The sequence below is a fragment of the Tachyglossus aculeatus genome, chromosome 11 (assembly GCF_015852505.1).
Source record: "Tachyglossus aculeatus isolate mTacAcu1 chromosome 11, mTacAcu1.pri, whole genome shotgun sequence".
NCBI classification, from domain to species: Eukaryota; Metazoa; Chordata; class Mammalia; order Monotremata; family Tachyglossidae; genus Tachyglossus; species Tachyglossus aculeatus.
Genome location: NC_052076.1, coordinates 11,249,053 through 11,537,410, shown reverse-complemented (window position 1 = coordinate 11,537,410; position 288,358 = coordinate 11,249,053). Strand labels below are relative to the sequence as shown.

Sequence of the window (288,358 nt, the reverse complement as noted above, 5' to 3'; positions counted from 1 at the left end):
TGACTGATGATTAATCGCCTGGGTTCTTTTTGTTTTTAATGCTATTTGTTAAGCATTTACCGTATGCCAGGCACAGCACTAAATGCTGGAGTAGATAGTAGGTAATCAGGTTAGACACAGTCCATGGCCCACATGGGTTCACAGAGATTGACTGTGAATGAGGTTACCTCATCTGAGGCACAGAGAAGCTAAGTGATTTGCCCCAGATCACACAGGAGGCAGGGGGCAGAGTTGAAATTAGAACCCAGGTCTTCTGACTCCCAGCCTGTGTTCTTTCCACTAGGCCACGCTGCTCTGTTATTCATCCATTCATTCAATCATATTTATTGAGCACTTACGGTGTGCAGAGCACTGTACTAAGCGCTTGGAAAACACAATTCGGCAACAGAGACAAACCCTACTCAACAACGGACTCACAGTCTAGAAGGTGGGAGGCAGGCAACAAAACAAAACAAGTAGGCATCAATAGCATCAGTATAAATAAATAGAATTATAGATGTATACACATCATTAATAAAATATATAGAATAATAAATATGTACATATATACATGTGTTGTGGGGTGGTGAGGGCGGTAGAGCAGAGGGAGGGAGTACGCGCTATGGGGAGGGGAGAAGGAGCAGAGGAGAAGGGGGGCTCAGTCTGGGAAGGCTTCCTGGAGAGGAGAGCTTTCATCAGGTCTTTGAAGGGGGGAAGTGAGCTAGTTTGTTTGGCAGATGTGAGGAGGGAGGGCATTCCAGGCCAGAGGTAGGATGTGGGCCAGGGGTCGATGGCGGGACAGGCGAGAATGAGGCACAGTGAGAAGGTTAGCACCATAGGAGCGGAGTGTGTGGGCTGGGCTGGGCTGGGCTGTTAGTAGCACTAGCTATCGGAGGTAGCACTGGCTAGTGAAAAGCACATAGTTCTGGGAGTCAAATGACTTAGAACTAGTCCCAGCTCTGTTACTGGCCTGCTGTATGATCTTGGATAAGTAATTTAACCTCTCTGTACCTCAATTTCCTCACCTCTATACTATATTGTGAGCCCTGTGTGGGACAAGGATTGTCTGATTATCTTGTACACAGTGTTTGACACACAACAAGTGCTTACTATTTATAAATATAATAATAATACTTTCCCAACTGATGCCCATGGCCACCAGTGCACTCAGAGAAACTTTTTTTAATGGTATTTGTTAAACGCTTACAATATACCAGGTATAAGTGCTGGGGTAGATACAAGCTAATCAGGTTGGAAACAGTCTTTGTCCCACATGGGGCTCACAGTCTTAATCCCCATTTTACAGATGAGGTACAGTGCTCTGCACACAGTAAGCATTCAATAAATACAATCGAATGAGTAACCGAGGCCCAGAGAAGTGAAGTGACTTGCCCAAAGTCACCCAGCAGACAAGTGCAGGTTGGGGAGCCTTCTTTGGACTCCTAGGGGGCTGGCCTGGCCTTTAGTGGCTGTCCTATATAGCCACACCACCGGAACACCTCTCATGTCCCCTGTTACTTTGGCCTCCACACTCCTTCTCCCTCACCTCTCCTGGTGTTGGGCAAGGAATAAGTCCCAAATCCAACTTGATTTGGGTCGAACCCTCCCCATCTGCTGTTCTATGTGGGGAGTGACCCAAAAAGTGGAAGAGGTGGTCCTCCCCATTCTCACAGCCTACAGCTTGCAAGTATTGCCACATCTGCAGGTTTCCAGACTCTGAGACCCCCCTCAGAGTTCTCCCACAGTCCCTGAGGGCTCTAACCCCCACCCCATGATTCCCCCAAATGAGGACCCCCTCTACCCCCAGTTGGAAGGTCAACATCTCCTACCACCCAGGATGGAGCTGGTGGCCAAAGTCGGGGAGTGGGGTGGGGGGTGGTACCCACTAGACTGCAAGCTCATTGTGGGAAGAGAATGTGTCTGTTTATTGTTGTAATGTACTCTCCCAAGCGCTTAGTGCAGTGCTCTGCACACGGAAAGCACTCAAAAAATACAATTAAATGCACTGAATGAATACCCATTTGAACATCACTCCAAGGTGATCATTCTTCGTCCCCCAGATCGTCCAACGACTCAGCGTCTTCCTCAGCAGCTAGATTGTCAGCTCCTTGAGGGCAGGGATCGTGTCTTTTGACTCTATAGTCCTCTCCCAAACGCTGAGTACACTCCTCTGTGCTCTGATAGAAAAGTCCCAGAAACCAAACCCTTCACAGACCCATTGCCCCACACCCTCCCTGTTAGGCTGTTGCAAAGGATTAGAACTAGGAGATGCAGTTTGCAAAACTACCCAAGCAATAACCTTTTTTCCACCACAAAGGATAGGCTCGAGTTTCACCCTTTCTCAACGCAGTTTAAGGGCCCACAAGAAATACCCAATTTCACCAGGCAATTAGGAAATTATCCTCTTACAAATTGGTCATCATCTCTTTTCTTTTCCTTGGGACAAGATGGAAGGCTTGTTGTTTTTTGACGGGCGAAACTGCGGCAATTAACCACGCCACCGCTTTAATTGTTCATTTGTGGGTAAGCTGATCGTTTGCAGCTCCAAGAGCTCGAATACTGCTTGCCAACATGCCCCAGAATGACATGCCACATCCTCCATGCAGCCTTTTCTGCTGAAAGAAAAACTTAACTCACATTGAGCGTAAAGAGATTCTTAATCCTGCTTGTCAATTACCAGGAGGTGGTTCATGACTGCAAGGTTAAGTAAAGGTTTTACAGAGCTGTATATACCCTGCGTTTGAACCCTTTGGGTATCTGCACACCCAGAGCCTACTTTACAAATGGAAACAAATGATGCATGATTATAACTCTGCAGAAAGTGGAAATGTAGTAGTAGCAGCAGCAGTAGTAGTAGATGGAGTAGTAACAGTAGAAGAAGGTGCAAAGATTCTAATGATAGAAACAGTAGAAGGAGTGGTAGTAGTAATGGAAGGAGTAGAAATAGTAATTATAGAAATAGTAGTTGCAGTAGCAGTTGTAGTAGTAGCATTAGCAGTAACAGCAGCAGTAGGAAGAGGAGGAGTTGTAGTAATAATAACTGTAGCAATATTAGTAGTCTTGTCTTATATTTTCTTATGCCAACAAGTCGTCTTCGACACATAGCAACACCATGGACGTATCTTTCCCAGAATGCCCCATCTCCCTCTGCAATCATTCTGGTAGTGTATCCAGAGTTTTCTTGGGAAAAATATGGAAGTGGTTTACCATGGCCTCCTTCTGCACAGTAAACTTGAGTCTTTGCCCTTGATTCTCTCTCATGCCGCTGCTGCCTGGCATAGGTGAGTTTTGACTTGTAGCATATCGCCTTCCACTCGCTAGCCACTGCCCAAGCTAAGAATGGAATGGATGTACTTCTGCCTGACTCTCCCTTCTGTATTAGAGATTGCTAGAGTACTGGGAACTCTCCAGGTGTGATCCTGTGAAGGGAATATTAGTAGTAGCAGAAGTAATAGTGGAAATAGTAATAATAATAATAATAATAATAATAATAATAATAATAATAATGTAAGCTGTTTGGGCCAGGGAATGTTTCTACCAACTCTGTTGCATTGTACTTTCCTAAATTCATTCATTCAGTCAGTCAGTCATATTTATTGAGCACTTACTGTCTGCAGAGCACTGTACTGAGTGCTTAGGAAGTACAGTTCAGCAACAAATAGAGACAATCCCTGCCCACTTCAGGCTCACAGTCTAGAAGGGGGGAGACAGACATCAAAATAAGTTAACAGGCATCAGTAGCATCATTATAAATAAATAGAATTACAGATATATACACAGTATTAATAAAAATAAATAGAATTATAAATATGTACATAGATACACAAGTGCTGTGGGACAGGGAGGAGGGTAGAGCAGAGAGAGCGAGTCGGGGTGATGGGGAGGGGAGGGGGAGCAGAGGAAAAGGGGGATTTAGTCTGGGAAGGCCTCCTGGAGGAGGTGAGCCTTCAGTAGGGCTTTGAAGAGGGGAAGTATGCTAGTTTGGTGGATTTGAGGAGGGAGGGCATTCCAGGCCAGAGGTAGGACGTGGGCCAGGGGTCGATGGCGAGACAGGCAAGAATGAGGCACAGTGAGAAGGTTAGCACCAGAGGAGCAGAGTGTGTGGACTGGGATTTAGAAGGAGAGAAGGGAGGTGAGGTAAGAAGGGGCAAGGTGATGGAGAGCTTTGAAGCCAAGTACAATGTTTTGCATACGGTGAGCACTCAATAAATACCATTGATTGACTGATAGTAAGAATAGTAATAGTATTCATTCATTCATTCTATTGTATTTATTGAGCTCTTATTGTGTGCAAAATAGTAATAGTAGTAGTAATAGTAGTAGTAGTTAAGGTAGTAAAATAATAGTATTTATTGAGCACCCACTGAGTGCAGGGAAAGTATAACAGAAGCACAAGATCCATTCCCTACCCATATGGAGCTAATGCTGGAATGGGTGAGGCAGGCAAATGATACTTCGGATTAGAATAATCAGAGTGAATAATTCAAAACTCAAAAGGAATCCCATTTGGGAGAGGTGCTGTGCCCCAATCTGTAGATATGGTGTCTATTCTAGAGTTCAGTGCTTGGCACATAGTACGTGCTAACAAATACCAAAATTATAAGATACACAAATACTATCTATGCACACACAAGAGGTAAGGATACTCATAACAACAATCATAATATCGACGATCATTGATTTGGGCCAAGAGCTGGTATAGGTACAAGGTAATCAGGTCAGACACAGTCCCTGTCCCATGTGGGGCTCACAGTTAAGAGGGAGAGAGAACAGGGTTTTTATCCCCATTTTACCGATGAGAAATCTGGGCCACGGAGATGTTAAGTGACTTGCCCGAGGTGACAGAACAGGCAAGGGGCAGAGACAGGACTAGAAGCCAGCTCTTCTGACTCCTGGTCCCTTGCTCTTTCCACTAAACCACACAGGACAAGGCCACAGACTGATCTATTCAAAAGAAGAAACTCCATCAGGGTCCCTGGGACCTATTCTCATGATGACAGGTTTTACTCCCATCTGAGTGGAGAACCTCAGTTCTGCTACTTTTTAAAAATTTTATGGTATTTATTAAGCACTTACTATGTGCTAGGCACTGCTCTAAGCACTGGGGTAGACAAGCTAATCGGGCTGGACACGGTCTATTCCCTACATGGGGCTCAGAGTCTTAATCTCTATTTTATAGATGAGGTAACTGAAGCTCAGAGAAGCCAAGTGAGTTGCCCAAGGTCACACAGCAGGTAAGTGTCAGACTCCCAGACCCATACTCCATCCACCAGGCCATGCCACCCTGTGATTTGGGGAAGTCACTTAACTTTTCTGGGCCTCAGTTGCCTCATCTGCAAAATGTAGATTTAAATCCTACTCCCTCCCACTTAGACTGTAAGTTCTGTGTGGGACAAGGTTGTGTCCAACTGATTATCTTACATCCACCCCAGAGCTTAGAACAGTGCTTGGCACATAGTAAGCACTTAACAGGTGCCATAAAAAGGACTGTTTAGACTAGATGGCCGATCCATAGAAATGATATTAAACTGAAGCAGGAAGGATTTGGGTTAGATTTAGGAAAAACTCCTGACTATGGAGGTTGTTAAGCCTTAAAATAAATTGCTGAGGAAGTTGTGAAATCTTCCCTAGAGGTCTTTAAGAAGAGGATTAGCAGCCTGAAGCAAACAGGGACTATGGCTTCTACGGTGCTTTGCACACAGTAAGTACTCAATAAATATGATTGGTTGACCGACTGACTTCTTCATCCCCATGTCATCCTTTCCTGTTCTGCCCTCCCAGAGTGGCCCTGGGCTTGGTTCCACAGGGCTTCCTTGTGGCAGGCCATTTGACAAGTGAGAAAGGGGACTTTGCTTTTCTATCTCATCTGGTCAATGAATCATTCCATCACAGGTGTCTAGAAGGCACCAACAGAGGCCCCAAGCACTATACTGAGCACCTGGGACAAGACAACAAAATCAAGACACCCATTCCCTGCCCTCAAAGAGCTTACACTCTAATAGGGGTGACAAACAGACATAATTATTTACCAAGACAGGGTGAGGAAGAAAAACAAGGATCTAACAGCTCTCCGCACCCTGCTTCACTCCCAAGACCTTGAGGCTTCCATTTTTGCCAGAATGGTCTCACCCCTTGGTCTTTGGTGGAGGCCAAAGGTGGCAGAATGGACCCAAGGCAGAAGTGTGGACTTGAAATCTGAGGGAAGCAGGGGCTGGGGAAATCACTGCTGGGAGGGTGCAGTATGGTGGGCCCTGTCCTGGGGCAGCATTGCTCTTTTGCCACGTGCATCCTCACAGCCGGTCCTGCCCATGAGCAATAGAATGCACTGCGCAGTACTGGGATGGGGGAGGATGAGGAGGGCTTCTAGCTGAAGGAAGACTGGTCCATTGAGATCCTGTCCCTCTTACTGAGTCTGAAGATGGTTGACTGGCAGATAGCTAAGGAGATGGAGTCTGGAGGCTAGAGACTGGCAGTCATACTGGGTCCTTTGAGCTTCTGTTTCCCCATTAGCAAGGGAAAATCATGATTCCCTGCTTCTAGAAAAGGGGAGTGAATTCATTAGAGGCCTGTAGTGGCTCATAAGTTCCTTACAGCTACCTAAATGGAACATAGGGCATAGTTACCTAATGATAATTATAATAATAATAATGGTACTTGCTAACTGCTTACTATGTGCCAAGCACTGGGGTAGATACAAGTTAATCAGGTTGCACAAGGTCTCTGATCCACATGGGGCCCACAATCTTAATCCCCATTTTACAGATGAGGTCACTGAGGCACAGAGAAGTATGTGACTTGCCCAAGATCACAAAGCAGACAATTGTAGAGCTGAGTTAGAACCCAAGTCCTCTGACTCCCAGGCCCATGCTCTTTCCATTAGGCCACACTGCTTCTACTTCAATAATGTGGCTAATAATATCTGGTATTTATATAGTACCTCCCTTCTGAGATGCTCAAAATGGTTCACAGACATGATCTCACTCATCCTCACTACTCTCCTGGGAGAAAGGTAGGGGACAGAGAGTGTTATTCTGATTTTGCAAATGTATTTTATTGGAAATGACTCAAGGGCTGAGTCTTTAAGAGTTTTCTTTCTTTTGGCTCTTTTTTTTTTTCGGGGCATCTTTACTCTGCCAACTCCAGACAAGTTGGTAATCAGAGTCCAGAGGTTAGGAAAACCTTTCTTAACTGCAGCTCGTAAAGCAGAGAAGAACTTGGTGAACCAGCAAGCCCTGCCCAAACATTAGCTGTTCCCAGCCCCAGCTCTGTTTATGCAATCTGGGCTGGAAGGGCATGCTGGGAAGCGGGCACCTGCAAACCAGACAGCTGAGTGCTTACTTCAGGGAGTTGGGAAATAGCTGTTGGCTGGCAAAGCATTCTGGGTAATGACATTCCCTTGGAGGAGAGTCCTGTGGGAAAAATACCTCCATATCTCATCTCTTCCAAAAGGCCTTCCCTGACTAAGTTCTCATTTCCCTTATTTGCCTTCCCTTCAACATCACCTAAGCATTTGATATTCATCTCACTCCCAGCCCCACAGACTTCTGTAAATACTCATTTCTTCTAGGTGTTTATTTGAAAGTTTGTCTCCCCCTCTCTATGGTAAGCACCCTGTGGGTAGGGATCTAGTCTACCAACTCTACTGTACTGTATTCTCCCAAGTGATTAGTGCAGTGCTCTGCACATACTAAGTGCTCAATAAATACCATTGCTTGCTTGCTTAATAGACTGATACAATGTCATCCCACTATTAGGGGTTTCCATTCAGGAAGAAAATTTGCTGCCTCTCTGATCTCTCTATGATATCTGGAAGATGGGAATATATTGGAAATCGCCCATTGGATAATAAATCAATCAACAGGATTTGTTGAACATCTAGCAGGCACTAATCACTCTTCTCTGTGTTTGGGGGAGTACGGGAGAAGTGAAAGAAACAATCTCTGCTCTCAGGGAGTTTATCATCTCACAGAGGACAATGTTCTTGTCGGTGAAACTTGTGCTGGATTCTAGAATTTAGTATTAGAATCCAGACAAGTATGGAAGAACCTGATTGGAGGACACCCCCCCCCCCCCAACCTAATGTGGCACTCCATTGGTCAAAACGGGCCTGCTCACTCCTGGGAGGGACCAATCCGCATTTTTCTCAGGCTGGACAAGCCTAACCTGATCCAGCAGGAGTTGGGGAGCGTAAGAACATTCTCTCCTCCCCAGGACACGCCCTCCCTGAAATTCCCACGCCCGCCAACCCCTCCCAGCCCCAAAATCCCTTCTTGGATGTCCCTCCACCCCAACCCACAAGCTCCTGCTCACTTCTTTCTGCCTTTCTGCCACTGACCTTTGCTATTTTTCAGTCAAGAGCCTGGGTCCCGGAACCGCAGGCCTCTGTTCAGCACCGTCTTCAACTTTGGAGAAATTTGGTTCCCAAATCTCCACTCGCCCGGTGGACTTGGCTATCTCACCTTGAAAAAAATTCTCCTCTTTGAAAATAGTTTCATCTCTGTATAAGAATCATTAATCATCTCCTTTTTTATTCTGCCTTTCCTTCATGTTCTCTCATTCTCTTCCTTCTTCTCTGCCTTCTTTCTGCCTTTCCTCCTTCCTTCATCATCATCGTCGGTGGTATTTCTTGTGGGTCAAGCACTGTACTGAGTGCTTATCGGAGTACCACAGAAGAAAATGCATGACTACTACCCACTGGGAGCTTACATTCTAGTGGGGTGGACTGATAGACAAAACGTGATTTATCAATAACAGCGGCAGCAGACCCAGGGGACAACAGGAAGTTGTTCAAATGAATGTGGGGGATATACTTTTTTCTTGGTTTGTTTATTCATTCGATGATTCTGCCACCTTTTTGTTGAAGGACGCTCTCTTGGTTTGGGTCGAGGGGAGCCCAAGATAGGAGAATCCTCCCTGCACATTGACTAGTGGTGATGACCTGACAGAGTGTGAAGATGGGGAAAGGAGGGGGTGGGGGGAGGGGGCAATCCTGCAGAACCAGGGCAGAGTGCCAAAGCAGGAGGGAATTTCCCCCAGGGATAGATTGCATTCCTTTCCCTCTGCTCTCCTGAGAACAGATACAATCCTGCCAAACATTCAGCATGCTTTTTGACCCAACCCTCTTCTCCACACTTCCTCCCTCACTGCCAAGAAGATTGAATGGAGAGAAAAACCCCAGGACTGATAAGTTGTTTCAGTGGGGTTTTTTCCATCTAAACAAAACCATTTGCACAAAGATGTGCTTGCGCTTGCCTGGTCTTTCCTTTCGATGGGAAGTTGGGATTGCAAAGCTGGGGCAGGAGCCCTGCCCTAAGCGCTTGGGACAGTACAACGAGACTTAGAAGTCATGATCACTGCCGTCAAGGAACTGACAATTTAATGAGGGAGATTAATCAGGAGACCCAATTTCTATATCCAGGTCTGCCACTGGCCTTCTCAATGACCTTGAGCAAAGCACTTTAATCTCTTTAAGACTTATTTGCCTCAGTCTGTAAAATGGGGATAAGATGCCTGATTTCCCTCCCTCTTAGGCTATGAGTCCTGTGTGGGACAGAAACTATGTCTGATCTTAAAATGTGATTATCCAGATGAGGTGCTCTACAAATGACATTGCTTGCAAGGCCCTCACTGGATCATAAGCTCCTTGTGGGTGGGGATCACGTCTTCTACTGGACTCCCCAAGAGCTTAGTAAAAAATAATAAATGATGGTATTTGTTAAGTGCTTACTATGTGCAAGCACTGTTCTAAGTGCTGGTAAAGATACAAGGTAATCAGGTTGTCCCAGGTGGGGCTCACAGTCTTAATCCTCATTTTACAGATGAGGTAATTGAGGCACAGAGAAGTTAAGTGACTTGCACCAAGTCACACAACAGAGAAGTGGCAGAGCCAGAATTAGAGCCCATGACCTCTGACTCCCAAGCTCGGGCTCTTTCCATTAAGCCACACTGCTTCTTAGTACAGGGCTCTGCACACAGTCAATGCTCAAAAAATATGCTTGATTGGTTGATCGATTAAGAGCAAAAGCCTGGGCTTCTCAACCATTTGAATTGGTGGCCACCTGACGGTCATTCAATCAGTTGATCAATTGCACTTATTTATTGAGTGCTTACAGGGTGCAGAGTACTGTATTAAATTTTTGGAACAGCACAATACAACAGAATTGGTAGACTCGTTCCCTGACCACAATGCGTTTACAGCCTAGAGGGGGAGACATTAATATAAATAATTATGGATATTGCTTAAGTGTTGGGGGGCCCGCCCCCCAATTCCTCCTTCTCTCCACACCCACCAACCTGCTTCAATCAGCAAAGCACATCAGGATCTTGGGTTTCTCGGACTCCAACCTTTGCATTTCAGCCCAGCGTGTGGGGAAGGTTGTGGGAGGTGTTGAAGAAAGATTTCCCAGCCTCCCCCTTCCCAGCCATCAACCTGCCATCACCCACCATCATGAGTGCTGAGGAGGTGTGAGAAAGTTCCCAAGAGCTAGAGTTGGCTCAGGGTGCTGGAGAGTAATGGGGGAAGGCTTGGTGGAGGAGGTAGGATTGTAGGAGGCTTTGAATGTGGGAAGAGCGGTGGTCTGTCTGATCATCAATCATCATCATCATCATTGGTATTTAATAATAAATAACAATAATCATAATTATGGTATTTGTTAAGTGCTATGTACCAAGCACTGTTCTAAGCACTGGGGTTGATACAAGGTAATCAGGTTGTCCCACGAGGGGCTCACAGTCTTAATCTCCATATTACAGATGAGGTAACTGAGGCAGAGAAGTTAAATTACTTGCCCAAAGTCACACAGCTGATGAGCAGTGGAGCGGGGATTAGAACCCATGACCTCTGACTCCCAAGCCTGTGCTCTTTCCGCTAAGCCACTCTGCTTCCTCTATTTATTGAGCACTTGCTGTGCACAAGGCACTGTACTAAAAGCTTGGGAGAGTACAATACAAGAGAGTTGGCAGACCCATTCCCTGACCACAGTGAGCCTATAGTCTAGAGGGGGAGACAAACATTTATGCAAATAAATAATTAATAATATGTAACTTGTAGATATGTGCAGATGTGCTGTGGCTGAGGGTGGAGTGAATATTAAATGCCCAAAGGGCATAGGTCCAAGTGCATAGATGGCGCAGAAGGGAGACAGAGCCAGGAGAAAGAGGGCATAATCGGGGAAGGCCTCTTGAGGAAATGAGACCTGGTGTCTGATGTGGGGAGGGAGGCAGTTCCAAGCCAGGGGGAACAGCCTGAGTGAGGGACAAAGGAGGCAGAGTCAAGAATGAGAAAGTGAGTTTGGGAATAGTGGGTGAAGAGACCAGACAGGTAAAATGGGGCCAGATGGTAGGGAGCCTGGAGGGGTGACAGTCAACACACCCTGACAAATATACGATTGTTAAAGGAGTGAAGTAATAGGAGTAGACAGATGTAGAAGTGAATTCATAATAAATAACGATCAGCCCTTTGAGTGCTGCGGGGTGGAGATTGGTCTGGAGAACAAGGGAATGTACCTTTGAAGTAGCTTAGCCTGATGGAAAGAGTCTGGGAAGCAGAGAACCTGGGTTCTAATACCAGCTCCGTCACTTGTCTGCTCTGTGACCTGTGGCAAGTCACTTCGTTTCTCTGTGCCTCAGTTACCTCATATGTACAATGAGGATTAAGACTGTGAGCCCCAAGTGGGACATGGACTGTGTCTAATCTGTTTCTCTTCCATCTAGCCCAGAGCTTAATTAATTCATTCATTCATTCAATTGTATTTATTGAGCACTTACTGTGTGCAGAGCACTGTACTAAGTGCTTGGAAAGTACAATTCGGCAACAGATAGAGACAATCCCTACCCAACAACAGACTCACAGTCTAGAAGGGGAAGACAAACAACAAAACAAAACAATAGCATCAATAACATCAAAATAGATAAATAGAATTATAGATATATACACATCATTAATAAAATAACTAGAATAATAACTATGTACAAATATACACAAGTGTTGTGGGGTGGAGAAGGTGGCAGAGCAGAGGGAGGGAGTAGGGGCAATAGGGAGGGGAGGAGGGGCAGAGGAAAAGGGGGAAGTTCTCAATAATATAGTGCCTGGCACGTAGTAAGTGCTTAAAAAATATCATTAAAAAAACAGGAAGAGATGGAAGAGAAATGAACAATCATGTAATGATAAGAGGGAAAAGGGAGCAGGGATGCAGATGTCGGGAAAGAATGGAGCATGGGGAGGTTTCTGGGAATGAGAAGGTTGAGTTAGAGCCCCCTGACAAGAAGCATAACTTTGAGGCCTGGTTCAATCAAATAATCAACTGATGGTTAGTATCATGCATTAGTGTAAAGCACTGTACTGTACTGAGCACTTGGGAGAGTATAACAGAAACAAGACAGGTGGTCTCTGCCCTCGGAGTACTTACAATCAAATCTGGGCCCTCAGGAAATCTCTGCGAACCCAGGGAACCTGGCACCAGAGGGAGAAGCATGAAGGGAACTGGTAGGGCCACTGGTGACACCCGTGGATACTGGAGAGAGGGAAACATAAGAGGTCATACGTGTTAGATCCGCTATGCAGTGGAATGATATGGCTTCACATATGCCATTTTGTGGCAGTCCGATGAGCTGGTCCAAAGTGAAAGCAGGTCTCTGGGGGGACCCCGAACCCTCATTTGCTGCAGAGCTGCTGCTGCTGCGTTCCCTTCTGCTGTCCCCTTGGACACAGGACCTGCTTCCAAACCATGGCACTCAGCAGCAGGAGCCGAGGCAGAGAGGCAGAGGGAGGCTTTACACTGAGAATATAAAGCTGGACATTAAGGTGACCAGTGACATGACTGTAGCAGGCAGGGGCTGGACTGGCTGAAACTGAGCGGTCCAGTATAGACCAGGACTATTAGCTGCTCTGAGGGAAGATCTGGCTGGGTGGCTCCCTTCAAATGTAGGCCCCACCAGAACCAGAACCACGAAGCCCAAATCTGGGGAAAACCAAAGAAGAGGCCGACATCTTGGGCCTGTCTCTTTCCAGGCTAAAGGAAGCTGGGAGGAAGCAGTGACTGTTTGAACCACCTGCTTGTCTGATGTGGGAGTTCACCCCAGGGATTCACCCTCGCCACACCTTAGTGGACGGAAGGATCAGTGGTGCGTAAGGAGTTGGCGTGGCCCATTGTCGCTCTGAGCCTCTCTGCGTCGCTAGCGTTCCTGCTGTCTTAGTCACGGGCTTCATCCCTGTGGGCAGGACCCATTGTGGGGGTGGGTGTCCCTCCCCTCTCCTCCCTCCCCAAGGGGTACCACTGAACAACACGGATGTGGACCCTTGGAATGCCTTCTGGACACAGACGGGGCTTAAATCCCACTGGCCTGGGCTGAGAAACTTCAAGGAGTCTCATTCAGGCACCAAGACAGAAAGGTGTTACCTCCCTGTGTCCCTGGGGTGAGAGGGATAAGGATGAGCATGCCAAGGAACCCCACTGAGTAATAATAACAGTATTTCTTAAGTGCCCCTTCTGCCCTTGTATGTCTCCAATTGGCCTCCTGAGCTGTCACTGGTCCCAGGTCCAGGTTGGATTTGAATTTAGAAGCCTGCCCCTGCTTCCTGTCTCTGTGCCATCTCTGTTCCTGCCTCCTGTCTCTGCTCCACCTCTGCCCCATCTCTGCTTTATCTCTGTCACTGACTCTCCTTCACCTCTGACCATACCCCTATCATCACCTCTCCACAAGGAGCAGTGCTCAGGCAAACACAGAAGCTTCAAACCCCACAGAGAGTCAGCACCTTTTAGCAGGAAGAGGAGAGGAACTTTAGGTTTCCAATAAGTTAGCTTAAAGCTGACTCCCAGTGAACCCAGTTGACATAATGAAAGATTAATTAATGATGGCTTGTATTAAGCGCTTACTATGTGCAAAGCACTGTTCTAAGTGCTGGGGAGATTACAAGGTGATCAGGTTGTCCCACAGGGGGCTCACAGTCTTAATCCCCATTTTACAGATGAGGTAACTGAGGCCCAGAGAAGTGAAGTGACTTGCCCAAAGTCACACAGCTGACAAGTGGCAGAGCCGGGATTCAAACCCATGACCTCTGGCTCCAAAGCCTGGGCTCTTTCCGCTGAGCCACGCTGCTTCTCAGATGCAGATGCAGATCAAAGATGAAAAGATGCAAGATCACATGCATGATCATGCATCAGATGCATGATCAGATGAAAGATGCAGATCAGACTTCATGGCAACTCCCTGCCTAGTCCCTTGGAATGACTTTGCTAATTGGAACTATTTACTTTACCCCAGTTACCTTCCCCTGCCTGCCTTGCCTGTTAATATCTCCAAGTAAAACTGGACTTTGTGCCCCAGAATCCTTTGCTTACAAAAATTTGCTATGGCAGCCTGTCCTCAGAGCTGCCCCATGCCCCGAGGACCAATCATGGTGACATGTTGCAGTCCTCATGGGGGGAACAGAAAGGCAAAGGGCCCAAGTCCTGTTCCACTTCGACTCAACTGACTCTGGCCAGCTTCTGGTTGGAAAGGGGAATAAGGGGAAGCAGAAAATGACATCGTGTTGTTTATTAAGTTACCTTTGAGAGAGCAGTTTCTGTGGAGTGAGGGGGACGGAAGCCAGATTGAAGGAGGTCAAGGAGAGAAATGGAGGAGAGGAATTTGAGACAGTGGGTGAAGACAACTCACTCAAGGAGTTTGGAAAGGAATGGTAGAAGGGAGACGGGGCGATACTAGGAGAGAATCATGGGGTCAAGGGAGGGGTTTTTCAAGAAAGGGGAGACATGGGCATGTTTGAAAGTGGTAGGAAAGTCATTGGAAAGCAAACAGCTGCAGATGGCTGTTAGGGAGGGGGTGAGAGTTTTGATAAGATGTGAAGGAATGGGGTTGAATGCACAGGAGGAGGGGGTGGCTTTCGAGAAGAGGGAGGAGGTCTCCCCTAGAGATATTGCTGGGAAGGATGGGAGGGTTGAGGACGGGGCCGGGATGGGGAGGGGCTGAGGAGGGAAGGGGCAATTTAAGGGATTTCACACCTGAGAGTGTCAGTTTTCTTAATAAAATAGGTGTCTAGGTCATTGGGGTCAAGTGATGGGGGAGGCTGGGGGACAGGGGGCCTGAGGAAGAAGTTAAATGTCTGGAACAACAGGCGAGGGCAATGGACATGGTTGTCAGTAAGGGTGGAAAAATAGTATTCCCAGGCAGAGGAGAGGGCAGAGTGAAAGCACACAAGGATAAACTTGAAGTGGACAAAGTTGGCTTGATATTTAGATTTCCACCCACAGCGTTCTGCAGCTCGAGTTCAAGAGCGAAGGAGGCAGACTGTGCAGGTAAAACAGGGCTGTGGGTTAGTGGTATGAGATAGATGAAGGGATAAAGGAGAGAGTGAGTTGAGTTCAGTAGAGAGGGTGGTGTTGAGAGCATCTAATTGGTCATCATTGGAGGGTAGTTTAGGTATGGAGGTTAAATGGGGCATGATGAGTTGAGAAAATTGGATGGGGTCAAAAGATTGGAGGTCTCTGTGGGGGAATAGTACAGATTTATGGAGAGGAGGTGTGTGGGAAAGAAGGCAAGTGAGGAGGTTGTGGTCAGATAGAGGGATTTCAGAGTTAGTGAGGGTAGAGATTGTGCAGTGGTTAGAGTTGATGAGATCGAGTGTGGGTCCAAGTTGGTGAATGGGCAAGGTGGAATGGAGCAGGAGGTCATCACAGCTGAGGAGTGATTCATTCATTCATTCATTCATTCAATCGTATTTATTGAGCGCTCACTGTGTGCAGAGCACTGTACTAAGCACTTGGGAAGTACAAGTTGGTAACATATAGAGACAGTCCCTACCCAATAGTGGGCTCACAGTCTATAAGGGAGAGAGAGACAACAAAACAACACATATTAACAAAATAGAATAGAATAGTAAATATGTATAAGTAAAATGAATAGAGTAATAAATCTGTACAAACATATATACAAGTGCTGTGGGGAGGGGAAGGAGATAGGGTGGGGGGATGGGGAGGGGGGCGAGGGGGAGAGGAAGCAGGGGGCTCAGTCTGGGAAGGCTTCCTGGAGGAGGTGAGCTCTCAGTAGGGCTTTGAAGGGAGGAAGAGAGCTAGCTTGGCGGATGTGCGGAGGGAGGGCATTCCAGGCCAGGGGGAGGACATGGGCCGAGGGTTGATGGTGGGACAGGTGAGAACGAGGCACAGTTCTCGTTAGTGGCAGAGAAGCAGAGGGTGCAGGCTGGGCTGTAGAAGGAAAGGGAGGTGAGGCAGGAGGAGGCGAGGGAATGGAGAGCCTTGAAGCCAAGAGTGAGGAGGTTTCGCCTGATGCATAGGTTGATTGGTAGCTACTGGAGATTTTTGAGGAGGGGCATAACAGGCCCAGAGCGTTTCTGCACAAAGATGATCCAAGTAGCAGTGTGAAGTATAGATTGAAGTGGGGAGAGACAGGAGGATGGGAGATCAGAGAGGAGGCTGATGCAGTAATCCAGTCGGGTTAGGATGAGAGATTGAACCAGCAGGGTAGCGGTTTGGATGGAGAGGAAAGGGCGGATCTTGGCAATGTTGCGGAGGTGAGACCGGCAGGTTTTGGTGACGGATTGGATGTGAGGGGTGAACGAGAGAGCAGAGTCGAGGATGACACCAAGGTTGCAGGCTTGTGAGATGGGAAGGATGGTAGTGCTGTCAACAATGATGGGAAAGTCAGGGAGAGGGCAGGGTTTGGGAGGGAAGATAAGGAGTTCAGTCTTAGACATAGTGAGTTTTAGAAAAAATATGGAACACTTCACAAATTTGTGTCATTTGAGTGATAGAAGGTGGGCAGCAGAAGGGTCATCAGGAACATCTAAGAGGATATTAAAGTCTCCAAGTATCAATGTGGGCATGGAGAAAGAGAGAAGGAATGTGAGAAAGGGATCAAAATGGTTAAAGTTGGAGGTGGTATGTGGGGGGCGATAGATGAGTTACTAGAATCTGGAGCGGGTGGTAAGGCAGATGATATGGGCTTCAAAGGAAGGGAAAGAAAGGGATGGGAGAAGTGGAATGGTGTGAAAGCGGCACTGGGGCATGAGAAAGAAGCCAGCACCTCATCCTTTCCTAGGGATTCTGGAGGAGTGGTAGAATAAGGCCTCCTCTGGAGAGAGCAGCAGGGGAGACTGTGTATCGGAGGTTTCATTGATGGTGAGGAGGAAGAGTGAGATAGGAACAGGTCAAGGATGAAGGGTTCAGATAAGTTCATGCCCCTGATCTCCCCACCAGACCTAGCCCCAGACCTGGTCAGTCTTATAGATGCTATTAAAGGTGGCACCACATTCGATCCCTCAGTTTATCCTTAGAGTTGGGTTGATCCAGGAAAAGTCTGAAAAATCCTCCTGATTAGACTTTTCTCCAGAGAAGCCTGGCTCCTATTCCTTTTTTCCTCCCAACCTACCTTCTTTGAGACTGGTCCCACCTGGGATATGCTCCCCTGCCCTAGGCTTCCCAAGGGGCCAAAGTCCAGAGCTTTTGACCCCATCCCCCACACCATACCCCTGGAGGAGTCTGGAACCCTCAGATTGAGCCAGAAACTACATGGCCCCGGGGAATCCTCAAGTATCCAGGCTGGAGCCAGTATCCCAGATCGGAGTCTCTCCTGGCCTGGAATCGAACTGAGCCCGTGGCCGATTGACTCCTCTCTCCCATGGCTGGCCTTCCCTCATTGGCTCCTGGGGTTAACCAGTTGGCCAATGGGCTCAATCAATCAATGGTATCTATTGTTCAGTTCACTGTACTAAACACTTGGGAGAATACTATAAACCACCTCCAAGTCTTCTCCCACGCCACACCCTATCCCTGGAATGTCCCCACTCTCTCAGCTCACTGAGCCTCTCTCCTGGCTCATCGATGGCCAGCTTCCTCCGAGAAGTCTTCCCTGATTGAATGATGGGCAACTTTCCTTCACTCCCCCTACACTCCTCCTGCCGCACTGTTTAACGGCACCAGCAGCTCACCAGCCTCACTCTGCACTCATCATGCATCTGCTCTGACAGTTACACTCTGGATAAATCATTGATTTAATCCACCCGATGACTGTTTAGTTATGGGTGTGTCTCTTTCTCAATCAAATGGGCATCCTGGTTTAGGTGCTATTTCAAGTCATAAGCCCCAAAAGGTCAGATCAAGGCCTGACATTAGTCTTGTATGGAGCCCAGCCCAGGGAAATGAGCAGATTAGTAGGCTGGTTATGGTATTTATTAAGCACTTATCATGTAATTATAATAGCAATAACAATAATAATGGTATCTGTTAAGTGCTTACTATGCCATGAACCCTGGGGTAGATATAAGATAATCAGATCAGACACATTCCCTGTTCCCCTAAGGAGCTCACTATTTAAGAGGTAGGGAGAATAGGTGTCTTCTCCCTATTACAAATGAGGAAACTGAAGCACAGAGAGATTAAGTGGATTTGCTCAGTGTCCCATGGTGGAACAGGGATTAAGATCCCGGACTCCTAATTCAACCAACCAGTCAATCAATCAATGATATTTATTGAGCCCTTACTGAGTGCAGAGCGCCATACTAAGCACTTGAGAGAGTGCAGTACAATAGAGTTAGAAGACATGATTTCCAGAATCTTGCTCTTTCCACTAGGACACGCTGGCAAGAAGATAAATAATGACTTTCAGGACTCATTCATTTCAGCTCAAGAACAAGGCATCCTTGTGCTCGTCCCATGCTCCAAAGAGGTAACCTTTTTCTTCCTCCTCCACTGAGAGAGTGGACAAAGGACCATAATAGTAATCCCTGCCCAAGGAAGGGGTGTGGGTGAGAAGGCAGATGCCACAAGGCAGTCCCATCCACACAGCTCCCACGAAGAATTGCCCACTGTGCTTGGCCCCGGTTATCAATCCTGCTCCCGAGCAGCATGATTCTCCTGAAGTCTCTTCATAAGGATCCTAGAAACAGCCTCCAGGCCCTACTTATCTACCAAAGAGGCACAGGTGAGCCCCACTGAGGCCAGCTCCACCCCTGGGAGGTAGATAAGACGGTGGTTATTCCAATCCCCATTTGACTGATAGGGAAACTAAGGCCCAGAGGGAGGAAGGGTCACATTCCTCATCAGGGAGTGGGTACAAGACCTGGAGAGAAGCATGATGTTTTGACATTCTGCCAGGGCTAGACCTACTGTTGCATATGTGTAGAAATAATAATTATGGTATTTGTTAAGCACTTAGTATATGCCAAGCACTGCTAAGCACTGGGGTAGATACGAAATAATTAAGTCCCACATGGGGCTCGAAGTCTAAGGAGGAGAGAGGACAGGTTTTGAATTCCCATTTTGCAGATGAAGGAACTGAGGCAATGAGAAGCTAAGTGATTTGCCCAAAGTCACACAGCAGCTAAGTGGCAGAGTGATGTTAGAGCCCAGGTCCTCTGAATCCCAGGCCTTTGCTCTTTCCACTAGGCTACACTGCTTCCTACATAGCATGGCTTAGTGGAAAGTATCATCCTTCTGGTTTGACAGTGAGAGGAGCAGTGGCATTTACTGACTGCCTACTTCATCATCAATCGTATTTATTGAGCGCTTACTATGTGCACAGCACTGTACTAAGCGCTTGGGAAGTACAAATTGGCAACATATAGAGACAGTCCCTACCCAACAGTGGGCTCACAGTCTAAAAGGGGGAGACAGAGAACAAAACCAAACATACTAACAAAATAAAATAAATAGAATAGATATGTACAAGTAAGATAAATAAATAAATAAATAGAGTAATAAATATGTACAAACATATATACATATATACAGGTGCTGTGGGGAAGGGAAGGAGGTAAGATGGGGGGATGGAGAGGGGGACGAGGGGGAGAGGAAGGAAGGGGCTCAGTCTGGGAAGGCCTCCTGGAGGAGGTGAGCTCTCAGCAGGGCCTTGAAGGGAGGAAGAGAGCTAGCTTGGCGGATGGGCAGAGGGAGGGCATTCCAGGCCCGGGGGATGATGTGGGCCGGGGGTCGATGGCGGGACAGGAGAGAACGAGGTACGGTGAGGAGATTAGCGGCGGAGGAGCGGAGGGTGCGGGCCTACTTAATGTCGTGCATTGTTCTAAATGTTTGAGAAAGCACAAGCAGGGCACAAAGTATCTTCCCTGTCCTCAAGAAACTTACACTCTAATGGATATACAAATATTTCCTGAGGGTGGAATAGTAATTAATAATTGCAAATACATATCCTCACAAGTGCTTAGGTTGGGTATAAATTGATGAGAAGTAGTGTATCATAATGGTTAAAGCATAGGCCTGGGAGTCAGAGGATCTGGATTCTAACCCCAGCCTTGTCACTTCTATGCTGTGTGACCTTGGGTGTGTTACTTCACTTTTCTGTACCCTAGTTACCTCTTCTGTAAAATGGAGATTCACACTGTGAGTCCCATGTGGGACTTGGACTGTGTCCAACCTGATTATCTTGTTTCTACCCCAGCACTTAGTACAGTGTCTGGCACATAGTAAATGATTAACAAATTCCAAAAAAAAAAAAAGGGCTCCACTGATTTGATCCCCGGATGAGCTCAGAGAAGAGTTAAGTTTAATTATCTGTGGTCTTGTATTGTACTTTCCCAAGGACTTAGTACAGTGCTCTGCACACAGTAGGTGCTCACTAAATACTATTTGTTGAATGAATGGGCATTAGGAGTTCCAATTTATTAGGATCTGCTATATCTCTGGGAACTAGCTAGTCTTATGCCAACACGAGAATTTAAGATCATGGGCAATGCCAGACCCATGGTCCACCCAGCCCAGTGGCACCAAACGACCCTTGGAGGGATGGCATGATGGGTGCCCTCCTGGACATCCATCCTCATGGTTAGGGACTGACAAGTTGTCCGTGAATATATCCAAATCCTTGTTGATTACACTGGTGTTTTCTTCCTGCACTTTATATGATAACACATTCCACATGTATGACAACTACTGGATGAAAATGTGTTTCGTTTGGTTTTCCTTGACCCTGTCACTTGTCACCTTTGCAACTTGGATTTGCAAACTTTATTCCCTCCACCTCAGCTCAAATAATGGATTTATTTATGCTAATGTCTGTATCCCCCTCTAGACTAGAAGCTCATTGTAGGCAAGGAACGTGTCGACTAACTCTAATGTATTGTAATATTAATAATGATGATATTTGTTGAGCGCGTTCTTCATGCCAAGCACTGTTCTAAGCGCTGCAGTAGGTACAAGGTAATCATACAGTGCTCTACACACAGTTAAGCACTCAATAAATACAATTGATTGGTTGATTGCCACCTTCAAGTGTCCCCTCATCCTGGTGAGGTGGGAGTTGGCCAAGAGCAATTCCATCTTCACTTTTCCCACCCATTTCACAGATGGGAAAACTAAGATCCAGCCAGCATGAAGGGCCAAAATCACATAGCTGTGGCTGATCAGACCCAAGTGTGAAAGTCCAGAGATTTCATTCCCTATTCATCTCGTTAGGACCATCCCCTAAACCTCTCTCCCCACCCTCCCAATTCCTCAGCCTGACCCAATCTAGAGCCAAAGAGCTTCTATAAAACTCCCTTCCAGGGACCCCAGTGCCCAGAAAGGTCACCGATTCCCCTGAGGCTCACTGTCATGAAGAACACAGCCGTTTGTTGGCCGCTTCATCTGACTGAGCTTCTGACACAGTTCCAAGAGGTTTCTTCTTTTCCTGTGGCCTTGTTCTGGGGGGATTTGCCTGCCGGGATTGTTTACATGAACTCAGGAGGCAGCCAAGGTCCCCTGGTGATTTATAATGTTTGCTGTGTTCTCCCAGGATGGGGCAAGAGAGGAGCGCTCTGTAAATCAAACCTGTGGTGTCAGATGAGTGTCAGGGTTTTGTTGATTCCTCAAGTCCCAGGCAAGTTAGAACAACTCGAATATTCCAGCAAAAAGCTCTTTCCCCGCCTCACTCCCCGTTTGGAAGAAACAAACTAGGGTGAGGCTGGCCTGAGGAGGAATTTCTCTGACTCATTTTCCATTTGCTCTTTTCACACACTCTGAAGGCAATAGCTCCATGCACCCGGGCTCTGCATGGGGAGACCTGAACCGGGAAGAGACTCGGATGTTGATCTCGGAGAGATTTCTTTCCCATGCCCTCCCCATTGAAAGAAATCTCTTGATATTCCCAAAGTCAGCTTCACCATCAGTGGACTTGACTGGGCGCCTGCTGTGGGCAGAGCAGTGTACTAAGCCCATGGGCACCTACCAATAGACATAGTCCTTCCCCTCAAAAGGTTCATAATCTAATGTAAATCCTCTCTAGACTGTAAACACACTGTGGGCAGGAAACTTTCCACCAACTCTGTTATATTGTACTCTCCAAAGTGCCAATTGTTAGCTGTGTAACTTTGGGCTAGTCACTTAACTTCTCTGTGCCTCAGTTACCTCATCTGTAAAATGGGGATTAAGACTGAGCTCCCCTTGGGGCAACCTGATCACCTTGTAACCTCCCCAGAGCTTAGAACAATGCTTCGCAGTAGTAAGCACTTAATAAATGCCATCATTATTATTAGTACAGTTCTCTGCACACAGTAAATGCTCAGTAAATACCACTGATTGAGTGATTAGAAGATAAGCAGACAAGACAAACATACAGAATGTAAAAAAATAAAATCATAGATACAATTACAATCAAAGTTAGCAATTAAATGGCCTAGTAGATAAATCATGTGCCTGGGTGTAAGACAGGCCAGGCGGACTTGGGTTTTGATCCCGCTTCTACCGCTTGTCTGCTGTGTTACCTTGGGCAAATCACTTAACTTCACTGTGCCTCAGTTACCTCAACTGTAAAATGGGGATTAAGGCTGTGAGCCTCATGTAGGACAGGGACTGTCCAACCAGATTTACTTGTTTCCACTCCAGAGCTTAGTTCAGTGTCTGGCACATAGTAAGTGCTTAATGAATGCAACAATTATTAAACAGATTTCACAAAAGGACTAAAGAGGCTGATGTGGTGATGTATACTCACTGTGGGCAGGGAACATGTCTACCAAGTCTGATGTATTGTATTCTCTCCCAAGCGCTCAGTACAGGACTCTGCACTCAGTAAATAATAAATACCACTGATTGATTGACTAGTTTAGAATATCCATATGGAAGCACCCCAGGGAAAGTTGTGGGTAAATAAATGCTTAATGGGTTAGAAGTGCTGAATTGCAGTTGGGGAGAGATGTAACCAGGGGAATGAACCAAAGAAGACCTACTAGAGGAAGCGTGATTTCAGAAGGCAAGGAAGTTCCATACAGGGGCAGAAATAAGGTTGAGGGTTAAGTTGAGTCAAGAATCAGGTAGTGAAATGGAGTGTAATCTTGGTGTGGGCAAGGAATGTATCTACCAATTCTATTGCACTCTCCCAAGCATTAATACAGTGCTCTGCACACAGTAAGAACTCAGTAAATATCATTGATTGCTTGGTTGGTGGCTAGTGTAGTGGGAGAAGAATACAGACTCAGAAAAGTAGCTTTTAGAACAAATGTCATCATTTCTTGTTTCATGTGAGAATAAATGGGGAATCACTGAAGGTTTTGGAGGAAGGGAGTAATGTATATCAAAGAATATTTGAAAAGAATGCAAGCTGCTGAAGTTTGGAAGGAATGAAAAGGCTGGAGGCAGGAAGACCCATGAGGAGGCTGCAGCAGTAATCCAGCTAGGAGATTATAAAGGCTTGGGTTATGGAGGTGGCCTTAAGGGTGGAGAGGAAAGGGAGGATTCACAAAAACCTCTAGAGGAAGAACCTGCAAGGCAACAGGGCCCGGCTGAATGGAGGAAATGAAAGGCTAGAGAAGAGTCAAAGATGACATCAAAGATATGAGCTTCTGAGTCGAGAGGATGTTGGTGCTGTCAACAGAAATGGAGAAGTTAGGAGGAGGAGGTTTAGGAGGGAAGATGAGTTGAATTTGAAACTGAAGAGCCTGCAAATGAGCCTCTTAAAATGCCATGTGCAATCAAGCTTTCGATCACTGCCATTTCTTGAGTGCTTTCTGTGGGCAGAGCATTGCAGAAAGCACGTTGGTTTAAAACTGGTGCGTGATAGATGGATCTGGACTATCCCAGAGGACATTCTGCCATTTGCCCAGAGGTCTGGGGAGGAGTTGTAATGTTTATGCTTTTAAAGGCTGGGCCAGAGAAGGCATGGGGAAGGAGAAGCCACCCTCTGGCCTGATCCTAGCCTTGTCTCTGAAAATGTCATCCACAATTTCAATGATCCCCAAAATAGTAATAATAGAGGTATTTATTAAGCACTTACTAGGTGCCAGGCACTAAGCCCTGGGGTGGGTACAAGCAAATCAGGTTGGACACTGTCCCTGTCACATATAGGGCTCAGAGTCTTAATTCCCCTTTTATGGATGAGGTAACTGAGACACAGAGAAGTTAAGTGACCTTCCCAAGCTCACACAGCAGACAAGTGGTGAAGTCAGGTTACAACCCAGGTCCTTCTGATTCTCAGGCCCAGGGAATCACTAGACTATGCTGCTTCTCCAACCCCATGACCTGGCTTACTCACTGGGTAGAGGTAGTCAAACTCTGATGCAATTCAGCAATAATATACTAATAGTAATTACTGTGATATTTGTTAAGAGCTTACCAGGTGCCAAGTATTGTAAGTAGAGCTGGGATAAATGCAATGCAATAAGATCAGACACCGGCCCTGTCCCACATGGAGCTCCCAGTCTGAGGGGAAGAGAGAGAAACTGGTCTTTGGGGTGAGACTGGTCTATGGAGGGTCCCCTGGGGTGCGACTTCCAGACTGGCATGCTAGGAAGGACTATGAGCAATTTGAGGGTGGGGATCTTGTCTACCAAACCTGTTGTTCTCTCCCAAGTGCTTAGCACAGTGCTCTGCACACAGTAAGATCTCAATAAATAACACTGATTGATTGATTGATTGATTGCTTGTTTGAAAATTGAAGCTGCCATAGATCAGAAGAGGGGATATGTTGTGGGGAAACGGCCCACTTCACAACTAGCTCATAGTCCCAGGCCAGGGCTAAAAGAGCAAGAAGGCTTCTGGCTGAGGTTGGGTTACTCGCTAGGGCTGGGGGTCAGCGGGAGAGGGGGTACTACCCAAGGCCTCTCTGGGCTCTTCCTCTTTCTAACAGAGCTCTCTGCTAGCACTTTCATATAAGGGCAATTTAAGTCAAGAAGCCTTTCAAATATCATCTCAGCATGACTGATCAACCTTCCTTGGGTGGGTGGCGAGGGGTCTTTTCAGAACAGATGCCCTCTTCCCATCCTCAGGGCTCCCCCTGAGAGAACGAGGCTGGGTCCACGGGGTCGTGAGCGACTGCCAAACTCTACAGGAAGCATGGAGTATCGCAACTAAACCCTGGGCGATAATTAAAAAGGCATTTGTCAAGGGATGGATGAGCACCTCCCATTACATAACTGCAGGGAGCCGCTGAGAGCTCTCTCATCAGACTCAAAGCCCAGGGGTCAGAATGAAGACTCCTTTCATGTGCTCCTCTCTCACTGGGGTCAGGAGATCTGGAAAGATAGTGAGCGTGAGAGGCTTTGGATGCTCTGAATCAGGAGCAAGCCAAGGCTGCTGGATTAGTTTGTTGCTGGTGGCATGGAGGCTTGGCTGGGAGCCAGTTATTCACCTAGAAAACAGCAAACTAATTTCCAAAGCACCTGTGAAAGATTCCAGATCCCCACCTGCACTGAACTGAAATGAAAAAAACAAAAACAGCCATAAGTGACTACATTACATATTCACGTTTCAAAATCTCCTCCTGGCCATTTCTCTCTGATTATTACAATGATTATTGCCATTTGCTCGCCTATTCTCTGACAAACTTTATGAATCAAACACTTGTCTCCTGCCCGAGCGGCTTCTCTTGGGGAAGCAGTAAGGGGTACGGGAGGGCATTCGTCCCAGGTTTGGTCCGTAGAGGAGGGACAGATGAGGGTTGGGGAGGGCACGGTCCTGAGAGCGCTCACCTGCCCCAACTCCCAGGTGGGCCCGCTGGCAGGGACTCTCGGAGCATGCTGGGAAGCAGCCCTCTCTGTTTCTGGGGGTGGGAAAGGTGGCCATCCCATCAGCAGGGATGTCCCATTTGGTGGGGGGAAGGGTGGCGACGTTGGGCAGGAGCAGGAAATGGGAATCCACGAGTTTCCCAATCCAGTGGAAGTTCTCCAGGGAACTGGACTTGCCCATAGTTGGTTCCCATGTCCGAGAAGCCCTCCAGGAACAGGGTTGGCTTCAACAATTAGGCAGCCCTGAGGCTGGGAAAATCATCCCCACCCACTCCCATAGCCTCACACCACATAATGTCACCACACTATGCTACATGCTCACATAGCATAATCCAATGATGTCACATGGAAGCCTGTTCAAGCCCCCAGATCTAGAACACTTGTCCTGAGGCACCCCAGACCCAATCTGGGATCATTGTGTCTTGCTTCCAGGTCCTCCTTTGCCCAGCTGACACTTTTGCCTTGGGCTGGCCACTTTGATGTTGTTTTTCTTCACCACTGCCGCCATGGACCTTCTCTGAGATGGGGCAGCCTCGGGCAATCACCTCACTCGCTGACCAACTGAGCCCTGCCCTGGCAGTGGCCAGGTGTGGGTGTCTTGGTAGAATGGTGGATTGATTGACTCGGCAGTTCTTGTGGGAGGGGTGGGGCCAGAAGGGTGGGAATCTATCTAGAAATGAGTGAGACCCCTGTCCCGACCCAGACTCCTACCTCCCCTCCTGCTGCCCACACCCCTCCCTCCCTTTTGCCTCCTCCCCACTGAAGCCAACCCCTCAGCTGGGAGGTGGGAAAGGAGGAAGAGAAAGCCCCCCAGATCTGCGGGTGGGGGAAAGAGAGCATTCTCTCCACCTGCCAACAAGGGACTATATACAATATCTGATTATCTTGTATCTACCCCTGCACTTAGCACAGTACTTAGCACATGGTGAGTGCTTAATAAGCAGCATGGCCTAGTGGAAAGAATATGATCCTGGAAGTCAGAGGACCTGGGTTCTAATTCTAGCTCTGCCACTTGTCAGCTGGGTAACCTTGGGCAAGTCACCTAACTTCTCCATGTCTCAGTCACCTTAATCTGTAAAATGGGGATTAAGACTGTGAGCCCCACGTAGGACAGGGACTGTGTCCAACCTGATTATCTTGGATCTACCCCAGTGCTTAATCACCGTGCCTAACACGTAGTAAGCACTTAATGAATACCATTAAGAAAAGTACCATTGGTATTGTTGATTAATACTCATTACTGGTCACTGATTGGGCAGTAAATAAGAGGAATCTAACACCCTGTGGTGAGGCAGCCATCTCTTCTCAGGGAGAGGCTTGTTGGGTTCCTCTCCTCTCTGCTCCTCTAACCTTCCCCTGGGCAACACTCGTGTATCCCCAGTTTAGCTCCCGCCCCTGGTCCCTGGTCTCTGGTTTTCCCCTCCCTCTGCCATGCCCTACCAGGCACTGCCAGCCTAAACCTGACTTGGTTCATGGGTCGTGATGCATCCCTAATTGGCCCAGCCAAAGAATGACTAAGTTTGTCCATCCAGATGGTTTCCAGGGTAGGTATGTGTAGGCAGGGAGGGGGTAAAGTGCTTAATTTATGGGCTCATTCCCCCATTTGTACACCTCCCTGCCGCAAATACACACACACACACACACACACACACACACACGCATGCACGCACGCACACACACAGACACACACACACCCTCCCCCACCTCCACCCCCCCGGCAGGGTCTCCAGGAGCTGAGAACGTTGTAGGACTGAATTCACCCAACAAGTAGAGACCCTTCACCCCTCCCAGCTGGCACGAGGGCACAGACTACTGCCCACTCTGGGTGCAGAGGCTGCAGGGGCTGGGAAGCAGCATGGCATAGTGGCTAGAGCACAGGCCTGGGAGTCAGAAGGTCATGGGTTCTAATCCCAGCTCTCCCACTTGTCTGCTGTGGGACCTTGGGCAAGTTACTTCAATTCCCTGGGCTTCAGTTCCCTCATCTGTAAAATGAGAATTGAGACTGTGAGCCCCATGTGGGACAGGGACTGTGTCCAACCCGATTTGCTGGTATCCACCCCAATGCTTAGTACAGTGCCTGGCACATAGTAAGTGCTTAACAAATTCCATAATTATTATTATTAAGAGAAGCCTCAGTTCTGGGAGCAGGTGCCTAGAAAATGCAGCCGACCCAGGGCTGGGAGATGCCCCTTTCAATCAGCAGACAAAAACCCAGGAGGGGTTGACATCCCCTTCCCCCGATGCATACAGAGTTCAGGTCCCAAATCCACAGATCCACACTCCTTCCCTACTCCAAACCCTTTCTGCCTCCCTCCTTTCTCCTCAGACCCCAATCCATAAGAACATCTCCTTGAACCTCAAGTTCTCAGACCAAAGTGCTTTTCCAGTGAGTGTCCACCACCCATTCCTGTGAGGCAGGGAGGAGTAGGGATTATTCTCCCCATTTTACAATGGGGAGGCTGAGGTCCAGAGAGGTTCAGGGGCTACTCCACATCTGCTCAGCAACTCTGAGTTGGGACTCTCAGCCCAGTGCTCTCCCCATTAGACTAAACTGCCTCCCCAAAGAGCTGGGTAAACAGCCAGATGTTATCAATAATCCAGGGACATACTTCTCCCCTCTACCTCACTGGTGATGGGGAAGCAGCCTTCTCTGGAACCAGAGAGGGCAGTTTCCCAGCATGTTCTGGTGTGGGTGGGGAGGCATGGAAGCGGGCTGATCTGGGGGTTGGGGAAGGTAGTTCCTCCTAGCTCTCCCCGACATATCAGGGGAAAGGACTTGAGATGCAAAAGGGGACCATGATTTAGCTTGGATCAAAGATATGAAATTCTAAATTCCCAGAGGGAGAGTGTTGGACACCTAATAATAACAATGACTGTGGCATGTTATACCCTATGTCCTAAGTGCTGAGGTAGATACAAGATAATCGTTCCCCTAATCTCCTTTCCCAGCCCCAAAGCACTTACATACATATCGGTAACTTATTTATTTACATTAATGTCTGTCTCCCCCTCTAGATTGTAAGCTGGTTGTAGGTCAGGGAATGTGTCTGTTATATTGTTATATCGTACTCTCCCAAGTGCTTGGTGCAGTGCTCTGCACACAGTAAGCTCTCAATAAATATGATTGATTCATTCATTCATTCATTGATCTATAGGTCAGACACAGTCTCTGTCTTGCACATTCATTCATTCAGGGTTCCCAATATAAGTAGGAGGGAGAACAGATGAGGAAACTGAAGTACAGAGAAGTGAAATGACTTGCCCAAGATCACACAGCAAGCACATGGCAGAGCCATGATTAGTGCCCATGTCCTCTGACTCCCAGGTCCACTAGGGCATCATGTTTCTTAAGCACCTAGCATCCTCAGTTGGTCACTCAGGCAATGGTATTTATTGAGCACTTACTGTGTGCAGAGCACTGTACTAAATCCTTGGAAGAGTACAATATCACAATATAACAGACACCTACTACAACCCAGTCTGCACACTTCTCTCCTCTAATGCTAACCTTCTCACTGTACCTCGATGTCATCTATCTCTCCGACGACCCCTAACCCACATCCTACCTTTGGCCTGGAATGTCCTCCCTTCTCATATCCTACAGACAATTACTCTCCCCCTCACCCCCGCTCAAAGCCTTACTGAAGGCACATCTCCTCCAAGAGGCCTTCTCTGACTAAACCTTCTTTTCCTCTTCTCCCAATCCCTTCTGCACCACCCTGACTTGCTCCCTTTATTCATTCCCCTTTCCAGCCCCACAGCATTTATGTATGTATCTGTAATTTATTTATTTATAGTAATATCTGTTTCCCCCCTAAACTGTAAGATCATTATGGGCAGGGAACGTGTCTGTAATTGATCTATTGTACTCTCCCAAGAACTTAGTACAGTGCTCTGCATACAGTAAGTGTTCAATAACTTGGGCAAGTCACAGCTTCTCTGGACCTCAGTTACCCTCATCTGTAAAATGGGGATTAAGACTGTGAGCTCCCTGTGGGACCAACTGATCACCTTGTAACCTCCCCAGCACTTAGAACAGTGCTTGGCACACAGTAAGTGCTTAATAAATACCATGATTAAAAATAAATACGATTGATTGAATGAATGACCATTCCCTGCCCACAAACAGCGTCCAGTCTAGAGCACCCTCCATGCAAGAAGGCCGAGTTCTCGTTGAGGCCTGGGGATGGTGGTCAGGGGGGTGGAGTGACTCCCACTGTGTGACTGCTCTTCACCGCTCATGCTGCCCCCCATCTTGTAGACTCCACTCCTGGGCTTGGGCTGGCCATATCACAGGGGGCTGAGCTGGCCCAGATGGGAGAAGTCCCTACCTTCTGGGCTGCTGCTCTGGAGATGGCAGCAGAAACCTACAGGTGTGCGAACTCTTCAAACAATTTCCTGCCGTGGGGAGAATCACAGCCCAGACTTGAGCCAAACACAAAAAGAAAATAGCTACCATTACTATCTATAGACAACAGGAATGTACTTGACTGAGAGCAGGGACTGCGCCCAACAGTGCCAAACAATGTTTTCTCTCCGACCGAATCACTCCCCAATCATGTTGCAGAAAATCACTGGAAAACCTGCTCCGTCTCAAATTCAGAAAATTCCCAAGAGTTCTCTTCCTTTCCCCTTCCTCTCCTCTTTCCCAAGCAGACATTTGGAATGACCAAAGCTAAGGGGAAAGGTCCCCCACAATTCCCAGAAAAGGTTCCTTAGGATCATTAGATTGGAAGCTCCTTGAAGGTAGCAGACAACTCTTGCTTCTGTCGGATTTTCCCGAGTGCTTCACATTCAGTAAGCACTCAGTAAAGACAGCAACAGGTTGAATGAGGGAGGAGTCCCTTGTGTCAAGGATCTTGGGCAAGAGGTGTCAGTTGGAGTGAAAAATGCCCTGGACTCTGCTGATTTATTTCAACTAGAACTAGAGTAGCCAAGTTCAACATCCCCAAACTATCAGAGAGCTATGCATGGCCCCTGACAGGGGGGCTTCAAGCGTCTCTTGGTTTGGTTAATCAGTCCATCAATGTAATTAGTGAGTGCTTACTGTGTGCAGAGCACTATATTAAGTGCTTGGGAGAGTACAATATAACAGAATTGATAGACCCACTCACTGCCCAAAATGAGCTTACAGTCTAGAGGGGGAATTCTTGGTTGAATGCTGCATGTTGCCATTGGTGATAAGCAGAAGTCTGAGGTTTGGAGAAGGGTAAAGAGAAACAGCATGGCCTAGGGGATAGAGCATAGGCCTGGGAGTCAGAAGGTCTTGGGTTCTAATCCCGACTCTGCAGTTGTCTAGAGTGTTACCTTGGACAAGTCACTTCACTTCACTGTGCCTCAGTTACTGCATCTGTAAAATGGAGATTAAGAATGTGAGCCCCAGGTGGGACAGGACCTGGATCCAACCCAATTCACTTGTATCTACCCCAATGCTTCACAGAGTGTCTGGCACATAGTAAGTGCTTAACAAGTACCACAATTATTATTATTATTATTAAAGTGGAACCTGTTCCCTCTTCAGAGTTAGCTGCTGAGATGCTTTCTGGCTCTCCATGGGGAGCATGACATTAATGGTGGAGGTCTCACCAATAGCTGAGCTTGTGGCCATGGAGAGATGGAGGGAATCATAGAATTCCAATATGGAAGGAACCTCAACCATTCCACCTCACCCAATCCCTTGCCTCTGGGCAGACCCCTAGCTAAAAAGGAAAAATCTGTCTGGGCTTAAATCTCTCCTGCTGCAGAGAAGATTCCAGCCCCTTCCCTCAGTCACCCATTCCAGGGGAGGGAGGCCTTTGTTACATCTGCCCCAAATCCCTTATGCTGTAGTGCAACCTCCTTATTCCTCCTTTGGTGTCTTTGGTGGTTAGCTGGTCATTATTCTCATCCACTTGAAGGCTTTTCTTTTCCAGACTCAACCTGTTCCTCTTAAAGCAGGTGTCCCAATTCCAGACTGTAAGCTTCCCTCTAGACTGTAAGCTTATTGTGGGCCATGAATGTGTCTGTATATTGTTATACTGTCCGCTTCCAACTGCTTAGAACAGTGCTCTGCACACATTAAGCACTCAGTAAATATGATTGACTGATTTAATCAACTTCTTGCCTCCCCTCCGAGCCCACTTCAATTCCCTTGGACCCATTACCCCTGAGGACCCAGGGACCCTAGTCAGAGTCTGACCAAAGCTCAGTGTAATGACCCATTGCCTCAAGGTTCTGTCTTGCCAGGCTGTATCCCTTGTCCCCAAGGTTGCGGTTGTTTTTTAATTGCCAAATGATAAGGTGACTAAGTGAAAGGCTGTTCATCCTCTGCTTTGACTATTTCTGCCTACTCAGAGGCCTCTGACAAGGAAATCTGAACTGCCCGAGGGGCTGGGACTGTGTCCATTTCCTCAAGATAGCAATTCCTCTCTAGACTGTAAGCTCCCTGTGGGCAGGGAATGTATCTACCAATTCTGTTATATTGTAATCTCCCAAGGGCTTAGAATAGTACTCTACACACAGCATGAGAAGTAGTGTCGCCTAGTGGATAGAGCATGGGTCTGGGAGTCAAAAGGAATGGAGTTTTAACAGACACCACCTGTCTGCTGTGTGACCTTGGGCAAGTCACGTCACTGCTCTGGGCCTCAGTTACCTCATCTGTCAAATGGGGATTAAGACTGTGAGCCCCTATGGACATGGATTGTGAGCCTCAGGAAGGACAGGGACTGGGTCCAACTTGTTAGCTGCGCTTAGTACAGTGCTCTGTACACAGTAAGTGCTCAATAAATATGGCTGAATTAATATCTACCCCAGCACTTACCTGAGGTAATCACCTAAACTGAGGAATAGGAACCATGTCTAATTTCCACCTCTCTTAAGTTGTTGCCAGCGCTTAATATTATGCTCTGCACACAGTAGGTGCTTAATAAATACTACGACTACTACTGCAACAGGTGGTATTTATTGAGCACTTACTGTGTGCAAAGCAGTGTACTATATCAAGCACTTAGCGCAGGTCAGGGACAGAACTAGTAACAAAATGTCCTCTGCTCTCTTTCCCCTTCCCTGAATGCCACTGAATGTCTTGGGTGTTATATGTGCTGGGGAAAAGATTATTCCCTGCTTCACTGGTTGCAATCCTCTTTGACCTAGAATGGGACAAGTAGCACAGCCTGGTGAAAAGAGCATAAGCCTGGAAGTAAGGGGACCTGGATTTTAATCCTGGGTCTGCCATTTGTCTGCCACATGACCTTCTCTGGGCCTCAATTTCTTCAGCTGTAAAATGGGGATGAAAAACTTTGTCCAACCTGATTATTTTGTACCTGCATTAGGGCTAGTACAGTGCCAAACACATAGTAAATGTTTACATACACAAGTTATTATTATTGTTCCTCTGAGAAACTGAGTGACTTCATCCAGTGTGCCCCAGTCAGATCTATTAAATGAGACCCAGGAATTCAAGGGCTTAGTTCAACTTGTTTCTGCCTTCAGATCTGCAAAGCTGTTGAAAACAAGACAGACAGTTCTGGTCCAGTGGTCATTTCTCCATGGAAGAACTCTGCTAGGTCTCTACCTGTAAAAGAAGGAGTCGCTGTGAATTTTTATCAAGAAGAAGACTCAAAAAGTCCAATTCCTCCATGAAGCCATCCCAGACTAATCCCCGCGGGCTCCAATAATAATAGTAATAATAATAATAATAATGATGGTATTTGTTAAGCACTTACTATGTGCAAAGCACTGTTCTAAGCACTGGGGGATACAAGGTGATCAGGTTGTCCCATGTGGGGCTCATAGTCTCAATTCCCATTTTACAGATGAGGAAACTGAGGCACAGAGAAGTTAAGAGACTTGCCCAAAGTCACAAAGCCGACAAGTGGTGGAGCCAGGATTAGAACCCATGACCTCTGACTCCCAAGCCCGTGCTTTTTCCACTGAGCCATGCTGCTTCTCTTGCTCCCATCATTCCAGTTCCTGCAGAAAACCCTCTACATTTACCTATATCTCCATAAAACAGTCCCTAATGTGCCTCTGACATTTGCATTGGTAGCTTATCCAGGTCTGTTTCTGTCATGTGCTTTTAACAACATTTTTTTGGTGTTTATGGGTGTGTCTCGACTCTCCCATTATATTATAAACTCCATGAGGGCAGGGGAAAATGTTTGTCCTTCTTTGGGGATTTTCATGGTATTTGTTAAGCACTTACTATATGCCAGGCACTGTATTAGGCATTGGTATAGGTACAGAGAAGCAGCATGGTTCAGTGGAAACAGCCTGGGCTTGGGAGTCAGAGGTCATGGGTTCTAATCCCGGCTCCACCACTTATCGGCTCTGTGACTTTGTGCAAGTCACTTAATTTCTCTGTGCCTCAGTTACCCTATCTGGAAAATGGGGATGAAGACTGTGAGCCCCATGTGGGACAACCTGATTACCTTGGATCTACCCCAACACTTAGAACAGTGCTTGGCACATAGTAAGCACTTAACAAATACCAAAATTATTATTATTATTATTATTATTATTATTATTATTATTACAAGATAATCAGGTAGACCACAGTCCCTGTCCCACATGGGGCTCACAGTCTTAATCCCCATTTTACAGATGAGATAACTGAGGCACAGAGAATTTAAGTGATTTGCTCAAGGTCACACAGCAGACATGTGGCAGAGTCATGATTAGAACCCAGGTCCCCTGACTCTCACGCCTGGGCTCATTCTTCTAGGCCACACTACTTTTCCACAGTGCTCTGCTCAGTGGACTCTCCAACACTGCCCGATGAAGTACTGAGTTACCCCATGGTGTCCTATCCTGGAGCAGAAGGGAGTGTTTGTCCAGGACTGCATTACCCACTTCCAGCAGCCTAGACAAATTCCCAATGAACCAATAAACCCTATTTATTGAGTGCTTAATATGTGCAGAGCTCTGTACTAAGTGCCTGAGAGAGTGCAACAGAGCAGAGTTGGTAGAAGGGGATTTCAGGATGGTGGGTGGGGCTCGGTGACATTCAATATGATGTCATGGAAGGGGTGGGGCTAGAGGCAGGCCGGGTGAGGGCCATTGCTGCCCTTCTGGAACCTTGCAGAGCGTGCTGCTTTCCCAACAGGCCACTGGACAAATGAACAAGGCACGGCCCCTCTAGTGTCATCCAATCCAAGGTTGGAAAATGCCATTCAGAATTTCAGCAGTGGATACCATAACCTGTGGGCCCACCCTGTTCACTCGAGTTGCCCTCTCCGCACTTTGACTCCCCGACCTTCCCTCCCTTCTTAGGTAACTGGGAATCAATCAATCAATGGCATTTATTGAGCACTTACTGTGTGCAGAGCACTGTACTAAGCACCTGGGATGGTACAATGCAACGGAGTTCTGTGCACACAGTAAGCGCTCATACATACGATTGAATGAATGAATGAACAGAGTTGGTAGACTCATTCCCTGCCCTCAGTGAGCCTACAGTCTAGAATGTCAAACCAAATGTGATCTAGCCCGAGGGAGCTCACTTTCCCTTAACCATGTGGCTTTCCTATTTCTCCCCACTCCCTAAAGCGCTTCACCTTCCTCCCTAGTGCGACTTCACCGATCTTCGAGCAAAGGCAGATATCAGCTAGGAGACCAGATTATTGAAGAAATTATTTTCCCCAAACAAGGTGAGGGTTTTTTTTTCCTTCTTTCTGCACAGGCAGCAGTTCAATAAATAATTAATGTTTGTTAATCCTTTGGCTATTTCTCCCGTTGTAAAAAATTAATTGGTCTTCCATCATCTATCGCATTGTAACCTAGAGGAATTTGGCGCCAGGCTCCTTCCCTGCTTAAACACGCTCCCCATAATCCTTGTTTGCTTTTGCCAGTGACACTTTGCCGTCCTGCCCACCCTGTCCAAATCAGGGTATGAATGAATGAACGCTGAGCTCTTTGCAGGCACCTCCAGGAAGATTTAATCTCTCATTGCACATACACAGCCCCTGGCTTGCAAGTACTCAGAGAGTTTGCAAATACCTTATTCTCACCCTCCAGGGCCAGTGCGGGGCGGGGGCAGGAGGTGGGGAAGGGGGAGGAGGGTCCTTCTGTATTTGCCCAGAAGTTGGGTGAGGTTAAGTGATAGATCCTACGCAGGCAGGGGCATGGACTGCCTTTCGAACCCTAAACTGGAAGCCCTGATTCCTGGTTTCTTCTTCAGACAGAGTCGCTGTCCGAAGACTTCTCCTAGGTCCTAACACCCCACTGGTTCTGCCTTGGTAATATTTTTCAATCGATCCATCAGTCAGTGGTATTTATTGAGCGCTTACTGCATGCACAGCACTGTCCTAAGGGGCTGAAAGAGCACAATACCATTGATAGGCACAATCCCTGCCCTTGAGGAGTTTATTATCAAGTGGAGGAGACAGACATTAAAATAAATAACAGGTGGAGGAAGTAACCGAGCATACGTGCTGAGGGATCCATCCTTCCCTTTCCAACCTTCTCACCCACCCTCTGGGACACGCTCTCCTCCCCTCCCAAATGGTTCCCACGGCCTCCTTCCTCATCTCCCTGCCTCCGGCCTCTCCCCTGTTCAGTCTAGCCCATTCATAGCTGCTCGTATCATCTTCTTAAAATGACAGGGGAGCCCACCCCCCAAGAAAAAATCTCCAGGGGCTTCCCATTGCCTCTCGGATCAAACAGAGACGGCTAACCATGAGCGTTGAGATTTTCTATCGGCTTAATTCCGTCTCATCAAGCTGCTCTCTCCTCCTGCTCTAACACAGGTCACTACCATCTCCACACCTGATCAATAAATACGATACCTTCCTAACGGTATCCTAACCCCTCTCTCTGAGCTCTCCTGCTTCTAAGCCGTTGCTTGTGCCTTTCCCTACACCTGGAAGCTTCTCTCTCCTTCTCAGCTTTGCCGAACCACCTCCCTCCCCTCTTTCAAGCCCCTTGTAATCAGTCAGTCAATGGAGTTTATTGAGCACTTACTGTGGGCAGAGCACTGTACTAAGCACTTGAGGGAATACAATAGAGCCTTGGTGGTACACCCGTTCCCTGCCCACAATGAGCTCCCAGCCTAGGGAGAGAGACAGACATTGATATAAATAAATAATTTATAGATATGTGGGTAGGGGCTAAAAAAGCACCTCCTCCAAAGGCCTTCCCTATTATACTGTCCTCTCCCAAGGGCTTAGTACAGTGCTCTGCATACAGTAAGCACTCAATAAATATCATCGATTGGTTGATTGATTCCCTGATTAATCCACCTACTCTTTTGATCATGTCACCCCCATCAGCCACCTCAATGATGAATTTTTACATATTGATTTGTTTGTTTATTTGTTATTTATTTATTCATGTGTCCATTATTTTTATTAATCAATCTAAAGTATTTATTGAGCACCTCCTAGATGCAGAGTGCTATACTAAGTGCTTTGGGAGAGCCTAACAGAGTTAGTAGACAGGGCCCCTGCCTCAAGGAGCTTTCCTTCTAGCCGGAGAGACAGACACTAGGCTGTTGTTGAGCAGAGACTGTCTCTGTTGCTTAATTGTACTTTCCAAGCTCTTAGTACACAGTACACAGTAAGCACTCAATAAATACGATTGAATGAATGAAACTTCAGGCTGGGGGAAGTCAGAGAGTATAAAGATAGGTCAGCTAAAACTACTTTATAATAATTGATTCGTGTTTGCTCTCTCCTCCATTGGATCGAAAGCTCCTTGCGCTAGGCTCGGCAGCTTCTCTTAACCTAAGAAGAGAAGGCTGCCTGGAGGAGACATTTCAGGTAGGTGTCAACCCTCTCTTGACCCCACCTCACCTTCTAGTTATTGCCCCATCTCCCTCCTACCATTCCCTTCCAAACTCCTTGAATGAGTCGTCTACACGCGCTGCCTCAAATTCCTCAACACCAACTCTCCCCTCGACCCCCTCCAATTTGGCTTCCATCCCCTACATTCCATGGAAACTGCCCTCTCAAAGGTCACCAATGACCTCCTGCTTGCCAAATCCAATGGCTCATATTCTATCCAAATCTTCCTCGACCTCTCAGCTGCCTTCGACACTGTGGACCACCCCCTTCTCCTCAACACGCTATCCAACCCTGGTTTCACAGACTCCGTCCTCTCCTGGTTCTCCTCATCTCTCCAGTCATTCATCCTCAGTCTCTTTTGCAGGCTCCTCCTCCCCCTCCCATCCCCTTACTGTAGGGGTTCCTCAAGGTTCAGTTCTTGGTCCCCTTCTGTTCTCGATCTACACTCACTCCCTTGGTGACCTCATTCGCTCCCACGGCTTCAACTATCATCTCTACGCTGATGACACCCAGATCTACATCTCTTCCCCTGCTCTCTCCCCCTCCCTCCAGGCTCGCATCTCCTCCTGCCTTCAGGACATCTCCATCTGGATGTCTGCCTGCCACCTAAAACTCAACATGTCCAAGACTGAACTCCTTGTCTTCTCTCCCAAACCCAGCCCTCTCCCTGACTTTCCCATCACTGTTGATGGCACTACCATCCTTCTCGTCTCACAAGCCTGCAAACTTAGTGTCATCCTCGACTCCGCTCTCTCATTCACCCCTCACATCCAAGCCGTCACCAAAACCTGCCGGTCTCAGCTCCACAACATTGCCAAGATCTGCCCTTTCCTCTCCATCCAAACCACTACCCTGCTCGTTCAAGCTCTCATTCTATCCTGTCTGGACTACTGTATCAGCCTCTTCTCCTATCTCCCATCCTCTTGTCTCTCCCCACTTCAATCCATACTTCACAGCACTGCCTGGATTGTCTTTGTCCAGAAACACTCAGGACATGTTACTCCCCTCCTCAAAAATCTCCAGTGGCTACTAATCAACCTACGCATCAGGCAGAAACTCCTCACCGTCGGCTTCAAGGCTGTCCATCACCTCACCCCCTCCTACCTCACCTCCCTTCTCTCCTTCTACAGCCCAGCCCTCACCCTCCGCTCCTCTGCTGCTAATCTCCTCACCGTGCCTCGCTCTCGCCTGTCCCGCCGTCGACCCCCAGCCCACGTCATCCCCCTGGCCTGGAATGCCCTCCCTCCCCACATCCGTCAAGCTAGCTCTCTTCCTCCCTTCAAGGCCCTACTGAGAGATCACCTCCCAGACTGAGCCCCCTCCTTCCTCTCCCCCTCCTCCCCATCTCCATCCCACCCACCCTACCTCCTTCCCTTCCCCACAGCACCTGTATATATGTATATATGTTTGTACGTATTTATTACTCTATTTATTTATTTTACTTGTACATATCTATTACATTTATTTTATTTTGTTAAAATGTTTTGTTTTGTTCTCTGTCTCCCCCTTCTAGACCGTGAGCCCACTGTTGGGTAGGGACCGTCTCTATATGTTGCCAACTTGTACTTCCCAAGTGCTTAGTACAGTGCTCTGCACACAGTAAGTGCTCAATAAATACGATTGATTGATTGATTGATTGATTGATTGCCAATACCACCAGAGGAGTGGGATGGGGAAATACATCCAGTGTGAGTAAGACTGATTGGCTAAAACCATCCCATTGGCCAAGGCAGTCTACCTTCCCATCTCAACAATCGATTTCATCCCGGATTGTTACTTCCTGCCCATGACACTCCTGAATAGACAGGGGCATCTTCTCTTTTCAATGGACCAAGAGCACTTCCCCTTCTCTAAAGAACAAGAGAGGGAGGAGGCAGAGCCTCTCCCTGCACCTTCAGGCAGAGGATTTAATATTTTCTTAACTTTCTAGCTCAAGCTTATGCTCCACCAATGGGAGTCATTAAAATTCTGACTTGTCCCCAGTTGAATACTTTTAGGTCCTGGACCAGTTGACCAGTGCTTCTTTGTACGGCTGGTCTAGACGGGAGTAATGTTGAGCAATGTCTACAGTGCCTGGAACTTTCCTTGCTGAGAAGCAGCCAGCACTGGTGAAAAATGTCCAGGTCTTGGCATCAGGAGAGCTGGGTTTTAGTGCCAGCTCTGCCACTTTCCCGCTGTGTGACCTTGGGCAAATCACTCCCTTTGTTTCCTCCAATGTATAATGAGAATTAAATCCTGTACTCCCTCCCCCTTAGACAGTAGGTCCCATGTGGAACAGGGGTTGTGTCTGACCTGCTTATCTTGTGTCTCCCCCCGGGTTTGGCACATACTAAGAACTTTAAAAATATTATTATTATTATTGTCATTGTTGTTGTTACTGAGAGGGCCTACAGTCAGCCCATCAGTCCCAAACTATGAGGGATTCCTTGAGTGGGTCAGAGCAGAGTTTCATGGGGCCTAAGAAGCAGCAGGATATAGTAGAATAAGCACAGGTCTGGGAGTCAGAGGACCTGAGTTCCAATTCTGTCTCTGCCAATTGCTTGCTGTGTGACCTTAAGCAAGTCACTTAGGTTCTCTAAGCTTCAGTTTCCTCATCAATAAAATGGGGGTTCAATACTCTTTCTCCCTCCTACTTACACTGTGAGCTCCATGTGGGACAGGGACCATGTCCAACCTGATTCACTTGTATCTACCCCAGAATTTAGAACAGTGCTTGACACATAATAAGCATTTAACAAACATAATAATAATAATAATAATAATAATAACTGCGGAGCCCTCCCTCTCTCTGAGACCTTAACATCTGCTGTGTTCCCAAGAGATGGGGGGACCAGGGCCCAAACAGCTGTTAGGTGGCAAACCGTGCCAGATGGTAGAGAGCAGTAGATTGAAAGGAATGTTTCTGCTATATTGTTGTGTGGGACGCATTCTCCCAAGTGCTTAGAACAGTGATCTGCACACAGTTAGTTCTCAGTAAATGCAGTTGATTGACTGATTCCAAGAGAGAGTTCAGCATCTCCTCTCATCTACTCAGGGAAGGCTGCTTCATGGCAGATTCTGGAAGCATGAAAGGGTAAAATACCATTGATTGAATGATTTATTGATTGATTGAGGGGTGTAGTAGGAACCACCAGAAGCCTGAAGCAGAGAATATTAATTTATATTATAAGATAAGAGAGGGAGGTTTCCTCCCTCTCAGCTCCCGGGCTTCTGGCAATACAGTCCCCAGGATGCCCCTCTAGCCTCCCGTTCTGAAGGCTCTGAAGTGGAAGCCTGGTGGATCACTGGGCCTATCCTCCAAAATGTCCCAGTCTTGCAAAGCACTGTGGGCATTTTTCTCTTGCCCTGAGCACATGTGGTGGAGAGGGGGAGGGGAAGAGAGGTGTCTGTGCTCAGCTGCCTCACTCAGAATGCCTCGCTTTGTGGATTCATTATGATGATTATTATTTGAAACCTGGAGCGTATCCAGCTAATTAAAGTTCCATTGGCTGATTCACTCTCCTCAGGACTCCAGGTAATACTCAATCCGGAATTGACTTGTCTGAGTCCCGGCATTGCTAAAGTCAGGGGCAGTGAGCAAACGACCCCTCATCTTCTCCTGAGTCAAAAACCATCCCAGGCAATAAATGCTAACCTGGCATTGAAAGAGGACCAGGAAAACAGACCTCCTCTCCTGCCCTGGCTCTTCTTGCCCTACCAAACCAAAGATCACAGATTGGGAAATAGCTCATGGAGAAAACAACCCTGGGGCACCCTGCTTAGTGGCCTGGATCCAAAACCATTATGTCATCAAATGTTTCTTTCCCCAAGTATACCCGGCTGGCTTCCAGCAATGATCAGAAGTCACTTTTTAGAGTAGGGAAGGAAGAAGAGGTGGGAGAAGGAGGAGGAGGAGGGTGTTTTTTAATAGCTGGGAAAATGCACAATTCTCCAATTGATTCTGCTCAGCCACTGTCCTCCCCCAACTCAGAGAAGGGAATAGGGATGTCCTCCAGCCCCCAGCCCTGACTCCATCAAAAAGGGACCAGGTGGGTGAGGGATGAGCCCACTGAGGGTCCCCCCACTATACCCGGGGTGAGGTGGTTGCTCTTTTGTGGCCTTCACTGGGCCAGCCAGAGCCAGAGAGGTGGAGTGGAGCATCACCCTTAGGTCCGGGTGGTCAGTTCCCAAAGGGTAGGGCTGGCCCCAGAGCCTAAGGAAGCGGGCCCCTCAGAAGGGGTGGAGAGGATCCCGGGGGGTGGGAGGGGATTTTCTGGGTTGGGTTCTCACTGTGGGGAGTCAGGATTGTGCCTGGGAGGACTTGGCCATGAGCCGTTCTAAAGGGGGGCTATCCTCGTTGATGTGGGCCCCCAAAGTGGAGAAGCGCTTATGATTGGCCCAGCCTTTCTTCAGGTCCAGACAAGCCAGGCTAGAGATAGGGAGAGAGCAAGGGGGGAAGGGGAGAGGGGTCGAGGGGCTGGGGAGTAAGGGAGTGAGAGAGTGGGGAGAAGACGATGGGGAGCAGGGGAGTGAGGGGGAAAGGATGAGGAGAGAGGGTCGGAGGGGGTGAGGGCATGGGAGGTAAGGGGATAGGGCAAGAGGGCAAGGGGATGGGGGCAGGAGGGTGAGAGGGCAAGGAGGTGGGAGAGTGGGGGGTTGAAGGGGTGAGGGGGTGAAGGAATGGGGGCAAGAGTCCAAGGAAATGGGGACCAGGGGGCTAGGGGGCGAGGGGGTGAGGGGATAGGGGCAAGAGGGCAATGGGATGGGGCCAGAGGGTGAGGGGATGGGAGTAGTGGGGTGAGGAGGTCAGGGGACAACGAGGTGTTGGAGTAAGGGGGCAATGGGGTTCAGATCCCAAGGAATGGTCACTGTCCTGGGGGTGCTGACAGCTGGGGAGGCCTGGGTGGTTGGGAAAACAGACTGGGGATGATGGAAAAACAGACAGGAAGCCGGAGGGAAGTGGGCAGCTGCAGAGAGGTTCAGCAGTTCTGCTGGGCCGACTAGGCTCAGTGGGGGACGGAGGTCTGCCATGAAATCTGAGATCTGTAGTTGCAGGCTAGCAAGGCCATGCGCAGCACTCGAGAATATCAGACTCTTCATTGCTGCCTGCCAATCCCACTTCCCCACCCCCTCTCCAACCACCAGAGTTCTGGACAGAGCACTAACCAGGTGGGAGAATGACCACCCCACCCTGAGGCAATCACAAAGCCACTGGCTTTAAAGGAGCTCCAGAAGCCATTTTAGTCATCCCCCTGCCTCCAGTCTGGTCTCTTCTGAACCATCTGAGTGTAAGACATCAAAGCTGCCAGCCAACTCTCTGTCTCTCTGGCCCCAAAATTCAAGGGATTCCAATGTCTTTCAGCCAGCCTCCTCCCCACTACAACTTCCCCCCACCCATCCGGCCCCCACGAGCTTTCAAGTAATTAACTCAGCCACACAATGCTGTAGAGAGGGTCGGGAAGGTGGCTACTCAAGAGGATTAAGGCACGGGACTGGGAATCAAGACTCCTGAGTCCCCCTTCTGCCTACCACTAACTCTGGATAGCTAGGATTGATTTTAGCTAGCCCACTGGCTTTAAAACAGGCTTCTTCCTGCCTTGGGGAGGAATTGTTGGTGCTTGGAGATCATTGGTCTCTTTCTGTGGATACTGGGAGGCATGGTGGCCTAATGGAAAGAACCTGGCACTGGGAGTCAAGAGAACCAGACTCTAATTCCAGCTCTGCCCTGGCTTGCTGTGTAACCATGTAAAAGTCACTTCTCTATGCCTTAATTTCCTCACCTGTGAAATCAATCAATCAATCAATCATATTTATTGAGCGCTTACCGTGTGCAGAGCACTGTACTAAGTGTTTGGGAAGTACAAGTTGGCAACATATAGTGACAGTCCCTACCCAACAGTGTGCTCACAGTCTAGAAGGGGGAGACAGAGAACAAAACCAAACATATTAACAAAACAAAATAAATAGAATAGATATGTAAAAGTAAAATAAATAAATAAATAACTAGAGTAATAATGGGGATAAGATACCTGCCATCTCACCCCACTAGGTGGTGAGCTCCTTGTGGGATAGGGACTCTGTCTGACTGATTATCTTAAATCGACCCCAGCATTTAGCACAGTGCTTGGCTCAATTAATCCATCCATTAATCCATATTTATTAAGGGTTTACTATGTGCAGAGAAGTGCACTAGGCATTTGGGAGAATACAATACAACGGGATTAGCAGTCACGTTCCCTGCTTATAATGAGTTTTTAGTCTAGAGGGGAAGACAGACATTAATACATGCTAGACATTGTACTAAGCCTTGGGGTAGATACAAGCTAACCAGGTTTGACACAGTCCCTGCCCACAAGGGATTCACAGTCTTTGTCCCCATTTTACAGATAAAAGACAGAGGTGCAGTGCTTAGAACAGTGCTTTGCACATAGTAAGTGCTTAATAAATGTCATCATTATTATTATTATTATTATTGGAGAAGCTAAGTCAAGGTCACTCAGCAGACAAGTGGAGGAGCTGGAATTAAAATTCAGGTCCTCTACCTTGCAGGTAGAGTCGTTTTCTACTAAGCCATGCTGCTTCAAGGCAGGTCTTGCAGGTGGTGTTATAGTGTATTCTCCAGAGTACTTAGTACATTGCTTTGCACACAATAAGTGCTCAATAAACACTATTGAATTGAATTGGTGAGGGAGGTGGGGAGGAGGCTCTCTCCTCTGCCGTCCCCTGACTACATGTTTTGTTTTGTTGTCTGTCTCCCCCTCTAGACTGTGAGCCCGTTATTGGGTAGGGACCATCTCTGTATGTTGCTAACTTGTACTTCCCAAGCTTTTAGTACAGTGCTCTGCACATAGTAAGCACTCAATAAATACGATTGAATGAATGAATGAACCCGAGTCCACCTACGTTGGTAAAGGTCTTGGTGATGTGGGACTGGATTTTGGTGGTGGTGGTGCTGAAGTGCAGCTGGGCACCGAGGTCCTGGAGACCTCAGTCGTTGCCCTCAGCCGGCCGCAGACACGGTTGTCGCCTCACGGTGACCTGCAGCTCGTGCATATATTGGCCAGTAGTAAGCACTTCACAAATACCTTAAAAATAACTGGACCTGGGGCAGTGAAGGAGTTGAACAATTAGGGCCCCTAGACCCTGAGGGAAGACTCCATCTCCCAGCATCATCCCCCCGCCCCCGCCCCTGCCGCACGGCTTCCTCCCCTGCATGCCCCTCTGCCCCCTTCCGCCAGCCTCCTCCTGTGAGGGTGAGGGTAGAGGGAGGGGAAGGGAGGGTTTAGACGGAAGGGAGCCTGGACAGAGGCTGCTGGCACATGGAGTCTCTTGTAGGCTCGTGACAACACAGGCCATCAGCCATGGCAGAGTCCACCCCACTGGGCTCTGCTGTACGTTTTTTTTTATAATGGTGTTTGTTAAGCCCTTACTATGTGCCAGGCACTGTACTGAGTGCTAGGGTAGTTATAACCAACAGATTGGACACAGTCCCGGTCTCACATGGGCCTCACAGTCCTAAGCCCCGTTTTACAGATAAGGTAATCGAGGCACAGAGAAGTGAAAGGACTTGCCCAAGGTCACACAGCATTTAAGTGGCAGAGCTGGGATTAGAACCTTGGGTCCTTCTCTCTCTGACCTGTGCTCTATCCACTAGGCCACGCTGCTTCTCTCTCCAGGCTCCAGCAACACCGGAGTTTAGAAGAAGACACTCTGATCTGGGTGCTGAACATTTAGAGTGTAAGAAGACAATTGTTGCATGTTAAATTAATTCCCCAGGATTATTAAAAACCTTAATAGAGGTTCAGTTATATAACTCTTTTCCCCAGCTCGGTCTCCCTTGTGCATCGTCTATGCACTTCAATCTGTGATCTTTGGACACTTGGTATTTCCTCCACCCCCAACCCCACAGCACTTTTCTACATATCTTAAAATTATATATTATAAATTACTTATTTATTCATATTAATATCTGCGGCGTGGCTTAGTGGAAAAAGCACGGGCTTGGAAGTCAGAGGTCATGGGTTCTAATCCCGCCTCTGTCACTTGTCAGTTGTGTGACTTTGGGCAAGTCATTTAACTTCTCTGTGCCTCAGTTACCTCATCTGTAAAATGGGGAGTAAGACTGTGAGCCCCACGTGGGACAACCTGACAACCTTGTATCTATCCCAGTACTTGGAACAGTGCTTGGCATATAGTAAGTGCTTAACAAATACCATTATTATTGTTGTTCTTGTTGTTCTTGTTGTTGTCATTAGGGGAGGGGAGTCCAGCCTGGGAGTTGCAGGGGGAAGGAAAGAGTGTCCAGGAGGTGGAGGCCAGAGGTGGAGGTGCCTCTGCCACGTCTCCCAATTTCGATCCCCAGCTGCTCCTGCCTCAGCCAGAACCAGAGGAGCAGGAAGCGTGCGGCAGTGGAGGCTGAGTCCCTGAATGTGCCTATTATGAGTTCTTTCCTGAGAGAGGCTTCCGGGCGAGTCCCCGGATAACAGTTCCCACGATGGGGAGGCTGTCAGGGTGCCAAGGTCGAGAGGCGCCAACTAGCTTTATTGACTCTCCAAACAGTCGAGAGCTGGGGAGACAATAAACAGAAGACACCCGAGAGCCCGCCAGGGACTGGGCCATGGCCCGGCTAGAGGACGCCAGCCCCGTGCCCAGCCTCAATGCCAAGCCTAATGTTCACCTCTGAGAATTGGAACCTCTGGGGTTGGTGGGAGGGGATGGATGGGAGGGACGGGGAGGGCAGTCGCCTTTGGAGAGGAGTGTGCAAGCTACTGGCTGATGGAGTTCCTAGCCAGCAAGGACAAGAGGGAAAGGGGGACCACTGAAGATGAGAGAGGAGATTGGGTCCTGGACATCTTCCTGTTTGTGTCTCCTCTAGTAGCCTGGGAGTTTCCTGATCCATCAACCAGTGGTAATGATTAAACACCTATTGGAAACTGGGAGAGAACACCAAAGGCAAGAGATCTTTAGGGGACTTACAATCTAATGGGGGACACTGGCAGACTGTGAACCCCATGTGTGATAGGGACTGTCCTACATGATTCACTTGTATCTACCTCATAGTACGTGCTTAACAGATACCACAATTTTTATTATTAGTAGTAGTAATAGTAGTAGTATTACTGTCATTATTATTAGTTCCATGCAGAGGGTACAGTGAGAACAGGGGATAAGAAGAGGAAACGCGCAGAGTAAAGTATGGTGAGATGGATAGGCTGAGAGGAGCGTAGAGTGCATGTTAATGCGGACCACTTGAAGAGAACCAATGTGGAAGATGGGAAGGGCTGGTGGACAACCTTGAGGCTGATGGCCAGGAATTTCTGCTTGATGTGGAGTCCTTCTAAACTGTAAGTTCCTTGTGGGCAGGGATCATGTATACTAACGCTATTATATTGTACTCTCCCAAGTGCTTAGTACAGTTCTCTGCACACAGAAAGTGCTTAATAAATGCCTTAGATTGATTGACTTACTGATGTGGAGTGGGGTGAGGAGAATGGAGTTGCTCCTATGACTCCTCCAGGCCAACAGGAAAGGCTCTGGGCCAGTGGGCCCTCAGACAGACCTCTCAACTGAATGACCAACAGGTGCGCTGGCAGATGTTTGAGGTCGGAACAGTGAGCTCTGGCTGGTTCACCTCCCACCACAATCCCGGGGCCAAACCACAAGGTGCAAATGGTCAGAACTCACTGTCCCATCCACACAGTAGGATCCAGAGCTGCAGCTCAACTGCTACTCAAACAGACAAGATGGCTGTGGGAAAGGGTTAGGATTGGTGCTTCCAGGAAAGGAATTCGGTTTTACATCTTGTCCAGATCCTCTTCCTAGGACGTCACTAGGCACACGTCTCTCCACTCTTCAGAAACCTCCAATGGCTGCCCATCACCCTCCTCCTCAAACACAAGCTTGCAGCCAGTGGCTTTGAGGCTGCCAGCAGCTTTCCCTACCTTAAGGAGCAGCTTTCTCCACCCACTACTCCCCAGCTCAGGCTTTTTGCTCCTCCTGGCTCCACTCCTGACTGTACCCCACTCTCAGCTCTCTCACCTTGGACTCATTGCTCACCCTGATCTCCTGACCTGTGAGATCTTCAAAGCCCCCCTAAAATCCCACCTCCTAAAGGAAGCCTTTCCTGACTAACTCCCCATGCCACGTCACATCATCCAACAGCCACTTCTAGTCCTTATGTCTTCATTATTATTATTATTTAATATTATTAATAAGAAGAAGAAGAAAAAGAAGAATCATGGTATTTGTTAAGCACCTACTATGTACCAAGCACTGTTCTAAGCACTGGGGTAGATACAAGGTAATTGGGTTGTCCCACGTGGGGCTCACTGTCTTAATCCGCATTTTACAGATGAGGTAACTGAGGCAAAGAGAAGTTAAGTGGCTTGCCCAAGGTCACACAGCAGACAAGTGGTAGAGGTGGGAATAGAACCCAGGTCCTCTGACTCGCAAGCCTGTGCTCTTGTCACTATGATTATTGGTATTATTGTTGTTGCTGTTGTTGTTTTTGTTAATCACTTACTATGTGTCATGCACTGTTCTAAGCATTGGAGATGTTAATGAAGTAGGACACAGTCCTGAGGGACTCACAGTCTAAGTAAGAGGGAGAACAGGTATTCAATCCCCATTTAACAGTTGAGAAAACTGAGGTACAGAGAAGTTAAGTGACATGCCCAAGAGCACACAGGAAGCAATCAGCAGATCTGGGGTCCTCTGACTCCCGGGACCATGCTCTTTCAATTAAGCCATGCTCCTTTATCCTCATTCTTAGCACTTGTGTATGTACATACATTCAACTATACCTTTATGTGCAAATATTCGATTTATATTTAATTACTTATTCTGATTTCAATATTTACAAATATTTTCATGTCTATCTTCCCCCTTCGTGTATAAGTTCCTTGTGGGCAGGGAACATGTGGCAGAGATTGTGTCTCATGCTTCTGTTGTACTTTCCTAAGAGTTCAGTATACTGCATTTTATCTGGGTGTTGCTCAATAAACACTCTTAGCACTAATACTTTGGAGAAACTGTTTATCTGCTGCATTACTGAGATACTGAGATATCAGAAATGTAGCACTTGACCCTTCCCCGCACCCCACCAGAGACTCTCCCCAGAGAAAGTCCAACTTTGATCATCAGCTCCAGAATGAGGTCCTACCTCCTGGGGTATCCATCCTTTCTCAGGTACCAGAGATTCTCAGTTACCTGTGGTCATGGGGTATGGAAGAGATTTGATTGCTGAAGTTCACAAATGATCCTCAAATCTCATTCAGCCAGCATTTCAACTAGGGTGCTCATCAATCTGAGAAGGCCAAGACTGAAAGAGTTTCTGCTGTTGGCTGGCTGTGTGATCTTGGGCAAGTTACTTAACCTCCTTCGGGCTCAGTTTCCTCATCTGTAAAATGAGGATAAGATACCCGCCTTCCCTGTTTTTAGTGTGGGTGTCCCATATGGGACAGGGATTGTGTCCAATCTGATTATCCTGGGCCCACCCCAATGTTTAGCATAACATAAATGCCTCATAAATGTTTTTATTATTATTATTATTTGATGACTCATTAAAAGATAGTTTCAGTACTAGGTTATGTACTGGACACTGGATCCCATAGGGGAAAATATCAGAAAAATGTCACCTTCCCTTCATTCTTAGCATTTCAACTGCCTCCCCTTTAAGATTACCACTACCTGTGACAGCTGTGTTACTATGGGAGTGGAACTGTTTAATTCAGTCAGTGGTGAATCAATCATTGGTATTTTCTGAGCACTTACTGTAGACCGAATAGTGTATTAAGTGCTTGGGAGAGTACAATACAACAGAGTTGGTAGGCAGAATCTAATTCCAAGGTCAAATCCAGCATGGGTCAGAGGGCTGAGATCTGCCATTACCTGACAGACAAGTAAGGCCAAGACAAAAGCATCTCCATCCTCCTTCTCCTCCATGTTCCTCTTCTTCCTCCTCCTCTTCCTCCTCCTCCTCCTCTTCAAGTGGCTTTTTGGCAGGTTCAGGATCTACAATGAGGCCCAGACCTTTCAGAGGAAAGAGTGGAACAATAGAACATTAGGCCATGGGCACAGCCATATTGGGTCAGCCCCATAAATCATCCAGCCCTGAATCTTGTCTCTGACTGAAGTACCAAGATGCTCAGAGGAAGCCTGAGTTGGCCGTCCCTTTGGTTATACATCCAAATTAGAATGGGGCAATCTTGGGTGTCCTTATTCTGGGGTAGAAGTCAATCCAGCCCTCGGTGATGGGGGTGTAGAGAGTCAGATGAGAGAGGAGGTTGCCATCTTTGGGAAGGAGAGGAAGGCTTTCTCCAATCTAGGGTCATCTTGGCAAGCAGGGGCTGTCCCCATCTGATGTCTCCCCTAGCTTTCCCTTCCACTAACCTGCCCACCCCAAACCAAGCCGGAGCTGAGGTGATGTGAGGAAATTTAAGATTTGACCTCTCTGTCACCCCCAAGCCCCTCTCCCTATGGCGATACACATTTTCTCATCATACCCAGGGGCTGCCAGCATTTAGCCACCACCCACAGCCCTCAAAGATTTATTTTTTGTTTGTTGGGTGCGTGGAAATTAGCGTGAAAGAAAGAGAACCACTGGGCGGGAACTCTCCCTCCTCCTTCAATGGGAACAACCTGGTGGAAGTGGGAAGCTGACTGAAAAAGCATAGATTCCAGCTATAAATTATCCCAATACATGGCATTAAAAATTATTTTAACACATCAAATATTAAGTCATTCATATTCTCTGCAATTACTTTATCTGTCATCAGCACACTCGAGCTATTTGAGGTGGTGACAGATGGGAAGGACTCCTGCCAATTTTTCCTGCAGGTGTGCATCTGGGTGCTGAGGAGAAGTATTTGGTACGTGCAGTGAGGGAGGGGAAGAGGAAGGGGTGATGGAGATTGTGAAACCAAAGCTGAGGGAAGAGTGGGGTTAAAAAAGATCTGCTTTCCTGAAAGCTAGGGTACATGGACCCCCTCCACCCCTGCCCCTGCCCCAAAAGAGCTGAAGTTTGGGTTCCCAAAGCACTTCCCTGCTGACTGCCCTTCACCCAGGTGGGGCTCAGGACTTCTTTCCCACACTCTGGATGGAAAATGGAGACACAAGAGTTGGATGTGAGTCATGAGAGAAGGCAGAGGTAGTGTTGGGACCCCTGGTGTCTTGATTCCCAGCTTGAGAGCAGGCACCCAGGGACTCTATTTTTACTATATGCCCTCAAGTGCCTAGTACAACATACTGCACAAAGTAGCTGATCAATAAATGCTAATCATGGAAATGAAAATGAAGGAGATCAGCTTGGGCCCTCAGGATAAACACTCTCCAATCCAATAGCCAGAACAACTTCTAACAGGACTGCAGAGTCTAATTCTTACAAGTGTTTTGCATTGCAACCAGCAACCCAAAGGGACAAATTCAAAATTTAAATTTAAATAATGGTATTTGTTAAGCCCTTACTACATGCCAAGCACTGTACTGAGCGCTGGGGTAGATCCCATATAATCAGGTCAGACACAGTCCCTGTCCCAAAGGTGGCTCTCAGTCTATGAAGGAGGAAGAAGCAGCGTGGTCTAGTGGGAGTCAGAAGGACCTGCATTCTAATCCCTGCTCTGCCACTTGTCTGCTGTGTGACACTGGGAAAGTCACTTCACTTCTCTGGATCTCAGTTCCCTCATCTGTAAAATGGGGATTAAGACTCGGAGCCTTTTGTGGGCCAGGGACTGGGTCCAACCCAATTATCTTGTATCTACCCCAGCACTTAGAACAATGCCTGGCACACACTAAGTTCTTAACAAGTACTACAATCATAATTGCTATACTCCCCTCTAGACTGTAAGCTTGCTGTGGGCAGGGAACTTGCCTACCAACTCTATGACATTGTACTCTCCCGAAGGCTTAGTACAGTGCTCTGCACACAATAAGTGTGCAGCATGGAAGCACACTTGCTTCCCTAAGCATGCTTAGGGAAGCAGCATGGCTCAGTGGAAACAGCACAGGCTTTGGAGTCAGAGGTCATGGGTTCAAATCCCAGCTCCGCCACTTGTCAGCTGTGTGACTTTGGGCAAGTCACTTAACTTCTCTGGGCCTCAGTTACCTCATCTGTAAAATGGGGATTAAGACTGTGAGCCCACGTGGGACAACCTGATCACCTTGTAAACTCCCCAGCGCTTAGAACAGTGCTTTGTGCATAGTAAGCGCTTAATAAATGCCATTATTATTATTATTACTATTATTATTAATAAGTGTTCAATAAATACAGTTGATAGATTGAGTAATCTGGGGGGCCAGGGAGGGAAGGAGTTCATTGGTGATTCAGTTTGCTTTCACAGTACAATGGTCTGCACACAGTAAGCACTCAATAAATACAACTGAATCTGTCCTCAACTCAGTCATTTTCCAGGAATTTCAACACCAATTCTGGGCTGCTCTGGGTTATTGGCTGGGCCCAGATCCAACTCTGTCACTCAGAAGATCCTGAAGGTCTCTCAATAGCCCCAGCTACTGCTGGAACCATATTCTCGGGGCCCTGGCCTCTGGAAGAGGGAATGAAGGGGGACAGGCAGATGTTGCACTTCATTGCTGCCCTTTGCTGAGAGTCCTCGGGGAAATTTGAGTCCAGGTGACACAGCCCTCAGCTCCAAGAGAATCTGAATTAATTTGGCCCAGGAGATCTCATGATTGTAGTGGTAGATATTTTCCTTCAAATGAAATACATGAGAGAGAGGCACTCCTACTCCATTAGGTAGGAAAGCCAGCCTACGATTGGGCTGAGGCCTGCTTTTTATAAAACCTTATTGTTCAGGATTTCATTATCCACCTGTTAGACTTTCCCACTGATATTTCCCTAGCATTATCTGCTCTTCATCTGTTGGCATCTATCAGCACAAAACGAAAGACTTTGACACCTATAATAATTCACTCTTTCAGGCGGGTAAGGTGCCCTATTTTTCACTCACTCTCTCTCACACACATTCACACTACATACACTCCAATCAATTGCTCAGTAAATGATTTCTATTGACTCCCATGGAGTCCAAAACACAGAGCACTTAGGAGAATACAATCGAAAGGGGATTCATGTTGCCTGCCATCAAGAAGCTTATAATCTACTGGAGAAGATACACAAACACATACAAATAGCATATATCAATATATGCAACACAGTCTATAATTGCATACTGTACACTATTTGTAGGTTTTTACAAATAGTGGGAGTGGGATAAAGCAGGTAACAATACAAATATATCAGCAGGAATGGCTAAAAAAAATAATTAAGTGTAGTAGTAGTTTTATCAAGCACTTATTTGTGCAGAGTATTGTCCTAAATAGTGGGAAAGAATGCAGTGGTAGGAATTAGACACAGTCCCTGTCCCTCAGGGGAATATAGAAATAAATATATGAATAAATACAGACATTAATACAAAAATATAAGTGCACTTGAGTGCTAAGGATAGGGCATTTATTCACTCACTTCAAAGTCACCTTTTCCTTTCACTGATTAGCCGATAGCCTTGATTCCTGATTCACTCTTTGGTGAATTTTTCTTATACAAACAAGGCTCCCAAAATTTCAGGAGACCAAGAAAGGAGGAGCTCTGTGGTCTTCCTGTTTTCCTGGGACAGTCCAATGAAGAACATTGCATTGATCTACAGACAATTCCTACCTTCTCCTGACAATAATAATTAACTTGATTTTATGTAGCATTTAACATACCAGGGCACCTGGTTACTAACTATAATAACAGAGACAGAATTGAATCCTGGCAATAGAGGAGTCACTAATGACAACTTGCCCTCTCCCATGCATCTGTGGATCTCTGATCATTTGACAAACAAGACAATATCACTGCCTCTCTTTGCAAGCTGAGACAAAGAAAAGGTGAGCCATCTGCCTGACTTCACCCACGTCAATGGGAGACCCTGGCACGGACTTCAATTCCTGCCTCATGTACTTCCACGCTAACCTTAGGCCTTCCTAAGGTAAATTGGATATAATCTATGCTGCATTTGAAGAGTTAGGGTGTTTTCCAGGGGCAGAGATAAGGGAGAAAGCAGATTTGCTTTCTGCCAGGATTCGAAATGTATGTAGATGCTCTTTGTGATCAAAGATGCCACTTGCTGTGGTAATTGTACTCATAGTAGTAGTGTAGTAGTAGTAGTAATAACAGTATTTGTTAAGGGCCATTTGGTCACTGGGGAAATCAATCAATCAATAGTATTTATTGAGTGCTTACTGTATGCAGAGCACTGTTCTAAGCTCTTGGAAGAGTACTACAATAATGATGATGGTATTTGTTAAGCACTTACTATGTGTCAGGCACTGTACTAAGCTCTGGGGTGGATACAAGCAAATCGAGTTGGACACAGTCTCTGTCCCATGTGGGGCTCAAAGTCTCAATTCCCGTTTTACAGGTAAGGTAACTGAGGCACAGAGAAGTGAAGTGACTTGCCTGAGGTCACACAGCAGGCAAGCAGGGGAGTCAGGATTAGAACTCATGAACTTCTAACTCCCAGTCCCGTGCACTAACCACGACACCATACACCATGCTGTTGCTACAATACAGCAGAGGTTTTTTGTTTGTTTGTCTTTATGTTATTTGTTAAGCACTTAATATGTGCCAGGCACTGTACTAAGCTTTGGGATAGATACAAACTAATCAAGTTGGACATAGTCCCTGTCCCAAATAGGGCTCACAGTTTTAATCCCCTTTTCACAGATGAGGTAACTGAGGCCCAGAGAAGTGAAGTGACATAGCGGACAAGTGGCAGAGCCAGAATTAGAGCCCAGGTTTTTCTGTCTCCCAGGTCGTGCTCTATCCACTAGACCACACTGCTTCTCTAGTTGTTAGAGTTGATACACATGTTCCCTCAAGGAGTTTACAGACTAGAGGGAGGAACTTACAGATCAGAGTGCATTGCACTGTACTAGGCTCTTAGGGAGCTCATAAAAACATACTGATATGTTCCCTGCCTTCAAGGAGATTACGTTCAAACTGGGGGGACAAACAGACAAATAGTCTCAACTAGAGTTGTCAAAATATATAAATTGATGAATATATGTGAGTGCTAATGAGGGTGTAATATCCTCACTGAATCTTGTCATGTCCACATATTTGGTGTCTGCAGCACTTGGAGATGTTTTCACCGTTAACTCCTTGTCTCATGATCCTATGACAGTTCTGCCTGAATAGTCGATTCTTTATTCGGCTATTACTTCTTGATATATTTGTACTGTTTTCTGTTATGTCTTTGATCTTCCTCCTGCACCCTGTATTTGTATTTACTTTTTGTCCATCTATCTCCTCAATTAAAGTTTAAGCTTGAAGGGAGGGAAAATGTGTGCCTTGCTTCCATTCTCCCAAGCCCTCAGAACAGTGCTTTGCCTTCAGTCGCAAACTCTGAAACATCCCAAATGGCTATAGATCACTCTCTTCCCTTAACTCTTCTCCCTCTCCAGATTTCCAAGATGTGGTCTCAGGATTGGGCCAGATTCCACTGGATGTCATCACAGTTGCCCCAAGGAACTGGAACACTACCAGATTTACCCATGGGACAGTGTGGCACTCCCAGATTTTCCCATGAGCCACTGGGGTGAGGTCCCCTGATCCTCTCTCCTAAGTTGACTTCTTCTCACAAATATAGCTTTCAGAGTGAAGTCCATCTGTCCTGACTTTCTGCCTCCCTCTTCTCTGACAAGGCCCACTGTTTGAGTTGCCCTCTGTGGGACCCATGGATCAAACAGGAAGACAGAAACAAGGCTTTCCTGAGGTGTCTGAGCAGACGGAGCCCTCCAGGACACACTCCCGAAACCAGGGTGTGTGGGAGAGTAGAAAAAATTTGTGCCGACCTCCCTACAGGCCCAACAATCCCACGGGCTTGGCCCGAACCACTTAAAATTCTTAGGAGTGCTTGACGGACCTACTCAGAAGGAGGAGGAGAAACTTACTTAAAAAGAAAACCTGGGACTTCAACATGTGTTCTTCACTGATAGAATTCGCGATGAGGATTTGAAGGGCCCAGTGGGAGTATCCTTTCACGGCTCTCGCCTAATCCTCTGGAAATGGTCTAAGCGCTACAGCTGTTGGTTATCCAGATCAACTATTCGTTCAATTATTCTTGGCCTAGAAGACGCGGCTTTTCTCAAAGGATCTCGGCTTTATAATTTGAGGCACTTCAATCAGGCCCAAGCCGCCGGCCAGAGCCGGGTACCCGGTGGAAAGCCTCAACAGGGAGGTTTTCCCTCCGTGCCTTTTCATCTTCTCCGACCCGGTGCCACGGAGACTGGCACATCCCCATGGGTGACGGGGGATGCAAGGGAAGGGCGGGCTGGGGGTGGAGGGTAGGGAGAGGGGCCAGGGTTGGGGGGGACGAGCCTGGACCTGATCATCTGGGGGAGAAAATAATTACAAATGAAAGTGAGATTAGCAGGTGCTGCCAGGACAAATGATTCCGGGACAAATGATTCCAAAATGGTGTCTGCGGTGTCGGCGGAGTGCTCTCAAAGGGAAAGTGGGCTGCAGCTGCGGTCTCCGGGGCCGGGTTAGGCAATGGAGCACCGCCCCCATGCCAGGACGGCCCTCTGAGAGTGTGGGGCCTAAGCAGGGCAGGAGATGACAGACTGGGTCATCTCTACAGCATATAGACTGGCTGGGAATTGATGCAATTATTCCTTCCATTTGTCTTCCCTCCAGCTCTCCCTGAAACCCACTAATAAATGACTTACAGCTGCTGAGAGACCTGCCCCTTCTGGCCGAGGGACTCCTCCCCATCGTGCTGGTCATGCCGGGGTTCCCCAGAAGCCCAGGGACTCTTGAATTCTCCATTCTTCTGGCTCCTGGTGGCCTCTGCAACCTGGGGGCAAGATGGGCCACTGCTTCTGGAGAAGTGAGAGGACTGGTCAGTGCTGTGGCCAGGGGACCAAGCCCAGGTGGCCACTTCTAAATAGCTCCTGTTAGTCTTCCCCTTTAGAGCGCAAGCTCTCGGGCAGGGAATATGTCTTTTCTGTCTGCTCTAATAATAATAATAATGGTAGTTGTGAAGCACTTATTATGTGCCAAGCACTGTTCTGAGAGCTGAGGTAGAAACAAGCTTATCAGGCTGGACACAGTCCCCGTCCCAGATGGGGCTCAGGGTCTAAAGTCCATCTCCCTAACTCTTAAGACACTGAATCAAGTGGACACTCAGTAAAGAGTACTACTGCTATTTCTGCTATTACTGCTGGTGATACTACTACTACTAATAATAATAATGCCATTTGTTAAGCGCTTTCTATGTACCAAGCACTGTTCTAAGTGCTGGGGTAGATACAAGGCTAATGGGTTGTCCCACATGGGGCTCACCGTCTTAGTCCCCATTTTACAGATGAGGTAACTGAGGACCAGAGAAGTTAAGTGACTTGCCCAAATTCACACAGCTGACAAGTGGCAGAGCCAGGATTCAAATCCATGACCTCTGACTCTCAAGCCCATGCTCTTTCCACTAAGCCACGCTGCTTCTCTGCTACTTCTGCTGCTACTTCTGCTGCTACTACTGTGACTACTATTACAAGATGGAATTCCAGAAGTGAGGGGAACCATCTCTTTCACCACTTTCTCTTTTTGGAATGGACTCTCTTCTTCTCCATGTCATAAGGGAAGAGCATGGGCCTGGGAATCAGAGTAAATGAGTTCTATTCCTGATTCCACCATTTGTCAGTTGTGTGTCCTTGGGAAAGTCATTTAACTTCTCTGTGCCTCAGTTACCTCATCTATAAAATGGGGAGTAAGACTGTGAGCCCCATGTGAGACTGGACTTCGTTCAACCTGATTAGTATTTATCTACTCCAGCACTTAGTACAGTGTCTGTCACCTAGTAAATGCTTAACAAAGACCATTAAAAGAAAAATGCCAAGAAGCTGGGGTAGGAGGGAATGGGGGGAACATTCATGGATTTGGGATTTGTTTGCAGGAAAGCTAGTAATAATAGTGGTATTCATTAGGGGTTTATTCTAATAATAATTGTGGTACTTGTTAATTAGTCAATCAATCAATCGTATTTAGTGAGTCTTACTATGTGCAGAGCATTGTACTGAGCGCTTGGGAGAGTACAATACAACAGGACTGGCAGACCCTCTCTCCCTGCCCACAACTAGCTTACATTTTAGAGGGAGTTAAGTGCTTACTATGTGCTATACACTGTTCTAAGTTCTGGGGTAGATATAAAATAATCAGTTTGGACACAGTCCCTGTCCTACACAGGGCTCACCTTCAAAGTTGAAGTGCTTAATCTTCATTTTACAGATGAGGAGACGGAGGCATAGAGAAGTTATCGACTCACCCTAAGTCCCAGAGCAGGCAAGTGGCCTAGCAGGAATTAGAACCCAGATCCTCTGCTTCCAGCCCTGTGTTCTTTCTACTAGGCCACACAGCTTCCCTCTCTTCTCTGATTTTTCCATGACATTTGCACTGAGAACCAAAAATGTATCGAGGGAAATGTTTTATTCTCAACTGGTTTGGAGCAAATCACTTGCTCTCTGTGTTCCATCCATGAGAAAGGGTGAATCATGGTGTCCTCCCAGGGAAATATTCTGATGAATGCTTTTCAAGTACCCGGGGCTTTGAAGAGCCTTAGAAGACCTCTTTGGAGGGAATCTTGCAATTGAGGTTTGACCTTGTTTAATTTTCAATAAACGATCAATTAGGTCCTGACTGGTAGCCCATCATTTAAGCTCCCAATGGCCCTTGATTTGTAAAATGTCAGCAAGGATAGTGCAAGTTGGCAGTCAAAGGAAAAAAATGAGGAATGGAGAGGGTGGGTGAAAGGGGAGAGTGCCAGATATTGACTTGGCAGATGTTGGACCCATCTGTCTGGTCAACCCAACATCCCTAAGGCAGACAGGTTCCTCTTGTCCCCTAGGACTGCAACCATGAAGGCTAGACCAGGGTAGACTTAAGCTAGAGAGGGCCCCTGCTGATCTTTAGGCCTAGAGAGGGGAATGAGAATCACTTGGATGAGTGGATTTGGTGGAGGAGTGATCCCTCCCTTATCTGCACCTAATTCCTTCTTCCTATCCCCACCCCCACCCCTGCTCCAGGGGAGGGGGCCCAAAGCCTCCAGCTACTAGTCAATGAGGAGAGGTACCCGGCAGAAGAGCCTCTGCCTCAGGGATCTAGAAATCAGGGCAGGGGCTCAGGCATTTGGTCCCAGATGAGGTCCCTGGGTCCCAATTGCCTGGCTAATTCAGGTCAAAACATACCCTTGGCCTTCAGGGTTGAAACTATTCCAGTCCACAAAGCTCTCAGGCCCAAAATACCCAAATCGTTGTGGCCCAAGAGTGTGTTTGGGTGTCCCAATACCTTGGTAACAACAGGTAGGGAAAGCAATCAGGGCCGTGGCTGGGAGACCAGATGGTGGGGACGAAAAGGCAACAGATCCCAATAGGGTCCCAGTTGGGAGCAGGTCCAGGCTCTCTACCTGGGGACCCTAGGGGCTGGGATCGAGCGGGAGCCTCCATGGTGGGTGATGGCCTCGAGCACAGGTGCAGGAGCCCCAGCTCTGGTTTCAGCTCCCAGCAGGCCCAGCGGAGAGCAGAACATCTGATGCCCCCGGCCCACCCGCCCTCCCACGCACCCACCCGCCCGCCACCACCGACCCCCTCCTCCCGCCTCCCCGCGGCCGTCACTGCCTGCCTCTCCCCGTCGGCTGCTGGGAAAACACGGTCCCCCGGCCAAGTCTGTGGCATCTGCTGATGGAGCGTGGGCCCAGATCAGAGAGCCGGAGTGGCGCCTCGCCGTCGCATGCTGGGGAGACCGACCAGCCGGCCTCTTCCAGACTCCACCTGGCAGGACAACTCAACTCGACCCCAGGGAAGCACCAGAAAACCTCAAACAAACCCTGCCCCCACCTCCCGCCCGGGACCTCCTGCATGACCCCCATCACACAAGGTAATTAGAAGCTTACTGGGCCCTCAACCGGCCAGGGCCTGCCCGGCTGGTCGAATTGGAGCTCCCAGGGGCCGGTTCTCCGCCAGGATCCCAGCCTTGGGATTAGCCAGCTTTTCCTCACCAGCCAGGATCCAGTGACAGCCTGGGTGGAAACACTTGGAGAGAGAAAGAGAGAGAGAGAGAGAGGAGAAAGGGAACAAAAAATAGGACACTGAAGTGAAAGTTCTACACGGCCAGGACTGGATCCGCACCCATAACCACAAGCACTTTTATAAGATTCATTATGCACTTACTATGTGCCAGGCACTGTAAGCTCATTGTGGGCAGGGACCGTGTCTGTTTATTGTTGTATGGTACCCTCCCAAACACTTACTACAGTGCTCTGAACACAGTAAGTGCTCAATAAATACAATTGACTGAATAAATGAATAAGCATTGGGTGTAGATTGACCCACACCTACCCTAGACCCACACCCACATGTACTCTTATGGTGTTTGTTAAGCACTTACTATGTGCCAGGCACTGTACTAAGTGCTGGGTGTAGATAGAAGCTAATCAGGTTGAACACAGTTCATGTCCCACATGAGGTTCACAGCCTTAATCCCAAATTTACAGATGAGGTGGCTGAGGGACAGAGAAGTAAAGTGACTTGCCCAAGGTCACACAGCAGGCAATGGTGGAGCAGGGAATAGAACCCGGGGCCTTCTGACTCCCAGGCTGGTGCTCTAGCCACTAGGCAAAGTTGCACTCACAGTTATACACACGTTTAAACCTTCCTCTATCAGGCACTGACTCACGTACCCACAGCCTGGAAGAAAGCAGGAGATGGGCCCTAGAGGAAATTGGGCAGCAGCAGAAGCTTCTGCCCTTCTCAGGTGTTTCTTTCTGATTTGGTTTTCATGGAGATCTGTCCTTGTGGTATTTCTCCATTTGCTCTGTTGTCTTCCCTGTTGGACTGTGAGGTCCTTGAAGGTAGGAAATGTATTGCTTGCTCCTGTTGTACTCTGCTAAGAATGTAGTAGTGTTTAGCACTCTGTATGCACTCAAAAAATCCCACTGATGATAATGAGGGGGGGAACAATTTGAGTATATGTGCTGCAGGAGCTCTGTGATCAATCAATCAATCAATAGTTTTCATTGAGCAACCTCCACAAGCTGAACACTGGACTAAGTACTTGGGAGAGTTCAAGACATGATCCCTGCCCTCAATCAATCAATGGTATTTTTTGAGCACCTTGTGCAAACTACTGTACTAAGTGCTTGGGAAAGGGAGAGACCGGCTCTAATAATAATAACTGTGGCATTTTTCAAGTGTTTACAATGTGCCATGCACTGTACTAAGCACTGGGTTGAATACTTGTTTTGATATCTGTCTCCCCGCTTATAGACTGTGAGCCCACTGTGGGCAGGGATTGTCTGTGTTGCTGAAATGTACTTCCCAAGCGCTTAATACAGTGCTGTGCACACAGTAAGCACTCAATAAATATGACTGAATGAATGAATGAATAAATACAAGCAAATCAGGTTAGACAAAGTCCCTGTCCTCATGAGGCTCAAAGTCTTAATCCCCATTTTACAAATGAGGGAACTGAGGCACAGAGAAATGAAGAGGCATGCCCTAGGTCACACAGCAGGCAAGTGACAGAACTGGAATTAGAACCCAGGTCCTTCAGACTCTCAGGCCTGTGCTCTATCCACTAGGCCATGCTGCTTCATTACAATAAATTACAGATAAGACATATCCTTATAAGCTCCTATTTCCCCTATCTGTAATTTGTTTTAATATCCATCTCCCCCTCTAGACTATAAGCTCTCAGGTAGTGTCTACCTACCCTACTGTATTGTAGTCTCTCAAGCACTTAGTACAATGCTCTGCACACAGTAAGCATTCAATAAATGTGATTGATTGATTAATAGATGGAAGTAGGCTGAATAGAAATATCACAGTCCCAGGCACCTAGAAACTGGCTAGTTAAGGAAGGAGTGGGGAAACAGAAAAGAGCAGGGCTCTTCAGATTGGAAAAAAGAAGACTGAAAGGGCACATGATTGAATGTGACCTTGGGCAAGTCTTTTCACTTTTCTGTGCCTCAGTTACCTCATCTATAAAATCGGGACTGAGACTGTGAGCCCCATGTGGGACAGGCTCTGGGTCCAACCCAATTTGCTTGCATCCACCCTAGTACCTAGTACAGTGCCTGGCGCATAGTAAACACTTAACAAATACCACAATTATTATCATGAAAGTCATGGAGATTGTTCTCCAAATCCCACAGCATCAGGACGAAGGGCACCCACTGAAGCTTGAAAATGGATAGTTTAACCCCAAGGAAAGGAAGACCTGTTCTCCTTCCAGTGACTGGGGGTGGAATTAGCTTCCTCAAGAAGTGTTGCAGTTGGAAACTATCTAGGTTCCAGAAGGAAGTGGATAAATCCCTGGAGGAGTAGTCCATAAGAGGAAAGGAAGGATGTCAAGCCTTCCATCTTTAACCTAGAAGCCCAACGATCTGTCAGCCCCTTCGGGAAACCCTGTCAATTTTACTGGGCAGGATGAACCCCTGTTATTGGCTGCTGGTCTGCTTTTCACGGTTCTTGGGACAGATGGTAATCTTTGAACAGCTAACCTCTTCCTCTGTCTACCCTCGTCCCTCTGCCATCCTCTTCATCGAGCTAAGCCTTCCAGACAGTACCACGGTTCTGTGTTTAGAAATAGACGTTACCTCTGGCTGGGAGCTTCTGAGGGAAAATCTGTCCCTGCTATGGTCCATTCTCCAGACAAGTTCTTCCCGAACCCAAGGAAAGTCAAATGAGGACAAGCTCCTGTGTGCCTGCCTCCAGCTCCATCTTCCCTTTCCCTCTCCTCTCAGCTCTCCTCAGCCTAAGGCCCTGGCTCTCCTAACCCTGGTCTTGCCAAAATCCTATGTCCCTTATTTCCCAACTCAGCTCCTTACTCTACTGCTGAAGACAACCCTACCTTACCCAGCAGTTCTCTGGTCTCCAAGGAGAGCTCTTCCCCTATGTTTCCCTATATCTCTGCAAGCCTTAGCTCCTCCCCAACACTCTGATCCTTCCTCCACAAAGACTGGCTGCCTGTTTGGTATTCTTCCACTGAGGCTGCTGGAACTTTCTTCTGCCGTTCTCCCCTTGGAGGAGAGGGAGCTCCCCTGGAGGCGCACACCTGTGTGCCTGAGGAGATGAACAAAGGACTTTCTGTTCTGGATGATGCAGTCCCTCCCAATCCCTGCCAGAACAATTCTAGAGGACAAGATGTGGTCGGGCCTTAGTTTGGGAGCGATGGTTTTTCTCTGCCATGGTCTCTGGGGTGGACTTGGGTTGGGAGACAGACCCAAAGTCCAATTGGGCAGGCCAGCGATGCTAGTCTGGACCACCAGTCTTCTCTCTGCACCCCGCTGCTCCCTGCACTGTCTGGGCTTCTGTTTCCACCAAACGAGGACAGAGGGGTGTGGGCCACCTCTTCCCTCTTGACAAGAGAGATTTGCAGCCTTGATTTCTATTAGTGTGAAGTGATGACGACATTAATAGAATCCAGTTTTGTGTCTCAATAACTGACTCCCGCTGACAGACAGATGCTTGGGTGGAGTTGGGCTATTTCTGTTATTAAAAAACCCTGGTGTTTCTAAACGCCCTTCAAGATGCAGCTCCCCAGGCACGACCTGACTTTCTGGGGCCCAGCTCGGCGGTGCAGAGCTGAAGCAAGATGCCCAACCCGCTGGGCCACGGAGGGAAGCGCAAAGGTTCTGAAGCTTTGGCCCTTCCCTCCTGCCCCCGGAAAACAGAAGCCTGTGTCAAAATGGCTCGCCTTACCTCAATGTGCCCCATGTAACACTTGCGAGACTACTGTGTGTCCTTGTCCGGTGTTCAAACAGGCTGCAGGTGACTGACCCTGATTGGGTGACAGAGAGAGACCAAGGGAAGTGGGCGGCCAGACCCCAAGCTGGAGGGACCCATGGACGATGGCATTGGGGGGGCCTGGATCGGGAGGAGACCCCAAAACCTGGGAGTTCCACTTTCCTCCCCCCGGCAGCTTCCAAAGGGCTTCATCGCACCTGCGCTCGGGAAATCTCGTTCCCAATCCTGGGGGAACAGCGCCCCCTTCTGGAGCTCAGGCAGAACTGCTTGAGCAGCCCCCGGAAGACTTGGGTGCCTTTACCACCCAGTTTGATTCTTCCCACTGTTGGGGGACCTATTCCACCTTTATGGAGAAGAAAGTGGCTTGGTGGAAGGAGCATTGGCCAAGGAGCCAGTTCTAATCCCGGCTTGGCCACTTGCCTGCTGGGCGATCTTGGGCAAGTCACTTAACCTCTAGACTGTAAATTCGTTATGGGCAGGGAAGGAGTCTGATAATTCTGTTGTACTCTCCCCAGAGCTTAGGTACAGTTTTAAGCTCATAGTAAGTGCTCAAAAAATGCCACACACCTGCTCAATTCCCCTGACCGGTATTCAGAGTGACCAGAGATGAGTTGGGGGGTTCTGGAACCTGGGTCATGGAAGGCGGCCCTTCCCATCTCTGCCCCGCTTTGCTGAAACTTAAGCAAAAGTCGTGCAGTAGAGCCTCCAGTTCCTGCTGAATGGAGCATAGGGTGAGGGTGGAGGATGCAGATCTGGGGTCAAGTTGCTGCCTTCCTTCTCCCCCTCTGACCCACCTTCCTGCTGGCCACAGGATCCCACTCTCCTTCCCCACATCTCTTCAGTGGAGTCCCTGGAGGGCTGCCCAACTCCAGTTCTCAAGGCTGTGAGGATGTCATGTGATCCGGCATTAGTCCATCTGACCATCATCAAGACCCTCTCCACTGCTTCCATCTCTACCTCCTGTAGCAGCTGCTTCCCCACTCTCCCAGCCTGGAGAAAGTGTGCCCATGAATCAATAATACTATTTATTGAGTGCTTACTCTGTGCAGAGCATGGCACTAAACACTTGGGAGAATACAACATGAAGAAAAAGCATCATTAACTTTAAGTGCTCACCCGAGCTTTCTCTCTGGCACATTCTCCTTCTCTTCCTTCCACGGGGAGCAGTGTGGCCTACTGAAAAGAGCACAGGCCTGGGAGTCAGAGGACCTGAATTCTAATCCTGACTCTGCCACTTATCCGCTGTGTGACTTTGGGCAACTTCTCTCTGCCTCAGTTCCCTCATCTGCAAAATGGAAAATTCAAAACCTATTCTCCCTCATACTTGGATTGTCAGCCCCATGTGGGACCTGCTTATTTTGTATCTATCCTAGTGATTAGTACAGCGCTTGACACATAGTAAGCATTAACAATTACCACAATTATCATCATTGTTATTATCCTGGCTATCTCTTCTCTCCATTCACTCCTCAACCTCTCACCCAACAAACTAATGTTGAGTCTCTCCCCACCCCCATCAGCCTTACCCTTCAACCTCCTCCCCTGCTTTCTTTACCCTCACCCCACCCCCACTTCAGGTCACTGACAGCTGGCCCCTCACCCTCTCCCCCCCCACCCCAAGCCAAACTGCAGTTTTAAAATAACCCTGTGAACAATGGGGACAACTGCACAATTCTTTGAGAAGCTGTCTATGGATCCGGGCTCTGTAACTGGAGACCGGGACAGTGCAGTGGCCAACGGGGTGAGGCAGGTAGAGAAGGGACATGGCCCAATTAGCAAATCCGCTGGGGTTTCTTCTCCGGGGGTGGCCAGGACCTGTGGGCAAGGCAGAGGGCTAAAAAGGGAACCTTGATCCCTCACCGCTCTCCTCCTCATGCAACTGCAAGGAATGAAAAGGCACAGCAGCTGTTTTCTGTCTAATTGGTTTCATTGTCTGGACAAAGGGAATCTGAGCCCAAGAGGGGATCCTGCAGGAGTCCAGCTCCAAGCCACTCCAGGCAGCAGTTTCTGGGATCACCAAGGGAGCTCATTTAGAGAGAGAAAACGAAATGCACAAATACAAAATGAGGAATTCCTAGGTGTGGTGGGGAGGAGAGCATGGGCCCGGAAGTCAGGAGCCCTGGGTTCTAATACTGGCTCTGCCACTTCTCTGCCTCATGACCTTGGGCAAGTCACTTAACTACTCTGTGCCGATTATCTAAAATAATAGGGTTGGACACAGTCGCTTTCCCACGTAGGGCTCACAGTCTTAATCCCCATTTTACAGATCAGGAGAATGAGACCCAGAGAAGTGAAGTGACTTGCCCAAGTTCACACAGGAGACAAGTGGCAGAGCCAGGATTAGAACGGTGGAATAGGAAATGAGAGCCGTGTGCAAGCTAATGAACGCCCAAACTGGTGGAACATCTCACCTGCCAGGAGTCAATCAGTGGTGCAGAGCACTGTACTAAGTGCTTGGGAGAGGACAATATAATAGAGTTGGTAGACACATTCCCTGCCCGCAACAGGTTACAGTCTAGAGGGGAAGAAGTGGGGTGAGTGACAGGAGTGGATAGAAAATGACCAGGATCTAGTGGGTTTGAGCCTTGGGAATTTCCCACAGAGGTGGGAGAGCCTGGGGCAGGGACTGCTGAAAGGGGCTCAGGACCCCAGGGTGGGGGGACCTGGGGAAGATGGTGGGTGGGGGTTGTGAGGAGGGAGAGAGAATAGAGGGAAAGGGGCAGAAGGAGAAAGCACCAAGGGGGGAAGAATTTGTACTACTGATGTAAGTTCTATGTTACTCATATGTAACAGACAACACCAGTCACCATCCACTGATAATAATAATAATAATAATTGTGGTATAATAATAATAATAATAATAATAAATTCGGTATTTGTTAAGCACTTACTAAAGTGCAAAGCACTGTTCTAAGCGTGGGGGAAGATACAAGGTGATCGGGTTGTCCCATGCAGGGCTCACAATCTTAATCCCCATTTTACAGATGAGGAAACTGAGGCCCAGAGAAGTTAGGTGACTTCCCCAAAGTCACACAGCTGACAAGCGGAGGAGCGGGGATTTGAACACATGACCTCTATTTAAGCATTTACTATGAGCCACACACTGTTCTAAGCACTGGGGTAGATACAAGGTAAGCAGGTTGGACACAGTCCATGTCCACAAGGGCTCACAGTCTTAATCCCCATTTTACAGATGAGGTAACTGAGGTACACAGAAGCTAAGTGACTTGCCCAAGGTCACACAACAAACATGCAGTGGAGTCAGTATTAGAACCCAAGTCCTCTGACTCCCAGGCCCATTGTTCTATTCACTAGGCCATGTTGCTTCCCAATGCATTCAGTTACTTCCTAATGTATTCAATCACTTACTCTTATCGCTTAATTTGTAACTATTTTATCCCCATACATAAGATCCTTGAGGGCAGGGGTTGCATCACTTAAGAAGTAGAGTGATGTAGTGGAGAGAGCATGGGCTGGGAGTCAGGAGACCTGGGTTCGGATCCAACCTCTTCCACTTATCTGCTACATGACTTTGGGCAAGTCATTTCACTTCTCTGTACCTTGGTTTCTTCAACTGTCAAATGGAGATAAAATACTCCCCCTCCCCCTTAGACTCTGAGCCCCATATGCAAAATGGACTGTGTCAAGGTCTGATTGTATGTACCCAGTGTTTGGAGAATAGTAAGCACTTAACAAATGCCGCAATTACTATTACTGTTATTGCTGGAATTGATACATACCATTAGAATTACTGCTACTATATTTTATTGCTGGCATCCATACATACTATTAGAATTACTACTACTACTGTCCTCTAGGCCTCTGGACAGGATCTTTGAAATTTATTGCATCCTTCAAGCCAGTTAGAAGCAGTATGACCTGGTGGATAGAGCACAGGACAGGAGGTAGCAGGATCTGGGTTCTAAACTCAGCTCTACCACTTGTCTACCGTGTGACCTTGGGCAAGTCATTTAACTTTTCTGTGCCTCAGCTACCTCATCTTTAAAATGGGGATTAAGATGGTAAACTCCACGTGGGACATGGACTGCATCCAACCTGATTACTGGTACTATGATTACTGGCACATAGTAGGAGCTTAGCAAATACCATTTGAAAAAAGCCCCCTGGGGCCGCTAATGACCAGATTCCTCACCTGGAAACAGCACAGATTCTAATCCAATACCAGTCTTGGCATGTACAGATGTGTACTCAATTCGTATGAGTACAACAGAGTTGGTAGACATATTCCCTGTCCACAAGAAGCTTACAGCCTAGAGCGGGAGACAGACATTAGACTGTCTGTCTAATTAGACAGTAAGTCTATAAGAAATTAGACAGTACAGTCTATTAGACTGTAAGCTTGTTTTGGGCAGGGAACATGTCTGCTAATTCTGCTATATTGTACTCTCCCAAGCACTTAGTACAGTGCTCTGCACATAGTAAATGATCAATAAATACCATTGATTGATTTATAAATAAATAACATGGCTCTTATAATAATAATTGTGGTGTTTTTTGAGTTATGTGCTAGTAGAAGCAGCATGGCTTAGTGGAAAGAGCCCGGGCTTGGGAGTCAGAGGACATGGGTTCTAATCCCGGCTCCGCCACTTGTCTGCTGGGTGATCTCGGGCAAGCCACTTAACTTCTCGTGCCTAAATTACATCATCTGTAAAATGGCTATTAAGACTGTGAGCCCCAGGTGGGACAACCTGACTACCCTGTAACTACCCCAATGCTTAGAACAGTACTTGGCACATAGTAAATGCTTAACAAATACCATAAAACTAATAATACAAGCAAATCGGGCTGGACAGAGTCCCTGGCCCATGTGGGGATCACAGTTTCAGCCCTTATTTTAGATGAGATAACTGAGTTACAGAGAAGTAAAATGACTTGCCCAAGACCACACAGCAGGCAAGTGGTGGAGCAGGATTCAAACCATGACTTTCTGACTCCCAGGCCCAGGGGGGCTGTCCACTACGCCAACAAGGGCTCAGTACGATGGTCTGCACATTGTAGTGCTCAAGAGACACCACAATTGATTGACTGATTGATCATCATCATCATCAATCGTATTTATTGAGCGCTTACTATGTGCAGAGCACTGTACTAAGCGCTTGGGAAGTACAAATTGGCAACATATAGAGACAGTCCCTACCCAACAGTGGGCTCACAGTCTGATTGATTGATCAATCGATCGATCTGCCTCTTTAGGGGCAGCAGGTCTCTGTGAAACGGTGCGGATGCAAAGTCTTTCCAGAGGGTGGCTCCATTTCCTCACGCATGGCTTTCCTGTCGCTCCATCGGATGGGTGGCATTGGTTCAGGATGATGGATTCATTCAATCGTATTTACTGAGCGCTAACTGTGTGCAGAGCACTGGACTAAGCGCTTGGGAAGTACAAGTCGGCAACATATAGAGATGGTCCCTGCCCAACAACGGGCTCACAGTCTAGAAGGGGGAGACAAACAACAAAACAAAACATGTAGACAGGTGTCAAAACCATCAGAATAAATAGAATTACAGCTATATGCACATCATTGACAAAATAGAGTAGTAGATATGTACAAGTAAGATAAATAGGGTAATAAATCTGTACAAATATTATACAAGTGCTGTGGGGAGGGGAAGGGGGAAGGGCGGGGGGTGTTGGGGAGGAAAAAGGGGGCTTGGTCTGGGAAGGCCTTCTGGAGGAGGTGAGCTCTCAGTATGGTGAGAAGATCACTCTCCTGCTGGTTTTGGCCCAAAGCTGAAGATCCTCCGGGGCTCTCCAGTCGATCACTCATTACTATTAAGCTCTTATTATGTGCAGAGCACTGTACTAAGCACTTGGGAGAGTTCAATACAATAGAGTTAGCCCACGCATCCCCAGCCATCAGCTTGCTGTCTTAATCCGCATTTTACAGATGAGGTAACTGAGGCACAGAGAAGTTAAGTGGCTTGCCCAAGGTCACACAGCAGACAAATGGTAGAGGTGGGAATAGAACCCAGGTCCTCTGACTCATAAGCCTGTGCTCTTCTCACTATGATTATTGGTATTATTGTTGCTGCTGTTGTTGTTTTTGTTAATTACTTACTATGTGTCATGCACTGTTCTAAGCATTGGAGTAGATACATGTTAATGAAGTAGGACACAGTCCTGAGGGACTCACAGTCTAAGTAGGAGGGAGAACAGGTATTCAATCCCCATTTAACAGTTGGGAAAACTGAGGTACAGAGAAGTTAAGTGACATGCCCAAGAGCACACAGGAAGCAATCAGCAGATCCGGGGTCCTCTGACTCCCAGGACCATGCTCTTTCAATTAAGCCATGCTCCTTTATCCTCATTCTTAGTGTTTAATTCAGTGTTCTGCACACAGTAAGCACTCAATAAATACCATTGATTGCTTATTGCCCCCTCACCTCCCTCAAATAAATCATCTTGCAGATAACCATTGTTACACCAGCCCAAGGCAAGTTCCAAATTGCTTCCAATGAATTACAGGTGGCCTCAAGACCTGCGGGGGCAGAGAATGATCCCTCTGTGATCTTCCTGCCCCCCAGAATTACCTGCTGGTCCAGGCAGAGTGGGTGTGCTTTCCTTTCCCTAAAGGTGAGTTTTCACCTTCTTTTCTTGGAGCAGGATGCCTCCACAAAACCTGGCACATCGGGAATGCCATATCTGGGGTGACTACCATGGCTAACATGGTGACTATTAGCCTGAGCCACGAGGAGCCCAAAACCCTGCTCTAATAGCCATAGCTCCTATCTCAGGGTCACACCTAGAGAGTTTCCAGTACTAAGGGAGGAAGAGTCAAGCAGAGGCCAACCCATTCCATTCCTAGCTTGGGCAGTGGCTAGTGAGTGGAAGGCAATCTGCTACAAGTCCAAACTCACCAGAGTGAGTCGAGGGCAGAGATTCGAGTTTACTGCACAGCAGGTGGCAATGATAAACCACTTCCGTATTTTTACCAAGAAAACTCTATGGATCCACTACCAGAATGACTGCAGATGGAGAGCGGGGCGTTCTGGGAGAGATGTGTCCCTGGTGTCGCTATGGATTGGAAATGACTCAACAGTATAAGACAAGACAAGAATAGCCAAAGCACCCCACGGACTTTATTTTAATTTTGTACCAATCCTCGTCCTCATCTATTCTGTCTATTTTATATTCTTATTGTTTTCCCTTTACATTATATTGTTACATTACATTATATTTCCCTTTAGACATCTGCTGACGGGCCCCTTCCCTCTTTTGATTCTTAGAATGGGAAGTAGCAGGGCTTAGTAGATAGAGCATAGGCCTGGGAGTCAGAAGGACCTGGATTCTAATCCCAGCTGCACCACATGTCTGCTGTATGTCCTTGGGCAGGTCACTTCTCTGTGCCTCAGTTATCTCATCTGTAAAATGGAGATAAGAATGTTAGCCCCATGTGGGACAGGGACCAGGTCCAACCTCATTAACTTGTATCTACCCCAGCACCTAGAACAGTGCTTGATGCCTAGTAAGTGCTTAACAAATACTATAATTATGATTATTATTGTGTGGGAGTGGGGATATGGGTTGGGCCTAATCTTATTATCCTGTATTTACCCCAGGGTTCAGCAGAGGGCTTGACACCTAGTAAGCGCTTAATAAATACCACACCCAACTAACTTCTGAGAGTTCGTGCTACTGCTGGGAATATAGTAAAAAGCAGCCTAAAAACCCAGGAAGGCATCATCAGTAAGTAGTATTTATTAAGCACAGTTCAAAGTATTTGGAGAAGTATAATAGAATAAGTAGATACTATCTCTACCATCGAAAAGCTGACAATGTAGCAGGGGAGCAGACAAAAAAATAAATTAGAGGTAAGAGTAGGAGGAACCCAAAGAGCATAAAACTGTGCTCAGAACTAAAAAATGGGGGCTGGGAACACCTAAGTGCTTAGTTGATACAGAAGTTTTAAAGTGGCACTAGTGAGGGAAAAAGTGAGTGGGGAAGGAGATGGTGGGATTTCAGAAGGGCTTTGGAGGTTGGGAGAGCAGTGCTGGAAGCAGCAAGAACAGTTTCTCTTCTCACTTGCTCTAGCTTCTGCTGTTCTTTCCCTCTCCTCTGGCACCCATGAGTATTTGTGTGTGTGTAAGGTGGGACTAGTGAGCAGTAGGAGGAAAAGGGTTTCAGAGAGAGAGAGAGAGAGAGAGAGAGAGAGAGAGAGAGAGAGAGAGAGAGAGAGTGTGTGTGTGTGTGTGTGTGTGTGTAAGGGTCTGTCTAGTGTGGAGGGGCAGGAAGGGGGTTTCAGATGGCTTTGAGTCTGCTGGGCTGCAACTTCCAAAATTACTTCCTGATGAAGAGGATGGAAAACCTTTCAGAAACAAGAATCCCAGTGGAGCGATATTCCAATCCATTTACATTTTCCTCCCCTTATTTCTCTCCTCTTTCCCTTCTCTCTTGGATCATCTCCTGCCCTCCTCACATTGAGGAAACATCTATTTGTTGACAAGCCATTACAGCTATTAGCAATATCACTTGTAAGGTGCATCTCATTATAATGGAGGCTTTCTTGATCTTATCCCTATAGGCCCTATTTCCTCTCACACCTCTTTCATAGACTCTCCTCCCTTCCTCATGCTGTCATTTCTTTATTGACATCCCTTGGCTTCCATTTCCTTTTGTCATGGTCCTACTTTGCTTCTCCCTTCCCATGAGGTTTTTCCTATTACTTGCCTGCTAAAAACCACTTCTATTAAAATTCCTTTTGTTGGTTTCCCCCATCCTTTCCTCCACCTCTATCAGCTCACAGGCACACTGACTGTAGCTCCCTTTTAAATCATCATAGTTTGTGAAGTAAAAATCAAGACAGACTTCTGCCTTTTGCACCCAAAACTAGAACTGAATTTACTGCAAGTCCCTCTTTACCAGCATTCTCAGAGAAGCAGCGTGGCTCAGTGGAAAGAGCATGGGCTTTGGAGTCAGAGGTCGTGGGTTCAAATCCCAACTCCGCCAGTTGTCAGCTGTGTGACTTTGGGCAAGTCACTTCACTTCTCTGTGCCTCAGTTCCCTCATCTGTAAAATGGGGATGAAGACTGTGAGCCCCGTGTGGGACAACCTGATTGTTGTCCACTAGCGGACTTGACGTGACTGACTCCATTTTGTGTATGCTGACAGTAACCCTCCATTTTGTGCAGGCTGAGAGAACAACTCCTTTTTGTATTGTCTGCAACAGATGCCTTCAAGGCCATTAACAAGTAACACCTATCTATGTAAGGTCATAGTGCGGATGACATCCTGCACAAGACAGTGATAACAGAAGATCATGAGAATTTACACACCTATCTATTCAAGGCCATAGGGCAGATAACAACATCCTGCACAAGGCAGTGAGAAAAGAGAATAATGAGAATTTGTGACATCCTGTCAGTCCTAATTGAATTCCTGAAATTTCCAAATGCCCCACTCCCATGTTGCTGTAACTCAATAAAAGACACAGTGAGCATGGGATCGGGGCTGCTTGTCACTTGTACCTCTCCCAGGAGGTGAACGGGCAGGTAGCCACTTTCTTTCTTTGCTGCTCTATCTGAACTCATGTCTCCAAGTCATTTTTCCTATCTGCATCACCACCCTGGGTACAAGAACCCTGCGGCCGATTTACACTGAGTTAACCTATTTTGCACTCTACTTGTCGATAACACTGATCACCCTGTATCCCCGCAGCGCTTAGAATAGTGCTTTGCACATAGTAAGCGCTTAACAAATACCATCATTATTATTATTATTATAAACTGGAAAAGAGAAGTGGAGAATTGGGGGAATTATCTGAATTTTTTAAAGTCTTAAGGAAAAAGGGAGATTTGGGTCCTGAATTCCTCATATTATTGTCTGTGCCCAAATAACAATAATGCCCTACATTTTCACTTGACATAGCCTATTTCCCCACAGATCTCTGAACTGTTTGTTAAGCACTTACTATACACCAAGCATTGCCCCACATGGGGCTTATAGTCTAAAAGCAAGAGTGGGTATTTAATTAATTCAGTTGTATTTATTGAGCAGTTACTGTGTGCAGCGCACTGTACTAAGCACTTGGGAGAGTATAATACAACAATAAACAGATGCATTTCCTGCCCACAACACATACCCCTTAGAAAAGACCCCATAGGTCTAGTGGATAAAACACGGGCCTGGAAGTCAGAAGGACCTGGTTTCTAATCCTGGCTCCGCCACCTGTCTGCTGTGTGACTTGGAGCAAATCACTTCATTTCTCTGGGCCTCAGTTACTGCATCTTTAAAATGGGTACTAAGACTGTGAGCCCTATGTGGGACAGGGACTGTGTCCAATCTGATTAGCTTGTATCTACCCCAGCGCTTAGTACAGAGTCTGGAATATAGTAAGTGCTTAACAAATACCATAAGAGAGAAGATGACTTGCCCACAGTCCTACAGCAGACAAGTAGCAGAGCTAAAATTTGAACCCAAGCACCTTCCTTTGATGGAGGACTTTGAATGGTCCACCCCAAAACAGGAGAATGAGTGTCTTGGAAGGCAGCCAGGGTCCTGGTACCTCTGATGGGGACAGAATGCTAGGCTGGAAAGACCATTGGTCTGGCCCAGGAACACCAGCTCTGCCACTTACCTGCTGTTTGGCCTTGTGAAAGTCACTTAACTATTCTGTGCTTCAGTTCCCTCATCTGCAAAATGTTCTCTCTCCTACTTAACTGTGGGCCCCATGTAGGACCTAACTATCTTGCATCTACCCCAGCATTCAGTTAGCACAGTGCTTGGCACATAAAAGGCACTTCACAAAAACCATAGGTATTAATATTATTATTACCTTGCTCGTTGGTTTACGTGGTGGTCCTGAGAGTGGAAAGACATTAAAGTCACCTAAAGTCCTTACCCAGAGACTGCTCTCTGCTCTCCCATTACCCCCCACCCGGTGAGCTAGGAGATGGATGGGTCATCATTCAATCAATCAATGATACTTATTGAGCACTTACTGTGTGCAGAGCACTGTACAGAGTTGGTAGACACATTCCCTGCCCAAAATGAGCTTACAGTCTAGAAGGGGAGATGGTCATTAATACAAATAGATAAATTATGGATATGTACATAGGTGCTGTGGGACTGATGGGGTAGGGATGCATTAAGGGAGCAAATCCAGATGACCCATAAGGAAGTGGGAGAAGAGGAAATGGGGGCTTAGTTAGGGAAGGCCTCTTGGAGGAGACGTGCTTTTAATAAGGCCCATCCAGTACTCTTGGGGCAGTTGAGAAAATGGAGATCCGACACTGTGCGAGGGCCCCTGAGAGGCTGGGGCAGTGGCTGTCTCCCCTGTTGAGCTGCTCCCCACCCCCCACAACTACCTCCCCCTCCCCAAATCCCCTTTCAGGAGGGTTCAGATGAACAATTATCAGGAATGGGAAACTGAGAACCAAATCCAAGGCCCTCAAGGTAGGGAGCCAGGGCAGGCTCTGATTTTCCTGCCTACCCTTGGTCTAAAGATTGTAGACTCTAGACTGTAAGCTCATTGTGGGCAGGGACCATGTCTCTTGTATTGTACTCCCCCAAACCCTTACTGCAGAGCTCTGCCCACAGTAAGCACTCAGTAAATACCACTGATTGATGGGATGGATTGAAATAGCCCCAAACGTCTCCTGGCAGCACCCCCAACTCCCACTTCCGGTCTGATCCCAGGCTTCTCAAACAAGCAGGTTTCCCCTGAAATAGACCCCTGCTAGCTGGTCCCTTTCCTCAAGTCCTGGCAGAATTTCCCCATCTTACAGGTGGAGAGACTGAGGCCCAGACAGGTTGAACGATTAGACCAGGGTCACTCAGGCAGCTTGTTACTCACCGGAGTCAAACATTCCTCTTTTGTTCCAAAAATCACAGGAAGTGGCTAGTGGAGATGAATTAATAATAATTATGGTACTTGTTAAGCTCTTACTTTATGCCAAGCATTGGGGTAGATCCAAGTTAGTCAGGTTGGATACTGTCCATGTCCTACATGGGGCTCACAAGTTTAATCCCCATTTTACAGATTAGGTAACTGAGGTCCATAGAGGTGAAGGGACTTGCCCAAGGTGACACAGAAAACTTGTAGTGGAACCGGAATTAGAACTCCAGTCCGTCTGATTCCCAGGCCCATGCTCTATCCATTAAGCCACATTGCTTCTCTAAACGATCCCTAAGGATTGGAAAGGAAGCTGGGGATGGTGGGGGTATCCCCTCCAGTGGAGGTATGGTGGAGGAGGAAGATGGGCAGGCAGATGAGGGAAGGGAGCACACGGGGGACCTCATCTTCCATCCCGCCGGCGGAGGCTGATTCTGGCCGGTGTCAGGAGTCGGGCGGGGGAACACTGTAGGCCGAGACCCAGATTGGCAGCCGGTTTGTGGGGAGGAGGGATGGTCTGCTCACCAGGGGAAGAGAAAAGGAGAGGAGGGGGTAAGAGAAAGGGGTAAGAGGACGGAGTGAGCCAGGATCAGCCTGCAAGAGAGGAACAGGGCTCAGGGTGGACAGATAGAGATGGACAGGGCTAGGACAGATAAGGATGGTCGTGGGTCGGGGAGGGGCGTGGCGGGCAGGTAGGGATGGGCGTGGGTACAAACGGACAGGTAGGTGTGGGCGTGGCTCTGGGCGGGGCAGACACGTCCCCATCTCCCTGACTCGCTCCCTTTGGTCTAATCCTCTGCCCCGCCCCACAGCACTTGTGCATATATGTACATATATATCGTTATAATTCTCGTTATTTTTATTAATGATAAGCATATATCTATAATGCTCTTTAATTATAATGATGATACTTATGCCTGTTGACTTGTTTTGATGACTGTCTCCCCCTTTCTGGTCTGTGAGCCCAGTGTGGGCACGGATTGTCTCTCTTTGTTGCTGAACTGTACTTCCCAAGCGCTTAGTCCAGTGCTTTGCACACAGGAAGCACTCAAAAAATACGATTGAATGAACGAATGAATGAATGACAGGTTGGGATGAGCGTGGCTCTGGAGGGGCAGGTGGGGTGGGAGTGACTCTGGGGGGACGGGTAGGTGGGAGTGGCTCTGGGGGGACAGGTGGGGTGGGAGTGGCTCGGGGGGGGACAGGTGAGGTGAGCGTGGCTCTGGGGGGACAGGTGGGTGGGAGTGGCTCTGGGGGGACAGGTAGGGTGGGCATGGCTCTGGGTGGGTCGGGCAGGTGAGGTGGTCATCTCGGGGTGGGGTGGAGCATCTGGCCTTCTGGGCAGGGAAAGACAAGGTGGGCCACTGCTGCTGCAGCTCTTCCTGCTGCTGTGTGTCTCGGTGTTCTGGCTCCAAAGGTCAGACGCGACAGGTATTTATCACCTGTGCTCCTAGGCCATTCCAGCTTCCGGCCTCGGTCTGCCCTCCCCCCTCCTCCATACCTAATTTGATTGGCACGGGGTCGAGGGACACCTTCTGTATTCCCGGCTTGAGCTGTCAATCTAGCAGATTTGGTTGTGGGGGCAGTATCCCACCCTCACTTCCGACTTCTGCTTGCTGGCTCAGGGGGTCATGAGATAGCTTTTGACCTTGAGATGGCCCGTACCCCAGGGTCACCTTGGGACAATGGCTCATCAGGTTATGGCAGCAACAAAAGCTTTTCCCACATGTCTCCTTGCCCACCGGGCTGGACTCTGTAAGCAGGCCCAGCTTCTAGAAGTTTGCAAACTGAGGCTTTGAAGAATACACTAGGACAACAACTGGCTGGGTCATAGAGAATGGCCCAAATGACCTCTAAGTGAATGTGGCCATCCAGGCAGAAGCTCTGGCTTCCTGTGAGTTGAATTCTTCCTCTCCGCTTCCCAAACATATGGTTGTCCTCCGGGACAAAGGGCGAGACTGAATCTGTGGGTGCTAATGACACCCAGAGAGCCTCTTGCACCCTGTGCCCATGAAGTACAATTGGGCCCCTTTCCTGGCCCCTGCCATCTGGACCAGCGTGACTCTGATTCCAGTAGTCAGGAGAGGGGGAGGTACATCCTGCTACCAGTGGGTCATGTGCTTGAGTGGTTTTTGCCCAGGTAGATATGATGGTGGGGCGGGAGGAGGGGGAGGGCTGTCGGGGCCTGGCATTGTCTGGGAAAGGATGGAGTGAGATTACCCCACCAGGCGAGCGAAGGGTGGAGAGGGTGACCTCTGACCTCTGCTCAGCTTAATGTGGGGAATGAGACAGCGGACGTAGACAGGCTGGACTCTGACATATACTGAGTCCGAGCCCCCTACTGACTGTCGTCCTGGGAAGTTGCCCCAGGAAGTAGATGAAACCTTTGTCCCGTCCCCGAACGGCCAATGACTTCCTGCCTGGCTCACAGGCAACGGCTGTTTGCTTCTGGTCATGTTTGTTCTACTTTGGTACCCCTTACTGAGCACCTTCTGAGCAATCAATCAATTTGTGTCATTTACCAAGTGCTGACTCTGTGCAGAACACTTGCACATGATCCCTGCCTTCAAGGAGTTTTCAGTCTAGTCGGGGAGTCAGATTTTAAAGTAATTGACAAATATGGGGAAGCAATGGAGTATGAATCCATGTATATAAATGTTTCCGGGTTGAGGGGGTGGGAGATGAGATTTAAAGTGCTAAGGTCACTTGGAAATGCTGAAGGGGGGAGGATTCAGCACTTAGAACAGTGCTTTGCACATAGTAAGTGCTTAATAAATGCCATCATTATTATTATATGGGGTGGGGGAAAGATAAATTAATCGAGGAGGAGATGAACTTTCAGAAAAGACTTGAAGATGGGAAGAGCAGTTATTGGCTGGATGTCTCCCCCTTCTAGACTGTGAGCCCGCTGTTGGGTAGGGACCGTCACTATATGTTGCTGATTTGTACTCCCAAGTGCTTAGTACAGTGCTCTGTACACAGTAAGTGCTCAATAAATATAATTGAACCCCTCTCAGGACAGTGAACCCCATTTCAGTCCCATCCTGGAGAGGGTAACAAAGCCGGTGACGTAGATTGGACTTGGCCACTCTTGCTTCAGCTAGTCTCTGTGGGAGGTCTGGGTTGTGGAGGACGTGACAACAAGGGAGATGACTGGTTCGGGCACTCCCCACTATTGTCAGGCAGTAGAGGCTGGGCATTGGAGGGCGAGCCAGTGACACCTGGTTCAAAAGTTAAAGGGCTGATGCTTTCCCCAGGGCCTGGGGCAGGTGACGGGGCAGAGTGGAGGGGCGTGTTAGCAGAGGAGCTCAGACTGCAACAGGTGACTGGGCTCCATCTCGGCTGAAGCCCCCCGGGGAGAGCATCCAATCAATCATCCATGGTATTTATGGAGCTCTTATTGTGTGGAGAGCATTATACTGAGTGCTTGGGAGAGAACAATATGTCATGTTCCCTGCCCAAAACAAGGTTACAGTCTGGAGGGGAAGACAGACATTAATAGAAATTAATAAATTCTGGATATGGACGTAAGTGCTGTGGGGCTAAGGGAAGGGTGAACAAAGGGAGCAAATCCAAATGCAAGGGTGACACAGAAAGGAGTGGGAGACGAGGAAATGAGAGCTTAGTGAGGGAAGGCCTCGTGGAGGAAACATGTCTTCGATTAGACTCTGAAGGTTAGGTACCAGAGACTGTATTCCACCTGGTAGATCCCAAGCTGGGAGCGATGCCTAATTTGGGCAGTGGAGCAAGACAGATGCTCTGGCTGGGTCTGGAAGTCAGAAAGACCGGGTCCTAGTCCCAGCTTCACCACTTGTTTGCTGTCCTTGACCTTGGGCAAGTCGCTTCACCTCTCTGTGCCTCAGTTTACTACATCTGAAAATGGGGATTAAGACTTGGAGCCCCATGTGGGACAAGGACTGTGTCCAACCTGATTAGCTTGTATCTACCCCAGGGCTTAGTACAGTGCCTGGCACAGTAAGTGCTTAACAAATACCATAAAAAAAAATCAATCGGTGATAGTCATTGAAAATTCGATGTGCACAGAACACTGTCCCCAGGGTCCAAGTCCAAAAGACATCTAAGCAGACCAGGAGCAAAGGAACTCCATCTCTGCTAACTCACAGGCCCCTGGGGATAGGTGTGACCTCCTCTCGGCTGAACCAATCAATCAATCAATCAATACTATTGATTGATCACTTACTGGGTGCCGAACACTATACTAAGCATTTGGAAGGATTAATAGACGTGATCCTTGCCTTTAAGGAATTTACAGTCTAGTGGAGGAAACAGACACTAAAAGAAACCACAGGTAAGAGAAGCAACCAAGTTTATAGATATGTACATAAGGGCTATGACAGGGTGTGAATATCGAAGGGCTTAGCTGCTGTGGAAGCACTAAAGTGGCAGTTGGCAGCAGGTTGGGGGAATTGGGTGGGGAGAGGGGAAATTAGTCCGGAAAAAGAGAGCTTCCCCTGGGGAGATGGGATTTCAGAAGAGCTTTGAAGCTGGGGAGAGCAGTGGTTTTCCAGAGGTGAAGGGGGAGGGAGTTCCAGGAAGGAGAGATGAGAGGAGAGGTAACTAAATTGGGAGGTGACTAAATTGGCTTGAGAGTGGAGTGTGCGAGCTGGGGTGCAGTGGGAGAAGAGGGAGGATAAGTAGTGGGGAGAGACCAGATCAAGGTCCTTAAAGCTGAGAGCCAGAGGCAGGGGGAGAGGGCAAGTGCTGGTGGGTTTGGGGGAGTGGAGAAGCAGCATGGCCTAGTGAAAAGAGCACGGGTCTGGGAGTCAGAAGGACATAGTAATAATAATAATAATAATAATAATAATAGTATTTGTTAAGCGCTTACTATGAGCCAAGCACTGTTCTAAGCGCTGGTAGATACAGGATAATCATGTTGTCCCATGTGGGGCTCACACTTTTAATCCCCATTTTACAGATGAGGTAACTGAGGCACAGAAAAGTTAAGTGACTTGCCCAAGGTCAAACAGCAGGCAAGTGATGGAGCCAGGATTAGAACCTAGGACCTTCTGACTCCCAGCCCAGGATCTTGCCACTAAACCACACTGTATCATTATGGTATTTGTTCATTCATTCATTCATTCATTCATCCATTCATTCAATCATGTTTATTGAGTGCTTACTGTGTGCACAGCATTGTACTAAGCACTTGGAAAGTGCAATTCAGCAAATATAGAAACAGTCCCTACCCAACAACGGGCTCACAGGCTAGAAGGGGGAGACAGACAACAAAACAAAACACATAGACAAGTGTCAATACCATCAAAATAGATAAATAGAATTATAGATATATATGCATCATTAATAAAATAGAGTAATAAATATGTACAAATATACACAAGTGCTGTGGGGAGGGGAAAGGAGTAGGGCAGAGGGAGGTAGGGGGGCGATGGGGAGGGGAGGAGGAGCAGAGGAAAGGGGGGGCTCAGTCTGGGAAGGCCTCCTGGAGGAGGTGAGCTTTCAGTAGGGTTTTGAAGGGAGGAAGAGAGCTAGTTTGGCGGATGTGTGGAGGGAGGGTATTCCAGGCCAGTGGAAGGACGTGGGCCAGGGGTCGATGGCAGGACAGGCAAGAACGAGCCACAGTGAGGAGGTTAGTGGCAGAGGAGTGGGGGGGGGGGGGTGGTCTGTAGAAGCAGATAAGGGAGGTCAGTTAGGAGGGGAAGCGGGGATGGAGAGCTTTGAAGCCAATAGGGAGGAGTTTTTGCTTCATGCGAAGGTTGATAGGCAACCACTGGAGATTATTGAGGAGGGAGGTGTTGCCAGTTTGTACTTCCCAAGCGCTTAGTACAGTGCTCTGCACATAGTAAGCGCTCAATAAATATGATTGATGATGATGATGATGATGCCTAGAGCATTTCTGCACAAAGATAATCCAGGCAGCAGAGTGAAGTATAGACTGAAGTGGGGAGAGACAGGAGGATGACAGGAGGATGGGAGATCAGAAAGGAGGCTGATGCAGTAATCCAGTAGGGATAGGATGAGAGACTGAACCACCAAGGTAGCAGTTTGGATGGAGAGGAAAGGGCGGATCTTGGTGATGTTGTGAAGGTGAAACCGGCAGGTTTTGATGGTGGTTTGGATGTGTGAGGTGAATGACAGAGCGAAGTCAAGGATGACACCAAGGTCGCGGGCTTGTGAGACGGGACAGATGGTAGTGCCGTCCACAGTGACGGGAAAGTCGGGGAGAGGACAGGGTTTGGGAGGGAAGATAAGGAGCTCAGGGTATTTGTAAAGTACTTACAATGTGCCAGGAACTGTACTAAATGCTGATGGGTTCTAATCCCGGCTCTGCCACTTGTCTGCTGTGTGATCTTGGGCAAGTCACTTCACCTCTCTATACCTTGGTTCCTTCATCTGTAAAATGGGGATTAAACCCGTGAGCCCCATGGGGGACAGGGACTGTGTCCCACCTGATTATCTTATATCTACAGAGTAAGCACGTAATAAATACCACAATTATTATTATTATTATTACCATCATTGGGACCTGAGGGGTTTCCAGGGCAGCAGTACAGGGACTCCTGCCAAGGCCATACCAAGGCTTTGCCAAGCGGGCCAGGCTGGTCTGGGCTGGGCACACCACCACTGCTGCTCCTCCTCACCACGCGGGGCACCTCGTGATGGTGACGCTTTCTGTTTTTCTGACTGTGGTGGAACCCCCTTTCTCCTCCCTGATTTTGCAACGTGTTTATACTTCTTCATCATCTACAGCCATTTATTAGTGGGTCTATAAATAGATCCATCTCGATCTCGATCCATACCCATTAACACTGCTGTTTGATCTGTCCATGATTTGGGGGCATGTGGGGACAGGAGGGCAAGGTTAATTGAAATCCAAGGATAATGCAAAGGCAGTGTTCTAGCCAGGATTTTGGACAGTCCTCTGGCCTGGAGACTTTGCTCAGAGTGCTGAACTAGTAGCGGTGTGGACTGCCTTGCAAGTCCCGTCTTTTAGGACTGGGAGTCAGAGGACCTCGGTTCTTAGACCGAAGCCTCGTGTGTATCAGGGGCTGTACCCAAATTGATGATCTTGTAGTTACCCCAGCTTTTAGCCCAGTGCATGGCACATAGTAAGTGCTTAACAATCACCAATTAATACAGAAAACAAATGAAAATTAATCATATTCTAGGCTCTGCCACTTTCCTGTTGTGTGACCTTGGGCAAGTCATTTAACTTCCTTGTACCTCAGTCTCTTCAAGTGTAAAATGGGGATTCAATACCTGTTCTCTTACCCCATTAGATCAGGAGTCACATATGGGATGGGTACTGTGCCTGTCCTGATTATGTTGGGTGTACCCCAGTGCTTAGGACAGCTCTTGGCACAAGAGAAGCAGCGTGGCTCAGTGGAAAGAATGCAGGCCTGGGAGTCAGAGGTCATGGGTTCTAATCCCAGCTCCGCCACTTGTCGGCTGTGTGACTTTGGGCAAGTCATTTAACTTCTCTGTGCCTCAGTTAACTCATCTGTAAAATGGGGATTGACTGTGAGCCCCACTTGGGACAACCTGATTACCTTGTAACTTAGAACAGTGCTTGGCACATAGTAAGCGCTTAACAAATGCTATTATTATGATTGAGACTGTGAGCCCCACGTGGGACAGGTCTATGTCCAACCCGATCTGCTTGTATCCACCCCAGTGCTTAGTACAGTGCCTGACATATAGCTAAGCATTTAACAAAAGCCATTATTATTATTATTATAGTAATCACTTAACAAATACCACAATTGTTGTGATTATTTCATTTTCCCTTGGCCAAGCTGTTTGCAGGGTCACTAACGGTTAGTGTAATGGCCAAAGGACCAGCAGCGGCAGAAAGGTGGGGGAAGAAGGGAGAGAAAAGGCCAGGCAGCTTCACCTCCAATTCCCTCCCCACAGTGAGCCTGAAGTCTAGACTGTAGACCTATGAGGGAGGACATCCCCTCTTCGTTCCCACTCAAGCACTGGAGGTTGTGTTAGATTCATTCGTTCATTCATTCATTCAATCGCATTTATTCATTCAATCATATTTATTGAGCGCTTACTGTGTGCAGAGCACTGTACTAAGCACTTGGGAAGTACAAGTTGGCAACATATTGTTCTCCCCAGCCCACCCGGAAACTACAGCTACAGAAACAATGGGGGAACTAATAGAATTGGGGGTGAGGGGGTCTCTGCTACTGCTGCCTCAGGATTGACCCCCCACACACACCTCATTCATTCATTCATTGTCGTATTTATTGAGTGCTTACTGTGTGCAGAGCACTGTACTAAGCGCTTGGGAAGTACAAGTTGGCAACATATAGAGACGGTCCCTACCCAACAGCAGGCTCACAGTCTAGAAGGGGGAAACAGACTACAGACAACAGACCTCAGGTATACCTCCATTCCCCTCCCCCACCAGAAGGTTGTCCCATTATACCGCTGGGGACCCTGCACCAGTTGCCATTGCTGTGGTCACGATACAATAATAATGATAATAATAATAATAATAATATTTGTTAACCTCTTACTCTGTACTAAGGGCTGGGGTAGATAGAGTACAGTCAGGTTAGAGAGATAGAGACTGTCCCATATGGGATTCCCAGTCCGAGTATCCTTGGGCAGCCTCGCCCAGCGAACCAGAGATTCAAGTTCGACTTTGCCCCTAGGAGATCAGAGGTGGCCCAGCCCCCACCTGCAGTTCATCATTCTAGAAAACCACAGGCTTTGGTATTAGCTCCTCCCCTCCCCTCTCATTTCCCCCAAGTCAGTCATTTAATTCCTGCTTTAGAGGAGACCTGGTCCTCGGCGGCAGCAGTTCCCCGGAAGATTTAATTGAGGTGAGTAGTCCGAACGAGTCCTTAATGCTTTCCTTTGAGGAGGTACGATTTTCCCCATTAGCCTTCTCCTCCAGCAGCTTTTTTTTTGCAGAAGAATTTAGAGAAAGTGTCTGTCTCCAATAGTCCGGAGATATTGGTCTGTTCGTCTCTCTGTCTGTCGGTCTCTCACCCCTTTCCTTACCAGTCTGACTACTGGGATCAGGGCCATTGGCGTTGGTCTTTCCCTTTTCTGCCAGTCCGGCAAGGCCTCTCTAGGACCACCAGGGATTAGCTGGGGAGCATCTTGGAGTAGGAGAAAATGGTAGCCAGTGGCGACGGCTTTGGGCCTGGCTGGGTGTTTTGTTTTGGGGTTCTTTTGGGGTTTTTTATTGGTATTAAAGCCAGGCACTGTACTAAGTGGTGGGGTAGATACAAGATAATCAGGTTGGACCAAGTTCATTGTCCCACATGGGCTCACAGTCTTAATCCCCATTTTACAGATGAGGTAACTGAGTCAAAGAGAATAATAATAATAATGGTATTTGTTAAGTGCTTACTATGTGCAAAGCACTGTTCTAAGCACTGGGGAGATACAATGTGATCAGGTTGCCCCACGGGGGGCTCACAGTCTTAATCCCCATTTTACAGATGAGGGAACTGAGGCCCAGAGAAGTGAAGTGACTTGCCCAAAGTCACACAGCTGACAAGTGGGAGAGCTGGGATTTGAACCCATGACCCCTGACTCCAAAGCCCAGGCTCTTTCCACTGAGCCACGCTGCTTCCCAGGCTTCAGGAAAGGATGAGGGGTAGCGCCCCCCCCCCACCCCCCCCCACACACACCCTGACAGAGTGAGTGATGGACATGGCTGGCTGGGTCAGCCTGGGTGGGTGTGAATAGCCTGGCAGGCTGGGGTTGGCATCTGCTCCCCCTCAGCTCGGGGTTTTTTGCTGGAAGGATGGGAATTCCAGGCTTCCCCTTCCCTCACCCTCTCCCTGCCCCAAATTCCGAGTCCAGCTGCCACCACCTCATGGGTTACTGGCAGTGTCAGAGTCAGGTGGGAAGGCTCTTCAACCGGTGGTATTTCCTGAATACTTAAACTGCACGCAGAGCACTGGACTAAGTGCTTGGGAGCATTCAATACAGTAGAGTTTGTAGACAAAATCCCTGCTCCCAGCCCTGCAGCACTCAAGTACATATCTGTAATTTATTTTTATTAATGTCTCTTTCCCCCTCTAGACTGTAACCCTGTTGTGGGCAGGGAATGTGTCTACCAGCTCTGTTACTGTACTCTTCCAAGCACTTTGTACAGTGCTCTGCACAAAATAAGTGCTCAATAAATACCACTGAAGGAATGAATGAAGAGACTTTACAGTCTAGTGTGGGAAACTGTTTCCAAGATCAATTACGGGTAAGGGGAAGTAGTAGAATAGAAAGTTGTGTACATTATTAATAATAATTATTATTATTATGGTATTTGTTCTGTGCTTACTATGTGCCAGGCACTGTACTAATTAATGAGAAGCAGAATGGCCTAGTGGATGGAGCACAGGGCTGGAAGTCAGAAGAACCTGGGTTCTCATCCTGGCTCTACCACGTCTGCTGCGCAACCTTGGGCAAATCACTTCAACTTCTCTGTGCCTCAGTCTCCTTATTGGTAAAATGGGATTAAGACTGTAGAACATAGACCGTGTCCAATCTGATAATCTTGTATCTACCCCAGTTTATAGCATAGTGCCTGGTATATAGTAAATACTTCATAAGTACCATTCGAAACAAAACAAAGTTTTTTTAAAAAACATAAATGACACATAGGGGTGGGAGGGTGAGTACCCGGGTTTTTAGGGGTGCTGAAATGGTAGCAGGATAGGCTGCCCCCTTCTGACCCCAACACCCCCCTACTACATCCCTAAGACTTCCACTGGCCCCTGCTGGGGTGCTGTCCTGGGGTCTCTGGCCTTAGGAGGGGGGACAACCCTCCCAGCCTGTCAGTTGGAATTTTCCATCACAGGGCTGGGCCTCCCTCTTCTTTCCCCAGGATCCCAGGCTACTGAGCCAGTGGCCAAGATGGCCAACTTCAAGGGCCACGCCCTCCCGGGGAGCTTCTTCTTGCTCTTCGGGCTCTGGTGGTCGCTGAAGTACCCGTTCAAGCACCTGACCCAAGGGGCACAGAGCCGGTTCGGCCGTGGGGCCATGCGACTGGAGCTGATTGAAGGGCTGGTCAAAGCTGCCTTTTCATTTATAGGTGAGTTGCAGGGGGTGGTGAGCAGCCAGTCTCCCACTCCAACCCCCCCCGGGTTTTTTGTTGCCCCAGTACTATCCACAGGAGGGACTGCCCAGGAAGGCTCCCAACCGCTGTCACCCCCACTTCTCTTTACCCACCCCCCCGGCCACCCCAAGCCTTGCATGAGATCTCCTGCTGCCCTCTGGGTGGGCACACAAGCTTCATTTACCTCTAACGTTCACTGGGCCTTTACCCACCTATTTTGAGTGGGCGCCCAGCACTGGACAGGAAACTTATAGGGAGAATGGGCCTGGTACAATTAATGCCCCGTTTCCTCCCATTGCATCTGCTGCCGGGGCCCTGGGTTGGGTGGGGAGTGAGTGGTACAGGGCTTGGGGCCGCAATAACACAGGCAATGGCTACTTCCTTGTCCAGGGCTGGTGAGGGGAGGGTGGGAGCCTGGTGCCCTCCCTTGCTCCTCCTTTCCCACGCCCAAAACACACACACACACACACACACACACACACACACACACACACACCCCACCCCACCCCCCCCCCAGCTGCTCTCCCCCACCATTCCTGTCCGACACGCCCCTCCCCATCGCAGGGATCCTGGTGGAGCAGTTTGTTCCAGATGGGCCCCACCTGCACCTGGTGGACCAGGAAGGACAAGGCTGGGTGAAGCTGATGAACTGGCAGCATACCACGATGTACCTGTTCTTTGGACTCTCAGGCATCATGGACGTGCTCACCGTCCTCTCCACCCAGATCCCCCTGGGGCTGGACCGCCTGATCATGGCCTTGGCCGTGTTTGCCGAAGGTCAGTGGGGGTGTGGCAAGTGGAGGGCTCTGCTGGGCAAGCTGGGGGTTGGGGGGGCCACCCACCCAAAGTGACAAACAGGGTGCAACCTGGACACCTCCCCCCCCCCCCAGCGGAATATAAAACAGAACACGAGGCGGGGGGGGGGGGGAGGGGGCAATGCCACCTGGACCCCCAGAGGGACATAAAACAAAACATAAGGTGGGCACGAGGAGAGTGGGCAAGGGGATCACAAGTGGGTCTGGACTCATGGGGCCTCATTCACCACATTCAAAGTGACCAGTGGGGCTCCCCGCCTCAACCTCAACGGCTGAGGAGGATTCAGCCGAAGATAATGATAACAATAATAATAATTAGGGTATTTGTTAAATACTTACAATGAGCCAGGCACCATTCTAAGTGTTGGGGTGGATACAAGCAAATTGGGTCAGACGCAGTTCCTGTCCCACGTGGGGCTCAGAGTCTCAATCCCCATTTTACAGATGAGGTCACTGAGTGGCAGAGCTGGGACTAGAACCTATGACCCTCTGACTCCCAGGCCCGTGTTCTATCCACTACACCATGCTGCTAGACCTGTGACCTTTGGGCATTTTATAATAGTAACAAATCCCACAATTTGTTATTATGATGATGATGATGATCTTACTATGTGCCACAGTACAAGCAAATTGGGTTGGACAGATTCCCCATCCCACATGGGGCTCACAGTCTTAATTCCCATTTTACAGATGAGGTAACTGAGGCACAGAGAAATGAAGTGACTTGCCCAAGATCACACAACAGAAAGTGGTGGAGCTCCGATTAGAACCCAGGTCCTTCTCACTCCCAGGTTCATGCTCTATCCACTAGGGTAGTCACCCCACCCTCACCCCCACAGCACTTACGTACATATCTTTAAATTATATAATATAAATGACTTATATTAGTGTCTGCATCCCTCTCTAGACTTTAAGCTCGCCATGGGCAGGGAATGTCTCTGTCAACTCTGTCCTGCCTTCAGGACATTTCTGCTTGGATGTCCGCCTCATCTGTAAAATGGGGATGAAGACCGTAAGCCCCCTGTGGGACAACCTGGTCCCCCTGTATCTGCCCCAGCACTTAGAACGGTGCTTTGCACATAGTAAGCGCTTAACAAATGCCATCATTATCATCTCATATCTAGTCTATTCTATTTTATTTTGTTAGTATGTTTGGTTTTGTTCTCTGTCTCCCCCTTTTAGACCGTGAGCCCACTGTTGGGTAGGGACCAGCTCTATATGTTGCCAACTTGTACTTCCCAAGCGCTTAGTACAGTGCTCTGCACACAGTAAGCGCTCAATAAATACGATTGAATGAATGAATGAATGAACGAAACTCTGTTGTACTGTACTCTCCCAAGTGCTTAATTCAGTGCTCTGCACATAGTAAGCACCTAATAAATACCAGTGACTGATAATTGATGGAATGAGTAGAAAACTACTTCTGGAGGGCAAGGAGCAGGAGTCGGGAATGATGTCCTGCTGCAGACTCAGGTCCTCAGCAAGGATTAATAACAATGGTGGTATTGGGCACTTACTATGGGCCAAGCACTCTACTAAGTAGTGGGATAGATACAACATAATCAGCCTAAGAGAAAGAGAAAGCAAAGATCTTATCTCTGTTTTATGGATAAGCAGAGGCCCAGAGAGGTTAAGTGACTTGTCTAAGTTCACATAGCAGGCCAGAATTAGAACTCAGGTGTCCTGATTCCCAGACCCCTGCTCTTCCCACTAGTCCTCGCTGTTTAATTACTCTCAAGTCCAGCTTCTGCTATCTGGGGAGTCGGTTGTTGGGTGGTCGTCTCCCATACCTGTTGCTCTAATATTGCCACTGGAAGCTCCTTGGTGTCTGTCAAGTCGACGTCCCAGCCTGGGGTGACCCTGGGTCATATGAGAAGCAGCGTGGCTTAATGGAAAGAACACGGGCTTGGGAGTCAGAAGTCATGGGTTCTAATGCAGCTCTGCCACTTGTCAGCTGTGTGACTTTTGGCAGGTCACTTTATTTTTCTGTGCCTGTTACCTCATCTGTAAAATGGGGATTAAGATTGTGAGCCCCATGTGGGACAACTTGATTACCTTGTACCTACCCCAGCGCTTAGAACAGTGCTTGGCATATAGTAAGCGCTTCACAAATACAAATACCATCCCTTAAGGAGCCTTGACTGTGTGTCCGGCTCCCTAAAGTGAGTGCCTGGCGTTCGGGTGAGAACTGAAACGTTTCCCAGCATGCTCGGGGGCCAGACAGGTATCCCTAGAGCAGTGCACCCCCAGAGTGGGAGAGGAGGGTTGAGCGGCCCTAGGGACAGCCCAGCCCCAGCCTACCTGAGGCATTGGGAGACTTAAGAGCCACCATCTCCCCAGCCAGCCTTCCTGGCAGAGGGCTGGGTGACAACTACCTTGGGCAATGTCCAGCACTTAGTGCCCCATCACCTGCCTGGCAGGGCCTCCAGGTTGACATGTGGGATGCATAGTTTCTGGCCCCCTCGCTCACCTGGGAACCGCCCCGGTCACTTGTGATGAGGTGTAGAGCCTGTTGGAGGTGAGTGAGTCACTGCTGACATAAGAGATCACTCACCTCCTCATTAAAGGGAACACCCCAGAGGTTTTGCAACATGGGAAGCCCTTTTCTCACCTTCCCCTACCCAAGACCCCTACAGATTGTAGCGAGGATTGTGGGGAGGATAAGAGGGCAAATCTAGGTTCTGATTACAAGAGGCATGGGGAGGAGGGATGGCAATCAGGGATCGGTGTGGCTTAGTGGATAGAGCACGGGCCTGGAAGTCAGAAGGAGCCGGGTTTTAATCTGACTCTGCCACTTGTCTGCTGAGTGACCTTGCACAACTCTCTAAGCTTCTTTGTGCCTTGGTGACGTCATCTGTAACATGGGGATTGAGACTGGAAGCCCTTTGTGAGACAGAGACTGTGTCCAACCCTATTATCTTCTATCTACCCCACTGTTTAGTACAGCCCCTGGCACATAGTAAGCGCTTAACAAATACTACAATTATTATTACTATTATCTGAGTGCAAGAGGTGCGGGGAGAGGGATGACAGTCGGGATCTGAGTGCGAGAGGTGCAGCGAGAGGGCTGGCAGTCAGGATCTGAGTGCGAGAGGTCCTGGGAGTAGGACAGCAGTTGGGGATCTGAGTGGAAGAAGCGCCTCTGCCCTCCAGTGACTAGCAACAGAGTTTGGCTCTGACAGGTTTCCTCTTCTACTACCACGTCCATAACCGGCCCCTACTGGACCAACACATCCACTCACTGTTGCTGGTGGCGGTGTTTGGTGGTGCACTGAGCATCTTCCTGGAGGTGCTCCTCAGGGACAATGTGGTGCTGGAGCTGTTCCGGACCAGCCTCGCCATCCTACAGGGCACCTGGTTCTGGCAGGTGAGCTCTCAGGGGCCAGGACCAAAGGTGTCTCCCCAGGCCTAGAAACTACAGGGTCACCCAGCCCAAAGGGGTTCTCAGATACCTGCTGTGGGCAGGGATTGTCTCTCTTTATTGCTGTATTGTACTTTCCAAGTGCCTAGTACACGCTCAATACGATATAATGAATGAAAGGATGCTCCCCAACCTTTAAGCCAGGCTTGTAAATAAGTACCAGTCCGATGACCCAAGAAGGAACATCAACATTCTGTTCTACTTGCCTGGAATGTATTGTTATCCTCCCCACCCCACCCCATATACACTCCTGGCCAATAGTAATTTCCAGAACTAATGCCACAGCACCAGATTGGACTTTCAGAGAAAAGGCCCAGCCTGAACATAATTTGAACGTGGAGGCCCAGAGGGAAGGGGTGGATAACAATACATAACAACACATGGGGGAGGAAGAGGAAGAAGGGTGTTTTCCAGGATTGGATGGGGACAAGAATGACTCCTCTTTCTGTGATTGGCCAGATCGGGTTTGTGCTGTTCCCGCCCTGGGGAGGGCCCGAATGGAAACAGGATGATCACAGCAACATCATGTTCATCACCATGTGCTTCTGTTGGCATTATGCAGCTGCCCTCATCATCGTGGGCATCAACTATGCCCTCGTGGCTTGGTACGTGGATGGGGGGCCCTGGGAGTGTAGGAAAGTAGAAGGACAGGATCCACCAATGTCAGTGTCCTCTCCTAGCCCTGAGAGGGCTTGCTCCAACCCAATCTTCAAGAACTGAGATTTGCATGGGCCTCACCCAAATTTCCCAATTCATCCCACCCTCCTTCCCAGCTCCCCCAGCCTCCTCCTGCCCCACTCATGACAGCCTGCCGCAATCCTTGACTCCCCTCCGGCCACCCAGAGGAAGCCAAAGCCAAAGGAGCAGGATCGTAAACTCATTATGGGCAGGGAACATGTCTGCTAATTCTGTTGTACTGTACTCTTCCATGTGTTTACTATTTGTTCTCTGCACATAGTAAGCTCTCAGTAAATATGATTGATTGATTGATTGAGAAGGACAACATCCCAAATTTCTTTTAGGCCCTTTGCCTGATTTTGACTGATGGATTTCTTTGTGGCCAAGGCTGCCCCACTTCATTTAACCCACAGAGTGCTTTTTTTTTTCTCTCTCTCTCTCTCTCTCTCTCTCTCCTTCTGTGTCCCAGCCTGGTGAAGAGGTTTGAGAGGCGCTCTGGAGGAGAGATCATTGGGATCCAGAACCTGAAGTCAAATAAAAATGCACACAAGGCACTCTTGCAGGACTCAGAAGAAGAGTGACCCAGGGAGAGGGCGACCATGCTGACTTCCACCCTGGCCCCCACTGAATCGCTGAAGCAGCCTGGGACTATCTGGCATGGGACCTGCCCCCTGGCGAAGACACTCACATGGCTCTCCTCCCACAATCTTTAGAGCCCCCCACTGTGGAGAACTACTGGAGAGCAGCGTGACCTTCTCAAAAAGGAGACTTTTTTGACTTACGAAGGAGTTGGGTGCAAACTCACCTTTCCTCCCCCACCCCAGCACCCCACCACGGATGGAGGCCCCATCTTCCCCTCTCTACTGTCCCCCAAAGTCTGGGGGTTGGCGGCTGCACTCAGGGAACAGGAAGTCTCGCTGCCTGCCGTTGCGTTCAACCCCAATGGACTCCAGCCCAGGGGCAAGGTTGGAGGCAGGTGTTTCGGGGCCTGGACTTCTGGGTGGCAAAAAACCAAAGTCCACAATGCAGTAGCATTTGTGAAAGAACCCGGCCAAGCCCTCTGCTGTAGGTACAACTTGGGCTTGGGGGCAGGACCAGACCAGGGGAACGTACAAGGTTTCTCCAGGTCTGGCAGGAGCGCGAGCAGCAGCTCCAGCCTCTTCATTCATTCAATCATATTTATTGAGCACTTTCTGTGTGCAAAGCACTGTACTAAGCCTCTTCCCACCTTGTCCGTTCCCCTGCCTCAAGGCAGGCCCGCACCAAACTGACCCACACTATGGGAGTGCCCTGAGTTCAAAGGGCTTTGAGGAAGGCGGTGATACCCCCTTTTACCTGGTGTAAGCCAATGTCCAACTCCCCAGGCTGTGGGAGAGAGAACTCTGCCCACATTCTCCCTCTCTCCCTTTGGCACCGGTGGGGTCAAGGCTCCAATAATCCTGGTGCATTCTCAACAGACCCTAACTCCCTCTATTCCAGATCAGCACCACTTCCACCCCTCACCACTGCATTCCTGGGCACCCCACCCTCTGACACACCCTCCCTTCCCAGCCCGGAGCAGGGATATTTTAGCTAAGGATATGGATGAGAGCGAGGGGTCCGGGTAGGGGGCTGAAATGCTAGGATGGCTGAGGGAGCGGGGAAGGCCGGGCAGAGAGTGTCTCTCTAAGGACAGTGACCCTGGCAACCCCTGGGGCGCTATGCCTCCACCTCACTGGTTACGGGACTTCTCCTCCTGGTCAGATATTTCAGATGAGCCCCATGGGGGACAGGGACTGTGTCCAACCAGATTTGTTTGTATCCACCCTAGTGCTTAGTACAGTGCCCAGCACATAGTAAGCACTTAAAACGATATTTTTATTGTCGTTTCCATGGTTTAGAAGCAGTGAGGCCAAGTGGAGAGAGCACAGGCCTTGAAGTCAGAGGACCTGAGTTCTTATCCCAAGTAGGCCACTTGCCTGCTGTGTGACCTTGGGCAAGTCACTTCATTTCTCTGGGCCTCAGTTTCTTCACCTGTAAAACTGGGGTAAAATACCAGTTCTTCCACCCCCTTAAACTGTGAGCCTTGTGTGGGACAAGGAATTATGTCTGAGCTGATTATCTTATTAGAGAGAGGGCTTGACACATAGTAAGCCCTTAAATACTGTAGTGGTAATAAAATAATTATTATTATGGCTTGGTTGCTCTTCTAAGATTTGAGTTGTCTCACCTCCACAGTGTCTTCTGGCTTGAAGCAGCTAGGTGTGAGCAATGCAGAAGGGTCTCTGGGCTTTTCTCACCAGACAACTGGCCCACTTGGACCTGAAATTCTGCTTAGACTGGAAGCTTACTGGGGGGCAGGGAACATGTCACTCAACTCTTTTGTAGTGTACTCTCCTAAGTGTTTACCATAGTGTTTTGCATAAGATAAGTGCTCAATAAATACCACTGATTGATTGAAAGACTGTCCAGAGGAGAGTAGGGCTTGGGGTGAGGCCTTCCTGCCCTCAAGACAGGGATCTAGGAAGTCTCCAGAGGCAGCTGCCAGTACCCACCACACACTGGGTGAAGCAGCCCCCCAACCAGCCCTCACACGGTGCCAGGCTGTAGCTCTTCTGGGGACGCTCAGCAGCATATAGGTCTAGGAGAGTCCTGCAGGCAGCAGCAGCACTGCACGTGCCCCAGATCAGGGCTCCACATAGGTCTCCTTCTAGGTGGTAAGCTTCTTGTGGGCAGAGAACGTATCTATAACATTGCTATATTGCACTCTCTCAAGCGCTTTATACAGTGCTCTGCACACAGCCAGTGCTCAATAAATACCATTGGTTGATTGGTCAAGAAAATTACCACTACCAAGCCCCAGGGCCGGGAAGTTCGGCCAAGCCGAGCCCGATGGGAATCGGGCCTCGCTCGGACTCTCCATTTCAAGCTTGTCGTGGGCAGGGAATGTGTCTGTTTATTGCTATATTGTACTCGTACAGTGCTCTGCACACAGGAAGCGCACAATACGACTGAATGAATGAATGAATGAATGAATGAATGAAAGGTGGGGGTGTTCTAATGTCAATGAGCTGAAAGTGACTAGAAATTCCCTCTAGAAATCATGTGAGGTTGCCCCTTAGACCAATTGATCGATCAATCAAATGATCGTATTTGAGTGCTTACTGTGAACACAGCACTGTACCAAGCACTCGGGAGAGTACAACAGAATTGGTAGAAACATTTCCTGCCCACAACAAGCTCACAGTCTAGAGAATCAATCATGGTATTTAAAGAGAAAGTCATATGGCCTAGTGAAAAGAACATGGGGCTGGGATTAAGGAGACCTGGGTTCTATTCTCAACGTTGCCTTTTCCTTGCAGGGCTGACCTTGGACAAACTAATTCACCTCCCTGAGCATCCCTGGCTCAATGGATAAGTCTCTCCCCATCCTCTCTTCCAAAGATGTTGTAAGAAGCAGAGAATGGAGTTAAGTTGGTGTTTCACTATTCTTGTTGATTATTATTATTAGAGGTGATCTGCTGAAGTCTCATTAAGATAGGCTGGCCAGCATTCATACAAACAGCTGAAGCAATCCCTCTCATCCAAGGACGGAGTCTGGGCTACTCCATTGCAACAGAACACGGTGATAAACCCTCTTCCTCTTTCCACCCTGGTTTGCAAGCTGATCCTGGGCAAGTTACTTCACTTTTCCATGACTCAGTTCCTTCATCTGTAAAACAGGGACAGTAAAGCTTGCCCACCTCTCCTCCTAAAGCCTCCCAAGTGCTCCCTGTCCAGGCAGCACCATGTAGGAACAAGGTTCCGATAACTGTGCCGGGCTCTTATTCATGGGGGGAGGGGCGGAGGTTCAACGTGGAGTTGAGGAAAAGGATCTCCCCTAAGGTTGCAGCCAAGAAAGACAGGGGTCTTCTGGGCCAGGAGAAAACCTCCCGGGGAGGTCTCCTTAGTGAGGACTGGGATTTGCAACCAACTGGATTTTCCCACTGCTGGGCAAGAGGAAAAGGTTACCCAGGGCCCAGCCCATGTGAGCTGATAGCCTTATTTGCTTGAACCCATTTTTGCATTTTTTGCTTATTCGCTTTAACCTGTTAAGCACGGGAGTGGATGTTCCCCCTGTAGATCGTGAGGTCCTTGTAAGCAGAGGTCTCATCTACCAACTTTATTATACTGCACTTTCCCAAGCACTCAGTAGTGTTCTGCACACAGTAAGCTCTCAATAAATGTCACGGATTTACTGATAATTGAGGGCAAGGAACATGCATATTGCTTAGGTTGTATTCTCCCAATCTCTTACTAACTGTGATATTTGTTAAGCACTTACTATGTGCCAAGCACTGTACTAAGCATTGGAATAGACACAAGACATGGGACTTACAATCTAAGTAGGAGGGAGAATAGGTATTGAATCCCCATTTTGCAGATGAGGGAACCGAAGCACAGAGAAGTTAAGGACTTGTCCAAGGCCACACAGCAGACAAGTGGCAAAGCTGGAATTAGAATCCAGGTCCTCTGACTCCCAGGCCCGGGCTCTTTCCATTAGGCCATGCCACTTCTCAGCCCTTTACATTCAGCTGGCACTCAGAAAATGCCACTGCTTAACTGAATTCCAAACGGGAGAGATGCCAATAGGTTTCGGTTGGGTTAGATGGGACCTTACTGGGAAACAGGGAAGTGGTTTAGGTGATGCTCGGTATCCATCCCTTCAGCCCCAAGGCTCTGTAACTTTCTTCCCTGGCCAGGACAGAGTTGGGGATTGTCTGTGTATATGTCACTCAATCCAGCAGGGCTCTCTAATTAAATATTTCAGAAGATAATCAACCAGACATGCCAATTACAACAAACCTGTTCTCTTCCTGGGAATCAGGTTGGTAAGAAGTGTCTCTTCCAAGTAGCCTCTTTCACTTTTCTGGTGACCAATTCCCAGCATCTAGTCCTGTCCTTATCCTATCCAGAGGATCCCAGGGAACATCCCCATGGATTCATCCTTATCTGGATGGGTCTCCCTAGGGGTGAATGGGGTGGGAAAGGCGCAAGATTGGTACAGACTTTTGGGCGACAGCGTGGGCACCATCTGGGTGTTACTGGGGTCAGCGGGGGAAGTCTGACATCAAAACAGAAGGGAGAGGAGCGGGGAGGGAAATGCCCCCAGAGAACTTTGCCTTGCTCCTCCCCTCGGGAAGCTAGTCTGGGGGTGGGGTGGGGTCAGGGCCTCCACAGGATAACCTGTCTGCTTTGCCAGGGAAAGCACAGGCAATTCCGGTTTGGATCCAGTGACTTCTTGGTACCATCCCCCTGCTCTCCCATCACATTCTCTGCCTCAAGCCTTTCTTGCTAGGCACAGTGGGAGAATCCCAACAGCCTCATCGTGCAGTGCTGCACGCGCTCCATCGATCCCTTTCTTTGGAGGACAGAAAGTAGGGCAGTTCAAGAACACAGCTCCAGAAGCTTCTCTCCAGAACTCTACAGGGAGAAGCAAGAGTAAGAAACTGGTGTTTCAAATCTGTCCCCAGTTCTCTCCTTAAATGTGCTGCTGACACCTCAAACTTTACATAACCAAAACTGAACTCATCTTCCTATCTAAACCCTGTCCACTCCATGACTTTCCCATCACTGTTGACACCACCACCACCCTCCCTGCCTCATGAGCTCACAGACACAGCATTATCCTCAATTCACAGGGATGATATAAGGAGAAGCAAGATGGAGAAGAGAGGCAGCATTGCCTAATGGATAGAGCACGGGCCTGGGACTCAAAGGACTTGGGTTCTAATCCTGGCTCTGCTACTTGTTGGCTGTGTGACATTGGACAAGTCATTTCATTTTCTGTGCCTCAGGTCCTTCATCTATAAAATGGGGATTGAGACTGTGGGCCCCATGAGGGACATGGATTGGGTCTAACTCAATTATCTTGTATGAACCCCACACTTAGTACAGTGCCTGACATACGATAAGCACTTAACAAATACCATTCAAAAAAAAGAGGAAGGTGCCACTCCTGGTCTAGCAATGATTACTTTGGGGCGTTTTCTTTTTCTTTGGAGGCTGAGGAATGAGAAAGAAATTCCAGTGGCCTAACTCTTTGAGCAATAGTCTCCAGTCCGAGTTAAATTCCTTTTCCCTATGTCTTTTAGTTTCTCTTTTCACCCCTAGAAAATCAAAACAATTCCACAGGTGGATCATTTCCCTGAATATGCCCTGGTCCGAAGGCTTGCACAGAGGAATTTCCCTGTCTGTGCTCATCAAACCTTACCTGGATCCGAGACCACTTCCAGATTGCAAGGGACCATCGGCCAGGACAGGAATCCCTGAAACCACGGGATTTTGATTTGAGAGGTGCATTTTCTTAGAAACCACTGCCAGCTCCCAGGTTGCACAACCAGCCGAGCCGGTCTGCTTGAGGAACTAGATCCAGCCAGGATCTGGTCAAAACGTTGGCTTTGGCAGTCTGGGCTTTCACTGGCTGGGCTACCCCATGATGTGCCCTCTTGGCTGGGCCAGGACTAGGAGAAAGGGAAAGAAAGAAGGAGGAAGAGACACTGCTCTTCGGAAACGATGATTATCTGGTAGAATACCACCCAGGGAAATGATTATCTTTTAATATCATTTCTACTACTTTTTCTCTTTCCTTGGCTTGTTCCCAAGACCAAGTTTCTTAAGGCAAAGGAAGTAAATCAATGCCAGTGGTTGGGAGGGGGCTAAACCAGAGCTCATCTCTTAGCTAGGTGGCCACAAGACATTTTTTTTTATTATGGTATTTGTTAAGTGCTTTCTTAAAACAGTCAAACACTGTCCTAAGTGCTGGGGTAGGTACAAGTTAACTAGCTCAGAGACAGTTCCTGTCCCATTTGGGGCTTACAGTCTAAGTAGGCGGGAGAACAGGTATTTTAACCCCATTTTACAGTTGAGGAAACAGGCACAATGAAGCGACTTGCCAAAGGTCACACAGCAAGCAATTGGCAGAGCTAGGATTAGAACCCAGGTCCTTCTGACTCCCAAACCCGTGCTCTTTCTACTAGGCCATTTTTCCTCTGTTTCCCTTCCATAAAGTCGAAGTCATCTTTGGTGTTACACTGACTGCTTTCACCCCCACCAAGGTCCTGAACCATTCCAATCTTCTATCCCTCCCTTCCAATGCCCTCAGGGTGGGCACTGACATTAGGGGCATCTAAGTGCCACCAGGCTGCACCTCCAGAAGTTATATACCCCTAGGGCCACCCCAGAGGTGTGCATCAAGACTGGCGTAGGCCTAGGGGGATTTCGCTCTGCTGGAGTAATTCCCTGAGATCCACTCCATAGTCAGGCTGGCCCTATTAATTCCAAAGAGAGGCCCCACGTTATTGGGAAATGCCCGAGACAACTGAAACGCTGCATTTTCCAGGGTCCTGGAAAGAGATGCAATGTTTGGGTCTTCCTCTCTTCTACTCCCACCCCTCATATACCCACCCCTGCCTCCCACATCCTGCCAGCAGCCAATGACCCAGAGACTCAGAGGCAACGAGGCAGCAGGGGAAAACCTGGAATGCAGCTGAAAGGGGAGGCCAGGGCCCTCTAGCTACGGAGTCATTTGTTAAGAAAATTCGAGTTGAGTTTGCTTTAAACCAGCTGTATATAACCAACTGCCACTGGCAGGCCCTACCTCTGTTTCTCCCCATGAAATCTGACTCCAGAAGACTGCAGTGCTACTTCCGCACAATAGTAAGCAGTATGGATTTATCTCCTCTGAATTGTAGACTCTAGTGCTTCCTCTCTCTGCTCGCCGTCTCCTCCTACTCAATTCTTCCCCGTGGCTCAGAATCCTATCTCCCTGGACCATATTCCCTCTGCCGAATCTCACCTCGTGTCCACTCTCACCTAGGACCTCTTCAGCAAGCCCTCCTCCCAATCCCTATTTCTCTCGTTTCAACCACTTCCTAAGTGCTTGGCTCCAGTCTTTCTCCTGTGCCTAATGGCTCTGTTCACCAGGGAATGTGCCTTCTGACTGTTATTATATGCTCCCAAGAGTTTTGTTCAGTGTTCTGGACACAGTAAAGGCTCAATAAACACCACTGATTGACCAGCTGAGCCCTATTCCATCCAGCCAACACCCACCCCTTTGGATCAGCTCTCCAGCACCACCCCACCCACTTCCCCCCAGCCTGGCTTTGCCTCCCGCAGCTTGGCAGCTCCACCCACTTGCCCTCTCTGAACTCTGAACTCCTCCCTGTCCACTCTGGATGTCAGGTGGTGCAGAACCAAGTACCCCTACCCAATCCCTTCTGCTTCAGCAACATCCCAGGAAATTCGGCTTCGCCCCCATTCTGACAATGAAGCAAATCATGTTGACAGGCAGGGCATTTAATTATATATTACATTTTAAAAAACAGCAGTCAGAGCATTGCCCGACCCCCTACTGGTGGATGAGGAAACACAAACTAGAGGACAAAGCCCACATGATAGCTGATCAGTGGGGTCGATCCTGCATGGTGGAGCACCAGACCTTGGGCAGGGGCTCAGAGGCAGCCTCCTGCCTGCACTGCCAGGACAGGAGGGAGAGGAGGAGAGGGACTGTACCTTTGAAATGAACAATGCTTGGGCCTCAGCAGGGGGTTGTAAAAGCAACCCTGCGGGCTGGCTCTTGAATGAGTCTAGATGGCCCGTGATTAAAAAGGAGCAAAGTCTGCAGAAAGAGAGCAGAGAGTTAGTACCAGTGTGTTCCACTCCCTCTGGGGGCCCCATCTACTACCAGGCCATTTCAAGTACCATTTCAATCAATTAATCAATCAATCGCATTTATTGGGCTTTCACGGTGTGCAGAGCACTGAACTAAGCTGGGAGAGTACAACACAACGAGTTTATCCCTCTCCAGTTGAGCTTTTTTTCCCTTCCAGAAAATCCAACCTTCCTCATCTCCTGATTCCTTGGAGTTTGCTCTGCTGTCCACAACGAGCCTATTTCCCTTCCAGAAAATTCCAACCTTCTTCATCTCCTTGTTCCTTGGAATTTGCTCGGCTCCTCCCCCTTTAATCCTGGTACCCTGAAGGCTGGCCCCAACTGAGCTTACTGCTGAAAGGCCTACTAATGCCCCCACTTGGGGCTGAAGAGAATGCGCTGTTTAGGGGTGCAAGCCCAAGTTTCTGGTTGAGGCAGAAGTGCAATATGATTTATTTAATAATAATAATAAAAACCAACAATAAGTTATATAAAATTCTCCGTCTGGACACACGACGTCATCCAAAGCCTAGAGCTCATCTCCGGCTGACCGGGGGTAGAAAGGACCGGTGGAACGTAACTGAAGGCTAGAAACCGCTAGCCACCACCCTACACAGGATGAGGCTTGGCTCCCAGAGGCCTCTCCTGGGGATCCCCTCCTATGCAAACTCGGTCCACACCCACGGAGGAGGGGGGAACTTTGGCTTGTTCAGTGGGACTTAGGCCGTGTCCCACTCTACCAGAGACTCTAGGCTCTAGGCTAGTTGGGAGCTGACCCGTGAATGCCGGAGTGAGTCGGGTGCCATCTCTGCATTTTCTCCCAGTCCGCCAGGCTGCAGAACCTGGTTGACTGCTCTCCCCGTCCCCACGCCCCACCCCCCACCACTGGCCTGTCCCTCCTGGAGCCGCAGGGCCCGGTGAGTGTGACCCGACTCCCGTCCCCTTGGAGTGGGGAGGACCAGCTGGGAGCAGCTGTTGGAAAGTCATCTGTTTTCTCCCCACTGGTGGGCTCACTGCTGGTCTGACGCCTGCTTGGGGGATGGGGTGGTGGTAACGACGACAGTGGAGACGGCCTTGGAAGCTCCGGAACCCGTTCCCTGTTGCAGGTGGGAGGCTGGGACCGTCTGGATCCGCACCTGTTGGCAGGGAGAATGGGTCACTCGGTCTTAGGGGACGGGTGAGAGAAGTGGGGGCAGTAGGGCCCTTACCTGGGTGGCCTGGCCTTGCTGCTGGAGCTGCTGCAGCTGCTGGGCAGTGAGGAAGCTGACGGGTTTGTTCCCGGCAATCAGCTTGGTGCCCGCTGGCATGGTGGTGAGGATGATGTTGCGACCCAATCCACTGATGCTTCAGAAAGAGTATGGCAGGTGGTCAGGGATAGCCCTGGAGCCTCCCTCTTCCTTCTGCCCCACCCTCCTCCAGACAGCAAGGCCACAGAGGTCCGGGACCCCCCGAGCTCGCCCCCACCCCCTTGACCCTGCCCAACCACCATGGAACTCACTTGGCTCCGAGGTTGCCTTTGATAAGAGGGGCCGTGACGACGCTCTTGCCCTTCATGGGCTGGCTGATGACTGACAGCGGCACCGTAATCCGTGCTGGCAGCTTTCCCTGGATGGAGAACATATGAGGTAACGGAGTGTGAGGGAGGAGCTAACAAGTCAGGAGGCCGAGAAACTCCCGAGAGCCAAAGACGTGATGCCGCTGAGTCGAGGAGAGGATTCCCTGGGGCCCTCGATCGTTCCCTCCCACAGCTATCCTGTCTTCCCGCTGGGTGGCAGCTGAGCCCTGAGCCAAGGGGGAGCCGCCGACCAGTACAAAGTCACGAATGATCTGCTCTGGGGGCTGGCGTGCCATTCTTCCATTCCCAAAGGAGGAAACCTGGGCCGAAGTGTCCCAGCAGGCACTGCGACCGTAAAAAAGGAGAAGCGGGCACTTTCCATCTCACAAAGTTGGAACAGGCTGGGCGCAGGCTTAGAAGGCTAGCCCAACTCGGGTGTTCGCCCCAAATCCACGTTGTGTACGTGCACATGCCCACCCATCGGCCCGGTGAAGGAAGCCCAGCCCATAAACTGATGAAGATAGACATAAATTGGTTTAGGGCAGATGAAGGGAGTCGGGGGGTTGGGTGTGTCACCTCTTACAAAAGAGGACGGCTAAGCTGTACACACCCACGCTGATAGGAACAGAGTAGGATAGCTGGATTGAAGGGAGGAATGAAGGAGGCTGGGGCCCGGCAGCAATACTGTGGACTTACTGCCTGGGAGGTGGACACGACTGTGGTGCTGACAGGCACTTGGCGGACGGTGGTCGCTCCAGTCCCAATGCTGATGGGGGTACCCGCCGCCCCGGAAGCAACTGCCACAGCTTTTGACACGGCTGCGCTCATGCTGGGCAGGGACACCGCCGAGGTGTGGACCGCCCCCGCCCCGCTGGCCGCCGCCACCCCTTGCTTGGCATGGGTGGCGACGGTGATGGTCTGGCCCGCCTTGGGGGGCATGACTCCCAGCCCCTGCACTATGCGGATGGTGGCAGCTGGTTTGGCCTCGCTAGAAGGTACGGTGGTTTTGCCTTTCTGGTCTGCCACACTCACACCGAGGGCAGGCATCAAGCGGAAAGCTGAACCTGAGGTTTCAGTGGCTTTGAGGTCAGGGGTCACTTTGACCACCGTGGTGCCTGCCGGGCTGGATGACGGGGCACTGATGGAAGTGGCCTTGGCCGTGGCGTCGGCAGCATGAACCGGGTTGGAGGTAACGTGGAGGGTAGCAGAGATCCCTTTGCCTGTTGTGCCACTTCTGGCCCCAAAGAGGTCCTGGGTCAGTTTGACCGTGGTAACCTGGGATTTGGTCAAGGTGGCCATCATGTCCGGGGTGATGCGCAACACCGTCTGGCCCTTGGCGTCGGTGGTGATGGAGGAGGGTGGCAGGCGCAATACATCTTTGCCTTGGATGCAGAAGTTAGTGGCCGTGAGTGGAATGCCACTGCCAGCCTGGGGCTTCACCCCCAGCTGCCCGGTGATGGCCACCTGCAGGAGGAAAGTGAGGCATTGAGGTATAGCAACCGACAGGATCGGAGACACATATGGCGTGGCTGAGGTGCCCAACCTGTTCCTGCCTGAGCCTTTTACCTCTCAGTGAACACAGTTCAAAAGGAGATTGGGGATCAGGACGTGTCTCGTGTCTTTTCTTTCTCCCCTCCCTCCTGTCCCGCTAACCCGCAGGATGGGGAGAGGGGCAGCAATAGTCAGGAACAGGCTAAGCCAGTCTAACTCTTTCTTGCCTCTCCTGGCCCAAGCCCTCTTGGCCAGCTGCCTGGTTGCTGTCCTGATGAACTCTTCTCCACCCAGCCTTCGTACCGCCTGACTTGCAGCCTTCCTCTAAGCCTAGCATAGAGACGTTACCTAGGTCATCCACACAGTCTGACCAGAAGGCCATTTGGGGCAGTTGAAACTGGGGACGGTGAAGCCCAGAAAGCAGAAATGGCTTGCTTGGTGTCATTTAATATTTGATTGTGAGAACACCCCAAATTAAACTCTGGCCCTGTAACAGAGCATCTTGGTGCCACTGCAGATGTGTCGGAAATACACTCGGCCCAGGTCTGCTTCCTTGTGCTGCCCCCCCACTGTCCCCTGATCCCGTGGCCCTGGGCTCCCACACAGGGCGGCCCACTCCCGACACAGTCCTCTGACCACCTGCTTGATGATGTTCTGTCCGGTGACGTTCTGGATGACGGTGGCGGCAGAGGAAGTTGGGGCTGAGCTGCCCGGGGAACTGGTGGCTGGTTTGCTGGTGGAGGTGGCCGTGGCAGGGGGGAGACTTGTCACAGTGAGACCTGTCTGGCCCACCGCTGGTCGCTGCAGCACCTGGGCCGTGGAGGTCTGGGTCTTCCCCGGAACCGTCGCCATCACCGCCTGCCACAAGACCAGATGTTCAGCATACACAGACCCCCACAGAGAACTCCTCAGCTCCAGGCCGGCACCCTCCCGAGGGGAGCCGCCTGGAGCCGATCCTCCCAGCGCACCCAGGCTGTCATCTCCAGCCACCGCCATCTTCAGTGCTGCCAACTGCACAGGCTCCCTTCCGGAGTGAGGGCATGGGGCCAAGTGGCTCGGCAACCACCTGCCACGTGAGGACCCTAGTTCCAGCCTAGAACTGGGCTTTGCTTCTGGGCAGGATAAGGCCAACCGCTTCACTTTCCACCTTCGGGGCCAGGGAGGGCTGGGGGGGGTGGGGGTGGGGTTCCTTATGCAAAGCTACCCCCACCAGGCCAGCGGGCCTCAGAGTTGCCCAGAGGAAAATAAGATCGCAGAAGAGGGTTCTGCGTTTTCCAAACCCTTCAGAGATCCTATTACTAGAGAAGATGGCGAAGGTGATGAAGCAACGAGCTTCAAACTCCAGCAGCTCCTCAGAGGGGCCAAGACGTTTCCCTGCCCAGCAAACACTCCCGGTGGGAGGAGGAAAAGGAAGACCTTTTAGACTGCGAGCCCACTCTTTTAGACTGTGAGCCCACTATTGGGTAGGGACTGTCTCTATATGTTGCCAACTTGTACTTCCCAAGCGCTTAGTACAGTGCTCTGCACACAGTAAGCGCTCAATAAATACGATTGATTGATTGAAGACTCTTCCGTGACTGGTTGGATTCCACTTCCCCAGCGCTCAGCACTGCGTCTCTGGAATTTACAGGGCACAGTCCGGGCGGCACACATAACTGAGAACTCGGGAAAATGAAACAGAAGCATGTGACTCGCTCCCTGCACAAAAAGGACCTGACGCTCACACACTGAACACTGACATATAAATAAAACTAGTACAAGAAGCAGCATGGCCTCGTAGAAAGAGCATGGACCTGGAATTCAGAAGGACCCGGGTTCTAATCCTGTCTCCTAATCCCGGCTCCACCGTTTCTCTGCTGTGTGACCCTGGGCAAGCCACTTCATTTCTCTGTGCCTAAGTTCCTCATCTATAAAACGGGGAATTGAGGCTGTGAGCCCCACGTGGGAAGGGGACTGTGTCCAACCTGATTAGCTTGCATCTACCCCAGCGTCTAGTACAGTGCCTGGCACAGTAAGTGCTCAATAAATACAACTGAATGGATGTTTAACAAATACCACAAAAACTCAGTCAAAAAACAAACCAAGTCATCAGAATAAACAACTGACTGAATAACTGGCTACCCGTCTCTGCTGGATATCGCCAATGGGCAAATGGATGGGTGGATGGTTTCCCTGCTCACCTGAGGGACCACTTTGGTTTGTGTGGCGGTGGCTGGCACCCGGATCTGCGGCCCCACCGGCATCTGAGGCAATGGCTGTGCTGCCCCCGTGGGCTGCTGGGAGACGCTGGGCAGACTGGACTGGGTCACCACCCGAACTTGGGGGAGTCCGGACGGACCGGAGTGGCTCACCACCCGGGCAGCAGACTGAGAGGTCGGGGGAGCCTGGCTGCTGGGAGTCGTCGAGGAGAGCAACGTTCCCAGTTGAGGCACGGTCGGGGAGGACACCAGGAGAACGCTAGAAGGAGAGGGAAGATAGAGTTTAGAGGGTGTGGCTGGAGGAAGGGAGAAATCGAGCAGCCGGTGGCATTCACTGATCTTCCAGTGGCATTCACTGACCAGCCAGTGATATTCACTGATTTGCTAGTGGTATTCACCGTGCAGCCAGTGGTTGTCACTGACACGAGCGCTTGAGAAAGTGAAGAAGGGTCGAACTCACCTTGGGCTGGGTTTAGCCGGTTCGGGGCCGACACCGGAAGTGCTCTTGCTGATTCCTGCCATCGGCGGAGGAGAGATGGGAGTAGCTGGCAGGGCCGGGGTGGTGGGGGTCACGGGGGTGACCGGCGTGGGTGGCATGCTGGAGTCGCTGAGGCTCAGCTGGCTCTGCTCTGAGGTGCCGCTGCTGAGGACTTTCACTGAGCTTTCCTTGCTGCTGGACTTCTGGAACAAGATGACAAATGGGAACAGAGGTACAAGTTTGGCAGGGAAGAGGGTGAAGAAAGGACTCCCTCTAGACCGTAAACTCAGAAGATACATTCCCTGCTTTCCCAAGTGTTCAGTACAGTGCTGTGCACTCAGTAAGCGCTCGATAAATATGACTGATTGATTTCTCTATCTCCCCACCCAAACACAGTGGCTTACCAATTTGGCTGGGGGCTTGGGTTTTTGCTGAAGGGCTTTCCGAGCTTTGGCTGCAACTGCCTGGGCCTGGTGAATCCGCTCTGTGGACAAGAACGCGTGGTAAGCCCCGGCTGAGCCATGAGGAGACAGATTTAAGCAGAGCCCATGTGGCTCAGTCTTGGCAGAGCAGACGTGCCGGGAGGAAGAGTCCCGCCTTCTACCTCCTCCCACCCACTCTGAATGCCTCTCCAGAGGGAGCGGAAGGGAAACAGACAGTCCAGCCCAAGGCCCCCCATCCACATTCCTGTAGACCAACGCACTCTGCCCAAAGGCGCCCCCATACCAAACTCTTCCTCGCTCCTTTTCCGGTGCAAGTAGATCCATAGCTTGCGCCCGATGTCGTACTTGACACACGGGTCTTTCTCATAGTGCAGCCGATCCAGAGCACCACTCACCACTGTGTTCACCTGGGGACCGGGAGCGGGGCTCAGTGGAAAGGAGCTCCCCAATTCCGAGCCGCAGATCCCCCGACGCAGACGGCTCTGGGACGGACATTCCACTCTAATACCAACCGGGCACCGAGGCCTAAGTTGATAGAGACGGCAGAGGGCCGTCTCGGGGTGGGGGAGGATCAGGCATGGTGATCCCAGCTTCTTCCCCGAGGGAGGGGCCGCTGGGCTGAAGACACCAGCTCACCTGGGTACTTGTGACATCTGGGGCGAGGAACTGGGAGTCCTTGAGCAGCTCGCAGATCTCAGCCCGGGTGCCCTCTCCATTGGGAAGCCGGGCCGCAGCATCCCTTACTGGGAGTTGGAGAGGACACAGTTGAGGCAACCTAGACCTCAGCCCCTCTCCCCTCCTTCCAGGGGAGGGGAAACAGCACCTGAATTCCTTATCTCCCCACCACACCCCCGTGTTCCTTATCACAGGGCAGTCTGCCATCCTCTTGCCCTGTTGGTACTCAGGGAGAGTTCTCTCTACACGAAAGGGAGGAGTCATACGTAAGACAACTCAGACTCCTTAAAGATTTAAAGCATGATCTCTATGGACAGTCACCTTAGGCCAAAGCCCCAGTCCAGGCCACTCCTGAGGCTCAAGAAAACTCACCCCAAACCTCTTCCACATCGAGTTCGTGCCCGGGACCGAGGCACCACCTGGTGGCCGCAGGAGGCATTCCCTGGCCAAAGCTGACAGCATCGTGGCAGTAGTAGCATCGCTCTCAGAGCTGTTCCCCTCAAGTAAGCATGGGGGGGCCTTACCGAGGGACAGGATGGTGACGTACGCAGGCCGGTCAGAGCGCAGCAGGGAGTGCTCCCGCGCTTTATTGAGGGAAGTCTCCTTGTCGAACACGCCCTTGACGGGCCCCACCACGGACTCAAAGCCGTGCAGGCGGAAGGTGAAAGCCTTGTGAGGTTGGCTGTAGCGGAAGCGCTCCTGTCCCAGACAAGAAGAGGTCCGACGAATGCGCTTAGTACATTGCTTTGCACACAATAAGCGCTCAATAAATATGACTGAATGAATGAATCAACTGCATTCCCCCGGCACCCGTTCTGAATCACAAAAGGAGAAGATCATGCCCGTGAGGACTTTATCATAATCGATGGCCTTGGGTCCATCTCTCTTCACTGCCAACTGGCAGAGAGTCGGTCAGGAGGAGACCCCTGGATGACCCTTCTGACCCCCAGGTTTGAGCCGACGAGCCCATCCTGTCCTCTATGGAAACTGGAGTCGGGGAGGGATACTACTGTCAAAAAAATGGTGAATCTTTTCCATGCTTCCCCCAAATCCCTGGTGCCAGCCAATTCGCTGGAGATGAGGCTGGCTTTCCTCCCACTGAAAACTAAAAATGGAGTAGCTGGGCCAAAGTTTAGCTGGCTCTAAGGCTTCTTCCCTTCCCCTCCCACCCCATTCCATTCCATCCCAGCCCCCAAACCACCCGCCTTTCCAAGGTACCTCACCTGCTCCTGGAACACTCGTTTCTCTTCCCCTGTGCTTGGCCGGACCACGTAGTCAGTCCTTCTGAAACACAGAACTGGCATCAGCGTTGAGCCCTGGCAACCTGGAACTTTTCCTTAGCCTGCTACCCCTGACCAGGGCCAGGGAGAGACTGCCAACTTTGACCAAGGGCTTGCCATAACTGCCATTTCCCCCAAGGCCTTCTGGCTCCGGGGGTCCCACGGTGAATGGGAAGAGCAGGAAAGGGGGTGGGGGGGGCAACAGACTCATTTAGCCATCACCATTGGGAAAACATGCCAGTGCCTGGCATCCTTCTCATCACCTAGGCTTCCTCTGCTCAGGGCCGGCTCAGTCCAGTGGCCCCAGGCAAACCTGAGTTTTGCAGCCCTGATGGGGGCGGTGGGATGGAGGGAAGGTGGAAGGGCGTGACTAACTGCTGCCCCCATTAGCTCCTCCCACTTCTTGATTCTCTCCCTCTCCAAATCGAGCTTGGGGGCTACTGGTGCTGGGGTCCAATCCAGGCTGGGCTCGGTCCAGGGACAGAGGGGCTTAAAGAGCGGATCACTGGGGCAGCAGGGCAGGCTGCCCTTCGGCAGCCTCTCTCACGGCCCACCCGGAAAAGTGCTTCCGTGGAGGGTGATGCTCAACATCACCTTGGCAGCTCCTTAAACCTGACGGCCCCAGGCGACGCCCGCTCTGTCCGTCCCTAGAGCTGGCACGCAGGCTCCCAGGCAGCCCAGTCCAGTGAATGCCAGGCTTCGAGAACCTCAGATGAAAACTTGGAAAGAACCACTGCTGGTAGAACTCACCCCGGCTCTCCGGGACAGGCCATGGGGGCCAAAGGCCAGTGATAAGCCCAAAAGGCCTAAGCTTAGCAGCTTCTCCCCCCAGGACAGGGAACGGAAAGGACTGTATCCTTTCAAGTCTCCCAACCACCCGGGGCTCCACTGCATTAAACTCGCCCTGCAGGGACCGTCTCTCGCCCTGGCACTTACACCCGGGAAACTGGTGTCGTGGCGTCCAAGCTGTCTTCGTTTTCCTGTGGGAGGATGGGTAAGGTCAGCAAGAGCCATTGGTGGTTTGCAGTTTCACAGAACCACTGGACCGCCACGGGCCCCAGGGAGGACTTTCGGGAAACTTTACCTTGCAAAAGGTCTGATCTTTAGTCTCCAGCCACAGCTGGAAGAGTGCAGTTAACTCCTTCTCGTTGTCGTGGTATGAGCCTGTGAAGAGACAGATGAGTTGGTTATGGCATTTATTAAGCTAGTTCTAGGTGTCAGGCACTGGGCTAAGAGCCAGGGTAAATACGAAAGAATCGGATTTGACCAAGTCCCCGGTCCCAAACGGGGCTCACAATATAACAAGACAGGAGACCGAGTATTTTAACCCCAATTTACAGATGAAGACCCCGAAGCCCAGAGAGGTGCGGTGACTTGCCCAGGATCACCCAGCAGGCCAGTGGCAGAGCTGGGCTCAGGACCCACGTCTCCTGACTCCAAGCACCAGAGTACACCAAAACAGGCCAACGAAACCAAATTTTGTGACGCTCTCCACCAGACCACAGCTCACAACTTCTGCCCCAGGGAAAGATCCACTTCTCCAGGAGTCTGCTCTTCACGGGCTTCCTGCAGGCTCTTCAACGGGAGACCCTTTGCAGGACATCAACCACGTGAGGAGTGGCTGTTGCTGACTTCTTGGTTGCTCTCTGGGGTATCAGTGACCAGAGGGGGGAAGAGCACTGAGAAGGCCATGGGAGACGCCCGATTCCCTGGAGTACTCACCGAGCAACTTCCACTGCTGGGTTTTCTCCTTGAACTCGACAAACGGAGAGAAGCTGGAAGGGATGGCTGCAAAGACACGGATCACACGAGCTTGTTGCATTCACTCCGCCCTGTCTCTCTATAGCCCACTGACTCACAGACAGCTGGAACTTGGCCTAAGCTGCGAAGTACACCATCTCTACTTACGACTTGCAGGAATGCGCCTCTGAACCCCACCAAGAGGGTCAGGGTGGCAGCAGGAAGCACCAGCAGCCTGCAAAGACTTAGTGAGATGAGAGAATGCCCGCTGCCCCAGCTGGCGAGAGCCAGAGCCTCACCTTGGCTGTCTCCAGTGAGGTACTGCAGGGCAGGTAACACCAGCTCTGCCCAATTGGATGCTGAGGAGAACCAGCTGTTGAGGGTGCTGGCGGGAGATGACTGCCAATCCAGGATGCGCTCCTCCAGCTGAAAAACAGAGTGCCCAGCAGGGCATCGGACCCCCACCCACAACTGATTCCATGGGGAAGTTGGATCTCAGGAGGATGGGAGAAGGTGGGGAGACCCGCTGGCTTGGAAATTTCCCCAGGGATGTTGCCGTAAACCAAAACAGGGAAACAACTCTAGGCCCGGAAGGTAGACTTCTCCGCCTCTCCACCAGGATGCCTCCTCCTCCCCTGACCCCAGTGTTCCTATTTTTGAGTTGGCTTTCTCTTGCTCTCTTACCATGGGGAGACTAGCTTGTCCCTCCAGGAGCAGAATCTCCAAGAGGAGGCAGAAAAAACTGGAAGAAATTTCATTGATTCCAAGGCAGGGCTTGAGATCTTCCAGGGGTCTGTGAGAAGACGGATTTAACAACTGAAAAGGCTGGATCTCAATCCATCAATGACCAAGTGCCTCTGAAGCGCTAGGCACCGTTTTAAGAGCTTGAAAAACCACATCATTAGCAAGACACGCATTCCTTGTCCTTGAGGAGCTTACCAATCAATGGGGGAGAAAAAGATATTACTTCCAGACTGTGAAACCCAGAGGCCCCTTCCCCGCATGCCGCCATCACCCATGGCCCAGAGAGCAATCCATCAGAGCTCAAGAAGGGTGCTTAAGACATTAGCTGTTCAATACACTATACTCTCAGAACCAAGACTGCTCAATCAATCAATCAATGGTATTAATTGAGCACTTACTAGATGCAGATAAGCACTTGGGAGAGTACAACAGAATTAGGGGACACCTTCCCTGCCCATAACGACCTTACTGTCCAGAGGCCCAACAACTGGTCTTAAAGGTGAGAACTGAGCACTGCAGATATTAATCCTCTGTAAAGGATACCTCTCCCATTACCATTCCCTCCTTCCCCCCCAGCTGAGGGGCCACAGTCTCTCACTTACTCTTCCTTGATGGCAGGTATTGGCAGAGGGGATGGGGCCTGAGACAGGGATGGGATCCCATCTGCGTTGCTCAGAGGCTCAGCCAGATCCTCCACCTCTGACTTGATCACTTTCAGCTTCTTCTTCTTCTTCTCTTCCTTCTCTTTCACCTTCTTCTTAAGGATGGCCATGTCAAACAGGGCTGGAAGGGAAAGGAGAGTGAGCAAGTGAAAAGACAGGCCTCCAGGCTGGGTTTACTCTTCCTCCAGAGCCTTGGTTCAGACGTTTCCAGCCAGGCCTTCGACAGACTGTGGGAACAAATCTACAATTACAGTCCGGTCCTCTCTGCCTCTGGGGACACAGTGGGTCGTAAAGGACTTTACTGCCCTTTTGAAAAACCAATTAACCAAGTAGCAATATTTTACCCATTTAGGTGGACAGAGAAACAAGGAGAGGGAGATCTCAATGAAGAATGTACAGATTTTTCTCTATCTCCCAGACTAGGAATTTAGGCACGCAGTAACACTGCGAAGACAGACGTACAGTGGCCTACTGGATAGAGCATGGGCCAGGAAACAGAAGGACCTGGATTCTAATCCTGGCTCCGCTGCCTGTCTGCTGTGTGATCTTGGGCAAATCACTTAACTTCTCTCTGTCTCAGTTACCTAATCTGTAAAATGGGGATTAAGACTGTGAGCCCTATGTCAGATAGGGATGGTGTCCAACCTGATTAGCATGCATGAACTCCAGCACTTAATACAGTGTCTGTCTGGAACATAACAAGTGCTTCTTAACAAATATCAAAAAAAAAAAAACCCGCCACCCCAAAACAATGGCATAAAATTCCCAGAAGACAAGGCACCCTGCACTCAAGATGGCAGCTTGGCTTCCACATGTCAGTAAGCACATGAACTGTTGCAAAGATTTGACATGAACTTCAAACTGCAAGTAGCGGTAACAAAACACATTTTATGACCCAGGAGAAAATTGCGTCTTCCTCCTCACGACACGCTTGACGTTTTTTCTTTACTCCTAAAGAGATATCCTCCAATAGGCCTTCCCCGATTGAGACTTCATTTCCCCCTTCTCTGCTGCCTATGACCTTGGATCTTTCAATCAGTCATTAATCAACAGTATTTATGGAGCACTTACTATGTGCAGAGCACTCTACTAAGTGCTTGGGAGAGTACAATAAGAGTTGGTAGACACGGCCTCTGTCCACCAGGATCTGAACCTTTGGGAGCTTGACATTCATCCCAACTCTGCGGCATTTTAAGTACATATCCTTACACTCATTCATTCCTCCATCAGTATTTTATTTTAATACCTGCCTTCCCCTTTAGACTGTGAGATCCTTAGGGAGGCATCTACTAACTCTAATGTATTGGTCTCTTCCATCAGCTTCATACAGTGCTCGGCACACAGTAAGCACTAAATAAATACCGCTGATTGACTACTACGTTCTGTTTTGGCAACTGTTGTACTGAGCCAGCCCACCCACAGCGTGGCCTAGGGGAAAGAGCATAGGCCTGGGAGTCAGAGGACCTGGATTCCAATCCTGGCTCTGCCACTTGTCTGCTGTGTGACCTTGGGCAAGTCACTTCACTTCTCTGTGCCTCAGTTACCTCATCTGCAAAATGGGGATGAAGACTGGGAGCCCTATGGAGGGAAGGGATCGTGTCCAACCCCATTAGCTTGTATCTACCCCAGTGCTTACTGCAGTGACTGTCACATAGTAAGCATTTCACAAATACCACTTTTTTAACAACAAAAGGAACAAGCCACTTACCTGCTAAGGAGCCCTTCCTTCCGGCATTGACTCGGGTCATGATGTCATTCAGCGTCAGGTCCCCTGTTAAAAGGTCGGGGTGATCCTAAATGAGAGGTGCAGAGGTTCAGTAACTGAGGCCAGGGACAAAAAGGCAAGGAATGGCTGAGGGTTTCAGTGTCCCACCCAAAAGAAATGCAAATACAATTGTCATTACTGGCTGTCCAAGGGCCCAGTTCAGCCAAAGTGATGCTACGTTGGAGCTGTCATTTCTGGTGGTGATGATGCCAGAGACAGTAGATACGTCCTTATCTTACTGCAAGGAAGCCACCTGAGGGACAGAGACTTCCCCTTCCTGGATTCTGTCTCTGGCCATGGCTTCTGTGGCACTGTTTCCTTACTCTCACCTCCCCTGCTGGTTCCCACCCCTCCCCTCTCACCACAAGATTTCCCTGAGCACTTTCTCACCTGGGGAGCTCACACATGCTCACTGTCTCAGCTGTTGCCTACTTACAAAGACAAACTTCCCCTCCCCATCCTGCAGGTATATAAAATATGTCCTATTCCTCCCAAACACAACCCAGAGAAGAGCCTGAAGCTCCACTGCTTGTGTGAATCATAATAAAAATGAAACCAGAATTTTTAAAAGGTAGACCCTATTTTTACTCAAAAAAAAAGGCAAACCAGATAATTACTACCCCTACTTTTAAATCTGAAAAATCCAGTTTGTATATATTACCCAAGGGTGGAACAAATATTTGCAGACAACAATAATGACACATATGCAAAGACATGCTAAAAGGAAAGGGAGGAACAGGAAGGGACAGAATCCGTTTGGGCCTAAGGCTTCTGGCCTATTTAACTGCATGGTGCACAGCCCTCCATGCCCACGGACACTTACTGGTTGGTGTTTCCGCTTCTCATGGTGCTTCTTCAGCATTATCTTCAGGTCATTGTCCCCCAGCTCTATCTTATCTAAGTCAGAATGAAGCCAATATCACTGTCTGCCTAAGTTTCACAAAACACACTACTGATTCCTGTGCCTGAATCCTGTCAACTCCCAGAATTCAACATCCTGCCTTTCCTGAAACACATCTTGCATGCAGGTCCCAGAGGCTCAGTCTGCTCCTAAGAATGGGATCTGTCCCTCTGGTAAGCCATCAGGAATCATTTGCTATTTCACTCAGGTTCCAAATCCTAGCTTGCTCCTTGACTTCAAATAAATTCTAATGTCCTTCTCACATAGGCTTTCTTGCTCAGGATTAGCCAGAGTTAGATCAACTACTGGGCTTTCAAACCACCTTCGCATTTCAAGAATGACAGAAACTCTCTGGCGGTCATCTGGGAAAGGCACAGAGTAAAAATGTTACCATGTCTCTCCACAACTCATCTGTATCACATTATCATTCTTCTGAGTAAGAGAAAAGGTCCTTGTGGGCAGGGAACCTGGCTACCAACTCCCATGTACTGTTTGCGCTTAGTACAATGCTTTACGCACAGTAAGCCCTCAGTAAATACTGTTGATTGATTAAGGAAAGTAACATTTTGACATCTCTTTAACCAAAATATATTGGGGGAAAAAGATAAAATGAAAGTACTCGACTATTACAAATGACAAAACTTGATAAAAATTTCCCTACCTAAGTGGGAGGCTTAGGAGGTCACTGAAGCTTCCACACAACCAGTAAGGAATCATTCACTCAACTCCATGAGGAGCTCTCAGATTAATTCGCCCACCCCACCTCACCCAATTCCCTGCAACACCATTACCCCAGTTCCTTGCTCACCTGCTGTTTTCATGTCCAATGTCGACAAGGTGGGCACCACCCTCAGGGGCACCGCAGGGCTAGGGGAGCGAGCCGGAGAGCTGGGAGGCCATGAGCTGAGATCTTCAAAAGAAAATTGTTCTTGGAAATCCAAAGTGGCCATGAACTCACAGGGGACACTAGGTAAGTGGCCAGTTGGGCGCCAGGGGGCTAAGCCCTTCTAGATTGTAAGCTTCTTGTGGGCAGGGAACATGGCTACCAACTCTGTTGTACTCTCCCAAGTGCTTAGTTCAGCGCACTGCACACAGGAAGCGCTCAATAAGTACCACTGATTGACGGATAAGACAGACACAGGGAGGTCAGAGTGCCACCATTCCCTTCTGACCCTTCCCCAGATGAACTGGAGCACACTGAGGCCATTTAAACAGCTCACCCACGAAGAGAATCTTCAATTCAACCGAAAGTGATGGGTTCGCATCAAGGCAGGCCAACAGCCGCTACTAGTCTTCCCAAAAGGAAAAAAGTAGTTCTTCCAAGTGGCACAATAAGGCACGCAGAAGAGGGTCCTGGGCATGCCAGGTCACACCCAGACATCAAGAGGAACACACACTCCTCACCATTCCCAACTCTGCTGGGAAGTTTCCATGGGCACCTTCAGACAATGGGCCGGAAGTCCCGTTCTCCATCCCCCACACAAAGGAATCTTAGAAGCCTTCTTGGCTCGGGGGGAATGGGGTGATGTCTGGCTCCAGAGAGCGGTGATGCCAGTCCATCCCAGCCGGCTCTCGAGGATACTCACCCTCTTCATCTGAGGACAAGGTGCTGTCTCCACACTCCTCTTTCACTTCCCGCAGGACTTTGAGATAACGCTGCTGGGTACGTCGTTCCCGCTCCTCGGGAGTGCAGGACAGGGAGGGCCGTTTCCGTCTTGGAGGCAGGGCAGGGCCGCTCCTCCGAGCCATCTCCAAGAGATTCTGGAAGGATCGAGAGAGGGAAAGAGAGAGATCAGTGGGCACTTACTACCTGCATGGGCTATACCAACCTCCAGTAATCCTGTCAGGATCAATGCCAGCCCTCCTAGCCCACGGCGAACCTTAGCCACTGAGTTCCACCCAACACAAAGGACATCGCCTAAAGTCTCAATACCATTTTGGCAATGGACACAGGTAAGTCACAAAAAGGGAAATTTTAAGTACTTCTATTCAGAGGCTGAACTGCATTCTGGCCCCTTCCATTCTGTGGGGTTTAAACTGTCCTCAGTAAATGCTTCAGGGACCCTAAAGGAGTTCATATAATTCAGGAATCCTCTGCACCTTGGTTTTCTAAGGCTTCAAATTAAAGGTGGAAGGGTTTTAAAAACCGATACTGTCACCAAAGCGGCTTCCACGCCACTCAAGCTAAATGAAAGCTGTCTCTTTTGCTTCTTCCCCAGGTTTTCATTTCTTCCCCTCCCCTGGTATCTCAAACACTCACGCTGCGCGAGGCGAGAATTTGCTTCAGCAGTCGGTGAAAGTACTGCTGCTGAGTGTTCAGGTAGCGCTTGTACTGAGACTTGAAGCATAGCTGCCGGTACTTTACCACCTCAGGGTTAAAGTGTCCATCTGAGAAACAATGAGTGAGACAAGCAGACAGACAGAGAGAGAGCGCACAGAGGGCAAGGATAAGCATTCACCTTAGACATTCAAAGGTCAATGACAAATAACATACCTCTGAAGGGGTTCTGCTCCTGTTTTGCAACCCCTGAATAACTCCCAACACCCAGAGTAACATCAATCCAACATCCCCTTGCATATTTATTTATCGCTTTCTTCAGTGGTACATTTTTTTTCCAATGGTACTTGTTAAGTGCTTACTGTGGGACAAGTATTGTACTTGGCATTGGAGTTGGTACAAGATAAGCAGGTCAGACACTGTCCCTGTCCCACATGGGGCTCACAGTCTAAATTGGAGGGAGGAGGGCTTAATCTGCATCTTACAGACGAGATAACTGAGGCACAGAGAAATGAAGTGACAAGGTCACAGCAGGCAGGTGGCAGAGCCGGGATCAGAACCCAGGTCCTCTCCCAGGTCATGCTTTATCCACCAGGCCACGTCACTTCTTGTGTATGAAGACATCTTGTATGTAGATGCCTAATTTTAATTGTTCAGTCAATGACATTCTAATGAATCGATCTGCAAATACTTTTATGTGTTTCTTCCGTGTTAGAGTGGAGGGCACGGAATGTGTCTCGTGCATCTTCTGAACTTTCCCAAGCACTTAATACAGTGCACTGCCCACTGTGGGTGCTCAATCAGTAGCACTACTACTACAACAACCAAGAGTCACCGACTACAACTGGCAGGGAAAAGAAAGGACAGCTGTGCTTCACTTTCACCTCAGCAGACAACAGCCTGACACGAATTCTTGAGAAATGTTCATTATCAGCACTAATGATTTGTCTCTGCACCTATTCGGCTGCCATCCCCTCTTCCTGAAATCCCCAGCTGATTGGTGCCCCCCAACCCTGATTCCAGGGTACGGGCAACGCGGTAAGCAATTTGGAGTGATACATGTCCACGGAGGAGTTATCAGAATCATCTTTAACATTTATCCAATGCCTATGTGCAGAACACTGTGCTGGATCCCTGTTAAGCGCTTTCTATGTGCCAAGTGCTTAGTACAGTGCTCTGCACACAGTAAGTGCTCAATAAATATGATTGAATGAATGAATGCCAAGCACTGTACTAAGCGCTGGGGTGGGTACAAGCATATTGGGTTGGACACAGTCCCTGTCCCACATGGGGCTCACAGTTTCAATCCTCATTTTACAGGTGAGGGAACTGAGGCACAGAGAAGTGAAGTGACTTGCCCAAGGTCATACAGCAGGCACGTGGCAGAGCTGAGATTGGAACCCATGACCTTCTGACTCCCAGGCCCTTGCTCTAACCACCATGCAATGCTGCTTCTCATAAATATACAGAAGAACAAAAAGTGGTCTCAACTACCAAGGACTTCATAATCTTAACAAAGGGAGACTGGGGGATACAAATTGCCAAATAAAGATTAGGTAAAAGAGTAGTGACAAACAAAAAAAGCCAAAGCGGGCCATGACATAGAGAAGTCAACAGATGTACAGAGGAGTGCTGAGGTGGCACATGCAGTGGCATGACCAGAACTAGAGGGGCTTGGACTGTGAATGCCTCTCTGAGGTGACTTTTTAGAAGGGTTTGGAAGGGAAGAGAAAGAGCAGAGTGCCCTAGTGGATAGAGCCTGGGCCTGGGAGTCAGAAGAACCTGGGTTCTAATCCCAGCTCTGCCAGTTGTCTGCTGTGTGACCTTTGGCAAGTCACTTCACTTCTCTGTGCCTCAGTTACCTCTTCTGTCAAATGGGGATTAAGACCATGAGCCCCATCTGGGACATGGGTTGTGTTGAACCTGATTAGCTTCTCACTACACCAGCGCTTCATAAAGTGCCTAGCATGTAGTAAGCGCTTAACAAATACCACTGGGAGGGCGGGGTGGGGCGGAGGGAGGTGCTTGGCAAAGCTGAGGGTGAAGAGAGAGTCGTGAAGGCAGAAAGCTGTGGGCAACGGGCTGGGGACAGGAGAGTCGTGAGTAAGGTTATCTTGGGAAGACCAAATTGAGCCAACTGTGGTAGGAGAAGAGAGCAGATAGGAAAGGGGGAGACAGCTAAGAGGGAAGTCAAGAAGATTGAAAGTGACAAAAATATGGTAAGAGTAGACTACACCCATTGGGTTCTTTTACTGCAATACTCTCTACACGAGAGGCAAGCTCTGACAAAATGGCACTTGAATCGAGAAGCAGCATGGCCTAGTAGATAGAGCACGGGCCTGGGAGTCAGAAGGTCATGGGTTCTAATCCCGGTTCTGCAACTTGGCTGCTGTGTGACCTTGGGCAAGTCATTTCACTTATCTGTGCCTCAGTTACTTCATCCATAAAATGGGGAGCGAGAATGTGAGCCTCATGTGGGACAGGGACTGAATCCAACCCGATTTGCCTGTATTCACCCCAGCGCTTAGTACAGTGCCTGGCACATAGTAGGCGTTTAATACATACCATTACTATTATTATCAACAAAATGGGCAACAGGAAGCTCCCCTCTGAGCATTACTCGCTTCTAGCCATACTGCCACTGCCCCCTCGGCCCACTCCCACTGACCTCGAAAGAGCTTCTGGGCAATGTGCAGGGGATTCCCGAAACGGAAGTTCTCCCCACTGAACAGGGCTGAGATGAGCTGGTCGTGCTGCTCAACGCTGCCTTCGGGGAAGCGAGGCAGGAACTGCTGCAGGTGTTCCCGCTGTGAGTCGCTCAGCACCTCCTGCCAGGTCGAAAGGCTGACGACGTCGAAGAAGATCTCAGGCTGAGGGGAGACAAAAGCAAGTGAGACAGTCAAAACCAGGAAAATGGGTGCACTGAGGAGCCTCCCTCAAATCTTGCCATTCTCCTTCCTCAGAGCTCCCAGGTGGACTGTAGGACGAAGTCTCGTAATGGGCAGTAAATGTACATAGGAGGGAGTGGGGCCTGGTGGAGAGGAATGGCAAGAGATCAACGTCCCTTTTCCAGCTCTACCACTAACCTGACGTCCTCTGTTTAAGATTCAGGAAACCGCATCTCAGGGAGCTGTGAACCGAAGGGCTTGGGTAGGGCTACTCACATCCTCCAGCAGATCTTCTGGCAAGCTAACTCTGGTGCCTCCCAACATGCAGTCCTCCATAATCCGGGTACCGTGGCCATCTCCACAGGGACCCAGCTCCAGGGGGTCTGTCAGCATGTGATCCAGAGAATCCATTGTTCGCCCTACACAAGGTCACTACACAGAAACACGCGGTTAGACCTTGTGGACCAACTGTTAGAACAGCCGTGAAGATGACTATAACCCGGAGGACTTGGCAAAAAAACATCCTCATCTTGCTTAATTTCGGATTTACATGACACAGATGACCACCTTTCTCTCCTCTGATCCTTTCTCACCTTGGTTTCCAAGGCACAGTTCTTTCCTCATTTGTCTCCCACCTCTCCAACCACCCCTTCTCCATCACTCACCCTCTAAATGTGAGATTTCTTCACAGCCCTTCTCTTCTCACTCAACATTTGCTCCCTTCGGGGTCGCAGTCACTTTCATGGTTTGGACAACCGTGTCCGTGTGGATGGCTCCCCAATTTATCTCTCCTGTTCTGAATTCTCCTCTCTCGGGTCAGTCACATAACTCCACCGCGATGTCTTGGAGGCACCTAAAAATCAACACGGATAAAACTGAACTCTTGGCTTGCCCTCCTTCTTCCCCACAACATGGCTGGAGCAACCTTGATCTCAGTCCCCCGAATCTCTACAGCTTTGGGGTTACTCTGTGTCTCTTTGCTTTAAATAATTCATTCTGTTCCCCCTGCTGGCATCAGCCCCCTTTCGGTTCATGGTTGCTTAGGTATCCTTCTCTCCTCCATTCTCCTCCCACGTCCCGTTCGGCGAAGCTCTGTTGCTGGGAGCACTGCCTCTCTGCCAGGGAACCGACTGCATCCCAGGATCCCGTCGTCAGTCATTTTGTCCTGACACTATCCCTTGCCTCTTGTGTCCGAGTGATGGTTAAATCCTGCCTTTCCTTCCTTCACGAGATCTCTTGCATAAGCCTTTCCTCTCTGAACTCACTGCCGTTTTCACTATTCTCTCTCGCTATCCTCACCAACCTCTCCTCCTGTATCTTTGAGTCAGAGTCCAGTCACAGATGGTTCAACAGCAGCTACTAAATTTACAGGGAGGGCTCCAAGCACAGCAACAAGCCCCTTTACAGGGGGTTTGGATAGGGCCCCGGGAAACAGAATCAAAATCGCCCTGGAGCTAGGCAGTTTAGTCTTCATAGGTACAGCACCGAATCTCTGGAAGAAATTCCTAGCCAAATCAGAAACTCACAGAGCAACCTCAGCATCCTAGTGATGTTTATCCCCAAAGCATCCCACAGGCTACTGATGAGGTAATACCTTCATTTGCCTAAAGAATACCATTAACTGCACGACACATTATAGTCAGCTTCCGATTAAACCTTCTCCCCAAATCCCTCAGCTGAGAGGCCTGGACCTACCACAAAAGACAATAACTGGGGCCTTCTTAAACAATTTCACCAGCTTCACCCACAAACCAGACTCAACTTCAAATGGCACCATGAGACTGATAATATTATTACTGGGAATAATAATGCTAACAACAATAATAATAACAACTGCGATACTTGTTAAGCACTATATGCCGGGCACTATACTAAGCACTGGGGTAGATACAAGGTAATCAATCAATCGTATTTATTGAGCGCTTACTATGTGCAGAGCACTGTACTAAGCGCTTGGGAAGTACAAATTGGCATCACATAGAGACAGTCCCTACCCAACAGTGGGCTCACACAATCCCTGTACCACACTGGGCTCACAGTCTTAATCCCCATTTTACAGATGAGGCAACTGAGGCACAGAGAAGTCAAGTGACTTGTCCAAGGTCACACAGCAGATCAGTGGTAGTCAAGATTAGAACCCAGGTCCTTCTGACTCCCAAGCCCATGCTCTATCCACTAGACTATGATTAACCAACAACGAAGTCCTGTGATCCAATCAGCTTCCAGCATGGAGGCAAAGCTCTCAGTGACAAAGTTTTGCCACGAAAGTCATGTGAGGCCAAAGTGCAATAACAGGATACCCAAGCAGCTGCCATAGGGAGACCTGAAAGGGAGCACACACAAGCAAGGAGGGCAGCATAAATGCAGTAAGCGCTCAATAAATATGACTGAATTGAATGAATGATTTAGGGGTCCAGTAAAGCACTGTCTACTACAACGTGACACAGCACTGGAGTGCCAGGAGGCCACTGCAGCAGCCAGACCAGAGAGACAGGTCATCGAGAGAGAGGTACTATGAGTACTATGTATGAGAGTGCTGTAACACAGAGTTGGTAGACACGATCCCTACCCTTGTGGAGCTTACAGTCTAGTGGATAACTCCCATCCTCCTGTCTCTCCCCTCTTCAATCCATACTTCACGCCGCTTCCCGGATTGTCTTTTTGCAGAAACGCTCTGGGCATGTTACTCCCCTCCTCAAAAATCTCCAGTGGCTACCAATCAACCTACGCATCAGGCAGAAACTCCTCACCCTCGGCTTCAAGGGTCTCCATCACCTCGCCCTCTCCTACCTCACCTCCCTTCTCTCCTTCTACTGCCCAGCCCGCACCCTCTGCTCCTCTGCCGCTGATCTCCTCACCGTGCCTCATTCTCGCCTGTCCCGCCGTCGACCCCCGGCCCACAACATCCCCCTGGCCTGGAATGCCCTCCCTCCGCACATCCGCCAAGCTAGCTCTCTTCCTCCCTTCAGGGCCCTACTGAGAGCTCACCTCCTCCAGAACTTCCCAGACTGAGCCCTCTCCTTCCTCTCCCCCTCCTCCCCCCTCCAACTCCCCCGCCTTACCTCCTTCCCCTCCCCACAGCACCTGTATATAGGTATATATGTTTGTATGCATTTATTACTCTATTTATTTATTTTATTTGTACATATTTATTCTATTTATTTTATTTTGGTAATATGTTTTGTTTTGTTCTGTCTCCCCCTACTAGACTGTGAGCCCACTGTTGGGAAGGGACCGTCTCTATATGTTGCCAACTTGTACTTCCCAAGCGCTTAGTACAGTGCTCTGCACACAGTAAGTGCTCAATAAATACGATTGAATGAATGAATGGATATGAATATTATCATATATTTTATATATTTATATATTATAAATTACTTATATGTTCATATTAATGTCCATCTCCCCCTCTAGACTGTACGCTCATTATGGGCAAGGAATGTGTCTTCTAATTCTGCTGTATTGTACTACCCCAAGCACTTAGTACAGTATTCTGCACAAAGTAAGCGCTTGATAAATATCACTGACTGACTGAATACCATAACGTGAGTCTTCCTTAGTGCAAGATTTTCCCAGAACGTTACCCCCACTTAGGAGAACTGTACTTCAGCTTTTAAATTGGCACTAACTGCACATTTGTATGGGGGGACCCAAAAGGTCATAGCAGGATGGTTTTCTGTCTGGGCAGAAAAAGTGAACTCTTATTTACGTGACTCTTCTACCCCAGCGGTCAGAGTGATATGAACACATCAACCTGAATCTTTCCTCACTCATCAATGGTATCTATTGAGCGCTTACTGTGGGCAAAGCACATTCTGCAAATCATAATCTGTTCCCTCTCCTCAGAATCTCTGCTCCTCACGCCCGTGAGGAACAAAGATTCATTCATTCAATTGTATTTACTGAGCGCTTACTGTGTGCAAAGCAGTGTACTAGGCGTTTGGGAGAGTATCAGACTGGACAAGCAGGGAAGGCAGCATTTTTGCCTTCTTTACTGGCCTGAGTTTGACTCAAAATCCCCAAAGACTGTAACAGTGGTAACACTAGCAAAATAGTGTCTGCCACTTCTGTTGTACTGTACTCTCCGAAGTGCTTAGTACAGTGCTCTGCACATAGTAAACACCCAATCAAAACCACTGATGATAATAATCATAACTGTGGTATTTGTAAAGCATTTACTATATAACAAGCACTGTACTAGGTATTAAAAATTGTAAGAGCTTACTATGTTGCCAGGCACTGTACTAAGCACTGGGAAAGATGTAAATTTGTCAGGTTGGACACAGCCCCTGTCCCACATGGGGTTTATGATCTTAATCCCCACCTTACAGATGAGGAAACTGAGGCACAGAGAAGTGAAGTGACCTAAGTTATAAGGTCATACAGCAGACAAGTGGCAGACCCAGGATTAGAACCCACAAGCTTCTGACTCCCCTCTATCCTTTAGACCATGCTGCTTCTCTAGTACAGATCAATCAGTGGTATTTCATTATTATGAATAATAATTACTGGATAAGGTATAGACAAGGTAGATGACCTTAAGGGGAACGTGGACCTATATGAAAAATGGGAAATTTGCCTATTACTACGTCCAAATGATGCATCTTCTCCAACAACCAGGTAGGTACCCACTACAGGAGAGGAGAATCACGCCTGCCCTCAGAGCCACTTTCTTGGTTTGGAGAAGCCACTAGGTGCCCAGTCAAATGGAGCGGGGCTTAGTGGTAAGAGCCCAGGCTTGGGAGTCAGAGGTCATGGGTTCTAATCCCAACTCCGCCACTTGTCCGCTGTGTGAGTCTGGCCAAGTCACTTCACTTCTCTGTGCCTCAGTTCCCTCATCTGTAAAAGGGGGGTTAAGACTGTGAGCCCCACGTGGGACAACCTGATTACCCTGCATCTCCCCCAGCATTTCAAACAGTGCCTGGCACATAGTAAGCGCTTATCAAATACCATCATCATTATTATTATGACTTTCCATGCCCCCTTGAACTCAACAGGAAGGGGCCTTGAAGAAGGGGACCCTGCTTCTTTTCCCCAAACTCCTCTTCCTTCTAATCTCAGGCAGAGCCCCCCACCCTCCCACCAGCCACCCTGTGCCTCTCCCCAGTTCATTCATTCATTCAATTGTATTTATTGAGCGCTTCCTGTGCGCAGAGCACTGGACTAAACGCTTGGAAAGTACAATTCAGCAACAGCTAGAGATCATCCCGGCCCAACACCAGATTCACAGTCTAAACGGTATCTGTTAAGCATTTATGATGATGATGATATTTGTTAGGCGCCTACTATGTGCCAAGCACTGTTCTAAACGCTGGGATAGATATAAGGTAATTAGGTTGTCATTCATTCAATCGTATTTATTGAGCACTTACGGTGTGCACTGTACTAAGCGCTTGGAAAGTACAATTTGGCAAGAGAGACAGTCCCCATCCAACAACAGGCTCACAGTCTAGAAGGGGGAGACAGACAACAAAACAAAACAATAACATCAAAATAGGTAAATAGAATTATAGATATATACACATCATTAATACAATAGAGTAATAAATATGTACAAATATACACAAGTGCTGGGGGGTGGGGAAGGGGATAGGGCAGAGGGAGGGAGCGGGGGTGATGGGGAGAGGAGGAGGAGGAGAAGATAGAGAAGCAGCATGGCTCAGCGGTAAAAGAGCCGGGGCTTGGGAGTCAGAGGTCATGGGTTCTTATCCCAGCTCTGCCAATTGTCAGCTGTGTGACTTTGGGCAAGTCACTTAACTTCTCTGTGCCTCAGTTACCTCATCTGAAAAATGGGGATTAAGACTGTGAGCTCCACGTGGGACAACCTGATCACCTTGTATCCCCCCAGCGCTTAGAACAGTGCTTTGCACATAGTAAGTGCTTAACAAATACCATTATTATTATTATAAGGGGGTGCACAGTCTGGGAAGGCTCCTCGGAGGAGGTGAGCTCTCAGTAGGGCTTTGAGGGGAATAAGAGTTAGTTTGGCAGATGTGTGGAGAGAAGATAATTCTATTTATCTATTCTGACGTTATTGTTTTGTTTTGTTGTCTGTCTCCCCCTTCTATCAATCAATCAATCAATCGTATTTATTGAGCGCTTACTGTGTGCAGATCACTGTACTAAGCGCTTGGGAAGTACAAGTTGGCAACATATAGAGACAGTCCTGTGAGCCCGTTGTTGGGGAGACACTGTCTTTATCTGTGGCCGAATTGTCCTTCCCAAGTGTTTAGTCCAGTGTTCTGCACACAGTAGGCGCTCAATAAATACGACTGAATGAATGAGGACGAGAAGCGGCGTCGCTCAGTGGAAAGGGCCCGGGCTTTGGAGTCAGAGGTCACGGGTTCAAATCCCGGCTCCGCCGACTGTCAGCTGGGTGACTTTGGGCAGGTCACTTAACTTCTCTGGGCCTCAGTTCCCTTAATTGTGAAATGGGGATGAAGACTGTGAGCCCCCCGCGGGGCAACCTGATGACCTCGTAGCCTCCCGAGCGCTTAGAAGAGTGCTTTGCACGTCGTAGGCTTTTAATAAATGCCATTATTATTATTATTATTACTCCAGGCCAGAATCAATCAATCGTATTTATTAAGCGCTTACTGTGTGCAGAGCACTGTACTAAGCGCTTGGGAAGTACAAGTCGGCAACACATAGAGACAGTCCCTACCCAACAGTAGGCTCACAGTCTAGAAGGGGGAGACAGAGAACAAAACCAAACATACTAACAAAATAAAATAAATAGAATAGAGGACGTGGGCCAGGGGTCGGCGGCGGGACAGGCGAGGAGGAGGCCCGGTGGTGAGGAGGTTGTCCCACGTGGGGCCCAGGGTCTTCATGCCCATTTTCCAGATGCCCCCCAGACTGGACTCCCGGGTCCCCCCAGCCCCCACTTCCCGGGGACGGGGCTCCGGGCAGGCTGGTCATGGCGGCGGGCGCCGGGAATCAATCAATCGTATTTATTGAGCACTAACTGTGTGCAGAGCACTGTACTAAGTGCTTGGGAAGTACAAGTTGTCAACATAGACAGTCCCAACCCAACAGTGGGCTCACAGTCGAAAAGGGGGAGACAGAGAACAAAACCAAACATACTGACAAAATAGAATAGAATAGATATGTACAAGTAAAATAAATAGAGTAATAAATATGTACAAACATATATACAGGTGCTGTGGGGAAGGGAAGGAGGTAAGATGAACCTTAAGAGAAGCAGCGTGGCTCAGTGGAAATGGCCCGGGCTTTGAAGTCAGGGGTCATGGGTTCGAATCCCGACTCTGCCAATTATCATCATCAATCGTATTTACTGAGCGCTTACTGTGTGCAGAGCACTGTACTAAGCGCTTGGGAAGTACAAGTTGGCAACATATAGAGACAGTCCCTACACAACAGTGGGCTCACAGTCTAAAAGAGTGGGCTCACAGTCTAAACGAATTGTCAGCTGTGTGACTTTAGGCAAATCACTTCACTTCTCTGGTTCCCTCATCTGTAAAATGGGGATTAAGACTGTGAGCCCCCCGTGGGGCAACCTGATCTTGTAATCTCCCCGGCGCTTAGTACAGTGCTTTGCACATAGTAAGCGCTTAATAAACGCGATTATTATTATTATTATTATGAAGCCCCCCCCCCCCCGAAACCCCCTCAGGTCCCCTCAGAGCCCCCTCGGGCTCCGCCGCCTCACCTAGGCCGCCGCCGCCGGCGCCGCTCACAAGGCAGCACTTCCCACGGCGCAGGGCGCAGGCCGCCGCGGGGCGGGCGCACGGACGTGCTCGCTCCCGCCGGCGCGCAGACCTCTGCGTGCGCGCTCCGGGCCCGGCCAGTGGCGAGGGGCGGGCGCACGGACGTGCTCGCTCCCGCCGGCGCGCCGACCTCTGCGTGCGCGCTCCGGGCCAGGCCCGTGGAGAGGGGCGGGCGCACGGACGTGCTCGCTCCCGCCGACGCGCCGACCTCTGCGTGCGCGCTCCGGGCCCGCCCCGGGCGGGGCCGGGGAGGGACGCTCGACCCGACGGAGCAGGCGCGAGGGCGCCGCCTGCGCCTTCATTCAGTCATTCATTCATTCTGTCATTCATTCAATCGTATTGATTGAGCGCTTACTGTGTGCAGAGCACTGTACTAAGCGCTTGGGAAGGACTAAGCCCTTCTAGACAAGTCTTCTAGACTGTGAGCCCGTCCCTATATGTTGCCAACTTGTAATAATAATAATAATAACGTTGGTATTTGTTAATCAATCAGTCAATCGTATTGATTGAGCGCTTACTGTGTGCAGAGCACTGTACTAAGCGCTTGGGAAGGACTAAGCGCTTCTAGACAAGTCTTCTAGACTGTGAGCCCGTCCCTATATGTTGCCAACTTGTAATAATAATAGTAATAATAATAATAATAATGTTGGTATTTGTTAATCAATCAATCGTACTGATTGAGCTCTTACTGTGTGCAGAGCACTGAACTAAGCACTTGGGAAGGACTAAGCGCTTCTAGGCAAGTCTTCTAGACTGTGAGCCCGTCCCTATATGTTGCCAACTTGTAATAATAATAATAATAATGTTGGTATTTGTTGATAAATCAATCAATCATATTGATTGAGCGCTTACTGTGTGCAGAGCACTGTACTAAGCGCTTGGGAAGGACTAAGCCCTTCTAGACAAGTCTTCTAGACTGTGAGCCTGTCCCTATATGTTGCCAACTTGTAATAATAATAATAATAATGTTGGTATTTGTTAATCAATCAATCATATTGATTGAGTGCTTACTGTGTGCAGAGCACTGTACTAAGCGCTTGGGAAGGACTAAGTCCTTCTAGACAAGTCTTCTAGACTGTGAGCCCGTCCCTATATGTTGCCAACTTGTAATAATAATAATAATAATAATAATGTTGGTATTTGTTAATCAATCAGTCAATCGTATTGATTGAGTGCTTACTGTGTGCAGAGCACTGTACTAAGCGCTTGGGAAGGACTAAGCGCTTCTAGACAAGTTTTCTAGACTGTGAGCCCGTCCCTATATATTGCCAACTTGTAATAATAATAATAATAATAATAATAATGTTGGTATTTGTTAATCAATCGTACTGCTTGAGCGCTTACTGTGTGCAGAGCACTGAACTAAGCACTTGGGAAGGACTAAGCGCTTCTAGACAAGTCTTCTAGACTGTGAGCCCGTCCCTATATGTTGCCAACTTGTAATAATAATAATAATAATGTTGGTATTTGTTGATAAATCAATCAATCGTATTGATTGAGCGCTTACTGTGTGCAGAGCACTGTACTAAGCGCTTGGGAAGGACTAAGCGCTTCTAGACAAGTCTTCTAAACTGTGAGCCCGTCCCTATATATTGCCAACTTGTAATAATAATAATAATAATAATGTTGGTATTTGTTAATCAATCAATCGTACTGATTGAGCGCTTACTGTGTGCAGAGCACTGAACTAAGCACTTGGGAAGGACTAAGCGCTTCTAGACAAGTCTTCTAGACTGTGAGCCCGTCCCTATATGTTGCCAACTTGTAATAATAATAATAATAATAATGTTGGTATTTGTTGATAAATCAATCGTATTGATTGAGCGTTTACTGTGTGCAGAGCACTGTACTAAGCTCTTGGGAAGTACAAGTTGGCAACATATAGAGACGGTCCCTACCCAACAGTGGGCTCACAGTCTAAAAGGGGGAGACAGAGAACAAAACCAAACATACTAACAAAATAAAATAAATAGAATAGATATGTACAAGTAAAATAAATAGAGTAATAAATATGTACAAACATATATACATATATACAGGTGCTGTGGGGAAGGGAAGGAGGTAAGATGGGGGGGATGGAGAGGGGGACGAGGGGGAAAGCGCTTACTATGTGCCAAGCACTGTTCTAAGCGCTGGGGTAGATACAAGATAATCAGGTTGTCCCACGTGGGGCTCACAGTCTTCATCCCCATTTTCCAGATGAGGGAACTGAGGCCCAGAGAAGTTAAGTGACTTGCCCAAGGTCACACAGCTGACAAGTGGAGGAGCCGGGATTTGAACCCACGACCTCTGACTCCAAAGCCCGTGCTCTCTCCACTGAGCCACGCTGCCCAAGCGCTTAGTACAGTGCTCTGCACACAGTAAGCGCTCAATCAATACGATTGAATGAATGACAAATCAGCAACATATAGAGAACGGTCCCTCAATCAATCAATCAATCGTATTTATTGAGCGCTTACTGTGCGCAGAGCACTGTACTAAGCGCTTGGGAAGTACAAGTTGGCAACATATAGAGACGGTCCCTACCCAACCCCAACAACGGGCTCACAGTCTAGGAGGGGGAGACAGACAACAAAACAAAACACGTGGACAGGTTCACAGCCTCACAAGAAACCCTTCCCCCGAATCCTCCCACCTTTATTTTTTTTCCCCTTTTTTAAAATTCATTCAATTGTATTTATTGAGCGCTTACTGTGAACAGAGTACTGTACTAAGCGCTTGGGAAGGACTAAGCGCTTCTAGACAAGTCTTCTAGACTGTGAGCCCGTTGTTGGGGAGGGACCGTCCCTATATATTGCCAACTTGTACTTCCCAAGCGCTTAGTACAGTGCTCTGCACACAGTAAGCGCTCAATAAATACGATTGAATGAATGACAAGTCAGCAGCATATAGAGACGGTTCCCTCCCCAACAACGGGCTCACAGTCTTAGGAGGGGGAGACAGACAACGAAACAAAACACGTAGACAGGTTCACAGCCTCACAGGAAAACCTTCCCCCGATTCCTCCCACCTTTATTTTTCCCCCTTTTTAAAAATTCTTTCAATCGTATTCATTGAGCACTGACTGTGCGCAGAGTACTGTACTAAGCGCTTGGGAAGGACAAGTTGGCAACACGTAGAGACGGTCCCTCCCCAACAACGGGCTCATAGTCTAGGAGGGGGAGACAGACAACAAAATAAAACGTAGACAGGTTCACAGCATCACAGGAAACCTTTCCCTCGATTCCTCCCACCTTTATCCCCCCCCCCCCCTTTTTAATGCATTCAATCGTATTTATTGAGCACTGACTGTGCGCAGAGCACTGGACTAAGCTCTTGGAAAGTACAATTTCTAGAAACTGTGGCTTAGTGGAAAGACCCCGGGTTTGGGCGTCAGAGGTCGTGGGTTCTAATAATAATAATACTGATAGCGTTTAAGCGCTTACTATATGCAAAACACTGTTCTAAGCACTGGGGTAATAATAATGATAATGTTGGTATTTGTTAAGCACTTACCATGTGCCAAGCACTGTTCTAAGCGCTGGGGTAAACACAAGGTAATCAGATTGTCCCACGTGGGGCTCACAGTCTTCATCCAGGGTAGATATAAGGTAATCAGGTTGTCCCATGAGGGGCTCACAGTCTTAATCCCCATTTTACAGATGAGTTAACTGAGTCCCAGAGAAGTCAAATGACTTGCCCAAAGTCACACAGCTGATCAGTGATGGAGCAGGGATTAGAACCCATGACCTCTGACTCCTGAGCCCGGGCTCTTTCCACTATGCTTATCTCATTTCTAATCCCGCTCCACCACTTGTCAGCTATGTGACTTAGGGGAAGTCACTTCACTTCTCTATGCCTCAGTTACCTCATCTGTAAAATGGGAATTAGAAACTGTGAGCCCCATGTGGAGAAACCTGATAACCTTGTATCTAGCCCAGCCCTTAGAACAGTGCATGGCACATAGTAAGTGCTTAACAAATACCATCATAATAATAATAATAATTACAATTCGGCAACAGCTGGAGACCATCCCTGCCCAACAATGGGCTCACAGTCTAGATGGTATCAGTTAAGATGGTATCTGTTAAGCGTTGATGATGATGAGGATATTTGTTGAGCACTTACTATGTGCCAAATACTGTTCTAAACTCTGAGGTGGATACAAGGTAATCAGATTGTCCTACGTGGGGCTCAGTGTCTTCATCCCCATTTTACAGATGGGGCACAGAGAAGTTAAGTGACTTAACCAAAGTCACCCAGCTGATGCAGCAGAGCAGGGTTTAGAACTCACAACCTCTGACTCCCAAGCCTGGGCTCTTTCCACTAATAATAATAATGGTATTTGTTAAGCGTTTACTATGTGTGAAGCACTGTTCTAAGTGCTGGGGCCATGCTACTTCTCTAATAATAATAATTATAGTGTTTATTAAGCACTTACTATGTGCCAAGCACTGTTCTAAGCACTGGGGTAGATAGAAGGCAATCACGTTTGTCCCACATGGGGCTCACAATCTATGTGCCTGGCTTCAGGCAGAGGCTAATCAGGTAGAAGCAGCATCACGTAGTGGATAGAGGATGGGCCTGGGAGTCAGAAGATCATGGGTTCTAGTCCCCACCACTTGTTTGCAGTGTGACCTTGGGCAAGTCACTTCAGTTATCTGGGCCTCAGTTCCCTCATCTGTAAAATAGGGATTGAGACTGTAAGCCCCATGTGGGACAAGGACTGTGTCCAACCTGATTTGCTTGCATCCATCCTAACACATAGTACAGTGCCTGGCACATAGTTCATTCATTCATTCATTCAATTGTATTTATTGAGCACTTACTGTGTGCGGAGCACTGTACTAAGCGCTTGGGAAGTACAAGTCGGCAACACATAGAGACGGTCCCTACCCAACAGCGGGCTCACAGTCTAGAAGGGGGAGACAGACAACAAAACAAAACATTAACAGACATGTGGCAGCTGCAGGATTAGAACCCAGGTCCTTCTGACGCCCAGACCCATGCCCTTTCCACTAGGCTATTAGAGTGGCAGCATGGCCTAGTGGCTAGAACCCAAGCCTGGGAGTCGGAAGGTCATGAGTTCTACTCCTGGCTCTGCCACTTGTCTGCTGTGTGACCTTAGGCAAGACACTTCACTTCTCTGTGCCTCAGTTACCTCATCTGGAAAACAGGGACTAATAATAATAATAACAATAATGGTATTTGTTAAGCGTTTACTTAACAGTGCCAAGCACTGTTCCAAGCACTGAGGGAGATATAAGAATCAGGTTATCCCATAGTTCTTAAAAAAATACCAGAATTATTATTATTATTATTATTGTTGTTGTTGAATGCTTACCATGTGCAGAGCACTGTATATGTGTTGGGGGAATACAATACAGCAGAGTTGATAGACACATTCACTGCTCACAACAATGACAGCTGATAACTCAGTGCCACTCACAAGCTCTTCCCTGGCAGCCGCTTTCCCAATTAACAGATGAACGGTGACAACAGTATCAATGTTGTGACCTAACACCATAGCCCAGGTGCAGTTTTCTCAGTAACATCTCCGGTCTTCACTGCCCTCATTAGCCAGCTAATTTTTGGGAGTTCGACTGGGCCTGTCTATCTCACGAAACAACCCAAGGTTGGTCTTCAGTCAGATATCTTCATCACCAATGACACAGCTAATTTTTGGGAGTTCCACTGGGCCCGTCTATCTTGCAAAACAACCCAAGGTGGGTCTTCAGTCAGATATCTTCATCACCAATGACACAGTCTTAAGCAGACATTCCCCTCCTTACAGAACTATGAAACTCAAGCCTCCCAATTCCCAGAGCTGCCCTCTCCATTGGAACAACTGCAGGGTGGGCACAAAACTACATATTAATGAAACCCTGGTTACTGATTTGGCTTTTCTTTTATTGGCACCTCCACTTATTGACTTTAAAGTGGCTAAATTCTTGTAGGTCCCTAAATCCCAAAACCACCTTCACCTCTTCTCCAGATATCTCTCTTCAATCCATGTTGAATCACTGCTATAATGTGGGGGCCAAATGGGCAGCAGAAAGTAAAAGTTTCAGTCTAAATGGGTATTTGTTAAGTGCTATGTGCCAAGCACTGTTCTACGTGCTAGGGTAGATACAAGGAAATCAGGTTGGACTACAGTCCCTGTCCCACATGAGGCTCACACTCTTAATCCCCATTTTACAGATGAGGCACAGAAAAGTTAAGTGACTTGCCCAAGGTCATACAGCAGACAAGTGGCGGAGCTGGAATTAGAACCCATGACCTCTGACTCCCAAGCCCATGCTCTTGCCATTAGGCCATGCTGCTTCCCAGATGGCCTTCCCAACTGGCTTTGAGCCTGACCTGATAGTTCAATCATCCTTGTTAAAAAACAAAAACAAAAAAATGGCCATATCATTTCACTGACTCTTGGACCCCGAACACACAAAGCACAGTCACTATTAAAAAAAGAAAATATTTATTAATTTTTTTACACCTGTTGAGTAGCACAAGACTATTAACACTATAACTCACTGAATGTACAATAAACATACACGCTTAAATAAAAGGACATGGTCAAAATGTTGCAGCTAGGAGGTCAGCTTCAGATTTTAGCCCTAGCTGCTTTAGCAGTTCTTGGGAGGATGATCCTTTTTATGAGAGCCTCAGGGTTCCTGGATGCAGGTGACAATAATTCAGAGCCCCTTTCTCCCACCTCACTGGTGAGACTCTGGTTTGACAAAGCATGAAGGAGGTCCAGTTTACCACAGTTATTGTGGTAGGAGAGTGTTTTAGTAAAGGAAAATGGCTACGTTTGGGAGCCCAATTCAACAAAGCAAACAACCCAAACCCAATGCAGCCTACTGTGAAAATCTGTATTTTCTGCAGGTCAGAGGTCTAATAGTGTCAAAGTCTGATAAGTATGGGCTGCAGCACAAACACTGGCCATATTGCTTGGTTAAACAGGGTTTTCACATATCTTCCTCAAGACCAGGTCACCTTAAGAATCCATTGCCTTGGGATGATATGCAAAATTCTTGGTTTTAAATATTTGAATGTCATCATTGTCACCTGCATTCCTTGTTCGAAAATTTAAAATTCAGCTCCAGGGTCCCAGGTTCTTCTGTGATGCCACAAAAGAAGGGGCATCTTGGGAAGAGAGATAGGCCAAGACTTTGACGCAGTGACTACAACAATGCCTGGTTTAACTCAAATTCATGTGTACGGGACAAATATTCCAATCATTAACGGTTTTCCATCTGAACAAATGAATATTACATTTAGTAAAAAAAGAGATAAAAATCCCTGTTGAACAATTTATTAGATGAAGGAGATGGATCTGCAGTTATCAAAATAAAAATTGGACCTCTTTAAAATTCCACAGCTTTTAGGCACGTAATCTTTCTAAAGAAGATGTTAGCATATTTTCAAGATCACTGCATTTGTATCAACTTGAACTAGCTTACAGTCATCCATGTGCCTACTACCTCCATCTGAAAAAAACCAGGATTGCCAAATCTGTTAACCTAGATGTCTCACACTGTCAGCTTCTCCAGTTATTCTGGATTCCGGCCACTGCTTCAAACCTTCCGTGAATTAATGTCTACATTTAGGTAGAGACAGATTAAAAAATATTACCTAACTGATCAATATATAAGAGTTTTGGTGGCATGCAGAAATTTGTTTCAAGCAAATTAACTATGCTTCCTAAAAAAAAAAAAACTATACTTTTTGTCTATGAAGTCACGGGCATTTCATCATCTTACAACTTCAATATTTCTGCTTAAGTTGGAAATTCCTTACTGTAGAAAATGAGAGGTTTTTCTATCTTGGGAGAGTAAATCAACTAAAATTTTAATTCGTTAGTAGCTGGGTCCCAGTGGTCTGTTCAGGTCACAACTTTTGATTTCTGGAGCAGCTACTGGGAAATCAGACAATCTCTTCTCCCCATTAATTGCAAAGTCCATTCAAACCAAGAATAAGACCTCTGAAGAGTAGCAAATGTGAAGAATAATAGCCCCCATGAAGTAGATTTTTTTAAAAAATCTCTCAGGTCCTACATCATATCAGAAACTCTGAACAAAAACCAATTCTACTAGGTTGAGTAATCTCCAGGAATTGCTTTGAGTGTATTGGTAGTGGTCCCCTGGTGTTTTCTATATTTCCTGAGTCTAATGTTGGTCATTTTATTAAGAGGTCCAAGAGAATTTCAGGGTGTCGAGTTAAAAACAAGAGGGAAATTTGGACGGGCCAACTTTCCAACTAACCTTCATGAATATTTTTTGTTTTAAGGCAACCAAACAAAACCAAAAACCCCCCACACTGAACTGCATCTCTGAGAATGGGTAGGGGATACCCATTGGACTAAGGCAGATGGTGTCCACCCGCCATCAATGACCCAAAAGTGAACCGTGACTGAACTGAAAGCACTAGAGCTTTCAAGAGCCTTTTTACTTTCGAATTAGCAAGAAAAAATTAGCGGTCTGCTCCTCCTCCGCCATTCCTTTCCCCTTGCAATTCCTAACTTGTCAAATGCGAAGAACCGGAGTCTGTTGGTGAATTAAAAAGTTAGCGCCGCTCCCCACTGGACCTTGCCTCTTTCTAAACTCCTCCACTCAGATTCAGAAGAGATTCAGAGTCGCCAATGCAGATTACTGAAAACATCGGTTCTCTGAGGCTGATTCTGTCCGAGTTGAGCATTGCTCAAACACTATTTCCAGTGGGAAGACCCCAAGAGAAGAATAATTTAAAGGCAGCATGTTCACAGTCCCATCGCCCCTTCCTCCCGACCCCCGAGGTGGTTGGCATTTGGTCATCATGTGTTTTTTGTGGCTCAATGCGTGCCCTCCCCTCCTGTCCCGTTTAAAGGACTTAAAATCATGCAAGGAAGCCGTCCCAAGGAGCGGTCAGAATAGTGTTTTAAGTGTAAATGTTGGGAAATTATAGGGCATGTTCCGCCAGTGACTTTTAACTTGGCAAATCTTTTTCCCACCTTTGGTATAAACACCATGAACTCTCTCTAGGTACTTCTTCAAAGGAAAAAGTAAGGCTCATTTGATGAATCAAAACTAGAGCAAGTCCAGGTTTCGGGGCTTTTCTCCTACTGCAATGCTCCTTGGCCCTAAAACAGCCAGATAACACGGCAGTACTTCTCGACGGCTAGGAGAACTGAATCCAGTTGAGTTCAGCTTTGATAACCACAGCTGTAAAACATACTGTTAATCGACAGCTTCATGAATGGAGGTCTCAAGCTCTTGTTGGAATAATAAATTAACGAGTTCCAGGGGCTGGGATTTGGTGGGAGATGGTCAGACATGCTGAGATCACTTTACTCCAACTCTGTGGTTATGGTTTCGTGATGTGCACTTCACTGCTGCCATTCCCATTGGTGGTTGTAGTAATGATGTACTGCGTGGTCTGCTGGGGGTTGGTCGTCTGGGGTTCCAGGGCATCAGTATGAGCAGATGGCTGGGACACGCCCACCTGAACCCCACTGGAGAGGGCAGAGGCTTGCTTTTCTTCCAAGTCTGGCTGCCCTTCTGATATCACATAGTGAGTCTACGGAGAGGGAGAGAAGGAGAAAGACAGAAGAGAGGGTTAGATCTCAAAGAGAGGTGAGGTCTAGATGGGATTACACAAAGGCAAAGAAGGAAGAAGGTGCATGAAAACATCACATCTCTGGAGTCCGATAGACAGGCTCCAAAATTCTAACGTTGAAAGACACCCTTCCTCCAAACACCTCAGTGGTTTTGTGGAACCCAGGTTTGGTGCAGAGCAACCCGGTTTCCAGGGGGCTTCATGGGACCCACTTCAGGCTGCAGTCACTGAGAGGAAAAGAGGCTGACAGGGTGGGGTTGGTTCTAAGGTCTGAGACCCCATAAGGCTGGAGGGGTTCCAGCATCACCTGGAGATCCAAAAGGCTCTGGAGAGGAAGTGGGGAAGCCTGGCTTCTTCCATACTATTTTTTTAAATGGCATTTGCTGAGCATCTGGACTAAATGCTGGAGTAGATACAAGCTAATCAGGTTGGACACAGTCCATGTGCCACATGAGGCTCACAGTCTTAATCCCCATTTTACAGATGAGGTAACAGACACAGAGCAGTGAAATGACTTGCCCAAGGTCACACCGCAGACAGGTGGCAGACAGGACCCTCGCTCTCAGAGAAGCAGAGCACCAGAGGACCCCAGAACCTCTTCGACCTCACGGGGACTTCCCCAAAGAGGTACCTGTCTGTTCTACCTCAGAGCATCTTGGTGGTCCCAGGGTGCCCCAAAACTGCCCCAGCATCTGAGGCAGGGAGAAGGACAGAAACCTTCAGTGATGTTAGATTGGCATTCAAAAACACACTGACATATCTTCACTAGGCTTTCATATGAAGAGAATGGGAATGAATCGCTTCCAAGGGCATTTTACCTGGGTCATGAGACTGTCAGACAACTGCAATGGACAGCCCTGGACTGCTATAAAGAGAGCTCACTGGAACACTGAAATTTAGCAGGAAGAAGGAACACCATTGGGTAACAAGATGCACTCATTCTAATTTCTCCTTGTTTGATACCAACCACTCGGAGAAGAAGGAAGTGAAAGCAGCATATTCAACTCCAAGTGAACATGTGTGAGGAGCATTCATCTGAGGAACAGCTTGGCCTAGTGGAAAGAGCCCGGGCCCTGGGAGTCAGAAGATGTGGGTTCTAATCCCAGTTCTGCCACATGTCTGCTGTGTGACTTTGGGCAAGTCACTTCACTTCTCTGGGCCTCAGTTACCTCATCTCTAAAATGGGGATTAAGACTGTGGGTTCCATGTGGGACAGGGACTTTGTCCAACCCGATTATCTTGAATCTACCCCAGCACCTTGAACAGTGCTTAGCACATAGTAAGCACTAAAAAAAACCACAATTATGATTATGATTATTACTGTTATCAAGTGACTGCCCAAAGCCAAATACAAACTGGACCATTTGAAGCCTCTCCAATCCTCCTTTCAAGAAAGGGAGGAAAAACCTTCATGAACCTATGAGGGCAGAAAAGTATGCTTCCGATGTCTGCACAAGCAGTGATCACTGGCAGCTAGAACAAAATAGACTGGGTTGGAGTGGGTCATGTGACTAATATAGAAATGAGAAATCTGCTCCATCTCCCATCAAGCAGAACAGCGTTACCCACCTGAGTGACCGCTTTAACTTGGCCGGTGTTCACAGTGGTGACGGGAGTCGCTACAGCAGTTTCTGCAATCACGTACTGACCTTGGGGAATAGTCATCATTTGAATCTCAGGCGCTGAAACACAGAAAATGATCAGAGTTCAATCATTTTTGGTGTGACGGTTTCTGGAAAAAAGATACCTCTCCACTAGTTCAAGTCCTCACGGAAGTGAACCACTTTGAGAAAAGTATGGACTTTCATCTCCTTCGCAGCACTCATTCACATTTGCATATTATTCATAAATTCGTACACTTAATGATTTTTTCAGCTATTTCGCTCTGATGTGTTTGCCCTCCTTCCTGCATGTACTTAGTCTTCCTCAGCTTTCACTGTCTGTAATCAATCAGTCGGAGATATTTATTGAGTGATTACTCTGTGTAATCAATCAATGGTATTTATTGAGCTCCTACCGTATGCAATCACTCAATAGATCAGTGATATTTACTGAGTGCTTACTGTGGGCAATCAATCAATCAGTGGCATTTATGGAGCACTTACAGTGCGCAGAGTCCTGTACTAAGCCCTTGGGAGAGTAAAATACAACATCCTTGGTAGAGGTGACCTCTTCCCGCAACAAGCTTATGGTCTAGATGGGGAGTCAGACACTGACATAAATAAATCATTTATACTATATAATTTATAAATACATACATAAATGCTGTGGGGCTGAGGGTGGGGAGAATACCAAATGGCCAAAGGTCACAGATCCAACTGCAGCACACTCTACTAAGCGCTTGGGGGAGAGTACAATATACAGAGTTGGTAATAATAATAATAATAATAATAATAATAATAATAATAATAGTATTTGTACTTAGTACTTGCCTAGGGTCACACAGCAGACAAGTGGCCCACAGGGAGCTCACACGATTTCTGTCTGTCTTCCCCCACTGTGGATTATCAGCTTGAAGGGTGGGAACATGGGTTTCGCTGCAATAGTCCCCTCCCAAGATACATCAACCAAACAATCAATCATATTTATTCAGTGCTTACTGTGTGCAGAGCACTGTACTCAGCACTTGGGAGAGTACAATGTAACAGAGTTGGTAGACATGTTCACCGCCCACAACGAGCTTACAGTCTAGCTGGGGAGACAGACATTAATATAAAAAAATTATGGATATGTACATAGGTGATGTGGGGCTGAGGGAGGGGTGAATGAATAAATAAATAAATAAACAAATAAATTAACAGATATATGGTTTCTGCCTTCAGGCTTGGTACACACCCAGCACTCAGCTACTGAATCATTATTTGGTTGATTATAATCTCCAGTCATTAGGATCCAAGGGTCCCCTGGAAGGCTTGGGCAGATATAAGCTGCCCTCACGTCAAAAAGGTGCAATGCCCCTTTTCAAACTAGTTTTGAAATTGATCTGAGAGACTGTTCAACAATATAAGGCCACCCACCCTCCCTCGGCAAGGTTGAAGAATGATTGAAGCCACAATCTTTTCCACTTGCTCTACACAATCCGTACTTTAATACACTGAGGAGACAATTAGTTAATCCTGGTGAGGCCTTTATTCAGTTTCCATGTCTCAGGATTGACCCACTATTTCCTTGTCTCCTCTGGTCTACAAAACTGGCAATGAAAAGAAGTAAGAGAAGGCAGATTTTAGGAGGGAAGGAAAAGCCTGGCCCTCTCTTCTTACTTACTGTAGTTCCGGTAGGGGTTCCAGGTGCCTGGTAGATATGTGTGCTGTACTGAGGAGCCCTGCTGCTGCTGCTGCTGCTGCTGAAGAGTCTGGTCTTGTGTGGAAGCCGTTGTTTGTATTTGGGTGGGACTGAGCCCCTGCTGAGTCTGCTGGGCGGAGGGACTCAATGGGGGACCACCCACCTGGAATTTCAAGGCAGAAGGAAGAACACAACTATCATTTTGGGTCCAGCCTGGTGAGGCATGCATCATGACACCTCTGGAGAGTTAATCAATCAATGGAATTTATTGAATACTTACCTTGTGAAGCGCTAAAATTAACCCTTTCCTTTCCACCCAAACTGCTACCACATTAATCTAAGCACTTATCCTATTCCCTCTTGATTACTGCATCAGCCTCTTTGCTGACCTCCCTCTCTCCTGTCTCTCCCCACTCCAGTCCCTACTTCACTCTGCTGGCCTGATCAATTTTCTACAAAATCGCTCAGTCTATGACTCCCCACTCCTCAAGAACCTCCGGTGGTTGCCTATCCACCTCAGCATCAAACTCCTTACCATTAAGCTTTAAAGCACTCAATTCCCTTGCCCCCTCCTTTTTTACCTCATTGATTTCCTGCTACCACTCAGCATGCTCATTTCACTCCTCTTACTCCAGCCTAGTCACTGTACTTCAATCACATCTAACTCGTCACCAACTCTTTGCCCACATCTTGCCTCTGGTCTGGAATTCTCTTCCCCTTCATATCCAGCAGGCCATCACTCTCCCCACCTTGAAAGTCTTATTAAAATTACATCTCCTCCAAGGGGCCTTCCCTGACTGCTCTCATTTCCTCTACTCCCTCTCCCTTCTGTATCACCCTTGCACTTGGATTTGCCCCTTTAATTACCACACCCTCAGCCCCACAGCATTGATATCAGTAATTTATTTTATATTAATGTCTATCTCCCCCTCTGGATTGTAAGGTTGTTGTGGGCAGGCAACAGCTCAACCAACGCTATTGTATTTTACTCTCCCAAGTGCTTAGTACCAGTGCTCTGCACACAGTAAGTGCTCAATAAATGTGACTAATTAATTAAAGACCACTGCACTATGTAATTGGAAGAGTAAACTACAAGAGTCCATAGACATATTCCCTGCCTACGAGGAACTCACAGTTTAGAGCTCATAGTCAGAAGGACCTGGGTTCTAATCCTATCTCTGCCACTTCTCTGCTGCGTGACCTTGGGCAAATCACTTCACTTCTTTGGGCCTCAGTTCCCTCATCTGCAAAATGGGGATTAAGACTGTGAGTCCAATGCGGGATGGGGACTGTGTCCAACTCTATTTGCTTGTATCCACCCTAGCACTTAGTACAGTGTCTGGCACTGTAACTGAGGCCCAGAGAAGTGAAGTGACTTGGGCAAGATGACACACCAGACAGGTGGCAGAGCCAGGATTAGAACCCAGGTTCTTCTGACCCCCCCAGCCCCATGCTCTTTCCACTAAACCCCACTGCTTCCTCTCATCTACATTTCCCCTTTCCTGTTACTGCTGGCAGCAGCAGCTGGTGCCATAAAGCAGCCACAAAACACAATGGCATCACCACCCTGATGTCACATTTCACATGGTGGAGTGGGTATAGGTTTTATGATTGGCTGTTTAAGCCCCAACTGTTCTAAAGTTTCATCTTATCTGGCTTTCCTGGCAGTAGAGGATCTCCAAAACCTTCAGCAAAGGAAAGCCTCAAAATGGGAAAAGGAAACAGAAAGTGTAATTGTCCCTGAGGCAGGGAGAGACTAAATGACTTGTTTTTAGTCAAGCAATCAATAACAGGTATAAACAGAGCCCAGGGTCATAACATTCAGCCCTCCTCCACCGGGTTTTTCAGTCAGTCAACTGTATTTATTGAGTGGTTATTGAGTGAAGAGCACTGTACTAACTGTTTAGGAGAGGGCAATATAACAATATGACAGACACATTACTTGCCCACAGTAAGCTTACAGTCTAGAGGTTTTCTCCTCTAGGGGTTGGAGAGAGATACAAATAGCCCCGGCCATTGCAGAAAAGGTTTTCAAATTTCACCCATAGATCCCTTCACTCTTTCACTGAGCTGTAGAGCATAATAGATATTTAATAGGCCCACAATATCACCTAACTATTTAGGACAAGAAGGAAAGAAGACTTTGGTACCTAGTAAAAACTACTTAAAGTTAATGATCCTATTATGAATTTAGTCAGGAAACCAGAATAAACATTCTGAACAATGACCAAGATCATTATGACCATGACAGGGATGACTCAGTGTTCCCAAGACCCTCCTTATTCACAACGGATATCAAGTTAAGACTTACCAAGAATCCAAATTACTCCTCATAGGCCTCAAATTTAGCCTAACGTGGATCAGTGGGTACATGATACCTACTCTCCCTTCTGCTTAAGGGATGTTATGAAGGCAAAAATGAGGTGAGTAATGTGCGACCACATCCGGAAAGTAAATTCCAGCTATCATACAAGATAACCACAGCTCAAAGAGAGCTGCGCTTTAGCCTTTTTAAGCTATCAAAATTCTTCCTCAACTATCCCACTGACAAACTGATCCTGGGGGACCCACTGAGGCATCATCTGCTCCAGCCACCTTGATTGGATCGCTACAACCCGAGAAAGGAAGAGAAAGGGAGGGAGGGAGAAAGAGAGAGAAAGAGAGAAAAGGAAGGAAAGGGAAAGGGAAGGAGAAAGGGAGAGGGAGGGAGTTACCTGGGCAGAGGCTGGTGCCACAGCGGTGGGCTCAGTGACCTGGATGTGCTGCACTTGAATGGCATGCTGGGTGTACGTCTGGGGATCGTGGAGTTGACCAACATCCACCGTGGAATGCTGGGACTGGTGGGGTGAGGTGGCCTGAAGAAAAGAAAGCGGACCGGCATGAAGAAACCATTGGGAGATAAAGATCTTCCCAGCCACACAATCTCTGTTCAAAACAATCTCTACTTGTAAACATCATTACAATTGTCTCCCTTGTTAGAGTGCAGGCTACTTCTGGGCAGGAAATTTGAGTCTCCCTGCTGCAGTAGCCTCCCAGGTGCTTAGCACTCAAGTACGTATATCTGCTTCGTGAAGCAGCGTGGCCTAATGGAAAGAGCAAGGGGCTGCGAGTCAGGGGACCTGGGTTCTGAGCCCGGCTTTGCCATTTGTCTGTTGTATGACCTTAGGCAAGTCATAACGTCTCTATGTCTCAGTTTCCTCATCTGTAAAATACGAATTATATCCTCCTCCCACTGATTCTCTCTCTGGAAACCCCATGTGGAACAGGGACAGTGTCCAACCTGATTACCTTATATCTATCCCAGCATTTAGAACAGTGCTTGCCACAGAGTAAGCCAATTATTATTATTATTTTATTATGATTTATTTGTTTATTTTTATTATAGTTTATTATTATTATTTTTACCTACCTAGTTGTAAATATTTCTCTGTCTGTCTCCCCCCGTAGAGTGTAAGCTCTGTGTGGGCAGGGTCTGTGTCATTTCATTATTCTGAACTGACGAGGCACCTAGTACAATGCACCAAGCCAAGTGGGCAGTCAATAAATTACTATTATTACTACAACAACAACAACTAATAATTGTGGTATTTGTTACGTGCTTACTATGTGTCCAGAACTGTACTAAGCGCTGGGGTAGACACAAACAAGTTGGGTTGGACACAGTCCCTGTCCCATGTGGGGTTCACAGTCTCAATCCCCATTTTACAGATGAACTATCTGAGACACAGAGACGTGAAGTCACATGGCAGACAAGCGGCAGAGCCAGGATTAGAATCCATGACCTTCTGACTCCTAGGCCCACACTCTATATCCACTACGCCATGCTGCTTCTCTAACTACTACTAACAGCATAACAAAGAATGAGGGAATTCAAGGGGCAAGTTGGTGGCTCCCAGAATTTTAGTTAGTTTAGAAAGAAATCACGCTCTCCTGAAATAAACTCCCAGTACTCTAATGAAACGAGGAGTTAGATGGAAGAGAATGACATTTTCTCTTTTGGTCCTTTTAATAACCATTTCTCATCATTTCACAGTTTGCAATTTGAGCGGTTGGTCCTTGATAAGAGGAGTGAGAAATTTCAGACTCTCCTGACCTTCAACCACAGTCCCTCATGAATGATCTCCTCTCTACTAATTAAAATGGGGCCATTATTTAGATTGTCACTATTAGCCCACTGTAGGAGCCAGGATGAAGGCAACAACAGTGAACAAGAAGCCGGATGCAGTTGACTTTAAGCTTCCACGTTAGGTACTTTGGTATTTTCAGACCTGCTTCAGTTCTGCCCAGACAGACATTTCAACCGGCTCAGAAGCTGTTGGGTGAATACATTTTTCCCAGCTCAATTAGCACAACAGTATTTGTGGGAGGTTTTCTTCCCTCAGCTACTGTCAGAGAATATAAATGGCCCACTAATTAGTCCGTGAGAGGGGACTGAAACTCAGAGATTCCTTTCTGACATGCAGAGAATGGACACAAATTGCTCTTCACGGAACTGGGTCACCCATTGGCCCTCTTCATCTATGCATCATCAGTATTGAAATTTCACTCTGTGGTTGCTGGCCAGGTGGCAATCTCTGAGGGCAGGGGGCTCGGGGGCAGAGGTGATCGGGTCACGCATGGGCCAAGCTCACCCCACGTCGCTCACTGCCCAGTGACGGGGACAACAGGAGCCCTGAAGGTTTCTGTTTTTAGCGAGGTCGACTGCAGAAATCAACTTTCCTCAAAGACCCTGGGAATCCCCTTTGTCACTGGGGCCCTGCCAATCCAGGTGGGGTTAGGGAGGAAGGAGTATTTTCTGGCTCAGGAAACAGCAGATATCAGGTGACAATGGACAAGGGAGGTGCCAGGCACTGTTCTAAGCACTGGGGTAGAAACAAGTTAATCAGGTAGGACGCAGTTCCTGTCCCACAAACAGCTCACGGACTTAAGCCCTATTTTACAGATGAGGTAACTAACTGCTTCTGCCCAGGTCTCACACTCGAGTCCCTGGGGCACTCACAGAATTAAACAGGGACTGTCTCTGTTGCTGAATTGTACTTTCAAAGTGCTTATTACATTGTTATGCACACAATAAGTGATCAATAAATATGATTGAATGAATGAATGAATGAACCCTTTTGGGGATTCAGGACTGCCTCTAGGATAGGAGGGCTATGAGGGAGACTGGGCTGCTGTGGTTGAACTCAGACGCCAGGTTGAAATTTACAGTAGCAAGTGGCAGCCTGGTGATTATAAATGCCAAGCACTGGTCATCAAATTGTATTGATTACCCCTGCCATCCCACCCCTCATATGAATGTGCATTTGTGAAATCTGCACAAATTTGAAAGCTTAGTATTGGCTAGTAAAGGCTTTAGTCAGGCCCTGTAGCAGTATTAGTATTAGCTGTATTTATTAATCCTATTCTGAGGGCAGAGCACTGTAGTAGAAGCAGCGTGGCTCAGTGGAAAGAGCCCGGGCTTTGGAGTCAGACGTCATGGGTTCAAATCCCGGCTCTGCCAATTGCCAGCTGTGTGACTTTGGGCAAGTCACTTAACTTCTCTGTGCCTCAGTTACCTCATCTGTAAAATGGGGATTAAGACTGTGAGCCCCCCGTGGGACAACTTGATCACCTTGTAACCTCCCCAGCGCTTAGAACAGTGCTTTGCACCTAGTAAGCGCTTAATGAATGCTATCATTATTATTAGTAGGTGATCAAAAAACACACAGAAGAGGTGAACAGGGTCAAGCCTGCCTTTGAGGGAAAGCAGCAGACTACACCATAATTAAGAGTGGACATCCTCCCATTAAAGTGAAAGCTCCTTGTGGGCAGGGAAGGCGTTTCTTGGTTATTGTACCTAGCACAGTGCACCATACCTAGGGGCACTCAATAAATGCTCCTACTAACATAAATGAAAGAGACAAGTGAATAAATCCATCAGTCAATTAGAAAAAGACAGTAGTAAGAATAATAATAATAGTATTTGTTAAGCCCTTAGTATGTGCCAAACAGTGTACTGAGCACTGGAGTAGATACAAGATAATCAGGTTGGACACAGTCCCTATCCCACAGAGGGCTCACAGACTAAGAAAGAGACAGAATGGGTACTGAATCCCCATTTTACCAATGAAGAAACTGAGACCCAGAGAAATGAAGTAACTTGCCCAAGGTCACAAAGCAGGCAAGTGATGGAGCCGGGACTAGAAGCCAGGTCTTCTGACTCCCACAGCCCATGGTCTTTCCACGAGGCCACACTGGAGCTAAGGGGGCTGATGGGAAGATGAGAGATTAATCAGGTGGGCAATAATCTGAAACAATCTGCGACAAAGCAATCTGAAACACACCTGGGCCACCTGCACGACTTGTAGCTGTATATGCTGAGGTGGCTGCAAGCCAGTTGTGGATTGTGAAACGGGGATATACTGGATCCTCTGGTAGTCTCCCTGTGGAGTTCGGTAGTCCGTCGTCAGGGTCTGGGACAGCTCTGTCATGGCTTGGGTGAGCAGATCTGTCGTCTGGGAAGAGCACACACACAGAACAAGTCATTCACAATATCCCCTCTGCCCGCTGGATGGGGGAAATGTAACCTTTTATTTATGGCATTTGTTAAGTGCTTGCTATGTGTCAAACACTGTTCTAACCACTGGAGTAGTTAATTAGGTTGGATACAGTCTCTGCCCTGCATGCGGCCCAGAGTCTAAGTAGGAGGGAGAATGGGAGAACTGAGGCACAGAAGAGTGCAGTGACTCACCCGAGGCCACACAACAAGCAAACTGGCAGAGTCAGGATTAGAACTCAAGTCTTCTGACTCTCAGGCCCAGCCCTCTCCACTATGCCATGCTGCTTCTGAAACCTGCAACTCTGCAGGCTAATTCCCGGCAAGTCTGCCTAGGGTGAGCTGAGCTGGGACGCACGAGGTGGAGAAAGCCCCAGCCAGCTTGTCTTGCAAATCATCCCAAAGCCTGCTTGTCAGCCCTGAAGCAGGCAGGCCCCTGTGCCACAGCTGTCACAGAAAGAGAAGGGTAGAGAGTCTAGCACAGCTTCTTTGAGCCCACCTGCTCAGAAAGTCCTTGCAAAATTCAGAATGAAAGTGGGATGAGAACGGGGGAGAGGACAACAGAATGAAGGAGCTAGAAGAGTTGGAAACTGGAGAAAGGAATTATGGTATTGATTGATCCACGGTTCCCATGTTAGGGTTCAAAAAGTGTGCAATCACATGTACAATGGCCTGGGTGTGAGACCAGGCCACCAGACCCTATTTGCTGCCATGCACCTCCAGGACAGAAAGGCCACTCAGTGGATGCTTTCTTACCACCACGGTCTCTCCAGTGGCGTTATCTGTGGTTAGAACAGCTGGCGTAGCACTGATTACGGCCGTTGTCAATGGGGGTTGGATCGTGTTGGAGAGCTGGGCGAACTCAGGGTGCTTCTTGCGAATGTGCTGCACCATCTTGGTCTGCAAGGGGACAGTCCAGAGAGAGAAGGAGTTAGGCAACAGGACATGGACTGATCCAAGGTTTAGGGGCCACCCGAGTTATCCCCAGATAAGGAGGACCCCTCAAGCTGGAACACTGAACTCTTCAGTTGCTGAAGGATGAGAAGAGAACCTAGGCCCAGAACTTGGAAGGGTCAGAAAGTGACCGGCTGTCCCAGACAAGAGCCCTGGCAGCGGGCAGGTTCCCCTACAGGATAGGCAAAAGTATTCACTGAAGATCAATACTACTACTTTTTTTCAGCAACACTCAGCACAGTGTTTTGAACACAGAAGGCAGTTAAAGTCAATATTATGACTAATTTCAGCAACACTCAGCCCAGTGCTCTGCACATTAGGCACTTGAGATCAATACTATGCTTTTTCTGTGACAGTCGGCACAATCCTTTAAACAGGGTAGGTTCTTAAAAACTACAATGGTGGGTCCAATTGTCCAAAGAGAACTTCCCCCCGGCTAGGAACCCAGATGGTCAGGACCTTGCTACTGTACTGTTTGGAGCAGTGAGGACAGCAGACGGGAGGGGTGGCTATCGTGCCGGTCAGCTGCGTGTGGGTGCTCAGCATGGGGTCTGGCTCTCCGGGACCGGCGGGACGCAGCTTCCGGATGCTCGGGGGCAGCTCTGCTCCCGGGTGGTTCTTGAGGATGTGGGCTTTGCGCTTGCTGGCACTTTTGTAAACCTGCAAGAGCAAGCGGTTTGGAGTGAGAACGGTGTCTACTTCAATCCGACTTTCGGAAGGCAGGGGACCTGGCTGTTTGATTCAGAAATGAGTGTTCAAGGAGTTGGTGGGGCTATGTTGGCAGAACAAAATATAAAAATCAATGTCCTATTAGCAGAGTGCATAAAATAGATCTATTCCGCACGCTCCTTAACTTTTTAACGTCCAAATGCATCAAATACGTTCCAATACATGGGAAGCAGGATGGCCTAGAAGAAAGAACAAGGGCCTGGGGTTCCAATACTACCTCCACCACTTGTCTGGAGGGAGTCCTTGGGTATAACACTTCACTTCTCTGTGCCTCAGTTCCCCCACCTGTAAAACGGGGATTAAGACTGTAAGCCCCATGTGGTACAAGGACTGTGTCCATCCTGATTAGCTTGCATCTACCCCAGGGCTTAGTACAGTGCCTGGCACAGAGTAGGCTCTTACAAAAATACCATTAAAAAAAAATCTAGAATGGTGTGGAAGCCCGAGGCCTGTGACCATGGAGGACAATGGCTCATTCTGCCCTCTTGTGGGCTCCTGCCTTTTGGACTTTTTTCTGTCAGGATCTCTTCGGGCCTCTGACTTAGCATACAAAATCAATCCAGGGTATTTCTTGAATGCTTTCTGTGTGCGGGGCACTGTACTAAGCGTTTGGCACTCTCCATTTTATGCTGCAGTGCGTTCCACTCTTGGTCCAGTGGAAAGCACAATTCTGTGGAAATCTTCATCCTGGGTTTTGTGTGCGGCTGGGCAAAGTAGGCCAGGTCACACACTCGCTTCACCACGTGTTACACCCCCTCCCACCTGCTCACTCGCTGCACTTCAAGACCCAGCTGGAACACGACCAGCGGTGAAGATAGAGGGCAAGCTATCCTATGCAAATGGCTGTCAAAAGAATCGATTCCTGGCGGGGGCCGGGGGCGCCTCGTCCTGAAGCCTCAGGCCTAAGGTTCAGCCAGTGTTCCTGACTCCATCCATCAACATTTTGGGAGAAAGCTAATTGATCTCAGCCTCAATTATCCAAACTGAGGCTAGCCAAAATGACAATGGATTTCAAAGAAAAATCGAAGACACAGGCTCTCTTGGATCACCAAACATGATTTTCTTCAATTATTCAAGCTTTCAGTTGGTTGAACTAGCTGGGGGCCCAATTAACACACCTAACTGACTTTTGAGATTGTAAGCTCCCTCCCTGCCCCCACACAAGTTAATTCCCAACTAACCGTGTATACTTTCCCAGCAGTTAGTATAGTGCTCTGCACATAGATAAGTACTTAATAAATCCTATTACTACTACTTTCAGCCGATTCAGAGGGCTCAGGTCTGGAGCTGGATGGAAGTCCAATCCAGTGTGGACCATATGTAGGGAGGGTCCCATTATCATTATAGGCTTGAAGTTAGGAGTGGGCAAAGTGGCCTGAACTTTCTGCAGCCAGCCACACCATAGCACCCAGGCCCAGCACAAACCTCCACCTGAAGACTGCAAGCTCCTGGTAGGCAGGGAATGGGTATTTTTTTAATCTCTGACATACTTTCCCTGGAGCATATTACAGTGCATTACTCTCAAGGGAGGCTGAATAAATACTATGAAAACTACTGCTGCTACTACTCCTGCTACTACAATTACTACTACTGCTGCTGCTACAGCTACAGCTACTGGTACTCCTACTGCCAAACTGCTTTAAAGTATTTTGTGGGCAGGGATCATATCTTCCAACCGTTTTGTACTCTCCCACGTGGGGAATTCACAATGCTGTGCACACAGTAATCCCTCAATAAATACTACTGATTGACTGATTGGAAGTGAGGAGACCTGGGCTCTAATTCCAGCTCTGCCACTTGCCTGTTCTGTGGCCTTGGCCAAATCACTTACCTTCTTAGTGCTTCAAGTTTCCTTATCTGTAAAATGGAGAGTAAGCACCTGTTCTTGCTCCCCATTTGAGAGACAGACTGTATCTGATGAGACTGTATTTTATCTACCCCAGCACTTAGTATGGTGCTTGGTAAACAGTAAGTGCATAAAAATACCACAATTATTACTATTATTGTTAATTTCGGGATCTAAAAATTGATTGGATGTACTGACACAGTCTGGTTCCAAAGAAGAGGATTCAGCGCACAGGCCTGAGAGTCAGAAGGAACTGGGTTCTAATTTCAGCTCCACCACTTGTCTGCTGTGTGACCTTGGGCAACTCTCTACCTCAGTTACCTCATCTGTAAAATGAGGATTAATACTGAGAGCCTCATATGGAACATGGACTGTGTCCAACCTCATTAGCTTATATCTACCCCAGTCCTAACTTCAGTGGCTGGCATATAGTACGTGCTTAATGAAAAAAAAAGATGCATTAAATTTTTTTGTTTGTTTGAAATGAATGTGCTCCAGAAGCCATTTTATTTCTGACTGGTCAGTGCCCGAGGGGGAAAACGTTCTTCTGTGGGAGAAGATGGCAGCCCAGATATATATTTAAACGTGGAGGCAAACTGGCTCCAAGCACAGCTCCAAAAGAAGAACACTGGGAAGGGTAGCTAGCTTCCTTTTACCTTATCACAGTACTGACAGAAGTAATCGCGATTAGGTTTGATGATGGGCAGAGTTAACTCCGGCACTTCCTCTATCTTCATGTCTGGATGTCGCTTTGATAAATGGTTCACCTAAAAGGAAGGCACAGCAAAGTGGAAAGAAACCATATTATGACGAGAAATGGCACGAGGGACCTGTGGTCTCGGACGCTGGAGTTCCCTGAGGCACAGAGACCAAAAATCATGCGGTGAGAACCAGAGGCACCGGAGCCCTCTGATACCAAAGGGTTAACACTCACTTGCAGCCAATTGCTGACAGTGAACTGGGTCACTGTGGATCCCATTAACAGTCCTTGGCTGAAAACTGCTGTTGGAGAAAGCAAAATTTCACCCGTGTGAAATTCCTCTCGTGAATTCTCCCCTTCCATTCTAATCTTTCATTTTTCAGGGAACCAGCTCTTCTGAGGCCCCTGAGTGGGATACAGCCCCAGACTTGGCATTTTTGATGCCACTCTGTGATTTCCCTGGGTCCCGATAGTAACGTTTTCTGAAAGTGCAACGAGGTCAGAAGCGGGTCATCAAAGATAGACTGTCAGTCCCGTCTTGCCTGCCAGGCCAGAGTCCGCACGCCCTTTCCCGGAAGCAAGATTGCCCCTTATGTTGCTTTCTGGCTGGGAAAGAGACATTCGAGAGGGAGCCCACAAGGGAGAAACAAGATCAAGGGAATTATGGAGGGCAGGGAGAAGTGCAAATGGGTGAAAAGAGACATGAGAAGAAAAAGATGAAAAAGTAGAGGGGAAAAAAATTAAAGCATCATGGAGGAGGGAATAAGGAGAGAAATGAGAAGCAGTGCTGCCTAGTGGCTAGAGCATGGGCCAGGGAGTCAGAAGGACCTCTGACACTTGTCTGCTGTGTGATCTTAGCAAAGTCACTTAACGTCTCTGGGCCTTAGTTACCTCACCTATATAATGGGGATTAGGACTGGGAGCCTCATGTGGGACATGGACTGTGTGTCCAATCTAATTAGCTTGTATCAACCTCGGTGCTTAGCATAATTTCTGTACATAGTAAGTGCTTAACAAATACTATTAAAAAAGAATGAAAGAAACAGAGAGAAGCTGAAAAGGAAAAGAAACCAACAAAAATATCTTATTTGGGAGTGACATATAAGTTTCCCCGAGGACCTCGCTCTAAGCACTGGAAACCTGCAGACCCAAAATGGTCAATTGATCAATCAATCGTATTTACTGAGTGCTTCGTAGAACCGAACACGAAAATCCCTAGAATTGGCCAACCACTTTGGGGACAAAGTCAGGGGCCCAGAGGCTCAACACTAACCAGCATGCCTCGCCTCCGGAAGCCCATCATGCACAGACGGCACTTAAACATGAAGCTCTCGTAGTCAGTAGATGCGATGCGAGGCTTGAAGGTTTTGGAGCGGCTGATGCGGTCAGCTTTCTTGGCCTCCCTCTCCGGGTTGTGCATTCTCTGCATGTGTTCCCTCAACTTGTCTTTCCGCTGTTGGGAGCAAAAGGAGACAGAATTTCACATTCAGGAAAGTGTAAGTTACGGGGTTCAAGGATTGAGAGGCTGGAGCCTGAGGCAAGACATGCAGCATGGTCTAGGGGAGAGAGCCTGGGACTGGGAGTCAGAGGGAGCTGGGTTCCAATCGCAGCTCCACCACATATCTGCTGTGTGACTGGGCGAGTCACTTCACTTTTCTGGGGGCAGTCACCTCAGATGTAAATGGGGGTTAGTGCTCTGAGCCCCAGATGGGACAGGGACTGTGCCCAACCTAATTAGCTTGTATCTACCACAGCACTTAGTACAGTGCCTGGCACATACTAAGTGCTTAACAAAAACCATAAAAAAAATTCAAGACAAGAGCTCATTGAGGGGAAGGGAATATGTTTGCTAACCCTGTTGTACTGTATTCTCCCAAGCACTTAGTACAGTGTTCTGCACATAGTAAGTGTTCAATAATTGATAATAATTCAGTAGTTCATTGACTGAGTGTGTCTACAGACTAGTGCTTCTCTTAGCTAACTGCCGTCCTGTTTCCAGCTTGGGGCAATGTGGATCCTGGTGGTCAAGAAGGCATTTGCTTTTAAGCTCAAGGAGACCTTGGCTCAAAGTCTGATTGGGCCTCCAATAACCCAGGCTGGTCTTCTCACTTCACTTCTCTGTGCCTCAGTTTCCTCAACTGTAAAGTGTGGTTTGATTTCCCTTCTCTGTCCTACTGTGAACCCCCTGTGGGACAGGAACTGTGTCTGACCTGATTGTGTAGCTTAGTGGATAGAGCACAGGCCTGAGGGTCAGAAGGTCATGAGTTCTAATCCCAGCTCTGGCACATGTCTGCTGTGACCTTGGGTAAGTCACTTCACTTCTCTGGGCCTCAGTTACCTCATCTGTAAAATGGGGATTAAGAGCATGAGCCCAGTGTGGGACAGGGACAGTGTCCAACCTGACTACCTTGTATCTATCGCAGTGCTTAGAAAAGTGCTTGGCACGCAGCAAGCACTTAACAAGTACCACAATTATTATTATTACCCCAGTTCTTAGAACAGTACTTGACTCAAAGTAAACACTTGAAAAAATACCATAATGGTAATAATAATAATTATTATTATCTGGCTTCTTCAAACTTGGTTTTGGTGGCGGTGGGGGGAGACTGTTGGCCAAGAAACAGGGAGGCCCAGTCAGTTACTTACCTTAAACTGCTTCCCACAGGTGGAGCACAAGAAGTCTTTGCGGTCTGAGTGTCTGAGCATATGAAGCCGCAATTTGTCCGGGCGACAGAAGGCCTTGTCGCACTCGGTACACTGGTAAATCTTCTCCGAGTGGAAGCTGCGCACGTGCTTCTTCACCTGGTGGTGCCAATGGGATTGAGTGAAGACCCCAGGAAAGACAAGGGGGTTCAAACCAGGTGAGCAATAAACAGAAACGCTACGATCGATCAATAGAACTGTGCAGGGCCCTGCGTATGACAGAAATTCTGGCATACAGCCATGCCAGTGGCCAAATCCAGGCCCTGAATCACAATTCATACTCATCCTTTCTTTCCTTCTGCTCCCTTTCTCTCCCACAAGAATGGAGAACACAATTTTGGTGAGAGGCCACTCAAGTCAAAACCAAATTTTTAGCAGGGAAGGAGTGATGGGCCTGCTTCTTCTCTTCCTCTTTCTTCCTCTTTCCCACTCAGAGATGGAGCCCCATCACTGGTGGTGACCCCACTTGGAGGTGAAGCCCCAAAGCCAATGGTGACCCCACTCGAAGACGGAGCTCACCACCAGTGGAGCTCCACCACTTGTCTTCACGGCTCTGCCACTTGCCTGCTGTGTGACCTTGGGCAAGTCACTTCACTTCTCTAGGTCTCATTTACCTCATCTGTAAAATGGGGATTGAGACTGTGAGCCCCATGTGGGGCATGGACTGTGTCCAACCCAATTTGCTTGTATCCACCCCAGCACTTAGTACAGTGCCTGGCACAGAGTAAGTACTTAACAAATACCATAATTATTATTATTATTATTATTGACCCCATTCAGACATGGAGCCCCACTGCCGGTGCTGACCACACTCCTGCCTTTCCAGTGCAGGGCAACAGTGACAAGTCAGAAAACTTCAGGGATGGTGTTGGTTTGCGGGGAGGGCAGAGGGAAGGGGTATGCACAAGGACGGCGAGGAGGAGCCCATCCATTCTTCCCTCCAACCCAGGGTTCTCCCTTATCACAGTTGTGCTTTGTGAAAAAGTCCATTATGGCCCCTCGGGAAAATAATAATAATAATAATTATAGTATTTGTTGAGCACTTACTATGTGCCAGGCACTGTACTAAGCGGTAGGGGGATAAAAGCAAACTGCACTGAACACAGTCCCTGTCCCACATGGAGCTCACAGTCTCAATCCCCATTTTACAGATGAGGTAACTGAAGCCCAGAGAATTGAAGTGACTTGCCTGAGGTCACATAGCAGACAAGAGGCAGAGCCGGGATTAGAAGAGGTCCTACACTTCAGTGAGGTCCTCATGTAGAGAGCCCACCATCAGTGTCGTACGCTGCTACGTAACTAGGAGTTGTGAATAAAAGCTATTAAGAAGGCTCCGTTCTACTCTCAGGAATCCCCCATCCCATCAACCTAATTCCTGAATGGGGACATTGGAGCTTTATTGGAAAATGATCAGGATGATGGCCAGTCAAAGCTAGTCACTGCACCAAAAAAAAAACAACCCAAAATCATCCTTCCTCACTGCTTCTTTCCCCCTAACTGCCATTTTGCCAAATTCAGCCTCTTTTACGAACAACTTGGGTGACTATCTGTCAATGAGTAGCTAGTGAAATCATATTTACTGAGCACTGACTGAGTGCAGAGCAGTGTAGAGAATGTGCCTCTTTATTGTTATTTTGCTCTCCCGAGCACTTAATACAGAGCTCAGCACACAGTAAGCACTCAAAAAATACAACCTGACTTGGGAGTGTTTGGGAGAGTACAGTATAACAGAGTCAGTAGACACAGTCCCTGCCCACAATTACATAATTCTGCCAGCTAGCTGATTCTGAAAATCCCAACGAGCACCCTATTTCACCCCAACGGGGCCTCATTCCACCTCAGCCTGAGGTTTGCTCTCTTCGCTTTCAATTAAAAGTGAACATGAGAATGTGGTTTCCTGGGCTCTCTTGGCTAGGAAGGGTGAAAAGCTAGGCAGTGATTCATTTTGAGCAATTCCTTCAGGGCATGCTGTTTGATGACGGCACTACCATCCTTCCCGTCTCACAAGCCCGCAACCTTGGTGTCATCCTCGACTCCACTCTCTCATTCACCCCTCACATCCAAGCCGTGACCAAAACCTGCCGGTCTCAGCTCCACAACATTGCCAAGATCCGCCCTTTCCTCTCCATCCCAACCGCTACGCTGCTCATTCAAGCTCTCATCCTATCCTGTCTGGACTACTGCATCAGCCTTCTCTCTGATCTCCCATCCTCGTGTCTCTCTCCACTTCAATCCATACTTCATGCTGCTGCCCGGATTATCTTTGTCCAGAAACGCTCTGGGCATATCACTCCCCTCCTCAAAAATCTCCAGTGGCTACCAATCAATCTGCGCATCAGGTAGAAACTCCTCACCCTGGGCTTCAAGGCTCTCCATCACCTCGCCCCATCCTACCTCACCTCCCTTCTCTCCTTCTACAGCCCAGTCCGCACCCTCCGCTCCTCCACCGCTGATCTCCTCACCGTACCTCGCTCTCGCCTGTCCCGCCATCGACCCCCGGTCCACGTCATCCCCCGGGCCTGGAATGCCCTCCCTCTGCCCATCCGCCAAGCTAGCTCTCTTCCTCCCTTCAAGGCCCTGCTGAGAGCTCACCTCCTCCAGGAGGCCTTCCCAGACTGAGCCCCTTCCTTCCTCTCCCCCTCGTCCCCCTCTCCATCCCCCCCATCTTACCTCCTTCCCTTCCCCACAGCACCTGTATATATGTATATATGTTTGTACATATTTTTTACTCTATTTATTTATTTATTTATTTTACTTGTACATATCTATTCTATTTATTTTATTTTGTTAGTATGTTTGGTTTTGTTCTCTGTCTCCCCCTTTTAGACTGTGAGCCCACTGTTGGGTAGGGACTGTCTCTATATGTTGCCAATTTGTACTTCCCAAGCGCTTAGTACAGTGCTCTGCACATAGTAAGCGCTCAATAAATATGATTGATGATGATGATGATGATGAGAGTTCAGAACAATCACTCTAGCAAAACAGGTTGTGTGGAAAAAAGCAGAAGCTCCTCGGCCCCCCAGGAATTGTAGAACCTTCAACCAAGACCTTATCACTTTCTCCCCTGGGTGGAGGAAGTTGGGGCATCATCTGGCTGCTTGACACACAGTACTTGAGAAGCAGCATGGCCTAATGGATAGAGTCCGGGTCTGGGAATCAGAGGACTTGAGTTCTAAACCCGGCTCTTCCACGTGATGGGCCCTTAGGCAAGTCTCTTCACTTCTCTGCACCTCAGTTACCTATCTGTAAAAAGGGGATTCAATACATGTTCTCCCTCCGACTTAGAAGCAGAGTGTTATGTGGGACAGGGACTGTCTGATGTGATTATCTTGTATTTTCCTCAGCACTTAGTACAGGGCTTATAACACATACATAGTAAATGCTAACAGATACCACAATTAGTATTACTTACAAAGCAGAGGATTAATTCAGATGAGCCTGTTGACTGGGTGATTAAACTCAATTTTTCATGGAGCGGTTTGGGAAAAAGGAACCACTTGGGAATCCGAAGTAGAGAATTTTGAGGATATTTTTAAAATCTTTCCCTCTATACTATATGCTCCTTTTGGGCAAGGACTATGTCTGCCAACTCTGTTATACTGTATCCCCCCAAGTTCTTAGTACAGAGCTCTGCACGCACTGTGTTCAATAAATATGACATTGATTGACTGGCTGATTGACCACACAAGCATATAACCCTCGAGAGAGTTGGTTAGGGGCAGGTTCACTTCCAAAATCAAATTACCAGTGGGGTAATTGGACTTTTTGGGTGTTTCAAAGAGCTGTAGGCAGTCAGCCATTTTGATAGCCAGTGGGGATAAATGAGAGCCCACTAAATTGGAAGCTCTTCTCTAGATCATAATACCCTTATGGACAGGGATTGTGTCTGCCAACCATACTGTGTGCTTCCAAGCACTTAGGACAGTGCTCCGCACATAGTAAGCACTAAATAAAACCCATCGATTGCAGCAGCACTGAACAAGTGAGGACAAAGTTCCTTGTTTAGTCCCCAAGACTCTGAGGCATACATAAGTCACCCGCTTAGTTCCTGTTGCTTTCCACTCCACAGGGACACCTAGGCTCAGGTGGACATTTGTGTGTGTGTGTTAGCAGGTAGGAGGAGACATTAGGGGAAAAGAAGGATCACTCCAGGAGAACCTAAATCCATCAATCAATCAATCAATAGTATTTACTGAGCACTTGCTATGACTCTTGCCCTGCTCACAAGGACAGCAACTGTACCATTTTTAAATAAGATTGACAGCCTCTAACCTAAACCCTACAGTTGCAGCTGATTAGCTACAAAGGAGGGCAATGGAGGAAGGAGAGGAATAGCATGGCCCAAGAAACTACAGGAAAGTCCCAGGACCTGGCCTGATTCCAGGAGTATGGTGTGTTAGCGGGAGTTGAGGCTGATATTTTAAAATTAATAAGTGTTACCTTCTGTCAATTCTGGGAATTGATCACTTGGTCTCGTTGCTTGCTTGATTTATACATGTATGTTCTGGGCAGGCTGAGCTAACATGAGCCATGCTGATTCACTGCTTAGAAATGGAATTGATAAAGGAAAACGGCATGGCCTAGAGGAAAGAGCCTGGGCCTGGGAGTCCGAGGACCTGGGTTCTAATTGCAGTTCTGCCAATTACTGGCTGTGGGACCTTGGATAAGTCACTTAACTTCTCTGGACTTCAGTTTCCTCAGCTGTAAAACGGGGATTCCTGTTATCCCTCCTACTTAGGCTGTGAGCTCCAAGTGGACAGAGACTGTGTCCAACCTGATTATTTTCTATCTACCCTGGTGCTCAGAACAGTACTCGACATGTAGTAAGAGCTTAATATAACAATAATAATAATAATAATATTAACCCTTTATCCTGCAAGAAAAGACTCTTAAAGAAGGGCCCCAAATGGTAGGTAATGGGCAAAGGTGCACTTCCAAGAAATCAAAGCCCCGCTCCTCAGGAGAAGGGACAGCCTAGGTGCGGCACTCACCTGGATAAAATCTGGAAAGCGCTTTTTACACGTCGGGCATGTGAAGTAGCCATCGTTGACGTGAATGGCCACGTGGTCTTTCAGGAGGTCCAGGCGGTCAAAGGACTCGGGGCAGAAGATGCAAGAATAGGTCTTCTGGTCTGAGTGGAACTTCATGTGACTCTCCAGGGCCGTACTGCTGATGAAACCTTTGTTACAGATGTCGCAGGTCAAGGGGCAGTTACCCTCTCGCCCGTGGAAGCGTAAATGTTGGTCTAGTTTGTCCTTTTCCCTGAATGCCTTCCCACACTGCAGGCATTTAAAGGGCCGGAAGGATTTCCGGATAAACAGATGCTGAAGAGCCGCGTTCTGAAAGACACGCATCAGACATTGGCATTGGTACCGGTTGAACAGATAGCCCTGGGAACAGAACGGGCCCTACGCACACAACGACACAGGTCCTGACATCCGAGACTCCACGCAATAACACAGCCTGGTGACACGGCAGTTCAAATGTGGAACAGAGAGAAGGTTAATCTGAAGAAGACGCCAACGCTGAAGAGGGGGATCTGATTGAAGGAGGTGAAGGGAAAGAGTGGACGGGAAGTGGAGGAAATGGAAAGTTGACCCAAATGAAGGAATTACAAGAAAAAGATCAATCGGAGAAGAATCAAAACAATGGACTGGGGCAGTGGGAGTGGAGAAAAGTGCTCCGCTCACAGGAGGTGCTCAATAAATACGACTGATTGAAGAGGCGAGGAAGGAAAGCAAGAATGAATTTGTGATGCCTAACCATTAAGGTACCTGAAGGAAAAGCCAAGGAACCCACTTAGTACAGTGCTCTGCACACAGTAAGCACTCAATAAAAAATGATTGAATGAGTGATAATAATAATTATGGTATTTGTTAAGTGCTTACTATGTGCCAAGCACTGTTCTAAGTGCTGGGGTAGATACAAGGTAATCAGGCTGTCCCACATGGGGCTCACAATCTTAATCCCCACTTTAAAGATGAGGTAACTGGGGCACAGAGAAGTTAAGTGGCTTGCCCAAGGTCACACAGCAGACAAGTGGCAGAGCTGGGATTAGATGTGAAGAGGGATAGGAAGCTAATAAAATTGCAAGGGAGCTGGTAGGTGCTTATTTGTCACACTGTGCCTTTGTTAGGCTCATATATACGTGGCTCATTCTAGACTGTAAACTCTTTGAGGTCAAGGAACGAATCTACCAACTTTGTTATACTGTACTTTCCAGGTGCCTAGTACACTACTCTGCCCACAGTAAGTGCTCAATAAATACAATTGTTTGGTTGATTCACATACATTTGGGCTGTGTAAATTTGTAATGACTTTATGAGTGGGAGAAGCAACATCGCCTAGTGAGAAGCAGCGTGACCTTGTGGATGGAGCACGGGCCTGGGTGTCAGAAGGATCTGGGTTCTAATCCTAGCTCAGCCACTTGTCTGTTGTGTGACCTTGGGTAAGTCACTTCACTTCTCTGGGCCTCAGTTACCTCATCTGTAACATGGAGATGAAGGCTGTGAGGCCCATGTAGGACACGGACTGTGTCCAACCTGATTAGACAGTATCTACCTCAGAGCTCAGTACAGTGCCTCGTATATAGTAAGAACTTAACAAATACCATAAAAAAGAAAAAAAGAAACAGAGTTTAAGTCTGCAATCAATCAAAAGTATTTTTTGAGCACTCACTGTGTGCAGAGTACTGTATTAAACCGAGAGAGTAAATATGCATGATCTCTGACCTCAAGGACTTTATAGTTCAGACACTGAACTAAATTCCAGGTTGGAGGAAGGAATAGAGCTGCAATGCAGCTCTTAATGTATGCATTCATTCATCATTTCTCAAGATGCAGTGTAAGGCAAATTCTTCCTGTGGTTTCTGTGTTCCAGAAAAGATAAAGAGATGAGGACAGAGGAGAGGATTAGAAGAAAGGGAATAACAGGGGGAGTGCTTAATGGCTAATTAGACTGTGAGCCCCTTCAAGGGACAGGGACTGTGTCTAATTCCCATTTGTGTACTTTCTCCCAATGCTTAGTACGGTGCTCTTTTACACAGCAAGTGCTCAAAGAATTCTATCAGTACTAATGTGCACAGTGAAAAAGTCTTGCAAATCATCACAACCACTCAAGACAAGCTTCAGCTTCAATTTTGGAGGACCCCTATTGAAAATTGAAAATAGAAAATTAATCCCTTTGGGAAGTGAGGAAATGTCTGGCTTTGAATTGGCAAAGTTGATAAAACTTGAAAATACCAGGTTGGCTGTCAATCAATGGTATTTATTGAATGCTTACAATGTGTTGAGCACTGTACTAAATAACTTGGGAGAGTAGAACTGCTCCAGGAACACCCAGACTCAGTGGCTGGGTGGGTATTTTCACTCAAAATAGTAATCAGCAGAAAATACCAGCTCACCCTAGAATACCCAGCTGCACCAATTTACAGTAACTTCCTGAAATAGTGGTCATGCGTCATTTCACCAGGAGATCAAGTAATCCTACCGGAGTTCAAAAATACCCTTGAACCTAGGTGCTCCAAGTCAAGACTGGACCTATGAAAATTCTCGATTAGAGGCTGAGGTTTCCTCTCAAAGAGGTTCAGTGTCCTGCTGTGAGCCTTTCGCCCAACTTTCTCAGGTGAAAAGTCTTGGAAGGCTTCCAGATCACTTGGCAGATACCCAAAATATCTCCACCACATCCAGATGGGTGTATTGTCCCGGTAAGATTCCAGAAGGATGAATGATCATTTAGTAGGAAGTTAGGCGGATACACATGCACAGTCAATGAACCTCATCACCAATTATATTTACAGAGCGCTTACTATGTGCAGAGTACTGTACTAAACACTTCGGAGAGTACAATATAATAGAGTTGGAAGACGCAGTCCCTGCCCACAACAAGCTTACAGTCTAAAGCATCTGTTGCACTTTCCTGAATGCTTAGTAGGATGCATTGCACAAAGTGCTCAATAAATATAGATGCTACAAAGCTCTTGATGGTCCAGGATGACCACTGTAATTAACAGAATAATTGCAATAATTTAGAATCATGGTGTTTGTTAAGTACTTACTTAACATTGAGTGCCAGGAACTCTATTAAGCACTGGGGTGAATACAAGCAAATCAGGTTGGACACAGTCTCCATCCCACATGGGACTCACAGTCTTAATCCCCATTTTACAGATCGGGTAACAGAAGCACAGAGAAGTGATGTCACTTGCCCAAGTTCACACAACAGACAAGTGGCAAAGCCAGAATTAGACCCCAGCTCCTTCTGACTCCCATGCCCGTGCTTTATCGCCTAGGCCATGCTGCTTCTCAATAATCATCATAATGATTAATAATAATTGTGGTATCTGTTGAGCGTGTACTATAGTCAGTCAGTCAATCATATTAATTGAGCACTTACTGTGTGCAAAGCACTGTACTAATAATAATAATGATGGTATTTGTTAAGCGCTTAACTATGCGTCAAGCACTGTTCTAAGTGCTGGGGTAGATACAGGGTAATCAGGTTGTCCCACTTGGGGCTCACAGCCTTAATCGTCATCCCTAATCCCCATTTTACAGATGAAGTAACAGGCACAGAGAAGTTACTGACTTGCCCAAAGTCACGCAGCTGATAAATGGCAGAGCCAGGATTAGAACCCATGACCTCTGACTCCCAAGCCCACGCTCTTGCCATTAAGCCACGCTGCTTCTCTAACTAAGAGCTTGGGAGAGTACAATATGGCAGACAAAGTCCGTGCCCACAATGGGCCAAACCCTGGAACAAATACAACATAAGAAAAATTGATATAGGTCCAACAACAGGTCTTTCCAACCCAAATTCTGCCTCTGACTGAAGCCCAAGGAATGCCTCACAAACAGGGTGACCCTTTTTGATATCCACAATTCCCTCCTCTATCCAAGTTCACTCAACTGACCAAAGGCAGCCACAAACTACCAAGGTGAAATGACTGGCCTTTGAAGAGCCCATTTATCCTCTGGTGTCCAACCCAGGCCTTTCCTGCTTTGAGCCATTATACTAATCAGTTTTCCGTCATCTCTGATCAGCCTGAGTGCCCTCAGACCCTGATTAAAACGGAGCAGTCACCTGGCTCCTCAGCCTCGACTCTATTAATAATCCTTCCTCTTGTCTTCCTTATAGTTTCCATGGAGCCCCGGACACTGTCTCACTCCTTAGAAACTCATCTGTGGGTGTATGATCTCATAATCCTGACAAGCAACTGGGCCGAGTGGAACGAGCATGGGCCTGGGTGTCAGAACAACCAGAGTTCTAATCCTGGCTCCACCACTTGTCTGCTGTGAGACCTTGGGCAAGTCACTTAACTTCTCTCTGCCTCAGTTACCTCATCTGTAAAATGGGGATTAAAGCCAGGAGCCCCGTATGCAACGTGGACTGCGTCCGATCTGATTATCTTGTATCTACCCCAGTGCTTAGTACAGTGCCTGGCACGGAGGAAGTGCTTAACATATGCCACTAAAATAAATTTGAGGCTTCTGTTATTCCAACTAAAGGGGATGAAACTGTGCCCTTCCCTGAAGAGAGAAGGCACTTTGCAGGCAGGAGCTAAGCTCCAGTTTCAGTCATCACACTAGGCTGAAAGCCTTTAAAAATCATGACGGCTGCCCAGTTGGAACCAATGCCCTGCCCTGACCCTTATTCTTCAGCCAGACATGCCATCCTGACTGGCTGGTTATGCCCTCTTAGTCTGTCAATGAGATCAATGCCTGAAACTTGCTCAAGTAGCTCTGGGGAGCCGGTGGGCCAGGCGGTGTGGGAGGAAGCATGACACAAAGCCAGAGGAGCTGTGTTCAGAGAACTCAAACTCCCAGTGGAAAAAGAATCACACAGAATATATTTTGAGGAATTACAGGCTGTTGTACATTAAATTCTTGAAACGGACCGTCTGTGCAGCTCTGAACACTGTAAGGGGTCAAGTACTCAGCTACTGAAACCAGGACTGGTTGGCAAGCAGAAGAATAAACACTAAAGCATTTCAAATTGTAGGTTCCACCAGGAAACACTGGTAAGTATAGGGTACTAGGGACTGGACGACAGGAAAAACATTTTGGTTACATTCTGCTACATTAGACCTAGGGAAACAAACTTACCTGCAGCTCCAACTGAGCGAGGCAGCATTAGAGGAGAGAAAAATAGTTCCATTACCAATTGGATCTGAAGACTTTATTTCTGCAACATTTTAGCCTTCACTGGTCACAATCATTCTGGATAGAAAGAGACAGAAATACTACATGCCTCTCCCTTCCCTCCCCATCCCACTTCTATCTCCAGAATTGTTTTTCCTTTAAAAAAAAAAACTGTCAACAACAACAAAAAAACCACCACATCTCAGATAATCTCCAAAAGTCGCAGACGCACAGCTTTTGTTTTGGCAGAAATTCACATTTATGTGCCTGAACCGGGGGCACAGTCGCCTAATTCATTCAAGAAAATGTCCCCTTGGAGAGCTGAATGCAGGGACTAAGACTGCAAATTCAAACCACTGGCCAAGGAAATCACGATTTTCGCTACATGGATGGCAGACCCTTTCGGTTTCATTAAAACAAACAAAAAATCACATCTTCCCCAAGATTATTTTCCTTGAATAAGCCCTCATTTCCCCATCCGCCCTTCCCTCTGCATCACCTATGCACTCCATCAGCACCAAGCACTTATGTACAAAACTTAAATTAAGTATATAATTTATTTACATTAACGTCTGTCTCCCCTCTAGACTGTAAACTTCTTGGGGGCAGTGAATGTGTCTATCAACTCTGTTGCACTGTACTCTCCCAAGCGCTAAGAACAGTGCTGTGCCCATTAGAAGCAGCGTGGCTTAGTGGAAGGAGCACGGACTCGGGAGTCAGAGGTCGTGGGTTCTAATCCTGGCTCCGCCACTTGTCAGCTGTGTGACTTTGGGCAAGTCACTTAACTTCTCTGCACCTCAGTTACCGCATCTGTAAAATGGGGATTAAAACTGTGAGCCCCACGTGGGACAATCTGACTACCTTGTATCTATCCAGTACTTACAACAGTGCTTGGCATATAGTAAGCAGTTAACGAATATCATTATTATTATTATTATTAGAACACACTATTATTAGAATACCACACATAGATTGATTGATAACCTTACACTTGGCTATTTCCCTTGTCTGTAATTTATTTTAATGTCTGCCTCCCCCTCTACACTGAAAGCTCTTCGTGGGTAGGACTCATGCCTACCAATTCTATTGTATCGTACTTTCTCAAGCAATTAGTACAGTGCTCTGTACACAGTAAGCTTTCCACAAATGCCATTGATTGACTGACTGATTAAAAATATCAACTGAGCATTCCTCTGGACATGAGAAAAAAGGAATGTCCAAAGCAGGAGGCGTCAACGACAAGAAGTTAGACAGAAATACCAGAGAGGGAGAGAAAGGGTCCCAAAGATCAAAAAGATGACTGTTATTTTTTGGGATTTCAACTTGACAAGTGTTTGCATTCATCAGAATTCACAGGCCCATACACGTCAGAGCCCATAAACAAACGGAAACTCCTTGCCGATGGCTTTAAGGCACTCAATCAGCTCACCCTCACTGATCTCTACTACAGCCCAGCCCGCACACTCCGTTCCTTTTAGCACCAACTTATTCACTGTGCCCCAATCTCGCCTATCTTGCCGCCGTCCCCTTTCCTTCATATGTGCCAGACCACCACTCTCCCCACCTTCAAGGCCTTATTAAGGTCACCTCTCCTCCAAGAGGCCTTCCCTGACTAAACCCTCTGTTCCCTGAAGCACTCTCCTTTCTGTGCCACCTATGCATGTAGATCTGTGACCTTTGAGCATTTGATTTTCGCCCCATCCCCACAGCACTTATGCACCTATCTTTAAATTATGCATTATACATTATTTATTTATATTAATATCTGTCTAGACTGTAAGCTTCCTATGGGCAAAAAGACATCTCTGCTAATTCTGCTGTATTGTACTCTCTCTCCCCAGCACTCAGTACAGTTGTCTGCACATAGTAAATGTTCAATAAATACCACTGTTTGATTGATCAGCCACTCAACTGCGGTTCTCTCTGTTTCCATTTAAGGCTCTCTCAAAAAAATGTTGCTTGTCCTTAGGGGCCTAAAGAGCTCACAGAATTTAGCAGAGACAAGCTCCTAGCTGATCCAAATCCAGATCCTGAGGAAGAAATGCCAGAAAACTCAGGGAAGACAGTTTGGGAGAGGTAGGGTGGCCTAGAGTAAAAGAGTCAGCATCTGGGAGTCAGGTGACCTACATACTAGTCCCAGAGCTGCCTCTTGCCTGCTGTGTGACCTTGGCCTCATCCTTTAACCTCTCTGTGCCTCTGGTTCCTCATTGGTAAAATGAGCCCTGTGTGGGACAGGGTCTGTCCTGTCTGATTATCTCGTGTTTACCTCAGGGTTTACAGCATTTGTAAGCATTTAGTAAATATAATTATTCAACTCATCTCCTCTTCTCTAAACAAGACAATCTTCCCCTGGTTCCCTCCCACCACCCCATCCACACACGCCAGGAGCTCACCCTGTTGGACAGGGCTGTCAGTCCCGATGCAGTGGTTAGCAGACCTGGGAAGAGAAAAGAATTTTCCTGAAGGACACTCCCAGCATTCCCTGACAATCAAAGGCTCTGCCTTGCTCCCAGGGGTAAAACAGCGATGTGACCAATTTGTAACCACATCCCACCTCTACGTACTGCTCCTTTTGCTATTTGGGAAGCCCCAAACATGAGATGGATATATTATTTATGTGATGCTTTCCAACTGGTCCTCTGACCCAAAAGGCGTGAGGTCACTAGGAGGGGGGCAGCAGCTTTTCACCTAAGGCTGGGATTGTTTAGCCTGTACACAAGAAGGCCGAGAAGCAACTTAAGAGCCTTGAGGAGAAGCAGGGTCACGGTACAGGATATGGTCAACGTCTATCTGTAGCTGGGCCCCGCCACTTGTTTGCTGTATAACCTCAGCAAGTCACTTCACTTCTCTGTGTCTCAGTGACCTCATCTGTCAGATGGGGATTAAGATTGGGAGCTCCAAATTGGACACGGACTGGGTCCAACCTGATTAGCTTATATCTACCCCTGGGTTTAGTACAGTGCCTAGCACACAGCACTTAACAAATACCACAAAAAAAAAAAAGGCTGGAAAGGGACAAGTATCAAAGAGCTAACAGGCCAGAAAGCCACCATTTAGGACTACTCAGACCTGATGGAAAATAACTGGGACTCATCAGAGAGCTAAAATGAGCACAGCACGGAGTCTGATTCAGACAACCTGATTATCTTGTATCTACCCCAGCGCTTAGTAGAGTGTCTGGCACAGAGTAAATGCTTCAAAGATACCATTTTTTTTAAAAAAAGGACAGCCCTGGGGTCATCACCCCTGCCGAGTGGGATCCTACCTTTCTGCTCCAGCTCTGCAACTAGAGGGATGTCTGCTGTGCCTACCACTACCAAGGGCAAATGTGGCTGATCAAAGAAACCCGTTGGGGTGGAATGAAGAGTCCCTAAAAAACAGCTGGCTAACGTGGGTGGCGAAGAACACAGCAGCCACCAAGGCTACCACCCGCTGCAGTGTGGCCCATCATCTAGGGAGTGTCTTCTCTTCTGGAAGAACTGAAACTTCCTCTGTCCGAGACGGTTTTTGTACCATCCTCGGGGGACAGAATAAATGTTCTCTGCAAGGTCCCTGCCACCCACAGACTTGCAGACAAAATATTACTGTGAGCAAACAAAAAACAATTTAGGTAAAAATCAGTCATCTCGGGGGATGTTAGAGGAGAAGCATTTCCTCCCTGCTCACAATGAAATACAAGGTACTGGAGCTGCCAAAAACATAGGATTTATAAATGGAGCAACTGGAAAATAAACCTGGCCAGCTTTAATCTCACAAAGGGCTTCTTTCTCCCACTATCCTTCGTCCAGACACAAATTCTACTGTGGAAACATGAGGAAAATGAACCCAGATGAAGTCACGGTGTTCTCTTGGCAGCGGCCCAAGAAGCCAAAGGGGACAGGCCACAGTGTGATCTTATTCCAAGATTTCCCTGGCTGTTCAGAGAAGTCAGACTGCCCCAGCCATTGTCTATGGAAACTGCAAGGTGGGCATCCCCAGATGGACGAGATCATCAGCAGTGCCACGAGGCTGTAAGGTGGTGTTTTACATTTAACATTAAGGGGAATTCATTCTGAATTCAGAATAAACGATTGGTCTTGCCAAGAGGTTCTTCCTCGATTTCTCCACCAATCCAAAATCAGAATTTCAGATCCTCCGTCGCCACGGTATCCCCACCTTAAAGGGGAAGGAAGAGGGGGAGTGAACAATATTTATGTGTGAGTCTGTGGGCCATATGTGAGGAGAGAGATGAGAGAGAGGGAAAGAGAGAGAGAGAGAGAGAGAGAGAGAGAGAGAGAGAGAGAGAGAGTTGGTTGTGCAAGGAGAGTGATGGAGTGAAAGATACAGTGAGTGATCATGAGTGAAAAGGGATGTATGTGTACATGCAAGGAGAGAGAGAAAGGGAGAGAGGATCCCTAGGTGAAGGTTACAAGAGTGAGGGAAGAGCCAGGGCGAGCCTTCCTTCAGGCTAAATTATCCCAGGGCAATCTCAAGGAGGCTGCGAATCGGACTGCTGCACTGGAGCCCAGGTTCTAGGAGGCTCCTCCCCTCTGCTGAGGCTCTGCCCTTCTTCTAGACTGGGCAATATATGCCCGAATCAAGCCCCAGAAACAATGGCTCGTGAAGAAACCAGTTAAGGAGCAGGATTACTACACCACTAAGGAGTTCTTCTACTTCGAGGACAAGCCCAGAAAGAGGGACACCTAGGGGATGTTCTGTGTTGGACCCAGATGAGGAACAACCTAATTCTGATGGCAGTTTTGGGAAACAGCGAGGCCTAGTGGAAAGGACATGAGCCTGTGAGTCGGAAGACCTGGGTTCTAATCCCAGCTCCACCAGTTACCTGCTGTGTGGCCTGGGTCCAGAAACTTCACTTCTCTGGGCCTCAGTTTCCTCAACTGCAAAATGGAGGTTAAGTCTAGGAGCCTCATTTGGGGCAGGGACTGTGTCCAAAGGAACTATCTTTTATCTACCCAGCATTTAGTTGTTTGTTTTTTGTTTTTATGGTAGTCATTAAGCACTTACTACTTGCCAGGCACTGTAGTAGGTACTGGGGTAGATACAAGCTAATCAAGTTGGACACAGTCCCTATCCCTCATGGAACTTATGGTCTTAATCCCCACGAGGTAACCTAGACCCAGAGAAATGAAGTGACTTGTCCAAGGTCACACAGCAGACAAGTGGCAGGGCTGGGATTAGAACTCAGGTTCTTCTGACTCCAGGTCTGTGCTCTATCCAACAGGCCATGCTGTTTCTCATAAGTGCTTGGCACACAGCAAGTGCTTAATAAATGTCATAAATATTAAAAACAGTAATTATAATCACCAGAGGAGTGCTGCTTTAATCAAGAGCCAGTCAAGGGACATGAGCTTTAAAGCAGTGAATCACCTTGCCCCCTTCTTCCTCACCTCACTACTCTCCTACTACAATCCAGCCCGCAAACTTCCCTCCTCTAATGTCAGCCTTCTCACAGTACCCCAATCTCACCACTGACCTCTTGCCCAAGTTCTGCTTCTGGCCTGGAACTCCCTCCCTCTTCATATCCTACAATTACTCTTCCCACCGTCAAAGGCTTATTGAAGGCACATCTCTTCCAAGAGGCCTCCCCTGAATAAACCCTCCTTTCCTCTTTGATCCTTCCCTTCTGCGTCACCCTGACTTGTTCACTTTATTCATCCCCTCTTCCAGCCCCACAGCACTTATGTACATATCTGTAATTTTATTTTCTTACATTAATTTCTGCCTCCCTGTCTTGATCGTAAGCTTGTTGTGGGTAGGGAACATTATATTATTGTTATAGAACATTACTGTCTGTTATATTTTTATATTGTACTCTCTGAAGTGCTTAGTACGGTGCTCTGGACACAGTAAGCACTCAATAAATAGGATTGACTGACTGACTTTCAGTATGGTTTGCCTTTCCTTCCAGAGCTAGGGAGCCATCTGAGTCTTAGAGCCTCCTGTTCCTGGTCCAAACAAATCAGGAGATCTGGGTTCGAGTCCCAGCTCTGCGACTTAGAGGACTAACTGCTGTACCCACGCTACCAGGGCTAAAGGTTTCTGATCAAAGAACCACATAGGGCAGCCTGGCAAGCCCCTGAAGTACAGTTGGCTAATGTGGGCGGAGAAGAACGTGGCAGCCATCAAAGCTCCCACCTGCTGGGTTGTGGCATGGCATCAGCACTGGGCTGCCACTTCTCTGGCCCCAAAAATTAAAATAATAAATCCATGTGCACCTCGCAACATGTCGCACCCCTGCCTGCCTACTTGCTTGTGGCGTTCCAGCCCCCAGTGGGCACATGACCGGCAGGGACGAGAGAGTGCGAGTGGCACGGCCCAAACCGCCAGCACTAGAATTACTTCCTCTGTGCTGTTTCTCAGCCCTGAAGTCTCTATACCGAGGCTCATCCACTGTGCTCAACAGGAGACTCTGTCATCCTCACCATCATTCCCACCACAATAACCAACATCATCACAACCATCACCGTGACAACCATCACTGTCGGCTGGAGCTGGGAACGCCAGGTGGGATCCAGCATGGCTGGGAGCTGGTTGGTAACAGACACCTCTCCACTCCCACCCTGCCCCCAGGAATGACAAAGAGGAATGGGGCGGGGGGGGGGGGGGGGGGAGGGGGCAGCAACCCGGCCCCACGCTTCTGCTTACCCTGATGCGCTTGGCTCGCCGCATGTCATCCGCCGTTATGGTGCTGTGGGTGGACACCACGATTTCCTCGGGCTGTGGTGGCGGGGGCGGCGGCAGGTGTAGGGGGAAGGTCTCGGGCTGGTGGTCCGGCGCCGGCTGAGCCTCTGACGGCAGCTGAGGGATTGGACTGGGGGTCTGCTCCTGCTGGTCCAGCCCATTCAACGGCGCCTCCCCGGCCGCTTCGTCAAACTGGCCCTTGCTGGGAAACGGCAGCAGGTCCTGAAAGGGTGGACCCATACAGGCTGCAATTAGTCTCCCTGCCCTCAGGAAAGAAGCTCCCAAGGATCCCAGAGAGGGCAGGGGGAAGGGTCGGCAGGGTTTCCCCATGGCTGCTTCACACAAGGGAGAAGCACTCCCCCAAGACCATGCATTTCAGAAGTGCCCGATGCAGGAATGCAGCGATAGCAACACAAGCTTTCTAGGGCCCCTTCACAAGGAGACCACAGCTTCTTTTTCACTTAGTGTTCATAATAATCATAATAATAGATTTTTTTAAGTGCTTACTATGGGCCAAGCACTATTCTAAGAGCTGGGGCAGATAAAAGTAAAAGTGGACCAGATATAGTCCCTGTCCCTCATGAGGCTCATCACCTAAGGGGGAGGGAACCAGAACTGAATTCCTATTTTACAGATGAGGACACTGTGAGAGAAGTGATGTGAGTTGCCCAAGGTCTCCCAGCAGGCAAGTGGGGAAGCTGGGATGAGAACCCTGGTCTACCGTCTCCCAATCCAACACTTTTTCGGCTAGGGGGCACAGCTTCTCACTAAGGCACGCTGCTCCTGCTCATAAATGAAAATGGTCCTGGTAGCTTAGACAGTACAATCCTATGCAGAGACCCCTGGCTAGGTCACTATTTCCCAAGAAGCAGGATGGTGCCCAGCTCTGCCCCAATCCTAATCCGCCCAGCAAGGACCTCAAAACTCTATGATCTGTACCTTCTTGGCCACTGGGACTTGGGTCTATGCCCAGATCATCCTCCCTTGCCCTGCCCAACCCAGCAGAGGCCAAGCCTGTTTGAGCCACCTGGCATTCAGTCTTGAATCAGTGGCCTGGAGCAGCAAGAAACCCGAAGATTGGCCCCTCCGGGTACACCCAGCTCTCCTGAAACCTGGGGCTGGTTTGCATTCTTCTGGAATTCCACATTAAGGAAAAACGTGTGGGCTAGGCAGCCCACAATCTTTTCTACCAACATCGCGATACGTTGTCATGTGTTCTCTGATGAAATGATCCAAAGTTCTCCAACATCATGCAATCCAAAATATGTAGTGAAAACACTTGCTCTGGGAGAACTGAGTGGACTTTTTTGCCTGCTTATTTTTCCAGTGATTTTTTTTTATTGCTATATTTTTACCCAATTCATTTTCACTGTGGGTCACATTGCAGTGTCACTGCTTTATATGTTGGTCCTTTCATTCAATCAGGGGTATTTATTGGGTGCTTACTATGTGCAGAGAACTGTACTAAACACTTGGGAGAGTACAATGCAACAGAATTAGTAAGCTCTCCTGTCCATAACAAGCTCACATCTTCAATGCCAAGAACTCTGCCTTAATTTCTTAATTCTCAGTGCCTGGAACACTTTTATTTCTATACACAACAGAACAGGACTTGATTGTACTGTACTCTTCCAAGTGCTTAATACTATGTTCTGCACATAATGGGTGCTCAGTAAATACAAGTGGTTAATTTAAGGACTTAGTAAATATTAAAAACAATAGTAATGATGATCTAGTCAATTAACAAAATATATCTCTGTTTTCCTTTCTCCAATTACATTTTATTTTCAAGATCACAAGAACAGTATAGTTTAATTATTTTAATATCTGTCTTGCCTTCTTAGAATGTAGTAAGCTCTTTGTGGACAGGGAATGTTTCTCTTGCTTATTTGTTATTTCCCAAGCAACTGGTACAGTGTATTGCATCAAGGAATGCTCAATGAATATTACCTACTACTATTAGTAACTACTAATATTAGTAACTACTATTACTACATGAACAGGAAATGTTGCGGGGTAAGTAGCTAAGCTTTTAACCCCACACAAGCTTGAATATGGGAATAGTACTAGTAGTAACAGTACTAGTATTTTTGTGGTGACCATTCAATGGAACCATTGAGCATTTACGGTGTGCAGAGTACTGTACTAAGCGCTTCGGAGAGTGCAATACTACAGAGTTAGTGGACACGCTTCCAGCCCCCAAAGAGCTCACAGTCTAGAGGGCTACTTTGCCAACTGGGTGCCAAGCATACCAATCAATCAATCAATCAATCATATTCATTGAGTGAATGTACTAAATGCTCGGGAAAGAACGAAGCAAAGAAGTGATGCTTTCTGTACAGAAGCACTCTTCTCTCCTGTTCTCCCGGGCAAAACACCAGAATCCCTCTTCCATCCTCCCCAGTGAAATACCTGCGTCCCTTCTTCACATTTCTCCCCATTCTCACTGGTCACTTCTAAGCGCATGAATTTGGGGGGACGTCCCGGCCGCCTTCCCGGCCCAAATCTCCTCTTACCTCGCCCCCTGCCTCTGCCTCTGGCTCTGTGGATGAGAGAGGGCTCTAGGTTAAACAGATGCACATTGCTTCCACCCAGCCCTCCAACACCACTATTCCTTGCCGGGCTCTGGCGATCTTCCCATTGATGCATCACGTTCCCCCTCCTCGTTACCGCCCCCCCACTAAGAGTATTATTCCTCCTGCTTCTCAGCTTGTAATGGGCAGGATTGGGGGAAAGGGGAAGGGGAGGAGGGGTGGGAGGAGGTGCTGTAATCTCTCTACAATTCCATTTTTCTCCATTTTAGCCCCCCTGCCCCACCCTACCATGATTACCAGAAGTTGCAAAGGTCAATGAGATAGGCTTTTGGAGAGCACTTTGAATTCTTTAGAAGGAAAAGTGCTCTAGAAACCCTCGATATTCTCAGTGCCTTCATTTTAGGCTACTGAGAATCCAGAGGGCTCCGACAACCCAGAAACATGTGAGAAACTAGTAAGAACATGGCAGTCCCGTCCTTCCATGCCTGACACTGGTCAGTGATTCCTGGAGAAATCAAGTTCTTCTTTGCCTTTTCCCCTTCGTCCACATCTACAGCTCACCTCAAATCAAAGTGACCCTTAAGGATTCCCCAGGGATCACAAACTGAAAGCTCCCTGTAGGCAGGAAGTGTCTTTCTCTTTGTCTACAGTTCCTGTCATGAGGATTCCTAGTGAATATTAAACAACCCCTATTTCCAGGACTTTTTGACTACCCATCCCTAAGAGGCCTGAAAAGAGGAAATGGAAGTGAACGCCAGGGCCCCATCGATGAAACTCCAGAGAAACCCTCTTCTTTCTTCATTCAGGTTGGGTTTGGGGTACAATGGCACAGCACCGGCCATAAATGGGTTTTGCTTGTAAAAATTCTCAGCCTACTCTTCTGTTTCACCCCTTGCTCCAGTGGATACATGCCTGGAAGGGATGAGGCAGAGATAGTGGCATTGTGTGGAGGACTGGCAGTCACCCAGGTTTTCATTCCCAAAGTCTTTGCTCCCAGACTGAGGTTCACTCCTCAGTTATAAAGTGAGACTCCATCTACAAAAGCAACCCCGTGCACGGTGCTATCCATTCAAGCTCACCTTTCCTTGAAAGATACCATCCTGCTCACGGGCCTCCAGACACAGAGCCTCCACAAAATAAATAAAATAAATAGGGTCCCCTAGCTGAGCTGTGATCTAGACTGGCTGAGAGGGCAAAAGCAACACAATCAGCTGACAGGTGAGGACTTTGCTTCCTCCACTTGCAAATGCTGGGTAAACACCTGCTAAAGAAGTCCAGCTTCTCATCGTGAGAGTTGAGGTGCTGCTGCAGCTGTTCAGAGCTTATGAATCGACGGTTGCATTCGTAACACGGCCAGTTCTTCTCTTGTTCCCGGAGGACTGTGTTGAAGGGAGAGGGTGTGTTATTGGAGATCACTGTGAGGCGCCGATTAAGCCCAAGCCCATTCTACCATACCCCCAGCCCCATCCACTTTGTTTTTTGGATGGTATTTGTTAAGCTCTTACTATGTGCCAGGCACTGTTCTAAGAGCTGGGATAGACATAATCAGGTTGGACACAGTCCATGTCCCTAATGGGGCTCACCGTCTTAATCCTCATTTTATAGATGAGGGAACCGAGGCCCAGAGAGGTGAAGTGACTTGCCCAAGGTCACACACCAGACAAGTGGTGGAGCCAGGATTAGAACTCAGGTCCTTCTGATTCCCAGGCCCCCAGTCAATCCACTAGGCCACATTGCTTCCATTTGCAGCCTCCTGCCTTGGTGTTTAATCCCTGGCTGGGCTCTCTGGATGACCAGAATGATCAGTTGGAGGACTGCAGGGGCATTGCTAGGGTTCCTTATATGTTCCTTTGACAACAATGATTGTGGAATTTGGTAAGTGCTTACTATATTCCAAGCACCATACTAAGCACCAGGTTAGGGACAGGATAATCAGGTAGGACGCAACCCCTGTCCCACATGGGGCTCCCAGTCTAAGCCAGGGGGAAAACGGGATTAAGACTGTGAGCCCTATTGAGGGACAGGGATTGTGGACAACCCAGTCAACTTGTGTCTACTCCAGTGTTTAGAACAGTGCTCCTCACATAGAAGTATCTAACAAATACCATGAAAAAAAAACCCCATCAGGTAAAATCCCCATTTTGAAGTGGAGGAAACTGAGGCACACAGAAGTGAAGTGACCTGACAAAGGCCACACAGCAAGCAAATGACAGAGCCAGGAGTTGAACCCAGGCCCTTTGACTTCCAGGCCCGGGGCTCTTTCCACTTAGCCATGCTGCTTTCCACTACAGCTACTTGACAGAACAAACATCATCGGAGTAGGAGGCAAGGCCAATGCGTTAACAAATGTGCCCACGTAGCCCCAGGATTTAGAATTAATGATCATGGGCTTTAGGGGAGCCCTATGTGGAAGGGTTGATAAATCAAAGCCTGGTTCGCTGCCCCCCAAACCTGATCAAATCCAAATCTACTGGGTTTGGGATTCCAACGACCCACTGTGGAATTTTTATTAAATTCTATGTGATCTTCAGAAATCCGAGGATGAAATTACAAGTAGTCCCAGAAATTTGATGTCGGCATTAATTACAGTCAGGCAGCTCTAAATAGCCTTGCCAATACATATTTCGGAATGATTGGCTAAGGATTAAAAAAAATCAATGAAATTCCACTGTAATTTTAAAAAACGATCCAAGACTAAAATCTGGCAATCACGTAGAAAGGGCAAAACCCAACCACCTTTCCTTTCTTCCTCAGAGATGTCATGGATCTTCTGATTCACAAACTCGGCATAGGAGGCAGCATACCACACCTGCAGGAACACAAGGACAACGGGGCATCTCAAAATGTTCTTTCATCCTGTCACTGCGGCTGCCCAAAACCCAAGGGCCGAGTGCTGATGGATCTGCTCCCCTTATCATATGAGTCACTGGCAGTGCCCTGACATCTTGGCACATAGTAAGCGCTTAACAAATACCATAATTATTATTATCAAGCGATTCTTCCTGTTTCCCTTGGGAGTCCTACCAGTCTCAAAGGGGCAGGAGGTGCCCGGCAGGCTTTGACTTTCAGCTTTAAAATAAAGCTCCAGTTCCTCCTATCTGTGGAAGGGACCCCTACTTCCATCCTCGACCACAGGGGGGCGCTGTGGAGCTGATTTCAGGAGGCGTTGGCACACTGGTTTGTTTTTCATTGGCAAAGTCCCCTGATGCCATTTATTTACTTTTTCCCCCTGCATCAGCAATCCTGGTCAAGGGGCGCTCCCAGTTTCCTCCGGGAATAAATTCCCCCATACAGTCCAATAAACTGGCAGCGGTCCCTTACAGAATGCTTTCGCTGGAAATCCCAAACACAATCGCATTATGCCCCTGGTCAGAAATTAGGATCAGTTTCTATTCCTCAAATGCTTGTTCTGTGGAAGCCAAATTCTGATGCACCCTAGGGGAATACTAAACACTCCTTAATGTACCAGAATGCAAATGTGCAGATAAGATCTCAGTCAGTCAGTCAATCCTATTTATTGAGCACTTACTATGTGCAGAGCACTGTACTAAATGCTTGGGAAAGTACAATATAACACGTTGCACTTCCTGGGAGAGGGAGGGATTCCCAGAAAGGGTCTTTGTTTGGGGAATCCCTAAAATTCCCGCCTATGCACTCTTTCTCAACGCTTAGTCCAGTGCTCAGCACATAGCGCTTAATAAATAATATTGCTGCTACTACTGCTACCATTCATTCATTCAATCATATTTATCGAGCGCTTACTGTGTGCAGAGCATTATATGTTATCATGCATTCCTGAGGTTCAGTGGCTTGAGGTGGTGACCGGAGAGGGCATATAAACCTCCAGCGGGGGCAGGGCAGCAGGCAATCACTCAATCAATGGTATTTACTGAGCACTTATTGGGTGCAGAGCACTGCACAAAGTGCTTGGGAGAGTACAGGGAGGGTAAGGAAGTCCCAGTGGTCCAGAAATTCCTTAGGACCCTGGGTCTGGGATGGGGACTGCTTGACTTTGTCTGACTCCTTTTCCAGCTCCAACTCGCAAATCCTCAAAGGAAGAAATGAACAGAATCAGGTCATCTCTGTGGACAACTCCAGCGGGTTCACAGATCTTCCGTGACCTCTAGGGTCTTTCCCTAATGATAATATAATAATAATGGCATTTGTTAAGCACTTACTATGTGCAGAGCACTGTTCTAAGCGCGGCGGGGGGGGGGGGGGAATACAAGGTGATCAAGTTGTCCGACGTGGGACTCACAATGATTGTTCCAGAATGAAAGAAATTATTTCCTGACCCTGAAAGTCCCTTTCTCATCTATCTCCCAGCTCCACCACTTGTCTGCTGGGTGAACTTGGAAAGTCATTTCACTTTTCTGTGCCTCAGTTACCTCATCCGTAAAGTGAGGATTGAGGCTGTGAGCCCCAAAAGGGGCAGGGACTGTGTTCAATCCAATTTGCCTGTATCCACCCCAATGCTTAATACAGTGCCTGGCACATAGTAAATGCTTAACAAATACCACAATTATCACTGTTATTGTTATTATTGTCTACTTTTACCCTCGCTCCACTTCCTGCCTGAGGAAGCCCAGGTCTCCACAGGAATCTCTTGACAAGTTCCATAATTTGGAATGCCATGGCCTTCTGGGTTTGCTGCACTGTATCAATAAAATTTATTGAGCACTTACTGGGTGCAGGGCATTATATGATAGCTTTCTCTACATTCTCTTCCATTCCATACCGGAGCTATAAAATCAGTCATCATTTCCATTTCTAAGAACACTGGTTCCTGACTCCTTCTAGACTGTAAGCTTGCTGTGGGCAGGGAATGTGCCAACTATGAACTCTCTCAACCAGAGTACAGTGCTCTGCACACAGTAAGTATTCAGTACTTACTGGAGGCCTTCCCAGACTGAGCCCCCTCCTTCCTCACCGACTCGTCCCCCTCTCCATCCCCCCCATCTTACCTCCTTCCCTTCCCCACAGCACCTGTATATATGTATATATGTTTGTACATATTACTCTATTTATTTATTTTAGTTGTACATATCTATTCTATTTATTTTATTTTGTTAATATGTTTGGTTTTGTTCTCTGTCTCCCCCTTCTAGACTGTGAGCCCACTGTTGGGTAGGGACTGTCTCTATATTTTGCCAGCTTGTACTTCCCAAGCGCTTAGTACAGTGCTCTGCACACAGTAAGCGCTCAATACGATTGATTGATTGATTCAGTAAATACCTCTGATTAACTGATTGACTGAATTCCCATTCCCCCTTAATCTAACATGGAGCTGGGGGATTCTCTACTTCCTTTCCTGAAGTATCTATAGAAAGGGGTGTCCTAGATAATACGCATATATCCATAATTTATTTTAATGACTGCCTCCCCTTCTAGACTGTAAGCTCTTTGTGGACAGGAAATGTATCTACCAACTCTGTTGTATGCTCCCAACTGCTTTAGCAATAATAATGATCATAATAACAATAATAATAGTGGCTTGTGTTAAGCAATTATTATGTGCCAAGCACTGTACTAAGCACTGGGGCAGACACAAGATAACCAGGCCCCAAGTGGGGCTCACAGTCTAAATAGAAGAGGGAACAGATACTGAATCCCCATTTTGCAGGTGAGGGAACTGAAGCACAGAGAAGTGAAGTGACTTGTTCAAGGTCACATGGCATACAGGGGGAGGAGCAGGGATTAGAACCCAGGTCCTCTGGCCGCCAGGCCCAGGCTCTTTCCAGTAGGTCTTGCTGCTTCTCTGTGTTCAGCACACAGTAAGCGCTCAACAAATATGACAATGATTGAATGAATGAACATTGAATGATGCGGACAAAGAGGGACTCAGTTCACTTGCCAATGACACATGAAATGATGGAATTTGTTGCAGCTAAACCAGAAGAAGTAACCTAGGTCCTATTTGTGGGCCAGTTTAGATAATCTGGGCTTTCTCAAGGTGAGTTCAGAGATTAACAGATTTGTCAAGTTAAAAAGGCAGAAGTAGCATGGCCTGGTGGATACAGCATATGGGCCTGGGAGGCAGAAGGACCTGGGTTCTAAACCTGGCTCCATCCCTTGTGGGCTGTGTGACCTTGAGCAAATCACTTCACTTCTCTGTGTTTAACTCATCTGTAAAATGGGGATTAAGACTGTGAGCTCTATGTGGGTCGGGAACTATGTCCAACCTAACTTGTAATCACCCCCAGTGCTTAGTACAGTGCTGGGCACATAGTAAGTGCTTAAGAAATGCCATAAAAAAAAGGCAAAACAGATAAACAGATGTGTTAATCCCCTCTAGACAGTAAATTCCTTATGGGCAGGGAATGTGTCCACTCTAGACAGTAAACTCCTTATGGGCAGGGAACGTGTCCACCGCCCCCCCCCCCCGCCCGCCTTACCTCCTTCCCCTCTCCATAGCACCTGTATATATGTATATATGTTTGTACATATTTATTCTTCTATTTATTTATTTTACTTGTATATATTTATTCTATTTATTTTATGTTGTTAATATGTTTTGTTTTGTTGTCTGTCTCCCCCTTCTAGATTGTGAGCCCGCTGTTGGGTAGGGACTGTCTCTATATGTTGCCAACTTGTACATCCCAAGCGCCTAGTACAGTGCTCTGCACACAGTAAGCGCTCAATAAATATGATTTAATGAACTCTGTCGTACTGTCCTCTCCTAATCACTTAATACAGTGTTCTGCACACAATAAGCACTCAGTAAATATCACTGATTGATTGCCTATCCTCAATATATCATTAATGACTTCTGTTCATACTAAATAGCTAGTTTTTTTAGGATTTATTTTTCAGTGTCATCATATTGTCTCCCTAGTCCACTGAACTGGTTCATTTTTAAATTGTATTTGGTCCAGGGTAATGTTGATTTTACCTAGTAAACGTGTGAATGTGCCTAATTTCTTGGCATCAGTGGCCAGCTCCTGACTCCTGCCCCTCTTCTACTTTCCAGGCCTCACTCTTCTTCTCTCCCAGACCCAACCACCTTCAAAAAAGTCTTCTGTGTGAACTGAAAGATGATGGTTTCCTATTTTCTAAATTTATGTTACTATCATTTCCTGGAGAGAAGTAGAAGGTCAGGGTTTTAATAAGGAGACCATCCAGGCGAAAAAGCTTTGTCAAATTGAACTTGTCATCATTTCCACTTGGGAAAGGGCACCTCCGACGCTAAATACCATACCTTGAGTTCTTGTTTGGGCTCTACGTTTTTTATCGTTGTGAAGTAAACGTGGTGGCCATACTGGTAAGCCACCAGATTCTGCTCCAAGTGATTCTGGGCCGGACGTACAAACATCATCCAGTTACAAAGTGCTTCATCAGAGAGCTCAAACCAGAGATCTTCATGTTGACTCCTGTCCTTCCTTTCACCCTTCTCAAGGGCCACCTGAAGCAAAATGGAAGTGGGGGTGGGGGGTGGGGGGTGATGTGAGGGGAAAGAGGGAAAAGCCCAAATAAATCAGAGAAAGTGTTCACTCTTATGCCTTCATTCCATAAAATGAAGAACCTTAATCTTTGGATAGGAACAACTGCAATTCTTTTAAAGATCATGTTTTCAGCATAAGGTAAGGTCTCACCACTAGATGTTTGAAATAGAACCCCAGGAAGTAGGAGGCTGGGGAAGCCTGAAGATACATAACTGATGGGCCAATTCCCTCAGAATCAGTCTGCAGCCTTAGTCCCTCTCCCCAGCATGAGGCTATCTATGCTCCAAGATAAGAGTCTCCTGCCTGGGAGACAGCCTCTCTCTCACTCCTTCTCCTCCTTCTCCCCTTCTCTGCCAGCCCAGGAAGGCTAGCCCCAAACTTATCCAGTGTGAGATGGTGTTTGAGTCTCCCAGGTCAAATCCTACCTCCGTTCCTGGTCTGCTGGAGGATTTTGGGTTTATCACAACCTCTCTATGCCTCAGATTCCTCATCTGAAAAATGGGAATTTAAATACCTGTTCTCCCTCCTACTTCTTTTATGGCTTTCTATGTTTCGAGCACTGGGGTAGATACAAATTAATTAGATCAGATATAGTCCCTGTCCCACATGGGACTCCCAGTCTAAGTACGAGAGAGAACAAATATTTAATCCTACTACAATTGAGGAAACTGAGATCCAGGTCAGTTAAGTGACTTGCTTAAGGTCACACAGCAAGCAATTGGCAGAGCTGGGATGAGAACCTAGGTCCTCTGACTCCCAAGACTGGGCTCTTTTCGCAAGGCCATGCTGCTTCTCTGACCACACTGCTTCTCTTAGACTGTGAGCTCCATTAGGGATAGAAAACAGTGTCTGACATGATTATCTTGTACCTACCCCAGTACTTAGCATAGTGCTTGGTACATAGTAAGTACTTAACAAATACCACTGTTATTATTATTACAATCATCATCATCATCATCACCTATCAAATAAGGATCAGACACTTGTGCTCCTAGCCTTGAAAATCCTGAGATTGTAAGTCCTGTGAGGGACAGAGACTCTCATTTGATTTATGTGCATCCAGTCCAGCATTTAGCACATAGTAAGAACTTAACAATCAAGTGTAGCAAATTGGGAAACATTTTAAAAGGAGGAAACAAGGAGCCAAGAACCTAGCAAAATAAAACTCTTATATTTTAGGCAGCATCCAATGGGCCGTGGGGCGACAACACCCAAAGAGTTTTATGGAGCATCCCCATTACCCTGTTGTTTGAAAGCATTTCTACAACTTTCTCAACTCGTCTGTTAGTTTTGTGTTTGTTCTTGAGGTATACGTTGCTACAGAAGATTTAAGTTCCTGTTTATTCATAGCTTGAACAGGCATTCCAAAGCCCCTTAGGGCCATTTGTAGTGAGGAATGGAGAGCTAATGCATTGGCCTTTACCTAGTTATATCCTTCCGAGATTGGTGTCTGATGGACATTTGTCACTGTAAATGCACATCTCAAGACAAGTGTGTGCCTCACCAAAGCCGCCCCATGAAACTCCAAGCTCCGGGAGGGTAAGGGAACATGGGTTTTGCTTCTGTTGTACCCCCTCCCCAATCAACCAATCAATCAATCACTAGGATTTATTGAGGCTGACTGTGTGCAGAGCACTGTATTACATGCTTGGGAAATAATAATACATCAGAGCTTTTTTAAAAAAACAGCATTTGTTATGTGCTTACTAGGTACCAGGAACTGTATTAAGTTCTGGGGTAGATACAAGCTAATCAGATTGGACCTAGTCCCTGTCCCATGTGGGGGTTCAACATCTTGATCCCGATTTTACAGATGAGATGGCACAGAGAAATGAAGCAACTTGTCCAAGGTCACACAGCAGGCAAGTGGCAGAGCTGGGATTAGAACCCAGGTCCTTATGACTCCCCAGCCTGTGCTCTATCCACTAGGCCATGCTGCTTCTCTTACAGACTAGTAGGGGAGCACCCCCAGCTCACAATACAGATGCTTAGTAGGTGGGCAATAAATACCATCGATTGATTGACTGATCTCCCTTATCCTAAGGAGGCTATTTCTGGCCCTGACGAGTGAATTCCTGAAGGAATGATGGCAGTGGGGGGAAGTGAAGGAGAGGAACAGGGGCCAGCCCACAAAATAATAATAACAATAATAATTGTGGTATTTGTTAATGACTTACTATGTTCCAGGCACTGTAAAGCGCTGGGGTGGCTCCAAGTTAATTGGGTTGGCCACAGTCCCCCTCTCACACTGGGCTCACAGTCTTAATCCCCACTTTACAGAGGAGGTAACTGAGGCACAGAGAAGCTAAATGACTTGCCCAGGATCATACAGCAGACAAGTGGCAGAGCCAGGATTAGAACCCAGTCCTTCTGACTCCCAGGCCCTTGCTCTACCCACTAGACCATGTCAAACTCAAGGCCACCTCAACTCTCCCCCGGGCCTAGAGCCGGGATCCAGGAGCCAGAACTGGGCTGACACCAGGGAACCAAAAGTGAACTCCAGAACTCCAGGTAGGTGGGGGACCGAATCCGCGAAGCCGCACTGAACTTCAGCCAAGAAGTAGCTCCTGGCATATCGTCCCCATTACGTAAAGGGTTTCCTTCAACAAGAGATGTCTCATTCCAATTATGAACCACGTATTTCTTTGGACTGTAGGAGCAGGGGCTTTCACTCTACTACTTGGAAGCTTTGCAGTTGGGATGGGGTTATAATAATAATAATAATAATAATAATAATAATAATAATAATAATGGCATTTATTAAGCGCTTACTATGTGCAAAGCACTGTTCTAAGTGCTGGGGAGGTTACAAGGTGATCAGGTTGTCCCACGTGGGGCTCACAGTCTCAATCCCCCATTTTACAGATGAGGTCACTGAGGCACAGAGAAGTGAAGTGACTTGCCCAAAGTCACACAGCTGACAATTGGCAGAGCCGGGGTTTGAACCCATGACCTCTGACTCCAAAGCCCGTGCTCTTCACCACTGAGCCACGCTGTTATCTCCCCAGAGGGGAATTGGTGCCGTTCACCAACAAGTTCAAACATTATCCCGAATGCCAGGTTGAATCATTCTCTCCCTGAAAGAAGCTCAGGCCCAAGAGGTGGAGTTAGACTGTAGGTTTCATGCCCAAGTTAGAGAAAACAAAAAAGAGTATTTGAAACCCATCATGCCAACCTGGGGCATTCTCGTACATTTCTTTAGAGTGCCCCCTTAAAAAGCAGACGTGGAACTCTGCTTCCTTTGGGAGTACAAGAGGATATTCCCACTTCAATCATTAATTCAGTCATTTATTGAGCGCTTACTGTGTGCAGGGCACTGTACTAAGCGCTTGGGAGAGCACAATAGAACAACAGACACATTCCCCCTGGACTGTGAGCTCATTGTGGCTGGGAATGTGTCTGTCTGTTCTAATACAATTGAAGAAGAATACTGAACGCTCCCAAGTGCTTAATACAGTGCTTTGTGCACAGTAAGTACTCAATAAATACAAGTGAATGAATGAACATTCCCTGCCCACAACGAGCTTACAGTCCAGATGGGGGAACAGGAAAACTTTCTCCGACTTTGGGAAATAGATTTGCGCAGTCACAAAAGGAACAACTTGCTGGAACCCAACAAATGCTTTAGAGAAAAACAATTAACTGAAGACAGAAGTTTCAAAAGTTGGAACAACAGGCGCAAGGATCTCTGTGAACTAGCTTTCCCCTGCTCCTGAGAGGTGAGCAATCTGTTTTCACTGTGCCCGCCGCTTACCTTGAGGTGGATATAGCAATCCTTCAATTCAGCCTGCCGAACCAGGGGCCCCTCCACAGGCCCAAACTGGGTGCGCTTGGGAATGCGTCGTTTGGAATACACACCGCCCAGGAACCGATCTATGTAGAGCACCAGTGGGAGGCTGGCCCGGGCCCTGGTGAGGACTGGGCGGTTGGGAATGGGATGCAGAGGGCCGTGCTTTGGACACACGGAGGGGTGGGCGTTATTGCACTCTTCGCACCCTGAGAAAGAGAGAGAGATGGAAAGGCAAGGAGGGTCAGGCATCCCTCACCCCTGGATCCAGCACTGACCTCCCCTGGGAGGGGTTGAGGCCCTGACCGGAAGACGCTGTAAATCCAGAAGACGCAAACCAATTCATTGTTCCGATCTTACTTCCCATTTCTGGGGGCGGATCGAAAGATTTTTCCTATGCGCTACCCATAAAAGCCTCCACTCTCCCTTAGGGATCAGGAAGGACTGGTTCCCCTCTGCTGAAGGTAAGATGAAGGCCAAACCAAACCTCGTTTTCATGCCGGGGCATAATTAGGCTGGTGGCCAGCAAATATGGAAATCGATGTACAAGTATGTCTGGAAAGCATAAAGCAACGTCGAGTAGGAAGAATTCATTAGGCTGAATGTCACAAGACCCTAATGGTGAGATCGTTTATTTAAACTCCTCAAGAGAGAAGACTTTTTTTTCATTTAGTTTTGTTTTGAGGGGAGGCTTTTTTTTGTATTTGTTAAATGCTTACCATGTGCCAGGCTCTGTACTAAGAGCTGGGGTTAGACACAAAATAATCAGGTTGGACACAGTCCCTGTCCCACATGAGTCTCAGTCTTAATCCCCATTGTACAGATGAGGTAACAGGCACCAAGAAGTGAAGTGTTTTGGCCAAGGTCACCTAGCAGACAAGTGGGGGATACCAGCTCTTTGCAAAATTTTAATTGGGAAAAGACTGCTGAAGCCCACCTTTTGTGCTGCAGTAAATTCTGTTTTGGGGGGCTATTTCTTGTGGTATTTGTTAAGCACTTACTATGTGCTAAGCACTGGGGCAGCTTAACAAATACCACAATTATTATTATTATTATATAAGATACTCAGGCTGGACAGGATCTCTGTCCCACTTGGAGCTCACAGTTTAAGTAGAAGGGAGGAGGATTTAACCCCCATTTTACAGATGAAGAAATGGAGGCACAGAGCAGTGAAGTGACTTGCCCAAGGTCACATGGCAGACAAGTGGCAGAGCTGAGATTAGAACCCAGATCCTTCTGACTCCTATGCCTGTGCTCTTTTGACTAAACCACACTACTTTGCTGGTTCTTGCCTGATTTGTCTCTCGTTGCTCCCAACGAGGCTCCAGCGTGTCTGTCCCTGCTGTGGCTTACACTGCTACTCTGCTGGATATTATTTTCTGAGAGGAAAACGTGTAATGCTCTGTCACAGCCCGGGTTTAGCCAGTTCGATCTTTTTTTTGTATTTGTTAAATGCTTACCATGTGCCAGGCACTGTACTAAGAGCTGGAGTTAGATACAAAATAATCAGGTTGGACACAGTCCCTGTTCCACATGAGTCTCAGTCTTAATCCCCATTTTACAGATGAGGTAACAGGCACCAAGAAGTGAAGTGTTTTGGCCAAGGTCACCCAGTAGACAAGTGGGGGAGCCGGGATCAGAACCCAGGGCCTCAGACTCCTGAGCCCATGCTCTTCCTGCTAGGCCACGCTGTTTCTGGTGAGACAGAAGTAAGCGACTTCAGCATCCCTGTTTGAAACCAAACAAATGGAGATGGGCAAGTCTTCCTCAGAGGGCAAGAATCCATTCCTTGGTCACTTACACAAATCGTGGGGATCAAAAGGTCGAGGTGGATCTGGTTCCCAGTCCTCCATATCCGTGTCTTCCCCCTCTTCCTCATCATCATCGTCATCATCATCTTCCTCCTTTGCCTCCAGCCTACCCATGGGGTTCTGCAGAGGTGCTAGCGGATCAGAACCATCCTCTCCCTCCATAGGAGGTAAAATCTGATTGTGCACTGGTAAGGATGCCTGTACAAAGAAATTTGGATGCTGAAGTTAGAAATCACTCTCACACTGGTGCTTGACACATCAATCAGTCGATCTCTGGCATTTATTGAGCGCTTTCTATGTGTGGAGTACTGTACTAAGCACTTGGGAGCTTACTAAGCATTACAACGGGGTTGGTAGACACAATACCTGCCCACAACATGCTGACAGTCAAGATGGTGGTGGTAGTTTGTGCAAGTAGTTTGTGCAGTGCCACTTATGCCCTCTTGTCTTTGCCAGCTGAATTCCCACTGGGGCAAAGAGCATATAACCAGTAAGTAGGTGAGCAGAGTACAGCGCATCTTAAACTGAATTCCCGGTGCATAGCTGGTCTTCGTCTACTATAGCCAGCTGTGGAAGGGACCAGATCAGGTCCTTTGATACCCAAAGCTGGGCTCTTTCCGCTGAACCAATGACAGGGTTTGAAGAGTAATCAATTAGTGGTATTTACTGAGCGCCTCAGGTGTCCAGAACACTGCATTAAGAGCTTGAGAAAGCACAGCACAACAGAGTTGGACATATTCCCTGCCCACAAGGAGCGTATCGTCTAGAAGTGGGAGAGAGACATTACTTGGCACATAGTAATAAGCGCATAACAAATACCATCATTATTATTATTAGAATGAATTATGGATACATTTGTAAGTGCTGTGGAGCTGAAGATGGAGTGACTATCAAGTGCTTAAAGGGGACAGGTCCAAATGCATCGGCAAAGCAGAAGGGAGACGGGGTAGCAGAAATGAGGCCTTAGTCAGGAAAGGCCTCAAATCACAAGTGTGAGGCAAAAATTGATGATGGATGTTTGTTACCCAAGGAAACTCCAGAGTCTTTGGAGAGTGAAGGAAAACCCCCCTCACTACTATCACTTCAGCACTTTTTTCCTTTAACGGTATTTGTTAAATGCTTACTATGCAGCAGGCACTGTACTAAGCACTAGGATAGATACAAGCTAATCAGGTTGGACATAGTCCATAGCCCACATGGGGTTCACAGTATTAATGCCCTTTTTATATATGAGGTAACTGAGGCACAGAGAAGTAACTGGACCAACATCAAACAACAGAGAAGTGGCGGAGCCAGGATTAGAACCGATGTCCTTCTGACTCCAGGCACGTGTTCTATCTACTAGGCCACGCTGCTTCTCATCACCCAAGCACTTGGGTAATCCACCCCATTCCCTCCTGGAGCACTCATGTATATGCCATTAAACTCAGTCCTTCCCCCTACCTGTAATTTACTTTAGAATTCTTCTCCAGGCTAAACTGTAAACTCCTTGAAGGCAGGGATTGGGTCTAATTATACTTGCTATTCACCCTACACTAAGTCCCACAGCCCTTAGGTTCTTATCCTTACACTCTGCCATTTCCCCACCTGTAATTTATTTTAACATCTTTCTCACAGCCTAGATTGTAACCTCTCTGAGAATGGAGATCAGGTCTGCCACTTGCCTGCTGTGTGACCTTGGGCAAGTCACTTCACTTCTCCATGCCTCAGTTCCTTTCTCTGTAACATGGAGATTCAATATCTGTTCTCCTTCCTACTGAGTCTGTGAGCCCTTTTTGGCTCACAGGCTGTGTCCAACATGATTTATCTTGTTATCAACACCAGCTCTTACTACAATGCTTGGCACATAGGAAAATTCTTAGCAAATACCAAAGTAATTACTGCTATTGTGATTAATAAAGCAAATTCTAGTCATATTTGCCTTCAGCTTCAATAATGGAACAGGTCCCATCAAGAAACAGAACGATTGGGTCAGCCAGTATAAATGCTTTCGACTACATTTTTCTTTCCTTCATCCTAACACACTTGCTCCTGGCACAGCTAACAACTTTGCTTTCTGAGCCACCTAAATTTCATGCAGCCTTTCCTGCTGAAATGTTCACATATATTAAGCAATCCAGGGTAAGTGTATATGTGTCTTTCTGCCTCATTAATTCTTCATCTCTTTGCAGAGCTCAACTGTGAAAAACCACACATAGCAATTGGGAGTTATACATATTATTTGATGGAAATGGCGAGTTGTGATATATCTTTCCCTATAGCTCTAATAATAATAATAATAATAATGATAGTAGTATTTGTTATACCTTACTATGTGCCAAGCACTGTGCCAAGGTTCAGGGTAATCAGGTTGGAACAGATCCTGCCCCACATGAGATCCACAGTCTAGGATGTGGGGGAATCCAGGTAGTTTACCCCCATATCACAGGTATTCTTTTTTCTTTTTTTTATGGTATATGTTGAGGGCTTTCTAGGTACCCAGTGCTGTACTAAGTGCTGGGGTAGACACAAGATAATCAGGTCAGCCAGAGGCCCTGTCCCACATGGAGCTCACAATCTAAATAGGAAGGAATAGGATTTAATGAGAAGCAGCATATCCCAGTGACAAGAGCGTGGGCTTGGGAATCAGAGGACCTGGGTTCTAATCCCGGCCCCGTCACTTGTCTGCTGTGTGACCCTGGGCAAGAAACTTAAATTCTCTTTGCCTCAGTTACCTCATCTGTAAAGTGGAGCTTAAGACTGTGAGCCCCATGTGGGCAGGGACTGCGTCCATCCTGAGGCCTTCCCAGACTGAGCCCCTTCCTTCCTCTCCCCCTCGTCCCCCTCTCCATCCCCCCATCTTACCTCCTTCCCTTCCCCACAGCACCTATATATATGTATATATGTTTGTACATATTTATTACTCTATTTATTTATTTATTTTACTTGTACCTATCTATTCTATTTATTTTATTTTGTTAGTATGTTTGGTTTTGTTCTCTGTCTCCCCCTTCTAGACTGTGAGCCCACTGTTGGGTAGGCACTGTCTCTATATGTTGCCAGCTTGTACTTCCCAAGCGCTTAGTACAGTGCTGTGCACACAGTAAGCGCTCAATAAATACGATTGATTGACTGATTGATTATATCTACCCCAGCGCTTAGCACCCAGTAAGCACTTAACAAATGCCATAATAATTATTATTATCCCCATTTAACAAATGAGGAAACTGAAGCACAGAGAAGTGAAGTGACTTGCCCAAGGTCACATAGCAGACAAGTAATGAAGCTGGGATTAGAACACAGGTCTCTGATTCCCAGACCCTGACTTTTTCCAGTAGGCTGTACTTCTTCAGATGGAGAAGCAGCACAGACGAGGGAACAGGTTCAGAGAAGTTAATTAACTCCCCCTAGGTCACTCAGTGGGCAAGTGGCAGAGCTGGGTCTAAGACTCTGGTCTCCTGACATCCAGTCCTGCACTCTTCCCACAAAGTCATGCTACTTCTCTTCCTGGGAAGGCTGTTAGGCAGGACTGTTGCCAGGCATTTCCGAGAAAGCTGATGTTTTAGACTATCATCCCGCTTCTACCCCGAACACGCTGGTTCTTTCCTACGAGGCCAAGTCAATGGAGTGTTTGGCCAAGTGAGCCTTGCCGAAGGTAGTTGCTAAGGTAGAGCTTGAGCCTCCACCGGGGGGATGCTGGGAGCTGAGGGGAAGCAACAGAGGGAGCAGCCCACCGGCTCCCAGGTGGCATGTGCATATGCTCTGGCCATCCTGGGTAGGCCTTTTTTTTTATAATGGTATTTGTTAAATGTTTGCTTACTATGTGCTGGGCACTGCATTAAGCACTGGGGTAGATACAAGCTAGTCAGGTTGGACACAGTCCATGTCCCATGAGGGGCTCGTGGTCTTAATCCCCATTTGCCAGGTGAGGTAACATAGGCACAGAGAAGTGAAGTGACTTGCCCATGGTCACAGCAGACAAGTGGGAGAGCCAGGATTAGATCCCAAGTCCTCTGACTCCTGGGCCCGGGCTCTTTCCACTAGGCCAAGCTGCTCTGAAGGCCATGCTGCTTTTGACAGGGTTCAGCTTGCCTGCACTCTGTTGGAATAAACAGTGATTCTCCGCTATGCCTGGGGACAATTTTAATGGGCAAGCAGGCGGCAGGCAGAGTGAGTCGGTAGGTGCTATTACACACTTGGTGCATGCATGTGCACGCACACATCCACGCCAAAATACTGAAAAATGAATTCTTCTCACAAGTCAGGTGTCGCACCAAAGTAAGTTAGAGCCTTATTTCTCAAAAAGGGTGTTTTCTCTTCTTCGGAACACTTCTCTCCCGATGTGTTTTACGGGTGACTTGTCAAGGGCTTCGGGGTAAATTTGATTAAGGAACCCTCCCCAGAACGGGGATGTATCATTCCCCTCGGTGTCATGCAGCGTGGCCGATTATAAACAGAGCGTCCCTGCCTCGACAGAGGCCAATTATCAAGGAGGCATATTCTTTCCTCAGCGTGTGGGGAGCTGCAGATGTTCCTCTTCAGGAACAAAGAGGAAATCGTGGCCTTGCTCCTGAAGGAGGGCAAGAGCTTCCCCGAGGAATAGGAGATGCGTGTACTGAAATGGGCTTCAAGATGAGGGGGCCTATAAATCAAAACAGCTGCCTGCCACTTCCAAAGCAAGATCAATTCATTGATGATATTTACTGAGCACTTACTGTGTGCAGAGCACTGTACTAAGTGCTTGGAAGAGTACAGTATAATAGGGTCGGTAGATACATTCCCTGCCCATGATGAAGATCCCCCTGTTGAACCACAGTAAATGCTCCACTGCTTTTCTGGAGCCAAAGCAGAGTCTCTAAGTATCTGACTGCAGAAACAAAACATTAGTTGAAGGGAGTCTCGCTGCTGTTTGATCAATGATACTTACTGAGCGCTACTGGGTGCAGAGCACTGTGTTCATTTTTCTGCCTGGTGATTAGACAAATGGGTAAACTTGAAATAAAATGTAGGAGAACACGCACTTGAAAACAACCACTGCAGGCCTTTTTTTTAAATGGCATTTAAGTGCCTACTATGTGCCGGCCCTGTACTAAGCGCTGGGGTAAATACATGTTAATCAGGTTGGACACAGTCCCTGTGGCACAGAGGGCTCACAGTCTTAATCCCCATTTTATAGATGAGGTAACTGAGGCAAAGAGAAGTGAAGTGACTCAAGATCACATAGCAGACAAGTGGCAGAAGCAAGGATGAGAACCCAGGTCCTCTGACTCCCAGGCCTGTGTTCTTTCCACTAGGCCACACTGAGTCTCACTAGATTTGCTCAACATTAGGTTTCTAGCGAAGGCTTGTGGGTGCTCAGTCATTCCGCAGAAGACACAAACATGCACACTTGTACTCAGAATCTCTCTTCCCTCTCTCTCCCAGAGAGACCATGAGCCCTTTTGAAACAGCAGCTGGCCAGACTCATGCCCAGGGGCAAATAAGGAGTTGAGAGGAGCTCTGAAATCTCATGCCAATGGCTGGCGGCATAAAGCTTTCTATCTCTCTTTAGGACCCTGCAACCAGACAAGGAAGATTGGCTTCCCAGATGCTTTGGGGAATTGCTGATTTTCACTAGGAACTGGGGAACCGGACTAAAGATCTGGTTAAATAAAAAAAAAAAAAACGTGTTAGTTCTAGAGCAAACGGTAGGGAACTGTGCAGTCCTGACAAAAAACCAGTCAGAGGAAGCCCTATAACCAGGGGTAGGGAGTTTCTTTGATGGCAATGATGATTTGCCTCAATCAAAATGTGGCCCTCTAAAATCCAGGCCATTATCTCCTAATTTCAGGTGGAAAGGGAAAAGGGACATGAGAGCTATATTTTCTTGGTCATTCCCACCCAGGACAACCGGCTTCCTCACTCTCCATCAGCTGCACCTTGGGGTCAGATTAGGATTCTTTCCTGATCTCCCCCACAAGTCCCCACCCTGGTCACCTCCATCAGTCAGTCAATCCATCAATCATATTTACTGAGTACTTACTATGTGCACAGCACTGTAAGAAGTGCTTAGGAGAGGACAAAACAACAATAAACAGACACATTCTCTGCCCATAACAAGCTTACAGCCTAGAGGGGGAGACAGACAATATAAATAAATAAATTTTCGATATGTACATGAACGCTGTGGAGCTGAGTGGGGGGGGGGATGATTTGTATTTCCCAAGCGCTTAGTACAGTGCTTTGAATACAGTAAGCACTCAATAAATACAATTGAATGAATAAAGGGAGCAAGTCGGGGCGATGCAGGAAGGAGTGGGAGAAGAGGAAAGGAGGGCTTAGTCAGGGAAGGCCTCTTGGAGGAAATGTGCCTTCAGAAAGGCTTTGAATGGGGGGGAGAGTCATTATCTGTCGGATATGAGGAGGGAGGGCGTTCCAGGACTGTAAATTACGATGTAAACTTCATCTCTGTAAACCTGGGAGCAGGGACCAGATGCTTCCCCGACTACCTCCCAAAATCATCACTTTGCTGCCCTCCATCAACTGGGGTATGTCCTAATGAGACGGGCAAAGTGTTCACTTTCCCTGGCAATAATCTCAGCAGCACCCGCAGTGGAACAAGCAGCATCTGCCTCTGGGATCTCGTAGGAGGTTTGCCCGTATCAATTAGCACCTCTTATCCCACCCTTCAAAGGGATTTCTGTCTCCCATGTAAAATCAATTGCACTGGAAAAGTCACTTTCCCTTCCTCTGCAGATATGTTCATGCGAGAAAGATTTAACTACTGTGATTAGTCCGAGAACTGAGGTCTCCCTGGAAATCAACAGCCAATGGAGCTGCCTCTATGGGAAGATGATGCTTTGCAAATTGAAAATTGCAGCCTGGGGATTGGGTGGACTTAGAGCCCGGGGTGGCCAGGGTAGATGTGTGAGTTGGGTGGGAGAGAGCATGGCCAGATGTTGGACAGATTTTGAACAAGAAAGGGAAACCCTCCTGGAAGAGCTGACCCCGAGTACCAGCAGTTGGCTAACCTGAGGTGGGAGAATGGTTTATTTTCAAGCTGACATTTGCCAGCTAAAAGACAAAGGTTGAGTAGATCCATCTTTTATTTTTCTTTTTTAATGGTATTTGTTAAGTGCTTCCTACATGCCAGGCACTGTACTATGCTCTGGGGTAGATACAAGTGAATCATGTTGGCTGTGTCCCACACGGGGCTCACAGTCTTAATCCCCATTTTACAGATGAGGTAACTGGGACCCAGAGAAGTGAAACTTCTTGCCCAAAGTCCCACAGCAAACAAGTGACAGAGCTGGGATTAGAACCCAGGTCCTTCTGAATCCCAGGCCCATGCTCTACCCACTAGATCACACTGCATCTAGACTGCTTTGTTCCAAAGGGGTCATTAGCATTCAATCAATCAATCAATGCTATTTATTGAGTTTTTTATGGTATTTGTTAAGAACTTATGTGCCAGGCACTGTACCAATAATAATGGTATTTGTTAGAGAAGCAGTGTGGCTTAATGGGTAGAGCATGGGCCTGGGAGTCAGAAGGACCTGGGTTCTAATCCCTGATCTGCCACAAGTCTTTTCTGTGACCTTAGGCAACTTAGATCTCTGTGCCTCAGTTCCCTTAACTGTAAAATGGGGATTAAGAGTGTGAGCCCTATGTGGGTCAGGGACTGTGTCCACCCTGATTAACTTGTATCTACCCCAGAGCTTAAAATAGTGCTTGACACATAGTAAGTGCTTAGGGTAGGGACCGTCTCTATATGCTGTCGACTTGTACTTCGCAAGCGCTTAGTACAGTGCTCTGCACACAGTAAGCGCTCAATAAATACGATTGAACGAATGAATAAGTACCATAATTATTATTATTACTATTACCAAGGACTGGGGTAGGTGCAAGATAGTCAGGTTGGACACAGTCTATGTCCCACATGGGGCTCACAGTCTTAATCCCCATTTTACAGATGAGGTAACTGAAGCACAGAGAAGTTAAGTGACTTGCCCAGGGTCACAAAGCAGACAAATGGAGGATCCAGGATTAGAACCCAGGTCCTTCTGACTCCCAGGCCCATGTTCTGTCCACTAGACCACACTGTTTTGCTCCAAAGAGGTCTCTTGCATTTGATCAATCAATGGTATTTATTGAGCACTTCTTTTCTGGTATTTGTTAAGTGCTTACTATGTGCCAGGCACTGTACTAAGCGCCAGGCCGGGTACGAGCTCATCAGGTTGGACACAGTCCCCATCCAATGCAGGGGGCGCTGCTGCTCACTACCGAGAGTCCATCAAGAAGCTCCCCTGACTTCTCAAATAGCCCCTGGGGCGGGGGGCAATCAATCCAGCCGGTCAATGATCTAGCAGGCCAAAGACCCCTCCCCTTCCCACTCGTGTCAGCAGTCTCATCGGCACTCACCTATCTAACAGTTCACTTGGGCCTGTCATTTATATCTATTCACTCTCTCTTACCTATGATAAATTTGGAGGAGCAGAGAGGCCTACTGAAAACACCACTGGCTTGGGAGTCAGAGGACCTGGGTTCATTTATTCATTCATTCAATCATATTTATTGAGGGCTTACTGTGTGCAGAGCACTGTACTAAGCACTTGGAAAGTACAACTCAGAAACAGATAGAGACAACCCCTACCCAACAACAGGCTCACCGTCTAGAAGGGGGAGACATACAACAAAACAAAACAGACAGGCATCAATAGCATCAAAATAGATAAATAGAATTATAGGTAATATACACATCTTTAATAAAATCAATAGACTAATATGTATAAATATACATAAGTGCTGTGGGGCAGGGAAGGGGATAGAGCTGAGGGAGGGAGTAGGGCGATGGGGAGGAGGAGCAGAGGAAAAGGGGGGCTCAGTTTGGGAAGGCCTTCTGGAGGAGGTGAGCTCTTAGTAGGGCTTTGAAGGGGGGAAGAGAGCTAGCTCCGGGGGTCGGGTTCTAATCCTGCTCTGCCAATTGCCTACTGTGTGACCTTGGTCAAGTCATTTCACTTCCTCTGTACCTCACTGTAAAATGTGGATTTGATACCTGTTCTCCCACCCTACAAAGACTGTGAACCCCATGCAGGACAGGGACTTTATCCAACCTTGATTAACTTGTTTCAACCCTCATGCTTAGAAGAGTGCTTGGCGTAGTAAGAGCTTAACAAAAACCATAATAATTGTGAATGCATAAACTCACAATCGTGGTATTTGCTAAGCGCTGACATATGCTGAGCAGTGTTAAGCACTGGTTTAGATAAAAGATAATCAGATGAGACATATTCCTTGTCCCACTTGGGACTTGCAGGTAAGGACACTGAGGCCCAGAGAAGTGAAGCAACGTGACCAAGATCACACAGCCTCTTTTCTTATTCCCTTGTGCATCACCCTGACTTGCTCCCTTTCTTCAACCCACCGCCCCAAAGCACTTATGTACATATCCGTAATTTATTTATTTATATTAATGTCTGTCTCCCCCTCTAAACTGTAAAGTCATTGTGGGCAGAGAATGTGTCTGTTATATTGTTGGGTTTTAGTCTCCCAAGCGATTACTACACTGCCCTGCACACAATAAGCACTCAATAAATGATTAATTAATTGAAGTAGTCTGCACACAGTAAGTGCTCAATAAATACCACTGACTGGTCTTATTTAAGCCTGTAACAGCAAGACGGTTCTCCTGACACTTTCAATTTCAAAAATGGAGGCCTTAGGATTTGGGGAATATTGAAGCCAACAGATTATGGACTGGCCTAATAACCAGAGTATTCCATTGTAGCCTGCCTATTTTATTGTCACCTAGCCTTCAACTGCATGTGGGCTTTAATGAAAATTAATCTCTTTTAACAACAATCCCCATTAAACTAAAACATGTGGTATCTAGCCCTCCACCCCCACCATCGCTATCTTCATCATCAGTTTGCCTCTTATTCAATTTTGCACTGCAGAGGAAATTGAGCATAAAAATCTCACAAAATCTGGAACAAATTATCTGTGTGAGGAATACGGGTGCAAGAGGGAGATGTATGTGAGGGATGGGGAGGGGGTCTGCTACTAATTTTTTACATAGATAATTTTCAGAAATTGTTGAAAGCCAAAGCTCTGGCAGTATGTACTTTGAACAGGGAAAAAAATATACTTTTCTCTTTTAAAGGAAAATCTGTACTGGCATGCATTCATTCTCTCTCTCTCTCTCCCTTTCCCTCTCCCTCTCTCCCTCTCTCCCTCTCTCCAATTCAGAATTGTCCCTGGGGGGCTGAAACCCCAAAGTGGTCTCTTCACTTCAGTTTGGGGGTTGTTGGGATTGCATTTGCTTTTTTTGCGTGTTTATTTTCACTGTCCTATCATCCCCAAGCAGGATGTCACTGTAGACTTTCTCCAGCCACACTACTTTATTCCCACAGGGCAGTTTAAGGCTAAAGGGGATTTTTTTTTCCTTTCCATGGAAAGAATTGGTAGATTTGATTTAGACTACACCCATAAAAAGAAATCACCTAGGGAGTGAGCGGTTTGGGAAGCAGGGAAGAGTTGGACAGATTCGGGGATCAGCCAACCCTGACACCAACCAGCCCCTTGGCTGTATTTTTCAGAAACGTAAGAAAACAGTCTGTTTCTTACCTGCTGAGCTGTGGCATCCTGCTGGACATAGGCCACCTGGCCCGGGTCTGTAAACAGAGTCTAGACAAAGTGGAAAAATACTTATCAAACAGGTCTCTAGACAGCTTGCCTGCAACCCACACAAGGAAAATTACCCGACTCAAAGCACCAGCTCCTAGGAGAGATATCTTATACCCAGGCCAGGAACAATTCTACATGGGTAAAATACGATAAAGATCACAAGTTTACCATTGTGCAGAACCTTTCAATCAGGTGGCTCCGATAGAGTAATGATGATAATAATAGTTGTGGTATTTCTTAAGCGCTTACTAGGTGCCAGGCACTGTACTAAGCGCTGGGGTGGATAAATGCAAATCGGATTGGACACAGTCCCTGTCCCACGTGGGGCTCACCATCTTGATTCCCATTTTACACATGAGGTAACTGAGGCCTAGAGAAGATAACAACAATAATAATAATGGTATTTGTTAAGCACTTACTATGTGCCAGGTGACTTAAGTGACTTGCCCAGGGTCACACAGCAGGTAAGTGACAGAGCCGGGATTAGAATTCAGATCCTCTAGCTCGCAGATACATGATAACCACCTGATATATGTATCCCCACTGTTCCACAGGAAACAACTACTCTTGGGTGATGGGAAATATCATGAGTGCGCACACGCATACACAAATACACACACACATACTCTTTTGAGCAGGACTCCCACTCTTAGCGATCTCAGGTCTTGGATAAGACTTGAGAATTTCCCATCAGAAGCATGAAAAGATGGTGGCTCTGTAGCCCCTCTGCAGAGTCCCCTGAGACACAGCCAAGTCTGGGCAGAGTGTGGTAGTGTGGGGAGAGGCCCTGAGCAAGCAGCACTGAACAGGAAGTGAGGCTACATTGCTTAAACTGAGAAAGCAACAGGAATTCTTCAAAGGTGTTACACTACAATTGTTATGATCCCAGAATATGTAAAGGTTTTAAGTAGCATATGGAGATTTGAGAGTGATCTTATGCTCATTGCAAGTCCCAAACAAGGGGCCCCTATCAATGAAATCAATCAATGTTATTTATTGGGCACTTACTATGTGCCCCCTCCTATCTCACCTTGTTACTTTCCTACTACAACTCAGACCGCACAGTTCGCTTTTCTAATGCCAACCTTCCTGCTGTAACTCGATCTCGTCTACCTTGCCACAGACCTCTCACTCAAGTTTTACCTCTGGCCTGGAACGCCCTCCCTCCTCATATCTGACACACAATTATTCTCTCCGCCTTCAAAGCCTTATTGAAGGCACATCTCCTCCAAGAGGCCTTCCCTGACTAAGCCCTCTTTTCCTTGTCAACTCCCTTCTGCATCACTCTGACTTGCTCCCTTTATTCATCCCCCTCCCTGCCCCACAACACTTATGTAAATATATGTAATTTATTTATTTATAGTAATGTCTGTCTCCCCTTTTAGACTGTAAGCTCATTTTGGGCAGGGAATGTGTCTGTTATACTGTATAGTGTACTCTCCCTAGCGTTTAGTACAGTGCTCTGCACGTAGTAAGTGTACAATAAATACGATTGACTGACTGATATATGATACTAAGCACTTGGGGGAGTACAATAAAACAGAATTAGCAGACATCTCCCATGCACATAATGAGCTTACAGTCTAGAACTTCCTTTCCTGTACAACTGTTAATCCTAAAAAGAAAATCAAAGAAGGTATCCTCCTCACTGCCTAAATCGCTCTAGATTCCCCATCACTAACTGGGGATGAGATCATGGGTAAAACTTCAACTGTTACTTACTACTGAAAGGTTACATATCAAAATGTCATGCCATTAGCCTTATACTGCCGAGATGGCAAATTTGCATTCAGAGAACTGCCAGAGCTTTTATTTTTAATTAGCTAATTGTAGTAAGCAATAAAATTAGAAAAAACCCTACCATCTGAAAGTGCTCCTATCAATACTAAACAAATCATTTTCAGGTGCTTTAGGAAATCTGTTTTTTTTATTCTAAGCTGAGACATGTTCCCAGTTAATATATTATACAGTCTGTCATTTCAGGACGCTCATGTCAAACTTAGTAAGGATGCAGGAAAGCATGCCCATCTATTAGATCGACTGCCACGTGGACAGGTGACAGAAGGGGGAAAAAAAGTACTTTGACAATTTGAATGTTAAGAGCTATTCTGGAGGCAAAGTGGGTTGGGAAGAAATTCAGGCTTCTGTCTTCCTTTACAGTTTTGAGAGAGGCCTACCCTGATTAAGCCCTCAAAAGGCATCATCTATGCATTTGGGTCTGTATCCTTTGGCCACTTGATATTCACTTCACCCTCAGTCTCACAGCACCTATGGAAAATCTGTATTTATCTCTACTAATGTCTATATCCCCCCTAGACTGAAAGCTCACTATGGGCAGAGAATGTGACTACCTATGCTAATTAATGAAATATGGCATTTGTTAAGCGTTTATGCTATGCCAAGCACTGTTCTAAGTACTGAGGTAGATACAAGGTTATTAGGTTGGACACAGTCCCTGTCCTGCATGTGGCTCACAGTCTATTACGATACAACTCTGTTGGAGTTATCAGGGCGGATGCATATTTATACCATTGTATTGTGCTCTTCCAAGCTTTTAGTAATAACTGTGGCATATATTAAGTGCTTACTATATGCCAGGTGCTGTGCTAAGGTGCATACAAGCATATCGGATTGGACACAGTCCTTAATACAGTCCTCTACACACAGTAAGTACTCAAAAAATACCACTGATTGACTGATTGATTTTTAGTTCATGTCTGATTGGCTAGGTGAAGAGTTCTTTGTGCCTATCTTGGCTGAAAATCAGAAATATCCTTCTGGGCCAGGAAAATAAGTTTAACTGTGGAAAGAGAAGCAACTTGGCCTAGTGGATAGCACGTGGGCCTGGGAGTCAGAGGACCTGGGTTCTACCTGTGGCTCCGCCACTTGCCTGCTGTATGACCTTGGGCAAGTCACTTCACTTCTCTGTTATCTCAACTGTAAAATGGGGATAAAGACTGTGAACCCCATGGGGAACAGGGGCTGTGTCCAAATTGATTTGCTTGTATCCACCCCCAGCACTTAGTACAGTGCCTGGCACATAGTAAGTGCTTAACAAATAACACAAATTATTATAATCATTAAAATGGGGATTAAGACTGTGAGCCCCATGTGCGACATGGATTGTGTCCAACCTGATTATCTTGTATCTACCCCAGTGCTCAGTACAGCATTTAACAAATACCATTAAAAAAAAAAGAGCCGAGTTTCAGGAGTCAGAGACCCAGGTTCTGATCCCAGCTCTGTCTCTGTGTGATCTGGGATAAGTCACTTCACTTCTCTGTGCCTTAATTTTCTCAACTACGAAAAGGGGCTACGGTATATTGGGAAGACTACTGTCATGCCTAGTAGACTGAGGCCAACACCCCCAGAGTGGCAAGGAACCTGTCAGAGGCTCCTTCAAATGAAGTGCTCTGAAGTTCTTTTTGTATTCACTGGGGTCACTGTGTTCTTTTGTCTTTTTATCTTTCCTCTTGCTTCTGTCTCCAACTCCTCCCTGCTCATTTTTGTTTAAATGGTATTTGTTAAACACTTACTATGTGCCAGGCACTTTACTAAGCACTGTGGTAGGAGGTAGATACAAGCTAATCAGGTTGACTACAGTCCATGTCTCACAAGAGGCTCACAGTCTTAATCCCCACTTTACAGATGAGGTAACTGAGGCACAGAGGTAGGGAAGTGACTTGCCCAAGGTCACACAGCAGGCATGTGGCAGAGTCGGGATTAGAACCCAGGTCCTTTAACTCCCCCTGTCAAACTGTGAACCCCCTGAGGGCCAGAGACCATGTGTTCATCTTTTACTGTAATCTTCCACAACTCTTAGTAGAGTTATTTACTCACAGAAGGCATTCAAGAAATACCCAATAAATGAACCTGTTCTCTTTATCTCTTAGATTGTGAGCCCCTTAGGGGACAGGGACTGTATCTCATCTAATTCTCTTCTCTCTATCCTTAGCATATAATAAGCCCTTGACAAATGCCATAATGATTATCCATTCTTATCATTATTAAAAGTTGCCTGGGGCAGACCAACCAGGTGGCCAATCATAATTGTATTTATTGAACACTTACTTTGTGCAGACCACTGTACTAAGTGCTTGGGAGAGTACAATTTTTTTACGGCATTTGTTAAGTGCTATGTTCCAGGCACTGTTCTAAGCACTGGGGTAGCTACAAGATTATCAGGTGGACTTAGTCCCTGTCCTACCTGGGGCTCGCAATCTTAATCCCCATTTTACAGATGAGGTAAGTGAGGCCGAGAAGTAAAGTGACTTGCCCAAGGTCACATAGCAAACAAGTGGCCGAGCTGGGATTAGAACCCGGGTCCTTCTGACTCCTAGGCCTGTGCTCTATCCATTAGGCCACACTGCTTCTCTATATAACAATACAATGATAAACAGACACATTCCCTGCCTACAGCAAGCTTACAGTCTAGAGGGGGGCACTCACTGAGATACCGTTCCTTTTATCAAGAGTCAGGGGCACCAACATCCTGCCCAGCGGGGAAAGGAATCATACCGTTTTCCCACCCACGGTTGAAGCACAGGGAGTAGCGAGCGGGTCCACTACATGACCTACCTGGGTGGCTTCCACGGGATGGATGTAAACCAGTGTGTGCTCCGGGGCGTCCACTGAGGTGTAAGAGGTGCCATCGGCTGTGTAGACCACCTGCTGGGAGGCGCGGCCCTGATCATCACCGTACACGATCTGAGCCACCGTCCCGCCTTCGGGAACAAAATGCACCTGGAGGAGGGACAGAGGCACATAGACACTTAGAGGGACAGTCTTCCTTGGCGACTTCGACGAGAGGGGCAATCCGTCCATTCATGAATGGTATTTACTGAGGACTCACTGGGTGGAGAGCACTGTACTAGGTGCTTGGAAAAGAGAGTCGGGGAACACAATGCTTCCCCAACACAATACTTTCCCACAACGAGCTTATGGTCTATGAAGGGATCGGGAGCTTGTGGAGAGTGGAAACTCAGGAGTCCCAGAGGAAGGTTCATCTCCTTGCCCCTTTCCCAAGAGCCCCCCTGTCCTCAGTGCCCAGCACACCCTCCTTCCCTAGGGCATTTTCCCCTCTAAATTGGGGGCAGGAAGCATGTGGTAATGATAACCATGCTGGGACTGGTGGAGAGGTGAGCTCATTGTGTGCAGGAAATGTGTTTGTTTACTGTTGTACTTGTACTTGCTTAATACAGTGCTCCGCACACAGTAAGCTCTCAATAAATAGGATTGATACTTGTACTCTCCCAAGTGCTTACTTAGAACAGTGAGCACACAGTAAGTGTTCAATGAATATGATTAAATAAATGAATGAATGAATGAAATTGTTGATGAGACAGCTTGCTTTGTCCTTTGCTTTATATGGCCTTTCCCAGTGGGCAATGGATTTTTTTGGTACTTGTTAAGTAAGTGTTTACCATGTGCCAAACACTGTACTAAGAACTGGGGTAGATAAAGGTTATCAAGGTGAACACAGACCCTGTCTCACTGGGGAGTGGCATGTAAACCCTATTTTATGGATGAGGAAATTAAGGCACAGAGGAGTTGTGACTTGCCCAAGGTCACACAGTAGACAAGTGGCAGATAAACTGGGATTAAAATCCAAGTCCTCTGACTCCCGGGCCTGTGATCGTTCCATCGGCCATGCTGCTTTTCAACTAAACCTGGTGAAAAGGAGGCTCATATTGAAGGACTCTTTTAATTAAAAAAATTGGTAAATTTTAAGCGCTTAATACATGTCAAGCACTGTTCTAAGTGCTGAAGTAGATACAAGTTTATCAGGTTGGACACATTTCCTGTACCACTTGGGGCCCACAATCTAAGTGGAAGGGAGGAGGATCAAATCCCCATTTTACTGTTGAGGAAAATAAGCACAGAGAGATGAAAGGACTTGACCAAGGTCATGCTGCAAGCAATTGGCAGAGTTGGGATTAGAACCCAGGTCCTCTGCCTCCCAGGCCCTTGCTTTTTCCACTAGGACATGCAGCTTCTCAGAATGGGTTCGCTAGAGATGAAAGCAGAGACCAGGAGACAGACTCCCTAAACTCTGTCACTGACTCACTGAATGATACCTTACAACCACCTTAAATCCTCACTTCAGTTATACAGCGGGGATAGTATCAATGTCCCAGACTTATGAGGCTTCAGTCCTCTGATGTGGGAGGGAATGGCGCTTTGAGATTCTTGGATGAAAGATTCTCACAAAGTGCAAATTATGATGAGTGATGTGATCAAGTATGTCTAGACTCAAGAGCAGGGCTCTGAGAAGTGGTGTCCTGGGTTCATCATCCTTCAATCTTTTTCTACTCCCAAGTGCTCAGCCCAGCACTTTGTAAGAGCTCAATATTTCTAGTGACACTGGTGGTCCCTGGGGTGGGAATCCAATACTGGAAGAGCCTGTACTAGTTACCTGTTCTCCCTCCTACTTAGAGAGTGAACACCATGTGGGACAGGGGCTATATCCAATCAGATTAAATTTATCTAACCCGGGGCTTAGCACATAGTAAGCACTTAACCAATACCACAGAAAGGCAAAAGAAGGGGGATGGGGAAAGAAGAGAGGAGAAGGGATGAGAAGGGAGGAGAGAGAAGGATAGGAGCCACTTAGTTCAACATTAGTTACCTAAACTGAGGGTAGTTTGGATAAGAGAAAAAAGGGTTCGGATAAATGGACCAAAAATGGTGCAGGCCTTGTGGAGCACAGCAAATCCAATTCTGTTTAGTTATAGAAACTTCTGCTTTCTTGGCCTAATTCTAATTAGTTCAGCCAATCCACGTTCTACGTCAATTATTTAGCTCCAGGCATTATATCAGTTTCCCCACATGGGGACAGAACGATGACAATGAGGAGGTAAGAAGCAGTTAATTTCTCATCACACCCAGTTCTACTTCTACATGTGTTTTTGTTACCAGATTTGGAGAAAGCCCAGTGGAAGAATTAGGGAATGTTCCTCCCGCTACATGAGTCTGTTCTGGTAGAACATGATCCACAGATTGGCACAGGTGGATTTGGTGTAGGAAGAAATGTTTTTGTACCCATGTCTGGTATTTGATCAAGGTTCGATGCTACTATATTATCCAACCTCTGCCTCAGCCTACTGTACTGGAAAGTACTTTGTGGTTTTAAAAGTCTACCCCAGCATTTGGAACAGTGTTTGGCATATAAAGAGTGCTTAACAAATACCATAATAACATCATCATTATACTATTACTACTGCTATTTTTAAATAGCAATGAATGACAAGGGTAGATGATATCATGCTATAGGTGAATATAATATAGAATTTATATCCAAAGACGTCAATCGTGGCAGTGTGTTCAAACCTCTCAATTGGCAATAATTCCCACTTGATCAACAATTACTAAAACTAATTTTCCCAATCCATAAGGGTCTTTGCAGAAGACAACTCCCTGTGTATAAAGGGACCTGAAACACAAACGCATAACAAGGCAACACTCCAACCAAACATGCACGTTAAGCTTCAAAGCGATCAACTATATTTTCCACAGATACATATCTTACACCTTGGAGAATGGACCTGGTTACACTTTTTATTCACTTGTATACTACATCCTCTTAAAAACAAAAGAGGCTTACATAAGAAAAAAGCAAACTCCTTGCTTAAAAGCTCCAGCTTGGATTCTCTTTGTCACAAGTTCTCCAGCCACCTAAGAATGTAAGTGCTTTGGAGTGGCTTAAGGAGAACCTACCTTCTCCTCTCAGCTTGCTGTTGTTCGTTTGCTTGGGAAAATTCCAGCAGAATGACTAAATAAGAAACAGTACCTTGCTTGAAGTACCCAGGCTTATTCAAGAACACTGTAGCGGGTTAGAGAGGAAATAAATTACACCCACTACTGCTACAACATGTATTTTTGTTACCCGATTTGGATAAAGGCCAGTGGACGAATTGGGGGATGTTCTTCCCGCAACATAAATCGCTTCTGGTAGAACATAATCTTGTTCTTGTGCCATAGATTTGGTGTAGGAAGACATTGTGGTTTTGTACACATGTGTGGTGTTTAATCACGGTGGGATGATACCATACTTTACTCTGCCTCAGTCTTACTGACCTGGAGAGTACTTTGTAGGTTTTGCACATCTACCTTGGAGAACACTGTGGAGGGTTAGAGAGGAAACCGATTAAAGAGGCTAAAGGACCAAAAACCTGGGCTCCAAAATGCCCGAGGAAGTTCCACACAGTTCCACAGGACAGGCAAGACACAAAAGGGGAAAAGAGGTTAGGCTAGCACACACAGTAGTAGTAGAAATAATAAATGTGGAATTTGTTCAGTGCTTACTATGTGCCAGGCACTGTACTAAGCACTGGGTTGGATGCAACCAAATCGGGTTGGACAAAATCCCTGTCCCACGTGGGGCTCACAGTCTCAATCTCCATTTCACAGATGAAGTAACTGAGCTGCAGATAAGTGAAATAGTAGTAGTAGTACTAGAAATAGTAGTAGTGGCATTATTGAGTGCCCACCTAGTGTGTACACTGTACTAGGCACTTGAGAAGTGTAGAATAAAGAAGAGACACATTCCTTACCCACAATCAATCAATCAATGGTATTTATTAGGCGGTTGCTGTGGTGGAGGACAATAAACAGAGTTGGTAGACATGTTCCCTGCCTATACACGGTGCTTACAATAACGAGAGGAGACAAACACAAAAATATTTACAATTTGAATGGTCAAAATAAATAAATGAACAGACATATATATGTGAGTTATGAGAGGAGGGTAAATAGGTTCCTAAGAGGGTAGGGTTGTCTGAAGGGATGACATGGCTTAGGATACTGGGGAATTAATCAGGGAAGGCCTGAAGAAGGAGGTGGGGAGAGCTGTGGTTTGTTGTTTTGTGAGAAGGGAAGGTGTTCCAAGTCAGGGGAATAATGATGACAATGATAATAATAATAATGTGATATTTGTTAAGTACTTACTATGTGCCAGGATCTGGGGTAGATACAAGCTAAATGGGTTGGACACAGTCCCTGTCCTACATAGGGCTTACAGTCTTAATCCCCATTTTACAGATGAGGAAGCTGAGGCACAGAGAAGGGAAGTGACATGCCGAAGGTCACACAGCAGACAAGTGGTGGAGCTAGGATTAGAACCCAGGTCCTCTGACTCCCAGGCCCGTGGTCTACCCACTAGGCTATGCAATATGAGAGAGGAGATGGAGACCAGAGAGTGTCTGCAATAACTTCATAGGGAATGGAGCACATTAAAACTTCGGTGATTGGGAGCATTTCCTCTTATCTAGACATGATTTCAATGTGTCTGCTTTCCACTCTCCACCCTGGATCATAAGCTCCTTGGGAGCAGGGAGCAGCATTTAGAAGAGTGCTTGATACAGAATAAGTGCTTAAATACCACTGAAAATAATTAAATGAAAAAATCATATCTGCTAATTCTACCGTTAATCTCTTAAGCACTTAATATTCTGCACTTGGATTTGCTCCCTTAGTTTCCACCCCTCTCTCAGTCCCACAGAGCTTATGAACATCATATTTTATTTTAGATTTCTATCTATCTCCTCCTCTAGACTGTAAGCTCACTGTGGGCAGGGATCATGCTTACCAACTCTGTCATACTGTACTCTCCCAAGCACTTCGTACAGTGCTCTGAACACAGTAAGCAATCAAGAAATATGACTGATGGACACCCCACCTGCACTAGGTCCTCAAAAAATACCACTGATCAACTGAACAATATAAAAAACTGCTCCCCTTCCCTCTCTGAATGGCCCAAATCCAAGGCAAGTTCCTTTCATTCACATTGTATCTGAGTCTACTGCCCAGGGTGCAATAGATGGCTAGTAAATATCCAGCTAACTTGCCCCTTGTAACCCACCCCATTTGGAAACTTTCTTTCTGAAGTATAACTTTTCATCTGAATGATCCAGTTGAGCCATTTAGTTAAATCCAGTTTAACCAGATCACTGGTCACACATTCATTTTCCTGACCTGAAAGTGTGACATGGTTGTTGCAGCAGAGTGGGGTACTTTAGGCTCATTCCTCTAGACTGCAAGATCGTTATTGGCAGGGAACAAATCTGCTAATTCTGTAGTATTGTACTGTCCCAAGCAAGTAGTACAGTGCTCTGCACATAGTAAGCGCTCAATATATTTGATTGATTGATTCCCCGTTGACCATATGGAGCCCAACAAAGAAACCACCAAACTGTAAGTCTCATCACCTGTGCCGTGTTCTGCTCGTGCTCCGCAGCTGCAGCCCACACTTGTGAGCCTTCGGCTTTGGGGTCCATCTCATCCCCGGTGGGGGACCCCGGGGTGGCGGTGGTGGTCGCCTACAGCAGGCCTGGAAGGAAGGGAGTCATCTGTCCCCAGCAGATGCAAGTGGACGTGGTGATGATCACCTGGGGTGGCCCTGTCGAAAGGGAAGAAAAAATACACCCCTATCAATTTGTGACTGCACTTTTGCTTGTGGTTCCAGCTGAAAAGTCCAATTCCAGATGGTTCCCTTCTTCCTATCCCCACAACTATTGTTCCAAGACCCAGAGTCAGGAGAAGGATAAGGGGGTCTCCGGCTCTGCCCCCCAGTTTGGAGAAATCTAGCTTGACTGTATTTTCCCAGGAGGCAGGTGAATTCAAAAGCCTTAGCGAAGTCAAGATGTCCTGTTGGTAAATAACTGTGGCATCTGTTAAGTGTTTACTATGTGCCAAACACTGTACTACATGCTGGGAATCGGGTCAGACAGAGCTCCCTGTCCCACATGGGCTCACAGTCAATGTAGGAGAAAGAACACACAATGAATCCCCATCTTGCAGATGAGGAAACTGAGGCACTGAGAAGTGAAATGATTTGCCCAAGGTCACACAGCAGGCAAGTGGCAGAGCCAGGATTAGAACCCAGGTCCTCTGATTCCCAGGCCCTGGCTCTTTCTCACTGCTGCTTCTCTCCATGGCTGTTTCTCTGCCACAGAGGGAGACTGAGGTGGGAGTAATAGTAAGTGTTTACTGAGCACCCACTGGGAGCAATGTGCTGTACTAAGCACTTGGTAAGTGCAAAACAAAGAAGTACAAGCAAAGAAGAGAAGCAGCATGGCCTAGTCGATAGAGCTTAGGCCTGGGAATCAGGCTCAGCAACATGTCTGCTGTGTGAGCTTGGGAAAGTCACTTCACTTTACTTCTCTGGATCAGTGACCTCACCTGTAAAATGGGAAAAGATTGTGAGCCCTATGTGGGACCGACTGGGACCGTGTCCAACCTGATTATTAGCTTGTATCTACCCCAGCACTTAGTACATTGCCTGGCACATAGTACGTGCTTAACAAATACCATTTAAAAAAAAAGTAAGCTATCTCTGCCCACAAGCAGCTTTCATTTAACAGGGAAGGCCAACATAAAACATTTACAAGTAGGGTAATCAAAAATAAATAACTGAATAAACATATATTCTAAAAGTGCTGAAGAAGAGTATAAATAAGCACATATATGCTAGAGATGGCGGATGGGTTTATCAGTCAATCTTACTTATTGAGCATTTACTGTGTGCAGAGCACTGTACTAAGCTCTTGGTGGAATACAATATAACAGAATTGGTAGACACATTCCCTGCTCACAACAAGCTTACAGTCTAGAGGGGGAAACAGACATTAATATAAATAAATTATGGATATGTACATAAGTACTGTGGGACTGAGGGAGAATGGAATAAAGGGAGCAAATCCAACTGAGACGCACAAGGGAGTGGGAGAAGAGGAAATGAGAGCCTAGTTTGGGAACGCCTCTTGGAGGAGATGTGCCTTCAGTAAGACTTTGAAGGTGGGGAGGGTGATCATCTGTCGGATATGAAAAGGGAGGGTGTTCCAGGTCAGAGGCAGACGTGGGCGAGAGGTTGGCAGTGAGATAGAAGAGATGGAGGAGGTACAGTAAGTAGGTCGGCATTAGAGGAGCGAAGTATGTGGTCTGGGTTGTAGTAGGAAAGCAGCAAGGTGAGGTAGGAGGGGGCAAGGTGACAGTGTTTTAAAGCCAATGGTGAGGAACTTCTGTTTGTTGCAGAAGTGGATGGGCAACCATTGGAGGTTCTTGAAGAGTAGGGAAAACATAGGCTGAAAATTCAGTATTGAATAGAGAACAAAGGACACCAAGGCTAGCACATGTACAGAAAGATGAGAGGGTGTTGATGAGGCTAACTGCATTATTTGGTATATATGTATATATGTTTGTACGTATTTATTACTCTATTTTACTTGTACATATCTATTCTATTTATTTTATTTTGTTAATATGTTTTGTTTTGTTCTCTGTCTCCCCCTTCTAGACTGTGAACCCACTGTTGGGTAGGGACCGTCTCTATGTGTTGCCAACTTGTACTTCCCAAGCACTTAGTACAGTGCTCTACACACAGTAAGTGCTCAATAAATATGATTGATTGATTGATTGATTCTTTACTGTGAAATTCTAGAAAGGTGGAGCTCCATAAGAAGCTGGGATAGGAAGGACTAAGAGTAGGGGGTCAAGCAAGCTCCTAGGAGACCTTTACAGCCAAAGGACAAGAGGAGGAGAAAAAAAACCCCAAAAAACAAGAGATGCGGAAGGACTGGAAAACCCAGTTGGGAAATGACTTGGGCAATTAGTGATTAAATTGATTGGCAACTGGATCGTCAGTGCATTAATTATCCCCATCAAAGGCAATTGTGGATTTTTTTTAATCGGTTGCAATGACTGGATTCTGCTTCAGGAGGGAAACTTGAGTGGGGTTGGAGGATGCAGCCCTGCCCCGAGAGGAAAACAGAAGAGTCAGTGATTGAAAAAAGTCTTAAGTCTGAGGGATGGTAGTAAATCTCAGACCGTGGTCACATCCAGATCCAGGCAGGATGGGAGACAAAACACCAGGAACTGACCTCAGGCTGTATGTGGTGGAGATGAAGGCAGAAAAAGAATAGGAAATAATTGCTCAGCAGAAACAGAGCAAAGAAGCCATCACCTGACTTAGGCACTGGGCAATTGAGCAATGCGGCACTGTGAATCACTGCAGTTCATGGTTATGGGGGAACGTTGGGACATTCCACATGCTCCCAGCAGACCCGCCGGCACCAGAGGGAAGCGCAAAGTGACAGCTATCAATCAATGGCCTTTATTGAGCACCTACAGAGTGAATGGTCCCCTATTAAGTGCTTGGCAAAATATAAGCAGGGAGGGAGGGGGGATAAAGAAGAGGAGGAAGGAAGGGAAGAGAGGGAGGGAGACAGAGAAAAAGAGAGAGAGAAAGGGTGGAAGGTAGGGGGAGAGAGAAGAAATGGAGGGAAGGGGGAGAGAGAAGAAATGGAGGGAAGGGGGAGACAGAAGAAATGGAGGGAAGGGGGAGAGAAGAAATGGAGGGAAGGGGGAGAGAAGAAATGGAGGGAAGGGGGAGAGAGAAGAAATGGAGGGAAGGGGGAGCGAGAAGAAATGGAGGGAAGGGGGAGCGAGAAGAAATGGAGGGAAGGGGGAACGAGAAGAAATGGAGGGAAGGGGGAGTGAGAAGAAATGGAGGGAAGGGGGAGCGAGAAGAAATGGAAGGAAGGGGGAGGTAGAAAAATGGAAGGGGGAAAGAGAAGAAACTGAGGGAAGGGAAGAGAGAGCAAAGTCAGAGGGAAGTAGGGAGAGATGAGGCAGAAGGAAGGGAGGAGAGAGACTCCATTAATCGTTTTTATTGAGCACTGTGTGCAGAGCACTGAACTAAGCGCTTGGGAGACTAATAATAATAAGGAGAGTATTTGTTAAGCGCTTACTATTTGTCAAGCACTCTAAGTGCTGGGGTAGATACAAGCTAATTAGGTTGGACACAGTCCCTATCCCACATGGGGCTCACAGTCTTAATCCCCTTTCTACAGAGGGGATAACTGAGACCCAAGGAAGTTAAAAGGCATGCTCAGGGTCACACAGTTGACAAGAGTACATTATAACAGAGTTGACACACATGTTCTTTGACTACAACAACAAGACTGGAAGAGACAGAAGGAGGCGGGGGGAGGGGGGAGAGATGAGACGGAAAAAAGGGGGACAGAGAAGACACAGCAGGAGTGAGAAGAGGGAGAAGGGGTAGGTGAGAGAAGGAAGTGAGGAATACCATTGATTGTAGGAGGCAGGAAAAGAGAGAAAAGAGGAAGTGGGGAGGGGTGAACACCCAGATCTCAGGTGGTTCCCTGAGGAATTATGATTGCCGTTTTGTAGGCAGCACCCTTTTGACCTGTTTCCAGCCTGATAATGCTGTTTCCAAATGTTAAGAGGGCCTTGGGTTTAGAACTGGAGCTCCTCACTGAGTTAGCGAAGGAAAGCATTCCAGGGGACACAAAAGCCTCCCAGGATGCTACAGGCTGACAGATCAGAACAGTTTGCCCTCCCCCTATTTACACATTAATGGGATTGGGGAGGGCAGTGACCTGGACATAAAGCTTGTGTAAGGCTTTTGAATGTCAGTCACTAAGCAAGAGACAAAGGTCACAAAATTTAAAAGCTCAGCTTGCTCTGGACAGGAAACAGGCACAGTGTTTTGTTACTTTTCCCTTCCCATCTCGTGTCTTTGTGGGCAAGTCTCCAAGTGTTTTAAAATACAAATTAAAACTCAGAGCTTCATGCTTCCCAAGGAGGCTAGGGAGGCGGGGGGAGGAGTAATTGCCTGCAGTTTGCAAATTCTAATGCTCAAATCTCACATTCCAGTACTTCTTCCAAGGAAAGTCAGGTACGTCTTGCCATGGGCAAAGAGACAATGTCACCAGAGTGTGGAGAGGCAGAAATGGGACAGGATGAACCTTTTAACTGGATTCCAGATCCATTTGTTCACATCACTCTTTGGCACTCTGGAAGCATTTTCTTACTTAATCATATTACTTCACTTCTCTGTGCCTCAGTTACCTCATCTGTAAAATGGGGATTAAGACTGTGAGCCCCATATGGGTTAGGGACTGTGTCCAACCTGATTACTTTGTATCTACTCCAGTGGTTACAATAGTGCCTGGCATATAGTAAGCACGTAACCAATACCATAAAAAAATCACAGTCAGCCAGTTACTCTTATTTATTGAGCGCTTACTGTGTACAGAGCACTGGACTAAGCGCTTAAGAGAATACAATATAACAACATAACAGACATATTTCCCACCCACAACGAGTTTACAGTCTAGAGGGGATATGGAGGCTGCTTTTTTAAAACTGCTTTTTTAAAACCATGGGACATGTTGCACTATTTACCTGCAAACAGTAACCCACAGGAAACCAAGACTGAGGGTCCCAAATGGGACAGGGGCAGTGTCTGCTCTGATGATAACAATAATTTTGAAATGTGTTAAAACCTTACTATGTGCCAGACCCTGTACTAAACACTGGAGTAGATAAAATGCCATCAGGTCAGGCACAGTCCCTGTCCCATATGGGGCTCACAATCTAAGTAGGAGGGAGAACAGGCACTGAATCCCCATTTAGCCGATGAGGGAACAGAGACACAGAGAAGCTAAATGACTTGCCCAAGATTAACCAGTAGGCAACGGGGCAGAGCCAGGATTAGAACACAGGTCTTCTGACCCCTGGGCACGTGCTCTTTTGCTTAGGTATGCCACAATCCTCCTCTATTGTGTCTACCCCAGCACTCAGGACAGTGCTTGGCACATAGTCAGTGCTTAATGGACTGCACAGTTAAAGGTCAAGGAATGGAGCACAGGCCTGAGAGTCAGAAGGACCTGGGTTCTAATCCCAGCTCCGCCACTTGTCTGCTGTGTGACTTTGGGCAAGTCGTTTCACTTCTCTGGGCCTCAGTTACCTCATCTGTAAAATGAGGATTAAGAGTGTGAGCCCCAAGTGGAACATGGACTGTGTCCAACCTAATTTCCCCTTCTAGACTGTGATCCCGTTGTTGGGTAGGGACATTCTCTATATGTTGCTGATTTGTACTTCCCAAGCACTTAGTACAGTGCTCTGCACACCCTAAGTGCTCAGTAAATACGACAATGAAAGAATTAGCATGTACAAGTGCCTAGAACAGTGCTTGGCACATAGTAAGTGCTTAACAAATGCCATCATTACTATTATTATTATTATCTAACCCAACACTTAGCACAGTGCCTGCCACACAGTAAGGGCTTAAATACCATCCAAAACACAAAAAAAGTGGATGAGGAGGATGGGATGGTAGAACAGGCTCGGGCTTAATCATTACCATTTTTTAAAAAAAGAATGAGCGGAACGGTACATAACAAGTTGGCATGCCAGCAGGGGTTGAAGTAGGCCGGGAAGGTCTGGAAAGGGGCACCGGTAGGAGACTCAGAGCTGGCATTCCCGGTCTTGTTCGGTCGGGGTTTGGTTTGGCCAGGGCTGAGCAGCCTGGGGCTAGGCTGGGCCGCCCCGGTACATATGAGCCAAGGAGCCGTCTCAGCTCCAGCGCAGCTCCAGTCCTGTCTTGAGACCTTGGCACAGGCGCGGGCTGTGATGGGTCGATCGGCCGGCCGGCTGGTCAGCCACCAGCAGGACTCCCGAGAGGGCTGGGGCTGCTTCAAGGTGGGGGGCTGGGGACAGCCTTCGGGGAGCATCTGGGAACACAGAGCTGAACTGCGCTGAGGGGGCAAGGGAGGAGCAGAGGGCATGCTTGTCCTGCCTATGGGGATGAAGGGAACTGGGAGATGTGGGGAAAAGGGAGACTCAGAAGCAGTATGCATGGTGGATAGAGCATGGGCCGGTGAGTCAGAAGGTCATAGGTTCTAATCCTGACTACGCCACTTGTCTGCTGTGTGACCATGGGCAAGTCACTTCACTTCTTTGCGCCTCAATTACCTCATCTGTATAATGGGGATTGAGACTGTGAGCCCCACATGGGACAGGGACTGTTTCCAACTCAATTTGTTTGTATCCACCCTAGCGCTTAGTACAGTGCCTGGCACAAAGAGCTTAACAAATACCATCATTATTATTATTAATAATTATTATTATTCAGGGCAGAGGTCTGGACTGTAGGGTAAGAACAGACACCAGGCTCCTTTCACCCCATCCTCCTGCTCCACCCTCTTTTCATCCCCCACATGGCCTAAGACTTGTGGGGGAGGTGAAGAGCCCTCACCACCAGGGGCTGAGTAAAGCTGCCATTCCAGAATCCCTTTACACAAATGAGCTAAATCCCTCTGGAATTTTACGTTAGTCCCCCTTAGGTGAAAAGAATTTTTAAAGGTTTCAACCAAATCTACCAGCTTTTGAAATAGAAATCAGATTCCTCCTCTACATTGCTCTCGCCTCCTCCCACCCGTCCTTCCCTGCCTCTCCTAACGTTCTCTTTCCCTCCTGTTCCTCCAAGACAACATCCTTGTTGGCTAAAGTTAAGGCAATTTTAGGCCACACAGCCGAGACAAGAGGCTGGCTACTCCAGTTCCCCAAAGAAGTTTCATGATTTATCTGTCTCACTGCCAACCCCCTGCCCACACCTTCCGTCTGGTTTGGAACTCCCTTTGCCTTTATAATAACAACTGCGGTATTTGTTAAGCGCTGACTATTCGCCAGGCACTGTACTAAATGCTGGGGTGAATATAAGCAATTTGTGTTGGACACAGTCCCTGTCCAATATGGGGCTCACAGTCTTAATCCCCATTTTACAGATGAGGGAACTGAGGCTCAGAGAAATGAAGTGACTTGTCCAAGGCCACACAGCAGACAAGCGGCAGAGCCAGAATTAGAACCCATGACCTTCTGAGTCCCAGGCCGGTGTTCTAGCCACTAAGCCATGCTGCTTCCCATGCCTGACAGATCACCACTCTCCTCATCAAAGCCCTACTAAAACCACAACTCCTCCAAGAGGCCTTCCTTCACGAACACTTCATTTTCCCACCCTATTCTCCCTTCCTTCTGGGTCACCTGTGCACTTGGGCCTGTACCCCTTAAACACTCTGAAATTCATAATGCCACCTCCAGCCCCACAGCACTTATGTCCAAATCCTTATCTACTTTAATATCTGCCTCTGTTTATTTCCCCCCTCTAATGTGTAAGCTCCTTGTGGGCAGCCGTGGTGTCTACCAAACTCTATTGTATTGTACTTTCCCAAGGCTTTAGTATAAAGCTCTGCAAAAAGTAAACACTAAGTAAATACTATTGTTGGCTGATTGACTGCAAGGGGTGGGGGGGGGGGCCTGAGATCTAGGTGGTGGGGTGGAGGTCGTTTTCTACCTCCTTCTCCTCCTCCTTCCCCTCCCTCTTAGGGGAGAGTAAGGCTGACCAGAATAAACTGCCCAGCCAGCCTCAACAGTCATTTCAGAACCACAGAATCCAAAGACCTCACTAATTCCCTGCTAATGAAGGTGTATTTAGCTGTCTTTCAAGTTTCAAGACTCTATAGAGGTGAGATTTTATCCATGTATGCAGATGGGTGTGGCACAATGGTTTCCAGACTGTGGGCATATAAACATCCTTCGCTGGGCTGTTGCCTTTGCATTTTGCAGCACCCAGCCCTGTTTCTGATTCTCCCTCCAGATATCACAATCTTTCCTAAACCTCATCCCGCTGAGAGAGGGAGGAAGGGAAGTAAGGAGGGAGGGAACCAGCCAGCTCCAGAGTCCCAGATTGCCCCAGACCAGTCAGGTCTGCCCGCCACTTGACTCCCAGCAGTTCAAGGCTCTGAGGCATCAAATGAGCCTGGACTCTACTGTGTCCTTAAAGTGTTTCTAATGATGATAGTAATAATAATAATAATAATAATAATAATAATAATAATAATAATAGTATTTGTTAAGCACTTACTATGTGCCAAGCACTGTTCTAAGCACTGGGGTTGATACAAGGTAATCAGGTTGTCCCACATGAGGCTCACAGTCTTAATCCCCATTTTACAGATATAATAATATCTATGGTGTTTGTTAAGCACTTACTATGTCCCTAGCACTGTAAGCAGCATGGCTCAGTGGAAAGAGCACGGGCTTTGGAGTCAGAGGTCGTGGGTTCTATTCCCGGCTCCGCCACTTGTCAGCTGTGTGACTTTGGGCAAATCACTTAACTTCTCTGTGCCTCAGTTACCTCATCTGTTAAATGGGGATTAAGACTGTGAGCCTCATGTGGGACAACCTGATTATCTCGTATCCTCCCCCAGCGCTTAGAACAGTGCTTGGCTTGACAAATACCATTATTATTATTATTATCATTATTATTATTATTATTATTAAGCTCTGGGGTAGATACAAGGTGATTGGCTTGGACACAGTCCCTGTCCTATATGGGGCTCACAGTCTTAATCCCCATTTTATAGATGAGGTAACTGAGGCAACAGAGGAAGTGAAGTGACTTGCCCAAGGTCACCCAGTAGACAAGTGGTTAGAATCCATGCCCTTCTGAGTCCCAAGCCCGTGCTATCCACTAGGCCACGCTGCTGTATTCCTTGCCTCCAGCTCTGCCTGGCCCTTTGAGCTGCTGTTTCAGTTTGCGGCAGGTCCGATTCTGCAATAATACCTCAGTGCTGGTGGAAGGACTGCTCTCCACACTTTGTTGTTGGTCCACCTGCCAGATGGTAAATGGGAGGGAGGTGAGGCTATCAATCAATCAGTGACATTTACTGAGTGCAGAGCACTTGGGAGACTACAATTGAAGGCCAGACAATCCCTGCCCACATGGAGTTTACAATCTACCCCAAAGGAGAGGCAGACTGGTCTAGTGGAAACAGTAAGGGCCTGGGAGTTCAGAGGACCTGGGTTCTAATCCTGGCTCTGCCAATTGCTTGATGTCTGACCCTGGGCAAATCACTTCACTTCTCTGTGCCTCAGTTCTGCTATCCTCCCTCCTACTTAGACTGTGAGATCCACACAGTACAGGGACTGTGCCCAACCTTCTAGACTGTGAACCCGTTGTTGGGTAGGGACCGTCTCTATATGTTGCCGATTGGTGTTTGGTACAGTGCTCTGCACACAGTAAGTGCTCAATAAATATGTTTGAATGAATGAATGAACCTAATTTACTTGTGTCTACACCAGGGCTTGGAACAGTGCAAACATCAAGTAAGAGCTTAACAAATACCATAGAAAGTGGGGCAGTAGGGAATCAGTCTAGTATCAGCAGCAAAAGTCTCTGAACCCCTCTATTCCAAACCATCAGTGGCACCACCATGCTGGAAATTGATCAATCAATAGTATTTATTGGGCACTTGCTGTTTGCTAAGCACTTGGGAGAGGATAGTAAAACAATTTTGGTACTGTTGCCCTCAGGAATCGGCCAGAATGGGAGAATACAGCTTGTCCCTGCCTGGACCAGCAGTCATGTCTGGGTCAAGCTAGTTTGGGTCATGTCAGGCTGTGGAGTTTGAAGTACAGTGATAAGCGCTTAGTACAGTGCTCTGAACACAGTAAGTGCTCAATAAATATGATTGAATGAAAGCGGGAACCAGAGAGGGTCTGACTACAAGAGAAGGCCATGTCTTTTTTCATTCATTCAATCATATTTATTGAGTGCTGTGCACAGAGCACTGTACTAAGTGCCTGGGAAAGTATGCTACAACAATAACACATACTAAGAGTCGAAGATCTCTGCGTTGAACTGGTAATCTCCGCATTTTCCTATCTTTCAATCGATCAATCAATAGTATTTGAGGGTCTACAGAGCACTGAACTAAGTGCTTGGGAGAGTTCAATAAAACAGAATTGGTGGTTACATTCTCTGTCCACAAGGAGACTACAGTCTAGAGCGGGAGACAGATATAAATATAACAAATAAATTACGGATATGTACATAAGTCCTGTGGGGCTGAGGGTGGAGTGAATATCAGTGTTTAAAGGTCACAGATCCAAGCGCGTAGACAACGCAGAAGGGAGAAGGAGTCGGGAAAAAGAGGGCTTAAATTGGGGAAGGCCTCTTGGAGATGTGACCTTAATAAGGTTTTGAAGGTGGGGGGGGAGACTGGTGGTGTGGCATACATGGAGGGGGGGGGAAATTCCAGACCAGAGGGAAGACAGGGGAAAGGGGTCGGCGGCAAGATAGACGAGATCGGGGCAGGCACAGTGAGCAAGCCGGTGCTACAGAAGCGAAGTGTGCAGGCTGGGCTGAAGTAGGAGATCAATGAGGTAAAGTAGGAGAGGGTGAGGTGATCGGGGGCTTTAAAGCCAATGGTAAGGAATGTCTGCTTCTTTCTTTCTTCGCTTTTCCCTCTCCTCTTGGCTCCAGGAATTCCTGCCCATTTTCTTGGCTAGGTAAGGATTCCAGAGGTTGCAGGACACCCCTGGGAGTTGAGTGGTTCCCCCTGGGAGGCCCACTTTCAGAGCAGGAGGCAGGAGTGGCAAAGCCTCACCAACCGAACAGTCACAAACCCAAAACCTAAAATGGCTGAGAACCACAGACCAAAAGGGTGATAGGGGAAGGGAGGAAGGAAGATGGTGTTGAAGGACAAGGCTGGCAGGGAGCGGGGATGGGGGGTGGGGCAGGGCGTGGCCCCCTGCCCACCCTGGAAGATCTGCCACTGAGAAGACCAGAGCAGTGACTCCATAAGCCACAGGCATGGGAAGAAAAGCCGTCAGGGCTCCTCAGCCACAGCTTGGTCACCTCCGCCATAGAGGATGCATAGATACTACCAACCTTTTTTTTATGGTATTTGTTAAGCAACTTACTATATGTCAGGCACTACTAAGCACTGAGGTAAATACAAGGTTGGACCCAGACCATGTACCCCATGGGGCAAACATTCCAAATCCCCATTTTACAGATGAAGTAAATGAGGCCCAGAGAAGGGACATAACTTGCCCAAGGTCACACAAGAGACAAGTGGCAGAGCCGGGATTAGAACCCAGGTCCTTCTGACTCCCAGGCCGTGCTAGGCCACACTGCTTCTAACTTTTCCTTGTGACATGGGGGCAGATTTGGACCAAGCTTTCAAGGAGGTGAAGTGGCATGCTGGGGTAGGGCCTTGAGAGGTTATGGCTATCAGGGGCAGTACTGTACTTTCCCAAGCGCTCAGTACAGTGTTCTGCACACTGTTGACTGTAAGCTCCATGAGGGCAGAGATTCTGTCTACCAACTCCATTATACTTTATTCTCCCAAGTGCTTAGTACAGTGCTCTGCACACAGAAAGAGCTCAATAAATACTATTGGTTGACTGATAGCTAGAAGCCCCCAACCTGGCAATAAATAAAGCCTCTGCACTGAGCCTGGAGCTTGGCAGAGGTGAGAAGACTCCTTGCTCTAGGACCGAGAGGGGGTAAAACAATCCTGCCTCTGCCCTAGACTCAACAGGGCAAGGCATCCCCACCCCACATCCAAACCCAGCAGGGCAGAATTGAGTTTCTCTTGACTGTAAGCTCACTGAGGTTGGTGAACGTGTCTATCAACTCTTGTACTCTGCCAAGCGCTTAGTCCAGTGCTCTGCACACAGTAAGTGCTCGATAAAGCCGTGTGGTCTAGGGGACAGAGTATGGGCCTGGGAGCCAGAAGGACCCGCATTCTAATCCTGGCTCTGCCATTTATCTGCTGTGACCTTGGGCAAGTCACTTCACTCCTCTGGGCCTCAGTTCCCTCATCGGTAAAATGAGTATTAAGACTGTGAGCCCCAGGTGGGACATGGACTGTGTCCATCTTGACTACCCCTTATCTTTTCCAGCACTTAGAACAGCACCTGGCACATAGTAAGCGCTTAAATACCATAAAACTAAAAAAGTAACACCACTTGATTTTTAATAATTATATTCATATTAATGTCTGTCTCCACCTCTGGACTGTAAATTTGTTATGGGCAGGGAGTATGTCTGCTAATTCTGTTGTACTGTATTCTCCCAAGTGCTCTGCACATAAAAAACACTCAATAAATACCACTGACTGATTGATTGACTGATTGATGATGAGCTTCCTGCCCAGCTTCAGAGCTGCAAGTACAGCCTCCAGCTCACCACTCCATTTCTGGCTCGCCCATCCAGCTTCAACAGCTGCATTACCCACAGTTAGCCACCCTGCCCCAAAAACTGACAGGGAGGTACTAAAGGCCCTTCAGTCCAAATTTGGAGAAAGGGCCATGGGGAGAAGAATGGAGAGGGAGGAATGGCCTCATCCTTTTCATCTCAAACTAGCCTCTAACAACAAGTCAGGATCTTTTTCCTCTTTCCCTCTACAAAAAGCCTGAATCTGGTTTTCATCCTATTCAAAATGCTTTTCATTACAGAGTTCATAAAAAACCTACAAAGAATACAGAAAAGCAGCACGGCTTAGTGGAAAGAGCACGGGCTTGAGAGTCAGGGGTCAGGGGTTCTAATCCTGGCTCTGCCACTTGTCAGCTGTGTGACTTTGGGCAAGTCATTTCATTTCTCTGTGCTTCAGTTACCTCATCTGTAAAATGGGGATTAAGACTGTGAACCCCACGTGGGACAACCTGATAACCCTTTATCCACCCCAGTGCTTGGCACATAGTAAGCGCTTAACAAATACCATTATCATTATTATTATTACTAAAGAAAAAGGGAGAAAAAAATTGCAAGAAGCTCAGAGCTACAGTAAGCCCCCAGTCTTTTGCGGTTTTTTGAACATAGATTAGAATAATAGTAATAATAGTCTTTGTTAGGTGCTGACTATGTGCCAAGCACTGGACTATGCACTGGGGTTGGCACAAGATATTCAGGTTGGACACAGTCCGTGACCCACATGGGGCAAACCGTCTAAGTAGGGGGAGTAGGAATTAACCCCCTTTTTACTGATGAGGAAAAGGAGGCCCAGAGAAGAAAAGTGACTTGCTGACCAAGGTGACACAGCAGAAAAGTGGCAGAGCCAGGGTTAGAAGCCAGGTCCTCTGCCTCCCAGACCCATCCTCTTTCCACTAGGCCACGTTGTCTAGAACCACGAGCAGATCATCAGGGAGAGGTTAGACAAGAGGCTTGGGAAATCCAGGCTGGTGGAAGTCTTTACTCAGGAGTTCTAAGCTTGATTATGACCTTCTCCAAGGCAAGGTACGATGGGAGAGAAGACGGCTGAAGGCTTAAGGCAGGAACGGGATGGGGAAAGAGAGGACTTTGGGTTTATTATTCTCAAATTGAGCTCTCAAGACTCACATCCATTTCTCCCTCGCAAGGTTTTCCCAGAGCACCTCAGAGCTTAGCAGAGCCTGCCAATGCACTGCTGAGGTGCTGTAGGTTTATGCCACACAACTGCATCACAAAGTCACCTGCAGCCTCAGTGTGACTTGTCCTAACCCAGTGACAAGTCTTTCTACAGCCCCGCTCCAGCCCCACAGCTGGCCTCCAGCTCTTCCTCCCAAAATGGGCGGCAGCAAAGTCAGGCCGGTTTGAAAGGCACCAAACTATTTTCAATGACAAGTTATTTTTCCCTTTCTTTTAAAGCCCTCTTGTCCTGGCACAGTGGAATCATGTTGCAATACAGAGGATCTGATGATCGCTGGCTATAAATACATCACTTCCTCATCATGGAAGGGGAAAGCACCAGGATAGCATCATGATGCAGGGTAAGAAATACAGCTGGATACCGGGTGGCACACCCAGGCACGAAATGCCTTTCCAACTACTTTAAGGCTGAATACAACTCAAGGATATCATAGCGTTGCCTCTGTGCCCAATTTTTCCACCAAGTGCCCTCTCGAGAGGCTCAGGGGGAACAAAAATATAGTTGCTGGGCCATTGGAGGATTTGGTTATGTTGGATTTTTCTTAGTCACCTGGATGTGAGCAGACGGCAACGGCCTAGCCAGACTCTCTTCAGCCTTTTTGAGGTGCCTGCCGGCTAATTTCAGCCCGTAGATTCATTTTGAGCCTGGGGGTGAAAAAAAGACACAGGGATCTTAAGGGGTGGGGCTTTAGGCTTCCAAGAACTCACAGGCCAGAAAGTCATCATTCTGGGCCTTTTCTTGTTATTAACTTATATCCACCCCAGTGATAAGTAACTTAGTACAGTGCTTGGCATTTAATAAGCGCTTATTTATTCTCTATTAAAGCTCTATTCTCTATTTAAGCTCTATTTGTTTATTTTACTTGTACATATTCACTCTATTTATTTTATTTTGTTAATATATTTTGTTTTGTTCTCTGTCTCCCGCTTCTAGACTGTGAGCCCACTGTTGGGTCGGGACCATCTCTGTATGTTGCCAACTTGTACTTCCCAAGTGCTTAGTATAGTGCTCTGCACACAGTAAGCGCTCAATAAATACGATTGAATGAATGAATTAATTAACAAGTACCACAAATATTATTATTACTCTTCAGTAGGTGTGGTTTTAAATAAAATTTTAATGGTATTTGTTAAGCACTTACTATGTGCCAGGAACTGTACTACGGACTGGGATGGATACAAGCTAATTCATTCAATCACATTTATTGAGTGCTGTACTAAGCACTTGGGGGAGTACAATACAACAATAAACAGATATGTTCCCTGACCCTAATGAGCTTACAGTCTAGAGGAAGCTACATGGGCTCATAGTCTTCATCCCCATTTTACAGACGAGGTAACTGAGGCCCAGAGAAATTAAGTGACTTGTCCAAAACAGGGGAGGGGAGCGTAGACAAAATTGGCGATAAGTGGACGACTATGGCTAGTGAGTACTTTGATGCGGTTATTTTCAAAACCAGCATGGTGTTGGGCTACATCAACAGGAGGGCCAACGGTAAGCGCGTTTCCTGGTTAAAGACAACTTCCCTGGTGATGTGGTCTTACCCACGTTTTCAAACGAGAATGAAAAGGGCAGAATGCTATTAACTGTTTCTTCAACACGATGCACGTGTCCTCGACCCCGTAATGAAAGGTGGCCTTTTTTGGGTGCCCAGTGGGGCTGAGACAGTGGGTCCCACACTGGCCTCTTCAGCCACCCACACCCTATAGGGGGACGCCAGAAGCGTCTTCTTCCAGTACGAAGGGCAATTATCACACTGGATATTTGCCAACCCTGGCACTCTGTGGATTCAGCTTCATACTGTTCGTTTAATCGTATTTATTGAGCACTTACTGGGTGCAGAGCACTGTACCTGGGAGAATACAAGATAAAAATAAACAGGCATACTTCTTGCCTACAATGAGCTTATAGAATTTGCATTCTTGACCTGCGTTTGGGACTAGCACGCTGGTGGGGAATTAGGAGATGTTTGCTCAACAACGCGAGGCTTTTTGGACAGGGTTTGTGTCTGGGAGAGTAGCTGCTTGGTATCAGACACAAGTGGGGCCTTAACGGAGGGTCTGCAAAAATGCAATCAATCAACGGCATTTTTTGAGAGCTTACCATGTGCAGAGCACTGTACTAAGCACTTGGGAGAATACAGTATCAACTACAAACGTTCAGGGCATGTCACCCCCTTCCTCAAAAATCTCCAGTGGTTGCCTATCAACCTCTGTATCAAATAAAAACTCACTATTGTCTTCAAAGCTCTCCATCACCTTGCCCCTTCTTACCTCACCTCCCTTCTCTCCTTCTACATCCCAGCCCGCACGCTCCACTCCTCTGGTGCTAAGCCTGAATCTGGTTTTTATCCTATTCAAAATGCTTTTCATTACATTGAGTGCCTCGATCTCGCCTGTCCCACCATCGAACCCTGGCCCACGTCCTACCCCTGGCCAGGAACGCCCTCTTTGCTCAAATCCGCCGAACAATCACTCTTCCCCCACTTCAAGGCCCTACTGAAGGTGCACCTCTTCCAAGACGACTTCCCAGACTAAGCCCCCTTTTTCCTCAGCTCCCCCTCTCTTCAGCGTCACCTTGACTTGCTCCTTTTGCTCTCCCCCCCACCCCACAGCACTTATGTATATATCTATAATTCTATTTAAATTGATGCCTGTTTACTTGTTTTGATGTCTGTTTCCCCCCCTTTAGACTGTAAGCCTGTTGTGGGCAGAGACTGTCTCTATTGCTGTACTGTACTTTCCAAGTGCTTAGTACAGTGCTCTGTACACAGTAAGTGCTCAATAAATACGATGGAATGAATGAATACTACAGAATTGGCAGACATGTTCCCTGCCTATAACGAGCTTACAGTCACAAGTCTGCATTAGAGGAGAACTGGTGTACTCCAATTTACCTAAAGTCTCTAACCAAAAGGAATCCTCCTATTCCTTCACAATTTACAGCTTCACTCTGATCATTTTATTTCCTCCCATTGCCCCCTGCAGCTGTGTAACTTTGGGCAAATCACTTAACTTCTCTGTGCCTCTGTTAACACATCTGTAAAATGGGGATTAAGACTGTGAGCCCTACGTGGGACAACCTGATTACCTTGTATCTCCCCCAGTGCTTAGAACAGTGCTTGGCACATAGTAAGCCATCATCATCATCAACTTTGTCACTGCCAAGCATCTGACCTCCCTGCCTCCTGTCTCTCCCCACTCCAATTTTACTTCACTCTACTGCCCGGATCTTTTTTCTACAGAAACGTTCAGGGCACATTTCCCCACTCCTCAAGAAAATCCAGTGGTCGCCCACCCAAACAAAAACTCCTCACGCCTGGCTTTAAAGCAGTCAGTCACCTTGCCCCCTTCTTCCTCACCTTGTTACTCTCCTATTACAACCCAGCCAGCACACTTCGCTTCTCTGTTAACCTTCTCACTGTGCGTTAATCTCGCCTATCTCACCACAAACTTCTCACCCATGTTCCGCCTCTGGCCTGGAACGCCCTCCCTCATATCCGACAGACAATTACTCTCCCCCTACCCGCTTCAAAGCCTTATCGAAGGCACATCTCCTCCAAGAGGCCTTCCCTGATTATGCCCTCCTTTTCTCTTCTCCCACTCTCTTCTGCATCGTCCTGACTTGCTCCCTTTGTTCATCCCAGCCCCACAGCATTTATACATACCTGTAATTTATTTCTTTATATTAATGTCTGTCTCCCCCTCTAGACTGTAAGCTCACTGTGGGCAGGGAATGTGTCAGTTTATTGTTGTATTGTACTCTCCTAAGTGTTTGCTGTATTTGTATTTGTTGTTGTTGCTGTTTGTTGTAGAGACTTTGTTGTATTATACTCTCGTAAATGTTTAGTCCACTGCTTATTACACAGTAAGCACTCAATAAATACAACCTAATGAATGAATTAATGAATCTAGTTCTCTCAGCCCCCACCCTCTCAATCTTCCTTTCTCTGGTCACATCAGCCTCAGTTCCCTTAAACAATCATCATCATCTTCCTAATAGTACTTCTAAGCACATATTGCGGGCTAAGCACTCTGCTAAGTGTTGGGGTGAAGACAAGATCAGACCCAGCCCCACCAGGCTAACTCTGGGCCCACCCCTTTTTCTCCCCATTTACTTTCAGCTCCATCCCTCTCTCCCTTTCAGCCCAGCGCAGATTTCGCTTCTGGGTCTGCATGTGTGAGTGAAACCAAAGACCAGCAGGGGCAAAAATGGGTGGGTGGTGTGTGCTTGTGTGTGTGTTGAAATGGCAGTGGCTCTCTTGACTACACGCTCCAGGCAGCCAATGAGTCTCAAAGGCATCAGGGAAAGAGCGCCAGGTGCCACAAATAGCAACTGAAGGCATACAACAAGATGGCAAGATTTTCATGTGCAGTGTGTGAAAGGGACTGTTGCTTACACATCAGTCATTTTAGACATTCCCACATGCAGGAGAGCAATCACCACCATCAGCGTCACTTGTATATAGGATCTGCCAGCTTCAACGGGTGGTGAGAGAGACCAATAACCTTTTGCTTGTTTCTTCTTCCTTCACAGGTCGAGACAGAGTCCCCCTGCTCACCTACACTTGCCTTTCCCCCCTTCCTTCCAGAGGAAGTAGGTTCTAATCCCAGGTCTGCCACTTGTCTTTCTGTGTGACCTTAACTCTGCCACTTAACTTCTCTGTGCCTCAATTATCTTGTCTGTAAAATGAGGATTAAAACTGTGAGCCCCATGTGGGACAACCTGATTACCTTGCATCTACCCCAGTGCTTAGAGCAGTGCTTGGAAAATAGATAGCGCTTAACAAATACCATCATCATCATCATCACCTTCCCTCCACCCAAATGCCTTCTGGTTTTCCCAGCCTTCTTTTTCCATGCTAAAATCTTTCTCCCTCTATTTTCACACATCTTTTGTGCCTCTCCACATACAGTACCTGTATATATGTATATATGTTTGTACATATTTATTACTCTATTTTATTTGTACATATTCATTCTCATTATTTTATTTTGTTAATATGTTTTGTTTTGTTCTCTGTCTCCCCCTTCTAGACTGTTGGGTAGGGACCGTCTCTCTATGTTGCCAACTTGTACTTCCCAAGCGCTTAGTACAGTGCTCTGCACACAGTAAGCACTCAATAAATACGATTGAATGAATGAATGGGAAGGCAGCTTCCTAGCTTCCTAATTGTACCTGAGACTTATTGCTCTCCCATCTCAGTTCCACCTCCACTCTTTCCAACCAGCACTGTGCCCCAGCATTCAACTCTCTTCCTTCTTAATTTCTTCAGGGCTTATCATTACCTAAGTTTGCATCTCTCCAAAAAAAAAAAAATAATATATTTATTAAGCACTTGCTGTGCACAGAGCACTATACTAAGCACTTGGGAGAGTACAATATAACAGTTGATAGACATGTTCCCTGCCCACAAAGAGCTGATAGTCTAGAGGGGGAGGCAGACTTTAATATAAATAAATACATTACAGATATGTACATAAGTGCTATGGGGCTGAGGACGGGGTGAATAAAGGATGCAAATCCAAGTGCAAGGATGACACGGAAGGGAGTGGGAGAAGAAGAAGTGAGGGCTTAGTCGGGGAAGGCCTCTTGGCGGAGATATGCCTTTAATAAAGTTTTGAAGGTTTTGAGAGAATTGTGGTCTGTCGGATATGAGGAGGGAGGGCGTTCCAGGCCAGAGGCAGGACATGGGTGAGAGCTTGGCGGCAAGATAGACTTCTTCCAAGAGGTATTCTCTGACCTATTCCCCAATCTCCTGACTCCACCCAATTCTTTCTGGTCATGTGATCCTCATTCTCTACTGTAAAACTCAGATTATTTACTGAATTAACTTCTTATTGCATTTACCATTTTTATCTCCACTCTCACGCTTTTCCCTAATGCATAATTAATTGGTCATTTGTGTGTGCAAGCTGTTCAGGGGCAGGGATTATTTCTTCTTTTCCTCTTGAATGTCTCTAACTTGTAATCATTAATCAATCTGTGGTATTTATTGAGAGTTTACTGGGTACAATTGGGAAGGTCCAATCCAATGGCTGGTAGACACATTCCCTGCCCACAATGAGCTGATAGTCCAGCTCTAGTCCATTCTATCAGAAGATGAGTTTTCACTATTCATTTTGGTTAGGGCACTGTTAGAAGATTAGGGCACATTCGTCTGACAATGAGTGCTTTCTTGGTTTTGGAGAGTCACACTATTGGAACAAATGGTTTGAGTGCCTGCGTGCAATTAATCATTGGTATTCACTGAGTGCCTGCAGTGGACAGAGCACTGTACTAAGCATCTGGGAGAGCACACTGGAATTAGTAGTCATGATTCTTGCCCTAAAGCATCTTAGAATCTAACAGGGGAGATAAGAACTAAAATAATTTACAGAGATAAAGAAGTAGGAAAAGTGTTTCAAGACACAGGGTATGTAAGATATGTACAGAGGTCTACGAATGATTTTGAGCATAATTCCTCCTACTTAGACTGTGAGCCCTATGTGGTCAGGGACTATGTCCAACCTAATTAACTGGTATATCTACTCCAGTGCCTAGAACAGTGCTTGACACATAATAAGTGCTTAGCAAATACCATTAAAAAAATACACGAGTGTGTAGTTGGCACCTGCAACAATAGGAGACTCAGAGAGGTACAGTACTCTACACTCAGCCAAGGCTGTTAATGATGATCATCATCATTTTAGCTAGGCTCAATTATATATACAGCCCTCAGAACTGACTTGATTGTTCACTACCTTAGACTAATCTGCCAAAGGGAGACTTTTTCCAGTTTATCTTACTTTATATAGGTGGAGGTGAGCCCTTAAATACACAGTGTTGGAAGGTCAGAAACAAGCCAGAAGGATTGCTAACATTTCCCCCAAAATAATTTGAAATTGCTTAGCTTTTATCAAAGATAAAAACACATATGGTAGGACTTTGCTGGTAGGAAAATAGATGGAAAAAATGTGATAGAAATACTTCAGTGCATAATCCTGATCCATCTGGATTTTTAAAAATTTTGAGTGTATAGTAATGGTTACAGGATTTATTGGGCACTCAGTAGGCACAATGCACTGTACTGAGCACTCAAGGAGGTATGACCCAGAGAAGTGATGGGTTCCCTACCTATAAGGAGCTTACACTCTAATGTATTACTCAGTCTATTATATAGGAGCCTTGGAAGTCAGAGAGAACTCCATTGCAGAAGCCAGGCTTGCAAGCTGAGGGTCTGTAAGCTCGTTGTGGGCAGGGAATGTGTCTGTTTATTGTTATATTGTGCTCTCCCAAGAGCTGAATACAGTTCTTTGCACACAGTAAGTGCTCAATAAATATGATTGAATGAATGAATGAATGGCCAGCAAGGGAAGGGTGTGGAGTTGCCAACCAGAGGAACTCAAAGTGATTAAAAATGGGTTGGGGTGCATATTTGAGTGTATTCAATTGACAATATTGTCATAGTGTTCTCTCCCAATCGCTTAGTACTGTGCTCTGCACACAGTAAATGTTTCATAAATACAACTGATTGAGTCATCTGAGTGGATTTTACCATGGAATAGAGGGGAGGACCAGTGTGTGAGGTTTGGGGAGGGGAGTGGGTTTGGGTCCCTCTGAAAGCGGAGGAGGACATCTTATAGACTGTAAGCTCGTTATGAGCAGGGAATTTGTCTGCTAATTCTGCTGTACTGTACTCTCCCAAATGCTTAGTACAATGTTCTGCACATAGTAGGCACTCAATAAATACCATTGATCAATTGATTAAAAAGCAGATCCCTTGGATAGAGCAGCCACCAATGAAAACGGACAAGAGGGAGGAATCTAAATTTCTCATAGACTGGAAGAGGGAATCAATCAATGGTATTTATTGAGCGCTTACTGAGTGCAGAGCACTGTACTAAGCAATTGGGGTAGTACTCTACAGCAGAGTTGGTAGACCCGTTCTCTGGCCACAGAGATTACAGTCTAGGGAAGGGGCTTGTCTGTGAAGTGGGATGGGGGAGAAGACTCCTGTCAGCCATCTTAGGGCCCAGACAATGATGGAGCCTTTTCCGATCAATCCTCTCTCCCCACAGCACAAGAGCGAGGTGAAGTTTGTGCCTGGGCAAGCAGGCAGGGAGAAGCCAAAGGAATGAGAAAGGGATGCAGAAGACCAGTTCTCAACAAAAGCTTCAAAGATAGCCAAGAAAATTCAGCTATTTTGGAAGACTAAATGAACAGTTATGCGGAGCCGTGCTTGGGCAGCTCGAGCAGAATGAGGACTGGGTATTGGCAGTGCGCCTGAGGTATTACTTATGTCAGGCTGGCGGTTTTCCCTAGAAAAAGGTTGTGCTCCCTCAGCTGTGGAAATGTGGCAATCACTTGATGAGTCAAGAATGGAGAAGAGAGCAGAGCCAAGCTTTCCCAAACTAAGCCAGCACAAGAACGGGAATACACGGGCCTCTTTCTAGGGACTACTGACCCACAAGTAGTTAAATTGCACTCATCCAATGACCAAACTTATCAAGCCCTGAGAAATCAGAAAACATGATCCGAACATTTAATTACAGGACGTATTTTCATTTACCAAAGCAATACAAAAAACTCTCCCCTTCTCCTTGGATTGTCAATTACAGAAAAAAGGATAAGCTGTCAGGATGATACAACTGCTCACTCAAAAAAACAAGTGTTGTGCCTTTGGGGCGGGTTTTTTTTTTAATGGTATTTTTTTAAGCACTTACCATGAGCCCGACACTTTACTAAGTGTTGGGCTAGATATAAGATAGCCGGGTTGGACACAATCTCTGCCTTGCACGGGGCTCACAGTCTTCATCTCCATTTTACAGCTGAGGTAACTGAGGCACAGAGAAGTGAAGTGACTTGCCCAAGGTCACACAGTAGTCAAGTACCAGAGTGGGGTTCAGGAACAATTTCTCATTCATTACTTTTTATTACTGCTTTTTTTCCTGAGCCAATGAGATGGATGGGGCAGGACTAAAAGGAATATCTTCAGGCTCCTAATTCTGCTGTTTGTTTAAATAGAACATATTGTATAACTCCAACTTTAGAGGAAAAGGTTTGCCCAGCTAAGACAGACACAAGGCAAAGAGAATATAACATATTGTGCATACAGAATAACAGATGGTGATGACTTTTGTGGCTGTAATACCATAAAGTGATAACCTAGATGTGTTACTGCTTGGAGAGCTCCACATAACCTCGGACTGTAAATTTTGTCCTCAAGACAGAAGGCCTAAAAATCTTTCTGTGTTAATGTCACTTTCACTAACCTCCTACTTTCTCTTCTTCCTTTAATTACCTTCAGATACCTTCAACTTATACTTTTAATCATGCACTCCTACCAATAAATGATTCCCCTGGATAAATCAAACCCCTAACTTCATTTTTAGCCATTCTCAATCGGTAGCATTTATTGAGCGCTGACTGAGGGGGAAAGCATTGTAATAATAATAATAATAATAGTGTTTGTTAAGCACTTACTATGTGCCAAGCACTGTTCTAAGCTCTGGGGAAGATACAAGGTTATCAGGTTGTCCCACGTGGGGCTTACAGTCTTAATCCCCATTTTACAGATGAGGTAACTGAGGCTCAGAGAACTTAAGTGACTTGCCCAAAGCCACACAGCTGACAAGTGGCAGAGGGGCCAGGATTAGATGCCTTGACCTCTGACTCCCAAGCCCATGCTCTTTCCACTAAGCTACACTGCTTCAAGAGCTAAGTGCCAAGCACTTGCGTGAGCAGAACAGAAGCAAGGCATGTGCTTCCTGTCCTCAATCATTTCCTTCATCAGGTTTCCCTAGAGTGGCCCAAAAAAGGTAAAAGTAAACTGATTTGGGTAGTTTACCTCTTCTCATCATCATCAATGGTATTTATTGAGTGTTTATTGCATGCAGAGCACTGTACCTGTCAAATACTTAACTTCATCTTCCCTCAATTCCTTCCTTCCTCTTAACCTTCCCATCACTGTTAACAATGGTCCCTTCCCTGTCCCACACATTCACAATCTTTGAATTACCTTGTACTCTTTTTTTTTAATGGTATTTGTTAGCACTTACTATGTGCCAGGCACTGTTCTAAGCAGTGGGGTAGATACAAGCTAATTGGGGTGGACACTGCCCATGTTCCACGTCGGGCTCACAGTCTTAATTCATATTTTACAGATGAAGTAACTGAGGCACAGAGAAGTTAAGTGGCTTGACCAAGGTCACACAGCACACGAGGCAGAGTCAGGGTTTGAAACCAGGTCCTTCTGACTCTCACGCCCATGCTCCTTCACCAGCTGCTAAGCCCTGCCAATTTTTCCCCAGATATGACCATTCTGCTCCCCTCAAGGTTGCATACAGGCTCTCTTCATCTCACTCCTCACTAAGCCATTGCTAAGCTGCTTAATCACTGACTTCACTTTCAACCGACTCCCTCTTGTCTAGAGCGAGACCTAAGAGAGAAAGCATAGGCCTGGAAATCAGAGCACATAGGTTCTAATCTCAGTCCTGGCACTCATCTGCTATGTGACCTTGGGCAAGCCTTTGAACTTCCCTAGGTCTCCGTGACCTCATCTGTTAAATGGGGATTAGGACCATGAACACCACGTGAGACAGGGATTGTGTCCAACCCAATTTGCCTGTAACCACCCCAGTGCTTAGTACAGTGCCTGATGCATAATAATATTACAACACCACCATCACATCCTAGCCAGAGAAATGCAAGTTGTTGGAATAACTGTCCCTACTTCCATAACCTAGTTGGTCTAAGAGTTGTGGTTATTGTTACTTCTTAACAGAATAGAACATTGTCTCCCCCCACAACTGAGTTTATCTGACTTGGCTTTTGGGAAGCAACAGTGTCTAGTGGAATCTGAGGACCTGGGTTTTAATCCGAACTCCGCCACTTGTCTGCTGTGTGGCAAGTCACAATTTATCTGAGCCTCAGTTCCCTCATCTGCAAAACTTGTGGCTTAGAACAAGTTTTAAATTCACCTTCACTATAATAAATGATTAAATCAGAGACCTGTGCTCATCTGAACAAGTTCTTCTAGGTTGAGACCTTTCTGGCCCCTGCTTTGACAAAAATGGAAAGTTCTTGAATTGGAATTAAATTCATACAAGGAACATCGATTGTTATTTACATGAAACTAGGTACCCAAAGGCCAAGATTACTCTTTTGCCACCAAAAATGGATTCCTCAACAGCAAGGGAAGTGACTGACTCAAGGGATTGGCCCTTGAAACCAGAAACTAAACCTTTAGTTTCTGGTTGTGGATCAGTTCCTGGTCGACAGCAGCTGAAAAGCAGCGTGGCCTAGTAGTGAGAAGCAGGATAGTCTACTAGAAAGAACATAGTCCTGGGAGGTAGAGTACCTGGACTCCGCTGGGTGGCCCTGGGCAACTCACTTCACTTCTTTGTGCCTCAGTTTCCTCAACTGTAAAGTGGAGGTTTAGAATCTGTTCTCCTTCCTATTTAGACTGTGAGCCCCACGTGGGACAGGGACTGTGGCCAACTTTTTTTTTAATGGTATTTGTTGAGCACTTACTATGTGCCAAGCACAAACTATACTAAGCACTGGGGAAGATACAAGCTAATCAGTTTGGACACAATCCCTGTCCCACATAGGGCTCCTAGTCTTAATCCCTGTTTTACAGATGAGGTAGCTAAGGCACAAAGAAGTTAACTGACTGGCCCAAGAACACCCAGCAGACAAGTGATTAGAACCCAGGTCCTTTTTGACTTTCAGGCCCATGCTCTATCATCATCATCATCAATCGTATTTATTGAGCGCTTACTATGTGCAGAGCACTGTACTAAGCGCTTGGGAAGTACAAATTGGCAACATATAGAGACAGTCCCTACCCAACAGTGGGCTCACAGTCTAAAAGGGGGAGACAGAGACCAAACATACTAACAAAATAAAATAAATAGAATAGATATGTACAAATAAATTAAATAAATAAATAAATAGAGTCAAAAAAATACGTACAAACATATATACATATATACAGGTGCTGTGGGGAAGGGAGGGAGGTAAGATGGGGGGATGGTGAGGGGGACGAGGGGGAGAGGAAGGAAGGGGCTCAGTCTGGGAAGGCCTCCTGGAGGAGGTGAGCTCTCAGCAGGGCCTTGAAGGGAGGAAGAGAGTTAGCTTCGCGGATGGGCAGAGGGAGGGCATTCCAGGCCCGGCGGATGACGTGGGCCGGGGGTCGATGGCGGGACAGGCGAGAGCGAGGTACGGTGAGGAGATCAGCGGTGGAGGAGCGGAGGGTGCGGACTGGGCAGTAGCAGGAGAGAAGGGAGGTGAGGTAGGAGGGGGCGAGGTGATGGACAGCCTTGAAGCCCAGGGTGAGGAGTTTCTGCCTGATGCGCAGATTGATTGGTAGCCACTGGAGATTTTTGAGGAGGGGAATGATATGCCCAGAGCGTTTCTGGACAAAGATAATCCGGGCAGCAGCATGAAGTATGGATTGAAGTGGAGAGAGACACGAGGATGGGAGATCAGAGAGAAGGCTGATGCAGTAGTCCAGACGGGATAGGATGAGAGCTTGAATGAGCAGGGTAGCGGTTGGGATGGAGAGGAAAGGGCAGATCTTGGCGATGTTGTGGAGCTGAGACCGGCAGGTTTTGGTCACGGCTTGGATGTGAGGGGTGAATGAGAGAGCGGAGTCGAGGATGACACCAAGGTTGTGGGCTTGTGAGACGGGAAGGATGGTAGTGCCGTCAACAGAGATGGGAAAGTCAGGGAGAGGGCAAGGTTTGGGAGGGAAGACAAGGAGTTCAGTCTTCGACATGTTGAGCTTTAGGTGGCGGGCAGACATCCAAATGGAGATGTCCTGAAGGCAGGAGGAGATGCGAGCCTGGAGAGAGGGGGAGAGAGCAGGGGCAGAGATGTAGATCTGGGTGTCATCAGCGTAGAGATGATAGTTGAAGCCGTGGGAGCGAATGAGGTCACCAAGAGAGTGCGTGTAGATCGAGAACAGAAGGGGACCAACCTTGGGGAACCCCCACAGTGAGAGAATGGGAGGGGGAGGAGGAGCCTGCAAAAGAGACTGAGAAAGAACGACCGGAGAGGTAAGAGGAGAACCAGGAGAGGACGGAGTCTGTGAAGCCAAGGTCAGATAGCATGTTGAGAAGGGGGTGGTCCACAGTGTCAAAGGCAGCTGAGAGGTCGAGGAGGATTAGGACAGAGTAGGAGCCGCTGGATTTGGCAAGCAGGAGGTCATTGGTGACCTTTGAGAGGGCAGTTTCCGTGGAATGTAGGGGACGGAAGCCAGACTGGAGGGGGTCGAGGAGAGAGTTGTTATTGAGGAATTCTAGGCAGCGAGTGTAGACAACTCGTTCAAGGAGTTTGGAAAGGAATGGTAGGAGGGAAATGGGACGATAACTAGAAGGTGAGGTGGGGTCAAGAGAGGGTTTTTTTAGGATGGGAGAGACATGGGCATGTTTGAAGGCAGAGGGGAAGGAACCAGTGGAGAGTGAGCGGTTGAAGATGGAAGTTAAGGAGGGGAGAAGAGATGGAGCGAGAGATTTAATGAGATGAGAGGGAATGGGGTCAGAAGCACAGGTGGCCGGAGTAGCACTTGAGAGGAGGGAGGAGAGCTCCTCTGCGGACACTGCTGGGAAGGATGGGAGAGTAGCAGAGAGTGTTGAGAGCCAGGGGGATGGAGAAAGGGGGGAAGAGACTTTGGGGAGGTCGGACCTGATGGATTTAATTTTGTTAATGAAGTAGGAGGCCAGATCGTTGGGGGTGAGGGAAGGAGGAGGGGGAGGAACCGGGGGCCTGAGAAGGGAGTTGAATGTACGGAAGAGCTGGCGGGGGTGATGGGCATGGGTGTCAATAAGGGAGGAGAAATAGTTTTGTCTGGCAGAAGAGAGGGCTGAGTTAAGGCAGGAAAGGATAAACTTGAAGTGAACGAGGTTGGCATGGTGTTTAGACTTCCACCAGCAGCGTTCGGCAGCTCGAGCATAAGAGCAAAGGAGGCGGACAGTGGCAGTGATCCAGGGCTGTGGGTTAGTGGTGCGAGAGCGGCGAAGGGAAAGGGGAGCGAGTGAGTCTAGCTGAGTAGAAAGGGTAGAGTTGAGAGCAGTAATCTGATCATCAAGACTGGGTAGAGAGGAGAGGGAGGTGGGGTGTGAGGCGCTCTGAAAGATGGGTGGGGTCCAGAAAGCGGACATCTCTGTGAGGGAGTAATACGGATTTACAGGGGAAAGGAGTGTGAGTGAGGAGGCAGGTGAGAAGATTATGATCAGAGAGAGGGATTTCAGAGTTGGTGAGGGTGGACACAGTGCAGCGGTAGGAGATGATGAGGTCGAGGGTACGACCAAGTTGGTGAGTGGGTGAGGTGGGGTGGAGGAAGAGGTTGGCAGCGTCAAGGAGAGATAGAAGGCGGGCGGCAGAGGAGTCGTTAGGGATATCCATGTGGATATTGAAGTCTCCGAGGATCAGAGTGGGCATGGAGAAGGAGAGAAGGAAGGTGAGGAAGGGGTCAAAGTCGTTAAAGAAGTTGGAAGTGGGGCCCGGAGGGCGGTAGATGACTGCTACAAGAATCTGGAGGGGGTGGTAGAGGCGAATAATGTGGGCTTCAAAGGAAGGGAAGGAAAGGGAAGGGGGAGGAGGGATAGTGCGAAAGCGACATTGGGGGGCGAGAAGGAAACCGACACCTCCTCCTTTTCCGGTGAGTCTGGGGGAATGGGAGAAGAAGAGGCCTGCACTGCAGAGAGCAGCAGGAGAGACCGTGTCGTCTGGAGACAGCCAAGTTTCAGTTAGGGCGAGAAGGAGTAGAGAGCTGGAAAGGAATAGGTCCAGGATGAAAGGGATCTTACTTAAAATGGAGCGGGGGTTCCAAAGGCCACACTTGGCAGCAGCTGTCGAGGGAGGGGAGGGAGGGGGAAGGGTGCGAGGGGTGGGGAGGGTTTGGATTGGGATGAGTTTGCGGGGGCCTGGGTGGGGAGAGTGGGAAGGGGGGTGGCGATGGGAGAGGAGAACTGGGATGGGGTGGGGGCGGGGAGAAGGGGAGGGAGGGGTCCGGGAGGGAGGAGCGGAGGGCTGGCGCTGGTACAGAGGAATCCTTGGTAGGGGGTGAGGGGGAGTCTATCCAGTAGGCCACATTGCTTCTCTACCCTAATCTAACCTGATGTACCTAAACCAGTGCTTAGAACAGTGCTTGACACAGAGTAAGCGCTTAAATACCATTTTTTTTAAAAAGGACAGTTATTGACACCCTCAAAAAGTTTCCTCTCTGCTGGATACCTATAAGGAAAGGCTCCAAATTAAGATGATTTCTGTCTCTGATGACAGGTGCACATGGGAAACATCCCATCCTCATAAAAGTCAATGTTCCCGGACAGTTTTCCAGTCTAAGATGCCATTACCCAGCTTTCATGATTATTAAGAGGAAAGATAAATTTTTAACACATGTTTTCTGAGCATGGAGCATAAGGGGCGGGAGAAGGGGTATGCACAGCTTTGAAGGGTGAAAGTTTGTAGAGACTCAGGAAGATGGACATTAAATTCTTCAAGTGAAAAATTTTGACAGCTGTAGTTTCTTTTTTAACCTGATATAATTGTATTTATTGAGCACTTACTGTGTGCAGAGCACTGCACTAAGAACTTGGGAGAGTACAATATAACAGACAGATTCCTTGCCCACGAGGAGCTTAAAGTCTAAAGACAAGTTATTGCAGTAGTATCTAAATTGGCCTTCAAAAATTGTTCTGAAGATTCTGATTTCACCCCATTGTCATAAAAATGTGAAAAATATACAAGAAAGCTACTTCCTTGTATCTGTAATGCACTGGTAGTCAGCACCGCCTATGAATTTAATACTCACCTTGCCCTTCCCCACAAAACACCTATGTCCATATCCTTATTCTCAGTTGTTTCCCCTACCTATAATTTATTTTAATGCCTGCCTCCCCTTCTAGATTGTAAGCTCCTTTACGCCAGGGATCATGTCTATTAATTCTTTTGTACTCTCCGAAGCCATTAGGATAGTGCTCTGTGTAGAGTAAGCTCTCAACAAACGCCATTGACTGATTCTAATTTATGGGTAGGGAATGTATCTACCAACTTGGTTGTTTTGTACTCTCCCACGTGCTCAACACAGTGCTCTGTACAAAATAAGCCCTCAGATACCATTGATGATTTCAGTATCCATCTCTCCAGACAGAGTCTAAATTTCTTGAGAGCAAGGATCATTTCTACTAATTCTATTGTGCTCGCCCATCTCAGGGTCAGCTCCCAAAAGCTCCTGGGAGCTAAGAGGAAGGAGTTCTATTTCCATCTGCTTTGTAGGTTTTGTGGTGGATACTGGTGAACTGAAGATGAAAAGTCCTTGGGAAGCAGCATGGCCTAGTGGAAAGAGCACAGGTCTGGGAGTCAGAGGACTTGGGTTCAAATCCCAGCTCCACCACTTGCCTGTTGTGTGACCTTGGGCAAGTGACTTCACTTCTTGGTGCTTCAGTTACCTCATCTGTAAAATGGCAATTCAATCCTCCTCTCTCCAATTTAGACTGTGAACCCCATGTGGGACAGGGACTGTGTCCAACCTGATGATCCTGAATCAATGCTGGCACTTAGAACAGGGAGGCTGACATTAAAATAAATTATAAGTAGGGGAAGGAACAGTTCCGGATTTAGGGATGTGCACAGGGTGGATCCAGGGCCCGACTCTCTGACTCTCCTTTCCCCATCCACCCACCATCTTTCCCACCTTTCCTTCATTTGCCCATCTTCTTTGCCTTTCCACTTTCCCCTCAGGTTCTGGTTTCAAGATTGGGGGTTTGAAAGGTTTACCTGTTTACTTGTTTTGATGTCTGTCTCCCCCCTTCTAGACTGTAAGCCCAGTGTCAGGGCCTGTCTCTATTGCTGAATTGTACTTTCCAAGCACTTAGTATAGTGCTATACACTCAGTAAGGGCTCAATAAATACGACTGAATTGAATGAATGAATGAATGAATGAATGAATGAAGGGGTGGCATCAGCTCTGCTACAACCAGCCTACCAGGCACATCGGGTTTGGGGCCAGTGAGGCTAAGAAGGGGCCAACTGGGTAGTACAGGTTTCAAACTAGTCCAGTCGTTGAGCTGTAGTTCAGTAAGAGGACCAAACAACTGGCTGGGATAGATGAGGCTGGAGGGCTCCGAACCAATCGGGGTCCTCCCATGAGAACCAAAAAAATAACTATAGTTCATTCATTCATTCACTCAGTCATTTTTATGGCATTTAATAAGCACTTGTGTACCTAATACTTACTTTCACCCCTTCCCTCAGTCCCTTTGAATTTATGTAGACTGTAAGCTCGTGGTGGGTGGGGAATGTGTCTGTTTATTGTTACAGTGTATTATCCTAAGCATGGGCTACAGTGGCACGGGAGAGAGTCGAGGAGAGAGACTCAAGTTTACTGTGCGGAAGGAGGCAATGGTAAACCACTTCTATATTTTTACCAAGAAAACTCTATGAATACACTACCAGAATGATTGCAGATGGAAGTGGGGCATTCTAGGAGAGATGTGTCCATAGTGTCACTGCGGGTCGGAGATGACTCGGCGGCGTAAGACAAGACAAGACTCTCCCAAGCACTTACTACAGTGCTCTACACCCAATAAGTGCTCAATAAGTGCAATTGAATGAATGTACATATCCATTATTTATTTCTATTAATGTCTGTCTCCCCCTCTAGACTGTAAGCTAATTGTGGGCAGTGAACGTGTTATGTTATACTCTCCCAAGTACTTAGTACAGTGCTCTACACACAGTAAGAGCTCAATAAATACAACTGACATGTCTCAAGCATTGTTCTAAGCACTGGGGTAGACATAAGATAATCAGCTTGGACAAAGTCCCTGTCCCACATGGGGCTCGCGGTCTAAGAAGGAGGGAGAACAGGTATTTCGTCCCCATTTGACAGAAGAGGAAAGTGAGGCACAGAAAAGTGCCCAAGGTAACACAGCAAGCAATTGGCAGAGCTGAGATTAGAATCCAGGTCCTCTGACTCCCAGGCCCATTCTCTTTCCACTAGGTCAAACCCGCTTCTCCAGAGCTGCCCTTTCTCGGTCACTCCTTAAAATATCCTTCACCTTCAGCTCTTTGAAAGATGCCATGTAAACAGCCCAATTCACTGTTTTTAATCAGCTGACTACGACGGGAATTAGGGAAGTAGAAATCACCCAAGAATGAAATAAGACGTTTCTTTCTTTAAAGAAGTGACATGGAATAACCATGATCTCTTCACTGTTTCCCCAACATGCCCAACTGTTTCATAACTCTATAACTGTCAAGATTCCCTTCAGAGAAAAATTATTCTGGAGAGTCATTTTCATAATTTAACAGAGACTATTTCATCTCGGTGGAAACACAAAGGAACGCATTGTTGAACACCTGTTCCGCTCCACCTAGACTCCAGAAAGGCTTTCAGCCTTTTGTTCAGAAACCCTGGAACACAAGACGGGGAAATTAACTTTGGACTGATGAGCAAGTTTACTTTATACCCATCTCACTCTCCCGAATCAAGGCTGCCAAGCCTCTTTACACTGCCCCTCTCCAGTGTCTCATGTTTTCACTTGGTCAGCGTGACCAAAGCTAAATGATCACAGACTACAGATCCAAGGAATTCCTTTCCTTGACAGAGCACTTTTCTACCGTCAATGCTAAAACCCTCCTCTCTCAAACAGAAAAGGTCCGGGTGACATTTTTAACTAGCCGCGACCTGACAACAAACCACGGAGTGCAAGCAAGTATGATAGAAAAGTTGGTTTGTTTACCGAAGTTACTCCTCCACTAACCACCTACATTCCTCGCATGGTTTCCTCAATGTTTAACGTTAATTACACCCTTCATCAAAGCCAGACACAATACGGCCTTCTGTGAAAATGAAAGATTGGAGAAAAAAAAAACCTCTTATAGGTACTTGGATTACAAATTCAGCAAAAGGTCAATGAATTACCATCCCAAGGCCTGGGCTCTGGGAGCTATTAAGCATGCTTGGTTATAAAGAAGTTCACACATCTCCTGGGGCTATTTCATGCTATTTTGAAGGCTGAAAGGGTCAGGAGTTGACAGTGTCCTGAGCAGACTATTTCCCACCTCAAAGAGGATGAGGCAAAGCTTCATAATAGTTCAATCTGCTGGATGCAGTCAAGCTCAAGATGGCACCAGATGATCTGGAAAACTGGCATCCCCCTCGTGAATAAGAGCGAGAGTCCTGGCAACCCATCATCATGGTGCTGCCACGCACCACTGACTGCACTTTAGGGTGCAGAAGCAGGGAAAACGTGCAAACCATTAGCGTGAGTTTTGCAGATGGGACACGGCGAGAAAGAACTGGACCCCAGCCAGACAAGACCAATGATGCATGCCAAGGAAACTCTATGGGGGCCTAAAAAATACATATATTTTTAAGAGGCAACAAAGACCCTTTGTTAATTTTAACACTCTGACAACATACCATCCATGGATGCATTGGATGGGTAGAAAAAGCAAATCACAGTGGTCAGGTTTTCATTTGGCTGACCTGTTCTTCCTCCTGCTTAGACTTGTGAGCCCCATGTGGGAAAAGGACCTTGCCTGACCTAGGTATCTTTAATCTATGCCAGTGCTTATACAGTGCCAGACACAGAGTAAGCACTGAACAGATAGCTCAATTATTCTTCTTACTTGGCATCACGCTCTGGTCAAAACTCAAAGCTTAAATGGTAGTGGTTGTCTTCAACCAGTTTTTTTTTTGGGGGGGGGGGGGTTAATTGCATTTGTTAAGCACTTACATTGTGCCAGGCACTGTTCTAAGCACTGGGATAGATACAAGATAATCGGGTTGGACACAGTCCCTGTCCCACATTGGCCTCACACTCTTAATCCCCTTTTTTCCAGATGAGGTAACTGAGGTCCAGAAAAGTGCAGAGACTTGCTCAAGGTCACACATCAGACACATGGCAGAGCCGGGATTAGAATGCAGTTATTCCTCACTCCCAGTCCCATGCTCTATCTACGAAGCCATGCTGCTTCTCTTGCAGCTCTCTGACCAGCCTTCGGAGTCCCTCACTGGGGCTGAAATCAATCAATCAGTGGTATTTATTGAGTGCTTACTGTGTGCAGAGCACTTCTAGACTGTGAGCCCGTTGTTGGGTACGGACCGCCTCTATATGTCACCAACTTGTACTTCCCAAGCGCTTAGTACAGTGCTCTACAGACAGTAAGCATTCAATAAATATGACAATGAATGAATTTGGTCTACCAGTACAACAGACTTGGTAGGCATGTACTCCCTCTAGATTGTAAGCTCATTATGGGCAGGGAATGTGTCTACTAGCTCTGTTGTATTGTACTCTCCTAAGTGCTTAGTGCAGTGCTTTGATGGATTGATATGTGTTTCCTGCTCACAAGGAGCTTACTGTCCAGAGAAAAGACCCAAACCAGTGGTCCTTCCTCTGAAGCCGGTCCCTTCTCGGGCCTCATTTCCATTAAAAAAAAAACCAACCCTGTCCTCTTCTCGCCCCCATGCTCAGAATAAACAGTTGGTACCTATGCTTGGACCTGCTAATAGAAGTCACAAGGCTGCAACAAATATGGACCTTAGCTCATCTGTAAAACCAAAATATCACTATCGGATGTTCTTGGCCAGGCAGCCTTTGATATCTGATGTCTTTTTTTTTTCCTTTTCCCCATTACAGTTCCTTTCTACCTCTCAATCCAATTTATTGAGGGCTTCCTGGGTGCAGAGCACTGTACTAAGTGCTTGGGAGGGTACACTATAAAAGGGTTGATAGATATATTCCCTACTCCCAATGAGCTTACAGTCTAGTGGGACTACCTCTGGTTTGTGTGCTAATGAGCACTTGCTTTGTGCAGAGCACTATACTACGCACTTGGGAGAATACAATGCAGGCAGAGTAAATGTCCCCTCATGGCAGTGAGGCGACTGACAGTCATGAACTGACCAGGGAATCCTTTCCTCTCCTCTGCTGTTCTTGCTTTTTCCAGGTTAGCAGGCATTGACAGATGCCCGCGCCCCACCTCTGTAGCTCATGGAACCTTTCCTAATAAATCAAGTCCCTCTAGCTTCTTTATTATTATTATTATTATTACTATTATTATTACTATAGTATTGGTTAAGTGCTTACTACCTGCCAGGCACTGCACTGAGTGCTGAGGTGGTCATAAGCAAATAATAATAATAATAATGGCATTTATTAAGTGCTTACTATGTGCAAAGCACTGTTCTAAGTGCTGGGGAGGTTACAAGGTAATCAGGTTGTCCCACAGGGGGCTTACAGTCTTAATCTCCATTTTACAGATGAGGTAACAGGCACAGAGAAGTGAAGTATCTTGCCAAAGTCACATAGCTGACAAGGCGAAGAGGAATTTGAACCCTTGAACTCTGACTCCAAAGCCCGGGCTCTTTCCACTTATCCACGCTGCTTCTTCATCGTATGCACCACCCCACTAGGAGCCACTGAGTCGAAGGGCTGCCTTGTTAATGCCAGGTCTAAACTGGGGAAGTAACACTAGGAATAATCCACATCACTTGAAAGTGATTTAATGCCTCCTCCACTAACAATCCAGACTCGTTTAACACGCTTGAGTGGTGCAATCCAGTGGAGACATGTCGAGGAATAATTCACTTTGGCAGTTTGGGCGGCAGGGCTACACAGAGGACCTAAGAGATTCAAAAGTCAGTCAGTGGCCTAGGACAGCTGCCAGTTGCCTGCTGTGTGACCTTGAGTGAGTCACTTTGCTTCTCTGTGCCTCTGTTGCCTTATCTATAAAATGGGGATTAAGACTGTGAGCCCCATGTGGGACATGGATTGTAACCAGCCTGATGAGCTTGTATCTAACCCAGCACTTAGTATAGTGCCCGGAACATAGTAAGTACTTAAATACCAGTAAAAGAGCCTCAGTCCTGACATTTCAGGATTGAGAACCTGAGCGAAGGAATTGAGAAGCAGAGAAGCAGCATGGCTCAGTGGAAAGGGCATGGGCTTTGGGGTCAGAGGTCATGGGTTCAAATCCTGACTCTGCCAATTGTCAGCTGTGTGACTTGGGCAAGTCACTTAACTTCTCTGTGCCTCACTTACCTCATCTGTAAAAGGGGGACTAAGACTGTGAGCCCCATGTGAGACAACCTGATCACCTTGTAACCTCCCCAGTGCTTAGAACAGTGCTTTGCACATAATAAGCACTTAATAAATGCCATTATTATCATTACGAATTGATTATATAGAATTTAAAGAAGCGGTGTGGTTTAGTGGAAAGGGTACAGGCCTGGGAGTCAGAAGACCTGGGTTCTAATAGCAGTTCCGCCACTTTCCTGCTGTGTGATCTTGGATATGTCACTTCACTTCTCTGGGCCTCATTTACCTCATCTCTAAAATGGGGATTAAGACTGAGTCCCACTTAGGACATGGATTGTGTCCAGCCTGATTAGCCTGTATCTACTCCAGCATTTAGAATAGTGCATGGCACAGTAAGTGCTTAACGAATTCGATGACAAAAAACAAAAACAAACGAACAAAAAACCGTTGGTTTTCACAGCACACATCCTATTGTCCTGTCAGTGGCTTTCCATCGAGTTACCTACGTTGCCTGCCCGTAAAAGTAAGTGCCTAAGCAAGTCTAAGCAAGGAAAGACTAGAACCCATCAATAGTAAACAAAAGGAAGCTTTTATTATCTGGAGTTAGAAAGCCTCCAATTCAGTTGGCCATCTGATCCAGAAGAAACTCATTTTAGAAAACAAACCCAGGGAAAAAACAACCCACCCCCTATGGGGTTCAAGATGAAAACCCACTATTCTGTAAACAAATGAATATAGCCCTGAAAGAAGTCCTGGAGTTCTAAGTGAGGCTTTGTTGAGCTTTCAATTATTTTGGTTTCTAGGGGATTGTTGGGAGAAAACAGGGATATACCAAGTAATGAATGAAACAAGTAAGGGCCTCTAATTACTCTTGACTCTCCTCCTTCCTGCCTCCACCTTCTGGCCCAGACTTTTCCCCAAGCCTCGAATGCCCTCCCTTGCGAAATCCCACAGATCGTTGCGCTCACCACATTCAACACCCCTCTTAAAAACCCACCTTTCCAACAAGCCTTCTCTGATTACTTACCAGCACCCCAAGTTGTAAGAATGTATCTCTCTGTATTAATGTCTGTCTCCTCCTCTAGACTGGAAGCTCATTGTGAGCAGGGTACATGCCTGCCAACTCTGTTATATTGTACTCTCCCAAGTACTTAGTCCACTGCTTTGCACACAGAAAGCACTCAATAAATACTATCTATTGATTGATCCATCAGTAATCTCCTTCCAGACTTATTTACACCTATCTCTGACATGTTAGTACATGTTTTTCAATTATACATTCAATTACTTAAATTATTCCATTTGTAAATATTTCGATAACTGCACTTACTACAGTGCAAGTTCCTTATGGGCAGGGAACATGTCACTTTCCTGTTTTGTACTCCCCAAATGCTTAGCACAGTGCATTGCATCCAGTGGGTGCTCATTAAATATTACTACTACTCTCAATCCATGGCATTTATTGAGTGCCTTCTGTGTGCCGGTCACTATACTAAGTGCTTGGAAGAGTGAAATCGATTAAGTAGACATGATAACTGCTCTCAAGGAGTTTACAATCTAGCAGCAGAGACAGACATTAAAATAAAAGTACAGGTACTGATTCTATTACTACTAATGATATTGATGATGATGGAATTTATTAAGCGCTTACTATGTGTCAAGCACTGTTCTAAGCACTGGGTTACATACAAGCTCATCACGCTGGACACGGTCCACGTCCCACAAGTGGCACACAGTCTTACTTCCCATTTTACAGATGAGATAGCTGAGGCACAGAGAAGTTAAGCAGACAAGTGGCAGAGCCGGGATTAGAATCCAGGTCCTTCTGATTCCCAGGCCCAAGCTCTACCCATTAGGCCACGCTGCCTCCTGTCAGTATTAGTACTACTACTATTACTTGTATTAAGTGCTGAAGGCCGGTGAGTGCTTAGAAAGTTAAGGAAAAAAAGAACCTACTAGAAATACAGCCTTTCACGGGTGGGGAGGAGGGGGGAATTTAATCACATTACTCACATTCCATTGTCCTAATGAAATAGGTGTACATGTACGACATCTCAGGAAGAAAAATGAGTTCCCGTATTCTAATAATATTTCTCCTATAAGAGTGTAAAAAAAAAGCTTGTAGGAACAAGTAATATAGTTACTGGGCCCTTGAATTTATCATTTTGTTAATACAGCCCCCGTTGCTATAAAGTATCTGAAAAGGAGACGGAGTGGTGAGGCTCTCTGGGTCTGCCCATTGCATGGAGACAAATCCAACTTGAAAAAATGGTCCCTTGGTGTGGCAGCCATGATAACGGAAGTGGTGGTAACAGCACCAATTCCCCACTCATGTTCACTCCTACTCTATTTCTATTGGAGGAGCAAAGTGTGAGTGCTGAGTTGCAGTGGGAGATTTGGGAGGTTAAGTAGAAAGGGGAGGGCTGATCGAGGGCCTTAAAGCCAAAGGAGTTTCTGTTGGGTGAGAAGGTGGATGGACAACCACTGGAAGTTTTTGAGGAGTGGGGAGATGTGATCTGAAAGCTTTTTAGAAATATGATCTGGACAGCAAAGTGAAGTGTGGCTTGGAGTAGAGAGAGACGGAGGCAGGGAGGTCAGTGAGGAAGCTGATGCAGTAGTAGAAGTGGGATATAAGTGTTCGGACCAGTGTGGCAACAGTTTGGATGAAGAAGAAAGGGAATATACAAGCTGCTGCAGCTACTGAGAAGCAATGTGGTCTAGTGGAAAGAGCACAGGCCTGGGAGTCAGAGGACCTGGGTTCTAATCCTGGCTCTACCACGTGTCTGCCTTGTCACAGTAGGCAAGTCACTTCACTTCACTGTGCCTCAGTTCCTTGACTGCAAAATGAGGGATCAATACTTGTTCTCCCTCCAACTTAGAATGTGAGTCCCATGTGGGACCTGATCATCTTGAATCTACCCCAGTGCTTAGTACAGTGTTTGGCACACAGTGAGGGCTTAAATACCACAATTATTATTATTATTCTAGACTGTGAGCCCACTGTTGGGTAGGGCCCGTCTCTATATGTTGCCAACTTGTACTTCCCAAGCGCTTAGTACAGTGCTCTGCACACAGTAAGCACTCAATAAATACGACTGAATGAATGAATGAATTATTACTCGCTTCCCAGAGTTACTGCCTCTCTCAGGAACTCATCAAGAAACAAAGCAGCATTAGACAGTAAAACAGAAATTACAACTGCTGGCATTTTTTTATTTTAAGCGTTTACCATATGCCAGGCACTTTACTAAGCACTGGAGTAGATGCAAGCTAATCAGGTTGACAGTCCATGTCCCATATGTGGCTCACAGTCTTAATCCCCATTTTACAGATGAGGTATGTGAAGCACCGAGAAGTGAAGTGACTTGCCCACGGTCACACAGCAGAAAAGTGAGGAAGCTGAATTAGAATTCAAGTTCTCTGACTCTCAAGCCCATGCTCTTTCCACTGGACCACACTGCTTCCTCTTTCTTGACTATTCTTTCCATTTTTAATTGTTCCTGCCTCTGCTACTCTGCTCCACCCAAAGGATATTAACTTTCAGGAATATACCTGTCTGTGTCCCTCCTATGGTCTCCTTTACAATTCCAGACAATTCCATTAATATGAACTAAAGTGGTCTAATTTTTTATTTATTTGTGGCAAAGGCAAGTATGGTTTGATTGCATTATGAAATAGTAAGTTATGACAATTGAATTAATTATTCAATAAGCTAAAGAAGCTACAGCTTTGAATGTCGTGTAAAAATGTCATATGCTTAAACCTTCAGATTCATCCGTAAAATAGATTGGATAAGTGCGTTGGGAAATATGCACTTTCCTAAGTACAATAATATGACAAAAGTTTAATAGTTGTAATCCTGTCTCTCAAATGTAATTATTTTTTCCTGGGGCCTTTGCTCCAGGGAACTCAAATTAAACACCTTATACAGCCTATCTGACAGGCTTTATAGGAATTCTGGCTTTATATAGGAATATAGGTTTTAGGAATTCTGACCATGTGCCCTAGCTCATCTTCTTAAATTGAAATTCAGACATTTTTACGCCTTTAATAAATCAGTTAACGGTTATTTATTGAGCATTTACTATGTGCAGAGTACTGCACTAAGCACTTAGGAGAGTTCAATACAACAGAATTAGCAGACAAGTTCCCTGTTTATAAGACAGATAATTGCTCTCCCCCACTTCAAAGCCTTAATGAAGGCACATCTCCTCCAAGAAGCCTTCCCTGACTAAGCCCCCCCTCCTCTTCTCCCACTCCCTTCTGCGCCACTCTTACTTGCTCCTTCATTATTCCTCCCTCCCGTCCCCAAAACACATATGTATAAATAAATGTATTTATTTAGATTAATGTCTGCCTCTTCCTCCAGACTGTGATCTCACTGTGGGCAGGAATGTGTCTGTTTGTTGTTGTACTGTTCAATCAATCAATCAGTCGTATTTATTGAGCACTTACTGTGTGCAGAGCACTGTACTAAGCGCTTGGGAAGTACAAGTTGGCAACATATAGAGACAGTCCCTACCCAACAGTGGGCTCACAGTCTCAAAGGGGGAGACAGAGAACAAAACCAAACATACTAACAAAATAAAATAAATAGAATAGATAGGTACAAGTAAAAAAAATAAATAGAGTAATACATACGTACAAACATATATACATATATACAGGTGCTGTGGGGAAGGGAAGGAGGTAAGATGGGGGGATGGAGAGGGGGGCGAGGGGGAGAGGAAGGAAGGGGCTCAGTTTGGGAAGGCCTCCTGGATGAGGTGAGCTCTCAGTAGGGCCTGAGCTCTCAGTAGGGCCTCTACTGTTCTCTCCCAAGTGCTTAGTACAGTGCTTTGCACATAGTAAGGGCTCAATAAATATAATCGAATGAATGAATAACAAGCTTACAGCCTAGAGGGGGAGACAGACATTAATAGAAATAAATATATAATTTATAAATTGGAGAGCAAGGAAGAGAATATCAGCAAGGGAACTAATCAAAATATTAGACTGTCTACACCTTGAGGCGAGGAATGTTTTGCCTCAGTTTCTCATCTATAAAATGGGGATTAGGACTATGAGCTCCATGTGGGACAGGGACTGTGTCCAACCTGATTATCTTGGATCTACTCCAGCACTTGTTACAGTGTCTGGCATATAATAAGTGCTTAACAAATGCCATGAAAAGAAATGGAGTCAAGGTGGATTATGATAAGTCCTTGGATCAGCATAGGAGCAGAAAGAGCACTGTACTAAGAACCACTGAAGCTTTGCTTATGTCTTAAAATATCAGTGTTCATGCAGAGAGTTTTTTTAGTTCCTCAGTCTAGTTAGTAAATAGCTTTTTTACCACATCCATATGGAATCTAGCATTTTACAGCATCTTCCATCTCAGCAGATTCCTTAGGACTACATAAACTCAATGGTAGGGAGAGGAGAGAGACAATTTAAGGAGGAGGATGAGTAAAGAGAAATAGAACCATAACTTTGCCAGGTGAAGTGAATTAACTATTTTTTAAAATAATTACCGACTTGGCTTCCATTTTTTTTTCCCTTTTTCACTTTAATCAATCTTTATTGAGCACTTACTGTGTGCAGAGCACTATACTAAGCGCTTTCAAGAGTACAACATGACAACGGGCCAAATTCCCTTGCCCACAAGGAGCTTACAGTCTAAATCTGAGTTTACAGTCCTTTACCTAAGGGAACGTTGGTCCCACACCCTATTTAATTCTACCCCATCCCCCTCAAACAAGAAAGCTGTTATGTTGATGCTTCTACCCTCAGAAGCTATTAATAAACTTGAATTACTTTTAAACTACTCTTATTTTGGAAATAAGTGATACAATGCTAGATTCATTACTTTAGCCTTTCACAGGGGTTACAAAATGTCTCGGGGAATGCTCAAAGCCACAAAAAGACGGTTAAGTCTTTTTTCTTTGGCATATCATCCTCAAAGCAATTCGTTACCAGCTAGATCATAAACTGCTTTAGTAAGGTGTAAAAATAAAACAACACACTCTTAATCAGGTGTAAAAATCATCTACTGTTCAAACCAAAATGACTGTTAGCATGTCATCAAGCATGGGATTCTTGCACACACATATTTCCATTTAATTCACTAACTGCCAGCACGGCTCAGTGGAAAGAGCATGGATTTTGGAGTCAGAGGTCATAGGTTCAAATCCCAGCTCCGTTAACTGACAGCTGTGTGACTTTGGGCAAGTCACTTAACTTCTCTGTGCCTTAGTCACCTCATCTGTAAAATAGGGATTAAGATTGTGGGCCCCACGTGGGACAACCTGATCACCTTGTAACCTCCCCAGTGCTTAGAACAGTGCTTTGCACATAGTAAGCGATTAATAAATGCCATTATTTATTTTATTTGTTAAGTGCTTTCTACGTGCCGGGCACTGTACTAAGCGCTGGAGCGAATACATGCTAATTGGGACAAACAGGGGCAGGTTCTTATTCTCATTTCCCTCCACTATCTCCTGGTTAAAGTGTCAGCAAGCTAAGACCTGAATGTGGTACCTATACCCTGGATGGAAAGGAAGAAGAATCTGACTCACAGTGGTGGAGAAGAGGGACAGTTCACACTATTTATTTTCACAGTTGCAGGAAGCATGAGAACAACAGAATTCACTTCACCTCTTACGCAGATTTAAATAATTGCTAACTCACGTTACTCAAAATGATGGATGTGAATGGCTAAATTATTTTTGGAGGGAGTTTTTGTTTTATGTAAAGGAAAAATGAAAATGGGATTGAAATTTTATCATAGAATTGGAACCCCTTGTAGGCCAATAACTTTATTTTTAAAAGTACATCGCAAACATTGCTAGAAGGGAAGGTCAGTGGAACTACAGATCCATTTATGGCTTTTAAACAGTACTCCAATCAAGTACTGATTATGCTAGTTCATGTTTCTGGAAACGATACGCCACCCTTGTCATTTATCCTGACGCTCTACCACCCAGTGTCTTCTGGGTTCCCAATACAATTTAACTATATCAATCAGGCTGACTTCAACCATAATGAATAAGATCACAGTCTAATGAAATGATTGTCAGGGGTACAGTGAGTAAAACAGGTTTCATGGGGTACCCAAAACATAACCACACATCATCAAAAATAAATAAGAACTACAAGTTCTCTTGTTCCTTAAAAAGGGTGTCACCCCTCACAAAAAAAACCCATCATTTAAAGGGACACCACATACCACAGCACACTTCCATGACAACCACTTGAGATGACAGCCAGCCCATTGCTCACTCTCTTCCCCTCCAAAAAGCAAAATACTCACAAATTACATAACCTGTCAACCACCTCTGAAAGAAATGTTAAGGTATAGATTCATTCAAACGTATTTATTGAGTGCTTACTGTGTGCACAGCACCATACTAAGCGCTTGGAAAGTACAATTCGGCAACAGATAGGGACAATCCCTACCCAACAACAGGCTCACAGTCTAGAAGGGGGAGACAGACAACAAAACAAAACAAGTAGATAGGCATCAATAGCATCAGAAGAGATAAATATAATTATAGATATATACACATCATTAATAAAATAAATAGAATAATAAGTATGTACAAATACACTCAAGTGCTGTGGGGTGAGGAAGGAGGGAGAGCAGAGGGGCGATGGGGAGGGGAGGAGGAGCAGAGAAAAAAGGGGGCTTAGTCTGGGAAGGCCTCCTGGAGGAGGTGAGCTCTCAGGAGGCCTTTGAAGGCAGGGAAGAGGGCTAGTTTGGTGAATGTGAGAAGGGAGGGCATTCCAGGCCAGAGGTAGGGTATGATCAAGGCTTAGTACAGTGCACTGGACACAGTAAGTGCTCAATAAATACCACTGATCGATCAAATACCATTGTCTGATTATTGTACATGCTCAATTTTTATGCCTAACCTCTGGCATGGGGCCACACGCTTAGATAGGAGTTGGCTTTTACCAACAGAAATCCACCTTGGAGCCTCCAGCTCACAATTATAATGATAATATTTATGGCATTTGTTAAGCATTTACTAAGTGCCAGAAACTGTACCAAGCATTGGGGTGAATACAGCAATCAGGTTGGACCCAGTCCCTGTCCCACATGGGGCTCACAGCCTCCAGCCCTGTTTTACAGATGAGGTAACTGAGGCCCAGATAAGTGAAGTGATTTGCCCAAGGTCACACAGCAGACAAGGAGCAAAGCTGGGATTAGAACCCATGACCTACTGACTCCCAGGCCCATGCTCTACTCACAGCACCAGGCTGCTTCTCATAACAGAAACCCACTGTGGAGCCCCCAACTCATGACACTCCCTCTAACAGGGCAAGGAACATATGCCTGCTAACTCTGTTGTATTGTACTCTTCCCTGCGCTTAGTACAGTGATCTGCACATAAGCGCTCAATGAGTAGTTTTGATTGATTGACCCTCCCTTTCACCCCCTACTCCCAGCACCCACTGAGGGAAAGATGCTCATGACTCCAACTGCCCTTTCACCCCCTGGGGGAGCTGGGGGGCAAAGATTCATTCATTCATTCAATTGTATTTATTGAGTGCTTACTGTGTGCACAGCACTCTACTAAGCGCTTGGGTAGTACAAGTTGGCAACATAAAGAGACGGTCCCTACCCAACAATGGGCTCACAGTCTAGAAGGGGAAATAGCAGCAGGGTCGGGGCCTCCCTGGAGTTTGGGGTCCCACAGACCACAAAGGACAAACAACCGCTCTGGCCCAGGATCCCCATTAAAGAGGCAATCAGTCATTCAATCATATTTATTGAGTGTTTACTGTGTGCAAAGCACTGTACTAAACGCTTGGGAGAGTACAATATAACACCAAACAGACACAATCCTGCCCACAATGAGTTCACAGTCTGGAGGGGGAGGCAGACATTAATATAAATTATAGATTATTATTACGGCATTTGTTAAGCACTTACTATGTGCTAGGCACTGTACCAAGCACTGGAGTGGATATAAGCAATTAGATTGGACACAGTCCCTATCCCGCTTTAGGATCACAGTCTTAATCCCCATTTTACAGATAAAAGTAACTGAGGTGCAAAGAAGTGATTTACACCAGGCCACACAGCAGACAAGTACAGTCTTAGTACAGTGGGATAACTGTACTGGGATAAGAGCCCACGTCCTCCGACTCCCAAACCCATGCTCTTTCCAATAAACCATGCTGCTTTTCTAACTTAACAAATGCCATTATTATTATTAATCTGTATATTCGCAGTGGCTAGAGCATGGGCCTGGGAGTCAGGAGGTCAGGGTTCTAATCTTGTCTCTCCCCCTTGCCTGCTGTGATGCCTTGGACAAGTCACTTCTCTGTGCCTCAGTTGCTTCATCTGCAAAATGGGGATTAAGACTGGGAGCCCCATGCAGAACAGACACTGTGTCCAGTCTAATGGCTTTGCATCCACCCCAGCGCTTGGGACAGTGCCTGGCACATAATAAGTGCTTAACAAATACCAGAATAACACCAAATACTATCATCATCATTATTATTATTATTATTATGTGACTTCAATAGAGAAGCAGCGTGGCTTAGTGGAAAGAGCCCGGGGTTGGGCGTCAGAGGTCATGGGTTCGAATCTCCGCTCCACCACTTCTTCTTTCAGTCATTCAATAGTATTTATTGAGAACTTCCTGTGCGCACAGCACTGTACTAAGTGCTTCGAAAGTACAATTCCGTAACAGATAGAGACTGTCTCTACCCAAAAATGGGCTGGGTGACTGTGGGCACGTCACTTCACTTCTCTGTGCCTCAGTTCCCTCATCTGTAAAAGCGGGGGCCGGGGGGGGGGTCAAGACTGGGAGCCCCACGTGGGACAGCCTGATTACTCTGCATCTACCCCAGTGCTTAGAACAGTGCTTGGCACATAGTAAGTGCTTAACAAATACCATCATTATTATTCTCTGTGCCTCAGTGACCTCATCTGTAAAACAGGGATATAGTAATAATACTAATAATGGCATCTATTAACACTTACTATGTGCAAAGCACTGTTCTAAGCCCTGGGGAGGTTACGAGGTGATCAGGTTGTCCCACGGGGGGCTCACAGTCTTAACCCCCATTTTACAGATGAGGGAACTGAGGCACAGAGAAGTTGAGAGCTCACCTCCTCCAGGAGGCCTTCTCAGACTTAGCCCCCTCCTTCATCATCATCATCATCAATCATATTTATTGAGCGCTTACTGTGTGCACAGCACTGTACTAAGCGCTTGGGAAGTACAAGTTGGCAACATATAGAGACAGTCCCTACCCAGCAGTGGGCTCACAGTCTCCCCCTTCCTATCCCCCTCTTCCCCCATCACCCCCACCTTACCTCCTTCCCCTCCCCACAGCACCTGTATATATGTATATGTGTTTGTATGTATTTATTTCTCTTTATTTATTTTATTTGTACATATTTATTCTATTTATTTTATAAATATGTTTTGTTTTGTTCTCTGTCTCCCCCTTCTAGACTGTGAGCCCACTTTTGGGTAGGGACTGTCTCTATATGTTGTCAACTTGTACTTCCCAAGCGCTTAGTACAGTGCTCTGCACACAGTAAGCGCTCAATAAATGCGATTGAATGAATGAAATGAAAAAAGTTAAGTGACTTGACCAAAGTCACGGAGCTGACAATTGGCTGAGCAGGATTTGAACCCGCTACTGATGAAGACTGTGATCCCCACGTGGGACAATCTGATGACCCTGTCTCTCCCCCAGCGCTTGGAACAGTGCTTGGCACATAGTAAGCGCTTAACAAATATCATTATTATTATTATTCTCTGTGCCTCAGTGACCTCATCTGTAAAATGGGGATGAGAACTGTGAGGCCCACGTGGGACAACCTGATGACCTTGTCTTTCCCCTAATGCTCAGAACAGTGCTTGGCACAGAGTAATCGCTTAACAAAGCCCTACTGAGAGCTCTCCCTCCAAAGCCCTCCCCAGATTGGGCCTCCCCTTATCCTCTACCCCCTTCCCTCCCCACAGCACTGGTGTATATTTACATTATTATTATATTTATTTTATTCATGATGTGTACATATCTATAATTTTATTTACCTATTCTGATGGTATTGACATCTGTCTACTTGTTTTGTTGTCTCTCTCCCCCTTCTAGACTGTGAGACCATTGATGGGTAGGGACCATCTCTCTTTGTGGCTGAATTGTACTTCCCAAGAGCTTAGTACAGTGCTCTGCACACAGTAAGCGCTCAATAAATACGACTGAATGAACAAATGAGAAGCAGCATGGCTCAGTGGAAAGAGCACGGGCTTTGGAGCCAGAGGTCATGGGTTCAAATCCCGACTCTGAGGCCCTACTGAGAGCTCACCTCCTCCAGGAGGCCTTCCGAGACTGAGCCCCCTCTTTCCTCTCCCCTTTGTCCCCCTTCCATCCCCCCACCGTCTTACCTCCTTCCCTTCCCCACAGCACCTGTATATATGTATATATGTTTGTACATATTTATTACTCTACTTATTTATTTTACTTGTACATATCTATTCTATTTATTTTATTTTGTTAATATGTTTTGTTTTGTTCTTTGTCTCCCCCTTCTAGACTGTGAGCCCACTGTTGGGTAGGGACTGTCTCTATATGTTGCCAACTTGTACTTCCCAAGCGCTTAGTACAGTGCTCTGCACACAGTAAGCGCTCAATATGATTGATTGATTGATTGACAGCCAATTGTCAGCTATGTGACTTTCGGCAAGTCACTTGACTTCTCTGTGCCTCAGTTACCTCATCTGTAAAATGGGGATTAAGACTGTGAGCCCCCCGTGGGACAACCTGATCACCTTGTAACCTCCCCAGCGCTTAGAACAGTGCTTTGCACATAGTAAGCGCTTAATAAATGCCATTATTATTATTATTATTCATTCAATCGTAATTATTGAGCGCTTACTGTGTGCAGAGCACTGTTCTAAGCGCTTGGGAAGTACAAGTTGGCAACATATAGAGACGGTCCCTACCCAACAGCGGGCTCACAGTCTAGAAGGGGGAGACAGACAACAAAACATATTAACAAAATAAAATAAATAGAATAAATATGTACAAGTTAAATAGAGTAATAAATATGTACAAACATATATACAGATGCTGTGGGGAGGGGAAGGAGATAAGGTGGGAGGGATGGGGGGGATGGAGGGGGTTTCCTCATCTGTAGAGAAGCAGCATGGCTCAAAGAGCCCGGACTTTGGAGTCAGAGGTCATGGGTTCGAATCCCGCTCCACCACAAGTCTGCTGTGTGACCTTGGGCAAGTCACTTAACTTCTCTGAGCCTCAGTTACCTCATCTGTAAAAATGGGGATTAAGACTGTGAGCCCCACGTGGGACAACTTGATCACACTGTATCCCCCCCAGCGCTTAGAACAGTGCTTTGTACATAGTAAGCGCTTAACAAATGCCATCATTATTATTATTATCTGTAAAGTGAGCCCCCCGTGGGCCAACCTGATCACCTTATAACCTCCCTAGTGCTTAGAACAGTAAGCTATATGTTGCAAACTTGTACTTCCCAAGCGCTTAGTACAGTGCTCTGCACACAGTAAGCGCTCAATAAATACGATTGATGATGATTAGAACAGTGTTTTGCACATAGTAGGGGCTTAATAAATGCCATCATTTTTTGTTTGTTTTGTTCTCTCTGTGCTTCAGTTCCCTCAATGGGGATGAAGCCTGTGAGGCCCACGTGGGTCAACATGATCACCCTGTATCCACCCCAGCGCTTAGAACAGTGCTTGGCACGTAGTAAGCGCTTAACAAATGTTATTATTATTATTGTTATTATCAAGGCTTTGAAGTGGAGGCTAAAGCTTGGTAGTGGACTCCCCCCAACACACACACACCCCGCAGGCCTCTTTGGTGTGAGGAGAACCTAAGGGGGCGGGGGGAGGGGCGCTCCCCCGAGGCGCGCGCGCGCGCGACCCTGCGGCGCGCGCGCCCAACCGCTCCCGCCGCCCAACGGCCGGCCCGGCCCGGCCCAACCAACGCGGGCCAGGGGGAGGGGAGGCGCTCGCGGCCCAGCCCGGCCCGCCCGCGGGGGGGACGCCGCCCAGTAGACTCGGGGGTCGCCGGGGGTCGCCGGCCCGGAGCCGGGCGGCGGGCGGAGAGGCGCCGGAGGCCCCAGGCGGGAACGCGGCCCGCCGGGGAGGGGGGCGGCCCCTTCGCGGTCCCCCCCCGCCTTCTCCCCAGAAGGCGCAGTTGGTTTGACCCCCCACCCTGAGCGAGGTGCCGAGTCCCAGCCCCAGCTGGACTGTACCATCGGGCGGTGCCGCCGGGATTTCTCCCCCACCCCTTCCAATCTCCCCCACCCGGGTCCGCGGTCGGATGGCCCCGGCCGGGCTATGAGACGCGGAGCGAGCTGGGCGCCATTTTGGGTGGGACTAAGAAAAGCCGAAACACCCTCCCGGCCCCGGGAGTGAGTTGAACCCTCGTTTCTCCCGTCCCCTCTGCCCCTTGGGTACTTACACGACTTGTGATGAGGGGGGCCGGCTGGTCGGCGGATCTCCGACCCGCTCTCCCCGGGGGGGATGGAAATCAACCCCCCCCCCGTCGCCTCCAGGTGGTTCTTCCCGCCGCAGAGTGGGAGCTGCAGACCGGGCGTGGCCTCATTAGCATATTCTTCCCGGCAACTAGCCCCGGCTGTCGTTTGATTGGCTGAGCCGCGGCAGCCCCCTCTAATGAGCCGAGACGGCTCGCTCCGGGACGAGCAGGCAGACCCGCAATTAACGATCATATTGACGAGCCCGGGACACCTATTTGAATCGACTGGGGGGCCAAAGGGAGACTTATTCGGAGGCCAATGATGGCCAAGGGCCGTTTACAGCCCGAGCGCCGGTCCAGCCAATCAAGGAGCAGGTTTCTGGCGGCGCAAGGCCGAATTCGTATCGTCGGCCAATCAGGAAGCGCGTTTCTCCGTGGTCGAGAGGCGGGGCTTCTGACCCGGAATGGGGGTCGGACGTCTGCTCTTCATTCATTCACTCATTCAATCCTATTTGTTGAGCGCTTATTCATCATCATCAATCGTATTTATTGAGCGCTTGCTGTGTGCAGAGCACTGTACTAAGCGCTTGGGAACTACAAGTTGGCAACATATAGAGACAGTCCCTACCCAATAGTGGGCTCACAGTCTAAAACGGGGAGACCGAGAACAAAACCAAACATACTAACAAAATAAAATAAATAGAATAGATATGTACAAGTAAAATAAATAAATAAATTGAGTAATAAATATGTACAAACATATATACGTATATACAGGCGCTGTGGGGAAGCATTCATTCATTCAATTATTCATTCATTCAATAATCAATCGTACGGTGTGCGGAGCACTCCAGTAAGCGGGCTCAGTGGAAAGAGCACGGGCTTGGGAGTCAGAGGTCATGGGTTCAAATCCCGCCTCTGCCGCTTGTCAGCTGTGTGCCTCTGGGCAAGTCACTTAACTTCTCTGTGCCTCCGTTACCTCATCTGTAAAATGGGGTTTAAGATTTGAGTCCCACATGGGACAACCTGATCACCTTGAATCCTCCCCAGCGCTTAGAACAGTGCTTTGCACATAGTAAGCGCTTAACAAATACCAAAATTATTATTATTATTACTAAACGCTTTCTTTCAGTGCCAGTTATTGAGCGCTCTCTGTGTGCAGAGCACTGTATTATCATTATTCTATTTAATAATAATAATGGTTTTTGTTAAGCACTTACTATGTGCCAAGCACTGTTCTAAGCGCTGGGATAGATGCAGGGTAATCAGGTTGTCCCACCTGGAGCTCACAGTCTTAACCCCCATTTTACAGAGGAGGCAACTGAGGCACAGAGAAGGGAAGCGCCGTGTGCAGAGTACCGTACTAAGCGCTTGGAAAATACAATTCAGCAAAAAGTAATAATAATGGCATTTGTTAAGTGTTTACTATGTGCAAAGCACTGTTCTAAGCACTGGGGTGGATCCAAGGTGATCAGGTACATAAATATATAAATTACAAATATATATACTACTATGCATATGCAGATATTTATAGAGCAATTGCTGTATACAGAGCACTGTTCTAAATATTTGGGAGTGGACGTTAGAATTGGTAGACAGAATCCCTAACCTCAAGGAGTTTACAATCAGTCGAAAGATTGACAGGGTGAGGAACTAGTTTGGGTGAAAATCACATGTTTTTATCCTTATCCCAGAGACCTTATCCCAAGTCCAGGTATTTAGAAAGTGCACTGTACTCACTCTATGCCATGACTGCTATTGAGCCCCATGAGGAATGGGGCCAACATTTAACACCGACCTGTGAATTTTCACTCTGCGCTTCGTACAGTGCTCTGCACACAGTAAGCACTCAATAAATGCTATTACTACAACTACTACTATTTATCCCTCAGGCTTTGCTATCCCTTCATTTCCACCCCAAATCTTCCTGAAACAGATCGATGAAAGACAGTCCCTCTAACAGGGCAAAGTCTGCTGCCACACTGGGATAATAGACTCTTGGTTGCCTGTGTTAATGAATCAATTCCTCAAAGAATAGCAAGGCCTTATTTTAGCCAACCCCCTCCCCCAAGAAACCTTTCACCAGAGCTGCTGGCAAAATAGCAAAGGTGATTGATTTGAGGCTCATCTCCTCTCCCTCCCCTAATTCACTCTCGCTGGAGGTGCTAGTGAGAAGTGAGATAGTCAAAAGACAGATGGAAGGAAAGGGAAAATGAAGTATCAAAACAATCCAAAAATTGTATCTTATAGCCTGAGTGTATGTCCAGAGTACTGTACTAGATGCTGAGAATGACAAAGGAAGAGTAAAACAAGATTCCTGCCCTCAAAGGATTTACAGTTTTTTGGTTTTATATTTTTAATAGTATTTGTTAGGTGCTTAGTATGTGCCAGGCACTGTACTAAGTGCTGGGATAGATACAACCTAACCAGGTTGGACCCAGTCTATGTTCTGCATGGGGCTCACAGTCTTAATCCCCTTTTTTTGGATGAGGTAACTGAGGCACAGAGAAGTTTAGTGACTGGCCCAAGGTCACATAACAGACAAGTGGCAGAGCTGGATTTAGAACTCGGGTCCTGTAACTCCCTGGCCAGTACTCTATCCATTAGGCAACATTTCTTCTTTTTCAGGTTAACAAGAGAGCTGGGATAAACACAATTTAGTTAGAAAGTCTAAGAATGAAGATTACATAAATATTAACCCAAAATGTACTGATCTATACAGACGTCTTAAAGTAGCAGCAGTGGAGAGCATGACCAGGGTCATGGGGTAATCAATCTGGAAATGATTGATTGTATACATTCAGTCATTCATTCATTTAATTGTATTTATTAGGGGCTTACCATCATCATCATCATCAATCGTATTTATTGAGCGCTTACTGTGTGCAGAGCACTGTACTAAGCCCTTGGGAAGTACAAGTTGGCAACATATAGAGACAGTCCCTACCCAACAGTGGGCTCACAGTCTAGCAGGGGGAGACAGAGAACAAAACCAAACATACTAACAAAATAAAATAAATAGAATAGATATGTACAAGTAAAATAAATAAATAAATAAATAGAGTAATAAATATGTACAAATATATATACATATATACAGGTGCTGTGGGGAAGGGAAGGAGGTAAGATGGGGGGATGGAGAGGGGGACGAGGGGGAGAGGAAGGAAGGGGCTCAGTCTGGGAAGGCCTCCTGGATGAGGTGAGCTCTCAGTAGGGCCTTGAAGGGAGGAAGAGAGCTAGCTTGGCGGATGGGCAGAGGGAGGGCATTCCAGGCCCGGGGGATGACGTGGGCCGGGGGTCGACAGCGGGACAGGTGAGAACGAGGTATGGTGAGGAGATTAGCAGCAGAGGAGCGGAGGGTGTGGGCTGGGCTGTAGAAGGAGAGAAGGGAGGTGAGGTAGGAGAGGGCAAGGTGATGGAGAGCCTTGAAGCCCAGGGTGAGGAGTTTCTGCCTGATGCACAGATTGATTGGTAGCCACTGGAGATTTTTGAGGAGGGGAGTAACATGCCCAGAGCATTTCTGGACAAAAACAATCCAGGCAGCAGCATGAAGTATGGATTGAAGTGGGGAGAGACACGAGGATGGGAGATCAGAGAGAAGGCTGATGCAGTAGTCCAGATGGGATAGGATGAGAGCTTGAATGAGCAGGGTAGTGGTATGGATGGAGAGGAAAGGGCGGATCTTGGCAATGTTGCGGAGCTGAGACCGGCAGGTTTTGGTGACGGCTTGGATGTGAGGGGTGAATGAGAGAGCGGAGTCGAGGATGACACCAAGGTTGCGGGCTTGTGAGATGGGAAGGATGGTAGTGCCATCAACAGAGACCATTACCATGCCGTTACCATAAGCAGAGCACTGTATTAAGAGCTTGGGAGAGTACAATATAACAGTATATACATATCCATATACTCTGCTGCTACCCCTAGCTACAGTATGTTTTAACAACTGTCTCCCTCACTAGATCGTAAGCTCATTAAGGGCAGGGATCATGACTATCAACTCTATTTTTCTCTGAATTGGGAAGCTGCGAGGGCCAGTGGGCTAGCTTTCTTCCTCCCTTCAAAGCCCTACTGAGAGCTCACCTCCTCCTGGAGGCCTTCCCAGACTGACCCCCCTTTTTCCTCTTCTCCTCCCCATACCCCCGCCCTACCTCCTTCCCCTCCCCACAGCACCTGTATATATGTTTGTACAGATTTATTATTCTATTTATTTTACTTGGACATATTTACTATTCTATTTATTTTGTTAATGATGTGCATCTAGCTTTATTTCTATTTATTTTGATGACTTGACACCTGTCCGCATGCTTTGTTTTGTTGTCCGTCTCCCCCTTCTAGGCTGTGAGCCCACTGTTGGGTAGGGACCGTGACTACCAGGTCCATGCCCCAACCCTATGCAGCAGAAACCTTGTGACTACCTTTTAGACTGTGAGCCCATAGTTGGGTAGGGACTGTCTCTATATGTTGCCAGCTTGTACTTCCCAAGCGCTCCGTACAGTGCTCTGCACACAGTAAGCTCTCAATAAATACGATTGATGATGATGACTACCAGGCCCGTGCCCTAACCCCATGCAGCAGACAAATGGCAGCAAATCGTGTGACTACCAGGCCCATGCCCCATCTCTATGCAGCAGAAACCTTGTGACTACCTTTTAGACTGTGAGCCCACTGTTGGGTAGGGACTGTCTCTATGTGTTGCCAACTTGTACTTCCCAAACGCTTAGTACAGTGCTCTGCACACAGTAAGCGCTCAATAAATACGATTGATGATAATGACTACCAGGCCCGTGCCCTAACCCCACGCAGCAGACAAATGGCAGCAAAGCATGTCACTACCAGGCCCATGCCCCATCCCTGCGCAGCAGAAACCTTGTGACTACCTTTTAGACTGTGAGCCCACTGTTGGGTAGGGACTGTCTCTATATGTTGCCAACTTGTACATCCCAAGCACTTAATACAGTGCTCTGCACACAGTAAGCGCTCAATAAATACAATTGATGATGATGACTACCAGGCCCGTGCCCTAACCCCATGCAGCAGAAAAATGGCAGCAAAGCTTGTGACTACCAGGCCCATGCCCCAACCCTATGCAGCAGAAACCTTGTGACTACCTTTTAGACTGTGAGCCCACTGTTGGGTAGGGACAGTCTCTATATGTTGCCAACTTGTACTTCCCAAGCGCTTAGTACAGTGCTCTGCATACAGTATGCGCTCAATAAATACGATTGATGATGATGACTACCAGGACCGTGCCCTAACCCCATGCAGCAGACAAATGGCAGCAAACCTTGTGACTACCAGGCCCGTACCCCAACCCTTTGCAGCAGACAAATGGCAGCAAAGCTTGTGACTACCAGGCCCATGCCCCATCCGTATGCAGCAGAAACCTTGTGACTACCTTTTAGACTGTGAGCCCACTGTTGGGTACGGACTGTCTCTATGTGTTGCCAACTTGTACTTCCCAAGCGCTTAGTACAGTGCTCTGCACACAGTAAGCGTTCAATAAATATGATTGATGATGATGATTAACAGACCCGTGCCCTAACCCCATGCAGCAGACAAATGGCAGCAAACCTTGTGACTACCAGGCCCATGCCCCATCCGTATGCAGCAGAAACCTTGTGACTACCTTTTAGACTGTGAGCCCACTGTTGGGTATGAACTGTCTCTATGTGTTGCCAACTTGTACTTCCCAAGCGCTTAGTACAGTGCTCTGCACACAGTAAGCGTTCAATAAATACGATTGATGATGATGATTAACAGACCCATGCCCTAACCCCATGCAGCAGACAAATGGCAGCAAACCTTGTGACTACCAGGCCCATGCCCCATCCGTATGCAGCAGAAACCTTGTGACTACCTACTACCTTTTAGACTGTGAGCCCACTGTTGGGTACGGACTGTCTCTATGTGTTGCCAACTTGTACTTCCCAAGCGCTTAGTACAGTGCTCTGCACACAGTAAACGCTCAATAAATACGATTGATGATGATGACTACCAGGCCCATGCCCTAACCCCATGCAGCAGACAAATGGCAGCAAACCTTGTGGATACCTGGCCCGTACCCCAACCCTATGCAGCAGACAAATGGCAGCAACCCTTGTGACTACCAGTCCCATGCCCCGTCCCTATGCAGCAGAAACCTTGTGACTACCTTTTAGACTGTGAACCCACTGTTGGATAGGGACTGTCTCTATGTGTTGCCAACTTGTACTTCCCAAGCGCTTAGTACAGTGCTCTGCACACAGTAAGTGCTCAATAAATACGATTGATGATGATGACTACCAGGCCCATGCCCTAACCCCATGCAGCAGACAAATGGCAGCAAAGCATGTGACTACCAGGCCCATGCCCCATCCCTATGCAGCAGAAACCTTGTGACTACCTTTTAGACTGTGAGCCCACTGTTGGGTAGGGACTGTCTCTATGTGTTGCCAACTTGTACTTCCCAAGTGCTTAGTACAGTGCTCTGCACACAGTAAGCGCTGAATAAATACGATTGATGATGATGACTACTAGGCCCGTGCCCTAACCCCATGCAGCAGACAAATGGCAGCAAAGCTTGTGACAACCAGGCCCATGCCCCATCCCTATGCAGCAGAAACCTTGTGACTACCTTTTAGACTGTGAGCCCACTGTTGGGTAGGGACTGTCTCTATATATTGCCAACTTGTACTTCCCAAGCGCTTAGTACAGTGCTCTGCACACAGTAAGCGCTCAATAAATACAATTGAAGATGATGACTACCAGGACCGTGCCCTAACCCCATGCAGCAGACAAATGGCAGCAAACCTTGTGACTACCAGGCCCGTACCCCAAGCCTATGCAGCAGACAAATGGCAGCAAACCTTGTGACTACCAGGCCCATGCCCCATCCCTATACAGCAGAAACCTTGTGACAACCTTTTAGACTGTGAGCCCACTGTTGGGTAGGGACTGCCTCTATGTGTTGCCAACTTGTACTTCCCAAGCGCTTAGTACAGTGCTCTGAACACAGTAAGCGCTCAATAAATACGATTGATGATGATGACTACCATACCCGTGCCCTAACCCCATGCAGCAGACAAATGGCAGCAAAGCTTGTGACTACCAGGCCCATGCCCCATCCCTATGCAGCAGAAACCTTGTGACTACCTTTTAGACTGTGAGCCCACTGTTCGGTAGGGACTGTCTCTATATGTTGCCAACTTGTACTTCCCAAGCGATTAGTACAGTACTCTGCACACAGTAAGCGCTCAATAAATATTGATGATGATGACTACCAGGCCCGTGCCCTAACCCCATGCAGCAGACAAATGGCAGCAAACCTTGTGACTAGCAGGCCCGTACGCCAACCCTATGCAGCAGACAAATGGCAGCAAAGCTTGTGACTACGAGGCCCATGCCCCATCCGTATGCAGCAGAAACCTTGTGACTACCTTTTAGACTGTGAGCCCACTGTTTGGTAGGGACTGTCTCTATATGTTGCCAACTTGTACTTCCCAAGCGCTTAGTACAGTGCTCTGCACACAGTAAGCGCTCAATAAATACGATTGATGATGATGACTACCAGGCCCATGCCCTAACCCCATGCAGCAGACAAATGGCACCAGGCCCGTACCCCAACCCTATGCAGCAGACAAATGGCAGCAAACCTTGTGACTACCAGGCCCATGCCCCTTCCCTATGCAGCAGAAACCTTGTGACAACCTTTTAGAATGTGAGCCCACTGTTGGGTAGGGACTCTCTCAATGTGTTGCCAACTTGTACTTCCCAAGCGCTTAGTACAGTGCTCTCACACAGTAAGCGCTCAATAAATGCGACTGATGATGATGACTACCAGGCCCGTGCCCTAACCCCATGCAGCAGACAAATGGCAGCAAAGCTTGTGACTACCAGGCCCATGCCCCATCCCTATGAAGCAGAAACCTTGTGACAACCTTTTAGACTGTGAGCCCACTGTTGGGTAGGGACTGTCTCTATATGTTGCCAACTTGTACTTCCCAAGCGCTTAGTACAGTGCTCTGAACACAGTAAGCGCTCAATAAATACGATTGATGATGACGACTACTAGGCCCGCGCCCTAACCCCATGCAGCAGATAAATGGCAGCAAACCTTGTGACTACCAGGCCCATGCCCCATCCGTATGCAGCAGAAACCTTGTGGCTACCCTTTAGACTGTGAGCCCACTGTTGGATAGGGACTGTCTCTATATGTTGCCAACTTGTACTTCCCAAGCGCTTAGTACAGTGCTCTGCACACAGTAAGCGCTCAATAAATATGATTGATGATGATGACTACCAGGACCGTGCCCTAACCCCATGCAGCAGACAAATGGCAGCAAACCTTGTGGATACCTGGTCCGTACCCCAACCCTATGCAGCAGACAAATGGCAACAAACCCTTGTGACTACCAGGCCCATGCCCCATCCCTATGCAGCAGAAACCTTGTGACTACCTTTTAGACTGTGAACCCACTGTTGGATAGGGACTGTCTCTACGTGTTGCCAACTTGTACTTCCCAAGCGCTTAGTACAGTGCTCTGCACAAAGTAAGCGCTCAATAAATACGATTGATGATGATGACTACCAGGCCCATGCCCTAACCCCATGCAGCAGACAAATGGCAGCAAAGCATGTGACTACCAGGCCCATGCCCCATCCCTATGCAGCAGAAACCTTGTGACTACCTTTTAGACTGTGAGCCCACTGTTGGGTAGGGACTGTCTCTATGTGTTGCCAACTTGTACTTCCCAAGTGCTTAGTACAGTGCTCTGCACACAGTAAGCGCTGAATAAATACGATTGATGATGATGACTACTAGGCCCATGCCCTAACCCCATGCAGCAGACAAATGGCAGCAAACCTTGTGACTACCAGGCCCATGCCCCATCCCTACGCAACAGAAACCTTGTGACTACCTTTTAGACTGTGAGCCCACTGTTGGGTAGGGACTGTCTCTATATATTGCCAACTTGTACTTCCCAAGCGCTTAGTACAGTGCTCTATACACAGTAAGCGCTCAATAAATACAATTGAAGATGATGACTACCAGGACCGTACCCTAACCCCATGCAGCAGACAAATGGCAGCAAACCTTGTGACTACCAGGCCCGTACCCCAACCCTATGCAGCAGACAAATGGCAGCAAACCTTGTGACTACCAGGCCCACGCCCCATCCCTATGCAGCAGAAACCTTGTGACTACCTTTTAGACTGTGAGCCCACTGTTGGGTAGGGACTCTCTCAATGTGTTGCCAACTTGTACTTCCCAAGCGCTTAGTACAGTGCTCTGCACACAGTAAGCGCTCAATAAATACGATTGATGATGATGACTACCAGACCCGTGCCCTAACCCCATGCAGCAGACAAATGGCAGCAAAGCATGTGACTACCAGGCCCATGCCCCATCCCTATGAAGCAGAAACCTTGTGACTACCTTTTAGACTGTGAGCCCACTGTTGGGTAGGGACTGTCTCTATATGTTGCCAACTTGTACTTCCCAAGCGCTTAGTACAGTGCTCTGCACACAGTAAGCGCTCAATAAATACGATTGATGATGATGACTTCCAGGCCCGTGCCCTAACCCCATGCAGCAGACAAATGGCAGCAAACCTTATGACTACCAGGCCCGTACCCCAACCCTATGCAGCAGACAAATGGCAGCAAAGCTTGTGACTACCAGGCCCATGCCCCATCCCTATGCAGCAGAAACCTTGTGACTACCTTTTAGACTGTGAGCCCACTGTTGGGTAGGGACTGTCTCTATATATTGCCAACTTGTTCTTCCCAAGCACTTAGTACAGTGTTCTGCACACAGTAAGTGCTCAATAAATACAATTGAAGATGATGACTACCAGGACCGTGCCCTAACCCCATGCAGCAGACAAATGGCAGTATACCTGGTGACTACCAGGCCCGTACCCCAACCCTATGCAGCAGACAAATGGCAGCAAACCTTGTGACTACCAGGCCCATACCCCATCCCTATGCAGCAGAAACCTTGTGACTACCTTTTAGACTGTGAGCCCACTGTTGGGTAGGGATTGTCTCTATGTGTTACCAACTTGTACTTCCCAAGCGCTTAGTACAGTGCTCTGCACACAGTAAGCGCTCAATAAATACGATTGATGATGATGACTACCATACCCGTGCCCTAACCCCATGCAGCAGACAAATGGCAGCAAAGCTTGTGACTACCAGGCCCATGCCCCATCCCTATGCAGCAGAAACCTTGTGACTACCTTTTAGATTGTGAGCCTACTGTTGGGTAGGGACTGTCTTTATATGTTGCCAACTTGTTCTTCCCAAGCGCTTAGGACAGTGCTCTGCACACAGTAAGCGCTCAATAAATACGATTGATGACAATGACTACCAGGCCCATGCTCTAACCCCATGCAGCAGACAAATGGCAGCAAACCTTGTGACTACCAGTCCCGTACCCCAACCTTATGCAGCAGATAAATGGCAGCAAACCTTGTGACTACCAGGGCCATGCCCCATCCCTATGCAGCAGAAACCTTGTGACTACCTTTTAGACTGCGAGCCCACTGTTGGGTAGGGACTGTCTCTATGTGTTGCCAACTTGTACATCCCAAGCGATTAGTACATTGCTCTGCACACAGTAAGCGCTCAATAAATACGATTGATGATGATGACTACCAGGCCCATGCCCTAACCCCATGCAGCAGACAAATGGCAGCAAACCTTGTGACTACCAGTCCCGTACCCCAACCCTATGCAGCAGAGAAATGGCAGCAAACCTTGTGAATACCAGGCCCATGCCCCGTCCCTATGCCGCAGAAACCTTGTGACTACCTTGTGACTGTGAGCCCACTGTTGGGTAGGGACTGTCTCTATGTGTTGCCAACTTGTACTTCCCAAGCACTTAGTACAGAGCTCTGCACACAGTAAGTGCTCAATAAATACGATTGATGATGATGACTACCAGGCCCGTGCCATAACCCCATGCAGCAGACACATGGCAGCAAACCTTGTGACTACGAGGCCCATGCCCCATCCCTATGCAGCAGAAACCTTGTGACTACCTTTTCACTGTGAGCCCACTGCTGGGTAGGGACTGTCTCTATATGTTGCCAACTTGTACTTCCCAATCGCTTAGTGCAGTGCTCTGCACACAGTAAGCGCTCAATAAATATGATTGATGATGATGACTACCAGGCCCGTGCCCTAACCCCATGCAGCAGACAAATGGCAGCAAAGCTTGTGACTACCAGGCCCATGCCCCGTCCCTATGCAGCAGAAACCTTGTGACTACCTTTTAGACTGTGAGCCCACTGTTGGGTAGGGACTGTCTGTATATGTTGCCAACTTGTACTTCCCAAGCACTTAGTACAGTGCTCTGCACACAGTAAGCGCTCAATAAATACGATTGATGATGATGAGCCCATTGTTGGGTAGGGACCGTCTCTATATGTTGCCAACTTGTACTTCCCAAGCACTTAGTACAGTGCTCTGCACACAGTAAGCGCTCAAAATATACGATTGAATGAATGAAGGAATGAATGAAGAGTAGAAGCCTGTAAATCCATTCTAGGCTCCACCACTTAATACTGTGGGACCTTGGGCAGGTCACTTAACTTCTCTGTGCTTCAGTTTCCCCATCTGCAAAATGGGGATTCCTTCCAATTTAGAATGTGAGCCCCATAAGGGCCCTGATTATCTTGAACTCCCCCAGCACTTAGTAGAGTGACTGACACATAGTAAGCGCTTAACAGTCAATCAATCAATCAATGGGATTTATTGAGCTCTTACTATGTGCAGAGCACTGTACTAAGCGCTTGGGAGAATATGGTACAATATAATTAGCAGGCACATTCCCAATACCACAATTACTATTACTCTCCTAAGGCTTTTAGTACAATGCACTGAACATATTAAGAACTCAATAAATACCACTGATGGATGACACCCAAATCTACATCTCTGACCCTGCTCTCTCTCCCTCCCTCCAGGCTTGCATCTCCTCCTGCCTCCAGGACATCTCCATCTGGATGTCTGCCTGCCACCTAAAACTCAACATGTCCAAGACTGAACTCCTTGTCTTCCCTCCCAAACCCTGCCCTCTCCCTGACTTTCCCATCACTGTTGACTGCACTACCATCCTTCCCGTCTCACAAGCCCGCAACCTTGGTGTCATCCTCGACTCCGTTCTCTCGCTCACATCCAAGCCGTCATCAAAACCTGCCCGTCTCAACTCCGCAACATCGCCAAGATCCGCCCTTTCCTCTCCATCCAAACCGCTACCCTTCTCGTTCAAGCTCTCATCCTATCCCGTCTGGACTACTGTATCAGCCTCCTCTCCTATCTCCCATCCTCCTATCTCTCCCCACTTCAATCCATACTTCACGCCGCTGCCCGGATGGTCTTTGTCCAGAAACGCTCTGGGCATGTTACTCCCCTCCACAAAAATCTCCAGTGGCTACCAATCAACCTACGCATCAGGCAGAAACTCCTCACCCTCGACTTCAAGGCTCTCCATCACCTCGCCCCCTCCTACCTCACCTCCTTTCTCTCCTTCTACAGCCCAGCCCGCACCCTACGCTCCTCTGCCACTAATCTCCTCACCATGCCTTGTTCTCGCCTGTCCCGACGTCGACCCCTGGCCCACATCATCCCCCTGGCCTGGAATGCCCTCCCTCTGCCCATCCGCCAAGATAGCTCTCTTCCTCCCTTCAAGGCCCTACTGAGAGCTCACCTCCTCCAGGAGGCCTTCCCAGACTGAGCCCCTTCCTTCCTCTCCCCCTCGTCCCCCTCTCCATCCCCCCATCTTACCCCTTCCCTTCCCCACAGCACCTGTATATATGTATATATGTTTGTACGTATTTATTACTCTATTTATTTATTTTACTTGTACATATCTATTCTATTTATTTTATTTTGTTAATATGTTTTGTTTTGTTCTCTGTCTCCCCCTTCTAGACTGTGAGCCCACTGTTGGGTAGGGACCGTCTCTATATGTTGCCAACTTGTACTTCCCAAGTGCTTAGTAGAGTCCTCTGCACACAGTAAGCGCTCAATAAGTACGATTGATTGATTGATTGATTGACTGATTGGTGTAAGAGGTGAGTTTTTAAAGGAAAGTAAGAACAGGGTTTTGCAAAAAAGAATCCGGAAGGGCATTCTGGGTGAGGGGATAGCTGGTTAGTACTGCATCTTTGAAGCAAGAGAGTCATGTGCAGGTGATGACAAGCAGAATTGCTTGGGTGGAACAAAGCACAGAAGGAGGAGACAGATAGGTTTGAGTCAGAGGGTGGAGAACAAGGATTTTGAGGCTGATGGCCAAGAGTTTTAATGATATAGGCAGCAATGGAGAATCAGCGTAGACTTCTGCAGGAGAAGCAGCATGGCTTGGTGGAGAGAACATGGGTTTGGGAGTAAGAGGATGTAGGTTCTAATCCCGGCTCTGCCACTTGTTTGCTGTGTGACCTTGGGCAAGCCACTTCACTTCTCTGGACTTTAGTTCCCTCACCTGTAAAATGGGGATTAAGACTGTGAGCCCTATGTGGGACAGGGACTCTGTCCAACCTGATTTGCTTGTATCCACCACGGCACTTAGTACAGTGCTGGCACGTAGTAAGTGCATAACAAATATCATAATTATAATTATTGTACCTACCCCAATGCTTAGAACAGTGTTTAGCACATAGTAAGTGCTTAACAAATACCATTATTATTATTATTTGCTGGAGAATGAAACGATGCAGTTAATGTTTGAGAAAGTGGATTGTTTACTGTTGTCTGGACCATACACAGGAGTGGGGTGGAACTGAAAAGCCCTCCATCACCTTGCCCCACCTACCTCTCCTTGCTATTCTCCTACTACAACCCACCCTGCACTTTCATAATGCCAACTTACTCACTGTACCTAGATCTTGTCTACCTCACCACCAACCTCTCACCTACATCCTGCCTCTGGCCTGAAACGCCCTCGCTCTTCATATCCGACAGATGGTCACTCTCCCCCTCTTTAAAGCCATATGGAAGGGACATCTCCTCCAAGAAGCCTTCCCTGACTGAGCCCTCATTTCCTCTTCTGTCACTCCCTTCTGTGACACACTGACTTGCTCCCCTTATTCACCCCTCCCTCGGCCCCACAGCATTTATGTTACATATCTGTAATTTATTTGTTTTAATGTCTGTCTCCTCCTCTAGCCTGTGAGCTCATTGTGAGTAAGGAATGTGCCTACCAACTCTGTTGTATTGTACTCTCCCAAGCGCTTAGTACAGTGCTCTGCACACAGCCAGCACTTCATTCATTCATTCATTCAATCATATTAATTGAGCACTTACTGTGTGCAGAGCACTGTACTAAGTGCTTGGAAAGTACAAGTTGGCAACATATAGAGACGGTCCCTACCCAACAACGGGCTCATAGTCTAGAAGCACTTGGCTGAAATAAGGGAAGGCAGGAAGGAGACTACAGTATTAATCCATACATACATTTTGCACTAAGACTTGGGTTGATTGAAGGGAAACTGGAACCAATCCATGAAATATCCCTGAGGAAAAAAAATCTCCGGCCTTGGAGAGAGCGGATGCAAGGGAAGAATGGGAGAAAGACGTCAAAGATGATTCCCAGTTTATGAATGTGAGTTCAGGAAGAATAAGAATGTCATTGTTGCTGATGGGAAATTTAAGAAGTAAAAATTTAGGTGGAAAGCTGAGAGTCCTTCAGTAATCTATAGTTGACTTTATCACTATCATATTACTGTACTACCTGTTAGGCATGCATTCCCTAATTTATCTGGAAGGCTTTTGCCTTTCACCCACATTAGATGGCAAGTCAACATTATCAGAGATTAATAACTGTTCCAGAGTAATGGAACAGATGGAGTAGAGAAGGGTTTTGTCCTGAAATTCAAAGAGATTCAGTAATCGTCTATTGAAAAGATAATAATAATACTTTGTATTTCCTCTCAGGAGCTCCTAGGTATACGCCGTTATAGTGTTCTGCCACCCTACTCCACACTGCAGTCTTTAATTACCCAAATGCTAAACATTTCATCAGTCCAACTTCTAAAACATGTGTTTTAAATGCTCCTTTTTGGTGGTGCAGTGATGCTTTTGGAGGCTGGGCGCCAGATTACAAACCTCAGTTCGGCAAAAAGCTTGCATTAAGATCCCTGATTTTTTTTAATGTTGTTAAAACATGCAATTTCCTCTCTGGGCTACTTAGATTTCAATCTGAAGGCTGAGCACTTGGGCAGTTTAGGAAGACAATGAGCAGAGTGAAATTGCCTAGAAATGATGAAGTGATACAAACTATTTTCATTGTTCGAGATTTGCAGATGGAGGGATGAGAGTAAATTCAAGAAAAAGATGGGGGTTCTTGTGCATTTCTGTTCTAATAAGGTAAAAGAGTGATAAAAGAAATGGGAATGCTGAGCTGGCTTTTTAAACCTGGATTCGAACTTGGACTATTTACAGTTTAGTCTCGGTGTTTTGAGCTTTAAGCAGATCCTTTCGAGACATTCCAAAAGGTTCATCCATAATGAGTTGCAAATCACTTTTTTTTACTGTTCAAGGGATTCTAGGAACGTGTGCATCAACTGTTATACTTTCCCAAGTGCTTAGAGCAGTGCTCTGCATTAAGTGCTCAATAAATCTGATTGAATGATTGATTCTACAATATTTCTTTACCTACCTCTTCCAATCTGAAATTCAGGATGGAGGGGAGGGGTCAGGAAGACAATTTATTAAGTGGTGGCAAATTTTATTTGGGACCCATATGCTGTAGAAAACCATGTGCAAACTATGTTCTAAGAATTTACATCATACAACAGAATAATAATAATAATAACTGTGGTATTTTTTAAGTGCTTACTATGTGCCAGACACATAGTGGTGGGGAGGAATATAAGCAAATCGGGTTAAACACAGTCCCTGTCCCACAGCGATCTCACAGTCTTAATCCCCATTTTACAGATGAGGTAACTGAAGCCCAGAGAAGTGAAGTGACTTGCCCCAGGTCACCCAGCAGACAAATGGTGGAACCGGGATTAGAAAAAATGCAGTCCATAATCCAACAGGTGAACATGGGCATGCAGTGATCACTTTTGTATGATCAATGTTTTAGCTTTTAGGTTTTGATTCTGATTTCTGTATTTCTGGTTTTAATTCCTATTTTAGTGAAAGAGGAGAGGGAACAGAAGCACAAGGCTAATCAGTGTGGATCAGTCTTTTCTCCAGTCTCTATTAGCCCCCTTTCTCTCCTGAATTTAGCACCCAATTCTCACCTTTTCTAGATTCCCTATTTGAATTGTCAAGTATAGAGTGAAACAACTTCTGAATTGTCCCTATACTGTGAGACTACTCAGTAGCTTGCAGATGGCTTTATCCACTTGGAAACTTTTCAAAAGAACTCAGGTGTGTCGAGTCTGGGTTTAGTACTGAAAGAAATCCAGCTCCACTGCAATTTATTATTATTGTCTTGGAATTTAAGAGCTTACAGTGTCAAGCACTGTTCTAGGTGCTGGATTCGGTATAAATTTATCAGGTTGGACACAGTTCCTGCCCCAACAGGTTTTTTTTTAACAGTATTTATTAAGCGCTCATTATATGCCAGGTTTTATTCTAAAAGCTGGGGTAGACACAGGCTAATCAGGTTAGACATGGTCCATGTCCCACTTTGCTGAAATCTTGTATCTAAACTTCACATAATAATAATGGCATTTATTAAGCGCTTACTATGTGCAAAGCATTGTTCTAAGCACTGGGGAGGTTACAAAGTGATCAGGTTGTCCCAGGGGAGGGCTCACAGTCTTCATCCCCATTTTACAGATGAGGTAACTGAGGCACAGAGAAGTTAAATGACTTGCCCAAAGTCACACAGCTGACATTTGGCAGATCTGGGATTTGAACCCATGACCTCTGATTCCAGAGCCCATGCTCTTTCCACTGAGCCACACTGCTTCCCATCTTCACACCTGCTCAAACTCCCTAAAACAGCTCTGAGACCTTATGGAGTTGATTTCGAAGTACTTTGACACATTTTATGGTTCCCCAAACCCCTTATGGTTGCAAAGAAAAGAGAGCAGGATATGTTGGCACCATAAAGAAACATAATGGTTTAAGGGGAGTTTTGAAAATCTGGGCTTCTGAAGACCCAGCCCCTTAGGTGCTCAGCTAAAGAGGCTTGGCCACTTGTCTGCTGTGTGACTTTGGGCAAGTCACTTTACTTCTCTGTGCTTCAGTTGCCTCAGCTGTAAAATGGGGATTAAGACTGTGAGCCCTATATGGGATTTTTTTCTTTTTTTTTCTGGGAGCTCCACTTTTCCTCATCTCCCACTCCATTCTGTGTCACCCTGACTTGCTCTCTTTGCTCTTCCCCTCCTCCAGCCACCCAGCACTTACGTATATATCTGTAATTTTATTTATTCATATTGATGTCTGTTTACTTGTATGGATGGCTGTCTCTTCCCACTATGCTGTGAGCTTTTTGTGGGCAGGGATTGTCACTCCTTATTGTTGTATTGTACTTTCCTACGTGTTTAGTACAGTGCTCTGCACACAGTAAATGCTCAATAAATACAATCGAATGAATGAATGCTTAACAAAGATTATTTTTCTAAAAAAAAGTGGCCAGTTGTTTGGTTTTATACTCATATTTTCAGGTGTTGTATCCCACTTCCAGTAAAGATATGGCACTAGATGACTTTACACCCAGGATTTTTTTTCCACTTTTAGCCTCCCCTCTGTCTTGGCTCCTGTGACCGAGTTCCATGACTCACAAGCAGCATCCGTGTTCACGGGATCGTGGACAGGCAATGGAATGGCCTTGGAGGAAGTGGAGGGGTCAACTGTCATCCCAGACAGTCTCAGTGTCCAGGTGAATTTGGTCCAACATTTGCAAAATGGTGTGTACGGTGTCGTGATACTACCTCACGTGCCTGGTTTAACACACGTAATATTAAATGGGTCTCAGTGCCCGGTTATTCTGTAATGAAATGAAATCTCTGGTTATTTCAGGTGAATAGGACCAAATAACAATGTATGTTCAGAATTTCGTGAATAGTCAATTAGTGATAAAGCTGGAGTTAGATTTCAGGCCTCATCTCCTTCTCTCCTAATCTCTAAACCACATAAGCATTCGCTTTGGTCAGGACCTTCAGTTTCTAGTGGCAGAGATGTCAGTTCATCAGCATGGCGTAGTGGATAGAGCATGGGCCTGGGAGTCAGAAGGTTATGGGTTCTAATCCCTGCTCCACCACTTGCCTTGGGCAAGTCACTTCACTTCCCTGTGCCTCAGGTACCTCATCTGTAAAATGGGGATTAAGACTGTGAGCCCCATGTGGGACATGAACTGTGTCCAACCTGATTTGCTTGTATCCACCCCAGCACTTATTACAGTCCCTGGCACATAGGAAGTGCTTAACAAATACCATAATTATTATTAAGTGCCTGTTGAATGCAAAGCATCATGGTCACATTCATCCTTTGCCCTCAAGAAGATTCCAATCTAAGGGGGAAGACTACAGAGAAAGCTTATTTACAAATGACAGGAGCAGAAGGCTCAAGAATATGACAGGAAGTAATACCAATATGTCAGGATGAAATATTGAATAAATAATTGACTATACAAATCAATGCACATGTGTACCGAAGCACCAAGGATCGGCAATAAATACACAAGTGCAATTACTCCTGATTGGCCTTGTGATCAAGAAGGCCACTGCTATATGAAAGTGCCTTTGCCACATAGCTACAAGCACATGAAGGGATTAATCAAGTGTGCAGTAACAATGTGGCATAGTGGATTAAGCACAGGCCCGGGAGTCAGAAGGACCTGGGTTCTAATCCCTACTCCACCACTTGTCTGCTGTGTGACTTTGGACAATAATAATAGTAATGATGGCATTTATTTAGCACTTACTATGTGCCAAGCACTGTTCTAAGAGCTGGGGAGATTACAAGGTGATCATGTTGTCCCACGGGGGGCTCACAGTCTTAATCCCCATTTTACAGATGTGGTAACCGAGGCACAGAGAAGTCAAGGGACTTGCCCAAAGTCACACAGCTGACAATTGGTGGAGCTAGGATTTGAACCCATGACCTCTGACTCCAAAGCCCATGCTCTTTCCACTTAGCTTCTCTGTGCCTCAGGTACCTCATCTGTAAAATGGGGACTGTGAGCCCCATGTGGGACACAGGCTGTGTCCAACCTAATTAGTTTGTATCTACCCCACTGCTTAGTATAATAATAATAATAATAATAATGGCATTTGTTAAGCACTTACTATGTGCAAAGTATAGTCCCTGGCACATAGTAAGTGCTTAACAAATACCATAAAAAAATAGGAGGGAAAAATGGAGAGAATGAGAGATAAGGAAGCAAGGCAGAGGAGAGGTTGGAAATATTGTAGAACTTTGCACTGGGGTCCCCATCAGCTCTCCCTGGCTTCAAATCCATTCGTTGTAAGGACTTTACCAATACTTACCCTTTTCCCTTGGACAGGCTACCAGAGCTGCCAATGAAGTGATAAGATTAGATGTGGCTCTAGCCTAAGGCCCTGTGCATTACTAAACAGAAAGGCTGGAGGGCAAAATTTTAATCACCTTGGTTTTCCCTTCCTGGTATGCTTACCAGCTTGGCTTTGAACCAAGAAAATCAGTGGGGAAAAAGTGACATCTTGGAGACAAAGTGGCTGGCACTGATCTCAGCCCAGAAGTTGGCTTTCGACACTGTCAACCACCTCCTACTCCTGGGAACATTATCCAGCCTTGGTTTCACTAACCATTCTGGTTCTCCTCCTCTCTCTCTGGCCACTCTCTCTCACGGGCTCCTCCTCTGCTTCCCACTCCCTAACTGGGGGTGACCCCTCAGGGTTTAGTTCTGGGTCCCCTTCTGCTCTCCATCTACACCCACTCCCTTGGAGAACTCATTTGCTCCCAAAGCTTCAACTACCACCACTATGCGGAAGATTCCCAAATCTGAATCTCCAGCTCTGATCTCTCTCCTTCGCTATATTCTCACTTTTCGTCCTGCCTTCAAGACATCTCTACTTGGACATCCTTCTGTCACTTCAAACTTAACATCTCCAAAACAGAACTTCTTCTCTTCCTGCCTAAACCCTGTCCTCCCTGTGACTTTCCAATCACTGTAGATAGCGCCATCATCCTTTCTGTCTCACAAGCTCGCTGTCTTGGTGTTATCCTTGACTTCTCTCATTCAACCCACATAATTCAATCTATCACTAAATCCTATTGGTTCAACCTTCTCAACATCACAAAAATCCTCCCTTCCCTCTCCATCCAAACTGCTACCATGTTAATCCAAGCACTTATCCTATCTCGCCTAACTTCATCAGCCTCCCTGCTGACCTCACTGCCTCCTGTCTCTCCAGTCTATACTTCACTTTTACTTCCTGCATACTTCCCTCACCTGGTGCTAACCTTCTCACTGTGCCTCTATCTAACCTGTCTTGGTGCCGACTGCTGGCCCATGTCCTGCCTCTGGACTGGAATGCCCTCTCTCCTAAAATCCCACAGGCAATTACTCTTCCCCTCTTCAAAGCCTTACTGAAGGCACATCTCCTTCAAGAGGACTTCCCAGACTAAGCCCCATTTTTCCTCATCTCCCACTCCTTTCTGGGTCGCCCTGCCTTGCTCCCTTTGCTCTTCCCCCACTCCCAGCCCTACAGCACTTATATATACATCTTTAATTTTATTGATTTGTATTGATATCTGTTTATTTGTATTCATGTCTGCCTCCCCCCATCTAGACTGCGACCTCACTGTGGGCAGGGATTGTCACTCCTTACTGTTGTATTGTACTTTCTCAAGTGCTTAGTAGTCATTCATTCAGTCATATTAATTGAGCACTTACTGTGTGCAGAACACTGTACCAAGTGCTTGGAAAGCACAGTTCAGCAACAAAGAGAGACAGTACCTGCCCACAATGGGCTCACAGTCTAGAAGGGGTGAGACAGACATCAAAACAAGTAAACAGGCACCAATAGCATCAGTAAAAATAAATAGAATTAGAGATATATATCCACTTCAGAGCAATTAAAACAGGCATTAATATAAATAAATAGAATTATAGATATAGATTTTATTTATTTAGATTATTTATGTATTTAGATTATTATAGATAGTACAGTGCTCTGCATACAGTTAGCGTTTAATAAACACTATTGAATGAATGAATGAACTCTGCTGCCTGGATCATTTCTCTACAGAAACATTCAGTCCATATTTCTCCACTCCTTAAGAACCTCCTGTGGTTTTCCATCCACCTCCACATCAAACAGAAACTCCCTACCATCGGCTTTAAAGTGCTCCATCACCTTTCCCCCTCCTACCTCACCTTGCTACTCTCCTACTACAACCCAGCCCACACACTTCATTCCTCTAATGCCAGCCTACTCATTGTACCTCGATCTCATCTGTTTCACCGCCAACCTCTCATCCAAGTCCTGCCTCTGACCTAGAACGCCCTCCCTCTTCATATCTGATGGACAAACTTCCCTTCTTCAAAGCCTTATTGAAGGCACATCTCCTCCAAGAGGCCTTCCCTAAGCCCTCATTTCCTCTTTTCTCCATCCCTTCAGTGTTACCTTGACTTGCTCCCTATATTCAGCCCCAGCCAGTCCCACAGCACTTATGTGCATATTCTGGCTCCGCCACTTGTCAGCTGTGTGACTTTGGGCAAGTCACTTAACTTCTCCGTGCCTCAGTTACCTCATCTTAAAATGGGGATTAAGACTGTGAGCCCCCCGAGGGACAACCTGATCACCTTGTAACCTCCCCAGTGCTTAGAACAGTGCTTTGCACATAGTAAGCACTTAATAAATGCCATTATTATTATTATTATATTCAGAATGTATTTATTTATATTAGTATCAATCTCTCCCTCTTGACTGTAAGTTCACTGTGGGCAGGGAATGTGTCTGTTAGATTGTTGTCTTCTATTCTCCCAATAGCTTAGTACAGTACTCTGCACACAGTAAGCACTTAATAAATTCAGTCCATCAGTTGATTTCGGTGTAGACACGGGGTTTGGAGAAACCAAAGGGGAGGGAAACCTTGACAGAGGATAACTGGAAATATGGGAGTGACCAAATCCTGAAAGATGCCTAGCAACCAGAGAATCTTTCAAATAAACATCAAGTGGGAGAGGACACTGTACTCATAGCTTAAGCAAACAAGCCATGCAAATGAAGACTCCAGCCAGGTGGGTTGGAATCAAGCCAAGCAATGTGTGTCTATGAAAAGCTGCACCTCGTGTAGCAAGGGTTTGAGGGGCAGACAGAGAAGATCATGGATTTCCCTGCCAGTTTATTTAATATTCCTGAAAGTCCATCCCACCCATCACTGTGGTGGGACGAATGGGGGTGAGTGAGCCAAGAGTGACTCTTGGGTCCCGGGCTATCAGTGATGAAGATTTCTGACTCATGGCGTGTCATGTGGTGGACAGGCTCAGCAGGAATCCCAAAACAAACTTGCTAATGAGGGCATTGAAGGCCTCAGTAGCTACTGAGGCGGCTACTCTGACAAGGCCTGCTCTGAGTCGGGACCCGAGTTCTGATCCTGGCTCCTCTACTTACCTGCTGCGTGACCTTAAGTCAGTCACTTAACTTCTCTGTGCCTCATCTGTTCTTTCTCTCTCTTAGATTGTGAACCCCATGTGGGATAGGGTCTGCATCTGATCTGATTGTTTTTGCACCGAGGCCATTCTGGTTCTCTAGGTCATGCTCCTTCTCTGGCTATCTTGTATCTACCCCAGTGCTTACAACAGATAAATGAGAAGCAGCATGGCTTAGCGGAAGTGCACAGGCCTGGGAGTCGGAAGAACCTGGGTTCTAATCCTGACTCCACCATTTATCTGCTGTGGCACCTTGGGCAAGTCACTTCATTTCTTCAGTTACCTCATCTGTAAAATGGGGATTAAGGCTGTGAGTCCCATGTGGAACATGGACTCTGTCTAATCTGATTATCTTGTATCTACTCCAGTGCTCAGTACAGTGCCTGATACATAGTAAACACTTAATAAATACCATAAGAATAACAGTGCTTGGCACCTAGTAAGCTCTAAAGAAATAATACAATTATTGTCCCGCTATCGACCCCCGGCCCACGTCATCCCCCGGGCCTGGAATGCCCTCCCTCTGCCCATCCGCCAAGCTAGCTCTCTTCCTCCCTTCAAGGCCCTACTGAGAGCTCACCTCCTCCAGGGGGCCTTTCCAGACTGAGCCCCTTCCTTCCTCTCCCCCTCATCCCTCTCTCCATCCCCCCCATCTTACCTCCTTCCCTTCCCCACAGCACTTGTATATATGTATATATGTTTGTACATATTTATTACTCTATTTATTTATTTATCTTACTTGTACATATCTATTCTATTTATTTTATTTTGTTAGTATGGTTGGTTTTGTTCTCTGTCTCCCCCTTCTAGATTGTGAGCCCGCTGTTGGGTAGGGACTGTCTCTATGTGTTGCTGACTTGTAGTTCCCAAGCGCTTAGTACAGTGCTCTGCACACAGTAAGTGCTCAATAAATACAATTGATTGATTGATTGATTGATTGATTGATTATCTGTTTCTAGGGTGGGAAAGTCTCATTGTCCATCCATATTTGGTGGCCTGATGGCTAGGTTCAGCAGGAGTCATATTTCACAGGATCCGATTAAACCCCTCTTTCAGTTCAAGTCACCACCCCATGGAATCCTGAGGACTGGCCCCGCCGGAGCAATTTAATAACAGATGCCGCTCCACATGCCACCATGGTATGGCATCAATTGATGATGCTTCCGGACCCACAACAAAGAAGCACCTGGCAAGGTTTCATTATCTCTAAGTCCATGAAATACTGTTGGTGCCTCTCAGACCACCCCCGCCCTTCCCCCTCTCAACCCCAAAGCGTAAATGGGTATTTACAAACAGGCACAAAAATAGGTAGAGACCATGGCTTATTATTCCAACAAGTGTGAGGGTCCTTTATCATTCTTTCACTCCGTCCGTCTCCTCCTCCCTCTGTCTTTGAGATATAAATGATTAGGAGAAGCAGCAAAAAGAAACCGGGTCTGGTATTTGTTATGGGTTCACTATGTGCCAAGCACTGCAGGAAACACAAGATAATCAGGTCAGGCACCATCTCTGTCCCCCATGGGGATACACTCGATAGGGAAGAGAGAACAGGTAATCCCCATTTTACAGATGAGGAACTGCTGAACAGAGAAGTTAAGTGACTTGTCCAAGGTCACACAGCAGGCAAGTGGCAGAGGTGAGATTCATTCATTCATTAATTCATTCAGTTATATTTTTTGAGAGCTGACTGTGTGCAGAGCACTGTATTGACTGCTTGGGAAAGTACAATACAACAATAAACAGCAACATTTCCTGCCCACACTAACTTGCAGTCTAGAGGGAATTAGGACCCTATGATAGTCCAGGCTAAGGCTTTTTCCACTAGGCCATGCTGCTTCTTCAGGACTGAACAGAGATTTGTCCATTGCTTGTGATTGGAGACTTCACCCAGCACTTAGAACAGTCCTTGGCACATAGTAAGCGCTTAACAAATACCATCACCATCGTCATCATCAATAACAGCCTGAGGTGTTCCAGTTTGCTCGGTAGAATAGCTCATTTCACAAGGATTGGCTCAAAGCAAGCTTCTTCCTGGTTAGAAAGGTTTCATGTGATTTTTATGTCTTTTTTTTTTTTTTGCATGGGGAACTTAAATGACCTGGAAAACCTTCTTTTCCTCAAGATAGGATCAGCATTCTCAGAGAGCCTTGCCTGTGTCTCAGGCTGAAAGCTTCTCCTGCAATAATGACAGTTAGAAACAACGTCTTTAAGTAGTGGCTTCTCTCTGTGTGTGGTAGAGTTATTAGTAGAAGTAATAATAGTATTGATTATTATTTATCTTGAATCTTTTTCCCAAGAATTCAAAGTGCGGCAAAGTGTTTTGTTCTGGATTTCGTTGACTATGCCTACTGACTTGTCTTAACCTGAGAGGAGACACTGATTTCCAGTAGAGGATAACTACTACACCTTGTGGCTCTGTTTTCATAGCACAAAGTTAATTTAAAAGACAATTTTCTGGTGAATTCATACTCATGTGTCTTTCCTAGGGCTCATTGCCCCATGTATGGAGGGGAGAATGTAAGGGAAAAAATAGACCTAACACCAGAAAGGAAGGGAGAGAGACTGAAAAAGAGAGCAATCCAGGAGCAAAGCCACAATAAGTACAAGAATTTGGTGTTTCCTAACCATGTTCATATTGCTCTACAAAGCTTCCTGTCCAGATTTAAAAAAAAATCTTTCTCTTTAGAGAAAGGGAAATTCTGGAAAGAGTGGAGTTGAGGAACTAAATATGAGCTCATTTTAGCCACTCACTGCCACTTTTCAAAGAAAATGTTCCGAAGTTGGGGGGGGGGGTCATTTATTAATATTAATACAGATTTCTTAATGATATTAAGATCTTGGGGAGGTCAAGGAGATGAGTCCCTCAGGCTCTCCTGCTGCCCCAGATAGTAGACCCTGGGAAACACCTGCTTTTATACTTGATTTGGACTTGTTACCAAATGAATATACAGATTCCTGCAATTGAGTGGCCAAGGATTTTTATTTCCACACGAAACTCTCGACACTTCCTCAGAAATCAACATGGATTTTTAATCACAAAATGAGACAAAACAACTCCGGCAAAGAACTTCTGCTAGGCTTAATGGGCAGGCACTCATTTTTTAAAACTGGAATAGAGAAATCTACTTTGACTTGTCGAACCCTGTGCAGGCTAGAGGCTTCTCACATTGGATTCTTGGTAGTAGGGTAGATAAAATAATATTTATTTTATTTTGTTATTATGTTTGGTTTCGTTCTCTGTCTCCCCCTTTTAGACTGTGAGCCCACTGTTGGGTAGGGACTGTCTCTATATGTTGCCAATTTGTACTTCCCAAGCGCTTAGTACAGTGCTCTGCACATAGTAAGCGCTCAATAAATACGATTGATGTTGATGATGATGACATTTTTTGAGTAACTACTGGGTGAAATTCACAGAACTACAGAAAGAGACATGTTCCCTGCCCACATCCAGATTACACACTGCCTCCCAATGAGGGAAACAGATGCTAAAAATACTGACAAGTAGAATAATCACAATCATGTAAATATCAAAAATCAGGGTGGACTAGTGAAAAGAGTACAGGCCTGGGAGTCAGAAGGACCTGGGTTCTAATCCAACTCTGCCACTTGTCTGCTGGGTGACCCTGGGCAAGTCACTTCTTTGTACCTCAGTTTCCTCATCTGCAAAATGGGGATTCAGTACCTGTTCTCGTTCCTGTTTAGACTGTGAGCCCCATGAGGCCCAGGGGTTGTGCCCGACCTGATGAGCCTGTATCTGCTTCAGCACTTAGTACAGTACTTGACACCCAGTAAGCACTTAATGAATACCACAATTATTATTGTTATCATTAATTATTAATTAATTAAAAGTTGGTGCCCCTGTGGGTACTGAATTCCCAGTAACAATAATGAGTACCCAATTGAATAACTTTATATACCTAAGCACTGAGGGCTGATATAATAATAATAATGATGGCATTTATTAAGCGCTTACTATGTGCAAAGCACTGTTCTAAGCACTGGGGAGGTTACAAGGTGATCAGGTTGTCCCACAGGGGGCTCACAGTCTTCATCCCCATTTTACAGATGAGGTAACTGAGGCCCAGAGAAATGAATTGACTTGCCCAAAGTCACACAGCTGACAAGTAGCAGAGCCGGGATTTGAACCCATGACCTCTGACTCCAAAGCCCGTGCTCTTTCCAGTGATCCACGCTGATTCTCAGTATGAATACATCGGTGCCAGGCATAGCAGATGGATCGATACTATTTTTTTCTCAGTGGAGTTTGTTAAGCACTTGCTATGTGCCTGGCACTGTACCCCAAGAGCTAAGCTAGATACAAGCTAATCAGGTTGGACACAGTCCTTGTCCCATATAGGGCTCACAATCTAAATAGGAGGGAGAACAGGTTCTGAATCCTCATTTTTATAATTGAGGAAACTGAGGCACAGAGAAGTGACTGAATCAAGGTCACACAGCAGACAAGTAGCAGAACCGGAATTAGAACCCAGGTCTTTCTGACTTCCAGGCCTGTGCTCTACCCCCTAGCCCATGCTGCTTCTGAGTTTCACATGCCTGTTCCAAGCCTAGGGTGTACGACAGAGAAGAGGGAGACGAGCACTCTTCCAAGTGCTTAGTACAGTGCTCTGCACACAGTAAGCACTCAATGAACACATGATGAGGATGATCCTTCTAGACTGTAAGCTGGCTGTGGGCAGGGAACATGTCTGCAAATTCTATTGTACTCTCCCAAGCACGTAATGTTCTGCACATAGTATGTGCTCAATAAATACCACTGGTTGATTAATTGATTGACTGCTATTGGCCTGGGGAATAGTGAGAGATAGCAGTGATGGCCACAGAAATCTTTGTTGTTATTGTTATAGTGTATTCTCCCAAGCACTTAGTACAGTGCTCTGCACACAGTACGTGCTCAATAAATAGGATTAACTGACTGATTGACTGCCTCTACCAGGCCACTTTCCCAGTCTGGGGGCAAGTGTGCGAGCTGATTTCATTCTCATTTCCTTGTGTAGTTTGTCAGCTTTTGGCCGGGCAATGGCTTTCATAAATAATAATTAGAGCAATTCTTCCAAAAGTCATAAACTCACTGTTGACCTATTAAGAGGCCTCTCTCTCTGTATAGTCACTGCCCTTATATAATTCATGCTTGGAAAAGCAATTCAAATATAAACTTCAGAACGGTTTGCTGGAGTAGGTAGACTGCCATGAAAGGACATCCTATTGAATGGGAAAATACCATTACAATTGCAAATGTATTCAGAGATCTCCTACATTTCAAGGCTAACACCCTCTCTGAGCTGCAACTCAGCCACATTTCTCTCTAAGCCTTTGTGTCTTTCTTGTAAAGGGAGATCTAACATTTTAGCATCACCTAGAGAACCTCATTTCTCTATGTCTTGGCTTTCCAGATTCAGATTTGAATTTTTTACTCTTATTCATTTCTTTTTATTTGTGGGTTTCTTAACAGAAAAGCTGACAGCTCTTATGTAAATACTCCCTGTCGACTTTAGAGACTCATTTTGCCTATTTCATTCAGTGAAATTTATTGAGCACTTGCTGTGAGCAAAGCAGTGTACTTAAGCGCTTGGGAAAGTACAGTATAGCAACAGATACATTCCAATGGTAGAAACAGCATGGTTTAGTGGAAGGAGCATGGGCTTGGGAGTCAGAGGTCATGAGTTCTAATACCGGCTCTGCCAGTTGTCAGCTGTGTGACTTTGGGCAAGTCACTTAACTTCTTTGTGCATTAGTTACTTCATCTGTAAAATGGGGATTAAGACTGTGAGCCCTGTGTGGGACAGCCTTATTGCCTCGTATCTACCCAGGTGCTTAGAACAGTGCTTGGCACATAGTAAGTGCTTAATACCATCATCATCATTCTTATTATTATTATTATTATTATTCCCCTGCCCACACGAGCTCACATTTGACATTGTCCTGCTCAACCTGAGACAAGTTTGATTGTAAACATCTTGAGGGAATGTATGCTAATTGTAGTGTACTCTTCCAAGCAATCAGGATCAATCAATCAATTATATTTGGTGTCTACTGTGTGCAGAGCACTATACTAAGTGCTTGGGAGAGTATAATAGGACAGTTGTTACCTCAGCTGCAAAATGGGGATTGAGGCTATGAGTCCCATGTGGAACAGAGACTGCGTCTAATATGATTTGCTAATATCCACCCCAGTGCTGAGTACAATGCCTGGCACATAGTAAGTGCTTAACAATACCATTATTATTGTTAATAATAATAAAATAGATCCACCCTAGCCAGTCTTAGGGAGGCCCGTCATCCATTTTTTTAACGGACAACCCGCTTTTCTGCTGGCCCGTCTCCTGCCTGGTCCTCCAACAGACTGGAGTCTTTGCTGCCCGGTTGGGTTTTGTGTTTTGTTTTCTCTGATGCCTAGCCTCCCTCTGTCAAGTTCCACAGTTCGGACAGAGAGACAAACTTCACAATGACTCTTGGGAGAGCCACAAACATTTGGGAGGACCCTGTTTCCCTCCCTAATTAGCCCCCTACTCTTGAGAAAAAGACCACTAAACTCCAGGTTACTCACCCCACCCCATCCACCTCCAGCACTGGTGCATATATTTTCATGTTCTGTTGCTTCCCTAATCAATAATTTATTTTAGTGCCTCTCTCCCCCACTGGATTGTAAATTTCTTGAGGGCAAGGATCATGTCTACTATCTCTACTATACTCTCCTAAGCATTTAGCCCACAATAAACACTCGATAAATAGCATTGATTGATTAATTGAATAAGTTTGGGGATGGGGGAGTCAGGAATCCCTCTAGAGAAGCACTCTAAGATCATGCAAAGTCTCTGTTCTCCTGGAAATTGATGCTTTTGACATCATCACATTACTCAGCATGGCCAGTATAGTACTTGGGACATCGAATGCCTTCCCTCGGCTAATACTGACAAGGACTCTCATCTATCTTGCTGCTGACTTCTTTCCCACATCCTGCCTCTGGCCTGGAACCACCCCTACTTCATAACCAGCAGACATCACTTTCCCCACCTTCAAAGCCTTATACAGGGCACATTTCCTCCAAGAGGCCTTCCCTGACTAAGCCCTTATTTCCTCTTCTCCCACTCCCTTCTGTGTCACCCTTGCCACTTGGATTTGTTCCCTGTATTCATCCCCACTCAGCCCCACAGCACTAATGTACATATCTGTAATTATTTTATTAATATTAATATTAATAATAACATTTATTAAGCCCTTACTATGTGCAAAGCACTGTTCTAAGCACTGGGGAGGTTACATTGTGATCAGATTGTCCCATGGGGGGTTTACAGTCTTAATCCCCATTTTTCAGATGAGGTAACTGAGGCCCAGAGAAGTTAAGTGACTTTCCTAAAGTCACACAAGCTGACAAGTGGCGGAGCTGTGATTTGAACCCATGACCTCTGACTCCAAAGCCCGTGCTCTTTCCACTGAGCCACACTGCTTCATTTGTCTCCCCATCTCAACTGTAAGCTCGTTGTAGGCAGGAAACATGAGTACAATCTTGGTTGTTTGTAGTCAACCAAGGATTTAGAACAGGGTTTCACACATAGTAAGTGCTTAACAAATGCTATTATTATTATCATTTAGTACAGTGCTATGTACATAGTAAGGAGCCAATAAATACAATTGATTGATTGACTGACTGTTGGTGTACAGCTTGACACCTTCCCCTCTAGGCTGATAGATAGGGGCTGCTCCCTGACACAGTTTGAATTGCCCTGGAGAGTTTTCCAGAGAAAAAGACTTGTGATCCAAGGCAGGAGAACCAAAGGAGAGGATCTGAACAGGGCTGCAGGAAAAGACCCAATGATTTTGCTTTGTGATCCTGGAAGCTGTGTTTTTCTTTGGGAAACACTCAGAATCACTTCCTAAGGGACTGTCCCCACCCCAGAGGCAGGTGATTCATGTTGAAGTTGGAAACTCTAGTGGATAGAGCACAGGCCTGGGAGTCAGAAGGACCTGGGTTCTAATTCCAGCTCCGCTATTTGTCTGCTGTGTGACCTTAGGCAAATCATTTCACTTCTCTATATCTCAGTTTCCTCATCTGTAAAATGGGAATTAAGACTGTGAGCACCTTGTACAACATGGACTGTGTCCAACCTGATTATCTTGTAGCTATCCCAGTGCTTAGTACAGCGTCCGGCCCTCAGTAAGCACTTAACAAATGCCACAAAGTAGATGGCAGAGAGCCTGTCTTAAAGGGCCCAGGGCATCAGCCCACTGAGGAGAAGCTCTTTTAAATCTCACTCACTTAACCCGCAGAAGTGTTTAAGAGCAATTGATTGGTACTGTGTGCAAATGATTCAACAAAATGATGCTGAAATCAAACAATTACTTACAGCAAAACAAGAAATGTACTGTTGATATCACACAGCTCCGGACCCAGTGAGTGTCAACGAAATCTACTAGAGCTGGTACAGAGAGCCAAACTATGGCTAGTAGAAACCTCACTCATGGGTCCCAGAATGCCAAGCAGGGTTGCAGTTCTGGCTTTTAAAGTGCCAATGTGCTATCCATTTCCATTTGTATTTTATAAGGAGCAACATACTGGCTCCAAGCTCTCTAACTCCAATTATGCAAAATCAAATGAAATTAGCTCCACTGCCCAGCTCGTATATCTCCATAATCACGGCTCCCCCGGAGAGCCTTAATTTCCCATGGAGGGGCACTTAGCTTTCCAGCACTTTGTGGACTTTGAAACAAAAGATTTATTCTAATTCTTCTTTCGGCATCCAAGGAGGAGTTGATACCTAAAATAACAGTCCTTGTGGGGCTACTGTTGTTGCTGTCTCAACTCCCTGAGGCTCCAGACAGTGTGATACAGTCAGCTGAAAAGGCAGTTAGGACTCTACCGATCCTCAAAAACCCTAACAAGTTGATTTGGTTGGGGGAGGGATGTGGGGAGGGACCAGGGTACTTCAGCCAGAATTCCTTGACCTTATCCCCAGCTTAGTCTCTGACAATGCCTTTGGAATCTGGGGTGGTATAGGAAGAGTGGATTGGGAGCAGATAAAGACTTATCAGTATCCTGCGGAAATCTGGGTTTCAAGAAAGCAAAAATTCTCCCCCTGTGTTTTTACTCCTGCCAGGCTGCTGCCGTTTGTTCCTTCCCAACGATAATGGCTCCCACCATGCTGCTGGTCTCAGAGAGGCCGCTGACGGGACTTGTTAGCTGAAGGGATTTCAGGAACATCCAACTGACTTCTTGCTGACTCAGAGAACAGTGCGGTGGTATACACTAAGCCCCACTCTTTGGCAGGTGGTCCTTGCCCAATGCTTTGTTCCAGCAACCACAAGTCAGTGCCAGTGGGACAAAGGAGCCGGCCTCGGTTTTGCCCAATTTACTCACTTGCCGGGCAACTCAGAGAGGGTGAGCTGAGGGCTGAGGTCGTGTTTGAGCCTCAAAAGGGGAAATCAGCAGTGAGTCATGAGACTCATTTCCGGGGCTGGGCGTCTGGGAATGAGAGCTGGGTCTCCTTCCCCACCCTGCTTTGGCCTCTGCTTCTGCCTCTTTCCCTTCCCTTGTCCTTAACTCTGGCCCTGCCCCCTGCCCCTGCTCCTGGACCTACCCCTGCCTCTAGTGATCTCTCACCTTTGGATTGTCATTTTCTTAACATGACTCTGGCCCTCTCCCAAGGACAGAGAGGGATAGAGAGACCCAGGATCAGGTGGGGAGGAAGGAGAGAGAATGAAATGAACTGAAAATGTTGGTGGAGACACACTAAGGATATTTCTGGATCTATAATAGGGTTTAAGAATTATCCTAATAATAATTGTGGCATTTGTTAAGCAATGACTATCTCCCAAGCACTGAACTAAGCCCCTTGGGTAGTCAATGCTGATTCCCACATGGGGCTCACAGTCTGAGGGGAAGGAAAACCGGTATTAAATCTCCATTGTACCAATTGGGAAAGAGGCATAGAGAATAAAGTGATCTACCCAAAGTCACACAGCAGGCAAGTGGAAGAGCCAGGAATAGAATTCAGGTCCTCTGACTCCCAGGCCTGTGTTCTTTCCACTTAGGCCACACTGCTTTCATATTCCCCCCAT

General features: G+C 47.1%; 3 protein-coding genes and 1 long non-coding RNA gene across 10 annotated transcripts; 1 reads left to right on the top strand and 3 right to left on the bottom strand.

Annotated features, from left to right (window-relative positions):
- Positions 1 to 49,174: 49,174 nt before the first annotated feature.
- LOC119935192 lies at positions 49,175 to 56,613 on the bottom strand. The gene is made up of 2 exons (XR_005453104.1): positions 56,386 to 56,613; positions 49,175 to 49,686 (listed from the first exon to the last, which is right to left on the bottom strand). It is a non-coding gene; the product is annotated as an uncharacterized LOC119935192 (long non-coding RNA).
- A 27,431-nt stretch (positions 56,614 to 84,044) lies between these two features.
- TMEM45B (transmembrane protein 45B) lies at positions 84,045 to 93,232 on the top strand. The gene is made up of 6 exons (XM_038754866.1): positions 84,045 to 84,118; positions 86,134 to 86,340; positions 86,929 to 87,141; positions 90,362 to 90,546; positions 91,060 to 91,205; positions 91,748 to 93,232. The coding sequence occupies exons 2-6, from the start codon at positions 86,163 to 86,165 to the stop codon at positions 91,857 to 91,859; spliced, it is 834 nt and encodes a 277-aa protein (XP_038610794.1). The 5' UTR covers positions 84,045 to 84,118; positions 86,134 to 86,162; the 3' UTR covers positions 91,860 to 93,232.
- Positions 93,233 to 99,576: 6,344 nt separating this feature from the next.
- On the bottom strand, positions 99,577 to 126,762 carry NFRKB (nuclear factor related to kappaB binding protein). 5 transcript variants are annotated; one of them, XM_038753500.1, is made up of 27 exons: positions 126,719 to 126,762; positions 119,712 to 119,899; positions 119,323 to 119,478; positions 118,827 to 119,028; positions 116,141 to 116,268; positions 115,467 to 115,641; positions 114,689 to 114,790; positions 113,803 to 113,876; positions 112,923 to 113,007; positions 111,155 to 111,335; positions 110,493 to 110,601; positions 110,108 to 110,234; positions 109,791 to 109,856; positions 109,153 to 109,232; positions 109,005 to 109,048; positions 108,012 to 108,072; positions 107,313 to 107,487; positions 106,750 to 106,856; positions 106,397 to 106,520; positions 106,075 to 106,154; positions 105,653 to 105,873; positions 105,175 to 105,451; positions 103,634 to 103,852; positions 102,200 to 102,967; positions 101,447 to 101,553; positions 101,157 to 101,292; positions 99,577 to 101,084 (listed from the first exon to the last, which is right to left on the bottom strand). In XM_038753500.1, the coding sequence occupies exons 3-27, from the start codon at positions 119,455 to 119,457 to the stop codon at positions 100,959 to 100,961; spliced, it is 3,909 nt and encodes a 1,302-aa protein (XP_038609428.1). In that variant the 5' UTR covers positions 119,458 to 119,478; positions 119,712 to 119,899; positions 126,719 to 126,762; the 3' UTR covers positions 99,577 to 100,958. The 5 variants fall into 5 exon arrangements, with proteins under 5 accessions (XP_038609428.1, XP_038609432.1, XP_038609431.1 ...); XM_038753504.1 differs by having other exon boundaries at positions 101,157 to 101,286; XM_038753503.1 differs by having other exon boundaries at positions 105,653 to 105,870.
- Positions 126,763 to 133,213: 6,451 nt separating this feature from the next.
- Positions 133,214 to 255,761, bottom strand: PRDM10 (PR/SET domain 10). 3 transcript variants are annotated; one of them, XM_038753642.1, is made up of 23 exons: positions 255,685 to 255,761; positions 206,342 to 206,532; positions 200,715 to 200,879; positions 196,077 to 196,136; positions 185,483 to 185,690; positions 183,649 to 183,890; positions 179,651 to 179,854; positions 175,189 to 175,261; positions 173,714 to 173,831; positions 172,331 to 172,460; positions 169,883 to 170,140; positions 163,202 to 163,213; positions 158,090 to 158,437; positions 153,042 to 153,197; positions 151,669 to 151,848; positions 150,352 to 150,462; positions 147,580 to 147,780; positions 146,923 to 147,066; positions 145,955 to 146,125; positions 142,346 to 142,486; positions 139,614 to 139,794; positions 137,919 to 138,031; positions 133,214 to 136,310 (listed from the first exon to the last, which is right to left on the bottom strand). In XM_038753642.1, exons 2-23 carry the CDS (start codon positions 206,408 to 206,410, stop codon positions 136,098 to 136,100), a joined length of 3,498 nt encoding a protein of 1,165 aa, XP_038609570.1. In that variant the 5' UTR covers positions 206,411 to 206,532; positions 255,685 to 255,761; the 3' UTR covers positions 133,214 to 136,097. The 3 variants fall into 3 exon arrangements, with proteins under 3 accessions (XP_038609570.1, XP_038609571.1, XP_038609572.1); XM_038753643.1 differs by lacking the exon at positions 163,202 to 163,213; XM_038753644.1 differs by lacking the exons at positions 183,649 to 183,890; positions 196,077 to 196,136; positions 200,715 to 200,879; positions 206,342 to 206,532; positions 255,685 to 255,761 and having other exon boundaries at positions 185,483 to 185,550.
- Between the last annotated feature and the right edge of the window lie 32,597 nt (positions 255,762 to 288,358).

Excerpts from the sequence above, each read along its gene's own strand:
- TMEM45B (XM_038754866.1), top strand. The coding sequence starts at position 86,163 with ATGGCCAACTTCAAGGGCCACGCCCTCCCGGGGAGCTTCTTCTTGCTC. Across the intron at positions 90,547-91,059 it reads AGGGCACCTGGTTCTGGCAG|ATCGGGTTTGTGCTGTTCCC; the intron begins GTGAGCTCTCAG and ends GTGATTGGCCAG. Across the intron at positions 91,206-91,747 it reads AACTATGCCCTCGTGGCTTG|CCTGGTGAAGAGGTTTGAGA; the intron begins GTACGTGGATGG and ends TCTGTGTCCCAG.
- PRDM10 (XM_038753642.1), bottom strand. The coding sequence starts at position 206,410 with ATGGACCCCAAAGCCGAAGGCTCACAAGTGTGGGCTGCAGCTGCGGAG. Across the intron at positions 185,691-196,076 it reads AGGATGCCACAGCTCAGCAG|GCATCCTTACCAGTGCACAA; the intron begins GTAAGAAACAGA and ends TTCTTTGTACAG. Across the intron at positions 150,463-151,668 it reads TCCGGAGGCGAGGCATGCTG|GTGAACCATTTATCAAAGCG; the intron begins GTTAGTGTTGAG and ends CCTTCCTTTTAG.
- NFRKB (XM_038753500.1), bottom strand. The coding sequence starts at position 119,457 with ATGGATTCTCTGGATCACATGCTGACAGACCCCCTGGAGCTGGGTCCC. Across the intron at positions 119,029-119,322 it reads CAGAAGATCTGCTGGAGGAT|CCTGAGATCTTCTTCGACGT; the intron begins GTGAGTAGCCCT and ends GTCTCCCCTCAG. Across the intron at positions 110,235-110,492 it reads GACAAGCTAGTCTCCCCATG|CTGGAGGAGCGCATCCTGGA; the intron begins GTAAGAGAGCAA and ends TCTGTTTTTCAG.